This window comes from Micrasema longulum, unplaced genomic scaffold (genome assembly GCF_059751315.1).
Source record: "Micrasema longulum isolate JH-2025_06_02 unplaced genomic scaffold, ASM5975131v1 h1tg000866l, whole genome shotgun sequence".
Taxonomy (NCBI): domain Eukaryota; kingdom Metazoa; phylum Arthropoda; class Insecta; order Trichoptera; family Brachycentridae; genus Micrasema; species Micrasema longulum.
Window position 1 is genome coordinate 1,690 of NW_028278058.1, and position 288,358 is coordinate 290,047.

Consider the following 288,358-nt stretch of genomic DNA (forward strand, 5'->3'; position numbering starts at 1 on the left):
GAAGAAATCATATCAAATTGAACATATTTAAGATCCACTCCGCAATTCAAGCATATGGAATACGCTGTGCATACTTTTATAACGTATTTAATCCAAAAGATTTAAAAACAGTTTTTAATCTTATTGATACACTAAACAATAATTTCATATTTAATAAAAATAATGGCAACAAAATGAACCGCTTCTTATTATTTTTTTTGAAAGGTTAGCAACCCAGATAGATAGGAGGGAGTAGGTAAGCCTATAAAAGTACCGACGCACTGATCGCCCTTCTCTCTACCTCTGTTGCCCGCCACTTACGACCAGGATCCATGAAAATTTTCGTATAAAACGTTAATTCAGTGTTACATTATTTGATTTTAATATTACATATCATTAAGAAGTGTTTAAATATAAATGTATATTGTAAGCAACCTTTTGAAGATTAAATTGAGGGCCACGTATGAGATGTTGGATGTAGGACTTCCGTCGAATTCCTTCACCATACTTTAGTCAGCAGTGCAGGTATAAAAACATCTCCACGTAGCGTAGGCACGCTCACCAATCTACCTGCAAAGACAGAATAGAGTCGACGATCTGGGTGTAAAATACAACTGTTGACCCCAACAAGAGGCTCCTCCACAATTGAAAATCCAAGTTTCTCAAAAATACAGATATACCAAAAACGGACTACTTTGAACTACGTCACAAGTTCTTTAGAATCAACCAATCAATTTCAGGGTTGTTATGTGTTGTGACAGATTTATGGTTTCCGTTAGTAATTTTTTCCATAAGGTATTTTTACGCTACGGGGCTCTACTTTTCAAAATATTTTTAAATCATAACAAAAGTATCTCGGAGTTTTACTTGGATAGATATTTGAATTTCAAAACACAATCTTAATATGTAACAAAAAAAATAAAAAAAATATTAATGGAGAGATCGCGAAATGTTATAGATATAATAAGGAGTATTTTTTAATATAAAACATTAATATGTCCACATATAAATTACTGTTCTTCCATTCTTTTTTTATGTTATGACGAAAAAATTAAAAATATACAAATTCTTAGAGTGCGATGAGGATTATACTCAAAAGAAATATCTATTCTCATGTAAAAATAATGCACAAAGAAATTTTCTAGATCACAGTAAAGCAACAAATAAAATATAATGTAAAAATTTTTCAACGTAAAATAATTAAGGGTATGAATAAAATAAAAATAATAATAAAATTTTACCAACAATGTCATACATATGAAAAAAGGGGTAAAAAAAGATAAGATTACAAATGAAAAAAACAGAATCTCAAAACTCATTGTACAAGGGATTGAAGCTGTACAATGAGTTACCTAAAGAAATAAAGGAAATAGACAACATCGAAGTATTTAAATTTTATTTATTTTTTAAATGTATTATTGAGAAATTTTCATAAAAAAATTGTAATATTATTAAAGTTTATATTAGTTCTTAAGATGTTATGAACTAAATTAATTATTCATAAATAAATTAATAAATAGCGATAATGATATGATACATAAAAATATTTTGAAATACATTTGGCTTACTTTGATGGTCTACAAACAAATAAAATATTTTAAAAAAACATTAAAGTTCCTCATTGGTTTATATTCGTTCTATTTATGAGAGATTTGTATCACTAGAAAAGTCTGAGGAATCTACGTCTCAGAAGATGCTTCACTTGGAAAAACTCCAAGGAAATGAACGAAGTAATACGTGCAGAAATTTATTCCCTTCACTACTGTGCAACAACGCAGCGTCACAATGTATGAAACCATCCCTTGAAAAGACAATGGCATTTGTAAGGGAGGTTTGTTTCATTTTAAGATTCAAGTCGGGATGTTCGTCTACAAAGAATTTCCCGTGGGAACACATCTAAATGTTATAATAATTTTACAACTCAGTATATGATGTTATGCATTTTATACCCTTAACTCAGAAGAGCAGAAATCCCACAAACATTGTCTCGTTAGAATAACTCAACTTGATGATGATATTTACCCTTTTTGCATAATATACTGATGCAAATAACACTGAATCGGTATTTCAATGACAAGATATCATGGCATATTGATTTTTTTTGTTAGAAATATCAGTCTTTTCCAGTGTCAGTCTAAAGATTATAAAATATTGCACACTAATAACACCTTTTTTTTATTTTTATTAATTAGTATATTTCATAAATGGTATATGTATTTTTCATTCCATAAAAATCAACTTTTATACATCTAGTAAATGTTATAACTGTAACTCTCCAAAAAAAGAATCTAACTCTTGTGCTTAGATAGTGACTTACACTGTTAAAGTTATTTATTTATTAGAATTTATATTATTTTGAATAAACGAGTACATAAGAAAAGAAAAAAAACTTATAGGATATGAAAGGAAAAACCGAAAATAATAATACATTAATGCTAATTAATTTGAGTGCTGTTTTTACACCTGTTTAAAAAATTTCTTTCAATTTACTTTGAATGAATTAATTGATATATTTGTTTTAATAGTTTTTAGTTCATTGGCGAGATTATTGTAATTTTTGACACCTTTGATCACAAAGCTATTTTGACCATGACTTGTATTTTGGTATCTGATAATATAACTTTTTAAATAGTATTTTAAATAAATATTTCATATTAACCGTGTTGGTAATCAAACCGAGGCCTCTTGCATAGGCGAACGTGCTGACCATTAGATCACAAGGCGGATAACACAAAATTAACCTTTCCGAGTCAAAATTCCGTTAATATTTGAGTTATTCATAGTAAATATTGTTGAGCGAAGATGATGGAGAGTTGGACAGGGAATGTATATAAAAATCTAATGCACAAAATTTGGATTTTTATGGTTATTGCTGGAAATAAGCGACCAAACAGCAAGAAGCATACGTGCAAACTGACGATCAAATGAAATATTATTAAATGTAATGTTTTCCGTTTGCAAGGGAAAAAATGACAAATGTGAATTTCAAATGTTTAAAGAATTAAAGCGGAAAAACATTTTAATAATTTTGTTTAACTTTGAACATTATTTACTCATTTATTATTAATATATAGATATAGCCTAAGCCAATGACAACAGTTAGATGAAGAAATATATGTACAAGAAACAGCACAAAAATAACACAAAACTATGTAGCGAAGACAAACAAGGGCGATAAAATAAAAGTGTTATATATTCATAAACACAAATAACATATAATGATTAGCAAAAATCTTAGTAAAAATAATATTTTACTGGGGATACCCTCAATACCGCCCCTAGGTTTGGATAAATTTATTAAATCGATTGATTAAAAATATCTTTAAAGTCAATATAAAAATGTTTTGATCATGCGCATTCATTTAACAAATGTATTTTATTTTAGGTATTTTTGTGTGCATTAAAAAAAATTTATTACGCGTGAGCGACGTAAGAACTGTTTTTATTTACCTTCAAGGTTTCTCTATTTTCCAACCAATACATTACTTTCTTCTTTCCTTCTCATCCCTCATCATTAATTTGCTTCATTCAACCAAACTATCCTAATGATCTCGTTTTTATCGTCTCAAATAATTGGGCAAATAACAGATAGGTAAGACTAACAAGTATTTTATTTACAAACCCACATTTATCTACAAACTATCTGTATTACTTTTTTATTTTAATGCCCATACTCCTGAATTTCCTTCCCAAACACATTTTTTCTCTCTGTTGCAATAAATTTTAATCTTTATATTTTCCAAGGTAGTAGTAGTATTAAGCCATGTCTACAAACATTCTGATAAACTCAAAATACTGATGATTAAATCAACAGAAGAAGAGAAGAAGAAGTAGACGAAGAATATTTTATTTATTTATTTATTTTTATTTATTTATATTTTTTCTCTTACACACTTTAATTAATAATACAAATAATGTGACCCTACTGGGGTTACCCATTATATATATGGTTATCTTATTTATATTCAAAGCATCACTTTGTAGTCAAACATTTTAATTAATGTCAGTAAATATTTGTATTTAACTACTTGCCGATTTTTTGTGACTACCAGATTTGAGACGTACCCGTCTTTTTGTCAGGGCCTTTACCATCACCGTAGTATACAAAGTATTTACAAAAAAATACATTTATTACAAGCAAAGTTAGAGGGGATGCAAACATCACCATATCCGAACATACAGTAAAATAAGGTTTACAATAAACATTACCGTGACAATCAAAACATTTTTTTAATTTTATTTTTAAAGTGGTATTAATATCATTTTAGATGGGGTATTCGTGGTTTTTTTTTTACCTTCGGGCTTGAAAAAGATAATTGAAAGATTTCACGCACATGTTTATGTGGAGTGTATTATTAACTTAATTGACTTTAACAAAGGAAAAAAAAAAATGCCAATAATCCAAGCTGAACCGCACCGTGATATATTAATTTAATATACGTTAATGTTGAAAACTGTGAACTATGTCTTGTTAGGACAACCGAAACCAGCGCTGAACGTGAACCTAGTGATGACGTGTTGCGTCGCTACGTTGGCAATTTTGGTGATGCAAGTGTTGCAAGTGCCCATGTAAAAATCAAAATCAACTCTCCAATGTACAAATAAGAAACTATCTGAATATTTATTCAAGTGAATAGCGTGTATTTTGAGGTACAAAAATAACTATTTTTCGTGGATTCAAAAATGTATGTTAGTAACATGCTGAAATAATTTCAGTGTTAATTTAATAGTTTCAAATAATTACACCTGCCTGAATATTTGAGATATCTCAAAAATGTTCATCTAGTTGCGGAAACTGGTTTAAAAAGGTAGTTTCAAAGTTTAACATTAAGGAGAGATGTTATTCTTGGAGAAGTTTGCACATAACTGCAGTTAAAACTGAAAGTTTGCTCATTTCCGGTCGGCGCGAAAGCCTTCGTGGGCTCAAAGGTAGTCGTGCTGTGTAGCTTTCAAATGCTCCCATAAGATTTATCCAGAAACTTTTAAGGTAATGAAGCAATTATATTTTTTGAGTTTCATAAAATTATTTTGCTGGCAGTAGTCTGAATAATGGAACAATGGCACGTAGAGTTTAGTTTAATCCAGATAGAACACTATTATTTCAAACAGAAAACTTTGTGACAGTTATTCTTGGTAATTAATTAATACAAAGAATAAACAAAAGAAAATTTATTTTGTTTTGGAAAGAGATTATCTTTGTTCTTATTTGTTTAAATAACCACTAAAAGAATCATTGCATTTTATCTCAAGATATTAATTAATTACCACGACGAATTTTAAGAATGAAACATAAATATCCTAATTCAAAATAATTGACTTTACCAAAATATCATAACCAATAAAATATAATATTTAGGCCATTAAATTGGTGCAACATATCAGACTTGAAACTCTTTAGAAATGGCTGGATATTATGAAAGCCAAACATTCTCCAATAGCAAGAGTATTTGCCTCTTAAACATAATTTTACTGATGTAAAAAACGTCGATTTCCACAGTAATCATGTTCAGTTGCCTGACTGTTTATTATACAGGCAAAATCAAAGGGAGGTTGATTTTGGAAGCCGGGAGGTAAAACAGTCTAACAGTCTATCCTTTGATATTTTGATATCTTTATATAAAAAAAAAACATAAAAAATGACATTCTCTAAAATGCCTGAGTTTTCGATATAACCTCTTATCAGCCTGAAAAAGTGGGGTAGTGTGAACCCATCCCTTTTAAGTTGTAAACTGTCGGCCTTAGCTTGCCTAAGAGGAATGAATTTCAATTCATACTCCTTCATGTAGAGATACCTCAATTTTTGTGAACCCACTCCAACATGAGGGAATATCACATATTTACATCATAAGGTTATAAACAATACTTTGAACTCAATATTTTGAGTTTTTCCAAATTTTTGTGGTAAAGGACTGGATTCAACTCCCTGGGGAGCTGTTTATATTAACATATTGACAGGTCATAAGCCCTGTAGATGCCTAGACTTATATATTACCTTCTCTTAAATGTTCAGGGAGTTGAATCCACCTGGTCCATGTAGAAGTATCGAAATTGAAAAAATAACTTTTTCAGGTGTTGGTATGTAGGTGAAATAATTCAATAAGATGAATCTCACCCGCGTAAATTTAGGTTTCAGCTCTTTAACTTTACAAACATCAACAGATGAAAGAATTGAAGGAATAAAGATGTTCAAATATGGGCAGAATGGTGAATGTTACATAGTGTGTAAAGAGGCCACTTAAACCAGCCATTGACAGGTCATAAGCCCTGTAGATGCCTAGACATATATATTATCTTCTCTTAAATGTTCTTCATCTCTGTTGTAATATGTTAATAATTTGTATTTCTAACGTTTTGCTTACATAATATTTTTTACATTTTATTAATAATATAACAAGAAATATTGACTCGAAAATATAAATACTTGTATGTTTAAAAATATATTTATATCATTTATACATACAAGCACTTGTAAAATTTACACACATGTTGGAATTCTGGGCCACTTCCTTTTAGTCGTAAATAATAGGGAAATATCACATACTACAAATAGCGATAAAAATATATGAAATAGATTTAGAATCATTAATTGTATTTTCAAAATCAATATGGATATTGTGGAGAAATGTTTTCAGACATAAATTTAAAAGGGAACTTAAAAAAAATACATCGCTAGAAAAACGCAACATGTTTGGCCTTGACAGTTGTGACGTTAAGGTTCGTGACAATGTTCTAAACAAATTTGAATGTTCAGAACAAATAAAATTGAATCGTGACGTATTAGGGGCGTAGTCAATGAAATCACAGTTTTTGCGGGAATTCAAAATTACAAATTTAAAAATATTTTTTAGGCTAAAAATAATAACCAAAAAAAAGATTTTTTACTCGATAGTATTTCAAAGACCTTTATTATTTTTAAAATGTGTTATTTCTCTACTGTGAAAGAAAATGAGAAACAAGTTGTGAAAGAGTCCGCAATATTTTCCATTTATTGGACAGTGAAAATATTTAACAGTAATAATTTTGTAATATTTTTTTAAAGTTACGTTAAAATATAAATGTATATAAGTCAAAAGTTTAGCAATTCTCTGGATGATTATATTCTTTTGAAATACGTGTTTTAAAATGAAAGTACGTTTTTTTTGTTGATGTAATAACTTATGTTTACATATAAGTTATTAATTTTAAAATACTTGGTACACTTCCACTAATTTATCTTGACCAATTAGCGCTTTCACCCTCTAATGGGCATTTTCAGATTGGTGAATAGTAAACAGTGTAAGGATAATTTATATAAAACTAAATATTATCTTAAGTGTAGGTCCATTTAAAAATAAGTTGAAAAGGATACAATACGCAATATTTCAATAGAACAGAGTGAGACAAATTATTGAAACATGTGTTGGCGGTGTATTTTAAGCGATGAACATTAGCCTATTTTAGTATTTTAACTATCTTAAATATGTAGTAAATAACCACAAGGTGTTTAAATGTAAATTTAACATACGTATATTTTAAATTTATAATTTTTGTTTTGTTTTCAGTGTGCCATCTTTTACGCAGCGGGGTCGCAGCCATTTTTGGGCCGCAAAGTGCCCATGCAGCCAGCCATGTGCAGTCCATATGTGATACAATGGAGATGCCACATTTGGAGACAAGGTGGGACTATCGCCTCAGGAGAGAGAGTTGCCTCGTCAACTTGTACCCTCACCCCACTACACTAAGCAAGGTAAAAAAAAATATTTAAAAAAATCTTATATGTGATTTATTACAAGTTTTGCTATTATATATTTTTTACTTTTTTATTATCATAAATAAAACATACAATACATGAAGTAGATATTATTTATTCATTTTATTTTATTTGGGAAACCAACAGAATGTAGAAACATACAAATTTATGGTAAACAAACAGATATAGTGTATAAACTCAGAACCAATAACAGATTTTCACAAAGTACACAAAGTTAGAAAAGAAAATATGTTTCATTTTATATAAATAATTATAAGTTAATACATATAAAATTATTATTTTTATGTCCTCGAATATATTTTTCAATAATTAAGGCAAATATATTTTTTTAAAAGAGCAGTAAATTACTGTAAATTGGGCGGGTTTAGGACAAGGATGCATGAAGAGAGGATAAGGAGGGGAAGGGAGATGTACATATTTATTATTATAATGTCTACTAAGTTACATAATGCATTTTTAATGTATTATTTTAATTTTAATGTTTAAATCTGACAGAGTGATGTTTGTATATTCTGTGTTTAAATTTTGTATTGTACACTGAAAAAGTCCTTAAAAAAAAGTATTTTTAATTTTTATGAATAAGAAAAATAACATTTGTTCTTAAATAAATAAGTACAAACTCTAGAAATAACTTTTTGATATTTAATGAGTGAATTTAATATGGTAAATTTATCAGATAAATAGTAAAACCGTATTTGTAAGGAACGATCTTCCTGAAAAATGCATTAGCAATAAATCTGGGAAACTTTTGTATTGGAGAATAGATTGCAACCGTAAATTCTACCTTACATAGTAAATCCAATTTACGTCACGTTGAGTTAATATAAAACTGCACTTTTAATAGGCGCATTTTTTTTAACTCAACACAGCGAAATAAAACGAGTTAAAATTTTAATTGAAAAAAACATCATTGAAACTTTTTGTTTTGATTGTGACTCAGTTCAAAAAAATTATAATCGATAATTTATGTTAATGTTTTTGTGGACATTTCTGAATAAAACTGGGTTGCTAAAAATTTATGCACTTTTCGTTCAAACCTCTTTGTTTACGCTTCACATTTTTTTTATATTGACGAGAAATTAAATTGCTATTTGGATTTGAAACATTTATTTAATTTTTGGTTAAACATTAATTTGTTTGGGTAATAAAATTTTTAATTGAAATAAATAATCAAAAAAGAGGTTTCCTGGAATGAGTTTATTTTAACTGTGTTCTTTAATTTACTAAAAATACTTTTTAACTAGCAGGTTACAAAACTTATTCTAATGGTTCAATTTGTGAACCATTTTTTACAATAAATACAGTTTATTTTGCTTATAGATTTTATTCTAAATCAGTCTGAAGATGCCCATTAGAGAGTGAAAGCGCTAATTGGTCAAAATAAATAAGTGGAAGTGTACCAAGTATTTTTTAAATTAATAACTTATATGGAAATATAAGTTATTACATCATCATATATATGGTTATTAGACATTGATGTGTGCATCTAGGCGGTTTTCGAACACATTCACTAAACTAGCGCCAATCACTTTCTCGGGAAGGCCAATCCATTTTTCCACAACTCTGTTTGTCAGGAAGTTCTTCCTGGGGTTAGATGAGAAAGAAATAGTGTTGAGTTTCAATGAATGACCTCTTAGATGGCAGTTTTCATTTAAAGTGAACATTGATTTCAACTTGGGTATATTATATTACTCAGTTAAGATTTCGAACGTTTCAATCGAGTCACCACGCTGCCTCCGCTCTTCCAGTGAACTTTACCCAAGCTCCCTTAAGCGGTCCTCATATGATTTATTTCTTTTAGAGAAACTACTATTTTAGTTGCTCTTCTCTGGACTTTCTCCAACAACTCTATGTATTTTTTGAAATACGGACTCCAGATTTGGAAGGCATAATCCAGGAGTGGACGAAGATAGGTTTTATAAATTTTGAGGAACAAATCTTGGGTTTTGTGATATTGATATAATAAAATAGGATATAATTAATTTGGTAAGTATACCTTGACAAAAAAGCTTGCATGGCTTTGAAACCGGTCAGTAAAAAAAAACACAAAATTTTTGGTTAAAAAAAAGTGGTTTTATTTATTTTATTAAAAAATATAATTGTTAGATTGAAAATTTATTTTATCAAACCTCGTGTACTTCAAAACGAGAGCATTTTTGAATTATAAATTTAATATATTACTTATCTCTTGAACGTTTCAAAGTCCTTTTAATAGTTGAATTTCAGAACGTAGGCACATATTAATGTCGAATATTTGATGGCTTCTCCCTTACAACCTAAGGGACGAGAATCTTATAATTAAATAACATATTCCTCTTGAGAGAATCCTGAAAAGGCCAAATGGTTTAAACTCAAGGATTAACCATTAACAAAAAAGATTTTCCTAAATTAAAAAAATCCTAAAACGAAAAGATCAAATAATCCGTACATAACTTTAATGGAAAAAGATTTTTTTTAGTTTTTCCAAATTTTGTAGACAAAGGCTGGATTTCACCCCTTGGAGCCCGAGGTAGTTATCAAAATAATAATTTAAAATGTGAACAAACTTAATGAAACTAAAGAAAAATAAATAATAACAAACAAACAAACCAACCGGGTAGGCAGAGAGGATAGAACGCTATATTACTCTATCTTTGCATACTGACCTCGCTTCCTCTACATTCATACATCTTCTCATGCACGCACGCCGATTATTCCTACTTTTGACATGTCCATCTACAAGTATTTGATGGACTTGATCGTGCCATGTCTTTCTCGTTCTTCCCCGTTTTCTGCATCCATCATATTCGCATCGTAGATCCTTTTAGCCGTTCTTTCGTAGTCCATTCGCTCTACATGTCCAAACCAACGCAGCACAAATATGAGTAAAGAAAAAGTAGTACAAGGCTTATGACCTGACATTGGCTGATTTAAGTGGCCAATTTACCGACTGTAACATTCATCACTCTACCTATGTTTGAACATCCTTATTTCTTCAATTCTTCTTCAGTTATTTTTTGCGAAGTTCAAGAGTTAAAACAACCTTTATCGATGTGGGTGAGATTCATTTGACTTAATAATTTCACCTACATAGTAGGCAATGCCTATAAATCGGTCACCCAAACCAGCCAATGACAGGCCATAAGCCTTTTATATGCCTCAACTTGCATATTTCCTTCTCTAAAATGTTCTTCATCTCTCATCTTTGTTGTAATAATATAGATGTTGATAACTATCAGGGGCTGAAAACCAGTACTTGTCTACAAATATTTAGACAAATTTTAAGTAGTGTTATAACATTATTAAATTAAAACCAACGGGTCCAAGAAAAAGTTTAAAAATTTGAAAATTGTTTTCAAGCGTTGCCTAGTATGTGAAATAGTTCGATCGAATAAATCGCTTCACAACAATAAAGGTTCTAGCTCTTTGACTTCACTTAAATCAACGGACGGAAGAATTGAAGAAACATGGATCTACAAACATAGGCAAAATAGTGAATGTTACACATTGTGTAAATGCCTAGACTTCCACATTTTATTTATTTGAATGTTTGAACTCTCGGTTGCAATAAATTTTAATATTCGGTACACAATATATTATTAAATGAATAGCATATTATGATAATTATTATAATTTATACTTCAAGAATGAGAAAATCGTATGGTCAATGTTCCTAGTTATATATTTGGCATAAATCTTTTAACAGTCTGCTCAAAAGTGTTCAGGACATATCAAAATACTCAAAATTCAAGCAGAAAATAAAAAATTTGTTAATGGATAGAGTTGTGACTACCCCGGAAACTACGTTCAGCTAATAATTCCTACAGTCCAAGCTTGTTCTATTTATCCACTTAGTTGAGATAAAATCAATTACTTTTTTAATGTCTATGTAAAAAGTCTAAAACAATTCATTGTGTAAAAGAAATATGTATATAAGTATATCACACTCAACTAAAATTGTACAATATCGGGGTTTTCCAGTCAAAAAATTCATTGTTCATTCAAATATATAATGTTTTATTGTGGAGTATAAAATAAATTTAATAAAAACATTTCATTCAAATGATTTTGACAGTGATTTTGTCAAATTCAACAATCAAAATCGAGATTTTATCAGATATTTACTTATTTCCGTTTCAAATCCATTATCTTTAAGGATAATATCCAATGCAGAATGTGACCGGCATTCCCTTTATCCTTAATATATTTTTACTTTGCCCTTATGACTAAAATATAAAGGATCCTTCTAGAATATACTTTCGAGGTGTTTGAAAAGTTAAGTGGTGTTCTTGTTTGAAGTATCGATCTTATTACATATCAAGTAAGCTTTGTAGATAAAGTAATGTATTTTTTTGTCTGAGAACAGGGTGTACAGTCAGAAAGTCAAATTAAATTTATATTAATGCAATAGTTGTATATATGTATGTAAAAAAATACATATATGTATGTGTTTAGGCGGATAAACAATACAGTTATAAGTGTGAAATAGAATCAGGCCGTGTAGGAGTGTAGGAGTGTTTTCGACCCATGGCTGTATTCAGGTACAAGCCCCGAAAATGTAAATCGAGTGGTGTTAAGTCCGCCTTATCTTGTAGTGGTTGATGCGTTTGCATACCAATATTATGGTCCTGGGTTCGATTCCAGGCAGGGTAAACGTGAAATATTAATTTTAAAGGTTTTTGAATTGCAACATTTTATTGTTCCTGGATTGGCACCTAAAGCCTAAGATCGATCACCTTACATATTTGCAACAGAAGCTGGAGTGCCCTTTGCACAGCTGGGTGCAGAAAGGGGGATGATAATGATGATGACGTTTTTTTTTTTATTTAACCTTTTTTAATAATACAAGTTGTACATTAGCCGGCTAATTGCCAAATGGCAATTTCTTCCAACCAACCAAAGAAATTATAGTTTATTCATATAATTCAAGTTACAATTTATATTTAATAGAAAATAAAATTATAAAAACATATAAACATTGAAATAACAGCATTTGTATATAAATAAGATTAAATCAATACTATTACTCGGTAGAAGGAGAAATTAAGGAAGAGAAAAGAGATATTTCTTTAAGCGTAATTTAAACAGAGATACTGTAGAAACATCTTTGATAGTAGACAAGAGATGATTCCACAGTTGAACCGCATAGAAGTTATATGAGTTAGAGAAGAAAGAGGAATTTCGGACAAATTTGTATTTATTTTTAGACACGTGTGGCAATAAAATTTGAACACCTAGATACACTAGAAAACTGAAAAATACAAAAAATACTGCCCTGCAAAGCCTTAAAGTCGTAAATCAAAACTCATAAATATCTTTTTGCGTTTGCTTTTTTTTGTAAGAGATATTCAATAGCCTCATATTTATTAAGCCTACAAGACATTTCCGCATCTTCAATATGAGATTTGTCTTTAAAAAAATAAATTAAACAAATCTGCATATAAATTAAATAAATTAATCAAAGCATAAAACAGTATTCTCCTGTAAAATTAACAACTCAGAAGATACGACTTTGAGCATTAGCAGATCAGAATACACTAAGACACCAAAACTACATCAGCCCAGATTATGGATGCTGTAACGCTGTCCAAACCGTCGGCAAGAAGGAGTATAATAACGACAAAATATATTCAATCTGGATGTAGGGCACACATGAGCATATGTTCATGTGTGCTCTTATAATAATTATAATAATATTATTATTATTTTTTATATTATGCTTTTTAAAAATAAAAATAAAAAGTACTCTCATAAAATGGGGAAGCAGACAGTTAAATACAAAAAAAATATGCATCTAAATTTGTAGAAATATGGATACATAAATTAATTTCTAGTTTAAATGGGAATGACAAAGGATTTAGATATTTTCGGTTTACTCATTATTTATTTGTGTACATTTATTATTTAATTTTAAATCTGTTATAAGGGCGCACATTGACATATTTTTATGTGTGCTCTAGTAATAATACTGTTTATACGTGTACCTCATTTGTTAATAATTGTATATGTATGAGGTTTTAACTTTAAGTTTAAAAACTAATCAAAATGGATAAAAATGTTTTAATTAAGTAAATGATATCCCTGACAAAATACATTATTTACTGCTTTAAAACGGGGAAGATATCCCCCGGTAGATGACTCACCAGCAAAACAAAATATACGTTTGTGTACTTTTACTACTCAATTAAACTATTACACAAATAAAAACACAAATTGGTACATGATTACAATACCAGGTTTACTAGTATGGAAGGGCTAGCTTTTCCTAAATATTGTAATAAATATGACAAAATGACACTGAAAGAGTAGTAGATAAAAAAAAGCTAACCCTTCCATACTAGTAAGTCTGGTATTATAATCATGTACCAATTTGTGTTTATACTGGGAATGCGACGCATGCTGACAAATTAAATTGTACCATTGTAGAGCTCATTTTAATACTATATATACAGATATATACATTAACGCTATTAACATATTGTGTCTCTGGTAATATACATCTTTATGTAGTAGCAATTTGATCATAGAATTTTGCAAAGTTTGAATAGAATTAATATTATATTCACTTGATTTTATTTCTAAAGTTTATACTTCATGAAAATTATGTTTGTATTTTAATCGAGACAATTTTTAAAACATTTAAGTTTGTAAGTGAAAATTCTTGATAGAAGTTCATTGTAATTTATTATAGACAATAAAAGACAAGTGATACTTTAATCAGCAGATTTGGAATATCCAGTGGATGGTTTCATCATTTTCGCGACATTTTCGAGACTGGTATCTTTATTAAGAAATTCAATATATTCTTACAAAACCGATGTAAGAATAGAGAATTCAAAATTATATGAGAGTAAATTAAACAAAATTATTTTTGTCCTAAGGATCATTAACAAATTGTTTCAGAAATCAGAGTCACGAAAGATAGGACAATTAATGATTATATAAATACAATACTTAAACTCATTTAAAATATAATTACGTCAACTCAATAGTTAATATGAAACACTTGGTAAATGATCCTTAAGACAAATGTAATTCAGTTTAATTGACTCTCATATAATTTGAATTCTCTATCTTTACTTCTGTTTTGTATGAATACATTGGATTTCTCAATAAAGATACCAGTCTCGAAGATGTCGCAAAAGCAATGATTTCAGTCACTGAGTATTTCAAATCTATGGATTAGAGTATCACTTGTCTTTTATTTTCTGTAATAAAAATACTTTTTTTTTCTTTAACTCTTGTGTGGCTGTAATGTCACACTAGTCGACATAGGACACAAGATTTGATATATCTCTCTTATTTTTTTTAATGATGAATTCGTATTTTTCGTAATCTTCAAATGGACGTTTTCACACCCGATTTGGAAAGTAAAATTTGTATCACTATGCTATATGTAAATACAAAAAATATTTGACCTTGCTACGCGAAACATGAATGTCCGCTAATTCAGCGACACATATATACAGATACCTTATACAAGACAGAGCACGAAGATAGAAGTCATAACTAGGAAGACTGAGAGGCTGTTTTGCGGTGGGTGTCATCTAAAACAGATTTAGTCTTCAGTCGGTTAATGACAATGATGGGGGACGCACGCGCGTAACATGAGCGGCGTATTTGTGATTTTCAATTTATTTTGCTATAACAGGATTAAATTATATGTTTATTCCCATAAATTATAGAAAAGGAGTTATTAAACAGTATTCTCCATGTTTTCCATTTTTTTCAAATGTCTGAACTTTAGACTATTCCGTCTTTTACTAGTGGTAACACGATGTTACATCACCGCGCGCAAAGGGATTATTTACCACAGTCTTTTAAGAGTTAATTATCCCATACTGATTCGATCCTTTGAACTTTTTACTAAATTCATTTCAGCTTGTTTTCCTTCTTTATGTATTATTGGAGATGTTGATATGAATCAAAGCTACCATATGTGATATCTGCCTGTCAATGAAAAATGGTTTTTCTTGTTACCAATAAGTTTTATCTCAAGCCGTTCTGTTCTGGAAACGAGTACTAGTATTATTACATATTATTTATTTACCAGAATCCTTCCTTCTCAAACCATTTTAAGAAACGTCAGTCATCATATAGAGATGATGTGTTTTCCTAATCTTCTCCGAGTAAGACCCAACGCGCACGCAGGTTTTCGGTTGAATTTATTATCGTTAACAATAAAATTATCATCTTAATGTTATGTTAACACCATTAGAAAATGCCTGAAAATTTATTGTTGAGATCGTATTTTTAAAAGTTTTTTGTACGAAAGATTTTTTTTTATGAAAGAAAATAAAACATAGAAAGGGCGATGGTATAACCTTTCACCGGTATGTAATGTTTTTATCTTAATCAATGCTTGTTTAAAATTGTTATTTTAATGTCAAAAAACGTTTTAGAAATGTGTTACCAGTATTTATTAGTTTAAAACTATGTCTTTGTTCAGTTAGTCGGGCCTATAGTGAAACGATAAACAAAGGTGACGCATATGCGGAAGGGAACGACATACTGAATATAACGAACAGTAGACCGAGGTAAGCAATCTGTGCTTTTTACTGTACTACTTGTTTCGCTTGTCAAAGTTGACGTGATATGACGTGACGATACTTGCTCTCTCCGCTGGTCATTCCATTTCCTTTGAGGATGACTTTTTAGCTCTAATTTGTATGAAATGTCATTTTTATATATTATTTCTTAATGATCATATCTTGAATCTCCATACTTCTGACAGAGTGCAATTGGTGTTAAATAAACAGCTTTAAATAAACATCTCATCATTGTCTACACGATATCGGTATCCGTGCAATAGCAAAAGTGAGCGCTCCATAAGAAAAAAAATCGTAAAAATTTAAAAGTGAGTAAAAAATTTCTTTACAGTCCACAAAATTCTAACTCCCGCTGTAATCAGCGTACAATGCTTGAAAGGTATTGTGCTGACCAAACAAACATATTCATTCATGAAATGACATGTTGGGTTAAACATTGCAAATTGTTTAAAATATTATTAACTATCAGCTAAAAAAAGTTTTTTTTCTTCTCGAAAATAGGGAAAATTTCTTCAACGTCTTAAGCGTTCTTTTCTCTTATGTTTGACGAAATATTTTTTGATATAATGCGTCTGTGCGCGACGGTTCTAAATATGCTATTTCTTGAGGCAGATTTTTTCCAATCTCATATAAAAATATGAATCTTGTCCCGGAAAAATGTTTCCTCGCGATTGATCGTTTTCGACACTTGGCTTATTTCCAACTTCAGAGGAAAAGTTCAACAAGATAGCTCATGTTTAAATATTTTAACTGGCCTGGTTTATTCCTTCACAGATTTGGTAAACGATAGATAAAAACAAAATATTAATTAATAAGGAAAATAAAGTATTGTCTTTCTTCACTCGCTTTCTGGAATAAAGTACAATAATCATCATCATTCCCTTTTCACACCTGGTGGTGCATAGGACACTGCATTGGCAAACCAGTCACATCGTATCTTGATCATTTTTGTTACATGAAACTAATATGATCAGTCTTGCGCCAGGGCTATATAGTGTAAATACACATTTTGTAAATTAATATTTTATGTCAACCATGTTCGAAATCGAACCCAATACCTTCTGCATGGGGGGCAAATGCCATCAGGAGGCCGACAAAATAGATTTAGGCAGAGGAATTTTATTTTGTGATTGTGCGATTTTCAAAACATCGCAATTTTTTAAGCGAATGTGTGAAAATTTTAACGTAAAATAATTGTTATTATGTTTATACCACAGAAAAGTTGAAAATCAGACTCCCATTCAGAAAAAAGGCAAACTCATATTTTTTAAATGTAAATATAGGTATTATAATATAAGAATAGTCAAAAACATTTTTAAAATAATAAAAGAAGCATTGACAAACATAAGGGGCATCAAGACAAGATTTGGACTATTTATTTAGTGCTCGTTTAAATCGTTGTAAACCTCAACCAAAAAAGTCCAGATCTTGTATTGTTGAGTAAACAATACGACACAGACATTAAGGCCATAGATTATTATATGCTAATGGATAAACAGTACTTCATTGTTTCTGAACCTACGAGTCGGAATATAGAATTTTACCTTTCCCAGTAATAGTGGCACATTAAGTATGCCATTTAGTATGCCGAATATATAACATATATGGAGGTTTTTGCAGACTAGAAATATTTAACATTGACTCATCAGTATATGAATAGTTACTTCTCTTGAGTCCAAGCATCTACGCCTTTTTGAAGCAAGCAACGTTAGACTGGTTCAATGTAATTTATATGATTCATATATTTTTACGATATATAATTCATGTTACATGAAAGTATGACTGAGATAATGATAAAAAAATTCAAAGCCAATTTTTAAAAACGCAGAAACATAAAAAAATATTTGATATTAGAATGTTACATTATGTTACTACTACTACCATCACGCTATTTCTCCGTAAGGTTATACATGTCCGTCTGTTTTCGACAACACCAGACATTAGATTTTGGTTTGTCTGATCATGCCACGGCTTTCTTGGTCGTTTTCGTCCTACCTCACCATTCATTCTCGCCATGATACATATATGTATTATCATTTTTTCGTCATTCATTCGTTCTACATGACCAAACCATCAAACTGACCCTTTCTTAATCTTATCAATTTTTGTCTCAGATTTGCACTCTCACCTGATTCGATCAGTCAAAGCCTTTTCGCACATTGAAATCCCATACATTTGTCTAAGAGGTTGCATTTTGCTATGTTAACCAAATGTTTGAGTTTGCCCTTAACCCATATTGATGTACCATGTGTTTTCAAGAAAAAAATCTAAGGTTTTGATCTTATATAATATTTGTGGTGATATACTCGTATGTATTCAACTTTTTATGGTTCTTCTCCCCGATGGAGGTTGGAAATCATCTTTGCAATTCTTACTTTATTAGCAGCTACCCTGAACAAGGACTAAGTGCTGCAATGGAAGCAGTCGCGCAAGTTCTTAAGCCAAGAGATGCGCCTTCTACCTGCACTACGTCTTTCTTTAATCCTTCCCTGTAGAATGACTTGTAAAATTTTGTATTTTTCGCCTCTCATCACATGCTCGGCTCCGGAATATCTAAGGGAACTATGCGTTCCAGATGAACTAGCTGACAGGCGTCTCACGCTTAGATCAGCTACGTCTACGGCGAGAGGAAAAGTTATTATACCTCTACGCAAACAGCGCACAAAATTTGGTGAACGCGCATTTGCGGTCGCAGGCCCTATGGCATAGAATGCTCTCCCAGCAGAGGTGCGAGGCTGTGAAAGTGAAGTGATGTTTCGGAAAAAACTTAAAACCCACTTGTTCTCTAAATCATTTGAATAAATCCGTAGCACGTGACAACAAAATAAATTATTTTAATTAAATTACAAATTTAAAAGCTTCAATTAAATTAACTTAACAATAAAATCACCACGTAAAGCGCCTTTGAGGTATTTTATTACGAAAATGGCGCTATAGAAGTTATCCATAATTAAACTATTAATTAATGCCCAAAATACTCAAGTTTTTATTTTTTTATGGTCTTCAGTACCTCTTTTTCTTTTTCCAACCAGGAGATTTTTTAATATCCTCCTGTAGCACCACATTTCAAAGGCTTCGATCTTTTTTTAAGTGTTTTGGGTGAGTGTCCACGTTTCAAATCCGAATAAAAGTACTTAAAAGACCTAACATCTAGCAATGCGCATTCGGAGGTATAAATTAAAGTATCTACTGCAAAGAAGGTCACGCATCCTGAAAAAGCAGTCTCGCGCCATCTCAATTTTGACTTTGATCTCTTGCGAGTGATCCCATTTATCATTTATCATTCGGCCACTCGTATGTATTTGACTAATTACTCGTTCCAACTCAACACTGGATTTTCGGTCCGATAGAGTTGGGACTTATGTGTCAAAAAATGTGTTGTAAATATTCGTAAATAAATCATTTCGACCACGTTTATAGTGCTTTTTCCCTTCCGCAGCGTGTTCCACTTTAGAACTTATGTACTTTTTATTAAATGCGAAAATTTGTATAACCAATGCGATTATAAAAGAGATTTTTAAATTTAATTTTTAAGAAATTCGGAAATTAATATTGACGTAATGTTGCCAAAAAAGTAATCAGTCAATTTTTAGGTGTTAAATCTCAAGAGTTATATTCGAAATTGTGACTATTTTATCGCCAGAATTCACCGGACGAAACTTTATAATTAATTTATTCCTTGCCCAAGAAAATTTTGAAATCTTGCGAAAGGGTGACAAAGTAACGTTGTTAAAATAAAGAAGGGGCTTATTTTAGGGGTAAAAATTGAACGGAATATTTTTCATTAAGCGCAGGTGTTCAAAATATTTATCAAAATGAACTTAAGATTGGTTTTTTGGTGTGTACGTACAAAAGGGGAAGTGTAATCAAATAAATGTTTGGTAAAGGTACACAAGTTGTTTGGAGAACAACATTTTTAATAGAAAATTTTCAGTGATGGAATGAAAAAAATATTTTTGTTATTAAGATATCCTCTTTTCTAGAAAAGAACTCTCTTTATTCATTTCACCAAACGTGGAATGACTTTTTTTTTCAAGAAAACAGAAATAATGAAAAATATGTGCATACCCAGCAATGGGTTATTTTACAATAATTTCAAATAAAATTGTAGTCGTTTATAATACACCTCAAATATAATATGAAACTAATAATCCTTGTAGAGTTATAAATGTATTTAGATAATCTCACCGGGGCTGGTTTTATTTTGTGGAATATTTTTCTATAAAAACATTATCACTAAAACTTAGTAGGACAAAGTTTGACCGATTTAACCCACCCGTTCCTGTGATGTAACCGGCGTTGCAAATTGTGCTTAATTAATTAATTCCTGGCAACTCATTTGAATATTAACACGATTTTTTTTTGCAATTTTCAAGTAAATCTTAACACAATTTAATCACATATCATCATCATCACTCCCTTTTCACACCTAATGGTACATAGAACATTGCACTGGTACACCAGTGGCAGCGTATCTTGATAGTTTTTGTTACATGAAGGTAAGATGATCAGTCTTACGCTTCAGGTACCAGTCCAGGGACTATGAAATATTATAGTGTGAAAACACCCTTTTATTTAAATATATCATATCAATCATGTCGGAAATCGAACCCGAGACCTCTTGAATGGTAGGCAAACGCGCTGATCATTACACCACGAGGCCGACAATAATATATTCTGGTATATGATTGCCTATCAGGATCTACCAAAACAATTAAGTATTGAGTACCCTGAGACAAATTTATAAAAAAAAACATTTAAAAGAAAAATACGTAATCTAATGGTTTAATTTTTGTTTCTTAATCTTAGTAATGTGTGTTTTTCTTTTAAATATTTGAACCAAATATGTTTGTAAAATAAGTTTTGTTAAAGGCAATTTTGCACTGTGTTAATAAAAAATATTAAAAATCACTGAACAGAACACATATTATTTTAATAACATGATTTTTACATTTGAGGTTACTTATGATTAACACAGTGAGTCGAGAGAGCTTTTTCACTCAGTATTTTAAAGGTTAAGCACGAACAGGCTTTCAAAGTGTATTTATCAAAAATAATAAATTAAATTGTCATTTACTGGGTTTTCAATTTTATTATGCGCATTTTATCAAATAATAAGACTACTGAATCAACATAATTTTCCTATCCGTATACAGTAGTGCATAGGGTACTGCTTTGGAATAAAAGTTGCAGAGTATGTGATTTATTTCTGATACATTGAAGATCATGCGCTTTAGGTTCCAGTCCAGAAACAATGAAAAAATGCACCGTAGAATCATCTTTAAGTCAATATTTTACGTCACCTATCTGGAATCGAACCTTGGACATTAAATATTGTAAGCGAAAGCGTCAACCACTACACCATCAGGCAAATTTATTTCCAATAGATTTATTCAAAAATGTTTTGAAAATTTATAAAACTATCGTACCTGTAAAAATAAAGATTTAGGCAAAAGACAACAATAAAATATTATTTGAGAATGTTAACGTTTTGCCAATTAACAAACAGTGTCAGATAAAATAGTGACATATACGGTTTAAAATCCAAATTAACCCACCAGATCGTGACCCGACAAGTATCGGCACAGCGGCTGATGGTGCCACGAAGAACTACTATGGAGATATAACAATGGGGAATGTAGTACCAAAACTGTACAATTTTATATCAACTGAAAATCGCGAGGAAAAAAAACCTAATTTCATTTAAAAAAATAGTCAAAAAATCATAAATAAGAGCAAGTGAAACTTAAATGTGCATATTAATATATTTTACTCTTCATTTATTACAAAAATATGTACTTACTTTTATATTTTTTTTAATGTGATGTAACCCGCAGACAAACTTTGGCTTTGCGGGAACAAAAATACAATTATGTATGTTACTGATTTGTTAAAATGAATAAAAACTTTCAGGATTTCTGAACAGGACTCGTCCCACAAAAAAATATTATTCGTTCTCTTAAACACAGAACATAAAGTTTATTCTATAATTTTGAGGGTTGTGATTGTAAAAACATTATATTTAACGAAATCAAACAACTGTTCAAATAACGTGATAAAGCCTTAAGCTAAAACATGTATAAATGACTTTGAAATACTAAAACACATTTTTCGTAATATATTTATTTAGGATGTTGTTAATACAAGCTAAATTATCCGTTTGTTAATTCACCCCTTGGGTATAATTTTTTTTTTTTTAATTTCAGTTTCAGGGAATCATGAAAAAATTTCTTTTAATATTAAAACAATTGTTCTACCATTTATTTTAAGTCATTAACAAATATAATTAAGGCTTTCTTTTTTATAAAAAAAGTGAATGGGAAGGAGAAATCACTGCACATTCTGTACTCATCTCACACGTTTGTTTCCAAGTTTAAGTATTTGTGGGGTTATGATTTCGAATATCTTAGGTTTTTTTAATAGTTTTCGAATAATTTTAACAAATTTAGCTGAGAAATTATAATTGAAATGTTAAAAACAAGATTATAAACAATTTGTACGTAATTTTTTGTTTTAAATATAATAATAGTTAAATAATATTTATGTATTTTAAAAAACCTTAATTTTTTGAATAAATTATATTTAAATTAGTTGAGCTCGTGGTGTAGAGGTCAGCGCGTTTGTCTACCATGCAAGAAATCTTGGGTTCAATTTCCGACATTAAAAAATGTTGTTTCTACCCTAGAATATTTTATAGTCTCTGGACTAGTATCTGAAGCATAAGACTGTTTTTTAACCTTAATATAACATTTTTTAATCAAGATACACTGCGATTGGTGTACTCAACAGTACCTTATGCACCATGAGATGCGGAGAGGATATGATTGTGATATTTTATACTCGGAAGAACTTTAAAAGTGTTTTGAAAATTAAAAAGTAAAAAACCAAAAAAAACTTCTCTTTAAAATTGAGAAACATCTTATCTTGGTAAAATTGTACATATTGTAAATTACTGTGTGTGAAATAGAATCTGAAATATAAAAATCGAGTAGAAAAGCGTCCGTTTCGTTGTATAATGATTCGCATACTGCGCTTGAGGTCTCGTGTTAAATTTACGAGGTTTTAATAATTAAAAAAAATTAAGCGTAAGACCAAGCATTTTGCCTTCGGGTTGAGATGACTGAGATTATTTTCATTTGATTAAACAATGATTTTATATGTTTTCCGGACAAAACATTTCCCACTTACAACTGTCATTTTGCCATCGGTTGAAAGATATATTTCTCAAAGCAAGTAGGCCACACATATAGCATACATTATATAAGACAAGTTGATATAAATAAATATTTAACCTTCATATTTAAAATGGTTGATATTCTCATTATGACGTAAGCTACTCTTGTTATTAATTATTATCTCATTCGTTCCTCTCACATGTCCAAAACATCTTGGAAATGCTAATTAGACCCAGATGAGACATTCATTATGTCCTTATGTCTTCGTTTCTGATTTCGACCCTTTTAGACATCTACTTCATGCAAATTCATCAAAACGATGAAATTTGAACACGTTGTGTATAATTACTAACGTTACGTTGTCTGCAACTAAACGTTATCTCTGTATTCCAAATTTTACATGACGGACAAAAAACTATTGTTTTTCAGATAATAAATGTTAAGAGGGGTTTATGGCGTCAGAGAACTTTGATGAATGGGTATTTGTTAAAAGTTTTTCTGTCACGCTCGCGCTCTCGCAGATATTGTGCGAAAAAGACAACTGCACGTCGAATTGTACATCCCTAACTAAAATTGACAGAACTGACGTTTTGCTGTCCCGTTTTCCACACCCCGAAAATAAAAGTTTTTTTTACAAATTATAAAATTTACGATTTTTGTTTCGGTACCAGTTCCATTTTTCAAATTTAATTATCGTGTGTGTATACCGTACGTCTGAAAATGGCAGACAAACGGTCCTAGCTTACAAAAGAAACAAATTATCTTTAACTGCTTTTGTGCCATAATCCAGAGAGAAAATACGGAAAAACGAAAAAAAGTCAAATCGCGTTTTCTCTCAGTTTGTTTTTTTGAACTTTTAAATCGGTTTTACCAAAAAAGGGTAGAAAAGTTTAATCTTAATAATGTGTTGGTCAAAATTTTTTGAATGGATTGCATTAAAATGTAAGAAAAAGCCAACAGAAACGGGTGAAAGGTCCGCGGTTCAAACCCTCCTCCACCTCAACTTGACTCGCATTTTCATTTTTTTTCCCAGTTTGACATACGCGTGTATATTTGAATGAACACCCGGGTGGAAAGGGATAAACTTTATTGTTTTGTTGCAATCGCCTCTGAGTCTAAGAGTAAAGCAATAAAGTAAATGTAATTAAAATTCTCAATAAATAATATAACAATAAGTTTTTTTTTTTTAAAACGTAATATAATAATAAAAGTACAAAAGTTATAACGTAGAGTAATTGATTCAATGTCCCCCCACTTTCCCGTCTTAGACTTTGTTTTAATTCGTGAAGGTACTGGGCATTGGACAATATTTTTTTGAAAAGAGCCTTTGAAATATTTTTGATCATGCGGTTACAAAAGCAGACGCCAGCAGAATGCTTGTACTAGGTTTTTCTGTAATTTGAATCATTTAATACAGAAAACATATACGACTTTTGCTCAGATAATTTTTTTTTGTGACCGCAAGAGTGTTCAATGTCCTAGATGAACATATGAAGGTCTCCTAAATGAAAGCTATTGACGGGAGAAGTTCACAACTTTGGATTTTGTCTAAGGGTAGAGACCATTGCAGGAGACTGCTACAAGATATTGCAAAGATTTATAATATACTACTAAGCGTGTTGTCTAGTTTATGTAATAGTTTTTATTTTTAGTGTCTTTAATAAAATGTATGCTTCCATTTTCTATCATGTTGTATCCCAACTCGATACAAAGTTCTTGGCCTTATAGAGTTAGGGATACGTATTTTTTTGTAATTTGTATTTGTATGAATACAAAAACAAATAAAATAAGTACATGAAACTATTTACATGCCTCACTTTACTATATATTTCCATATCAGAGCTTTTTTACTTGGTTAAACGATTTATTCATTTTCTTATGTCATATAAAATATTTTTTCTTATGACCCGACTGATAAAAACGATAATTTATGACCAGAATTATTTATCTGCAATCTAGAATATTTCTCAGACTACATACATATTGTGTAGCATAAATAACTCGGACTCTTAGCAAAATAAAAGCCAAGGTATATTCTTTTATCTTATATCTGGGTCCATTATTCATCAGATGATTTACCGACATTTTGAGTAACTTTTTCTCTTATTTGGTCCCTTTTTTCATTCCCCATTATTACATCTCCATTCGTTTAAAACTCGAATAAGATAAGTCGACCCCGCGGTGTAGTGGTTAGCGCGTTTACCTGCCATGCAAGAGGTCTCGGGTTCGATTCCCGACATGGTGGACATAAAATATTTATACAAGAAGGGGGTTTTTACAATATTATATTTTATTGTTCCTGAACTGGCTTCTGATGCGTAAGATTGTTTGTATTTTAATTTATTATTTTGCACCACAACAAACCTTGAAACCCAATTATAGGCTTGAGAAAAATCACATTTCATTTTTGTGTTCTCACCGGGAATCAAACCCAGAACCTTTCGCTTGTGAGTCAACCACTACACTTTGGAGGTCGCCAATCATCTAACCTTCATGTAATATAAAATAAACCAGATACGCTGCAATTGTCGTACCACTCACCGACACGCCATATATATTGACTTAGTGAGTCCTGTAATAAAATAATAAATAAAAAAATGTATTTATTATATCGCCCCTTGAGGACAAAGATGATTAAACTCAAAAAATAAACTTTTTCCATGTACAAATACTGCACGGAAGTTTTCTTCCACTGCTTGCCGGGAGTTTAGGAGTCAAATTTTCCTGAAAGCCTGGAACAATATTTTTGATACGATTTTTGTCGTGGGCAGGCAAGTTCGTAATCTGTGGCTTTTGTCGAAGAAGTTGCTGGATCAATAAAATTGACAATGATTATTTCAAGAAATCTCTTTTGTTCATCTGATCTAAGTCAGAATTAGAGTTGTAAATTATATAAGCATTTAGTGCCTCTATGTTCAGGTTGTCCTTCGTCTACGTCCTCGAAATTTCTATCAGCATCACTAATATTCTCTTCTTGTTTGGAGTCAGTATTATGTTCACTTTCAGATAGGCCGTCTTCAAATTCTGAACAGTCCTTATTTTCTATGCCTTCAATTAAATATTCTTTAATCTCTCTCTTACTCAAAACACGATTTGCATCCATTTTTAAGTCGTAAACAATACAAAATCCATAAGTTAAACTTGTTAAAAAACCACAAAAAAAGTTACATATTTACTCGCTACCGGGTCTGATGGACCCATACTCAATTTAAACGTCCGCAGCACACAAACTCTGTACTTCAAATGACTGCAACTGTGAGAAATGGAAGGGGTATACGTTTGTTTGGAGGTACTGAGCGCGGCAATGTTGTATTTTCAAAATTTGAAAAAAATATTTCCCAAAATGTAGTCAACTGGGTCTTACAGACCTAGTAGCGATTACTTTAGTGTTAAATTGGGGAACTCTAATAGTTCAATGTTATATTTTTTTATACACTGGGGCTCTAAAAACTATCTTCACGAGGTACCATATGGGAGAGTGTTCACCCAAGCCAAATTCCACTGTCAAAGATCTTTGAGTTATGTTTGAAGTCAAACTGAAATTTCATTCTCACATAGGCGCTTTCTGTGACAATGCGCGAAAAATGTTACGATTTGTTCTCCGAACATCCTAGGTGTTCTTGAATACTCGCGTTCTTAATCTTCTTTTAAACATATTGCCATTGGTGCGAAGCAGACTTGAGTGTGAATCTCTGATCTGGGTGTCCCACGAGCTGAAATACTCTGTTATGCTGGAGATGGTTGAAAAAAAATTTCCGAGGTATCTTTACTTAAGGAAATTCGGATAATATCAGTGGTTGTACCCGTCAGACTTTATACTGGATATGCTTGGCTACGGTAGTTTGGAGAAAATAAGAAATGCATATGTGCTTTTGTATTTTTTCTAAAGGGTTTTTAAACATAATAAATCAATAAAAAAATGTTTTAATGATTTTTTTAAATTAACACGATTATTTGTGTTGTTTAGAGCATTTTCATAAGTAAAACAAAGTACGATGTTTGACAAACGATAAAGAATGAATATTTTACTGAACAGTAATATTTAATGATGTAATAACTTAAATTTACTTATAAGTTATTAATTTAAAAATACTTGGTACACATCCACTTATTTATTTTGACCAATTAGCCCCCTTAGTTGGACCCTGTACAGTGTAATAAACTAATAAATATTTTTCAAATAATATAATATTCTCTTAAATAACACCGCCAACACATGTTTCAATAATTTGTCTCACTCATTTCCATTGAAATATTTCGTATTGTATATTTTTCAAAATATTTTTAAATGTACCTACACTTAAGATAATATTTAGTTTTATATAAATTATCCTTACACTGTATAATATTCACCAGTCTGAAGATGCCCATTAGAGGGTCAAAGCGCTAATTGGTCAAAATAAATAAGTGGAAGTGTACCAAGTATTTTTTTAATTAATAACTTATATGTAAATATAAGTTATTTCATCATTACAAGGGAATTCCATCAAGAATTGTCAATAAAGAATTTAATTGAAGTAATATTTAAGTTTATTTTGTTTCTATTAAGAACATGAATCGGGTAGTGGTCCCGTGGCTTGTGTCTCGGACTCGCGTCTCAAAGGTCCGTGGTTTGAATCCCACTCTACCCCAACTTGATTCCCATTTTGTAATAGTGAGTTACAACTCGTTGAAAATGGTCCTCAAAATTAAATATTTGAGTAAATCATAAAAAACGCAAATATTTCTTAAAAAAAAAAAATTAAGGAATATACAGTATTTCACATTTGAATAGTATTTTACGTGTCTATCATAAAATTCGTTTTAATACTTTGTTTTGTTTCATATTATGACTTAATTTTAAGAATTAGTTTAACATTCAACAGTATTAAATTTAACCTTGTAATGTTACTGAGTTATCTCAGAAACACAAGAGGTGAATTAAAAACTTTATGGTTTTAACTCTGTTTTCGTCTGCCAAACATGAACTCAATTGTTGCGCGGTCCTAACAATACATAGAACTTCTCTATTTCAACTGTTGGCGCAATTTGCGGTAGAGATTTTAATTTAAATACAATTCCGATGCTTATTTCATATGGATCAGAAAACTGAACTAAAATTTGGGCTGAATCCTAAACAATAAATCATTTAGGTAGCAATTTATCAACTATATTTATGTTTTTAGCCTGCGAGCTAATTATTAATAGTATGTAATTTTTTATTAAGTTTATTTTATGAATGATATCGAGCCGCGATCTCTTCCAATGTGTAATAAAACGATTACTATTATTATTATGTATGACTTATGTACGATAGGTGTTCAAATATCTAGATCTGTATGTCGGAAATGAGCAGTATCGACCAAATCAAGAATAGAGTTCAGTTTTGGTTTATACACGTAGAGTGAAAGGACGGTAAAAGAACAGCTGAAAAGATTAACCACGTGAATATGAATTCAGAAAATGTGAAAGGCCGGAAAATTCATTATGTTTTTTAAGAATGTAAATGGCTAGATTTTATACCGTCTTTGCGCTCTGTAGCTGCAAAATGTTTTGGAATACTTATTGTACAGCACCCTTGGAATGATTTTTACAAAAATGGGGCTCGATGAATTGAAAAAAGTTACGCATAAAGCAGCCAGCCCATTATGAAATCAAACTGAGATAATAGCATTTTTGTGAAAAGAGTGAATTGTCAAATCTACAAAACCATTGGAATGTTTTTGAATTTGAAAAATGATAAACTACGAATGCATTAGTTTTTTTTATTACAAACAAGAGTCAAGTTATGTACTTTATAAGTTTAAATTATTTTTAAACTACCGTAAGATTTTTCTAGTGCTATAGGTGTTTTCTGCAAATTGAAAAATGCCAATTTCGTAATCGATACCATTTTTAGACGGTTATAAGTACAGTTTTTTTCGGTTTGAGTGGTCTTGCTGTTTTAAGGAGAACCTAGAATTGACTTTTGTTTTTATTTATTTATTGTTGACTGGCTGCTTTCTGCATAATTACATTTAATTATGAGTAATATTATCACTTTCTGAAAAACTTAAAAAATCTATTTTATTTGTTATATTTATTAACCAGGTAAAAATGATTTGTTAAAACCTATCTAGATTATTAAATTCAAACAGTTTATTTTTCAGTTGTAATAGCCTTATCAAATATCAAAACACCAAAAGTCTGAGTTTTTAGAGTGTGCTAGCCCAAAAAATTAGGCATAAGGTGGTTCAATTTCATAACTTACATTTAAGTCCGAGAACGGATGCAGCAGCCCATAACGAGCGTTTTAAGGGTGTGGCGGTGGACATGATTTAGATACGTGCTGCGGGTGCGTCAGGAGAGCTTTTACCTAAGTTGCCTCTTCTTCACACCTGCCGTCCTAGAAGACCGTCGATGACGATCTTTTGCCTTTATTAATCGAAAATCAATTAATGCGGGATTGACGTTGAAGGAGACGAGAGGGCTGGTTAACGATAAAGTCTCTTGGAGACATCTGGTGATACTCAAGTGCTTCATTTATTTATTATTTATATGACACTTTATATACATATACAATATATATACATATAAGGGCGGGCATATTGCCTTAAGGCAATGTCTTCCTACCTACCCAAACCGTTCAGTTTGAGAAAATTATAAATACATGGACATATTGAATCTTACAATTTTATACAAAAATTCAAAGCAGTAAAAAAAATTTAAAACTATACCATGAAGAGAGGAGAGGGGATGGGAAGGAAAGAAAAAGGATAAAGAAACAATTTAAATACTTAGATGGTGACATTTTAATCTTGACTTAAATGATTTTTTTTTATTTTTTTTTATTTTATTTATTTCGAATACAAACAGATGTACAGGTTAAATAAATATTTTTTTTAAAACTATATAAAATGTTAACATATCAGGGCCTGCTATCCAATTATATGTATTCACTAAATAATACTGTAATAAAGCGACGACGGCTTGAAGTTTCAACTATATAAATAATAAATCTACTATATATTAAAATAAGATAAATATGGACAAGACAAGGAGATAGTGGAAGGGAAAAGAAAAAAATTGATAAGGAGTGGTAAAGGATGATTGAAGGAAAGTGAGAGTGGAAAATTGCATTTGATTTAATGATTAAACGAATTATGAATGAAGAGCATGAATGATAATGAAGAAGGGGCGTCTCTAACATTAGTGGGTAGATTGATTTAGTCGCGGATGAGAAAAAAGAATTAGTTTTGAATAAGGAGTGCGATATAATGAAAGAAGTTACGAAAGTGAAAAATTTTATAGTTTTTTTTCTGATCCATATAAAACAGACCCAACGCTTTCGCTGCGTATTCTAACGCACAGTTGAAACTCAAGCGGCAGAAATCCAAACTGAATTTGTAAAACAATGAAATTACCCTCCGTATTTAACTTTTGACCATAACGCACATAGTTTCATATTGTGATTCCCCGTTAGTGTTCGTTAAGGGAAAGGAAAGTTCGGGTGTGTTTCAACCGCGACTTTAATTGCTAAGCTTAACGTTTAAACTGAAATCCAGACGCCCTTCCAAATTAATTTTTGATACCTAATTTAATTTTGCGTATCCTATACGATTAGAGACAGAAATGGATTCCTAGGTTTTGTAATAACGAACGAGGAGGGGATTTAAAATCAAAATATTTATAATGAGCTTTTCGCTCGACGCGGACGGTCCAAATGCGGACTCTAATCGACTCTAAGCTTTGTGTTTGGATTGAATTCAATTTAATCTACATAATCAATTACGGTTTTTACTCTTTTTTACCCAGAATACTATGATTATCTAACAATTACCCTAGTAAAAAACATTTTTTGTTATAAATTTCCTTTCTTCACGTTATCGTTACAAATACTTCGAATCTAACCTAAAACCGAATTCTTTAAATTTATATTTAAAGCCCTCACTTTTTGGCTGAAATAAGCAATGTCGACAACATCAAGAAATAAGCTCGGCTAAACAAATTACAACAGGGATGGAGATTACCTTAGAGAAACTATAATAGCGATGACTCTGGCAAAGATATCAAAAAATCAGCCGACATGTGAGAAGAACTTTGACTCTTTTATTAAAATATTTGGTGATCGTTTTGCATTGTAAGAGTCAAAACATAGACACCCACGCTCTGAAAAAGTAAAAGTTATAATGCTTAACCACATTCAACATCAATAGAATAACAAATTACAACAGGGATGGAGAATACCGTTAATAAGGGAGTATGGAATCCTAGGCATTTACAGGACTTATGACCTGTCATTGGGTGATTTAAGTGGCCACTATACACCGTGTTTAACATTCACCATTTGCCTTTGTTTAAACATCCATATTTCTTCATTTCTTCCATTTGTTGATTTTAGTGAAGTTTGCAAAACATAGGCAAAATTCAACATGTTACACATTGTGTAAAGTGGCCACTTTTACCAGCTAATGACAGTTCATAAGCCCTGTAAATGCCTCGCTTTTCATTTTCCTTTTTTTAAGGTATTCTCCTTCCCTGTTGTAATCTGTTAATCTTAGTGACTCTCGAGGGGGTGAAATTCAGTATTTTGTCTACAAACATTTGGACACTTCAGGAACTACACTGGCTACGTTTTTTACAGAGGGTCGAATACAAACTCTGTTGGCTTATGTATAAGTCACTGCACAACTCGGCTCCGGAATATCTAAGGGAACTATGCATTCCAGATGAACTAGCTGACAGGCGTCTCACGCTTAGATCAGCTACGTCTACGGCGAGATGAAAAGTTATTATACCTCTACGCAAACAGCGCACTAAATTTGGTGAACGCGCATTTGCGGTCGCAGGCCCTATGGCATGGAATGCTCTCCCAGCAGAGGTGCGAGGCTGTGAAAGTGAAGTGATGTTTCGGAAAAAACTAAAATCCCACTTGTTCTCTTAATCATTTGAATAAATCCGTAGCACGTGACAACAAAATAAATTATTTTAATTAAATTATAAATTTAAAAGCTTCAATTAAATTAACTTAACAATAAAATCACCATGTAAAGCGCCCTTGAGGTATTTTATTACGAAAATGGCGCTATATAAGTTATCTATAATTAATTTAATTAATTAATTGTAAGAAGCTCTGCGTTGGTTTGGACATGTAAAACGAATAGACAACGAAAGGATGGCTGAAAAGATTGATCATGCGAACGTTGATGGATGTAGAAATTGAGGACGACCGAGAAAGACATAACATGACTAAATCCAACAAATAATTCAATATTGACAGTATGGGGACACGTCAAAAGTCGGAATAATCGGCGTGCATGCATGAGAAGATGTATGAATGTAGAGGGAACGAGATATGTATGCAAAAACTGAGTGACATGTTGTTCTTTCATCTCTGCCTTCCCTAACGGGAAACGGCGTGTTGATTTCTTTTGTTTGTTGGCTTACTTTGTGATTTTACATGTTAAATAATACGCATATAACTATGTTCATATTTAGTCTATTTATTGTAGTCGATTTTCATAAAATATCACGACATTTTTATTAACAGGAATCTTCGATGGAAGGTTCAGGTTAAGCTATTGGCTTCCAGGTTGAAAAATCTATATCCTCTATTTTGCTTCACTAGAGGCATTTTGGATATCTTTTGGCACTCTCAAAATTGAGTACTTTGCTGTGTATTAATCCACTGCAACCTATGAAATAGTTGGTTGGAGAGTTGTACGGCATCCATGATAAAGCCTCTCATCATTTCACAGAAATTGTTACTATTAGTCATATTCAGATGCCCCCCAATATATCCGTCAGACAATTTTACCAGCATTGACACTTTTTTGATTGAACCATAAGGAGAAGTCTTCGTAATATATATTCCATGAATATGTATAATGTAATGCCTCAAACTCGCCCGACTCTTGCTCAGAAGCACCTAATTTTTATTGCGTCGAGGGTGTTTAATATTTTGAACTCCTTTAAGATTTTCCAATGATTTTATTTAGTTATCTTACCTGAATCAAAAGTTTGTCTTTTCTTTACTTATCGGATTTGTGTTATTTAAAAAAAAACGTCCCACTGATTTGAAACACGACATGTATCTCAACAAATTGAATCAATTATTTTTTAAGAAATAAAAAAATAAAAAAAACATTGTTATTGGATATTTCCTTTTTGTTAATATTTATTTAAAGTAAAAGAGCGATAACTATTAATGATGTGAGTGAGATTCATGATAATTATTTCACCTTTTAGACAACGCCAGAAAATACTTCTCAATTCATAAACTAATTCCATTTGGTTTTATCAACGATGTATTAATAGTTTGAGTATTTCAAATTGATTGAAAAAATATTCTAAATCTAAATCCAAATAAGTCCGTTTATTATATTTATTTATTTTTGCACCACAACAGGCCATAAAGCCCAATTAGTGGTAAATTACATTATAAAATACCCAGGCTTGAAAAAAATCACATTTATTTTTTGTGTTCTCGCCGAGAATCGAGCCCAAAAGCTTCCGTGCATGAGTTAAGCGTCTTGACCACTACATCACAGAGGCCGCCAATACTATACCTGTAATACTAGAAAGATGGAGTAGGTAGTCTCCTGTTTATAAATGAAATATTAATAGAATCGAGAGTGTTAAAAAAAAATTCCTGAAAAAACCAGAATACAAATTTCATTTGCATTTTTCAAATTATTTAGCTTCATTAAAATTTTATAACCTTGATTCATTAGCACACAGAAGAGATATGTTTGATCAGATCCTGCTTTATAAAATTGTCAATAATAAATTCGATTCCCCAGAACTCATTAATCTACTTGCTTACCGTGTCCCCTCCAGGCCAACTAGACTCTATGATATTTTCATCGGAAACATTCTACGATCCCTCGTATATGTGAAACATTTAACAAAAAAATTAATAGTCTCGATATATTTAACACTCCATACAATATGTACAGAAGAGAATCAATAGGCTTGATTCATGCTCTTTATTCATAATTCATTTAATCATTAAATCAAATGCAATTTTCCACTCTCACTTTCCTTCAATCATCCTCTACCACTCCTTATCAATTTCCTTATTTTCTTTCCACTATCTCCTTGTTTTGTCCATATTTATCTTATATTAATATATAGTATATTTATTAGTATATATAGTTTAAACTTCAAGCCGTCGTCGCTTTATTACAGTATTATTTAGTGAATACATATAATTGGATGGCAGGCCCTACTATGTATACATTTTATATAGTTTTAAAAAAAATATTCATTTAACCTGTACATCTGTTTGTATTCGAAATAAATAAAATAAAATAAAAAAATATACAAAAGTCTTGTTAAGTGTTTAAAAATACCTGGTATGAATTTGTGTAATTTGACCTCTCACACATTTTCAAATAAAAAACCAGTTTCGTAATACAACTTATTTCGCGGTGTAAACCTTTATACCTAGATTCATCCCGATCTAATTAGCAGAGTTCAGACATGAATGAAAGAGATAGCAGTTTAACTCGGAGTTTAGGGTTTTGTATTAATTAACGAATCCACTTTCCATACTTTTGTAATAAAATGAATAATACATGAAGGTCACATAGACTTGTTCCATTTGTTACACTTTAACTGGACGTGGTACAGATTCCGTACAAATTTCGTCCCTAAAATATTAATTGAAAGTAAGCTGGCATTAAACACATTTAAACTCTGAATTGCCTATTTAGTTCCATTAAAGTTAAGACTTTTATTTGGTTTTCACATTAAAACACGTTAAAAAATCTTTTAAAATTGAATTAATTAATTACAAGAGCTAGTAGTAGCTGCAAGACTTTTTGTGATGTTAGCTATCGTATCATTTTTATCATATTATGTAAATGTTATCAACTATCAAATATCTTTCAAATATCTTAAAATTTCAACCATCCATGCGCTCAGTAGCTGCAAGACTTGTTATAATCTAACTTTTATTTTTATTAACTGTTTTTTTTTTAGTTTTTTAAAATATCACTTAAAAATTGTCAAATAAAATGTTTAAAAATAAATATGTAAATAACGGCTGGATTTCTTTCTGTCCATGCGCTCTGTAGCTGCAAGACGTGCTGTTATCTAGCTCCTATATATCATATTTGTAATATATCATAATTGGAGACGAGGAACTAGAATCTCAAACGTCCATGCGCTCTGTAGCTGCAAGACGGGCTGGGATATTTATTTATTGTACAGCGCCCTTGAGGTGATTTTCACAAAAATGGCGCAATATAAATTATCCAAACATTATTATTATTATTACATACCCTTCCACCAGTCAGGACTTTTGCCCGTCTCGTAGCTCCGCTGAATAAAGCCTAAATATAGTCGACTATAAAGGCGACTGTAGCGAGCTGGTGTGAGAAAAAGGTAACCTGGATTAATGTTGAAGGTTTTCTTGAGGCATCCGCAGCACGAGACCGAGTCAAGTTCACCGCCGTACCCTCGCCGCACGCTCAAACACAGGATCCTGTATCCGTTCTCGAATTTCAATTTTAGTTATAAAATTGAACAAAAATACAAACATTAAAATATTAACCCTTTAAGTGCCATTATTTTTTACCCGTTTATAATTAAAAATGCCAAAGAAAACTTGTTTTTGATGTCATTTACCCTTAGATTTGTTAAATTTTAATCTTATGAATCTTTTTATATGGTATTTAGTAATACTTAAATAATTTGAACCTTATGTAATACGTAGAAAGTAAAAAAATACCGATGCGCGCAAGCGACCTTCCTCACTGCGCGCTTAACAACAACTGATTTCGCTAGCGCTGCCGCGCTCGTGGCACTTTAAACTTGTATACACATGAACACGCGCGATGGCGCTAGTCGGCACTATAAGGGTTAAAACAATGATAAAATATTTAACGAACCAAATTTATTCAAAAAATATCAAGTAATTCAATCTTTTTGATAGTGATAGTTATAAATTTAATTTATATGGATAGTGAAAAATATTGAGTTTTTTTTTTTAATAAAATTCTTTATTAGAAAAAAAAACAATACATGCATTTAAAAAAAAAATGGAACACTTAATGTCGAACTTGCCAAAAAAGAGTCTGGCTCTTGTGTTTGTATGTTTCTAATATTATGTTTTCATACTGTTTTGGATTGTTTTACCTGGTATTATGTATTGTTAAGGGCTGGATTTCCTTTGGAGGTTGAGTGGGACACTCTTTGATGCTTTTTCCAATGATTGAGTTTACTGTTTATCATATTGATGAGGCACATATTTATTTTTTTAAACTATTTTTTGTTTCTGACCCAACGCAATATTCGGGATAATATACTCGTATGTTCGTGTCAATTATGTAATTACTCTGATCAACTGAACTTATAATTTTTAGTCGCATGTTGTTGGGACTTCTTATATCTCAAAAAGTATGTAGTAAACTACTTCAAAATAAAAAAATTAAAAATTCACACAATTTTTTAATTTTTTTATGTACCGTCCCAAATGAGTTTTTTTTAAACTCATGGAAGTAAAATATCTTGTTCACGTATTATATGTTTTATTTATAATAAAAAAATATATACTCACATATTACGTCATTGAGGAAATGGTTGACAGGTTTGATACCAACGCCGCCGCGCGGCCGTGTTTAAATTTTAATTATTTTTAAACAGGACCAAAATATTTTTATTAAATATTTTACAAGGATAGAGAACATTTTAATAATTGACCACTTTACACACTGTGTGACATTAAAAAAACATTCACTATGTTTGAACGTGCAAATTTCTTCAATCCTTCCAACTGTTGATTTTTGAAGTCAAAGAGCTGAAATGTTTTTAGTGTAAGGTAATTACTTGCCAGCCAATGTTGAGATAGGTTGTGGTCTCGTGGGAAGTGTCATGGATTCCAGATCAGGAGACCTGAGGTTTGAACCTCACTATATAACAACTTGCTTCCCAAAAAATGGTCCCAAAATTAAAGTATTTAAGTCAATCGTATAAACGCAAATACACATTTTTTATCACGGTCTAATTTGGCAAATTATACCTTGATAAAGAGGTTTGTGTGGCTTTGAAACCAGTTGGAAGGAAAAACTACAAATAAGTGGTTAAAATCCAAGTTGTTTCATTCTAATTTTAATAATTATGAACGATAAAATTATTAAATTATTCATATTCTATCACTTCTTTACAATATTTTGAATAATCCCACTACGCCTTATTTGAAAGAACTTTTCCAAGCTCTAACACGACATGGACTATCTCTTCGTTCTAGTTGCAAGATAACCCTTTTAATACCCTTTGACCGCTCTAATTTTTTTGCCTCTCTATCACAGTAGTAACTGCTCAGTTGTGGAATAATCTATTCACTTATTCTAGAGGATTACCTAAATGTGTGAGTTGTTCATTTCTTTGTTTACTTTTTTTCGCATTCCCTTTCATCTCTTCATAATAAAGTGCAAATTTTTATTAAAAATTTGGTGTAAAATTCTAAGATTCTGTAGTAGTAATTACCAAGAATATGTCCATGTACTTGCAATTTTCTTAAACTGAACGGTTCAGGTAGGTAGGAAGAAATTGCCTTAAGGCAATATGCCTGCCTTTTTATGTTTATAAAGTGTTTAAAAAATAAATGAATAACTACAAAAGAGAGCGCTTTAAGCATAAATTTAAAAAAAAATATGTTTTGATATTTTTGTTAAAATAACAAAGATAATTTGCTGGTGGGAATGTTAAAATGAGGAATTTTTCCCTTAAGAGAGCGACAAAATATCAGTGGCGGCAAACATAAACCTAGTTTCGGGTATTTCCGGGAGGAAAATTCATTACTCTATGATAACAACCTTAATAGTAACTTAGATAAATAAACATTAGAGCAAAGTTAGTTAACATCCATTAAATGTATAACGTACATATGAAAACGTTTATGTTTGTTCAAATCTACGTTTAATTAACTTTGTTCAAATTAATTGAAACTATTAGGGTACAGTTATAAAATAATGTTTTACGTTTAATAAGTTGACAAAGTCCATGTAAAAATAAGAAAATTTTACCCATGTTTCTTTTGTGATGTGTGTTTTATAAACTTTATTTATCGGGTCTATTGAACGTAAGCGCGTTCAGTTTCTACATCTGGAGTCATCAGTTTGATCTCCGCCAAAAAATTAACGAGTAAATATAAGGGGATTTTCATGGGATGAAGTAAATTTAAAATCAAATATAGATATTGACGATGCGTAAACTGGTTCTCGACAGTAGGTATATTAAACTTTGTAAGTGTCACAGCGCAAATGGATTACAAGGAAATGGAGTGAATAGACTGACCTTTTTTGTAGTTTTTCTTATTTCTCAGCTTAAGCGGCAACACTCCACACCGTAAATTCGTTTTCATTTATTATTTAATATGTTTTTCGCGGCGGTTCGTTAAAATGAATTATTGGTTTTATGTTTTGCGATGCGTCTTTGTACAGTTAGTTAATTAGTGATTAAACATGTTGTTCAATCAAGGTCAAAGCGGTCACTGACCCCAGGTGGCAAAATAATCAACTAAATAGTTTTTGGAACTATAAAGTTACAAAAGGGACAGGATTCTAATGGGCGAGAAAAAAAGAGACAGGTATAGGAATTTATTTACGCTGTGACACATTTTTAAATGGCCTAACCAGATATAAATAATTTTAAAAGAATGGTTCGTTTACAATATTTTGTCTCTGAATACTGAAAAACATATTTCATCACTTTTACATTGGAAGAACAATTTATACATCCTATAAATATTTGTATCCACACAGCAAAATGAAATGATTTATATCAGTTTTATAATGATAATTGCCTTTAAATCACTGAAAAAAATAGCGTTAAATATTTAGGCATTATAATGAATAAAAATATAAAATGGAAGGAGCAAATATATAATCTTTTGAATAGAATGAGAAAACTTATGTATCTATTTATTAGATTAAGTAATAAATTAACCATCAAAAAAATTAAATCAATATTCGCCCAATCCATATTACAGTATGTAATAATTGGATGGGGTGGTGCTTTTCAAAAAAATATTTTGTAAAAAATATTTTTATATATAAAATTTTTGTTGTTTTACACAAGTAGGTAACCTCTACTTTTGTATTGCAAAGTTGGTAATGTATGAAGTTGAATTTTTTATTTCACTACTGTTTCTTGACATAATTATGCTTATGTCATCACTGCTTACGTATAAAATATTTACAGATTATAATTTTAAAAAATGTTTTTAAAAAAGTTGAACCATTTTTTGTGATTTGTTCAAAATAATAAAAATATGGATTTTGCCGGGTTTGCAAGTAGAACTCTCATGTGTATAACGTACATCTGGATTACTTTACTTTATTACTAAGATGCCAATGCTATCAGAATACAGAGAGCTCCATCAGGCAATTTTTTTTATTTGGCAACGAGCATTTTTTCTTGAATGTGGACGCCGCCGCGCCGAGGAGACTTAAGTCCGTGGGTGCGGTGTGCGGTATTCGGTGGGCATGCCACTTGTCCCTTTGACTTGATTTTTTATAAAATAAACTTGTACGTTTCTGCTTGTAATTTAAATCTTAACATTATTTTTTAATTAATAATTTATAAAAAAATCCAGTTGTTTCCGTGTAATTTTTTAAATGAGTTTAGATTCCTTAACCTCTGCATTTCAACAAAATAAATTACACTGTCACAACGAAAACTTTTGACAGCGATAGTTGAGAGCATAAATTAATCGCCATTTCCGACTGCGCTTCCACGAGATACACAAATAATATTTGAACACGTGTTCAACTGTTTGGTAGTTTGTTCAACCACGTTTGGTTGTGTGATCAACTGTTTGGTCATGTGAAGAACGGATTGGAGAATATCCGAGGGATTAAACGCTGGCCAAACTTATACAAACAGAGAATAATCCATATATTATGTGCTGGATATATATTATTATAAGATTATTATTTCGCGTTAATTTGTGTGATTATCTCATAGAATTACGTATTGAGTTTGTTAATTAAGGGAGGTATTGCCAATTATTTAATCTAGAAGGTATAGTTTTATATGTCACAAGTTCAAAACATTGTTGTATTAACACTGTGTCATTCCCTCCCTTTTGAGTTAATTTATTTAACATATATGTATTACAAAAGGAATGGAGAACATTTAAGACAAGAGAATATGGAAATCTTGAGATTTACACGAGGTGACATTCACTATTCTGCCTATGTTTATTTATTTATTTATTTATTAACGGACATTATCCATGTATACAATTTATAAGGTTCAAATATTACAATGAAAGAATAGTTTAAAACATAAAAAAAGAAGAAAAGAAGCATTGACAAACATAAGGGACAAACATAAGGGCGAGACAAGATCTGGACTATTTATTTAGTCTTATTTGTTTATAAATTTGTATAAACCACTTAATTAATTAAGTGGTTGGTTAATTAATGTGGTTTATACAAATTTATAAACAAATAAGTGTAAAATGTCATACCACAAAGTGAAAATGTTTTTGATAACAATAATATATTTATTTAGTGCTCGTTTAAATCGTTGTAAACTTAAACCAAAAAGTTCAGATCTTGTCTTGAGTTAACAATACGACAAAGGCGGGTCATTGGAAAATTTAGGCAATAGTTTGTTCTATGCTGATCGATGAACAGTACTTCATTGTTTCTTAATCTACAAGTCGGAATATTGAATTTTACTTGTCCCAGTAATGATGGAACATCGATTATACCATTTAGTATGCCGAACATATATATGGAGTCAATATTAGTTCTACGTTTTTGTAGACTAGAAATATTTAACATTGACTCTATTTTAGCATAAGAATAATTATCTCTCTCTAGTCCAAGCATCCACGCTATTTTTCGAAGCAAGCGATGTTGAACTGATTCAATGTGATTAATGCGATTGACATAGAATGGAGACCAGACCACTGAGGCATATTCAAGAAGAGGGCGAACAGTTGAGCAATACAGAGTTTTGATTGTACGGACATTAGTAAAATCAGAGGATATTCTGTTAATGAAGCCAAGTAATTTCAGTGATTTATTTACTGTATTATCTATATGCTCGTTGTATGTCAGTTTATAGTCCAAAACAACTCCTCAATCTCTGATGGACTTGACTACATCAATTTTGGAGTTTTCTAATAGGTTATTGGAAGGAAATTGGTTGTTTTGTTCTATGAAATGACCTTATTTTTATGTTTGTACATCGATATTTTTTTCAATACTTACGTCCGTTGATTTGGTTAGCTAAAGAACTTAATGTTTTATCGACGCATATAAGATTCATCTGACTGATATTTTTTCACTTGTGTACTAGGCAACGCCTAAAGGTTTTTCAATTTTTATACGTCTTTTAGGACCAGTTATACTATTAAATATTGATTAATCAATTTTAAGTCCAACAGCCAACACATTTTATAAAAAATGAACTACTTAGCACATAAGATATATTATTATAATAAAATGGAAATAAAAAACTTATTTTTAACCCTTTTTTATTTATTTTTTCTACCAACCATTTTCAAAGCTACACAAGCTTCTTTATCAGGGTATAATTAACTAATGAATTCTATCCTATTTTATTTTAACAGTGATTACTAATTACAAAAAAGAACATATGTATTTTGTATGCTTTATTATTTTATTTGATTTTATGTCATTGGAAAGCCAACAGACATATATAAATTTATAAGATATAATTTTACAATAAATACATATTATAAAGTCCAATTAGAGGCTTCCACATAATATAGTTATTGAAAATTTGGCACATAAAAATTAATCATAACATAAACTAACTTAGCAAACAAAACTAATAATATTACTAGAAATGTAATACATATTATGTGAGTTCATAAGAGCTTTCAAACTAATATAAACTTTTAATTACATTATAACTGAATAAACTAATTTCTCAAGAACGTATTTTTTTCAACTCAATATAAAATATTTCAATGCTTTCTATTTCATTTATTTCTTCAGGTAACTCGATGTACAGCTTCAATCTCATGTAAAATGAATTTTGAGGCTCTGTTTTTCTCCTCATTTGTAATTTTTTTTTCATCCCTTGTTTCATATGTTTTGGGTTAAATTTGTTTTTTTTTTTCATTTTATTTATCCCCTAATTATATCAAAATTGCTAATAAAATATGGAGCTAATAATTTAAGTCTTTGTCACGTGTTGTTCAAGTGAGTAGTAAAATAGGTAAGATCTTTCAAACAAAACAGAATTGGATTTAAGGAAATGTGATTTATTTGATCATTGTTTTTTTCTTATTATGAATCGTTTTTTTAATTTCCAAGTTATTTTATTTAAATATTCCGTTGTATTAGAACAAATTATTTTTCCAAACTTCTATTTCTTTGGGAAAATGGCTCCACGTACAAGTGAGGCTAGTCGTTTCTTTACAAAAATAAATTAAATTGAACCATTAAAGACGGAAAAGTAATTAAACCTATCTGAATTCAAATTTATGTTAAATGATTTAGCTTATCTCGGGTCCCAAACGATTACCAAATGAGCTTCCTAAAAAACTGGTCCACTCACTATTGTGACGGCGCGACGACCATCTTATTACTTTTTTAAATTTAATTTCTTGTGCATACATATTATTTGTATATTGGTTGACATCCTTGGTTAAGTTATATTTTGTTTTATTAGACCAACGAGAGTTTTCGCCAAAGTAATATTTTATGACAGGTAAATTTATTGATTTATTCATACATTTTATTTTATTTACATTTTTTTTTAAAAAAAACTATGTCTTACTAACAAGGGTACATACCCCGTTCCTAGCTAGGCAATTACATTTTAATATATGATAATAATTTACAAAATTATTTATTTTAAAGGGAGATCAGACAAACAAAATATTAACTAAGTTGTATAGAAACAAACAAACCACGTCATTTCCCCGTAGAGGTAGACATAGGGGATAGAATGCCATATCACTTAATCTTTTGCACACATACCTCGCACGCACGCCGATTATTCCTACTCTTGACATGTCCATCTTCAAGTAAGTGATGGACTTGATCGTGCCTTGTCTTTCTCGGTCTTCCTCGTTTTCTGTATCCATCAACATTCGCATCGTAGATCCTTTTAGCCACTCTTTTGCTGTCCATTCGCTCTACATGTCCAAACCAACGCAGCATCCCTTTCTTGATTCTGTCGATAATGCATGTCTAAGCTTTTATAGTTCACGGATCTCAACATTTGTGCATCGTTTTACCACACATTTGCCTGAGGGATCGCATTTTGACAGCATTTAAACTTCTTTCATCATTTTTTTTTCGATTCCATACTTCGCTCCCAAACATTAGAGTTGGCACTAGAACCCCATTGTGAACCGCTAGTTTTGCCTCTAGCGACAAACATTTGTTTACAAAAGTAGGTTTCTCAAATTTTTAAGAATGTATCAAAATTATTAAAATATTTTTTACCAAATACTTTCAATCATAATTTACAATTAAATTGCTTTTCCCCGGGCAAATAGCAAGCATAATAATTCATTCGCTCTTCAGTTTAGTAATTTTTGATACGTTGGTTAGTTCACGCGTGTGTTTCTTGCTAATTGGTAACTTATTACCAGCAATAACATAAAAAATCCGGATTTCGTGCATCAGGTTTTTTACATGCACTCCTTGTGCTATCTTTCCATCAGTTTTTCACAACAATATTTTATGGAAATACCTATGATATTCAAATACCTCGAAATATAAGGAAACAGTGCTATAAACACTACCATGTCAATCATAATGACATAATGAATAAAAAATAGTTTTAACTCTTATTGATGGCATTTTCCTTCCTGATGCACTACTCTGCAAATAGATAGTGAGACTTTAGATCAGTACTGTTTAACGTGTAACAGAGAGATAATAATTTCACAGTATTTTATGAAAAATAAAAGAGTATCGAATAAAACTCGAAATATTATGAAATTGTTTTGTAAACAAGTATCTTTAGCATTTGTGTCGGCCTCGTGGTAAAGTGGTCAGCGCGTTCACCTACCACGCGAAAGGTCTTGAATTCGATTCCTAGCATGGTTTTTGCCATCATATGATTTACCCAAATATTTAATTATGAGGGCCATTTTCAACGAGTTGTAAATAACTGACGTTTGGAAATCGGAATCAAGTTGGGGTAAAGTGGGATTCAAACCACGGAACTTTGGTCCATGAGTCCGAGATACTAGCCACAGGACCACAACCCGATTTTAACCCGGTTGAAAATAGTTTTTTAAACGGGTGTTTCCGTAACTTAGGCTAAAAAATATTAAGAAATATTTATGATTAATTTTCTTACCGAGAACTGAATTTTATTTCTTTATTTATTTATTTATTTATTCACACTCTTTATCAAAATACAATTCCATATTCACTTTGCCCAGCTAACAAGGGTACATACCCCGTTCCAAGCTAGGCAATTAAATTTTTATATATAATAATAGTTAACAAATTAATATAGAGCACAGACAAACAAAATATAAACTTATTTGGATACACATTTTGATTCATATACATACAGACATACACATATATACACACATGTATATATAAATATACACATGTACATACACACACACGTACATACACCCATGCGCATACACATACATACATTCATAAAAACATAGACAATTTATTTATGCGAAACTTCGAAAAATGCGAAAATTATTCCTTATTTTTTATATTTTATTTTTGACATCCAGTAAGGTTCTCCAACCCGTGGCATGCATCAACTTTTCTGACTCCCTACGACCAATGTTATGAAAGAGCGAGGTCAACACCTTCCGTAACTTGACAACACTCCCGTCTTTCCACGATTCTGGCAAAAGGTTATGGACCTTTTTGCCTACGTTGTCTCGATGCCAGAATAGTGTTGACCCCTTCACTTAGTATCAGATCCCTATTAGAGTATCTAGTATTATGGTTGTGGTTGACGCTTGGGTAAATGTCTCTCTTTATGTGTGTAACCACTACCGTTCTCAATATATACTGTTGAATAATATTCAGTACTCTGAATTCTTTGAAGAGCAAGTCACTTGGATAGCGAAATGTTTTTTTTAAGATGACTCGGATTAAAGATTTCTGTGCAATTGCTACAGGTTCAAGGGCGGTTTTTGTGCAAGCTTCCCAACCAATTAGACCGTAAGTCAACACAGAATTTGCCAGTGCATGGTATAGGTGTTTCAAGTCCGGGACTTTAAGTATATTTCTAAGTGGGATGAAAAAATGTATTAAGCGCTTAATTTTTGCAGTTAAAGTTTCAATTTGTTCATTCCATCTCAAATACTGGTCTATAATTATTCCAAGATATTTTATACTTTGAACACTACTCAGTTTTTTGCAGTTGCAATTTACCATGTTACACCAATTTACAATTTTGTATGTCAAGTTTAGTATTCAAGTCGAACGAGGCGTTATATTTAAGTTTAAATTCATCGTTACCTAACCTAAGGATATATCTGTTATTGAAGTAAACATGACTAGAATTTCTCATAAAAATGTGTCCTTACAAGTATGTTATCTGTTTTCCCAAGAAACATGTTTTATTACTTTAAACCCATACAAACTCGAAATGATTTATATCACAGATTACTGGATAAGAAATGCTTTAGATTTATATATCACAATAGATTATTATAACTTTCTCAACATGACAAATATTTTTGATGTAAGTAAACTTTACGCTTATATTTTATTAATATATTTACTGCAATATAAAAAAATTAATAAAGTATTACGAAGCCTTTACCAAAAAAATTTTATTTATTTAGTTATAACTATCACTTCATGTACGACTACTCAATGAACGATTAAATATTATCACCTGTGTCTAATATACGAGATTTAGGTATTTTACTTGACACCTAACTTTCTTTTACAATTCATTTCGAACATGTTATCAATAAATCCTTGAAACTTCCTGGATTTATTAACAAAAGCACAGCTGACTTCAACAATATTCATAACCTTTAAAACTCTATTCTGTTCCCTAGTTCGCCCGCGCCTAGAGTATTCCTCTGTTATCTGGTCTCCATATTAAAATGTTCACATCAAGAATATTGAACCAGTTCAACATCGATTTTTGAAAAAGATAGGCTGGAGGTTGGGCTTATTCAGAGACCTATATACGTATAATGAGTTAGAAACTACCATGAATATATCCTTTATTCAAAACTGTCAAAATAAATCCGACCTTGTAGTCTTATTTAAAATTCTCAACTCACTATTTGATGCGCCTAACTACTGAGCTACTGAGCTCAATAAAATTAAATATCCCAACTAGAGACCTCAGATAAAACTAACTCTTTCATACCGATAACCATAGAACTAACTTTGGTTTTCATCCCCCTATGCCCAGAATTCTTAGGTCTACCAACAAACATACCGGTCTTGATTTCTTTGATAGCAAGTTTTCTTCTTTCAAACAACCGCTGAATCAAATTCAATTATAATTACCTCTCTCCCGCTTCCACTCCCACAAAGTCTATTAAACCATTGAGTTGTTCTACTGTTTTTTTAATAAATTTCCATGTATAAATGTGTCAGTAAAAATGTCTATTGGGCGTATATAAAATAATAAAAAGTAATAATAAAAAAAACACTTTAAATACTTTGGCATTCAAATCACTTCTGATCTAGATCCAGAAAGCAAAAAAATTTTGTACTTTATTTCTCTTTCAAGTAAAAATTTTTGTACTTTATTTCTATTTTTTACAAATTAGCGGGATCATTTTTAAAATCTTTAATCCTTATTTTTATTTATATAGTATAGTTTTTATTTTTATGATTATTTGTTTTTTATGATAATTTCCTGTTATTTTTATTTGTATTTGAAATGCACCAATTATCTTTTATTTATAATTAGTTTGGTGTGATATAGATATTATAAATTATTGTATAAATTTGAATTTATAAAAAATAAAGAAATAAAGAAATAAACTGTATTTTTCATCCGCCTGGACAGATATTAATTTCAATTATTACAATAACTGCGAGAAATCATGTAATATTTCTAAGATAAAACTTGTGTAACATGCGTTATAAATCATCTTCTGATTCTGCCAATATGGTTGCATCATTTGCGTACCATGTAATGTTAATGATCTTATTTCATTTAGTCCTAGATTAATAACCTAGAGATAGGCGACCAAACTGATAGCCAATAATAATGCTACTAGTGTTTCTCTATTCTTGACAGCATATTTATTTATTTATATTGTTTGTTTGAGAAAAAAACTATGGATATGAATATTATTGTGATATATTTACTAATAAGGATGTTAAACTTACTTTGTTTCTTTGTTGTTGTAAATGTGTGCTTTAAAAAAACCCTTAATATAATTTAAGTCCCGAACTGAGTTGTAGTAACTCCTGAGAATGTAATTAATTTATATTGTATTTTGTATAACATGTTTTTTTTATTTTTAATATTGAACTTGACACAAATAAGCATATATAGACGTCTAAGCTGAAACCTTTAATGACGTGAGTAAGGTTCATCTGACTGAATTATTATCCTTAATAAACAACGCCTGTAAACTCTAATTTTTATAACTCTGGTTTTTGTAGCCACCATACACGCTGCGTAAAATTCCCTACTCTGATGATGAATCCGAAAATTTATCTTCAAAACAAAATTTATTTGAGTACGAAATATTATTTTTAATATATTTAAAAAAAAATGTTAATAAAGTACCAAATCGGGTTATTTCACATCGAAGTACTAAGATTTAAATCTTTCTCTTACGTGGCGAAAGATACTTAAATCTATAAATTAAAAATGTTTTATTTGTGGATTAAAAAAGCATTTTTATTTTTATCTCTATAATAAATAAATCGATATAATTTATATCTTTATTGAAAGCCTTTTTATTAGATTCCACCCCTTTTCCATAATCTTTTTGTATCTGTGATTTCCATTACTTCCGGTAGGTAAAAATAATAATAAAAATCGATTGCACTAAGGTCTACATAACACTTTGTCAATGTAATGTTACCAACCCTTAACCTGTCCCTGCCGATCCCTTTCAACCCATAACTAAAATGATTACTGCAATATGTTTCTTAGTGTACAGGGAAGAAAAAAATATAAGTGCTTGTGTCACTACCCTTCGCCACATACGCCCTTTATAAAGCAAAACAAATTGATGTAACCTGGCTTTATAAATTTCGAAGAAAACTTCATTGATAACCTTAAGTACTTCCATCATGTCATCTATGTGTAGTCAGGGTTGAACGTGAAAGATTTAACGCCATTTCTCTACACACATACTTTATAATGCCGTTTATTCCATCTTACGAATTCAATTATTTAGATCGTACCATATCTACGTCGGCTTTTTTAGTTTCACAGTGCTTACGTGTCGTGTTAGAACACTCGAGTTGTCACGATGATAATACATTTTAATCACGGCTTTAGTTAAGATACAAAAACTAAAATTTTACATTTATAAGTTAAGGAATGCAATCTTTGTTTAGTTTTTTTTATATTTTACTTTTTATGCTGTTACATGTTCACTTAATTGCCATACTTACTAGTTCTTTGCTCGATGTATTTATTATTATAATGTTTTTAAAATTATTTTTATTGTTAACTTTTTAATATCATTCTTATGTTAAAATATTACAACAGAGATGAAAAACATTTAAGAAAAGGTAATATAGAAATATAGGCATCTACAGGGCTTACGACCTGTCAATGGCTGGTTTAAGTGGCCACTTTCTACATTGTGTAACATTCACCATTCTGCCTATATTTGAACATCTATATTCCTTCGATTCTTTCATCTGTTGATGTTTGTGAAGTTAAGGAGCTGAAACCTTTATTTATTCGGGTGAGATTCATCTAATTGAATTATTTCACCTACATACTAGGCAACGCCTGAAAATATTATATAATAAGTCATTACACGATAACGTATAAATAAAAAGGATTGAATTTAAACATTTTTTTAGGAAGGCTTTGAAAAATAATGGCACTTAAATCAACAGTCAAAAAGCCTTTCATTATGGCCCGTTATACAATATTTTATTGTAATGGTCGTCCTATACCTAGTTAATTTATGATCATCCCCTTTTCCCATCCTCCCATTTTTTAAACTTCGGTTTTCGCAAGGTTGAACATTTTTATTTTAAAGAGTGCACGTCAGTGTTAGCTTCTAATAGCATGTGTACAATCAGTGAGATTTATATGTTAGTGAAATTAAACCGTGACGAAAAGACGAGTTTGTCTTGAAATCGGTAGACATAGAAATGTCGGTAAGTGGTTGTAGAAAAATATTTAGTAACATTTATTAAATTATGCATGAGCTGCCTTTAGTAAGCTCTCCTATATCATGAAATTTCCGAAGTACTCACATTACTAAAAGATTTTTTTTTATGCTTGTGTTCTCCCTGTACTGACATATGAGTGTGAAACTTTTGTATTTGACCAGAATTTTCTGGTCAAATATAAGTAAAAATAAATTGCAGAGTCATCTGCAGGCGATTACTAGTACTTAATTTAACTCGGAAGAGTCTTAACTACATAAAATAAAGTAATCTGCTAATTAAAATACTTAACTTCAATATCAATACATAGATGGCGCTCCAACTCGCTTGTGGATGGTTTCTCGTTTAGTAACATATATACAAAAATCAAAAATGTTACCTGTGTGGATATTCGCTAATAAGCGGAATGGGGAATGTTGTAGTACCTACTTAAAGTGGCCACTTAACCCAGCCAATGACAGGTCATAAGCCCTGTAAACGCTCGAATATCCATAATCCTGAATTTGAACAAAATTCAACCTCATCTCTGTAGGGATATAAATAAAAATATGAAACTTTTGTGTTCACGAAACATTTTTTACACAAATTATCAGTGACACAAAGAGCCATGGAAAGGAGAACGCTGGATATTTCGTTGAGATATAGCAAAACCAATGTATGGATAAAAGCGAGAACAAAGGTCCACAGGGCTGCCTACCGAAAATGGAGCTGGGTTGGTCATATAGCCAAAACCACATACTCTAGATGGACCGACAAAGTCCTGGAATGGCGATCCAGAACGGGTAGAAGAAGTGTCGACAGGCCTCGGACAAGGTGGTCTTATGACGTAAGATGAGTAGCAGGAAGTGGTTGGATGCGGGTGACTCAGGAAATGGAGATATGGAGACTAAAGTGAGAGGCCTATGTTCACCATTGAACCAGAACCGGTTGTTGATGATGATGATGATGATTTAATTATTATCTTTTTACATCCATAACCATTTAGACATCTATTTCGATTCACTAATTCTGTAGAAAACGCTAAGCTTATAACCCTTATTCGATAAGGATGGTTTAACACCCTCTTTTAGTATTTATTAATTCCTCATTGACTCTGATTAGGCAGATTGAATTAAATAAAGTTGTAATAATTAGGATGTAAGCTTTAAGGGCGTCCATTAGTCAAGGCCTCGAACGCTTGCAAAAACTTTTCACAACATTAAAATAATAATTTTATTCTTGCAATTAACGATTCTGTAATGAAACCGTTACGAATAACGGCTGTGCCTTTGGTGCGAGTAACGAAAGCGTTAGTATTGGATTAGAGTATCTAATTTGATCAACAAGTAGACATAAAAAATCGATATATTGAGTTTTTCTACTGACATTTCTGAGTGGAACTGCATTTTAATTATAATAATAAAAATACGAATAATATAAAATACGTAATACGTATTTAGTCTGACGATGTCGGTCACGACGGAACCCGGTCACTGGTAAAAATTTATAAATAAAAGTGGAATAAAACTTTTTACGTATTTTTATTATTATGACATATTAATACATAGAAAATTATTATAAAGAAAAGTAGTAAGGCACAATGGTATATAGTAGACTTGATGGGAGTAGAAGCGGGAGAAAGGTGTTTTTAATTTAATTTGATTCGGAAATCGTTTGAAAAGCGACAACTTGTTATCAAAAAAATCAAGACTGGTATGTTTGTTGGCAGACCTAGGAATTCTGGGCATAGGGGAATGAAAACCATAGTTAGTTCTATGGTTATCGGTATGGAAGAATAAGTTTTGTCTGAGGTTTCTAGTTGGGATATTGAATTTTATTGAGCTCAGTAGTTCAGGCGCATCAAAGAGTGAGTTGAGAATTTTAAATAGGACTAGAAGGTCGAATTTATTTCGACGGTCTTGAAAATTATATTTTGATATCTACGGATAAAGATATCTACGGATGTATCTTAAGTGATATTCAGAATAACGGATATTGAAATTGACAGGTATCTTTTAACAGATATCAGAATTACAGAAATTGAAAATAACAGTTTTTAAATCCTTTTCAAATTATTTAATTATTTATTATTATAACCAACGGCTGTAGCCAATTTGTACAAAGTTTTAAGTTAAATACAAAGTTATATAATATAAAGAAAACATAGTTTATTATTTTGGTTAAACTCAGTAAAAGTAATGTGTCGTAAAAAAAATAATAAAAGATTTACAGTAAAAGAGAGAAGTAAAGAAAAAGAATAGTAAAAAATATATGCATTTTAGGTTTGTAAATCTTACATAGGCACACAAATTCAGCAAAAATAAAAATAAATGCACATTTATTTGAGTATATTATACAAACAGACTGAATCTCCGGTTCATCGGTTATTGTTGCAAAGTCAATAGTACATACTTCCTATGTACAACCGAATGAGCATGAACCCATCTAGGTAGCAAGTATGACTTATTGTAAATATAGTGTTTCAGAGGTCTTAAACTAATTATTTTATTTATTTTATCTTAAAATTAAAATATTAAAAATCAAATAAAAATGTTGTATTTAAAAACTAAAAACAAATAGAAATATTAAACATATATATACACATATACATGCATATATAAATATACATTCATACATATACACATATAAACACACACATGCGTTAAACTACTTGGAGTTTTACTCAATTCTGACATTTCTCTTGACGCTCAAATTAGTAGAACGATAATTTCATGCTTCTACTAGCTGTTAAATGCATACGCAAAAATTTGCCGGTTGATGCCGCCCGTCAAATAATAAATGCGTGTGTAGTGTCTGGTATCTATGCAGGTCTACTAATGAACAAAATAACTCGCCTACAATCTGTATCAAATGCTGCAGCGATACTTATTTTTGGAATCTCTAAGTTCAGTCATATCTTTCCACTACTTTGAGAACTACACTGGCTACGTTTTCCACAGAGGGTCGAATACAAACTCTGTTGGCTTATGTATAAGTCACTGCACAACTCTGCTCCGGAATATCTATGCATTCCAGATAAACTAGCTGACAGGCGTCTCACGCTTAGATCAGCTACGTCTACAGCGAGAGGAAAAGTTATTATACCTCTACGCAAACAGCGCACTAAATTTAGTGAACGCGCATTTGCGGTCGCAGGCCTTATGGCATGTAACGCTCTCCCAGCAGAGGTGCGAGGCTGTGAAAGTGAAGTGATGTTTCGGAAAAAACTTAAAACCCACTTGTTCTCTAAATCATTTGAATAAATCCGTAGCATATGACAACAAAATAAATTGTTTTATTTAAATTACAAAATTTAAAGCTTTAATTAAATCTATTTAACAAAACAATCACTATGTCAAGCGCCTTTGAGGTATTGAATGTCAAAAATGGCGCTATATAAGTTATCCATAATAATAATAATAATAATGCAAACATACATACTCGCACATATACATATAGGGTGTACAAGATATTAAATATTATCCAATATTATCTTTTCAAATTATGTTCTTATATTTAAAACTTTTCAAACGTGCAAGTAACAAATTTGTCTCCATTATATTTTTATATAATTTAAAAAGATACAAACACTTTTAAAGCGAAACAATAAATAATTGAACTACTCCTGAAACGAGTTTACACTTGACCGGTCGGCAAAGGGTTTGCGGGGACAAATCGTAACGGCTCTCAACACTTTCTCCCCCTTTGTAAGTTTACAGGCGACGAGACGACCTCATTAGTGGGGGCCCGGAAAACGTTTCTTTAAATTTAAATGGAATTAAAATTACCGCGGAATTCAATTTTAGAGGCCGGGAATTTTCTCGATTCTTAATTGTGACGTCAAAAGCAAAATTGTCTATCTACTGCAGTCACAGCAAAAAAAAATTATGTTTGTTTATTATTTTAATAATACATAATTTTTAACTCATTTCGATGTTCTTACTTTTTGCCAAAATATAAATTATCAATTTACTTATTTATTTAATTACATACATAAGGTTATTTAAATTTGTTTGAGACAATAAGTTCCAACTCCGTAGGACTAAAAGTCCTGTGTTGAGATGGGACGAGCAATTAGTTGACACAGACACATGAGTATATCACCACAAATATACGATTAGAGACATAAAAAATATTTTTAAAAACATATACATACATATATGGCACATCAATATGGTAAACAGTAAACTCAAGCATTTGTAAAATAATAATATTTTCAGTTCGTCCAAATTTTTGTAGAACAGGACAGTATTCAACCCCCTAGGGAGCTGTTGATATTGACATATAACAACAGACATGAAAAACATTTTGTCCGGTAATAAGCCCTGTGGATGCCTAAACTTCTATATTCTCTCAGTAAAATGTAATTTATGTCCGTTGTAATATTTTAAAAGTTCAATTGAATTGAATTTAATATCTATGTTTAAAGCATTGACTTTGTGGTCAAACATTTTAACAATTGTTCAAAAATATTGGTATTTACTCAATTACCGGCTGTTTTAGTCTACTGGTTTCGAGACGTACCCATCTCTTCGTTAGGTATGTCCCGAAAATAAGAAGGTGGAGGTGTATTTTAGTATTTGTATGTAGTGACTATCCTGACGAAGAGATGGGTACGTCTTGAAACCGTTAGACTAAAAATTCGGCGAGTCGTTTTATGCAAATATTTACTTACATTAGATTTTTATTTTGTTTTGTGCTTTTTTATTTATTTTCATTTATAATTTAATAGAATAATAAGACGCTGGATTAAAAGTTCTTCATATTGAAAATACAACATTCGTCATTATAATTCCATTTTCGCACCTAATGATGCATAGGGCACTGGATTTGTACACTAATCACAGTATATCTCGATGAATTTTGTTACATGAAGGTAAGATAGTGCACTCCAGGGACTATGAAATATTTTAGTGTGAAAACACCCTTTTAAACTTTTAAATAAATATTTCATATCAACCATGTCAGGAATCGAACTCGAGACCTCTTGCATGGTATGCAAACGCGATGAACTTTACACCACGAAGCCTACGATAAACATTAGATAAATTAAAAATCTTAAACATAAAAATATGATGTTCACTAATGTTTCAGGCATTTCTTGAAGGTGGGTAGAGAATTTTTTATATTTTTAATGAAATGTGACTACGAAAAGTTATCAAAATAAAAAATTGTAACCAAAAACAGGTTTCAAATCCAAAAAAAAAGGTTCAACTAATTTAAAGTGGAGAAGACTACTTTTATTTTTAACGTCACAATTTACTTCGCGTGGTGTTAAAACGGAGTTAAAGTTTACTAGGGGCATAGAGTTTTACCGGAAATAAAATCTGTTTGTTTTTCTGGAGAACTAATTACTATATTTTCAGGTCAGAATATCAAAATGGTTGCCAGGCAAAAAAAATTAATTATTTTGCTTTCGGAAATTCACCAAATCGACAGAAATTTTCTCTTCAAACTTCTTAGGAACATTATACTTCTGGTGTGATCAGATTTAGATTTAAAGTTTACTGACACATTTTTTGGTATAACAATAAGGAGAAGTCTCAGCAAAACGTTTGTACGAAGTTTTCTCAGGGAATTAATTATGTTGAACCCAAAACCCGGACGATTTTAGCAGAGAAACCTCTGCTTTATCGCACCAAGAGTATTAAATATTTTTAAAAACGTATTAAGCTCTCAAAGACAGAAACTATTTAAAAAAAAAAACAGGACTGTATTTTCCTCAGGAGGAGGAATTAGGGTAAGAAACTCCTTGATGGTTTTTCAAATACTTAAGTTTGTTGATTTCAATTTGCTTTTTTCAATTACATTATTTTTTAAAAAATTGTATTCTATTTTATATGTTTATATGGCATGTATTTTTTAATTATGTTTTTGTTCTGTATAATATATATGGTGAAATATATGTTGTTAAAATGTTATGCATTTATTCGTATCAATTCAACACATAACTTTGGTTCCATGGAATTGGGATTTGTGTCTCAATAAATGTTACATAAATATATTGTGGATAAAAGAAATTAATAAATAAATTAAATATACCTGTATTATTAATATTCAAAGCATTAACTTTGTGGTCCAACATTTTAATATTATCTTAATAAAATTTGTATAAAACCACTCACCGACTTATCTGTCTACCGGTTTCGAGACGTAACCCGTCTCTTCGTCAGGACAACAACACTACACCAACATGCAAATACCACTACACACCTTCACCATAGTAGATTTGCAAAAAATATAAAATCGACATGCAGGTTAGACACATGCTTCACTACGCCACCACCGAGGGTTAATGACTTATGAAGCTAATATTTCAAAAGGATTAACAATCGGAAAAGGAGGGAAAAGGGAGGGGGAGGGTAGGGTGACCATTACAATGAGTGTAGTGTTGTTGTCCTGACGAAGAGACAGGTTACTGTAAGTCGGTGAGTGGTTTTATACAAATTTTATTAACATAATATTAAATATACCTGTTTTTCATTCTCGCCTTCATTATTAATTGTCATGATTTATTAAATATACTAAGAAAGGGTCAGTAAGATAGTTTGGTCATGGAGAACAAACGGATGATGAAAGAACGTGAAAACTGATATAAATGGTGAGAGTGAATGGTAACATAAGACGTGGGCGACCAAAAAAGACGTGGCATGATCAGATTAATCAAAATTCTAAGTCAAGTTACGTCAAAAACTGACACGAAGGACATGTATGACGAGATGAATGAATGTGGAGGAAGCTAGGAATGTATGTCAGGATAGACGTGTTTGGTGGTCCATCATCTTTGTCTACTCATACGGGGAAATGGCGTGATATTAGAAGTAGTTATAAGTTATTAACGTATTTTTTATAATCCACTCAATATTTGTGCAAATAGATTTTGGTCGATTGTGTGTAGTCTGCCTAACCGGTACAACCTCTTTTAAGACAATCATTCTTATGTGCAGTACAAAATAATGATTTTTAGGTCCCAAAGACCAGACATTGCTTTTGCGAGAATTCTGATTTTGTGGTAGACCCTACGATCCTTCCCCTTTTTTGATTCCTGGAAACGTGAAAATGTTCCTGTAGAGATCAACAAGATCTGCCAACTAATTGACTATTAAATTAATAAAAAAACGAATCGAATGTTCAAATACTTTTTTAATGCTTAATTTGTATTTTAACTTTTCCGTCAAATGATTTTATGATGAAGTATGATATGGAAGGTTATGGGATAAAAATTTATTTTCTCAAATTGGGAAATACGTTTAGGAGAAATATACTTAAACTTACCCTAAAACAGGTATTCTCAAAAAAATTTATCAACGAAACACTTCGCAAATCCGAAAAATTTTAAATAACACTAAGCTTATTTTTTAGCTTAAGAAATTCATAATCGTAAAAATAAACAATTTATTTAAACATTTGTTATTTATTAAGTCAAATAAAAAATTCGCAAAAAAATGAGAGTGAATAAAATTCTCGATTAATTGGCTGATATTGAGTTCTTGAATCGCAAATCTTTTTTTATATTAGGCGCTTAGTAAGTAGAATTCTGACATACATGTTAACCGTCAATGGGCCTGTTTCTGAGTTCTGATTTTATTGAACCATAATATAAGAAATAGAAAGCATTGAAATATTTAAAAAAATACTTGAAAAAATATGTTATTGAGAAATTTAGATTCAAAATTGTTGTAATAAAAAAATGTTGTAATGTTATTGAATTTTTGTAAAAATCCTTAAGATGTTATGAACTTACCTAAAAAAGCATAATTAAATATTTATAAGGAAACCCCATTCCGCATGATCAGTTATAGAAAATGGAAATAAAACAGTGATAGCTTGTTTTGACACATTGGTATACTCTTCTAACAAAATCTTGATATTATTTTATTTTTGTATTTTTGTTTAAAATCAATCACCGATTAAATCAATAAGATTTTCATAATCACTTGCGCTTCAATCTATTGTATCTCTTACAGAAATATATTCATACACAAATAACATCAACCCTGATGATGGACGCTGTAACGCGATCCAAAACGTCGGTAGAGAGTACGAACGACACACGGCATAATAACCCAGAAAAACTTATTGTGCATCTTAACGGCCGTGAAAATCTAAGAAGTTTAATCGGGTTGAAGTAACTTTACTTGAACTACATGCTAAAGCTGATCAAACTGCACTGATCTTGTTGGGCTGACTGAACGAGCTGACTGATTTTGGCTGCATCCTATGGTCTTTTTTATAGACGACGTTCCTTTGTAGTTCTTTTTTTTTTGGTAGGGACGATGTGAATGCACTGCAGAACGATGCCCTCCGATTTCATGAGAAATACTCATTGAGTTGCATTTTACGAATATATTTAATTCGATTGAAAATAATGACATTGCATCGTCGGTCATAAGTTTATTTTAGGTGAACTAATTTGACACGTGTGTGTCATTGACTATAGACTATGGACCCTACATATATAATTTATTAATTTGTACTAATGATTGTTTCAGGCGTACGTCGATATAGTCAAGGCTTGGGGATGGAAATCATTCACCATCATTTACGAAAATAACGAAGGCCTTGTTCGGCTTCAAGAACTCCTGAAATCCCATGGACTTTCAGAATTCCCGATAGCGGTACGACAGTTAGGCGATGGAACCGATTATAGGTAAGTTTACCTAAATTTATTTTATTAGTTATCTGATTATTTTATGTGAGCACAAATACACTTTTATGCTATTTTAAAAGAAGAAGGAAATATCAATAAATAAACAAAAAAAACAATGTATTTAAGAAACTAATTACAAATCAAAACAAAAATACTTGACCAAACAACCATTAGTAATTTCAATCAATATCACTATATGTCCGGGCGGATAACGGATACAGTTGTTTATGTAAATGTCAACCCTGAACGAGCATTTTAGACTCGATGGTTGTAAAACACATCGAATAGATATGAGTCCGTCTCGTATTGGTAGGTGGTTGGCAAACTCGCCTACCATACCTTTCCATTTGCCATTTCTTGCCAATTAATGTAAAGTATACATTAGTCCAGAGCTTACTTGTTCCAATCCTTGATTATGCAGACGTATGTTTTACATGCCATTCACATCTGTTATCCAGATGCGAATAGTTTAATAAGTTGTAACGATTGTTTACACAAGTTTTATCTTTAATATTCGCAAATTCGACCACATGGCCGAATATCGCACGCAACTACACAGGCTCAGTATCTGGTTTAGAAGAAACATTCACATTCTATCACTTCTTAACATTTCTTACCAAAAAATACTGCATAAGTATGTTCCCGTCCGTTACAGCGATGTAACTGGCGTGCCACGGCGCCACGGCGAAATTAATTAATGAATATGCTGGCAACTACTTTAAGCATTTTGACGAATATTTTTGCAATCAAATCAAAATTCAAATAAACTTCTACACATAATAAAAAATATAAACCACTTATTAAGGTATATTAGATGATTTTGAATCACATATATATCGAGATCCCCAAAAATGACGAAACATCTATTAGCCTTATTAAGATTATTGATCAACGCGTTTGCCTACCATGCGAGAGGTCTCGAGATTGAATCCCCAGGTGGAATAATTATTTAAAAAAAAAAAATACTCTTGAATAATTTATTGTCCCTTGACTGGCACCTGAACTGTAAGACTGATCACCTTACCTTCATGTAACAAAAACGATCAAGTTATGATGAGATTTTAGTATCAATGCAGTGCCCTATGCACCATTAGATGTAATTAGGAAATAATACTGATGATGACCCTTAGGCAAATGCATAAAACATTAAGTTGAGAGAAAGATATGTTATCTAATTAGATCGCCAAGCAAGACACATATTTAATTGAATTTAAATTAAAAGAGACAGTGATTATTGGCGATCATTTCCTAACCTCATGTGACCTAAGGTTAACCAAGGGTAATCTTAAAATGAACATTTAAGAGAAGATAATATAGAATTCTAGGAATCTACAGGGCTTTATCTTTGTTGTAATATGTTAATATAAACAGCTCCCCAGGGAGTTGAATCCAGTCCTTGTCTACAAAAATTTGGACAAACTTAAAATATCGTTGATTATTTGTTTTGTCTTTGCTAAAAGTTTTATGTTACTTTTGCTGTTGAAATTGACTCAGATCATAAATGTTATAAATAAAAAAATAAGAGTTGAATCGCGGACGTCAAACAAGTCATGTCGAAAAATTCCTATACAAAACTAGTTTACCCTGAAGATGGCTCCAGCACCCATAGCTTTAACGTCTGATTTAGTCCTAACCACTCGAGATCACCCAAAAAAGACATAACATATTGAATAAAAAAAAAGTTTTATACGATAAAAATGTTTTAAAATTTGAAACATTTTTCTTACTGATTATGCCAGAGGGAGTTTTATCCATTTTTTCTCTTTCCACTAATAAAAAGCGATGTTTTCCACTTCAACGATTTAGAACCCGGGGAATTTCTTACACAAACGTGGCGCTGCATACCATTAATCTAAAATAAAGGGATGCTTTCCCGAACCATTTCCTTTTTTTATCTTTCAATTTAGAGTTTTACAGAAAAGGAAATTTACTTAAAAGCAATAAAACAAGAATCCTCTAAAGAAAATGACGAAAAATCTTTACGTTCAATCAATTTTAAAGCAATCAAATATTTCTCTTATTACGAGGGACGCTTGGATACTTTTTATTATGTACATTTATTTGATTAGATGTATAAAAATTGAATTAAGTTTATGAATGAGAAGTAAATTGAATATTCTCGAGATTATTAATATGAAATCTTTTCTGAGCAGGGGGAAAAATAATACTTTTTATCAATAAGGAAGTAAAATTTGAGAACAATATTTTGAGTGTTTCCAAATTTTTGTAGACAAGGACTGAATTCAAATATTAACGTATTACAACATAGATGAAGAACATTTCTGAGAAGGAAATATAGTAGTCTAGGCATCTACAGGGTTTATGACCTGTCATTGGCTGGTTTCAGTGGCCACTTTACACACTGTGTATCATTCATAATTTTGCCTATCATCTATTTTGCTTCAATTCATACATCTGTTGATGTTTGCGAATTTAAAGAGCTGAAACCTTTATTTACGCGGGTGAGATTCATCTAATCGAATTGATTCAAGCAATGTAAATGTTCAAATATGGAAAGAATGGTGAATGTTACACAATGTGTAAAGTGGTCACTAAAACCAGCAAACGACAGGTCATAAGCCCTGAAGATGCCTATTTTACCTTCTCTAAAATGTTTTTAATCTTTGTTGTAATAAGTTGAAAATGATTTTACTGTTTACAATTTATTTGTTTAACATAATATAACATTAATTTAATTTTAAATGCATTTTTACCTTAGCTTTGAAATATATTATTTTTACAGCTAATTTATATTATTCTGATTCTAAGTGGTAGGGTTCAGTTCTATGTTAGCTCCTGACGTCACTGCGACCAGTAAAGATCTATTCTGACGGGTCCCCGTGAATAGTTCTCGCCCTCCAAGCCTAGGTCTATAAAGGCAGCCTCCGTGGTGTAGTGGTCAAGACGCTTGATTCACGCACGGAAGGTTCCGGGTTCGATTCCCGATGAGAACACAAAAATTAAAAATGTGATTTTTCTCAAGCCTGGGTGCTTCATTCACCACTGTAATTAGGCCTCCTGGCCTGTTGTGGTGCAAAAAAAATGTAGAAAAATGTAGAAAAATGTAGAAAGTATCGAGCTATTAGGTAGGGGGCAAACTCTTTAACATCCTCAGGGCCTCAATGATGATGGGAATATAAAGACGTCACACCTTCACCTTATAGTTCACAGTATAGTCAAAGATAAATTCCCTTTAGCGATCATAAAAATATACTCCCGACCCCCATCTTCAAGTTTTGGGTAGGTACATAGATATGAATTAAGAGGAAGCGTACGTCACGGTATACATATCTACGCTCTAAAATGACATAGCTTCAGTATGACGTCATAGTTGAAGATTTCTCCAACTATGACGTCATACTGAAGTAAAAAGTCTCCCTACCGACTACAAAGGTATAGTACCGATTCCCCCACCATCAAGTTTCGATGCAAGCACTTTATTTTATACCGACGGGTCTAGAACCCCTCGATCAGTTTATCTACGCATCAAAAGTGTAAAAAAAAATTGTTCCACTGAGCAATTTTTCCTTTAATTATGATTTATTTAAAATTGTAATCGTTGAGGTTGGCACCTTTTTTCTTAAAAGTGTGAAAAATATGAAAGAGAAATAAGTAAGTTTTAAAGTCGAATTAAATTCCGACATAACTGTCACTTTAATAAAACGAACGCATAGATGTAAAAAAATAATGTTGCTAGGTTCTATCTTATTAACTAACAATAGTATCTAGGCGTCAGACACAGATTATATGCGTCAGAAAGTTACCACTGTAAAAAAAATTTTTAGTTATTTTATTTTTTCCATCTATTTTACTATCTTTCCGAGTGTATGTATCGAGACGTCGAAGTAGCCGGCTTTGTAGTCAATCGGTAGATATACACAGACGATCGTTAAGCATACCGTCTAGGCGATTTCCAAAAGTTAAGGAAAATTCATGTTCAAGCGAGCATTTTTTGCTTGAATAGGGATTGATTGGAGTTTACAGTCTATTTGAAGTGAGCATTTTTTATTACAGAAGCCTATTTAAGCTATAAATAAAAACTATTTTAAATGTTCATGACGTAAATAACGCGGATTAATTGTTTGCGGTCATTCCACTGGCTTGTTTCGATTATATAATGTCGATATGACAAGTACGTAGAACATACCGTGGTAAGATACAGATAATACAGAAGTTAAGTATTTGGTCTCGATATATACATATGAAGATATCGTTCTTAATCGAGGCACAGGTTTAACCAGTGGTCCACTAGTATATAACATATAATGCATTATATTTTCCAATGCCATTTTAAACCAATTCAGGATCGACCAAATCAGTAAAGTTGGGAAGATATTCATTCGATTGAATTATTTCACCTATAAGGCGACGCCTAAAAAAAATAATTCAGATACTATTTAGTTTTAGTAATATTACAGTTCCTAAATTCCACACAAGTCGTGGTCAAGATAGCTTTGTCTTCAAATGTGTAAAAAATTATAATAATCTTCCCAATGAACTAAAAACTATTAAAAATAATTTACAATAAATAAATTTAAAGTAAATCTAAAGATTTTTTTTGAATTCGTGTAAAAACTACACTATATTTTAATTAGTATGAATGTATTATTGTTTTTTGTTTTTTTCTTTATATATCCTATGTTTTTTTTTTTTTTCCATGTACTCGTATTTAAAATTATGTAAACTCTTATAAATAAGCAAATAAAACAATGTAAGTCACTCTCCAAGCACAAAAATTAGTCTCTTTTTTTTTAAAGTTACAGTGATAATATTTACTAGATGTATAAAAGTAGATCTGTATAGAATTTTTAAAATATATGTACCTTCTATGAAATTTATAATTAAAAAAATACATTAAAAAATATAACTTATGCCACGTGGCTTTGCTGTATATTGAACACGGCAAACATAGAAGGGGAATAAATTCAAGTGACCATAAAGCTTAAAATTGTTGTTTTGTCGTTAAAATACCGCATGGAAATCTGCGCTATCGTACTCACAGAGCTGTGAACACAACGATATCGTATTTTGTGGGTAGAAGTGTAACAGTTCCAGTGGCGGCTTGTACCAGTATATCAGTACATATCTGTACCTTAAAGCTATAAGGCTGGAAGTCACATTTTTGCCAAGTTGAGTTATGAATGTCATTTTATTCATATATTCAGATTCTTTTAACCTTTCTCTTACTGTCCTAAAAACACCCGCACGTTACGGTGTTGTGTATTCACTACACATTAAAAAAAAAGAACGTTAAAAACGGAAAAAAGGAATATTTATTGGTAAAGGCTTTAATTAACCATAATTGAATTCAAAGATGATTATATTTTAAATCTAACTTCTGAAAACATGAAAAAAACATTAGGTATCGCTAACGACTCGGGCGAAACGCGCACCCGCGCCAACTTCCCGAGAGCTACGAAGTAGCTAGTACTGGACTACGTGACTGGACATGTTGTGGACGGTACACGCTAGGTGTTATTGGTATACTGTGAGTATAATTTTGATGATGTTTTTAATTTATCCCCGATTTCCGATAAAATTCTTTTTTTGTGCCTAATAAGTACTTATTATTTAGTAACAATTATTCCAGTCGATACGTTAATGTGTAATGGAGGAATACTGAAAATCTAAACCCAATATTTATTTTATTTTTTAAGTTGTTATTAGACTCAATGTGTACTAGCTACACATCACCGAGGAGGGAGGGTTAATGCTAAAAACATTGGAGTCCTCTAGTATACCACTACTGAAAAAGCTTGTTCTAAAACAACAGTAGTGCAGTAATAATTATCATGCTTTTAACGAAATTCAATGGTTTGCTGGTATTAAAGCAGTGGATACTGAATAAACTCCACAATTTTTAAAGCAAACTACCTCTGATGCAGCGAGGGATTTTGCGCAAGATTAAGTCTTATTGTGATAATCAACCGTACTTAACCATTATGTAATTTTTTTTTGTCGTTTATTTTATAATTTTACTTTATCATTGATTTTTTTAACACTTTATAACCATTTACAATTTATATACATATAAGAGCGGGCATATTGCCTTAAGGCAATTTCTTCCTACCTACCCAAACCGTTCAGTTTGAGAAAATTACAAGTACATGGACATATTGAATTTCACAATTTTATACAAAAATGAAAAACAGAAATTAAGAAAATAAAAGCAAATATAAAAAAGTTAACACTATACTATGAAATTAAAATAAAAACACTTTACTATGAAGAGAGGAGAGGGGACGTGAAGGAAAGAAGAAGGATAGAGGAACAATTTAAATATTTAGATAGTGACATTTCAATCTTGACTGAAATATAAATAAAGAAGGGACGTCTCTAACATTCGTGGGTAGATTATTCCACAATCGAGCAGCTTGTACTGTGAAAGAGGAGGCAAGAAAATTAGAGCGATGAAAATATATTAAAAAGGTTCTCTCGTTACTAGAACGAAGAGATAGTCCGTGTTGTTTAGTAGAGCTCTCCCATATAAACAAGCGAAGTGGGATTACCTAAAATATTGTGAAGAAGTGATAAAATGTGAAATTTACTGTTTTTTTCATACTGTTACAGTTACTGTTTTACCGCTATTAATATCATGCCATTAAATTTATATTTACGTGTTATTTTCATAAATAATTCATGTTTTTACTAATTGCACGCAATTTAATATTTTTCCCTTGAAAATTTTTATTAAAAAAATTGTTTTTCATTCAATATTCTACATTATTTTTATACTCAAGTCCGAGGAGGAATTAAATCGCGGGCCATGCGGTTAGAACAAAAAACCCATAGTTATTTGGTATTCCATATTTTAAATGTTTTTTTCCTTAAATATTATCCTTCTCCTATAATTCATACAGTGTCCATGCGGCTCAACTGTGGAATCATCTCCCATCCACCATCAAAGGTGTCACTAGAGTATCTCTGTTTAAATCACGTCTGAAAAAACATCTATTTTCTCTTCCTTAATCTCTCCTCCCTTCCTCTCTCCTTTTTTTCCTTTTTTCAATTGAGTGATAGTTTTTATTTAGGGCAATTTATAAACAAAGCAGAACTCTTTTTTATACATGATAGATATTTACCATTAGCGTGTCCCCATACTGTTTCGTTTTTCCAAAAAATGTTCATTATGAGAACTAGAACAATTCAAACCCGTAAAAAGCCCGGTTTTATCTGTAGTCTTCGGGCCCACGGCGCATGGTATACAAATATAACTATTTTTGAAAAACGCAAAATATACTGATACAGAAAAAAAAATATTCTGATGCTCTGTCTAAAAAATAATAAATTCAGTTTTGAGTTGCGAAAAACGGTACAGCGAAACGTCGATTTTGACTATTATAACAAAAGGCCTGACATGCATTTGTCTTTTTCGCACAGTATCGGGGAGGCATCTGCATGACAGTGACAGGAAAACAATGTTCAAACACTTATTTATCGAAATTCTTTGTCATTATATTTCATCGCTTTCTTTGCATACACATCTTGCTTCCTCTACATTCATACATCTTCTCATAAACGCGCGTCAATTATTCCGACTTTTAGCATGACCATCTTCGTGTATTTATTGGATTTGGTCATGCCATGTCTTTCTTGGTCTTCCTCTATTTCTGCATCCATCAATATTTGCATTGTAAATAGTTTTGGCCATTTTTCTTTTGCTGTTCATTTGCTTTGCATGTCCAAAGCAACGCAGAGCTTCTTTCTTGATTTTGTTGTTAACGTTAATCTCAGTCTTAGATAATGTACGTTTCTCGACATTTGTTCATCTATCGTATATATTTTTACCACACATTTGCCTGAGACATCATATTTCAACAGGATTTTATTATGTTCATTTAATAAATATACTCGTATTAACTCAAATCTAGTAATAGCAAAGCATTTCCGGTTTCAGCTCGTTATTAATAAAATACATAATACACGAACAAGAACTTCAAGGCCTTTATGTAATTTGTGGGATTTTGGGTATCACGGTGGGAAGGGTTAAGGGGTGCGGCAAATTAACTCAAGCATATTGTTCCTTTGGAGACAGGCTGCGTGCACTGTTAGATTGTTTGACCGCGGTGAGGGCAAAGTCTTGACTGTTTGTGTTGTTTACTCCCTCTGAAGGCGACGAAACTGTTTCTACAAAACTAAAAATAAAACTTACAAGTTAGGCCGACGATACCTTTTTTTATTTAAAAAATAATATTTTAATAGATACCTGGTCCAAATGTTGATCGCCACTGGTGTAGTGTGAATAAATAACACAAGCTTATATACACTGACAGGAGCGCCCTAGCGATGAAAACTGGAAACAAACAAACAAATGACATTACCATATCAAAATTATAAATCCCTCGACAACGAACACGTCGCGCGTCGCCTTTCTGCACCGCATTCCTGAACGAATGGGCCCTTTGCTTTATGGACGCGTGTAAATTATTAATTTTTAAATTACGCGTTTTCGCTTCCCTTCTCGCTGATTGAGAACTAATCTAATTTGCCTCTTAGCGTGGATTTGAAAGGCATATTAGAAAATTAGAAAGGGTATTTTTTTTATATTTTTAAAGAATATAAAAAAAATACCCTTTTTTTGTTTTTTTTTTTCTTATAATTACAAAGGTTTACCGTACATGTAACTAAAGAAAGAAAAACATTTTTTTTTAATGTCTCACATAGACATATTCTGTACGTGAGTGTCCTGATTTAATCAGTTTTATGTCTAGCCCGATTTTATTTAACAAAATTAAACATACATGCTGATACGTACATGCACACGCACATTTGCATACACAACGTACATATCTATAGATACACATATACGCGTATCCACATTTGTTAAAGAAAATACCATATTATTTTTATTATATAATTGCAAGCAATTTAGCTAAAGTAATTAAGAACATTTAATTCAATGACTAACTTTTTAGCATATTTATTGAGGGTTAGCAATGCAAAATGGTCACGATTATATCCACCATTCATATAAACTGCCAGTAAAAGGAACAATGCAGACAGTAGAGTTAAATCGGGCTGTGGTCCCGTGGTCCCGTGGTCCCGTGGTTAGAGTCTCAAACTCACGGCTCAAAGGTCCGCGGTTCGAATCCCACTCCACCCCAACCTGATTCCCATTTTCCCAAAGTAAGTTATTTACAACTCCTTGAAAATGACCCTTAAAATGAAATATTTGGGTTTATCATAAGAACGCAAATATTTATTAAAAAATTATTATTATTCAAATCACGTTTAACGAGATTATTTTTTTTAAATAAAGTTCGACCTTTTCATGAAAAAAAATTGGATTTAAATATGAGCTAAACCTTTAACACTTTTGACTTCAGTCGAGAATTAAAACGCAGTTCTTTTTTGGTGGTATTTCAAAAAAATGTTGTACACAAATACATTAACACTGTACAGATGTACAAGTTTACAACAGAAATGCCTAAAATATCATTTTTGACCGTTTGTGGATTAACGAGGTTTACAAGTTAGGGTAACGATATTTTGCAAGCGCGAATAGTTTTTTAAGCTATTCAGATACTATGTTATAATAGCGATGTTTCCACAGGATAGTTTTGTTTCTTTGAAATCTCAACTAAAATGCATGATTTGTTAGTTTCAACTGAAGTAAAAAAAGACTAGGAATCTGCTGATTTTTTGAGTCTAATCATACCAGTAAAAAAACTATAAGGCTAGGTATTGTAGTATTTTAAAAAAATTAGTGCACAACGGTTCATATTAAATCCTCTTAAAATTATGCAAAGATTATTAATATACAAAGATTATTATTAAAATAGTTTTAAAGAATTTTAAAAAAACCCTCAACATTCAATATGGAAATTCTATAAATAATGTTTAAGGTTCATACAGTAGACACTCTTTATAAAATAAAGTCTATTATACAAATTTATAAAGAAGAAAAAATAAACGGATTTGAAATGAATAAGTCACTCAGATACCAACGTTATATTAAAAATCCTAAATTCCACACAAGTCATGGTCAAAATAACTTTGTCTTTAAAGGTGTAAAAAATTATGATAATCTCCCTAATGAACTAAAAACTATTAAAAGTAATATACTCGTAACAATAAATAAATTTAAAGTAAATCTAAAGAATTTTTTTAAACACGTGTAAAAACTTTATTTTTCTTTTTTGGGTGAAACCATCTTCAGTTTACCCTGAAAATGGCTCTTGCAATGGTAGCAAAAACGTCGGAACAAATCCAACACCCACGGTATCACCCAAAAACGAAACATATTGATAACAGTGACCGTAAAAACCTTCGCACCTATTTAACGTGTAAAAACTACATTCAATTTTAATAAGTATGAATGTATTATTGTTTTATGTTTTTTCTTTAAATACCCTATGTTTTTATTTTTTTCTCCTGTACTCGTAAATTTCAAATTATATAAACTCCTTTGAATAAACAACTACAACAGTGTAAGTCACTCTCCAAGCACAAGAGTTAGTCTCTTTTTTTGCAGAGCTACAGTGATAACATGTACTAGATGTATAAAAGTAGATCTGTATAGAATTTTTTAAAAACGTGTACCTTTTATGAAATTTATGAATAAAAAAAATCTTTTAAAAACATTGATTGAACTGTTTTACCGATCAAAAGATATTTATTTATTTAAAAAAAAAACAAACAGTCGACAGTGATTTAATAACATTTTTTTTAAAAATACAGTTTTAAGACAGACCAGCAATGTTTCTAAATAAATATCATACATATTATTAAATTGTGTTACAACAAAAGGATGTGTATTTGTATGAGAGTAAATGTAGATGTGTGTTTATGTGTATTAGTGTGGGAGTAAGTGTTCAGGAGTGTGCATCATTAAATAGTAAGTGGGATCGTATCGCAGCCAGAAATTATAAGTCTCAATTTATTTTTATATAAATTAAGGGGTATGTAAAATATATCAAGAGATGAAAAAAAAATTAGAGCAAAAACGATAGAGGAAAGAGTGCTGTGCATAGTTAGTGCTACAGACTGGCAGATGGAATAAATATTTATTTCTTTTCACGCGAAAGGGGACATTAAGATCAATTTTGGAGAGTAGGTTAAAAGAGTCTGATTTATTATTTAATAATTTATGGAAATAGCATAATTCAGATACAGTGCGTCTATTTTCAAGGGTAAAAAATCCATTTTGTTTGGCAGATTGGCTTTAAGTACAAAGCGTTTTATTTTTGGTACGTGTACTTGTACACACACAAATCTGGATTTTCTCCCAAGGGGGAGTAGGTATTTATTTTTATTTTTTTTTGGGAGAAAATCCAGATTTGTGTGTGTACAAGTACACGTACCAAAAATAATGTTGTGTAATAAGATCTGGTCAAATATAAGTAAAAATAAATTGCACAGTCATCTGCAGGCGATCACTAGTACTTAATTTAACTCGGAAGAGTCTTAACTACATAAAAATAAAGTAATCTGCTAATTAAAATACTTAACTTCAATATCAAAACATAGATGGCGCTCCAACTCGCTTGTGGATGGTTTCTCAATTCGTAACACATATACAAAAATCAAAAATGTTACCTGTGTGGATATTCGCTAATAAGCGGAATGGGGAATGTTGTAGTACCTACTTAAAGTGGCCACTTTACCCAGCCAATGACAGGTCATAAGCCCTGTAAACGCTCGAATATCCATAATCCTGAATTTGAAAAAAAAAAAAAAAAAAAATCTACCTCATCTCTGTAGGGATATAAATTTAAAAAAAATACAAAGCGTTTTATTGTTTTTATAATCTAGGTATTTTAAAATTTTTGTTGAACATTTTCAATCCTTTCTTTGTTTTTATGTATTGTGGGCTCCACGCAACGGATGCTTACTCCAAATTACTGCGTGTAAAAGTGTACAAAAGTTTTAAATGTATTTGGTTTTTTAAAAAGGTTTGGAAATTCTTAAAATGAAGCCCAGCATTTGGTAAGCTTTTTCAACAATAGAATTTACATGAGACCCAAACAGCAATCTTTTATCGAGAATAACTTCTAAGTCTCTTATCTCGCTACTCCGTGGTATGAAATTATCTTTGATCGTATAATTGTGCGTAAAAAAAATGTACTTTTAGTAAATGTCATTGAATAACATTTTGAGGTATTAATGTACAATTGATTTTTATTACAGTAATCAAATGTATATTTAACCAAATAAAAATATTGCGGACCAAATGTGACTGAGACACAGGACAAACACTGCGTAAAGTGTAAACTGTTTATTGTAATAAACAAACCTTTAACAGGAAAGGCATTTGCTTTTACACTGATGAAAACCCAGCAAAAGCGTGAGATAAATTTCAACGGGGCCAAACGAGTTACGAATTTTGATTAATGTATATTGCGTATTGCGTATTTGTGAATATTTTAGACATTCAAAGGCTACCTTGTTTGTTTATTAAGCTAATTTATTTAAAACTTTTGAGTTTCCACAAAAAAAATGCTTGGAAATGAAGTAAATACAGCTTTAAAGCTTCTAAAAATACACGCGAATTTGAAGCTCAAATTCTAGGAAATTTTATTTTAAATTTTTTTGACAGGTGAGGCGAGATACCTTACCTTTAAATCGTTCAATATTTATGATGTTTTAAACAAATTCAAATATAAATTATGCCTTTTAAGAGAGTTTTTTTAAAAATAATATGGCAGTAATTAAATTTTGATTGTCTATATTATGCCCATTTGCGTCCCATCGGCAACACTACTAATTAGTTCAACTCGTAAGCGTCACGAACCCCGGACAATGGAATCATACTCATAACTCTGTGATCACAGCAGATAATGAGAGGATGAATGGCGAGTTTCTGGCGCCCCCAAACTTAGAACGAACCAGTTAAAAAAAAATAACCCCGACATAAAAATCTACCGAAGAAGGCAACTGGAAACCACTCTGGTCATCTTTTCCCAGGATTAACTGTGGCGAGTGCAACCAATAAGCGGTGTCCTGGCTGCGGAGTAGCGCAGGACCGAGATGCTTTCGCTGCAAGGATTGCCAACGTCGGCGGGTCCTGATAAGGCACCAGAAGAAGAAGAAATATATATCTAGCAGAAATTTCAAGTTCTAGTTCTTAATGTGTATTAAAGTATCAGTCGCCTTTTATTTCTTTGAAATTAAAAGGTATCTGAAATAAATTTACATCATTGTTTCCAATTGCACGACTTGCACAATTTTTTTATTTTCTATGAGAAACTATAGAACTACTAAGAGAGACTATGAAAGTGATTATCCAACAGCATTTATCACCAACGATAATTTTTACTGATTTTCTCAGTGTTGCAAATAGCTTAGCATCAAATGCCGTTATAAAATCCATATTCTGTGTTATACCAAAAAGATGTTATACATGGTTTTCATTAAAAAATATTGTTTCAATTGCTTGGATCCCATCCCACATAGGAATCAATGGAAACAAGTTGGTGGACTCAATGGCCAATGAGGCCCGTAACTATGGTGTTATACCTTGTTTATTCTCTCTGCCCATATCTGATTACGCAAATGTTCTTAAGGTTAGTGTGGGTGGGATGAAATTTTTTCTGAGTCGCTAACCGGCTCATACTACAAATCCATCCAGCCAGTAGTCCCAAAAATATTCTGGTTCCGCAACTTCAAAGTATCTTAATTAAGTGTGTCCTTTATATGTCGATTGAGAATTGGCCATACGGTATTGGCATCACACCTCAAAATAATTCATGTAGTGACTTCTGCTTTATGTGAATGTGAAGAAAAAGAAGAGACTGCAGATCACGTTCTATTTAACTGCAGATTGTTACCTAATGACGAATTTTTGATAGACATTTACTTACTGGGTCAACCTTTTCCATTTAATATTCAGAATCTTCTTTCTTTAAACTGTTCTATGGTCAATAGTGTGATAGTCAAACATAAAAGGAAATACAAAAAAAATATCTAAGACACGAATTATATATATTTACAAACTGAATAATTAACGAAATTAAAATTATGTGAATTAAAATTGAATATAATACTTGTTATTATTTTATTGTTCAGCCCGTTCTATTAGTTGTTTACATGTGATCCACTCGTTAAATGTTGTCAAATCTTTCGTTAATTTGCAACAAATTTGTAACCTTTGCAACAATAACTTTGGTAAATTAAGGCATGTATCACTCAAATTTGGGTGCTTTGCCGAGAAAAAAAAACAAAAAACAATAGAACTAACACAAGCTTCTTTTTGCCAGTACCAAAGGCTTTACAATGAATATATTCAAAGACAGCTCGATTGAAGTATTCTTACAGCAGAGTTTTATACGAACTCTCTTTTTGATAGATGAAACTTACCGACAAGGAAATGTCTTGTATCTATGAAAATAATAATCTTTTGGAATCGTTTTCTGTGTTTAGTTTAAGATTCGTGTAAATAAAATTTAAATATCTTAATTGATTTATTTACATACATTCAGTTTTTTATTTATTATATTTATTTTTATACATTATTTGAAACATAAGTCCCAACTTTATGGGACTAAAAGACCTGTGTTGAAATGGGACGAGCAATTAGTTGGCACAGATATATGAGTATATCACAACAAATATAGGATCAGAAACACACAAAAAAATTCAAAAACATATACATGGTACATCAGTATGGTAAATAGTAAACTCAAACATTCATAAAATAATCAAGGAGTTTACTACTAAAATCATTCCCACTAAGGAAAATTCACTCCTTAACTCCTCTATTAAAACAGTTTGTCCTTGAGAGCTTAATACGCTCTTCCAAAATATTGAACACTCTCGGTGCGACAAATGAGAGATTCTTCTGAGCAAAAGTCGTAAGGGATTTGGGTATGTTTTAATTCGTACTCTAGAAAAACCTTGTACGGACATTTTGCTGAGACCTCTCCTTATTGTTCGACCAAAAGTGTGTAAGTGCTTCTTTTAGGTACAGTTGTTTCATATCTAGCACCTTCATGTATTGGAACAATTGTTCCGACGGGTATGTTAGAGGGTGCCGGAATAATATCTTCCATAATTATTTCTGTGAAATTATGATAGCCTTTAAAATGGATGCAGATTAACAAAGTATTATAATAATTATTATTATTTATTTATTTTTATGTATACCAATCCACTACCGATTGGTTGAAAAAATAACGATTAAAAATTATATTGAACTCCAGTTCAAATTTTTCTCTTCTATTACAACTAAAAAAAAAAAAAGTTTTATTAATTAAATCTTTATAGAATACTAAGAACAGAGTGGTTCATAAAATTACCACCAGAATGGAAAGATTTATTTTTTAATATTTTATATCAATAATAAGTTATATTTCTAAAGAGTATTGTAATAACAAACATTGGTAGTTCAGTTTTTCACTTAGTTTTTTCAAATCCAATTGTTTATTATCTGGCAGAGATAAAAAACTATCGGAATTTACTAAATGGAACTGGCAGAAGAAGGATGAAAGCCGAGTGAACGCGGTTGAAATGCAATCTCTTTTTTTGACGAATAAGTGGAAATCAAGGTATGAAAGTGTAAATCTGAGAAAAATATAATTGATAAGATTAAGAAAGGGTCTCTGAGATGGTTTGGTAATGTAGAATAAATGAACGACAAAAAATGGTAAAATGGTATATTGGGCAAAAATGAACGGTATCATGAGTCAAAGACAACAAAAGAAGACTTAACATGATTAGATAAACCAAAATTTTAAGTCTGGTCATGTCATAAGATTGCAAAAATATATCAATTTTGGGAAGGATCAGAAGATTTATTGATGAAGACTATTGCAAAACTATTTACAAAGCAATTATTGAACCACACGTTAACTACTGTAGTAGCATTTTATTTTTATCAAACAAAGAAAACATAGATAAACTAACTGTATTACAAAATAAAGCCTTTAGAATCATTTGGAAAAAAAACAGATACACGAGGGTAAAGTCGATGGTAAATGAAATGAAATTATTAACATATAAACAAAGAATATTTTTCAGTACTATGATATTTTTGTGAAATAGTTTTGATTTAAGGTAATTTATAAACAAATACGTTTATTTCTATTTTTATATATTTTTCACTTTTAATTCTTTTTTTTTTTCTATTGAATACGTTCTGTAACTTGAATTATAAAAATAAAACTTTTATTTTATTGGTTGGTTGGAAGAAATTGCCATTTGGCAATAAGCCCGCCAATGTACAAATAACATTATGTACAAAAAGTTAAATAAAAAAAAATAAAAAAAATATTTGTTCATAAAATTATAAACTCTAATAAAAATACAGAATTTCGGAAAAAAATTGATCGGAACCAGCATGAACACGACTACAATACTAGAGAAAAGAACAAAATTAGACTTCCATTTAGGAAAAAGGCAAAGTCACAAAATTCAATTTTATTTAAAGCAATTAAAAAGTATTACGAAATGGAAAAAAATATTTATGAAGAAAAAAACTGATCAAAATTTAAAATAATGGTCAAGACATATGTGATAAACAATTTGTAAATTGAATATATTTGCAATGTTATTATTAGAACACACATAACAATATGCATATGTGTGCCCTACTTTATGATTTAAATAAAATTTTAAAAAAAGATGGCGGAACTGAAGGGCATATATGACAAACAAACAAAAGAAACAAACCATCACGCCGTTTTCCCGTAGGGGTAGGCAGAGAGGAATGAACGCCATAACACTCTATCTTGGCATACAGACCTCGCTTCCTCTACATTAATACATCTTCTCATGCACGCACGCCGATTGTTCCTACTTTTGACATGTCCATCTTCAAGTATTTGGTGGACTTGATCGTGCCATGTCTTTCTCGGTCTTCTTCGTTTTCTGCATCCATCAACATTTGCATCGTAGATCCTTTTAGTCGTTCTTTCGCTGTCCATTCGCTCTAGATGTCCAAACCAACGCAGCACCCCTTTCTTGATTCGGTCAATAATGCATGTCTCAGCCTTACACACGTCACGGATCTCGACATTTGTGCTCCTATCATACATCGTCATGACAAGATGTATGAATGAGGAAGAAGCTAGAAATGTGTGCAAGGATAGACGTGGGTGGCGGTCCATTCTCTCTGCCTACCCTTACGGGAAAATGACGTAAAAGTAGTAGTAGGTAGCAGTGGTTTATTATTTTTTAAAAAACACATTTTATAATGTTTGTAAGACGTAAATCAACGCAAATTGAGGTAAAACTATTTTACACGCTCATATATTTTGTAATATTTATGCTTTTTTCCTAAAAGTTTACTCTTGTTATGCTGGTATATTAAATATTTTTCCAATCGAGCAGCGATGTTCAAAGGTATTTTTCTAAATGCAAGGTAAGGTAAGTAATAAGCACACGAGAGCAAAAGCTTTTGTGATGTATAATAAATCTTTTTTTCGAAGTTTGTCGCGTCCCTTTCAAACTTTTATAATATTTCAAATGTCAAACAATGCTGAGAACTTGAAATCACTAAAGCCGATTTTCCCAATGAAAAAAACGTCAATTGATATTCGAAGAACTTCCCTTGAATTTTCTATTCATCTTATGACAGCGGCGGCTTTGTATCGCCCGAGGCGAACTACATACATAAACAAATCGAGTTATAAAGTCGGGTTTACTTTTGGAAATTGTCAGCGGTCGTCAGAATTATTAAAAAACTTTTCCTTTTTCTCAAAGTTAAAACGAATTTAACCTGTTTTCAAAAAAAACTTGAAGGTTGTTCGAGCGCAAATATCACGCGAATATAAAATACAATGTTTAAAAGTTATTGTTTTATTTTATGGGGAATTTCGTGTTAGATTTGAAGACCGTAATAAAAGGTTGGTATAATTTTTAAAAACGAGAAGGTAAAGTTATGAAGTTTAAAAATTGTTTTTGATGTGTTATTTCTTGATTAGTACTTTTCCTGAAAAATTGTTTTTAAGTATTTTTTTTTTAAGAAACTAATTTTCAAATAATGGTTTATTCATTCATGTTGTATCCCACGAAAATTCTATTTAATTCACATCCTATTGAAAACAAAATCATTTTGGTAGAAATCTACTTTGCCAATTAGTACGCTACTTTTTTACGCATTCAAAACAATAACTATTTGTAACGGAAACGAAATTCTTACTTTTTAGATATTTTAAAGCATTAATCACAAATTAATTGTAATGCATTTAAAACTTTTCATTTAAGAGACTTATTTTTAAAAAAACCATCGCACCGTTTCATCGAGAGACGTTTTTGTCTTTGTATGCAGACCTCACTTTCTCTACACTTATACATTTTCTCATGCACTCAAGCAGATTATTCCGACTTTTGACATGTGCATCTTGGAGTATTTGTTGAATTTGGTCATGCCATTTCTTTCTTAATCTTTCTCGCTTTCTGCATCCATCAACATTTACACTGTTAATACTTTTAGCTGTTTATTCTCTATCCATTATTTATGCACATCCAAACTAACGCAACACTCGTTTCTTTATTTTGTAAATAAGCCTTGTTTCAACCTCACATAACATACGTTTAAAAAAAAAGAGAGACAATTCTACAATGAAATTTAATTTTGATATGACAATGTAGAAGAGATAACTTAAGTCACACGTATAATGTATGTAAGTCATAATATTTTACATCAAAATCAGCAAAAATGGTGTCAGATTTAAAAAAAAAGAAATCCAGTATGAAGAGTTTCATTTTATTTATTATGTTATATACACCCAGAAGGCTTAAACATGGCAGGAAAAAAAATTCAAGCAAATAATGGTAAAATAGGTCAATATGTAGATATAATAAATACATTTACATTTTTTTTTTCACCACAACAGGCCAGGAGGCCTAATTACAGTGGTGAATTACATCACAGAGCACCCAGGCTTGAGAAAAATCACATTTTAATTTTTGTGTTCTCACCGGGAATCGAACCCGGAACCTTCCGTGCGTGAATCGAGCGTCTTGACCACTACACCACGGAGGCCGCATATTAATGTATTTAATAACAAATTGGTTTATTTTAGGTATCGTATTACACTATGCTTTCATCGGCCTCGTGGTGTAATGGTCAGCACCTTTGCCAACCAGACAAGAGGTCTCGGGTTCGATTCTCGAAATGTTTGGTATAAAATATTTGTTTAAAAGGGTTTTTTTCACACCAGAATGTTTCATAAACGCTAGACTGGTACCTGAAGCGTAAGACTGATCATCGTATCTTCATTTGACAAAAAAAACAAAATATGCTGCAATTTGTGTACCAATGGAGTGCCCTATGCACCATTAGGTGTAAAAAGGGAATGATGATGTTTATTACATTATGCTTAATAGATATACATACATAAAGATAAAGTATTATATAAAAGTAAGTGGGTGCACAATTAAATGTTTTTAAAAAAATAAATGAGTTTCAGGCAATAAAATCAAGTACATATAGGTACAGTAAGTATTATTTAACTGTTGGTTAGTAAAATTTAAAAAGTCAATTTGATTTTTATGGAATCCGAATAATGCTTAATTTATTTTGTTTTTTTGCCGTTTGTATTTTTAATCTAAAAACTGACGATGGGAAACAAAACATATTATCCATTTCTCCATACTCGTTTCATAGCCGGTGTAGTCTGACGATTGGAGAATTTACAAAATAATTATTTCTACTAAACGCCAAAACAAAGGTAGATTGCAATTTGGTACATTAATAACTATCAGTTTTATAAAACCAGAGACGCCCAGTGTGCCATTCACCATTAAAAAAAAATGATTGTATGATTAAGAATTTTTTGCTTAGAAAGGGAAGATAAATTTAATAAGTTAACTAAAAGGTCACAGTCAATCTATTCAGCTGAAAAATTAAGTTTAAAGTGAAGTCACTCATTTACATCGCTTCTACTCAATATAACCTTCTGTCTATTCACTTTAAATAAATTTTCCATTAGTTTTCCGAAATTAATCATATTATATCAGAAAAATATTCCCCTAAATAATTTCTTGATAACCTTTGACATGTTATATTATTATATTTGAATTTGTTTTGAAAAAAGTCTTAGAGGTTTGTCCATTGTTGTTATAATTATGAATAACTATAGTCGGCCTCGTGGTATAATGGTCAGCGCGAATGCCTACGATGCAAGAGGTCCCGGGTTTGATTTCTGACGTGGTTGATATGAAATATTGATTTATTTTGGTATTTTCACTTTAGAATATTTTATATCCCCTGAACTGGTACTTGAATCGTAAGATTGATCATTTTACATTCATGTAACAAAAATTATCAAGATACGCTGCGATTGTTTTACCAATCTAAAGCCTTATGCACCATTAGGTGCGGAAATAGAATGATGGTGATAATAACAATAAATATAAAATTCTGGGCCCCGATTACGATAGGGACATTTAAAACACTTATTTTTACAAATATGTATCTTCAATTTTATTTAAAAAGTAAAATGAAGTATTCTGTATGAAAAGCAAAATATGTAAATATGCTTTTCTTTTATACATACTCAATTGTAGGTAATCGATGAAGATTTTTCAAATGTTCACGCAAAAATACTTATATTTGTATACAGACATCGGTTTTTCTTTACAGACAGTCAAAGATAACTCTGTTAACTTCCCATTGTAATCGGGGCCCTGATAATCGTAATAATTGTAACTGTCACAGAATGAGTTTGCTAACTCATAAGAATACAATTATGTTTAGACTTTTTTTGTTTATTGAAATAAAAATAAAAATATATAAAATGGTGAAGGGTAAAAAATTATTATAAACTTTTAATTAAAAAAATAATCAATTGAAATAAATAAAGCGTCGAAGCCTTCTTACGCAAAAACAGTTACACAATTGAATCTATGGTTCACCTTTCTTCGTACAATAACACGAGCAAAAATACCCAAATATACGGATTCTACAATAAAACATAACAAAGGATACTGTTTTTGTGATACACTGAAATGTCACACGATAAATCACACAATAGGCTCTACCGTTTCTATTTCCATTTCTTACTATCATTTTACGAAACAAGTTAACTTGCAAATGTAATATATTGTCAGATCTAGAGCAAGTATAAAGAAAATGGTGAGTGTTTCTATTTTACGATTCATAGAAAATACTCAAATATTGCCTACTCAGGAACAGTTTTATTATTTTCATTACGTGCGCACTATACCTGCATCAAATCCTTTTTTATTTCATTTTTGTATATTTTTGTAGTTGGATAATTTATAAAGCGCTATTTTTGTGAAAATCACCTCAAGGGCGCTGTACAATTAATAAATATCTCAGTACGTCTTGCAGCTACAGACCGCATGGACGGTTGGGATTCTAGTTTCTCGTTTTCAATTAAGATCAATCAAAAATTATAACTGATAGGAGCTAGATTACAAGACGTCTTGCAGCTACAGAGCGCATAGACAGTTAGAAATTTAGCTCCCATTTACACGTTTTAAAAATTGACAAATAAATTTAGTGTATTAAAAAATAATAATAATATGAATAATAAAAAGGAGTAAGATTACAACACGCCTTGCAGCTACTAAGCGCATAGACGATTGGAATTCTAGACCCCGTTTACAAAATTTAAGTATTTTAAAGTTGATATATGAAAGCTAGATAACCAATCATCGTGCAGCTACAAAGCGCATGGACGAGATGAATTCTAGCAAAGTTAAAACATTATCAATAAATTTATAAAAAAATTTAGTATAGTAGTAAATTGGTTAAGTGTTCATGCCAAGAAGTAAGCAATAAAAAACTAAATAAATCAAACACTGTTTGAACTCCATGGTTAACAAAGCGAGATAGATGTCCGAAGAGAATCTTTTGTAGACAGTAGGTAGATATCGTCGCCATGTGGCCCGCTGGCTGGTAGATAGTTTCTGTAAACGCACGTGTGTAGTACTATTATGCCTTTTGTTCCAATAACTTGGTGTCCATTTTGGTCCGTATTATTTCGTTTTATGAGACGCAACACTCCTGTTCAAATTCACTTTTTTACATGAATATTACACAAACGCATGTATGAGCGGTTTAATTTATCATTTTGTGTATTATTAAAAGGCAGATATTTGAAATATTATGTATTTATCAATAAATGTCAGTTCACTTTTAGTAGCACTGTTGTAATTTCTTCATCAAAGTCTCATTTATTAGTGAAAATATTAGGGTTTTGGTTATTTTAGAAAGATGGATGTATTTTTAGTAGATGCGTATTTTTTTCTTGATTCTGAATATGCATTTAACTCTTTAAAAAAAATCTAAGATGCGTCGTTCTTTCTTATGACGGCAATATTATATCATCCATTTTTATAACTCATTGGTTACATGTTTTGTAAACAAATTAGAAATAATATTGCAAAATGAATTTTGATTTGAATAAAGGTTTCTTGAGTAACAAAGACTAGCACTTCCTTATAAATGAACATCCTTTGTCTTTTCCGAGAATATTAATATAAACGGAATATAAGGTTTAACTTAAGGACTACATTTTAATTATTGTAGAAGGATTCAAGCAACTTTCAAGGAGTATCGAATATTTGTAATTTTGTAACTCAACTAAAAATTAGATAATAGAACTCTTCCTGGGAAAATTAAGTAGGATTATTTTATTAAATTATTTCGGCAAGATTTTCTGTTTATGATATTAAATCATTAAAACATGGCAATTTAGTACTTGAAAAGTTAACCTTTTCGTTTTAAAAAGAGAAAACTGCTTTTTATTTTGAAACTTTTTTGATCACCATGGGTTTTAAGACATTTTAAATGCTTATCTAATGAATCTACGACTTATTGTATTGAAAAATTATTTTTTTTTACGTTCCAAACCTAAAAATAAAAAAAATCCTGAGCATTTACAGGACATATGAAATGTTATTTACTGGTTTAGTTGGCCATTTTACACACTGGAACACTAACCATTCTGCCCATGCGAAAACATCCACATTTCTTCAACTATTTTATCTGTTGACTTTTGTGAAGTAATAGAGATAAACCCTTTTTACTGTGTAAAATATATTTGTTTAGATAGTTGTAGAAATAATATTTGGAAACCTTGTTATACCGGCGTCCTCCGTGGTGTAGTGGTTAAGGCGCTTGACTTACACACGGAAGGTTCCGGGTTCGATTTCCGGTGAGAACAACAAAAAAAAAATGATTTTTCTCAAGCCTGGTGTTCTGTGATGTAATTCACCACTGTGATTGGGCTTCCTTGGCCTGTCATGGGCAAAAAAAATAATCGAAATTAAATAAGCAATATGAATACAAAAATAATATCAAAAACAAAACATTGTTACAAAATCCAGATGCTTTCCGATGACACTCTATCTACCCGTATGGATGTTTGTTTGGTGAGATAAATATGGCTGAATCATTTCATCTAATAGGCAACGCCTGAAAACAAGTTTTAAATTTTTGTACTTCTTATACCTGTTAGTTTAATTAACATTGTTTTAAGTATGTCCAAATGTCTGCAAATGGGCTGGAGAAAATAACTCCCCAAGAAAAAATTCAACCTGTCTTCAGACATTTGGCCAAACTCGAAACATTGTTGCTCAATTAGTTTTATTTTAAAAACTTTAATTTATATTTGAAGCACTTACTTTGTCGTTATCTTTATATATATAATTCTTCTGTGAGTGTGATGTCACCGAATTCCTCCTAAACGGCTTAACCGATTTACGTGCGGTTTTCAGAGAAATATAGATCTTTGCGCTGTGCGTGTACGTAGATATAAAAATCTTTAATCTAATACGTAAAAAGAAGTAAGGAGCATAAATGTTTTATTCATCGATCTACCAGGGTTGCATTCGAGGAGAATGCATTTAGAAAAAATAGAAATATGTTGTTTTTTTTGTGTATAAAAAAAGTTTGTTTTTGAATGTTAACAAACAGCATTTGTTTTTTCTGGATCTCAATCAGATTCTTAAATTCCTCATTATTTCTACCCATTTATTTTTTTATACTGGATTTTTGGTAATGCTTAAATAATATTTAATTTATTACATTTTTAAAAAATGTATTCCTATATAAGTACACCGCTTTGTTGGTGAGAAGACCGGAGCTTGACGTTTGCAAAAAGAATGACATATTTGAAAAAATATTTATTTTATGTTTTGGAATTTAACCATTAAAAGGTACCTACTTAAACACAATATTTTTTTAGTATTAACAATTTTCAGTTTTGGAATGTAATCACAAACAAGTACCTAAGTACCTACTAATGAATGAAAAGTCTTTTTCCAAAGTAATAGCAGGCAAACCAACGTTAGTGCAGGACAACGTTTGTCGGGTCCGCTAGTTCATTATAATAAAATCTACATTGGAAAAACAGAAATAAACTTTAACATTAGAGTAAAAGAATACTAAAGGTGCCTAAATAATATTATATTTTCTGAATTCGCAAATCATCTGATAGAAAACAATCATAATTTCAATAAAAACTCTAAATCAAAATTACTTCATGTTGAAAATAAAATATTAAAATTAGACAACTTTGAAATCTTAGAAATTAAAAAAAGCGATTAATAATAAGAAAACAAAACATTAATGTTTGAGTATGTCCAAAAGCTTGCAGACTGGCTGGATTTCATACCTAGGGAGTTATTAAGTTTGGTAAAATTAAGTGTTACAGTGTGTAAAGTGGCCACTTAAACCAGCCAATGATAGGTCATAAGCCCTGTAAATGCCTAGACTTCCATATTCCCTTCTCAATAATGTTTTCTCTCTCTGTTGAAATAAATTAAAAAAGAAAAAAACAGTTAATAACCAAATAATCAATATTTCTTTTAGTCCAATCCTGTCTAGCTTTAAAAGTATTCATCTCAATTTACCACCCTTTTAGAAAAAAAAGACTTGATTTATTGGCTCCACGTGTAGTATTAAGTTAACATGAAAAAAAAATAGGAAACAATCCATTAGTTACGTAAACCTTGACGAATAAGCTTGTTTGCTTTGAAACCGGTAGGTGAAAAAAAATATTAGTGGTTAAAAAAAGAGTTTTTTTATTTGTTTATTTTATTTTATAAATACAAGTTTTATTATTTGCGAAGTACGCGTCGCCTTTTAAAGCATTGAACATGATTCAAGTGAGTAAAAGTGACAGATGTGACAGGTGCACAAAGTTAATATGAGTAACAAAGGGAGGTGTGAAATGTTCTTGAACGTGCACTCGGGAGAGGGTATTTGCACTGGCAACATGCATTATGCACTGTGCACACTGCACAGAGTGCACGGTGCAGTGCGCGAACACGTCGGCATTAGTTTTGCCGACCGACGAAGCAAAATGGGAACATATTTCATCATTGTCAGTCCGAAATAATGGACATGAAATTCAATCCCTCAATTCTGAAATAGCCAAATATAATATACAACTGATATGTGGGACATTTAGGATAATGGAATACGAAAGTCAAAGCATATATAGGGCTTATGATTTGTCATTAAAGTCAAGGTTTTCTCAGGATTTATGACCTGTCACTGGCTGGTTTAAGTCGTCTCATTATTCGCCGTGTAAAATTTACCACTTATGTTTAAACATTCACATTTTCTCAACTCTTCCATCAATTGATTTTTGTGAACTAAAATACCTGAAACTTTGATGAGATATTTATTTATTCATTTAAAATTACACAATTTAGTTCAAATATTAATGAACTCATGAAAGCTTTTTAGGCTATGCCCGTGTCAAGCCACAATAAATAACAATAAAAATACAAAGTAAAATTAATAAGATCAAATTATAATGACATAAAATAACAATCAAGAAAAAAAAGATAAAAGTAAAAAATAATACAATTCCAAAGAATACTATGCATAAAAGATGATCAGAAATATTTTTAAAGATATAAATGAAAAAAATAACAATCACACATAATCAAATAAAAAAAACAGTGGTTTCATTAAAACCAACAAAATAATAGTAAAATACAGTAGTATTAAAAAAAAAAAACAAAATAAGAGTATGATTGAAATCTACAGAAGAATATATATATAAAAACATAATTGAAATGATAATTAAGATACGTTTTCTAAAAACTAACTTTATACTTTAGTAAGAAATATAAGAAATAAGAGCAATAAATCATATGCCAAATAATAGTACGTACTAAATTAAATTATACAAAAATACATAATGAAAGAGTAAACAATTTTAAAATAACTATTTAATGTTAGTTCTCCAAAGTTATTTGGATAGGGACCTTTATTTTTAATATAGTGTTGTTAGTATTACCGCGATGAGGCTCGCAACCCATCAGGTCGCTTCTCTCGGGGGGGCGCAAAGAGGAGGAATTCTCAGGAATGTAGAATTGCCACTTGGAATGTAAGAGGACGTATGACTGATAAGATGAATGAACTGTGTGATATAATGAAGAATAAATGTATAGATTTATTGTGTGTCTCTGAGACTTGGAAGAAAGGGAGTGGTTCGATGGAGCACGGTGATACTCTGGTTCTCTGGTCCGGTCTCCCTGAGACGGACAGAGCTTGCCGGGGTGTTGCTGCGTTTCTATCGCCAAGAATGATAGAGGGCATGAATGAATATGAATTTGTAAGTGAGAGACTCATGTTTGTCAGATTTAAGGTCGGACTGACAAGATTGCTTGTTATCATAGGATACGCTCCTGTCAACTCCGACTGTGAATCTGAGAAGGACGAGTTTTGGACGAGTCTAATGAATGTGATGAATGGGAAAAAAGATAGCGAAAGGATAGTTTTGGCTGGAGATCTTAATGGTTGGGTGGGAACAAGGAGAGATGGGCTGGAGTCAGCTCTAGGTATGTCTGGGGATGCAAGAGTGAATGACAATGGGAAAAGACTGCTAGAGGTATGCCTGGAATGGAACCTTTTTGTATCAAATACATTTTTCGAACATAAAGGAATCCACCAATACACATGGGAGAGAGGAAATGAAAGGTCGATTATCGATTATGTCATCATTGACTCTAGATTGAAGCCTGTAACTGTCGACACACGTGTGTACAGAGGGGCCGAGATGGAATCAGACCATTTTTTAGTGGTCTCAAGGGTGATTCTGTTTAAGGGATGGCGGTCCCAAACAAACAAAGTGCAGGCTCCTTCTAGAGTCAAAGTTGAAAAAAATGCTGACATAAAAGATAATTTTGAAAGATCTGTGAGTCACAGACTGAACGAAAAAGATGTAGAATGTATGGGTATAAACGATATGTGGGAGTGTTTGAAAATAAGTATGTGCGAGGCGGCGAAAGAAGTGTGCGGTGTGACAACGCTAGGGAGAAAGAAAGGTGATGCGTGGTGGGACGACGAAGTCAAAAAACTCGTTAAAGAAAAGAAGGATGCGTGGATAAATTTGCTTGCTGTAAAAAAGAATACAATTGAATATGAATCGGCTAAACGCGTGTATGGTGAAAGTAAGAAAAAGGTTAAGCAGGGTGTATGTGAACGGAAGAAAAAATTGAAGGATGAAGAAGGAATGAAAATGACACACAATTTCCATGAAAACATTAAAGTTTTCTGGAAAGCTGTGAAAAACTCCAGGAGTAGCAGTGAAAGCGGAGGCATGACAGTTGTTAAAGATAAGGATGGAAAAATGGTGACTAGTGAGAGTGGAATAAAAGAGAGATGGAAGGAATACTTTGAGGAAGTTTATGAATCGCACACTGGTAACTCGGGCGATGCCGATGTATCGACATTATCCGAGGTGTGTCTGAACGCAAATGATGAGGTAAGTCAGATTAGTATGAAAGAAATTATCAGCGCTGTCAAATGTATGCGGAATGGTAAAGCGCAAGGGTATGACTGTATTGCAGCAGAGTTTATTAAGTCGGGTGGCAAATTAATTCTCACATGGCTACATAAACTTTTTAACTTGTGTCTCAAGGAGGAAAGGACTCCACCTGATTGGAGGAGGGCAGTTGTTATGCCGTTATACAAGGGAAAGGGTTCTAAGGTGGAGTATGGGAATTACAGAGCTATCAGTCTTCTGAGCGCTGTCGGCAAAATGTATGGAAGAATACTGATAGAAAGAGTAAGAAACGTGACCAAGGAGAAAGTATGGGATGTACAGAGTGGATTTATGAATGGTAGAGGATGTATGGATCAAATATTTGCATTACGCAATATGACAGAAAAGTTTTTGGCGAAAAACCAGAAGCTTTTTTGCGCTTTTGTTGATTTGCAAAAAGCATTTGATCGAGTTGATAGGAAAAAATTATGGATGGTTCTATCGGAGTATGGAGTGAGTGACAACCTTGTCCGCGCTATTGCTTCCTTGTACAAAGATAGTGTAGCGTGTGTAAGGGTAAATGGGTCATTAACTTCCTGGTTTGACATCCCTAAAGGAGTCAAACAGGGATGTGTAATGTCACCGTGGTTATTCAACATATACATGGATAAATGTATGAAAGAATTGAAAAGTATGGATGTGGGAGCGAAAATGAGTAATTTAACTGTCAGTTGCCTTCTGTACGCCGATGACGCAGTCCTCCTAGCTGACAGCGAAGAGGAACTGCAATCCTTGGTTACAAAGGTTTACGAAGTGTGCAAGGAGAGTGATTTGCTAATGAATGTGCAAAAGTCGAACGTCATGGTCTTTGAAAGAAATGTAACTATGACTGAATGTAAGATTATAGTAAATGGAGATAGTTTGAAACAGGTCGAAGAATTTGTATATCTGGGTAGTATGTTTACTAGAGATGGAAATATGGACAAGGATATTGAAAGGAGGGTTAGTGCCGGTAACAGAGTTAATGGTGCCTTAAAGTCTGTCGTAGCAAATAAGTGTCTATCGCAAGAGGCTAAATTAGCAGTTCATAATGGAGTTCTGGTACCAACCCTAATGTATGGAAGCGAAGCATGGAGTTGGAAAAAAAGGGACGAAAGTAGACTGAATGCTGTTGAAGTGCGATCCCTCAGGCGAATGTGCGGAAAAACAATGTATGATAGGTGCCCTAATATCGAAATTAGAGCAGAATGCAAGGCTGAGTTAAGCATTATCGACAAAATTAAGAAAGGTCTTTTGCGATGGTTCGGTCATGTGGAGCGAATGAATGATGAAAGAACGGCTAAAAAGATTTATGATGCGAATGTGTCTGGTTGTAGAAGTCGAGGAAGGCCGAGAAAGACATGGCATGATCAAGTACAACAAATTCTTGAAAGTGGTCATGTGAAAAGTCGGAATAATCGACGTGCGTGCATGAGAAGATGTATGAATGTGAAGGAAGCAAAGGAAGTGTGCCAGGACAGAGTGATGTGGCGTTCTATCCTCTCTGCCTACCCCTCTGGGGAAATGGCGTGATGGTTAGTTAGTTAGTTAGTTAGTTAGTATGAGAGGGGAAAATTATTTTTTGTGTAATCTACAATCAATTTGAAGTCACAAAGTAGTTTTACCGGCAGGACATCACAGAACTTAGACTAAACAGATTCGTCCGTATGTTTTTCCTCGTGGATGATCCTATTTGATGCAATCCTCCTTAGCAGTTTCACCTGAATTTCATACATTTTTATCAGATGAGACTATAACGAGATACTCCAAACATGTACTCCGTAAACTTTAATAGATTAAATAAAGGAGGTTAGCGTCCTCAAAAATGTAGGCTACTTTTGATGTTTTTGTTAACTTTGCGCCAGTACTTCCTTAATTTACGGTTTATAAATAAAAGACGAGTGATACTTTAATCCACAAATTTAGAAAAAAACAGTGTCCGGTTTAAGCGCTTTCGCGACATCCATATATATTTATAAATATATCTCTAAGTGGCGTTTTGGAGTTTCGATAGTTGCCCTCTCACTTGCATGGTCTATGGTGAGTCTTGGCTTTGGAATGGGTTGTATTGTCCCCGATTTACGGGGTGCCCAATAGGTCGTTTGATGGTTGGCTGGTAAATATGAATATTTTGTAAACTTGTCTGTTTATCATATAAAAAAAAATATCATAGAAAGAAGCTGTTTTTTACAATTCAAGAAAATATTTATATTTTTAATTTTTTTGCTTCTTTTTTTTACGACTCATACTTTTATTTTAAAATTTAATGTTTTTATACAAAACAGTAAGAATAGAGCATTCAGCATTATATAATTGTAATTTTGACTAAACTTTTCTTGGGATAAGGACCTTTTCATAAAAAATTTCGATGCAACTAATAAGTTGATATTTTTTTTTTATTTATTCCTAAATTACACTCGTTTAATTATAAATAAACTTAATCAGGATTTTTAGGCTGTGCCCGTGTCAAGTCATAATAATAAACAATGAAAAATAAACAGTAAAATTAACAAGATTAAATTACAACGATACGTGATGCAATAGAATACCAATCCAGAAAAACAAGGTATCAGGAATAAATTGATAATAGTGGAAAACAAATTCCCACGCGGGTGTGGGGTGAGAAATTGCGGGGGAAGTAGCCCTAGGGCTTCTACAATTTTCTTGAGCGGAGTTAATTGTATTTTAATTTTAATTAAATAAGTTAATACCCTCGATATGTGGTATGCAGTGTCAATCGGACATAACTTCAATGAATAAGATGAATTGGGAATGAATGCTACTAACATGGTTCGTTCTTGATGGAATTGCGGTGGTCCGACTGGTCAATTGCGAACGGCACTAACACAAAGACAGGCCCCTGATCTGGAACTAAACACTGGTGGTTGGTGTACACAAAGTCTATCATGCGGCACACGTTCAACAAAATAAACGCGCGATTCACTACACGAGGTCTTATTGTGGCAAATGATCAAAGGATACTAAGGTGGGGAGTGAACAGTGATTTTGGGTAAAAAGGATGTTGGAGTTGTGACACTAAACATTTTCAAAAATGCATACCCACATAATTCGCAACCAAATAATAACATTTTAAAGAATACAACGTAAAAACGTTAATCAGATATAAATATTTAAATGTAAATTATACAAATTAAGATTCATACATCAGCAAATATACAAAATAATCATGTCATTTTTATGAGTTTAAATATTGTTTTTTATATATGTATAATACCATTTGTCTTTCATTTCTATAATAAATCACAATAAACATTCTTCCAAAATTTTCACTTATAAACTTGAATTAATTTACATTAGTCAATATGAAAGCTTAAGTATTTACGTATGGTCCTTTTAGCTAACATTCCTGGATTTCTTAAGAAAATGCAAAATGGTAAATTGAACGAAATATTAAAAGAAATAACCGACGGTTAAGGGTTAAGAAAGACATCTCATGAATCCACTGAAAGGATTATATTCTTGATTATTTTTGTCAGTTCAACCCTCGCGCAATATAATGGTCCATTACCCATTGAATGCGATACAAAATGCAGTCACTTGAAGTCAGTTATACCGTAGAGTCAAGTTACTCAAGTCCGAAGTAGTAAAGTCAGGTATTCTTGGGTCAGGCCGAGTCAGGGGAGAAACGAGACTCGACTTGCCGTGGCACAATAGGAAGGAGATTCGAGAATGTCCACTCGATTTAAAGTTCAAAAATGATATAGTGCTCTTGAGTTTTATTTTACGGAAATTCAAATATATTCCAGATTGAATTTTTATTGCTTTTATTTTGTAAAATAACATGTTTTACGGTAGGTATACATTACTTACATCATCATTATTCACGTTTTGCATCAAATGGTGCATAAGGCACTTGATTGGTACACCAATTTCGATTTCTGACATGATTGATATTAAATATTTTTTTACAAACTGGAATATTTCATTAACATTTTTTTGAGTTTGTCCAAATTTTTGTAGTTAAGGTCTGGGTTCAACCTTCTAGGGAGCTGTTAATATTAACATATTAAAACAGAAATAAAATTTTTTTAGAAAAGGGAATATAGAAGCCTAGGCATCCACGGGGCTTATGACTTATCATTGACTGGTTTTAAGTAGCCACTTTACACACTGTGTAACATTCACCATTCTGCCTATATTTTAACATCTTTATTCCTTAAATTTTTTTTGTTGTTTAATTTTTCATATTTATGTAATAAATAATTAAGTTTTATTAAGATCACCATAAAACATGAATAAATTACAATAAAAATAAGAAATATATTATATGTACTATTTAATGTTGTTTTTTTAAACTGTGTTTTATTCATCTCAACTACTATATATTAATATGATTCATTCATTAAAAATATTTTTTACATGTTTGTATACGCAGACGATACTGCTCTAGTTGTTTTTCATAGTGAGTTCAATATAACCATATATTTATAATTTCCTCAATTTGGACGGTTTGGGTAGGTAAGAAAAAATTGCCTTAAGGCAATATGCCCGCTCTTATATGTATATATATATTGTATATGTATATAAAGTGTCAAATAAAATAAAATAAATAAGTTTTAGTAAATGAACTGAAATCTTGCAGGACGATTTTAATATTTATTTATTTATTTATTGATTTACACGCCCAATGGGCTTTTACATATTTTAGAAATTACATTTAAGTGCAGCAGTGAAACATAAGTATGTAAGTTTGGTAAAAATAAAAGATAACATAAGAAAAGCTAAAAGATACAATAATAGGTAAAAATCAGGAAATGTACCAACATAGGTATATGTACATAGAAAAATATTTTTAAAATTTACATATGAAAACATACACGCATACATATACATACATATAAGTTTATACATTATTAAAGAGATACATGAGAAAAAGAAATAGTAAATAAAGAAAAATATTAAGAAATCTTACATAAATTAATTTATAACCTTTTGAATACTTAACCTATATTTATATAAAGACAGACAAAATATATCAACTTCACCATACTCGTTACCTAACCGGTGTAGTCTAGGTATTGGTGAATTGTAATAATAATTGTGACTGCCAGGAGATTCAAAAAATAACGTTAGCTGCCGAGTATTTCGAAGAGGTACTTTCAAGCTGATAACACTAGTTAATTCCGGGACGTCCAATACGCCATTCGCTATTTTATATAAATTTAATAAGTCATTTATAATTCTTCTTTTACATAGAGTTGACATATTTAGTGTACATAATAAATTATCATAATCAATATTTTCAGCGGGTATATTAAGTTTGTAATTGATGAATCTAAGGAATTTACGTTGTACTCTTTCTAACTTTAAAATATGAACATTGTAATAAGGTGACCAAATTGTTGAATTGAATTCTAAATTACTTCTAACCAAGGCAGTAAATAGCACTTTGAGGGTAGTGATGGAATTAAAATCCTTTACAGTTCGCTGCAAATATCCGAGACATTTCATTGCCTTATTAGTGATGGTATCAATGTGAGGAATAAATGTCAATTTTTCGTCAAAAACTATCCCCAAATCCTTTATTTGTGTAACTCTTCCCAGATTGATATTATTAATGTTGTAATCGAATATTATGGGTTTTTTACTTCTTGTAAATGATATTACACAACACTTGTCGACATTTAAATAAAGTTCATTTTTCTGGCACCAGTTGTACAGCCTTACCAAATTAGACTGAAGAACTCCACAATCGGTATCAGAGGTAACAGTTTTTGAAATTTTAAGATCGTCGGCAAAGAGAAGAATGTCTACTTTCTCAAATATCGACACAATGTCATTAACAAACAAAGAAAACAGTACTGGTCCCAGGTGGGAGCCTTGGGGTACCCCACTAGATGCCTCAAACTGATACGAGTTATAACCGAATACTTTTACTAAGATTTTCCTTGATGACAGGTAGCTTTTAAACCATTCCAAGATATTACCAGTAATTCCCAGTGAACTAAGTTTGTGTATTAAAATTGTATGAGAAACCTTGTCGAACGCTTTACTAAAGTCAGTATAAATTGTATCAGTCTGATGACGTCTCTCCATTGATGTGATCAACCGATTCTGATGCAACATAAGGTTTGTAAGAGTTGATCTACCAGTTATGAAACCATGTTGTAACGGAGTGATAACTTTACTAATTTCATTGGTGAACTTAGTTAGCAAAACAGATTCCAGTAACTTTGGAATGGCTGACTGAATACAAATGGGTCGGTAATTGGAGACGTCAGTTTTATCTCCTTTTTTATAAATGGGGGTTAAGTATGAGATCTTCCATTTCTTGGGAAAGTTTCCAGTTTTCAAGGACAAGTTAAAAATTTTTGTAAGTGGACCAGTTAAAGAGGGACAACATTGTATAAGAAGAAGTGTAGGGATATTGTCTGGCCCAGCGCTTTTTTTTGGATCTAAGGCACAAATCCCCTTTTTTACATCAGAATCAGTAAATACACAGTCGTTAAAATCAATTAAATCTGTATTATCAATACTGTGTAACCTAGAATTAGAAGTAGAACTATAAACACTGCTAAAGTAATCAGCAAATAAATTGGCAACTTCCTGTGGTGTGTCTGCCATTTTGCGTTTGTAATACACTGTGGACGGAATTCCAGATTCCCTACTGTTAAGAATCTTGGAAAATTTAAAAATATGTTGCGGCTTAGATGCAGCCTCGACTTCAAATTTACTTACACAGTCTTGATAACAGGTTTTAGAAAGCTGCTTAGACAAAATTCTCAATTTCGAAAATTCTTCATAATCTTTAATGTCTCGAGACCTTTTAAAATTACTATGAGCAATCTTTTTATGTAGTATAACTTCAATAAGTTTTTTACTAAACCATTTAGGAAAATGACTTGCTATGAATGTAGTTTTAGGCACAGATGACTCAATGGCAGTATCAAGGATATGATAAAATTGTGCAATTATATCGTCTACATTTAAATTTTGATTTAAAAAGTTCCAATCACTGCTAAGGATAAATGAGTTAATGGCAGGAAAATCTGCTTTAAAAAAATTTAATCTAACATCAGAGGTTTTGTACTTTGCTAAAATAAGGGTTCCAAAATTAATGCATAAAGGTGGATGGTATCTATCAATTGGTAAAATATTTTCATTTGCAAGTTGCACTGAAATGTTATCTGAATTAGAAAAAACAAGATCCAAGAGACGAGTAAGACAATTATAAACATAATTTGCTTGACGGAGATTTAAAAACATTGACATTTCAATTATCTCACTTGACCCATGGTCTATGCCATCACTAGATTTAGTGTTGATACCATCTGGATCCCACTGTATATTGGGTAAGTTGTAGTCACCCGTCAAAACTATAGCGGCCTCAGGATACCGCCTTCGTAGACATTCCACTTCCAAATAATGATCTTTGTAGGTTTGCGTATCAGACGAAGGGGGAATATACACACAGCCTATTATTATTTTTTCTCGTTTTGATGAAATCATTACAAAAATTTGTTCAAAATTTTGTTTTTTACATTTGAGCATTCGTGATGAGAACTTAGTCGATACTGCAATCAAAACTCCTCCTCCACGAGATCTGTTAGAAGCAAGTTTATCCCGATCATTTCTATATATTAGGTGGTTGCTAAAACCAAGTTCGGTATTGTCGATGTTGTTGTTCAACCATGTTTCTGTAAATGAGTAAATGTCGAAATCCGTAGTTGGTAATGCAGTTTTAAGTGTCTGTAGTTTTGTTCTCACCCCCCTTACATTTTGATAGTAGAGTTTGATGGATTGTCGTTTTTTGTAAACATTTTTACTATTTTAGGATTGTTATTTATGTACTTTATTGTGATATCAGTCTCGCCGCTTGCTTTCCTACTATCAAGTTCATTACGAAGTTCGATAAGCTGTTTCCTTTGTAATGAAGACTGATCCTGGTACATGCGAATATTATTTTTTAAAAGGTGCTTCCTACTCAGTAGTAGTCGTGACCATTTGACCTCCAAAAATTCAACTTTAATTGCTCGAGGCCTCTCTCCAGTATTTCTTCCAAGTCGGTATATTTTTATTTCTTGACTTTGAACAGAGGAATCAAGCTCAGACAGTATTTTCTTGACAGCAGAATCATCTTCCTTAATAGCTGTGGCTCGGGTCGTAGATTGACTCTCAGGTAAGTTACATAAAACAATATTTTTCTCCCTGTAACTTCTATCTTGGACTTCGGATACTAGATCACAGATATTAAAGACGTCGATATTAGTTGAAGAGGAATACTTCTTAATCGTAGCAACCTCAGTCTCTAATGCGCTCATCTTTACTGCCATTTGTCCTATTGTGCACAAAATTTCGTTGGTTTTTGGGACTACTTTCCCGAGTTGTTCTTTCGTAAATTTATTATTAGGATCCATTAGCAGTGTAGTCAATGCATTTATAGCACGCTTAGCATATTCAACGAAAGATTGAGCTTCCATATTTACTTTTAGTTTTTTTTTTTTTTTTTTTAAGTATAAAATACTTTTTCGTTTTTTTTTAAATTGAAAAATGGCACTGCTGTGTTCGCCTGAGTTTGTAGCGGACTTAGCTAGCAAGTACCTACTCAATGCGGCGCTGTCAAGTAGACCTCAGCCGGGACAATATGATTTATTCTAATGTAGGTAGACTCAACACAGATTTTTTTCGCATAAAATTTCAAATCCTTCGAGATTACAAGTAAACTAGTTGTAAAATATCTCACCAGGCAAAGATCGATTCCTTATAAATACGTATGTTTAAAAACAATCGTAAATATGCACCTTTAAGCTTTACTAACTGAATTTAAAGCGAGAGCAAAAATATTAGTACTTGCACTCTACACGGTTTACACGGTATATCCTACAATATCTTACAAATTTGGTGCAATGATGCGGGTCGTTTCATAAATGCTAAAAAAGTCAATAAATGTATGTTAGATCACCACACGCCAAAATTAAAATGTTACCTATTGTAAAAACTCATGATTTTGAATGCCTCCATAACTCTACCTTTGATAGAGTTTGCTTATGCGATAAATTAGACATTGTGGACGAATATGTTTATTTAGGTTTGACTATTGATTGCTTTTTTATAAAAACATGCAAACCGTTAAGATCCGTAGTAAGTCAACTGCACAAATAAAAGTTTTCGGTTCTTCTCTCCATACTTAGATTGGTATATTTGTCTCTGGGAGAATCCGTAATAAGATACGGGATCACCGCTTGGGGACATTCTTGTGCAACAAACATTAAATATGTACAAAATGTTCAAAATGCACTTGCCAAATTGATTGCACCCAATTATGTATACAATCAGAGAAATAATACTCCAATATAATAAGTTAAATGATTTACCATTTAAGGATATTTTATGGAGCAAAATAATTATCCATCAGGTGTTCAGCTCGAAATATAAAAATAAATTAGAACTCAGCTATCTCACAAGATTTACATCTGTTGATGACCTAGTTGTACCAAAATTTAAAAATAAATATGGACAACGTACGTCGGATTATATTGTTCCAAAAATATTTAATATATTGCCACTTGACATGAAAACATGACATAGTAAAAATAAAATTATGTTTTTATTACGTAAGTGGTGAGTAAACAGAACGTTCCTATATTTATTTATTATTTATGTAAAACATTTTTTTATCTTTCATTGAATACATTTTTGTTATTTTTTTAGGTTAACCTTTTCTTTTATTTTTTTTTTTTATTTACATTTTTTAGCTCTTAATTCTAATGGGTACTCTAAATTTTCGATTTACATTGTTTTATTTTTTATCTTGTTTTCATTACATCTATGAGCACACACTATTTATTTAAGTGTTTATTTTTTTTAATATTTGAAATATATTCAAGTTAATTGCTTTTCTTTAATTTTAAATTTATTTTTTACTCTATTTTCTAACTTTAAAAAAAAGTATTTCTTTAAACTATTTTTATCTGGTTTTGTTGAGTTTTTTTCATCTTAATAATATTTTTCAAGGCATCAAAACAAAATTATATATTTAAATTATTTTATACGTATACAGAATTACATAATATGTCTTTACTCTTTTTTTTATTAATAATTAAAACTAATGTCTAAGCACCCAATGACAAACTATTAATAAATAGTTTATAGGGACAACATATACTTTAATAATTTGTTTTTTATTGTAATAATGTGTGTTTTTTATTGAATAAAGACGATGAAAAAAAAAAGTAATATATAAAGTTTCCTATGTATTTTGAGTGGAATGTAAATGAATTTATTGTTTACGAATGCATAAAAAAATATTTTATGCTTGGTGTGGGCATTGAAAAAATAGGCATTAACATCACAAATGCCTTTTACAAATCGCTAGTAAAATACACTGTATAATGTTTTTATGGAAATTATTTACATCCAATGAGACTCGCCATAAAAATGTCGATAATAGATTTTTCCCCCATTATTTCTTCCATTTATGTATAATCACTGTATTTTTAGGTGAATGAAAAAGATTTAAGAAAGTTGACAATAATGTAGCGCATTTTGTCTAATTCTACGTATTGGTTTGTTAATGTTTATTCAATGAAATATGAATTAAAACATAATGATCGTATATGAAAGAAAATCTGTTATTTTTATAAAATTTTGTAATTAAAATTATATGATTTACGAATTAAAAAAAAACTGAAAAGTGTGCGGTAGCTTTCCATATATTATTAATATTATGTAGGTCAATATAACATCGTTACTATACGATTTCTGCGCAAAATACGATTCCATTTCTTATTCACAATTTCCTCGAGTTCAGTCAAGGGGATGATTTTCTAGAATATTTTATAAGACGGGGTTGTCTTAAAGCGTACGGAATACATATGGAATGTAATTCACGTGTCGTAAAAACAGGAGTATATTGTAATGAAAAAAACAAAGTCATTTCGTCTCGCTTTTATAGAAAATTCCAAAAGGTTTTTTTTATTTACACGCACAAACTTAACTTAATCTTTCATTTTATTATTTTACATTTTGCAATATTTCTGGAGACATTCAATGAATTTCCTTTTTTCTCTTCTATGTTTGTTTACTTTGGCTCTTTGGGGGCAATTGTTAAAAAAATAATTGCACATAGTTTTTTTTTTCAATTTTCAAAGAATGTTTTTTTTTTTAAACTGTCATTTTTACAAAAATATATATATATTATGTTTTTTATTCATAAATCTATACTAATATTATAAGTACAAAAGTGGGTTGGCATGTTTGTTTGTGTTTCTTTCACGTTTCAACGGAGCGACGGATTGATATTTTTTTCATAGGAATAGCCGGAGTGGTAAAAAGTAAAATGGGATACCTACCTTTCGCCCCAAATCAAAAAAAATAATAAAATGTCATACCTAGTTGAATATATCAACATTGTTTGAAAATGAGAAGGCGGTAAGGTGGGATGTCAAAATAATACATTTGAAATTATTTCTTTTAATTTTAGTAATTAGAGACTTGTTGAATCTATATTAAGATTAATTTGCTTTTTGTTTTGGTTGTGTAGAACCTAGGATTTTGGATTTGTGAACAGAATAACGAAATCGCGTCGCCATAGACTTTTTTTTCAAAGCGATAGTTTAAGGATATTCATCAATAGGGAAAATTCTTATCGATAAACAACAAAACTTTTTGATTATCTAACTTATTTATTTTCTTATACCGTGCAAGCGAAGCCATGAGTAAATGCTAAAAAAATTATAAATAAATTACTTTAATATTAAACAATTATTAAAATAATTAAGGGAACAAAAAAAAAATTTATAAAAATTATAATTTTAGCTAAAAACATTTTAAGTACATGTGCATAATTACGAGTATTATACAAGAAATGAAAAAAAAACCCATAACTGTGTAATGTAATTTTATATTTTTTTTTGAATTCTGTAATTGTGGACCGTTTTTTCAAAATTCGACCTTCGCTTGAAACGTATTTTTCTGGTTAGGGTTTTTTTTGAGATTCGCGTCAAATTGCGTGAACAATTTTTGTTCTCAAATATTAAACCCTATAACTAAACCTGAAGGTAGTTTTATTTAAACTTTATAATTTTCTTTTATATTTCATGAGCACCCAATATGTTTTATTGAAATTAGGGATCAATCAACACGATAAAATAATGTGTTTTGAAAAAAAAAAGACTTATGTCATTTTTGAGGAGTTTTTAAAATATTTTTTTTAGTATGTTGAACGCATGTGGTTTTTTTCAACTTTACATGAGAGCGGATTAGATTTTTAAAATGTTTTGTGTCTCAACTTGATACATGCAAAAGTATATCATTTGATATTTGGGTACAACATTTTTTATTTTTTTAGACATATATATCCTTAATGTCTAAAAAAATATATAACCCTTTCGTGATCCAATATAAAAAAAAAGTTAATGTCGCATTTTTCGCACATCCGTCACTATTTTATAAGCAACGAACTGTAAAAAGAAGTATTAAAATTGAAAAAGTGTTTTCATGCGTTGCGTAAGTAAAATAGTTCAACTAGGCGGTTCTCATTAATAAAGGTTTATAATTTTGGTTGATTTGTGAATACTGTTTTTTTTTATTGTTACAATGGCTGTTGTTTTTTTTTAATAAATAAAAAAAGTCAACAAATGATAAAGTTGAGGAAATGTTTATCTTTGAACAAAAACAGAATGATGAAAGTTACACAGCGTGTAAATTGACACTTAGACCAGCCAGTGATAGGTCATATGCCGTGTAAAAGTCTAAATTTCCGTGTCTCTTTCCTAAAGGTAACAGTTCTATAATTACTTTAAAAATAAATAACGATGTATTCTGTCTGGCTGCGATACACTCCTACTTTCTTTTCAATGATGCACACTCTTACACACACCTGAACTCTAACTCTCATACAAATACACACAAACACACCCTCTTACACACACCTGAACTCTAACTCTCATACAAATACACACAAACACACCCTCTTACACGCACGCACACATTTTATAATGTACCATTATTTAATATGTATGATTATTATTTAGAAACTTCGTTACTTTGTATTTCAACCTTATCTTAATTTTGAATTTAATCATTGTTGACTGCATGTTTCCGTATAATCAATAAATATTCATTTAATAAAACACTTTGCTATTGCTAAAATATTAATTTTGAAGCTATATTTTTTTATCAATTTCACTTTTTGACAAATATTGAGATGTTCATGAGCTAAAAATGACATTATCTGATCACACACTTTTTCCAATATTGAGGCGCAAGGGGAAAAATTACATTCCCGACAAAAAAGCAGTCGATTAAGCCGAACTTTGCCGAATTTTACCGAAGTGACACGAATTGTTAGCCAAACAATTTGGGTGGTATACTCAATTCACTTGCATCATAAATAACTTGCCCTCTTTAGCGGGAAGTGATAAGAATTGGAGCAGTGAGATGAACATTGCTCGTAAAATTCTTACACGGCCTTTTTAACGACCAGTAAACTTATCTCGAAGGAGTAAAATTCTGTTAGAAAGTCTTTACCTAAGAGGATATTAGATAAATCGAACCTGTGGAGGTAAATTACGGTTTAATGAAGGTTTGTCGTTTTCTTACTAAAGGACAAAAAATAAAAATAATTTAAATGTAAATTTGATGTCGGTTTTCAATTTAAGTATCGGATAATTTTTGAAAATAAAATACAAAACAATCTTGTTTCTTGGGAAACGCATTTTTATATTTATTTAAATAAACATGCTTACTTAGCCTTTTTTTTAGTCCTGTTTTGCACAAACGCCTCCCGTTTGGACCTCCACAATTTGCTGTCAGCTGCCATTCTTTACCACTTTCTGGTGCCTCCCTACGATCCTGTGTCCTGTTGTTGGCCTCCATTGTATCCTTTTTTTGTCCATCTACCGTCTAACATCCGAGAAACATGACCTGCCCACTTGTTCCGCAATTCTATTTCCCACATCCGTAATTTTGGTACATTCCCTGATCCACTGATTCGTCTTGCGATCCCCAAGCGAGATGCTTAACATTTTCTTTCTATCGTTCTTTGTGTCACCTTCAGCTTGTGTAGGATTCTTTTATCGATGGGTGATGTTTGCAACTCATCGGTGAGAGCAGGGAGTACGTATGCATCAAACACTCTTATCATCAGGTGTATTGGGATACTTTTAGATATCAGAATATTGGATATTTTGCTAAATGCGGCGCATCATAGTCCTCTTCTTCAATCTTATTTAGCTTCTAAATTATCTCTTTCTATTCTAACAGTGTGACCTAAGTACACATACGATTTGACTGTGCCAATATTCTGACCATCAATCTTTATGAGCAGTATTAAACTTATTGTAGACTTGAATTCAGTCTTCTCTATGTTCATTTATATTCTTACTTTGTCAAATTGGTTTTTGAGGTCTGTCAACATTGATATTATTTCTTTCTCCGTATTGGCAAAGAGAACAATGTCATCAGCAAAACATTAAATACAAAACAAAAACATAAATAACAGCAGGTATGTTTTCATATTATTTAACACGTCTCTTAATGAGCAGATTGCCAGTGTTTAGTAGAAATGAGTATTTCAGTTATTTAAAAGGAGTAGCAGTAACGGTGCCTGTTTCACACATTCAACATTTTTAAATAACAGTTTAGAACAGCGTCGGCAAAGTTTTTCTTTTCATGTTTCACATATCCTGGATAATTTTCCATCATTTTCATGCGGGGTGTTTCATGATGGCTACAATTTTACTACACCAATTGAGAAACTGTATTAGAAACAGTCTCACATTTTTGGACTTAAAAACGGTTTCAGCTGTTTTCAAAGAATGACTGTTTTAAAAAAAAACGTTACATTTATTTTGACCATCTTAAGTGCTGAGAAAGAGTTGGTTTCACTTTTTTTTAAACTTTTTTATTACACTTTTTGCATTTACATTTTTAAACAAAGGTGTAGTATAAATACAATTCAATTTCAGAAACTATGCCTGCGATAATATTTTTTCGAATTTTTTTTTTTTCATGAAACTACAGCCTTAATCGGTTGCTATGAATTTTTTTGTGTGTTAACTTGTGATATTTAAAAAAAAATACAATTTGGAAAGACCAAACATATTTCGAATTAGTAATAAATATGATTTTTAGAAGGCTCACCTGACCATTTAAGGCTACGTATCATTCACCTTTCTACTTAAGTTAACACATGCGTATTTTTTTTATTTATATATTTTTTCCATGTTCTAAACGAATAAAAAATACAGTTTTGTCAATTAAATCGATCTACAATCCTAAACAAGTGTTTTCGTCTGGATTACTGTTCTCAATTAAAAAACATGAAAAATGAAATACAGTGAAGGTAAACTCACATCGAGTTTTACTGGTAAAAACATTGACCTGCCATGCTTGAGGTCTCGTGTTCAATCTCGATGGGAAAAATATGAAATAACAACTTTTTAATGTAATTTTCACCGCTATATTTCATGGTTGCTGGACTGGATCTCAAGCGTAATACTGATAATCTTGATCTCACGTTATTAATGATCAAGATTAGCTGCCAGTATTATATGTTTGGATAATTTATATAGCGCCATTTTTGTGGTCATCACCTTAAGGGCGCTGAATTGCACTGCTTGATGCATTATTATAGACAAAAAATGATGAAAAATGAACGATTATTTTGTTGAAGCGTTTTATCTTAATCATTTCATAATATTTATAAAATTTTATAAAGCAAAAATCTTTTCCAGAGAAACATCCTTTCGTAATACGTGTATTTTGTATTTTTTTATTTACAAAATAATATTAAATTAAACGAAATTCATTTAGAATCATTAATTGTTATTTTTAGAGTATATTTTATAAAAACAAACCCTTAGTGATTTTTCTTGTCGTTAAAAGTTACTGAAAATGTATAATTGTCCTTTTCAGGCAGAGCAAAACATTTAATTATCTCGTTTAGTTGAGTTGTAAAAGGAATTTCTAATTTGAGGTGAAATTGAGTTTCAGCCCTTAACTTAAAGACCCAACTTTTATCTGAGTGACGTATTTAAAAAAAAAACTGAGGTAAAAAAAGAAAAATTTATCGCCTATTTTTACGAATAAAAAGTTAATAAGTTTTATATTAAAATAACTTTTGGAGTAAAAAATATGAAAGCTTGAGTAAGGAGACTTACGATTTGTCATTGACTTGGCTCATGTGATCACATAATTCATGGTGTAAAATTTACAATTCTGCATTGAACAAATATGCATACTAGTTGCATTGAGTAAGAAAACTGTTTCACGTTTTGCTTAGTGAATAAATTTTTTTGAAGAATAACAATAACTGAAATTGTTTTGTCATTTTTTTGAGTATTTAGAAAATAAGAAAAGAAGTAATGGGCTTATTTTAAGGAATTAATATTTTATTGAGATGAGCATTCTTACTTTTAATTTGAAATATAAAAACCGTATGCTTAAAGTTTTAATGATTTTTAGGGTTTGATAACGGGCGAAACGAAGGTACCTTTAAAGGGATTACAAAACGGTTCAAAGCCATTTCGTACCCTTTATAATCTCTTTTATTTTGCATAATAATATCGTGAAAATAAGTGGATGAAGCTTTTTTCCCTTTGTATGTAGGTTTAAATAAAAAAGTTATTTACTGATAAGGGTTAAAATGTAATACACTAAAGTACCCTTGAATTTTCTATTCTTAGGAGTCGAAGTAACCACTGGTGTGAGAAGGATTTAACAGACGTAGATTTATGCAAGCGTTATATAAGGGAAGGATTTATGTAAGACAGATGTCTAAAGAGTGAAAGTTGAGGAGGGAAGAAAAATATATGAGAGGTGGGTGAATTAAAACGGTCGATTCAACTCTCAAACATAATAGGCGAATTAAATTACACTTTTTCCATGAACCCTCAACAAGGTAGAAGTATTGAAGAAACGTGGGTATTTAATTTAGTGTTTTCTCTTTTTTATATTATCTCTATTATATATTCCTTTTTTCTAACTAACACCTATTTTAAAAAACCTCTGATTATATTTACAAATTAATTTTTTTTATTTTATACAATCTATTTTATGTAAATCACTATTGTTTGGCAATCAAATTTATACCTTAAAGCAAATATCCATTTATTTTATTCCAAAAGCTTATGTTGAGTTCCATCGATTTTCAATAACATGTAAATTTGTATTTAAACTAACATTCCATCATCATGGAATATGGATGTACTCCTGTCTTACATGTTTTTATTCTTATTTATTTTATCTTTTTTTTAAAATATCATTTTTTAACTAAAACCTGGTCTAACAAACCTCTCATTGTATATACAAACTTTATTTTATACTTTGAACAATCGATTTTATGTAATGCATCATTATTTCATGATTCTTTGACTTTTTTTGATTTTGTTTATTTGGATCTTCTTTTCTTTCAGATCTTGTTAAAAACATATTTTCAACTTTTTGCCACTATTTATAAGTTTCGTTGTTTTCACTCTACACAAATGACTATAATAATTAGTTATATTTATTCACATGCCAATAATGTAATTTTTAAAAAAAAAGTCAATTCCATATTTTCACCCTCAACAGTGATATCCTTTTTTATACTAACAGATGTGTACTTACTGATCTCTCATTGCTCCAGTTTCCCAAAAATATCATTTTTGTATGAAATAGCATTTGAATTTCTTTCTTACCGTTTCCATATTGTATTTAGCTCCTATACTGTTTCCGAAGGTAAATGCTATTGCAGTTCTTACCATACTTCTGTAAATATAATGTTCTTCATGTTTCCAGATAACCACTTTAATATTGTATTTAATTTGACTAATATTTGTTTACTGTCGTATTGTAGTGAAAAACTTATTTGTCGCTATCTCTCTTTTGTAAGAAACTCGCACATCTCTAAGACGGAATTTATGGTGATACCTAAATTTTACAGGCGCAGTTGATCTTATAAACATATTGCAAAGTATAATTGATACACCTTGCATAGTGGGCAAAACGCCTCATGATGTTCAGCTTGCTCTAAATGATATGGATTTCTCTTAATATAAGGAGTATCAATAAAATTTTTGACGATTTTACTGTACTTATAGAGGACCTCGAGTGTAATTTTGATATCATCGTATTAACAGAATGTTGGATCGATGAGAATTACTTGCTTAAACACCTTCCTGGATATAAGCATTACTGTTGCAAAAAATACAATAATCTCCAAAATGATGGTGTGGTGATATATTCAAAAATCAACATAAAAGTCAATGAAATTAATATTCATTTTTCAAACTGCCTTGAAATGTGTATCGATTCATTTACAATTTTTGCTATCTACCGGTCTCCTAGTGTTAACAATATTTCCACCTTTCTTTTCAAACTTGACGAAATACTTGCATTACATAGTGATAAGGCTAATTTGATAATTGTAGGACACATAAATATAAACACTATTGATCAGCTACATAGTCAAGCAAATGAATATTTAGACACGCTTTCGATGCATGGGTTTCAAATGGGAATAAATAAGCCCACAAGAGTAACAGGAACAACATCAAGTTGCAAAGACTACATAATGATAAGATCAAAACTAAAACACACTACCATAGTATATGAATGTAGAATCACTGACCATTATGCCACTATTTTAGGAATTAAATGAGGAAGAAAGACAAGAGTAAATATCGCCCACTCAACTAAAGAGCGAATTGATAACCAATTACTAATAGAATCAAAATCTGCTGAACCGTGGTATGATATTCTCATGACAGTGGACCTAAACAAAGCAACTGACCTTTTTATTGAAAAATTAAGGTCCTACATTAAAAATCCCACTGTATCAGTTATCAAAAGGTTTAACAACAAAAATATCCCCGTGAAACCTTGGATAACATCAGGTTTAGTCCGCAGCATCCGCAAAAGAAACAATTTGCAAATGTACTGCAAAAAACACCCAGATGATTGTATTGCCTTAGCCAATTACAAACAGTATCGAAATACGTGTAAAAGACTTTTAAAATCTGTTAAAGAGGAATATTACAGAGGTAAAATCAGTAATGCCAGTAGTTATAAAAAAATCTGGAAAATAGTGAACGAAATTATTGACCGAGATAAAGAACCAACCAACGTAAAAATAATTGATGCCGATAGAAGAATTACTGATGTTTACAACAACCCTGAGATTATTGCTAACTTTGTAAACAATTATTTCACAAAAATTAGGTCTGATTTAGCTAATAATATCCCCACGCGAACAAATCTTACTGAAATAGAACTTGCTAAAAATATTCCCCGCACAGATGAAAATATCAACCATTTCTTTCATTTAACCTTAACTAACATTTTGGAAGTTATTGCTAGTATTAATGAACTAAAAGATAACAGCTCTCCAGGATACGATAAAATATCTCCTAATATAATAAAACTGGTGAAAAAATACATAGCATTACCTCTAGTCTACATAATAAACTTGAGTTATCAAACGAGTGTGTTCCCTGATTCTTTAAAACATGCAATTGTAGTTCCTATTTTCAAAAACGGAAATCCGTATTCTGTAAACAATTACCGGCCTATCTCTTTATTTAGTTGTTCATCTAAAATAATAGAAAAGGTTACAAAAAACAGATTAAACATAAACGTTGAGAAATTTGATTTGCTGTTGGACAATCAATTTGGATTTAGGGAAAACAGGAGTACGGGTGATGCCATAGCTAACCTGACAAAAGCTATAACGGAAAGCCTAGACAAGCGTCAGAAATCTGTTGCTGTTTTTCTAGACCTAGCAAAGGCATTTGACACTGTCTCCCACATAATTCTGTTTAACAAACTTGAAGAAATAGGGATAACTGCAAAGGCGCTTAAGTGGTTTAAATGCTACTTAAGCAAAAGAACACAAGCCACAATAATCAAACAGCCAAGTAACCTAGGTTCCTCAAACAGTTTAACTCAAAATTTAACCCTCGGCGTCCCACAAGGAAGTTTTTTGGATCCTATTTTATTCCTGATCTATATAAATAAACTTTGCGATCTACCTGCAGCCACTAAAACAATTACGTTTGCGGATGACATTGTGTTATTTTACGAGGCTCCAACATGGAATAAAGTTTACGAAAAAGCTAATATTGGCATAAATAAGGTTAACAAATGGCTTGAGGAGAATTTGTTGACCCTAAACATTAGCAAAACCAAATACATTAATTTCTGCCTACTTCCAATTCAAATCGACAATGTACTGATTATTTATACGTGTCCCAAACCCTCTATTCCCTGTCTTTGCATTGTTCTTGAAAAGTGTGATAATATCAAATACTTAGGAGTTTATATTGATAAATGCCTAAGATGGAGTTCCCACGTAAAGTATATTACACCTAAACTAAAAAAAATGAATTTTATTTTTAAATCGCTTCGCGACATAATCGATTGTTCATTACTTAAAAGTGTTAACTTCTCCTTTTTCCAATCTACAGCGACTTATGGAATTATTGGATGGGGCAGCAGCTAGCGTATTGGATCCAGTTTTTAAAGTACAAAAACTCGTGCTCAGAACAATGAAAAAAGTACCTTTTCGCTATCCTTCAAAAGAATTGTTTGATAATTGTAAATTTCTAGATGTGCGGCAGCTATTTGTCAAAAAGGCACTTGTGAAGTTCTGGAAATCTGTAGATAAAGTCAGGACTCAGCAAAATATACATACGCGATCAGCGGGAAGGATTAATTACCTTGGCCCAACCACTCACTTGAAGCTAGCTCAAAGAAACTTTAACTTCCTGGTCCCGAATTTTTTTAATCAACTTCCGGCAGCCATAAAAAACTCCTCAAGTGCCAATGCGTTTAAGAAAAATGTTTCCAATTGGTTGCTGCACATTGATAGGAACGAAGTTGTCAATTTTTTCAAAGTTCGAGATTAGCAAAAATTTACAAATCTGCTTTCCTTCCATACTTTTTACTTTTATTTGCTTTTTATATATATTGATATTTTTTATGTTTTTTTTTCATTATGTATTTTTGTTAAATTTAATTTAGTACGTACTATTATTTGGCATATGATTTATTGCTCCTATTTCTTATATTTCTTATTATAGTATTGAGTGAGTTTCTAGAATACATATCTCAATTATCATTTCAAGTATGCTTTTATGTATTTATTCTTTTTCTGTTGATTTAAATGATACTCCTATTTTGTTTTTTTTAATACAACTGTATTTTACTATTATTTTGTTGATTTTATTGATACCACTATTTTGTATATTTGATTATCTGTGATTCTTAATTTGTATAATTTGATATTTTAAAAATTATTTCTGATTATCTTTTTTGAATTGTATCCTTTGGAATTTGATTATTTATTACATTAACCTTTTTTTTCTAGATTGTTATTCTATGTCATAATAATTTGATCTTTTTAATCTTTCTACGTATTTTTATTGTTATTTATTGTGGCTTGACACGGGCATAGCCTAAAAAGCCTTAATAAGTTCATAAATATTTAATTTTGTATTTTTTAATGAATAAATAAATAAATAAATAAGTGTTCTGCGCTGTAATTTGACACCTCGGTCCATTGTGGTGTTAAAAAAAAATTAAAATGAAAAAATAAAAAAGTCCAAAATGATTGTGAATTAGTTTTTTTTTAATTATAAAAATGTAGCATGTAAAGCGGTTTCAACTTATGCTTTCTTAACGGACCTGTAAATCAAACAAGAATATTACATCTGCATAAACGTCCCCCCGTTCTATTTAAACTTATTTGTAATACCCTCGATACTGACTTCATCACGTTTTTTTTTAATCACAAATTAATAACTTTTAAGGTAATCATAAGGTTATGTTAGGTAAAAATTCGTTGTAAATAGCTGAAAAAAATCTTTAATTGATGGCATCCGTCTTCACCCATCTGAAGGAATGAAATGTCTCAAACGAATATATAAAAAAATGCCTTAAAATGCTTTTTTTGATGCTCTGCCATCGCGATAGCAATCTTTCCTTCAGAGAGGGTTGATTTTATTTTCCTCCTCATCTGTCAGCGCTTAGCCTCCATGAGCTATCCCTGATCATTGAACTAAACAAAATGTTTTTGATATTGATGTTTTTTCTCCGTGTTGCTGCAGATATTCTTTTCAATTTTTTGAACACATCATGTCGCACTTTTTGGACAAAAACGACTTTACTCAAAAAAAGATAAAAACGAGAAAAAATCATTAAACGACTTCAATGAACATTATCTATCTTTCTGTATTTAAAAAAAACGTAATATTTGGGTCTGGATAGGACAACACCGTAACATTGGTATTTTTATTGCTCAAAGAATTATGATTCCGTGTCAGTACGGAAACGACGCAATTAGTGTTGTGTTTACATTGCAGTGTGAAGGACGCAACGCAGACAAACATATTATAGTGACCGAAAGCTGGTTGAGTCGATTTTATTCCGATACAAATGACATGTTTACTTTTTTTTTTAAATTTTAAAACGATCATTATAGCTTTGTTTTTGTTTCATTCTGACTTACCGATTATCTTAATGACTTATTTAAGTTTATGTCATTTTATTTTTTAAATTATCGATAATCTTATTGATTTATTTAAATTTACGTCAGTTATTATAACAATAAAAATACGTTTATAGTTTTATTCCACTTTTATTTATAATTTTTTACCAGTGACCGGATTTTGACCGACATCGTCAGAATGGTGGGAGAGTAAACAAATTTCAATGTTATGTACAAGTGCAAACAGGGATTTTAAATTATGATTTTATACAATAAAGTGATTCTCTGAAAGCTCTTCTTTATTTATGTACGTCATTTCGTGAATAAATAAAAATATATATTTGGTGACCTGATCCGACCTCATAAAATATATGTCATTATCTTATTTATCAAAGTGCTTTTTTTTGGTTTTCAATCTAATAATTTCTAATAATGTTTATCACGCTTTTCTTTCATAGATTCATTGCTAAAATAGTCTTTGGTATAATTTTTAACTAAAAATTTGGTAACTTCTTAAAAAACTACGAATTAATCAACGAAAGAATACGAAAGTGTTACAACGTACATTCTTCTTTTGCATTTTTTCAAAACAAATGATTTTTTGAGTTATGTCGTTTTCGTCCTAAAGGTGCGATGTGGTATTTTTCTTTTCCCTCTCTTCATTCTATAAACGTCAAATGGATCTTCTTGCTTCAATTTGAAACCCTTTTATTAGTCCTGTTGGATATTTACATCTGATGGTTTCAAATAATAATTTCAACGCTTTTATTTATTTTTTTAATATTTCTTAATTCAATCACCTCCCTCTTTAAACATATAATTCTGGATTTCCTTTTTTGAGCACAAAGCTGCCAAGGCTACCTGATTACGGAGAGCTCTTTTGGGCAGCTTATTTGTTCACCAACTAGCAATTTTTCATTGTATGTGGACACTGCGAAAGAAACTTAAGCCCCCGGGTGCGTTGTGCGGTACGATGGGGGCAAGCTTTATATGGAGATTCATATGAAGCGTAAGGCTCATCATCTTACTTTTCTTGTAACGAAAATGACCGTAATACTTTTACGCTTCAATTGGATTACTAAAATTTGGATTATTTGTTTATTTAACTTTGTGTACATATGTTATTTGTACATTGGCGAGCTTATTTCCAAATGGAAATTTATTCCAACCAACCAATAAAATAATAAGTTTTTTTTAAATAATTTAGGTTAATGAGCATATTCAGTAGAAAATAAATATTAAAATCTAAAGATATATAAACATAGAAATACACGTATTTGTTTATAAATTACCTTAAATCAAAACTACTACTCAATGGTAAAAGAGAAAAAAGGGGAAAAGGAAAAGGAAAAGAGATTAAAAAAGAGAATACAGATGTTTGTTCAGGCGTAATTTAAACAGAGATACTGTAGTGACATCTTTGATGGTGGATGGGAGATGATTCCACAGTCAAGCGCATGGACACTATATAAGTTAGGTAAGAAAAAGGAATTCTGGATGGGTATTAAGAGAGACTTGAGAATAAGAACAAAGAGCCAAACCATGAACTGGTAAGCGTTGAAATTTTTCACGCTGGTATATAGGAGCGTTAGGACGATGAAGTACATTAAACAAAAGTGAGTCGGAGCGAAACTCTCCGCAGTCTAATTTTGAGCCATTTTAGTTGCCTCCGATAGTCAGAAATGTGGTCATATTTCCTAAGACCAAAAATGTACCTTATTCGCTAATAATAATAACAATCAAGTATTTATATTAAACATCTGCGGTAGTTAGAATTTTGTATAAATTAAAGGAGTTCGTTACAAAAAATAAATAGATTTAGAAATAATTTGATTAAAAATAATATTTTCTGTTTGCGTTCATATTTTCGCCAATTTTATAGAGTAAAAACATTACCGTTACGTCTTTTCTTTTTTCTCCCTTTTTAAAAATTTAAATGAATCTCGTATTAATAAATGATGGATTAGAATACATAAATAATTCAACATGATGGATAATATGTGAGTATAATTTTATTTGCCAAGTTTCATAATGTAATTTTACACCAAAGTTTTTATATTTATATTTTGTTTGGGAGATAATAATTTTGATGGAATAATGGTTTGATAGTCAAAGTTTGATGTATTGTTATGAGCTTTTAGTTTGAAATTTTAATTAATTAATTCACTCCATACAATTTTGACACAGGGTTATTTTATGCCGTCGTCAAAGTATTAAATGAAAATCCTGAAGGATTTAATGTATTTATTTTTACAGCTTTTAATATCTTTTAATGAAAAATATTTATTTGAAAAATCTTATGATTTTTAATTTGGCCAGATAATGCAATGAAATCAAATGCTCGTATAAACTTTGAACTATTAAGCTCATTCTCGTTATGTAATTGAATGAGTCCGAAACAGTTTTTACAAATTTCATGTTTGTGAATTTTACATTTTGTTTGATATTTTAACAATTTTAATGTTAGAAAACATTCATGCATATTTATAAATAACATAAAAAAATGTCTACTTTAGATATCTATATTAATAATGATATGAAAATCACAAAATATTACAGAATGGTGAATTAATTAAATATTAATATTAATCAAACAAAATATACAATTAATTTTTTTTTCAACGAGTGTATTTCCTGATATTTGGAAAATTTCTATAATAAGACCGATATTCAAATCTGGTGATAAATCTAACGTAACTAACTATAGACCCATTTCAATGATATCTCCTGTACCTAAACTATTCGAATCAATTATTACAAAAAAAATAACACCTATATTTAAAAATGTGCTGATTGAGGAGCAGCATGGATTTAGGACAGCCAAATCAACGACGACCAATTTGCTTTCTTTTACTGATACTATTTTTACAGCGTTCGAGAATAATCTTCAAGCTGATGTACTGTATACAGACTTCTCCAAGGCCTTTGACAAAGTTGATCACAACATTTTATGTGCTAAACTTCGTGCTGTAGGCATTAGAGATCCCTTTTTATCGTTTTTAAAATCCTACCTCTCACATAGAAAACAAAGTGTAAAAATCAATAACTTCATATCAAATAGCTTCCTAGTAACTTCTGGTGTACCACAGGGTGCCCACTTGGCCCCTCTTCTATTTAATCTGTTTGTTAATGATGCTGCTAATGTTTTTTCTTTTACAAAATTCTGGCTTTTTGCTGACGATAACAAGATACTTAAGCTAATTAAAAATATTGATGACTGTGTCAGACTCCAAGAAGACATAAATGCATTTCATACTTGGTGCAAAACTAATAACATGGAACTTAACATCGATAAATGCAAAATTATTTCATACCATAAATGTAAACATCCTTTTATTTTTGATTATAAACTTAATGGCCAAGTTCTTTCGATTGTCACCTCTATAAGAGATCTTGGAGTGATCCTAGATAATAAACTAACTTTTCTGGAACACTTTGATAATATAGTAAACAGATCCTTAAAAATTTTAGGCTTTATTAATAGAACTACGTCTGATTTCCAAAGTATGCTTACACTTAAAACACTTTATTGCTCTTTAGTTCGCCCTATTCTTGAATATGCATCTGTAATCTGGTCCCCTCATTATGCTGTTCATATCAAGCGCCTTGAATCAGTTCAACATCGTTTTATAAGAAAAATTGCATGGAAGATGGGATTGGAAAGAGGAGACTATTCATATTCTGATATGGAGAGGTTTTTAAGCATATCAAGTCTTGAAAAACGCAGATGCATTGCAGATATAATCTGCATGTATAAAATTATGAACTGTCTCATTGATGCCCCTGAAATTTTGCAAAAGATTCTTTTTAACGTTCCCACCCGTAGACTAAGAAATAATGAAATGCTTTTCCTCGGTCACTACAGGACCAATTATGGTGCACAGTCGCCTTTGCCCAGAATGATCAGGCGGGTGAACGATCATCAAGATCTTGATTATTATGGTGTAAGGATGTCTTTCTTTACAAATCAGCTAAAGAATCTGTATAGTTAGCCTATGCTTTTTACTTAATCTAAAAAATCTATCATCTGTCTTTGCTGCTTATTTCTGTTCCTTATATTTTTTTATTCCTTTGTAAAAATTTCTTTTAATTGTAATGTTTATAATGGACTTTGTCTGTAAATAAATAAATAAATAAATAAATAAATAATAAATATGAAAATAGGGATAAAAAAGATAAAATTACCAACAAGAAGTAAAATAAAGCATCAAAACTGATCAAACAGACATTATAATTTTTACAATAAGTTACCTAAAGTAATTAAAGAAAAGAAAAATCTTTAAGTATTTTAACAAAATTTAGAAAAATATGTTTTTGTTAAATTTAAATGTTTTTTTTTATGAATGGTGTTTGTTCAAGAAAACTACAAATTTTTATGCAATATAATTTTATATAATAAGACTTGAATATTAAACAATATTCCTTCTGATAAAATATGCACTAATAGTTTTTCATCTGGTGCCCAGACATTAGTATATAAAATAAAAAAGTGAAAATATAATATTTCATAGATAAAGTTATGAACATATATGTTTATTATTTTTTTGATGTTTTAAGGATAAAAACAGCTATCGGAAACTTCTACTTAAACAATATAAAGCAGTGAAAATAATGAAAAATACAATCAAAACTTTATTTTAGTTCTGAAGATATTATTAAATAACTTTTAACCTTTTCAGACTTAAATTGATTCCGATGGATATTAAAAATATTGTGAGTACAAAACATCTAGGCAATAGATTTGTGCTTATTCATTTGTTGATTTGAATTAACTAATTGGTTAATTGCATTTTACACTTATGATTTATTGACGCTTGCGGGAGATACAATGAATTATATTTAAAAAACAAAACAAAATAAACTAAGCCATCAATTTTATATATTTTTTCATTAAAAATTAAATAATCACTGAATTATAAAAAGTTTCAACAATTATGACGATTTTTTTAGGAAATACAGAATACCCAATATTTTTAACATTTATACAAATCAGTTTAGGTCTGAAAATGTTAAGTGAGTTTTTAAATCTTAAGAACAAATATAAATTTTTGATTACAATTGAAATAAAGAAATGTATTAGGAGTAGTTTATTTTTATATTTTGTGACTATTTGAATATAATATATATAAACGGGATACAAATGGTGAACAGAGCATGAAATAAAATATCGCATTTGTAAAAAATAAAAAAAGGAGCTTTAATGCAGGGTCAGAGTGCCGACATTGGATTATCTTTTTAATGAAGAGATGTATTTTTGTAATGATTTTAACTTAAAAGATAAAATTTGGTATCTCTGTGTCTTAATTATCATCATATTTTCAGACAGAATTGCATTTTTTTAGATTTATAAACGATGTAAAGATCTACGTTGGTTTAATTAATTAAATGTTTAATGATTCACTGTGTACTATTAGTTGAGAGCAATGGATCATGAATCGAATTACATATTCTATTTCTTAGTTTTCTTCCTTTGTAATCGTTTTTTTTTGCGCATTCACGTGCTATTTTTCTGATAGTTTTACCTTTATTATATTTATTAAACTTTTTGTACATAATGTTATTTGTACATTGGCGGGCTTATTGCCAAAGGGCAATTTCTTCCAACCAACCAATAAAATAAAAGTTTTATTTTTATAATTCAAGTTACAGAACATATTCAATAGAGAAAAAAAAAGATTAAAAAGTTAAAAATAGAAATAAACGTATTTGTTTATAAATTACCTCAAATCAAAACTATTACTCAATGGGAAAAAGGAAAAAAAGAGAAAAAAGGAAAAAGGAAAGGAGGAGAGATTAAGGAAGAGAAAGGAGATGTTTCTGTGTGATTTAAACAGAGATAATGTAGTAACATCTTTGATGGTGGATGGGAGATGATTCCAGAGTCGAGCCGCATGGACACTATATGAGTTAGAGATGAAAGAGGAATTGTGTATGGGTATTAAGAGAGTGCCTTGAGAATAAGAACGAAAAGGTAAACCATGAACTGATAAGCGTTGAATTTTTTCACACAGGTATATAGGAGCGTTAGGACTATGAAGTACATTGAACAGAAGTGAGAGGGAGTGATAGTCTCTCCGCTGTCTAATTTTGAGCCATCTCAGTTGCCTACGATAATCAGATATGTGGTCATATTTCCAATTATACAAGCCATCTACCAAGTAAATTAATATGTAAAAAGACTTTAATATGCGGACAGCATTAAAAATACTTTAATTTATTTTAACAGAGAGGGAAAACATTTTTGAGAAGGGAATATGGAAGTCTAGGCATTTACAGGGGTTATGAGCTGTGTGGATGTTCAAACATGGGCAGAATGGTGAATGTTACACAGTGTGAAAAGTGGCCACTTATGTCCTGCCGGTGAAACAACTTTGTGACTACAAATTGATTGTAGATCACTTTGTTGATCCGGAATATAAAAAAAGAGTTTCCCACATTCACAACACTAGATTAAAAACTAAGGGCTCCCTGTCTGTTCCCCGAATTACAAATTACTTCGGAGAGCGAACTTTAAATTGCGTTGTTCCAAGATTGTTCAATGATCTCCCACAAACCATCATCAACATGAAAAATCTTCAAATGAAAAAAAAAGAACTGAAGAAATATCTTCTTGATACTTTATAGTGCCAGTTTATAAATAAATCTGTAAAATACAAATTAAATAAATGTAATTTAAACCTGTCATAAAAAAAAAAAAATTAAAAAAATTGTTTTCCACCGAATAGTCTTTAGATTTAGTGGGTAACAAATTCTTTTTTTTTTTTTTTAATTATTAAATAAACGCTGCTCTGCAGCACTGAAATTAAACCATCCAACGACAGGTCATAAGCCCTGTAATTGCCTAGACTTCCATATTGCCTTCTCAAAAATATTTTCCCTCTTTGTTGAAATTAATTTTAATATGAACAACTCCCTCGGGAGGAAATCCAGACAGTCTGTAAACATTTAGACATACTCAAACATTATTAAAAATACTTCTAACAGCTTAGATACACAGTGGATCTTGATTCACTGTATACTTCGGATGTATGATTCACTGCACCCTATGCGACCATTTAGATTTTCTAATCAAACAAACACAAATAAGTTATTTTGTTCATACTGGTAAATGTAACTAGAATACACGTTGTTTATTTCTTTATCAATAACATGTCAAAATGTTACGTGCAAATCAGACAAGAAACAAAAATACCTTAGCTTTAAAATTTTGTTTAGGAACACGAAAATGAATAAATAAATATAATGGACAGACTATTTGTACGCGTTGCCTTAGCTCCCAGCCGACTACTTGCGACGTGTTTGCCCTACGAGACATTCTTAGTGTTAGCAGGACGCAGTTGAAGATCATATATTTTTATTCACTGTACGCACCTGAGTCTCTGTTGGCACCTTGTCCCTATTTATGAATATTTTTTTATTTTTAGACCTCTTCTGAAGCAGATCAAGAACTCGGCGGAGTCCCACATAGTCCTGGATTGCACAACGGAAAGGATATACGACGTACTGAAGCAAGCACAACAAATAGGGATGATGTCGGATTACCACAGCTACCTCATCACTTCTCTGGTAAGATCCCTTAAAGTAAAAAAATAAAACAACATATAGTCATTATCAGTTAGTAGGATACATTCTGGTATTAGATTATCCCGATTCAATAGTATTTCATTACAGTTATTTATAATAATGTAGGTTACGATTAATGCGATTAAAATACGTTTACGGAATGGTTTCCGGCCTGGTGGCTGCTGTACACGTGCACATCACGTGTTCACTGTGTGATTTTCCCATTTCACATTTCACACCATGGCAAATTCCATACGGAATGGTAAAATAACGTAGTGCGGATTAAAACTTTAAATTTGTTGTAATAGAAAGGGAAAACATTTTTGAGAAGGGAATATGGAAAGTCTAGGTCTTTAAAGGGCTTATGACCTGTCATTGGCTGGATAAGTGGCCACTTTACACACTGTGTAACATTCATCATTATTCCCTTCTCAAAATGTTTTCCCTCTCTGTTGCAACAAATTAAAATATGAACGCTTAAGGGAGAAAATCCAGCCAGTCTGCAAGCATTTGGACATAGACAAAACATTGTTGAATTAACTACCTGGTAAGAGGAGAAGTAAAGAAAAATTGGATAATTGTTTTCAGGCGTTGCCTAGTAGGTGAATTGGTTTAGCCGAATGAATCTCACCTACGTGATTACATGGCATAAGCCCTGTAAATGCCTAGACGCCCATATTACCTTCTTAAAAATGTTTTTCCTTTCCGTTACAATAAATTTAAATATGAACAACTCCTTAGGGGGAAAATCCAGCCAGTTCAATTATTTGGACATACTCAAAACATTGTTGAATTAAAACTGATCACATTTATTTATTTTTGTGTTTATTTATTAGATACACACACTATTATTTATTAGATTTCATGGCGGCTTCCGTAGTGTAGTAGTCAAGACGCTCGACTCACGCATGGAAGGTTCCGGGTTCGATTCCCGGTGAGATCACAAAAATTAAAATGTGATTTTTCTCAGCCTGGGTGTTCTGTGACGTAATTCACCACTGTTATTGGGCCTCTTGGCCTGTTGTGGTGCAAAAATAAAATAAAAGTAAGGTTATCAGACTAACTTAATTAGATGTCAGTCCATAGACTATGAAATATTAGAAGCCAGGAAAGCGCAATACCTATACACCAAGAGGCTGACTTATCATTACTCGATTGCCGTTTGCAAGTTTTTTTACATGAAACTAGCCGCTGAATAAATTTTAAACAAATAAAAAGATTATAATTATTCTCAATCCACCCTAACTTTACCAAGCCATGTGTTAAATGGGCCATTTTCTGTCAGATATCACGTTGCTGGTTTGTTTATTTAAAAACTAATAATTCAGAACGACTTGTGAGACAACTTACGTAAAACTTGTTTTTCACTGAATTTGCAAAAGAAATAAGTTTAGAGGCTGTCGGTGTGGAATAGAACGATCTTTCTAGCGTTCTTCGTTTATAATGATTTTGCAGCGCCCTCTGCTGGCCAATCTCGTATGTTCTGCGATACTTAAAAAAAATTCTAAAAACATTTTTCATTTAAGAGGATAGGTTGTGGCAAAAAAGTTTGATAAATAGGTATTTAAACATTGTCTCTCACTTTCTCGCAGATACGTAGGAGTTTTTGATAGTTTTAAAATACTTCCTTTAAAAAATATAAAAAATATAAAAAATATAATTATTATGAACGTACTAACATTCTAAGATAACTGTTGTATGTAAAAAAATAATTGCTCTAATGTCATAATCCAGGTAAGCCTTGAATCAGTATCCGCAATTATTAACTACTGAAAAAATTCGGGAATACGCTTGCAAGCAGAAAAGTCAGAGAGGGCATTTTTCTTTTTTGTTTGAAAACCACAATTGTTAACAAGCTGCTTGAAAAAATAACATAGAGATAAACACATAGGTTAGAAAAGTAAGGAAAAAAATTAAAGGTTGCAAATTGAGCGCCGGTGCAGTGCTCGATGCATTACTGGACATGGATGGAGAAATGATGATAAAAATAGTATTTCACCAAAAACATGCCATGGTCAAAATCGTAATCGAACTTGATATCAAGTGTTATTTTTTGTAAGATATTTTGTGATGATTTAGAACCCCAAAATATCAATTGAACTATTTTTTTGTCATATTTAAAACATCTGTGAGCAAGCACACTTATTTTGATCTTTTTTGTTGTTTTTTACTTCTCTATTGATACAACAAATTAAATAAATGCATCATCTATTTTAATTGACCAAGAAAATTGTTGGCAGCAGTCATTAAGGAAAAGGTTACAAAGAAACGGTTTCCTACAAAATTGGTTGACTAAATAAAAGAGCCAATAGAATTCTCTTTGAGAGCTTTAATCAATTTGACCAAGATTCAGAGGAATAAGAACAATTATTTATGTGGAAAATTTAAACCACGTTACGAAATTAGTAACAAAAGATAATGAAAATAATAAATCTTTATTTTGTTACTTGGCAAAAATAAACAACTAAATTGAATTAATAAATTGTTTAATGATTAAATGAATTTAAAATTTGGATAATGATGTTGATTGATGCATTTCTAAGATCAAGCCAAATAGGTAAAATGTGTGAACTGTTTTTGAAATTTGGTCTTTATAAATTGGTTATGTTTTTTATGAATATTTTAATTTATATTGTTTATTATGTCAATGATAATGAGGTAAATTAGATTAATTACGTTTTTTTTAAAAATATTATTATGGTATCTTTTTTAAGCAACTAATTTAAAGCATGCTTCATTTTATAAAATGTTTCCCTTGGCACGGGACACTCCAGTGCGGGAACATTATGTTATATAAAAAAATAATACAAACAATGCAAAAATATAAATAGATAGATAAATAAACGTAAAACAAAATGTTTTTTTTGAATATTAATTCTACAGGTATAAAAGTTTCGATAAAAAAATGTGCGACAAACGTTTAAGTATTTTAATTTATTGCAACATACAAGAAAAACAATATTGAGAAGTGAATATGGAAGTCTTGGCAATTACAAGGCTCGTAAATTGCAAGTGGCCTCTGTGCACATTGTGTAATATTCACCATTTTGCCTATATGAAAAATTAACATTTTTCAACTCACCCATTTGTTGAATTTTGTAAAATAAAGGAACATGATCCGTTAACTACGAAAAAGAAAAAGAAAACGAAAGAAAAATATGAAGAAATAGAAACCGACGTTGGTGAGGTTCATCCCGCTAAATTAATTCACCTACTATGCCAGCCTGTCTACAAATATTTGGAAATACGCAAAATATTTTTGATTAAATTAACTGTAGTAAAAAGAAGTATAAACACGGAAAAGTGTTTTAAGGCGATGACTAGAGGGTGAAATAGTTCAAGGAGAAAAATGGATGTCTTAATTTTTATTTTATTTAAATAAACGGCACTCAATACCTTATACATGTAAGTTGCAAATACAACAATATACATACATGCAAGTAAAATTATAAATAAAAGATAACATTATAAAAACAAATTTATACTAAACGGTTATTTATAAATTAAAAAGTCTAAAAAGATATACAGTAGAAAAATGTTATAAACAGTTATAAAAATATTGATGAAAAAAAAAATCTGGTTATGGAAATATTTTAAAACTGGAAAATAAAAACTAGTATAATAATTCGTTTTAATGAAGAAGTTCAAACAATTTTGGATAATAGTAAACGACAAAATATATACTAGCATATGTAATATTTTCTTATTTATAACTACTACTCAGGTAGCTAAATAGCAACTTTATAAAAGAACTGGGAGTGTGGCTAGGAATAGCAGGTGCCACTGTCAACAGTATGAAGACTGTCTGGAAATTAGATACTTACTCAGTGAAAATCAAATGCCGCCTATACAAAGCCTGCATAACACCTATTTTACTCAATGGATGCGAAGCGTGGCACCTCAATAGAGCCCAAAACAGCAAAGCAGAGACTACGTTTTGAGAATAGGTATCGCAGAAGAATCTTGGGTGTGCAGTGGTATGACTTTGTGCAGAATGAAGTTAAAGAAAACAGACGCAGCAAACTCCTGTGACAACTGTCACTAAGCGAAGGCGATACGGTTGGCTTGGCCATGTACTACAAATGCCTCCTAAGAGCCTTAACCACACTTGTCTATTTTACAAGGCATCAGGTTCTTGAGGTCCTGGACGTTCACTGCTGTTTGTCGGCAGTTCATGTCAGAACTACGGGACGCGAATCTGATTTGGGAGGATGCACAGAGACTGGCAGCCGACAAAGGTGCCTGGAGAATCTCCGTGGACACCATATACTTCAACTAGGGAGCAAACATGGAATGATGATGATGACGATGACTACTATCTGAAGAACTAGGCTGAATACTGAATGTTACACAGTGCGTAAAGAGAGCATAAATATATAAAAAAGGTTCGAATCAAACATTGGTGAAGAAGGTAACACTCAAATGGTTATAGTTGAATAATTTGATTGAAAACTGACCTTTGTTTTGCTTTACCATCCACTTAAAGTGCATTTGTGCAACTTTGGGATTGCAGCGATTTAATACAAGATTGACTGTTTATTCCAGTGCAGTCGAAGCAAATATCACAATGCATCTATCCGAGCAGGCCATATATGGCACATAGCCAAAGTGGGCAATGAATACAAAATTTAATGGATTAAAACACGGAATAAACACAGCTTTTATTCAGAAGGGTCATTAGTCAACAAGAAAAAAATGCTGAAGCGGATATGCTGGCAAATGTTGAAAGCATTATTTTATTTGTATCAAAAATATCTGGCCCTACAGTATACTACACACGAAAAATAGTACGGCCTACAAAAACAAATATGAAAAGTAATTTAAATGATGAAACATGAGACAGGACATGGCGTAATTGAATCCAACAAATGCTTGTAAGATGGAAATGTCATAGTTGGAATGACGGGCGGGCGTTCATGAGAAGATATCTGTATGCATAGATATGAGACGTGGTGTCCTATTCTTTTTTCCTATTCATATGAGGAAATAACGTAATACTTAATGTGTTTTTGAATATTTTTATGAGAAAGAGACATTTAAAAAAAAAACTTGAATTCGTAAATAATAAAGCGGATTTATATACGTAGTAAAGTTGTATAATTATACATGTTATTTTTTGAGGTTCTAACTTAGATTCCTGAATTTTTGATCGAAATTGCTTGTTTACATATCCTCTTTTTGATTTTTTGAGTCCAATTGGGTGAAAAATGCAGTCTCATGTGTAAAATATAACCGAAATTCTGGACGAATGTTCTTGATTCAGATGCTCTCAGTTTAAAACCTTGAACAAGGAAATAGCTTAGGCATAATTCCACTCCATTGCGTAGTGGTTAGATTTACTGGCAGAAAAAAGATAGAAGCAGAGTAAAAACGGTTAAAATGCAACCTCTTGAACAAATGTGTATGAAATCAATGTATGACAAGGTACCAAATTATGAAATCAGACAAGAGTACAAATCCGAAGCAAGTATAATGAACAAAATTAAAATTAAAAGAAAGAATCCGTGCAGCACATCGTTATGGGTAATGAGACGTATATGTATGAATATGGCGTGAAAAAAATCGTCAATCTTCGGAGTGGCGCTTGCCAACTGAGCCAAAACCCAAAAAACTTCGCCAATGTCGCTCAAAGGTAAATAATGTTAACAGTATTCTTTAATTATCATGGCGTTATGCACTCGCAGTTCCATTCAACAGACCTGGTACTCGGTAAGGAATAGTATTTAGGCGTATTGAAGAATTTGAGTGAAAATACTTATCGAAAAAGACCAGATATATGGAAAGATAACTCTTAGCTTTTGCATAACGGTAAGGCGCAGTTTCACAATTATCTCCTTCGACGCGATTTTTTGGCCAAAAACGCAAAAGTCGTTCCTCATACACCATATTTACCTGATTTTTTTTTTCTGTTACTTAAACTCAAATTATCACTTTGCGGAAAGCATTTTGATTCCATTGAGATTGATTTACTGATTCCGAGTCGTAATTGAGCATAAGGTATGTCAAGATAGGGAACTCGCAAAGTTTTTTTTTTGCTTTTGACCTAATAAAGCTCAGCCTCATCAAGTGAGGGTTATCACTAAAGCACTGCAGATTGAACAAACACCTTGCTAGAATAAACCTTTTTGAAACTTATAGATGTAGGTTCTGCACTGCAGGTGAGGAAACACCATCACATTCATATACACATTATATGTGAATTTGATGCTTTGCATCATAAAAGGAGCCTTATCTTCGAGGGACCTTTGGTTTCATCTAAAAATGTTTAAGAGCTCGCCCCTAGGGATTTAGGCTTCGAGGGGGAAAATTATTAGCAAAATGTAAATTCTCGCTTTCCAGCCAGTAGCCAGTAGCCAGGCTTTTCATAGACCTAGGTTTGGAGGGGGAGATTCAGCAAAATGTAAACTCTCGCTTTCCACACTGTAGCTAGGTTCTTTATAGACCTGAGCTTGGAGGGCAAGAAACATTCACGGGGATCCATCACAATAAATCTTTACAGGTCGCAGTGACGTCAAAAGCTTACTCCCACCACTAATAGTAAGAAAAATAATGTCAAAATAGACGCATGTGGCGTTTCATCACATATGCCTACCCTTAAGGGCAAATAGCGTAATGGTACTAGTAATAGACTGGTTGTAGTTACTAAAGATTGTTTTTGGACAGCCTTAATATTGTGCGGTAATATACGTCTTAATGTTTGGCAACGATCGCATTTTCCAACATCAGTTTCCATTGAAACACTTAAATAATATTGCAACTAAAAGCAAGCCCCAGAGTGCATAAATAACAAATATTCGCCCGATTTCTTAGCTGTATGGGATGCGTTTGAATGGAAATTTTACTACCCGGCATTGTTGTCAGATGTATTGTGGAAGTGTAAACATGTTGTCGGAACAACATATTTATTACATTGTGATATTAGATGCCTACAGTATTCATCGGCCAATATTTATTATTATATGTTTGCTGCAATATTTATTTGTTACTAAATATTTCAAATTTACTGATATCTTGTGATTTTATAAATTTTCAACCATTTTACTTTTGCTTTACGGTTGTAAAAAAGTTCAGCGCCTTTTGTGATAACCTTAAGTTATCAAACTTTATTGGTTTTTTCGCTTTAATAATAAACCTGTTAACCCTACACTGCTCAATGTAAATGATCTGCTACATACCGACATCAGAGTATAAAAAAATATTTCAAACATTTTTAGCACTCAGCGACTAGTGTATTATATTGCATACATGGTCTTTATAAATTATTTTTAAAATCACCACCAAAGTAAAATTGATGGATAAAATTTGAAACGAAAAATCAGTTGCACGTGTTTTGTTAAAAGGAAAACTAAGCGTATGTTCAAAGGGTGATTTTTGTATTTTTTTAAAGGTTTGAAGTTATATTTTTTTCTGCGATTTTTATTATTAGATAAAAAGTGGTTCATAAAAAACGTTATTTTTTGTTTTCTTTATACTCTTGTATTTTCAAACCTTTTGTGCCCGATGTAGCATATTGTCTACATACATAAAAAAAGGATAATATTTTTGGTTAATTTTTTATTTATCCCAGTATCAATCAACATAAAAAACATACAAAAAGATTTATTTTTAGTTTAAGTTAGAATTATTGGGCAGTGAAGGGTTAAAATTTACCGTCTTTTAGATACAAAAAACTTTATGAGGAACGCATTACACCTCCTAGGGAGTTGTTTTGTTTTCTATTTTACAACAGACACGGAGAATATTTTTGAGAAGTCAATATCAAGGAATAGGCATTCACAGGTCTACCCAAACTCAAAATTATGTTAATTTAACCAATCGGTTCAAGAATAAAGTGTCTATAAGGAAAAATAATGAGTCAGTCAGATGAATTTCACTCACGTAAATAAAAACTTTGTACAGCTCTTTAACATCATGAAAATTAGCAGCAGAATGAAATAAATCAGGATGTTCAAATATCATGAAAATGGTCAATGGTACACAATGTTTAATAAGGCCACTTTAATTAGCCAATGACAGCTCAAAAACCCTGTAAATGCGTAGACTTCTGTGTTTAATTGCTTTTCTATTATAAGATATTTTTTTAACCGAGGTAAAGTTGGTGAGAATATAAATCTAGGCATTTACAGAGCTTATGATCTTTAAAGAACTGAGTTAGGGGATCATTTTACCGCTGTATAACATTCTGCCGAAAGTTTTTTTTTCATGTTTATGTGTAAAGTTTTTACATTTTTCTTTTTTATATTTGGTTTGGATATTTAATTCGCATGCATGTGGCCCACTTAAGAAAATGAAAGTATGGAGAAAAGGAGTTGGGTTTTTATAATTATTTTTATTTATTTCAGGATCTACATAGTGTTGATCTTGACGAGTTTAAATATGGAGGCACAAATATCACAGCATTTAGGCTCCTAGATCCTGACAAGCCAGACATTCAACGTGCAGTCAAGGATTGGGTTTACGGAGAGGCTCGCCTAGGAAGGAAATTACAATTAGGACCAACGTCCACTAAGGTAACTTATGGACAAAACTACATACTATTGTATTTCTTACTTTTGAAATTTTAGTTTTTACACCACTTAAAGTCATTTCGAAAAACATGAATTGATATATTTGCAGTTGTTTTTTCTAGCTTCAACTAAATTAATTTTAAAAAATGTCTAGAAATAATGATTCGAAAATTAATACTTAACTTGTGAAAATAAAACAAGAAAAATTAAAAATCATGTTGAAAAAAAAAAAAATTACTGGTTTGTTTGTCAGACTGAGTAGTTCATCTGAATAATTTCACTTTCCTTTTATCGTCTTCCAATTTCAAATATATATTTTTTTCGGTGTTTGGTATTTCATAAATATTATTTTACAAATTAAATAAAATATATTTTTTTTATATGATTTGGTTCAATGTATTGTAAAAATAATTAAAAATACAAAATCTTTAACGGTAAAAGAATAGTGTTACTGTTTTAAAAAAGACGTTAATTTTTTTCAATTAAAGCGGGGTTATATCGACAACTCCAACTCAAATTGCGAACTTTAAAATATACAATATCAGAGAAAAAAAATCCATTTATTTTGTCATTTTTTTCAATTTTTTATTATCTGTCAGCATTACGTAAAATAACCACGTTATTTTGTAAACCATTATTATAATTTACTACCCTTTATTTCACGAAATGTCTGCTTGCTTAAATTTTCTCATCTAATATAATATTTCTTTGTCTTTTCATGCCTTTCTGCGTCCTGTTGAATTTTCGGAAATTAAGGAAAACATGACATTTATAAAGGTAAGATTATATTTTATTCACTGTTTATGAGATGCTGTAATTACTGCCTCATTTTTAATCCAACCGTTTGTTAAACGATTTTCACGAATCGCTCTTTACAAAGTTAATGTACTTGAAAATCTTAAAATACCAATTTCGTGCATTTTTATTTTGAAAAAAGAAAACAAATATACTAAATTTAGTTTGTCCAAATTTTATTAAACAAAGATTGGATTCAATCCTCCTGAGAGTTATTAAAATTGATAAAATACAATTGAATATTATCTAAGAGAAGGCAACATAGTATAATATATTTTATTTTATTTTTATTTTTAAACATAAACGGAAAATCTGCCTTTTACAAACATTTATAATATTAACATATTTGGCTTAATATATTTTTTTTTTTAAACATGAATTTCCTTATATCCAAGAAAAAAAGCTTAACCAAAAATTATACAAGATTTATATTTAAAAAAATAACCAAAAAATTATACAGCATATTCAGTAGAAAGTTTAAATAATAAAACATTCTACAGTAAAACAACAAGAAAATCATAAATACTGTTTCACACAGTTAGGCAAAGTGAACAAAAAAATGTATATATAAATATATTATGAAATGCATGAATGAATAAATATAATAACCGTTCTCCATCTTTGAAAAGGTTTGTTCTACAGGAACAATACCCTACACTAAATATATCAGATTCGTGGGAATAATTATTGCCGAGTTCATGAAATCTATTTAATACGGCATAACAAGTATACACTGTCCGTGAATTGTTGTTATAAAACGGTGGCACCTATCTAGTCATTCTTCCAGGCGCCCTGAAGAAATATGAGTTGTATTATTTTTGCACCACAGCAGGCCAAGAGGCCCAATTACTTGGTAAATTACACTGCAGAATACCCAGTAGCTCAATCACAAATAACTATCGACGTGCTAATAAGTGACGTGACAATTTCTCACCATGGTTGTTTATCGTATTCGCGATCGCAATGGAACATCCGTGAACACCTCATATTAAATGTCAAAATATTTACGCTTCTCGAGATATGATCCTGCTGCGCAATTATATATTTGAATTTCACCGGTGTAAATATGGAAAATATTCCAAAATTGCTCTTTAAATTTATCATATATCATACTTTTTATTGTATTTAACCTTTTGATTGGCAAGCCAAATGTCAAAAAAAGCAGTCGTCATTCATAGTAATTGTAATTTAATTTTCACTTTTCTGTGTAAGATACTCTTTACTATTTTGCAAATGCAATATATTGTATTATTTTTTATAGAAAAACGCTGATTTTTTGCCAGTGAACTGTATTTATTTACGAGAAAAACAAAAAACGAACCGACAGACTTAGAGATTACACACGCGTTGACTTATGACTGCGATAACTTTAGAATGTGCATTATTGTTCATTGCCATCGCTCAGATGCTAAGCATGTTTTTAAGCACGTCGATAGTTATTTGTGATTGAGCTACAGGCTTGAGAAAAATCACACATCATTTTTGTGTTAAGTACCTGAATCAAAGGTCCCGACCACTAAACTATAGATGCCTAGACTTCTAAATTACCTTCTCTAAAATGTTTTTCATCTCTGTTGTAATATGTTCATTTTATTCATTTCCGATGGCTTACTAATATAAATCGGGTCTTGCGGTTGTTCATTTCTTAAATAAGTCTTCCAAGCGAACTAAAACTTCTTCTAAAGGGAAATACGATAATTAAAAATTATCAGTTATAATCAGGTCATCGAATATAAAATTTGAATTGCCTCCCTTAAAATCACAAAATGTTAAAGCTTCTGAAATATACTCCTCCGGCGTTTCATTTTGAGGTTTGTCGCTGTTAATTAACCCCAGAATAAATTAATTAAGGCTCAGGAGTCTCTTAAGAGAAATTTAGCAAATACAAAATAGGTATTTTACTCAAAGATCTTGTTATGAAAGGAGATGATACAGTAGATAATTGAATGTAAATATGTTTTACCGCTGGCAATAATAATACGTTTATTGTGATTGATTATTTCAACGCAAATTGTTTCTTAAAATATATTATACAAGCTTTATCCCACGGTTTTTCTTGCGCATGGTATTAGGAAAAAATTACTTATGTCGTTTAACCATAAGAATTTTTTCAATGGATTGATATATTTTTTGTAGACTATTTTGCTTAACGGTCTTCTTATTTAATACGCAAAAAATATGATCCATTAGTACACAGCGACATAGCAAGGTTATTCTGTTTTAATATGATTTAATTTTTCCAGTTAGATTTTTTTTTTTCATTTCTTAATTTTCCCGAGAGCACGATATTTTTTCATGGTTGAAAATAAGGTTGTGATACTTTCAAGGTTTTCGGGTACCCATGAGAAAAATCATGTCAATTGCTCGCTCTGTTGCGACTTTCAATAGTAATTTATCTTTCCAATAATAATTTTTCTGAGGGAGCGATATTTTTTTTGTGATGAATATAAGTTTGAAGCACTTGTCAGCCTCCGGATATCTCCATGATAAAATAACGTTAATCAATTGCTCCATTGCGACCTGAAAAAAACATTAACAAACCGACTAACAAACTTTTGCAATTATAATATTAGTATGGATATGGATTACCTACCGTATTTTTCAGAGTATAAGACACACTTTTTTGCTCTAAAAATTCAAACAAAAATTTGGATGCGGGTGCTGATTGTCCAAAATATTTTTTTGTTTAAAATCTATATATGAATTTTTTGGTGCGTCTTTTAGTCCGCAAAATACGGTAAATTCTTACAAATAAAATGATTGAGATTAATATTTGTACACGAAAATTATAAACATATGACAACAGAGATAAAAAACGTCAAGACATCCCTTCTTTTAGATAATAATGACTCTTTACAACTCCCTGGTGGTTTAAATCCAGCCGTTGTCTACAAAATTTTGGACAAATTTAAAAAGATTAAATGTACAATATTATGAAAAATGAATGATGTTACGACGTTTTTAAATTTTTAAGTTAAAAATAAACAAAAACAAACAAACAACATGTACATTTATTTTTATACGACACAGAATTTTCATCCAAGCTTGTTATTTAGGAGAAATTTTCTGTTATTTACTATGGAAATGAAAGTTTAATGCTATTTAAACCTTATTTTAATTTATTTCAACAGAGGGGGAAAACATTTTTGAGAAGAGAATATGGAAGCCTAGGCATTTACAGGGCTTATGACCTGTCCACTGGCTGGTTTAAGTGGCCACTTTACACACTGTGTAACATTCACCATTCTGCCCATGTTTGAACATCCACATTTCCTCAACTCTTCCATCTGTTGACTTTTGTTAAGTAAAAGAGCTGAATGTTACACAGTGGGTAAAGTGGCCACTTAAACCAGCCAATGACAGGTCATAATCCCTGTAAATGCCTAGGCTTCCATATTCCATCCTCAAAAATGTTTTCCCTCTCTGTTGAAATAAATTTAAATATGAACAACTCCCTAGTGAGAAAATCCAGCCAGTCTGCAAGCATTTGGACATAATCAAACATTGCTATTTAAACCTATTACTAAACTGATAAGTAATCATTCAAAATGTATGGATCTATATACATATGTCGTTTTTTTTAAAAACAATAAACATATTTTAAATGTAATTAATAATGTAAATAATAGGAGCGGGTTTTCAATGCTAATGCGTACATATTGTTTATTGATTAAAAGATATTTCAATAAACCTATCAATGCATAAATGAAATTGTGCCAAGAGTCGATATGCAATAACATGCGATACATAATAACACCAAAATTGTGATATGCCACTCAGTATCGGAAAACATTAATAATATATATGTGTTATTTTATCGACGAATAATTTTAAATACTATGTTTTTTATGAATTACTTTATAAATAAAAAAACCATATAACTTTAATACCTTGTCAAAGTAAGTCCCTTAGAATAGGCACTCATTTGTTCTAGCAATATAAATTATTAGAGCACACGTAAGAATATTTTAATATGTGTTCTACTTCAAAATTTAAAATAAATTAAAAATAAATATTTAAAAACAAATAAAAATACGATAATTGTTTAAAAATCATACAACCTACATACTATAAAAATAAATGTATTGCATACAAATGTTTTCTGGAAGTGGATGTCATATGCTTTCAACGCGTTTTTTTATCTGCGTAGCTCATTATTTTTGTAAACATCTTTTTGTTTATTGTTCGAATAACATCACAAAATATATTGAGAAAATAGTGAAAAGGTTTAAAATAAACAGTTTATTTATCACAATAAACGTTTTTCTATGTGCCCAGGCAGATGAAAAATGCAGTTCTGTGTTTAAAATAGAACTAGAGTCAAGGACGAGTGTTTCTGACTCAATAGCTGCTCTCAGGTTATCCTGAATTAGGAAATCGAGTGGAGATCAGTCCGCTTCGTTGTGTAGTGGTTCACGCATTCGTTTACCATTCTTTAGAAAATGAGTTCGATTCCTAGCCGGGTGGACGTAATATTAACGGTTTTTTGAACTGCAACCTTAAATTTGTGCCTATATTGAGACCTAAAGCGCAAGACTAATCACCTTACCGACGTGCAACCGATGATTGTATCATGCTGCATTTAACTTACTAATACATTATTTATTTATTTTATGTATTTTTATTTATTTATTATATATATAGCTTAAGCCAATTACAACAGTTACGTGAAGAAACATAACTCCAAGAAACTGAACAAAAATAACATAAAACTATTTAGCAAAGACAAACAAGGGCAAAAGAATAATTGTACACAATATATTAAAAAAACGAAATACCTAAAACTTTGAGCTAAACCATGCCAATTCAACTTCATCACACACTGTTTAGTCGCGAAGAGATCTACGAAGAGCCGGAAGATCTATCCCAAAAAATTCCAAGTCGTGTGATGAATTGACTAATCTACACATTCTGGACATTGGGGCATAAAAACCAAAGTTGCTCTTTGAAGATTTTATAAATAGCAGATTTTGACTTCTGGTGACACGGTTGGGAACATGAAAAGAAATTGATTGCATCAGAGATGGGACATCACTTAAAGCATTAAGTATTTTGAAAATGCATATAAGGTCCATCTCAGTTCTACGTCTCTCCAATGAAGACAGATTAAGAGTTTGCTCTATTTCAAAATAGGAATATATCGTCGAATATAATTATATCGTATTTAATGCATTTTGTGGTTACTTACCGTATTGTATGGGACTCGTCGCACATTATTCATTCAGTGTGTATCAGTTAAATTTTTTTCAGAGTACGGTTTTGAAATTTAACATACTTTTGAAAAATACAATTTATAACATTTTTGTATTCAAATTTTAACAAAAAGAATTCAAACTTTTTACCAAGCTCTTTTTTGTACCATTTTTAATATAATGACAAGTTTTCAACAATTATTTCTTTATTCTTACTAACTCACACACACGCACCCTCTCCCTCATTCATTCCCACACGCACATGTACTTTCTTCCTCATTCATTCACGCATACATACATTTACATACACATGAATAAAAACATCACATGCATACATTTACGTTCACTCTTTTCTTAAATATTATGTGTCATTAGATTTACAGTGGAATTTTTTAATTGGCTCTAGTATTGCTAAAATATTTTAACTTATTTTGTTTATGTAATAGCTGTAAAAATCCCAAATAAAATAAAATAAAATAAATATAGTTCTCCATGAATCACTGGATGTAGAAAAGGGAATGCTGAATATTCTTAATACTCAATTAATTACTTCCATAATTTTTGAGGTTAAGAATCAAATTAAGTTGAATATCAACACAGGATCCCAAATAGGGCAAACAATTATATATGAGAAGGTGGTTTAAAATAAAACAAACACATAATATATATTTCAATGTTTCTTTTAAGACGGAGACTGCACTGATGTACGATGCCGTTCATCTCTTCGCCAAAGCTCTTCACGACCTCGACACTTCACAGCAAATTGACGTGAAGCCATTATCTTGTGATGCCGAAGACACTTGGCCACATGGCTACAGCCTCATCAACTACATGAAAATTGTAAGTAATTTTCCGCTTTTTTGTAAAATCTTCTAGATTAGAAGGAAAACATTCTTCAACCAAATTATATCCACTTACAAAAAAATATTTTTACGAGAACATTTTTTTTAAAACCAAGCAAACAGTGTTTTGATTCATAAAAAAATACTGAGTAAAATTATGTTTTTGCCACAACTAGTAAAATATGTTTTAATTACACGTTTGTATGCACGATTTCAAATCGATAAAATTTTTTGTCGTTCTTTTGATACAGATTTTTTTAATAAGAAAAATAAACTACATAATGTAAAGTATTCAAGACTGCGTAAAAAATATTTACGTATAAAATTTTTAATAAAACTTTTAATATTTAACCATAAAATTATTTCACCAAAAAGTACGATTAAAAGTTAAATAGAATTCAAGTATTATATTTTATAGTTTTCTTGTGTTAAAAATCATTTTAAAAGAAATTTCGGTTTCATGATAATTTAATAATGTAATACTAAGAGTCAAAATTCATCTAGTACAATAAAACATATGTTTGGTAGCAGAGAAGAAATCTTGATTTCAAATTTGATAAAATACCGGAGGACCACCATAGGGTCCTCCCATGTTTTTTTAAATTATATTTTCTATAAATAAGCAAATGAAAATGTTTAAAAGAGAATCGACGTTTTTTATGCGACGTCGAATAACTTTTTACAAAGGTTTTTAACTTGCAAAATTTTAATTACCCAAAAACGAGACGTTTTGCGCCCTGTGAGATGAACGGCACGTATGACGTTTTGGCGTCAAACTTGTAAGCAGTATTCATTAGATGCGCAGTCTGCGGCTATGACTCGTAACGTCAAAATGACCCGATGCCAACTGCGAGCCGTTTTGTATTTATACCGGAAGATTATAAATGAAAACATGTGTCGAATACATTGAAGTTGTACTATGAAAGTTGTTAAAATCCGCTCTAAATATGGATTATATTTTTAACGCTATTCCCGTCTTGTGAAAATACCCCCTTTGTTATTTTTTTCTAAGCAACTCTTAAGTGCTTATAATTTATTTTAATAAAATTACATTTTAAAAATACATTTTTTTTCAATATTTTCGATAACACCCTAGACTTCACTACAGAGTGAACCAACAATACATTTGCATAAAGTAAGTAGTACAGTGTTCACTTTTTGTTCTTAACTTGTTTTATATCTCTTTTTTTTATATTTTTAGTAGGAAAACCTCGCATGCCAGGTATTTGAAGAACTTTAAGGAACAGCAGTCAGAAAATGAGCTCTAGAGAAGCCCTTTAATGGAAAAGCTTTTCTAAGAGAGCTTTCGTCCTCTCCCTTTTCTGCACTATGCACTAGTAATATTCAGTTCCAGACTTGCAAGTCCATGCTTTGGTAATCGAATGCCAAGCTTTTAGCTTTAAAGAGAGCTCTATCGAACGATAAGTACCCCAAAATTGTATTTTTCATGTTGAGGTAAAGGATATTGGATCGAGACTTTTGGAGTTTACAGTAAAAAATACATTCAATTTATTTTTTGCCTGTTTTTAAAGTATTTTTTTATTTTTTGGAATGATAACATACGAGTACAATTATCAAATCCTAGGATACGTCAATAAAAATAAATTTAAGAAAGTTAAATTAGAGACTCCCTTCCATAAATTGATGTAAAATAAGTCATGTTTCACAATGTACACTATACAACAACAACAAACCATCACACCGTTTCATCATTCATCATAGTATTAGTGTGATGGCAAATCTTCGTTTATCTCATCATCATCATTCTCTTTCTGCACCTAATGGTGCATAAAGCACTGCATTGGTACGCCAATCGCAGCATATCTTGATCATTTTTATTACATGAAGTTAAGATGATCAGTTTTAAGCTTCAGGTACCAGTCCAGGGACTGGGAAATATTCTGGTATAAAAACACTATTTTAAATCAATTCTATCCGTTAATCTGAAATGTAAGAATAATTTATAATACTTAGGGTATATTTTGAGATTTTTTAAGACAATTACTGGATTATCATGTGATCATTTTTTATTCTGTATTACACCACTCACCACCACTCTATCCATATGCAAACACCCATTTTTCTTCATTTAAAATATTAGCACCTTTTTATTCGTGTTATTAAAACATTTGCTCAAACGAACATAGTACGTAATTTATGCGTTTAAGTACACATAGAAAAAAATTGTGATGTTGCGAAATATAATACAAAATTCCCTTTAATGACGTAAAATTAAAAAGGTTACATGCGTGCGGTCTATTTTATTTTGATTCGAAGGTGACTTCCTTGATTACATTTGCCAATGGACTTTTGTCATAATATCATTATAAATAATAAAGAATATCATTCAACCAGTAACCGAAAGAGATAAACGGAGACTAGAGGCTTTTGAGATGTGGTCCTGTAGAAGACTACTAGGAATTTCCTGGAGAGACCACATTACAAATGAGGAGGTTCTCCAAAGAATCGAAGGTGAAAGGCACCTGCTCAAGACCATGTCCGAAAGGCGAGCGAGATGGATCGGCCATGTAATACGTCAAGAAGGCCTCCTTTGTCAAAATGGAGGGGATGACCGAGGGGACAAGTTCTAGGGGACGCCCACGCCGAGAGTACCTGGAGGACCTATTAGAGGACGTGCGCTGCTCATCATATGCTGACTTTAAAAGAGCCGCACAAGACAGGGAGGAATAGAGGAGAATAATGAATGTAATTGCTGCCAGCCAAGCCCAGGATTGAGACCAGAGAAGAAGAAGTAACCACCGCTTCACAACGTTTAAATGTTTACAAACAATAAAATATGTTTTTTTTATTAATATAGCTTGTTTCTCAAGAAAAAAAAAATAATTGAAAATTTTAATGACCATTCAGTACCTGAATCCCATTTGTAAATTTTTGGCGACAAGATTCGAGGGTGTTGTAATCCAGCATTCCTGCGTATGTATAAACGAGATGAAGAAATTATAGGTGAATTTCAAAGTCAAGACTTTACACACTGTGCAGTTCACCATTAATTATTTCACATAGTAAAATCGTAAAGACCGGCAAATTGGAATATTGGTCAATAATTATTTGAACATTTCCAAAAGTGTGGGAAAACGTTTTTATTATGGTGTCAATATTCTACAATGATAGTCCATAAGCTTTGTCAATATCGTCACATTTTTTTCTTATTTTTACAGTTCATCTGTTTCGTTTATTTATTGACTCTTAAAAAACTAAAGTCAATATTTTTTTGCGCGTGGTGATGTAATATTGTGTTACCACAAGCAAAAGATGAAATATTGTAATGTTCAGAAATTTGAAAAAAAAGAATAAACGTTTTCCATAATGTATAAAAATATACGCATATTTAGCCCCATTAAAACAAAATAAATTAAAATTCATAAATACTTCGTTTATCTTACTAACGTGCGTTACCCATCACTGTCAATAAGCAAATGAATATGTTTTACACTAGCACCGGCCACATAACAGCGTCTCTGTCTTCCTTGTTATTAATTATATCTTTATGCTCTCTCTTATACAGATTTATTAATGTATTGGCATTTCATTCTTTTTTCACGTAGCGAGGCTAAATATTGTTCGTATTTAAATCCAGCATTAGCACTAATTTTACTTTCAAAACCCGGTGTAAAAACGTCCATTTGAAGATCACAAAAAATTCAATTTTCTCATTTTAAATAATAAGAAAGATATATCAAGTCCTATATCATATGTAGACTAGTGTTACATCACAGCTTCACAACAGTACAATAAAAAATTAGTCAGACTCTAACTTTAAATACTTTCAAGATACTTTTAAAGAGTCTTTTGTATAATATTAACAAAAGTACACCTAGAACTTGCTCATCTTTAATTGAACTGTGGAGTTAAGTACATCACAGCCAAATGCGCTGACCATTATACCAAAATATGAGTAACATGATTTCGTTACAGAATAACATAAAAAATATTTTATTTTAAATTCTTGGATACTTAAAAGTCTTTTCTCTATTATGTTGTTCATTTATTCAAAATATTTATTTTTTTCGATAATTTCATTAATTTACTCAAAAACAACGTTATTCAATTAGGATGCTTGAGTTTGATTTAAGTTTAAGAATTTTCAGATTAATTTATCTGAATTTTCGATTTCAACGCAAACAGTGACGCCCGAAAACATTTTCAGGAAATATTTCTGATGTTTTCATGGCCAGAAAATAGAGATACTCGTACCTTTATTCAATCGAGCGTTAAGCTAAGCTCGTTCAGCCGTATAATATTACGTTTAAATTGATTTGGAAGAAATTAGTATTTGAACGAATTAATTCACACTTTAAAATATATCCACGTATTTAGATACAAATTCAAGATGGGGAATGTACATTTTAATCCCATTTGCAAACAATTACTTGAAGGTCAAGACCACAGAATGTACTTGTAATAATAATAATAATGTTTGGATAATTTATACAGTGCCATTTTTATGAAAATCACCTCAAGGGCGCTGTACAATAAATAAATATCCCCAGCACGTCTTGCAGCTACAGAGCGCATGGAAAGTAAAAAATCTAGCCCCTATTTACATTTTTTTTTTAAATATTTGACAGTGAAGTTTAGAGTTTAGGTGATATTTTAAAAAACAAAATAAAAAGCAAATTTATAAAAATAGAAGTAAGATAGCAATAAGTCTTGCAGATACTGAGCGCATGGACGGTTGAAATTCTAGACCCCATTTACTAAATTTAGATATTTGATAGTTGATAACATTTACATAATATGATATATATAATAAAATAGCTAACATCATAAAAAGTATTGCAGCTACAAAACGCATCGACGAATGGAATTTCAACAACATAAGAATGATTTTAAAAAGTTGACTATAAAAAATAATAATTAAAAACACAATAATAATTTATTGAGCAAAGAACTAGTAGTAAGTATGGTATTTAAGTGAACATGTAAGAGCATAAAAAGTAAAATATAAAAAAACTAAACAAAGATTGCATTCCTTAACTTATTATTAAGGTTAACAGGATGATAGACGATACTCGAACTCGAAGGGTCCCTGTTTTATTTTAGTATGCAGTTTACAGGATCTATTGTCCTTTTTCTAGTAAATAACTGTAAAAACATTTGGTTCACATTTGGCTGTTCTCTCGTAAATGAAAATAAATGCGCATTTGTGTGCGTAGTCTAGGTACCAAGGGATCTATTCGCTTCTTGTCAATTTTGTTTGTTATTATTAGACGCATGTTTCCCACTTAAAATTTCTGATTACTATTATTTGACTTTGATTAAAATGTCACATAAACTTGTGTGCCTCTCACCAAATTACCATAGAAAGAGTTCAGAATAAGTTTTTGAGATATGTTAATTTTAAATTAGGAATACGTAACGAATCTCGTAACTATGACTATTTATTAAACATATTAAATTTGATTAAATTAATGGACAGGAGAACTATTAATGATTTATTATATCTATTTAAAATCGTTGATTCAGTATTGGAGAGCCCTGAAATTTTGGCCCTCATTGGTTTTAAAGTACCAGTTAGAGTGACAAGGCTAGTTCAACTTTATCACTGCAACAATCATATCTCAATATATTCTAGCAATTCAGTACTGAATCGTCTACATGCGCTGGGTAATAAACATTCGGATTTAGGTGACATATTTTTATTGAAATTTCCAGCTTATAAATAATTACTTGTAAAACATTTTAGTGTGGAATCAATATTTTAATTGTGTTCTTTCTAAGTAAGCATTGAAAAAGTTGTTACTGTATATACTCCACTCTAAAAACTTATGTATGTATGTAATTTAAAAGGTACTTGTACCGTTAATTCTTGAAAAAAAAAAATACTTGAGTAATTTTACGTGATACAGGAAAAAATATGTCATTTGTATTTTTAAATGAACGTAGATAGGTAGCACTATATTATACAGAAAGTAGGAAGCCAAATCCAGTGATTGATGATAAACATATGCGCCAAACGATTTTAATATAAATATGGAACAACGACCGAACTAGCAAATCAGCATTTTAAATTGAATACAGTTATTTTATTGTATTTATATATTTGGCTATAACAGGGCTGAGTTATACCTTTGTTCGCATAAATTGTGGAAAAAAAATATTAAGCAGTATGTGGACTGTTTTTTTTTTAATGTCTGAAGCTTATAATATTCTGTCTTTTCTAGAAAAGACCACTAGTGGTAACACGATGTTACATCACTAATCGCAAAGGGATTATTTTCTACAGTATTTTAAGAGTTAATTATTACAATTAAAATGCAGTTTTACCAAGGAATCTCAGTAGATAAACTCAACCTTCACATTTTTTTAATAAAATTATGAAGTTTAGAACATAGTTGGTATTATGAAGTACCAGCCCTCGTGGTTCTTACGAGTTCCTTGAAAGTTTATAACAGAAACGTCAGCAGATATTTTGACCGGAAAAACGTATCCTACAATCCACATTTATCCATCTTAAGGCAATGAGATCGTAGAAAACTCTCTCGCAATTCATATATTATCACGTGAAGACGTGTAACTTCCCTCCGAGGCTATTTTCTTCGTCATTTTCCCACAAACTCTTTTTCAACGTCATTACGTTATCTCCTTTTACGATTTCGATTTCTGGCTAGAATCCTAAGCGATTTTTTCAATTCCATATTTTTTTCAAGACGGGAGTTTGGAATTTTTATTTGAGAGATTTCAGTAGATGCTTTCTGGCGTTATTTGGGGTCGACGATCTGTTGAAAGCTTCAAGTAGTAATTTTACCTGAATTATGTTTGAAATAAATCTTGAAAACGGATCTTCGACACAAAAAACGTTAATGATTCAGATAAAAATTAAACATGGATTAGTTAATACAACTTCATGGATTAGTTTTACTTTTATTTCATTTTGACCAACGAGCGCTTTCGTTAAATAATACATTTTTAGGCCTGGTGTAGACTGGATGTTTTATTATTCACAACTTCATCCAAAATATTATTTACGGAGTTTTATCAGGAAATATCTACAAAAAACTTTAACATACAAAAAAGTTGTTTTTGCTACTCAATTGGTATTTAAATTATGTATAGTCCTCATACAGTACTGCGTATTATTCGGATGGTATATGATTTTTTTTTTACATTAATCAATGATTTTAATTATAAATTTTTTAAATAATTAATAAACTTCAAAGTTTTTCTTGAATTTCATAACTTCTTATTATGATTTATCAATTTATTTTCATTCTTACACATTTTTTAACAACGCAAAATACAAAAAACTCAGTAATAGTGGTACTGTAGAGCAAAGAACACTAAGATTCAAGAAAAATTAAATTAATTTTTTGGTTTTCTTAAGCCAAATTTGAATAAAACTAACTACTACTTGACATTAATTTAAGTTGAATTTAACATAAAAAGATAAATTACCATTAAATACATAAACATAAAAAACTATTGTTTAAGGAGAAAAATGTAAGGCAACAAAATATTTATGGCAATGACCATTTCTCTACATATTCGAAATAAATAAAATAATTTATTTAAGCTTAAAGGTACGATTTATAAATACGTACATATGAAAAAATAAATGTCAAAAAATACAAAACAAAAAAAATGAATTCTATTGTGTATTTTAGAGGATTGGAAAATGCGTGAATTTTTTTCTTGTTTATAAAATAAAATTTTGTAAAAATGCTTTACATTTGTACCTCTAGATCCAGTAATAAAATAAACCAGAAGAACAAAGCATCTGTCTGTCACGAACACTTAAAGCTTTCGTTCCGTTTTAAGGAAAATTTCCTTCGTAATTATTCGCAAGTAGTATTTACGATTCCTCTACCTAAGGCTGTAAATCTTACTTCCGGTGTCCCGAGACGATACTTCCTGTTCTGCTATCAGAAGCATTTATACCAACCCATGTATAATGAATGTCAAAAAGCTCTTGTCAGGTAGAAACGTCGCTGTGAGTTTTCCTATTGAGCTGAACCCATTAAAAAGTTTTAACTTTTCAAAGGGTTTGTTCAGGTGCATTTTTTTAAGAAGGGAAAATGGAAAATTCTACTTTATCATTTATAATGCTGGAATACAAAAAAATTGTCACCTTTTTGTGTTATGAAGTCCTTTTTTATATACTTAACTTAACATACAAGCAAAATAATTAAAATTATTTCTGAAAAATACGTCTGATGTTAAATATCATAAATTCAGTTTGAGTTTAGTAAAGCATAATACATTTTTGCATAACAGCATATAATTCAAAACTGTCCAATTTAGGCTAACGACAGTGAATTTTTGGGGGTTCATTATATTTATATCGATCGACCATAATTTTTTTAAGATGCTCAATATTCAATACACGAATAATTATGTCCTTTTGATTTAACCAAAGTTGTCTTTGTTGCAATATTGTTTCACAAATGGTTTGAGTTTGTTTCTATGGAGCGTTGCCCTCTGAAACTTTAAGCTCTAAGCTCTGAAAGGATATAGCTTTGTGCAAGCTAGATTCAAGCTTTGATTTCAGTAAACTACATTCATTTTCCGAATCTCAATTGACAAGTCTCTCATTAGATTCTCGTTAACATAACGTTATGAACATAACTTTGAACTAATGATCTTTAAACGACATACTTAACATTTTACATACAAGAAACAAGACGAAATAACAACCTAATATTTCAAAAATGTTTTCAGTATATCCAAATGGTTGTAGACAAGATTGTTTCAATTTATTGTAACAGAGAGGAAAAACCGTAATAAGATAGGAATATAAAAACATTTGGGCTTTACAGGGCTATAAAATAATTTAATATAAAAATTAAACATACTCCAATGATCATTTGAAAACACAATCATAAGAAAACCAGCGAAAATTAAATGACCTACTTTCTTATTCAAAATATTGACAATAATGTTTGGTTGTTGTCAAGTCGTATTTTTTTTTGTTATTCGAGTACCTGGTAGAATCATTTGATGTAATACAGCGTTTTTCTGCAGTCAATCATGATTTATTATTGGGTGAATTCACCAGTAGTATGGACGCGTGTACTTGCGAACCAATATGCTAGAAATACGAGAAACTAATTTAAATTTAAAAAAGCAATGTTTATGTTTCATATCAAAAAGAAATTATATTATGTTATATTGTATTTCGATACAGCGTCGGTACTTATCTTTTTCAAACTTTATCGACTGTATAATTTCAAATCACATATCTCTTATTTTGTTGCAACAGAGAAGAATATGAAAGTCTAGGCATTTACGGGGATGTGCATTTACCTGTAATTGGCTGGTTTATGTGGCCGCTTTACGCACTGTGTAACATTTTTGTAATTTCAATTTTGCAATTCAATGTTGGTTTTCAGAAGTAATTTGTAATTTTCGGAACGACAAAGGAAATTTTAGTTATAAATCTAGTGTTGAGTGCGGTAATTTTTTTTTTAACATTTTGTGCTTTTTAAAAATTTTCTTAAATAAAAGCTCTTGATTAAGTAACCACTCCCTTTTTTTACTTTTGCAACCCTTAATTTATTTTCTTATGTGAGTTGGAATAACAAATGTTATTCATTACAGTGAAATTCAAAATATTTTTTTATCTTATAATTTTGTATTGTTCTAACTAGAAAAAACATTTTTTTTTACGTATTTAATTACATACTCTTGCATATAAATACAATAAAACATATTTAAATAAATACGTTTACAAGACGGTTATTTTTTTTAGACAAGGGGGATTTCATTTTTTGTAAAAAAAAAAAACAAAATTTTTTTTTTTTTTAATTCTGTGATAATCACAGTCTAATATATGTTAACAACACAATTATTACATCTCTACTTATTCTTACATAATTTATCACTATTGTACACTTACTTTCCCTTTTTATAATATTAAAACTGTTCAATATTTACACTTATATTAACATATTATATAATATTTTACACACCTATTTTATATAATTTATAAAATATGGTGGAGTTCTATAATTGAGAATATTTATAAAGAACGTTGCTTACTTAAAAAATGTATGTATTTGATGTATTCTTGTTGAACTTCCAAATAAATAAAAATAAATATATGAATATTCGCTATTTACATTATACTATAATATTATTGCCTAGTATTTTTTACATATAAACTCTTGAAAAATATTTACATTTTTTAAAATTTTTATGCTTTCTGGCATTTTCTCAAATCACTGTTTTTCCTTGTACATAAGGCAATTCTAGGACATTGCTTTTGATTTCTTTTCCAGTCATATTTTTAGATCCTCTTGTTGCATAGTTATGAAAAAAAACACTATTTATTTATTTATTTTATTTTCCAAGAATTAACGGTACAAGTACCTTTTACATTTCATACATACATAAGTTTTTACAGTGGAGTATATACAGTAACAACTTTTTCAATGCTTACTTAGAAAGAACATAATTAAAATATTGATTCCCCACCAAAATGTTTTAAAAGTAATTGTTTATAAGCTGGAAATTTCAATAAAAATATGTCACCTAAATCCGAATGTTTATTACCCAGCGCATGTAGACGATTCAGTACTGAATTGCTAGAATATATTGAGATATGATTGTTGCAGTGATAAAGTTGAACTAGCCTTGTCACTCTAACTGGTACTTTAAAACCAATGAGGGCCAAAATTTCAGGGCTCTCCAATACTGAATTAACGATTTTAAATAGAACTAATAAATCATTAATAGTTCTCCTGTCCATTAATTTAATCAAATTTAATATATTCAATAAATAATCATAGTTACGAAATTCATTACGTATTCTTAATTTAAAATTAACATATCTCAAAAACTTATTCTTAACTCTTTCTATGGTAATTTGGTGAGAGGCATAATAAAGGCTCCATGTTGTAGAATTATACTCCAAGATGCTTCTCACCAAGGAGGTGTATAAATTTTTTAAAGTGTTTATATTTTTAAGTCCTTAGTGATGCGCAAAATAAACTCAAGCGTCTTCAAAGATCTACTACTAATATCATTAATGTGACTGATAAAAGACAATTTCTGATCAAAAATCACACCCAAATCCCGCATCTTACTAACTGAATCCAATGCAGTGTTACCGATTGAGTAGTAAAATAAAATATAATTTTTTATACTGAAAAATCTCATGATATGGCATTTTTTTATATGCAATTGAAGGTTGTCAATAAACCACCATACAGATAACTTATCTAAATTATTTTGCAATATAGCGCAATCATCAACATTGTTAATAGTCTTGAAAATCTTCATGTCATCTGCAAACAATAATACTTCGACTCCTTCAAATATGTCAACTATATCATTTATCACTATCATTAAAACTATTCTTTATGACTATTTCATATTATATAGTTTTGTTTAACTGGTTTTTTAATTACAGGTGGAAATGAAAGGTCTCACAGGTGTAATTAAGTTCGACCACCAGGGCTTCCGAAGTGATTTCTCGCTCGATATTGTGGAACTCAGCAAGGACGGGCTCAGAAAAGTAGGCACGTGGAATTCTACAGAAGGCGTCAATTACACCAGAACCTATGGAGACTCGCAGAGAGAGATTGTGGAAATTCTGCAGAACAAAACTTTGGTGGTCACAACTATACTGGTATGATATGCATGTGTAAATGAGGCCGTAAAACCAATGTTCACTGTGAAAAAAATTTACATAGGGTCAAAGCATCAATAAATGGCCGTTTAAGGTTCAGCTTGTAGTGAAATCCACATTTAAAGTATCAATTTAATTATTTAGGCGTACAAAATAAAAGAAAGCAATAAAAAACAAATTAATTTTTAAAAGTACTTTTACTTTTTATTGAAATACGAGTATTACAAAAAAAAAAAATATTTAACAATGTTTGAGTATGTCCAAATGCTTGCAGACTGGCTGGATTTTCTCCCTAAAGAGTTGTTCATATTTAAATTTATTTCAACAGAGAGGGAAAACGTTTTTGAGAACGGAATATGGAAGTCTAGGCATTTACAGGGCTTATGACTTGTCATTGGCTGGTTTAACTGGTTTAACAACTTCCTAGGGAGAAAATCCAGCCAGTCTGCAAGCATTTGGACATACTCAAACATTGTTGAATCACTACCTGGTAAAAAAAGAAGTATAAAAATTGGAAAATTGTTTTCAGGCGTTGCCTAGTAGGTGATTTGTTTCAGCCGGATGAATCTCACCCACTGATAAAGGTTTCAGCTCTTTTACTTCACAAAGGTCAATAGATGGAAGAGTTGAGGAAATGTGGATGTTCAAACATGGGCAGAATGGTGAATGTTACACAGTGTGTAAAGTGGCCACTTAAACCAGCCAATGACAGGTCATAAGCCCTGTAAATGCCTAAACTTCCATATTCCCTTCTCAAAAACGTGTTCCCTCTGTGTTGAAATAAATTTAAATAATTAATATTGCTCTAAAAAAATAGCAGAATCACCAGTGAATGACCACTACTTCCCTCGTTAAAATAATACTCAGATTTAGTTACATCATAACATTATAAAACACCCTTACATATTAGAATATGGATATATTTAAAGAATCGCATAAGAAATAGCATCAAATAAAACACTTACCACTATTTTCCTTATAAAAACACTATCAATCTCAAAGCAATAACTGGAAGACGCACTATTACCTTTTGACAACTCACAGTTCAAAGCTGATTGATTTGTTTCTTCCCAAAAGATGTGTCCGCCTACTGCTTTTGTCATAGTTTCTAGTGTTAATTTTTTTTTGACATTTAGCAATTCTTATTATATTGTGTTTTATTGACCAATGGTCATTTACTGGGGGGTGGTCATTGACTGATGTTTTGACCCTATACGATAAACTAAATATTGTAAAACATATATTAACAATAAACAAAATTTAACATGTGCGATATAATATATCGTAAAATGTTAAGATTGTAAAACCGATGTTAACTATGAACAGGATTAAATCTGAAACCAAGAGCTGGTCCATTTTTTTTATTTTTTTTATTTTACAGAAACAACAGTCAAAATTGATGTAACAACATAAAATATAATGTTTAAAAAGAGACCAGCGAAGTTTCTAAATAAAAATCATACATATTAAATTGTGGTACAACAAAAGGCTGTGTTTGTATAAATTTGTATGAGAGTAAGTGAAGAGGTGTGTTTGTGTGTATTTGTTTGTTCAGGCGTGTGTAAGCGTGAGCATAATTAAATAGCAAGTGAGAGCGTATCGCAGCCAGAAAAAATGGATCTTTATTTATTTTCAAATAAATTACGAGGAAAATTAAATAATCAATCGATAAAACTATAAATAAATTATATGTTATCAAGAATGTATCAAGCGTGCGTGATATTTTTTGTGTGTGCGATAGTATTTGTGAGGGTAAGTGAATTTTTGTAAAAATAATTGAGTTTTTGATTTGTTTATTTAAATAATAACATCATTTTACAATTATTGGACAAAATTTAATTATTTTGGTACCTAGTTTCTCTTTATCGTATAAAAAATTGCTCCAAGGATCAATTAAATAGACTGAATTTATTTTTTGATTGAATTAAATTATGTTTTAACTAATGTTAGTAAATATAAGTATTTGACCACTTGCCGACTTTTACAGTCTATCGGTTTTGAGACGAACCCATCTCTTCGTCAGGACACTCATCACACCAACATGGGAATACTAAAATACACCTCCACCTTCACCATCGCCTAATAAATATATGGTTTTTCCAAAAATACATAAATCACATGCAGATTTATAGAGATGCGAACACCACTATGTCTAAACATGCACTAAGTTAATTTAAAAAAAACTTTCATTGAAGAATTGCTTGGGAGTTGAAAGGAAGTCGGGCAACCACACCTCTACCCTCCTCCCGCTCAACTCCCTACCAATTCTTCAATATAAAACTAATATTTTTTAAATAGCCTTAGAGTATGTTAAGATATGGTGGTGTTTGCATCTCTATAAGTCTGCATGTGATTTATGTATTTTCGGAAATCCTACATATATACTACAGTGATGGCGAAGGTGGGGGTGTATTTTACTATTAGCATATTTCTGTAGTGAGTGTCCTGACAAAGAGACGGGTACGTTTCGAAACCGGTATACTAAAAAACATTCGTTAAAATGTTGACCACAAAGTTGAGGTTTTAAATATGAATAATGAATTATGTTTGTTTTGTGAAATTTTAAATGCCGGGTTGTACGTTTTTGTGAATTTTGAAGGAATATATAAATTCGCTGACCAAACAAGTCAAGTCGGGTTACAATAGAAAATAATTTATTAAAATACACTTGATAATAATTTTCAGAGCTCTCCCTACTGTATGAGAAAAGAGGCCAGCGAAAAACTAACAGGGAACGCCCAGTTTGAAGGATACGGAATCGACCTTATCCACGAGATTTCCAAGATACTGATGTTCAACTACACCTTCAGGCTGGTGCCAGATGGACGATACGGATCCTTCAACAGGGAAACCCGGGAGTGGGATGGCATGGTGAGGGAACTCTTGGATCAGAGAGCTGACTTGGCTATAGCGGACTTGACGATAACCTTTGATCGGTAAGTCAAACAATAATATAATAAATAACATTGAGATTTCAATTCAATTTTAATTTGATTTATTCAAATATAAGTACATTACAAAATGGAATATCTTAATTCATATATATTGAAGTAATTAAAATAATTAGGTAAAATTAGGTATCTATAAAAAAAACACTTAAGTATACATAATATTTAGATAATAATATGTCAAAAAAGTAAAAGAATCTTGTATCGATAACTCCCTCAGAGACGTGAAAAATGACAATTTCCAAAGTAATATTGTTCAACATAGAGACAGCCCTTCCAACAGGCATAACCATTGGCAGGTTGGTCCTGTATATTGGAATGTGAAGCAGTCTATGCTGATCTAATCATTTCACCTGTATTGTCCTGATATTTTGACTTTCTCATCTGCTTCAGAATGCGAATTGTTTTTCAATTGTCGTTTGAGTGTGAGTGTGTTGTATTGGGAGAATTCAATACATATGTCTGAGATGTATATGAGGTTCTTTTACTTGTTTATTTTGTTTTCATTACTACGTTTTTCTTTTTTTTGAGGCGGTATACAAGAAATATGGCCGCAATCCCAACTTTAAAACTAACATTGTTTTTCTCCACCGTCTTTCAGGGAAATTAGAATAGGCTGAATGTCCTAAGCATGTGTATTTTATTTATCAAAAATTGACAATGCTGCAGTGAGGGGTACGAAGGTTTTAAAAGTTTTTTTTATGTTTTTGTTATTTAAGCGTTTTGATTGTATATGTTAATCCCATTAAAAAAAATTATCAATAATATTGCCCAAATACACATATTCATCAACTACACCAATTTTTTCCCAGTTACATAATATGATAATACCACTATGAAGACAGTCAAAACTATGAAATACTTTATTTATTTGATTCAGGGCTGGTACATGAGGGGATCTGACATGCATAATTTTTGTCTTTTTTGCATTTATTATAAGACCCATATCATGCGACCATTTAAGCAAGGAATTGTAGTCTTCTTGTAATTGACTTTCCGCAATAGATGAATGTCTGTGGAAAATTACAAGTGCCGTGTCATCAGCGTAAACATAATGTTTGGCATACTGAAAATTATTTAACATTGATGAGACGTAAGTAATATATAATAATGGACCCAAAATGGATCCTTGGGGTACCCCAACCTTCGTGTTTTTAATATTTTAGTTAGTTTTAAAAAGTTGATGGTGAATATGCGAAACTGGAAAAAAAATACTCTAGTCCATATAAACAATTTCGGGATAGGGGTGGACGCTTTAATTGCGATCAACAATATTTTTAATCTGTTCAAACGTTTTTTGACATAGACAGAATTTTCTACTCTAGGGAGTTATCGAGAATAACATATAATGACAGAAATGAAAACATATTTAAAGGGAAATATAGAAGACAAGAAACTTACTGGGCTTATAACCTGTCATTGGCGGGGTTAAGTGATAGCTGTTTAGCGTATTATTCGTATTCGTATTCTTATTTTTAGAGGTAAGGGTCAGTGCTATTCAAGCTCTTGACGTCTCTGCAACCTGAGAAGATATATTGTGACGGGTCCCCGTGAATAGTTCTCGCCCTCCAAACCTAGGTCTATAAAGAACCTGGCTACTGTCTGGAAGGCGAGAGCTTACATTTTGCTAAACCTCCCCCTCCAAGCCCAAATCCGTAAATTATCGGGCTATGCTCTTTAACTTCATAAAAAATCAACATATTGAATAATCGCCGGAATATGAACGTCCACACATAGGCAAAATAATTAGATGGGATAGGATAAAATTCAAATAAATATTATTAAGAAGGAAAATAATCCAAATTGAGAACAAAAAAAAAAGTTTAATTCAAGTTCTTTAAACGTGTTTTTCCATTTTTTACTCGGTTGTTAACGATTCAAAAAAATGTTCCCTAAATTGAAATATTTGACTTAATAACTAAAACGTAGATATATATATATATTTTTTTTAATGTGACGTGTGATGAAATGACAAGTCATTAGGCTTGTAAATGTCTTGGCTTCCTTATTTTCTGCTCTATGATATTCTCAATCTATATTGCAATGTGTAAATTTTTATAGTAAATTACATAAACTTCAAATTAATAACATTATAGCAAAACAATATGTGGGTGCAAAGGTCTTTTTTTATATAGTGTAAATAATATTTCCATCCCTTTCAAAATAGTCTTTTGTTCTCCTTATTGTAATAAATATTTAATAGGTACATTTTAGTGTTTAGATGTTTGGGATATTAAGCACGAATACTAATTAACAGAAACAAATCTGTTTACAGATTGTAAACAAAATTACATGAATGCTTGTGTTATCATTTCCTGTTATGATAAGGCCTAAATGTTAAATTGTTACTTCAATAAATTACTCCTTGCAAGAGTTTAAAAACAACACAATCCCAAAAGGTTAATGTTATTATTGTATTTTAACGATAATAATAAATTTTTTTTAAATACAGAATTTTTTCCACAAAAAAAAATATTTTTATACAGGACTGCATATCTATGCAGATATGAACGATTCGTCACCCCAACTGGTAAAAATCGTTAATGGGCAAAAATAGAAATATTTTTTTACATTTTCTTTTGGGCTTCAAATAATCTTTATGTGTACTGGTAAATATATACGTACAGTGTGGATCACATTTGTTTTCAAAATATCGATTAAAAAGATCACTGCTAATTAAAAACTCTTTTTACTTTGCCCTGAAAAAAGTAAGCTCGGGATTTTTTACAAGCAAGGCCGACGATATAATACCTTTCATTGTAACTCATTCAATCCATTCAATCCATTCAATTGGAAAATTATAATGTCAGCTAAAAAATACGGTTTATTGTGTCTTAGTTAATATGCTTTTTTATTTGATTTAATCTTCTTCTGAATTACCTTTTCGAACTAATTGTTGCATAGGGCACTGCATTGGTAAACCAATCGCAGCGTATCTTGATCATTTTTCTTACATAATGGTAAGATGATCAGTCTTATACTTCAGGAGACAGTTCAGGAAGTATAAAATATCCAAGCGTCATTTGGAAACAGAAACAGTCATTTGGCTATAGGTTTTGTTTATCTTCCCATAAGCAGTGATCATGCACAGTCGCGGTTTTGCATTTAACACCCTCATGTGCGGTATGTGTTGTTGTATGGCTGTGGAATTGGGCTCTGAAGGTGATCACTGTAAGAAAAAGGCTGGAGGCTTTTAAGATATAATATCAGCTTTCTCACCACTTACTGCACACTGCTTCTGAGGACATAAGTTTTCTTGGCGGTGCTCACGTAAACGGAAAAGTTGCTCCTTGCCGAACAAGAAAATCTGCCCAAAGGAGCTCTCTGTAATCTGGTAGTAAGAAGTTATTCCAAAAGTACGTAATGTGCACTTCTTTGAATTGAGAAAAAGGGGGAATTAATTTTTCACTGACTGATATTAAATTGATTTGACATGATATTCGCCGAAATGGTGACAAAACTTTCTAAAATCCTGGAAATTATTTTTGAGACATCAGACCAGTTTATCCGACAGGACCTATAACATGGCCATGGAAAGTTGCAGGAAGCTATATTCAGCAATCGTAGAGAAGAAGAAATGGACTAGATTGCAGAATGTGTTCAAAAAATTGATTAGGATATCCGTAGCAGCACGAATGGGAATCAACAATATTAAAAACAAATAGTTTGTCATAAACTTCCTATGACGCGATAAAAATTGCATATTCCAGTGATCGGAGATAACCCAAGAAGATTTTAATATGAAATTACATCTCAGAACGCTTTATGTATCTTGGACAGCCTGATAAAGATTGGTTAGTTGGAAAAAATGCCATTCGGCAATAAGCCCGCCAATGTACAAATAACATTATGTACAAAAAAATAAATTAAATAAAATTTAAAAAAAACAAACTCCGAAGTCTTAAGTCGAGCTAGAATGAACAGAATTTTTTTAACCACCATAAAAAAAATGTATCTAGGGCATATGCGTTGATAAAAGTACCGATTGCTTCATTTGGTTTTAAACGGCAAGATTGAGGGTTACCGAGGGGCTGGAAGAAAGAAGATGCCTGGGTTGCTTAATATACGACACTGGACTGGCTTCAGGACTGTGGAGCAGATTTTCCGGGCAGCTCAGGACAGAGAGGCCTTCGCCAGGGTGATTGCCAGCGTTAATGATACCTGATGGCACTAAGAGAAGACACGCCTAGAGCCTGACATTCTTGAAAACCATGACGCTTTGAGCATCACGATAAACAGGACAATTTGAAGCACAAACTGGTTACCGATTAAAATTTATTTTATACAATTTTCAACAGCTTGTATCTGCTTTACAGCTGAATCAAATTTTGAAATCCCCCTTTGCAGTATAAAAAAATGTTTGAACATAAACAGGACTAAAATAAAAATCCTTTGAATATCAACCGAATTCCATTCAGAGCAATAGTTTAACTATGTCCTTTGTGGAACCAGTCACTACTTTTTTATGGAAATATCCCTTTATAATGCGAGGTCCTTTCATAAAATATGCGTCCATACCTTTTTATTTCAATGCTATGAAATTTAAACAGACCTCTCTATTGAATAGACTGCTGCACAAAACTTGTGTCTGTTTCAAAAAGTTTTAAAAATATTTTGCAATGCTAAAAAGCCTGTAATAGGAACATTTTTACTGACGTAGATACCTTTAACAACAGCGATAGACAAAAGTTTTTAGATTGGTGTATGAAAGTCTAGGCATTAACAGGGTTTCCAATATGTCTTTGTCTCATACACCGTGCAACATTTGCAGCCTATGGTTAAACGTTCACATTTTTTAAATTCTTCAATCTGTTGTCTTTTAAATTATTAAATTAAATAAACATTTAGCACCTCTGTTAGAAAAGTATCTCAACTCAAAAAAAAAAATTAAATAAAAGATATTCAGTTAAATGAAATTCTGATGTTAATTTTAAGCAAATATAACAAAAATGCGGTTATACTGTATTTTTATAATCTTTTATATTTTTTTGTTTAAATTGATATTTTTTAATATTTTTAAAGCATTAAATTATCTTTGGACGACAAAAAACTTTTCGGATTATATATTTTTTAAACCACCAATATTCATTTAGATCGAAATATTGCAAAAAAAAATACAACGCAGAATGCAATAGTTTTTTACTCAACTTCAATAAGACTTTTTATCAACAAGATGCATAAAAATGACATATTTCAAAGGTGATAATTTTTTATTTGATTTTTGCATATTTATGTACATTTTTTTTTTGGTTTATTATTACATATTTCACTTTATTAATTAAAACGAAAGAATCCCACTTAGACATGGTCTGTGCGTGAGTATTCTAAATCTAGAACATATTATGAAATCTAAGGTGTGTAAGTGAAATAAAGATATTTAAATTAAAACAGTACCTATGTAACATTCACGTTTTTTAATTTTTTCAATGAAAAACAAACTTTTAGACAAATAAATAATAAAATGAAATTAGATAATTAAATTCAGAAAAATTTCAAAAGCATAAAAACAGTTTATCAAGATAAGAATTAAGTTTTAATTAGTGAGTTAGAAAAAAGCACATGGCAAAATATAACTGTATTTAACTACCCCCGGTAATAGTTTCGTTAAAAAAAAACTTTTATAATAAAAAATGTCACACTTTTCTTGAACGATGTGATGTCCATAACATACAACAAACAAACAAATCTGTTGCGACACATCTCTCGATCACAGCCACAACCAAACACCATGGAGCATTAGAGTGACTTCGGTCATATTTGGGCGGCCTCCGTGGTGTAGTGGTCAAGACGCTTGACTCACGACGGAAGGTTCCGGGTTCGATTCCCGGTGAGAACACAAAAATTAAAATGTGATTTTTCTCAAGCCTGGGTGCTCTGTGATGTAATTCACTACTATAATTAGGCCTCCTGGCCTGTTGTGGTGCAAAAAAAAATGTAAAAAAATATAAAGGTGGGTAGACCAAATAGAGAAGATACGACTTTTTTTGAAATTAAAGCATTAATTTCAGAATCTACCCACACATTGAACTGAAAAGCCATTTTTTTAGTTGTTATATTTTTCTAGTGATGCCGCGATTGAGCGATTGTTCGCTGCACGCGTCCGTTTATAAAAACTTTTTTTTGTCTAGATGTAAAAAGATGCAAAAAGACCTCTCAAATGGATCCGAGTAAAATGAGGAGTTTTTTATGTAATTTTACTATCTCATGAATAGAACCTGAAAGTCAGTCCAACGCTTCAGGTGCAAGTGCGGAGGTGCTATTCTGAATTTTTTCACAAAAACACAGTTTTAACACTAACACAAAAGTCAATAAATGAAAGGGTTGATAAAATGTGACTAAAAAAGCTGAACATATGCATAATGGTAAATGTTCATTATCTTCATTTCTTTTTTGAACCTAAAGGTGCATAGGGCACTGGATTGGTACACCAACCGCAGCGTACCTTGGTCATTTTTGTAACATGAAGGTACTTGTAAGATGATCAGTCTTAAGCTTCAGGTACCAGTCCAGAAACTTTGAAATTTCGTAGTGTGAAAACACCGTTTTAAATAAATATTTCATATCAACTAACAAAAATATTTCATAGCACAGAGACATGTAAATTTTATAGGCCCAAAAATTTTTAATTCTTTTTTTACTGATAATATTTAATTGATTCTAAACTTTCCAAATTTTCCTTCTTTTAAAAAACATGCACTATCTTGGATTCAAACTAAAGATATGAACTCTTTTTTTCCATGATATGTTTTGTTGGAATATTTTTGTGTTTTTGTAAAATATTTTTTATTTCCTTTTTTAATTACAAAAAAAATACCAATTAATCTTTTACAGAATATTTTATTTTTTCTTCCTTATGTTACACAAAAATATTATAACTGTTCATTATTTATTATAGGAGCAAACATTCATTAACATTTTCTCGTAAACCCACGAAAGGGTCATGCCTTTGTGGGCATTTTTCGTTTACTATTTTTACTGTCAATATGTATTTCATTGCTTTGTAATTATGCTTTATTTTTTTAATACTCTGTTTTATCACTTACGTTTATTGTAAAAAAACAAAAAATGTAAATTAAAAATAAAAATATAAAGAAAACTACCGAATTGTGGTCCCGTAGTAGTATTGTGGACTCACGGAACAAAGGTCTCAGGTCCAAATCTCACTCAACTTTACTTGATTTCCATTTTTCCAGCACAAGTTGTTTACGACTTTTAGGAAATGGTACTTGGTAGTATTACTCTTTAAAAAAAAAACACCATGTCGGGAATCGATGTCGGGGACCCGAGACCTCTTGCACGGTAGGCAAATGCGCTGACCATTACACCACGAGGCCGACAGATTGTAATACGTAACTGTCACTAATGTAGCAATTTGACAGACGAGGAATTTCCACTCCATTTAGTTCAAGACACAGTCGCTAGATGGCATTTGTCACCAAGTGCTTTGGCATCGGTACGTCACAGGGAGCAATTAAGTTGATTAAATGCACGCCAAGTACTACACTCTAGGCACTCGATGGCACTGATGTAATAAGGGATGATTTACCCTGAGTACAGACTACCTAAGCGACGCAGTGATTAATTACCCCACTAATTAATCAAAGCGTCTTAATTTATTATAAATCCCAGTCATAAGAATGTAAAAAAATCAGTAAATATATTTATTTTCAGAAAACAATACTGTTAGGGGTATTTTCAATTTTTTTTTACAAAAGCATCCTCAAAAGAAAAATATTACTTGTGAAAAATTACATTTCATGACATTCCTGGCCTCGGAATAGCGTAGAACCAAGATGCTTTCTCTGTGGTGATCGCCAACGTCGTGTCGGGGGAACCTGATAAGGCACCGCAAGAAGAAGTCATTTACAGGGCTGATGACTGATGTCATAAGCTGGTTAAAGTGACCACTTTACACGCTGTGGAACATTTACCATACTGACTTTATTTGAACATCTACATTCCTTTGACTCTTTCACCTGTTGACGTTTGTGAAGTTAAAGAGCTAAAACGTTTACTGTTGCGGGTGAGATTCATCTGATTACACTCATAGTTGATGAATATACTTGGTCTAAGAAGAAGTATAAAAATTAAAAAATATTTTCAGGCATTGACTAGTTTGTGAAATAATTCAATCAGATGAATCTCATCCGCAGCAATAAAGGTTTCAGCTCTTTACCTTCACAAACGCCAACATATGAAAAAGAGTAGAAGGAATATAGATATTCAAATATATGCAGAATTGTGCATGTTACACCGTGTGCAAAGTGGCCACTTAAACCACCCAATCACAGGTCATGAGCCCTGTGGGTGCCTTGACTTTTATATATTTTATATATTTCTGTAAAATGTTCTTCATATCTGTTGTCAAATGTTACATTATATGAATGAAACAATTAAAAAAAGTCTTAGTTTTGGAGTTAAATGTAACGTGAGTTACCGTAGATAATTTATTTTTATTTACATTATAATTGTATGAGCCATTAATATTTTATTTTATTTATTTTCTCTTGTTTGAAAGTAGAAAGGATGGAAGGCTTATCTAGGGTTTGCATTGTATTTACTTTTACACATATAGAAAACTATAATTATTGGCCTTATTTTGGATCATTTGTAAAATTGTTTTTTTTTTGTTACAATAGCTTTTGCTTTCTTTTAATAAATAAAATAAAATAAATGTCTATTTCACACATTTTTTTTCCATGGTCAGTTTTATATAAATTAGGAACATGAAAATACAGTAAATTTAAATATGGGTATGATTTGCATATTTAACATATATATTATTACGTACTATCATTTCAATTACGAGAATTGTGAATGTTCCTCAATTTGAAAATGGCTACTTAAATCAGTCAATGACAGGTCATAAGCCCTGTAAATACCTAAACTTTTATATTACCTTCTATAACTTATTATTCATCTCTTTTGTAATACATTTAATACTTGTTTTTTAAAGAATAAATTCTTTCTAACTAGATCTTATTAGTTTTACTTTATGTACACAAGCATTCGGCAAACTAACAAAAATGAATAAAGTACATCCCTCATCATCATTCCTTTTCTGCACCTAATGGTGCATAGGGCACTGCACTGGTACACCAATCGCAGCGTATTTTGATCATTTTTTGTCACATAAAGGTAAGATGATTAGTCTTACGCTTCAGGTACCAGTCCAGGGACTATGAAATATTTTAGTTTGTTTTCACCCTTTTTAAATAAATATTTCATATCAACCATGTCGGGAATCGAACCCGAGACCTTTTGAATGGCAGGCTAACGCACTGACCATTACACCACGAGGCCAAATAAAATACACAAATTAGTAAAATATGCGTACGCGAAAACATGAATAAATTATTGCACGGTCACTAAACACACACATAAACAAAAACACTTCCAACGTTTTATTCTCCTGATGCCATATACAAGTAGGCACTGGGGTTGTTTGGTCCCCCCGTTCCGGTCATGTGTATTTTTTAAAATATTTTGTGAGGGAAAGGATGAACAATTTTTTTTTAAAACGAATAACAAAACAAAACATAAAAAAATATAAAAAAATTAGATAAAAAATGTTTTATAAAATACTTTCAATAAGTGAAAACGGGAAATATTAATATCTTGTATCTTATATACCAACACTAGGTTTTTACTTTTTTATCACCTTATAATGATCTAATTTGTCCGCAATCAATGGAACTAAAACTTTCAAGTATACCTTAACTGCAAACTGCAGGTAAACTGTTTCTATGGTAGCATTCAGTTTGGTCTTAATCTGTTGAGCAAACTTTATAACATTATCATCAAATACTCCCGTCTCTATGCCAGTACGTTGGAAGCTTACAGTCCCCGTGGAAGTTCGTGACTTTAGTGGAAAGTCGTTCAATTTAAACCCAGTTTGGTGTGATAATCAATAGATTCATTGACTTTAAATCAATTTTACTCTACTATATTTAACGTTTATCAAGATTAAGGCTGAAGTTGTTCTTTCAAAATCGCGCTATTAAAAAGTAAAATAAATAAAGGTAAAAAATATAAAAATAAGTGTAAAGAATACAGTCGGCCTCGTGGTGTAGTTGTCAGCGAGTTTGCCTACCACGGTCTAGGGTTTGATTTGCAACATGGTTGACACAAAATATTTCTTTAAAGGGGTGTTTTAATACTGAAGTATTTCATAGTCCCCCGGACTGGCACCTGAAGCGTAAGACTGATCATCTTACCTTCTTTTAACAAAAAACTATCAGGGTGCGCTAAAATTGGTGTTCTAATGCAGTGCCCTTTGCAGCATTAGCTGCGGAAAGAGAATGAAGAATGAAGTAAATAATATTTTTTCAAAAGATTTTCTGATAAAAATAAACGTTACTTAAATATAATTACTTTTTGACGGGCAGATTTTGCCTTTCAAAATTTATAGTAAACTTTGATACATTTATACTCATATAAAAATATTTTAATAAAATGTATAAAATAAAGAAAAAACTGTAATTTTTCAAAAGATTAACAAGCATTTTAAATAACACATTCAATAAATTAATTGAAGAATAATTTTATTTATCTTTATATAGAAACCAACATAGCTGTCTTCAATAATCGTTATAAATAAAAGTTTTTATTTTCATTTATTAATTTAATTGTGATTTTATTTATTTGGGAACGTATTAGATAGAAACACTTTTATATGGATAGGTAGGTACAAGAAGCGAATGAAAATTTTATTTACTGGTAAGCTATAAAAAAATATCATATATTTGTATCTTCACAGGAGGTACATAATATAATGTTAGTAATATATGCTATAAATTGATATTTTCAGGTGGTTCTGTGTGATACAACAACTCTCATCCATGAAATCAACTCAAACGATGTAACTTCGCTAAATATTATATTAGTACATTAGATTACAATATTTTAATACATAATTCATTAAAAAATAAATTAAAAAATAACACTATGAATTCAGTCGGTATTAGGTATTCAGTTAAAACGTCAACTGGCCGAATCGTTATAGTAATTAATCCTACTAAAAATGGCCGCGTGGAGCGCTATATGTCCTGCAATATGACGCTTGAAAGTAATTAGGGTCTTATGTCAAAAGTACCATCTCAAAGAAAAATAGTCCTTAAGAAACAATGTTTGAAATACTGTTTTCCAAATCGAGAATCTTAAAATAGTTTATGTAATAGGCAAGTTTAATATTGATGAAAAAACCCGCACTCAAGTTAATACATTTAAAATAACGTATACTTATTTGTATGATAAAATAAGCTGGAATAATAGGCTAGTTTCTTAGCTCACCGCAGGCGCTAGGCACGCATAATTAACATTTTTATTTATATTAAGATAAAAATACAAACAGTGGAATTGATTCAACATTTATGTAAATTATTTGTTTGTTTTTTTGCAAATAAAGTTACAATAAAACATTATTATGGTTAGTCAAATATAGTTTTCCATTCTTTATTTCAATTCTTCATTTTTAATATTATTTCCATTTGTAAATACTCACTACAAACTACAAACTTTAAAATATCTTTTTTTCACTTAAATTTTAATTTTTAAACAACTGTCATTAATGTTTTTCTTATTCCTTCTTTTTTTTATACTTTCATAATTAACCTTACATATAATTGCTTTATAATATGGAAACTTCACTGGTCCATTAGAATTAAGTCTAATTGTGTAAAATATTAAACTTTGTAACTGTACTGTATGTTTCCTGAATAAAAGAAAATAAATAAATAAAATAAATAATGGTTAGCTGCGCATAATTGCTTCTATACACGGTTCGCCCCTGAAAGGTACTCGTAATAAGCAGAGCTAACACATTTTGTTCGTGTTATCTTCAGAACAACTCTTGGTGAACAAACATCCTCGTGAATAAAACAGTCAGAGACTATATTCTAGAGTGTACATAATTGTCTTACTTGATACAGTATGCTTAAAAAGTAAGACTGGGGCTAAAATTATTTCTGAATGACTTTCCGTTTTCACCTCCTACCGAAAATACAAAGAAACTTGGAGATTACCTTCGCAACTAGAACGTAAAAAGCTTTGTAAACAAAGTGTTCATTTCATTCAACTACGGGGCTTTAATTTCTCCTTTTCTGTTGTATCGGGTATCCTTTTAACTGTCCTAATGTAGAATTTCGTAACAAAAACATGAAATTTACAGGACACACCTAGACTTACAATCTCAAGCTTTACATTTTATTTCAAATTAAAAAAAAAACAATGCGTCATCAAAGTAATTAAGCTTTTTTTCATGCATGATATTTCCTGTTCGAATTATTCATTTATTCATTCATTTCAAATCAACTTACATTTTTTTATATTTGAAGCACTAACTTTATGGTTATCCATTATAATAAAATAAATAGAACTTAATTGTTTTAAAACAACAAATAAGCGTCTTTCTCGGGGTTTACTTAACGAATGAATTCGATCGAATTGTATTTTTTCAGTATGTTGCCGATGAAACACATAACTGAGCAGCATACTAATAAAATAAAATACAAAATAATTTATGGTTGAGTTAACCTTAAAAAGAAGCTTTTTTAGCTTTGAAACCGGTGGGTGAAAAAATATTAGAACAAAACTGTTTTTTGGTTGGCTGGAAGATATTGCTTTTAGCAATAAGTGCGCCAAAGTACTTGTTCGTTGTACTTTAAGTTTTAAATAAACAAATAAATAAAATTTGAAAATTAAAATTCGAAATTAGTTCTACACATAAATTTTTATATTTATAGCGCTAACTTTGTGCTTATTCATAATAATAATAAAAATATACAACAACTTTGTTTTTAACCTACTATTATTTTTCTTACCCATCGGCATCGGTTTTAAAACTACACAAACTTCTTTATCAAGGTAAAATAAACTAATAAATTATTGTTATCAAAAACATTTTTCACTTTGTGGTATGACATTTTACACCTCTCGTTTATAAATTTGAATAAACCACTTTATTTTTTTAAATTACACTTCAACCGGTTTCGAGGTTACTACCTCATCGTCATGAATTTAACTAACTTATAATTACACGCGTTGCTATTTATATAATAAAATATTATATGAAAGAGACAGAAAATTGAAAGAAAGAGAGAGAGAGAAGATAAAATAAATCATAACGGGAATAGTTTTAAAAGAGGACTCGAAGTTAAATTTAATTGATTATTTATAATATGAAGTTTTTGATTAATGGCTTTACTAATTTCTAATCGTTCTAAATTATCTAAACGAAAACCATTTTTATTGACATGCAAAATTTCTACGCCCGTTTCTTGATTAAATTCATTGTTTTCGGATATAAGATGATTTGCGAATTCTGAAAAATTAATATTACTCAGACATCTTATATGTTCTTTGATTCTTACTTTAAATTTACGTGAAGTTTTTCCAATATAGAAATTAGGGCAATTTAATAATTTGATTAATTAAATCATTCGGGAATTCGTAAATTAAATTGTTTAAATTGCCCAAATTTCTATATTGGAAAAACTTCACGTAAATTTAAAGTAAGAATCAAAGAACATATAAGATATCGGAGTATTAATAATTTTTCAGAATTTGCAAATCATCTTATATCCGAAAACCATGAACTTAATCAAGAAACGGGTGGAGAAATTTTGCGTGTCAATAAGAATGGATTTCGTTTAGATAATTTAGAACGATTAGAATTTAGTACAGCCATTAATCAAAAACTTCAAATAATAAATAATCAATTAAATTCAACTTCAAGTCCTCTTTTAAAACTATTCCCATTATGATTTATTTTATTTTCTTTCTCTCTCTTTCTTTCAATTTCCTGTCTCTTTCATACAATATTTTATTATATAAATAGCAACGCGTGTAATTATAAGTTAGTTAAATTCATGAGGTAGTAACCTCGAAACCGGTCGAAGTGTAATTTAAAAAAATAAAGTGGTTTATACAAATTTGTAAACAAATAAGTGTAAACTAATAAAGCTTATCCTAATTTATTTTAACCGTCTTAACTAAATTTTAAATCTAAACATTTGGAGCTAATAAGTCAAGTCTCGTCATGTTTTTTTTATAAAAACAGGTGTGGGGTGGGATGAATACTATCTTTAAAACTAGACAGGAGTGGAGTACTTAAAATATTGTTTATTTGGTTATTCATTTTTTTTTTAAATTATGAATCTCTTTTTTTTCAAACACCGTACAAACTAAAAAGGATAAGATTCTTTAGTTAACTATAACTTGATAAAGAAGATTGTGTTGCTTTAAAATCGTTTGTTTTGATATTTTAAGTTATTTTAGTAAAAGTATTGTTTATAAAAACTTGGAGTATCCATTTCATGCATTACGGACGAAATTCAGAATTAAAAATAATAAAATGACTTGCTTTGCCTTTAAACAAACATGCCACCATTACGTCCGTCACCTTTAAAACGGAATCTAATCTCCTTTTACACATTTAACCGTACGTGGAACGGTCGGTTTAATATTAAAAACGCAAAATCACGTATCTTTCTCTGCAGTACAATGGTAAAACCCCGTATTTGTTAAAGTTATGTTCAACACAAGCTATGCACGTGTTCTTGTGGCTTTCAGTGGTACATTACATAAACGTTGATGTTTCTCAATAATGTTAAAGTTTTACAGTTAGCGGTTCCCGCGTTACAGCGGTGTGCCCATACCTGTTATGTCATTGAAACACAAACTTTGCTAATTAGGCTGTGGAATTAGAGCGCAGAAAAAATAATTAATTTACGAATGTAAAAACCATAATTACGTCTAAACGAAACGCTTTTTATAATATTTTTTTATTTGTGTCGGTTATTATCAAAATTGGTTAAATCCTGACAGAAAAATTGTTCAGAAACAACGTTTTTCTGTAACGGATTATCATAAATTTGATTAATTTATTAAAAAGACAAAATATCGATGTAACATACGATTTTAATGTATTTTATATAAATGAAATAATAATAGATTAAACTGTATCCAAGATTTATTTTGGATTTTACCAAGATTGGTATAATGATTCAACTAGTTTTAAAGAAATTCAAAAATAAATAAAACAAATTTTGATTAATTCGGTCATTTCTTATCTATGATTATGTCTTTGAAAAGGAAATTTAACTTAAAAATAAAAAAAAACAAAAGTAACGAGTCATCACATGCTCTTTGTCAAATGAAAACTAGCTTAACAAATGCGCCACTCTGCTTGGCCAAATCGGATATTGCTAGTTTTTATATAAAACATAGTATGAGTGTTGCTAATTTGACATGAAATTAAAAACTTGAATTACTTAAGTAAAACGTTGGATCTTTCCACTTTAGATATAAACTACCTGAATAATCCTAATATTTTCAAAACATAACTGAAAATGGATTTAACCGATTTAAATATCCACCAACACATTTATAAATAATATAACACAAAGTATTTTACAAGTTTAATACGTTGCATTACATTCCCAAGAGTTACAACAACTCAATTCAGGACAAAAATAATATTAAAATTTAGAAAATAACACATATTGAGAACAACAAAGAAACAAAGCAAGATTAGCACCTTTATAACTAAATATAGCACAACAATAAATACGCCTAAAACCTTTTCTTACACATACAGAATAGATATATTTTAAAAAAGCGCTTTTAAGAATAAAAAAAGGAGTGAATCTACTAAGGGAGATAAGGTCATTAACATCACACGCCATGCAAATGATGCTGCCATAGTGATGATAAGAACATATCCATCTCAGTTAGTAAACATCTGGATGCCTAAGAAATGTCGGATAGTGCAATGAACACATAATTATTGGAAACATAATTCGGATATGCAAAACGTGTGTCAAACCAAATCAAAGTGTATACAACAGAGGCGAGGATAAATAGAGAGAAAATAAAAAATACGAGAAACCAAGTTGTAAAACTTAAGAGAAAAACTAAATAGAAAAACCAAAAAACTGATTTTTATTAAACAATACGAATAATAACAACAATAAAAAATAATTTTTTAAAAACCAAAATTAAATTAAGAACGCATGAACATTGCAATATTGTGCAAATTGAGATGCTGTAATTTTTTTTTTCATTTATTAAAAAAATGGTAACAAAATAAGTGAAAAATACCAAATGTTTTTTTGATACATAATCAATAATAACGTTTCTACCTCTATAATATGTAGATTAAAAACTCGTCTTTTTATTTATTTGTAAATCATATTTAGTTGTATTACATTTTATTAGTATTTGGAGGTCAAACGTTTTAAGATTTTTGTACATGAGCGGGTTTTTTCCCTTATTTAAATGTAATATTTGTAATTGTAATTGAAGAAATTTGTCAATCAGAGGCTTCTTGGGCTCACCATATGGATAATGCAAAAAGTCATGTTTTTGTATTATTTCTTCCAGTATTTTCAAGTTTTAGTTTCAATTTGTTAATCCGAGCCTTTTGCTTACCCAGTGATTTGCCTCCCGTAGCCCTTCTAAAAAAAAATATGATGAAATAAAGGTTCAAGTCACAACATTCAAAACTTGAATTTAAAACTCCGAAAGATGCGTTGACCTTCTTTACTCTTTGCCCACGCAACTGTGGATTTTTAATAATATTTACCTTTTGGTTTTATTTCGGCAACGCGGCGAGAGATAAATAATATGAAGTATTGTTACTATAAAAACTTGTAAATTTTAGATCAATGTAAATGTTCCATATCAAACAGAACTTAATATTCTGTTTATATTGTATTTTAAAACATTACGTACCTAGCTGTTTTAAACATTCAAACTGCATTTCTTTGATATGTTTGTGTTTTATTTGTTCATATATATTTATTATTTTTTTTAAATATCAAGCTTCTACAGCTTACTTTTTTTTAAACCAATTTACTTCTAAACACATTTCTATATTTTATTTCTTAAAATTTGTTTTTTTTTTTAATTTATGTTGTTTATACACTTATCGTTTTATTTTTATAACAACTAAACTTCTTTACACTGTTCCCATCTTTTATTTCTTTATATTGTATTTTTAACAATTTATGTTGTTTATATACTCATCTTCTTTTTTTATACCAACTTTACTTCTAAACACTGTTCTATCTTTTATTGCTTTAAATTGTATTTTTGAAGTTTTATATTGTTAAAAAACTCAGGTTTTAAATATATTTTTTGTATTAAAGAGCCTTATGGGCGTAAAAAAATAATTTAAAAAAATATTTGTCAAGAAAATATTTTTCAATTATTTTTAATTATATTTCGTAAAATAGGTGGATAATCTTAAATTAAATAATGTTTTTATCAATATCATTTCCTTTCCGCACATATTGGTGCATAGCGCACTGAATTGGTTCACCAATTGCAGCAAATTTTTATATTTACACAGTCTACTATATACCATTGAGTCTTTCTACTTTTTTTTATAATAATTTTCTATGTATAAATATGTCCTTAATAAAGCCCATTAGGCGCATATATAAATGAATACATTTTTTTTCTTACATAAAGGTAAGATGGTTATTGGTTGGCTAGAAGAAATAACCATTTGGCAATAAGCCCGCCAATGTACAAATAACATTATGTACAAAAACAAAAATAAATAAATAAGATGAGTCTACGTTTTATGTCTTATGGGACTTTAGGGACTATAAAACAATTCAGAGAAAAACATTGCTTTAAATAAATATTTCATGTTAATTGTGTCAGGGATTGCACCTTTTTCATGGTATAGAAACGTAATAATCATTACACTACGATGTGGACATTCTTACTTTGTTGAAGTAATTAAGTTGTATTATTAATATTTAAAGCGTTTATTTTGTGGTCAAACATTTAACTAAATGTTATTAAATATTTGTCTACCACTAACCGACTTTTCTATGTCTACCGGTTTCGTCAGGATACCAATTAAACCAATATGCAAACCAACATGCAAAACCCACTATACACCTTCACCATAGTTGTTGCACAAAAATATAAAACCAACACGACATGCATTTTAATAAGCACATGCACTGATTAGGAAAAACATGCACTGATTAAATTATGAAAATAAAATCTGAAAGAACATCTGTTTTAACAAGATATGAACAACATCTAGAAATTGTGTAAATCTGAAAATTGCTTATATGAGATAGAATGGTAAATGTGAATTTAAGTGATTTCTTTAACCAAGTCTTTATTATAATATTAAAAACATTTATTTACTAGAGACGGGCATTTTGGTTTTTTAAAATGAGTATCAGTTACAGTCTCTGTTTCACAAATTAATCCGTTTAATGAAGCTGTTTTCAAATAACAATTTTGAGTTGCTTGGGCGAAAAATCTAGTTTAAGCAACTGCTGGAACAGTTTAAAAAAATAAAGCAGTTAAATGTTTCGTGCCACGCCCGTACTCTGACTAGTTTTTAAACCGTTATTTTAAAAAAAATAGTTCTTGACTTAGATTTTGACTAGTTTTTCACTACAGTGAAAGTTTACAAACGTCTTCAGCTATTTCTAGAGATTCGTAGACCTGTTTTAATATATTATTTTTTCGTGAAACGGTAACTGTTTTGAAAAAATAACAGCTTTCAAATAATTGTTTTTTTTAACGCCTCAAGTGTCAACTGTTAGAATAAATCTATTACATTACACTACAATGATATTTTTTCCTTTTTCTTTCAGCGAACAAATGGTGGACTTCACTATGCCTTTCATGAACCTGGGTATATCCGTTCTGTACAGGAAGCCAATAAAGCAACCCCCAAACCTCTTCTCCTTCCTCTCGCCCTTGTCACTGGACGTATGGATTTACATGGCTACTGCATACCTTGGGGTTTCTGTACTCCTGTTCATTCTTGCCAGGTAATAATAAAATGAAATATATTTAAAGGATGAAAAAAAGGGATACCTCATTTAATCGTTGACTATCATCGAAATCCACTTTGAATTTACTATATTTTCAAGATATAATTTTAGAAAAAGATGTTTATCGTAAATATAATATTGTTGATTTTTGCCTCAAGTTGATATAGTTTATCAACATTACTACGTAAGACTAAAGAATTGTGTAAAATGTCAATATTATTATAAGGCTGTAGTTTGATTAAAATTAAAGCAACAATACGGTTTTTGTGTTTAAATGCAGTCTTTTCAAAGCATGTAAATAAATGGTAAATTTATTAAATATAATATAAAAAAAATCATTTTATGTAATATTTCTGAGGAAAAATTAACTTAAAAGTTTAATAAACTTTTTGAGTAGTGGATTAGCCACTAAGCACGCCTCTTAATTTTGTTTTATTACTTTTATGAGAGCAAAAATATAAATGTGCTTATGTGTGCCCTACTTTCAAATTTCGAAATAAATAATAAATGTACCACAAATACCTAAATAATAAATCATTACCAGTAAAACTAAAAATCAACTTACATACTTCTACATCGGACAACGATTTCTCTAACTTGCCCGACCAATACAGATTTAAAATGCAGCGCAGCCATAACCTTCCTTGGCCTGGCAATCTCACCACAATTCCATTAATCTGAGATAAGGTTATATATTTTTAGACCTCTTTCATATTTCTGCCTTTCAGCCAAAAGAGTATTACCTCCTTTTTGAAGCATGAGATCCTTTTTGGAGTATCTAGTATTACGACGATGGAAAATTGTTGCGTATTTTTTCCTGTTGAGATGCGTGATCGCTTCTGACTTTAATATATACTGTTGACGGATATGTAGTACTTGAAATTTTTTGAAAAGTGAATCACTTGGATGCCAGGTATAGATTTTTATATACGAGTATAACTCTTATCACTAATTTTTGGGCTTCAGCTGCTGAAGCAATAATCTTTTTGTAGCTTCTGCCAATCAGACCATACGTCAGCATTGAATTAAACAACCCATCGCACAGATGTTTAGTTCTTTTATCCTTAATATACGTTTTAAATGTCTGAAAAAAAAAATAATTTGTTTTATTTTTTAGTAAATTTCTTCATTTCGTAGGTTCCATCTCATGAACTTACCTATTTTCAAACCGAAATATTTTACGCTAGCGACTGAACTTAGTTACGTTGGTACCTATATAAAAACAGATTATTTTGTTTACATTTATTCTTCAGGTTTCATGGATTTAACAAAAAAGTTATTAAAAAGAAAAAACATAATTTTTGGTTTTCAAAAATAAATTAAAGCATTTTAAATAACACAAGTTTTGTGAAATGTTATGAGTATGAGAGTGGACTAACCTTCATTAAAATAAATTAATTTGCACTATTTTTAAACACCATAAATATAACTGATTTTTTTCTGACCTTTTTTGGTGGTACTGCATTTTAATTATCATAATAAAAATACGTTTATGGTTTTATTCCACTTTTATTTATATTTTTTATCAGTGACCGGGATTTGTCGTGACCAACATCGTCAGAGTGCTGGGAGATTAAACACATTTTTTGTTTTATACAAGTGCAAGCAGCGGTTGTAAATCATGATTTTATATAATTATAGGTATAAAAAAGTACCTAGAAATTAAAATAACTTAATTTTAAATTAATAACAATTGTATGAATTTAAGTTTTGTTTGGGTGTATATAATGAAAACAGATGTAAATTGTATAATTTTATGAAATTTTATAGTAAAAATGTATTTGAATCATATAATGTGTTTAACTTTTATTCAAAAAAGCGGTCACGACGTAATCCAGTCAGTGGTAAAAATGATAATTAAAAGTTAAATATAACTTAACACGTATTTTAAATATTATAATTAAAATTTAATAATTAAAAAATCTATGAACCTTTGGTATCTCAGGGTTTTTATTGAGTGGAAATTTCGTGTCTGAAAATAATATTTCCACTGTAAAATAAAATTTTATTAACGCTTTGCCTCCATCTCACAATACATCTAGTATTTGTTTAGTTTCGCTTCAAATTCTCTTTGAAATTAGAGAATTCAAACTGGAATTCCGTACTTCTGATCAAATAAAGCCTTACACCCTAGTTTGGCGTTATTTCAGAAACTCGTGTCTGCTACTTCAATACTTGTTATCGCATTGTGTTTCTTTTAATCAAACTCTACGTAATAATTTACGTGAGCAAAACAGAAATGAAACAAACTTTTGTTTATTGCTTTAGAATTTTCTAATATCAAAGCCATCACGCCTACTCAGAGGAACTGATATTGAAAATTGTATACAAAATACGTAACGACTTTGGGATAAATTAAAATTTTATGCCTTATGTAATAAAACGAATAAAAATCAGAAAATTTAATTATCTGGAAAGAAAAAAAACGAAAAAAACTGTTTATATATTTTATTTAAAATTAGTATCATTCTAATACAAAAGAACTATTTTTCACAGGAAAAAAATTTAAAGGGTTGAGCTGAAAACTGAATTATGTATCACTTAATAATAATAAAAATCTTTAACTTTTATAAAAAGTATCTTTCTTAAAGCTGTTCGTGCAATTTTAGCTAATAAAGTTATTTTTCCACTTCTTTTTTTTTAATTAAAAATAACCTGTTAAATGTAAAAAATGAATGTGTTTGTACGTGAATCCTTGAGGTTATGGATAAAAATGACATGTCTTTCAGCAGAATGAAAACTTAAAATATCATATAAATGCTACTATTTTTGGGTTACGCGTACTTTTTTCTCTCTGCAATAATAAACCACTTAACCATGTTTCTATTCATTATGTTTACAATGTTTTGTGTGATAAAGGTTTACCCCGTACGAGTGGCACAAACCCAATCCTTGTAACCCCTCTGAACCTGATCGTCTGGAGAACATCTTTTCTATGGTCAACTGCCTCTGGTTCGCTATAGGATCCCTCATGCAGCAGAGTTGTGACTTCCTTCCAAAGTAAGGGAAACATCCTTCGACGGTTTGAACTATGGAAATTGAGATTTCGTGAGTCTATTTACTTAAAAAACGTGAAATTCTAAATTGGAGTTGAAAAACTATTTGCCAATAATTTCAATGAACGTTTGTTAAATAAAACATGATGATGACATATGAATGAGAAATATCTTAAAAATTACTTCAATACATCTGTAAATAAAAAAAATCTGGCTTTTAATTTGAACAGTTTATTGTTTAATTTATTTTTAAAAAAAAAAACTATTTTTACATAAAATGCATACAGCATATAAAAATAATTTTGTTACCACGTTTTATATATTTTTTTTAAATGTAAATAATAAAAAATATTTATTAGTTACATACTGTACTAGAAAATGAGAACCAAGATAAATTCGCCTTTTAGTGTTCGTATACCATGCCTGAGGTCCAAGGCTCGATGCCTGAAAATGTAATTGTGAAAATATTGATAAAAAAGCCGTCATAGATCTCATGCTTTTAAACTGACACCTGAAGCGTAGGGCTAATCACCTTTCCTTCATGTAAGAGATTTTTAATATACGTTGCATTTGCTGTGGCAATGCGATGCCTTATGCACCACCGGGTGCGGGCAGGGATATAATGATGATGGTTATAAATAAAAATTACGGGCACTGTATCCTAACATAATTTCAATTCATCTTACTCGTTATTTACCTAAAAATATAAGATTGTTATTTTTACGCACAAATTGATTAGGGTTTTCTTGTCAGTAAAACTTTTAACCGAGGTATTAAGCATAAATTTATCAATTTAATTGAACATCTCAGCTTTTTGTAATGCAAAAATATGTAATCATCAAATTTGATACGTATACACTTTTAACACTAAAAACGCTAAAAAATCCCCCTGGAGCATTGTGTAACAGTAAGCCAAATACGAAATGTTAAAAAATACAGTACTAAAAAATAAAAAGTTGACAATGTACTCGTATTTCATATATTTTCAATAATTCATTAAAAAAAATATAATTTAAGCCAGTCATAACAAAAAAAAACTCGTTTTTTTATTTATAGATATTAGGGTGATGCTTAAAAATGAAAGTTAAAAAATTCAACGGTTCACCCTCCCATTTTGATCTCTCATATGTAAAATGGAGTAAACTAAAATTTTGTTGGATTTCATTAAGTTTAAGGGGTCGCTACCAGGCTTTAAATTTAATAAAAAATGATAAAATTCAATTTAATTTTCTGTGGTAATTTTTTATATTACAAAAAATTATTATCCCACTAAACACTTTCACATTTCACAGGCCATGAAGTTGTTGACCGACTTCCAGTTTTAGTTTCTGGTAAAGGGGTGGATCAGCTTCTCTGCATTCCGAAACTTGAGTCTGCTGAAGGTGAAAAAATTGCATCAGCAGTTTATGAATCCCTCCTTTCATGGGGTTTACTCAATAAAGTAATGAGTATGAGTTTTGACACAACCGCATCTAATACCGGGTCTCGAAAAGGGGCTTGTATTCTACTTGAGCAGAAAATGGATAAGGAAATGCTCTGGCTAGCATGTAGGCATCACATTATGGAAATTATGCTGGAATCAGTTGTTCAAAACGAAACTGGGCCTTTGTCTGGACCAGATAATTCATTATTCAAAAGATTTCAGAAAAACTGGCAATTAATTAATAAAAAAGAGTATGCGACGTTAGAAACTGATGAAGAAGCTATTGAAAAGCTCCAAGATGTGAAAGATGAAATAATTAATTTTGCTAAGAAACAATTGACAGAATATCAGCCCAGAGATGATTACAAGGAACTCTTGCAACTAAGCATTGTATTTTTGGGAGGAGAACTAAAAAATGGCGTGTCATTCAAAAATCCTGCAGGTCTGCACCGAGCACGTTGGATGGCAAAGTCTATCTACTCTCTGAAAATGTTCTTGTTTCGAGAACAATTCAGACTAACAAAACAAGAGGAAAAAGGTTTGCGAGAAATCTGTATTTTTACAGTCTTAATCTATATAAAGTATTGGTTCCAAGCTCCATCCGCTTGTTCAGCCCCAAGAAACGACTTAGAACTCCTCAAAGATTTAAAGAAGTATGAGGATGTAAACCCTGTCATAGCTAGAAAAGCAATAAATAAAGTATGTGGCCATTTATGGTATGTCTCAGAGGAACTTATCGCCTTATCATTTTTTGACGACAAAGTGAGAAATGAAACTAAGAAGAAAATGGTGGAAGCTCTAAAGAAAGAAGGAGCTGATTTTTGCCCGAAAAGAATTGATGTAGACATTGATAACATTGGTAATAAAAATCTAGAAGATTTTGTCACTAGTAACACCAAACGATTCTTTTCTATTACCGGATTAAGCTCCGATTTCCTCAAGAAAAAAGTTGAAGACTGGATCAAAGACAAGGAATATATTCAAAGTAAGGAGATAGTATCCAAATTTAAGGTAGTCAATGATACAGCAGAGAAAAGGGTGTCCTTAATCCAAGAGTACAACAAAATACTGACCCTAGATGAAGACCAGAAGCAGTATATTTTGCTTCTTGTGAAGTCCTTCAGACAAAAGTTCCCGAACTACAAAAAAGCAACTTTGCTGTCTGCATAATGAGTTTTTTACGTGTTAATTGTGCATCAAAATCTTTTTAAGGACTCTAAACAACTAATATAAGCTTATATTAATTCTGTAATAAGTTTTTTTTAAATTGTGACAGTTAAAGAAATTTTATAAAAATCTATGTTTTTTGTCTAATTTTCCTCTTGTTTGTTCACATCCCGAAAGTAAATTGTAACACATATATGATACAAAATTAGCTTTGAGTAACATATATGGACCTTATAACCTCATTTTAGCTTTAATTATGTAAAAAAAATAAAATATATGATAAATACATTTTTTTTTAAATAATCACTTTTTGGGAAAATTTTAGATTTTTTAATCTTCGGTAGCGACCTTTAAATTTTTCTCAAAAAATCTCAAAAAATTAATTTAAGTTTCTCTTATTAGGTAGAACAAAACGGGAGGGTGAATCAAGAGAAAAGAAACAAAAAAAATTTTTGGGTCTTTTAAGCATCACCCTAATAGATATACGTAAAGGCATTTATTCTATGTAGACTTTTGTGACATCATAACCATATGAGGAATAACTTAAAAGTCTCACAACATCTCAATTTCAATAGTTCAACGTTTTGATGGACTAGCTACGTAAAAGCGGGTAAGGTCATCACTAATTGGCTCGTGTCCTAAGCCAATTTTTTTTATCATCCAATTTTGTTTTTCTGTCATCTAACACCTGTCTTTTTGGGGGTCCTCAGGTTCAGCCCTTACGAGTGGGACAACCCCCACCCTTGTTTGGACGAGCCCCAAGTTTTGGAGAATCAGTTCTCGCTTCTCAACTCCCTTTGGTTTACTATCGGATCCCTAATGCAGCAAGGTTCAGATATAGCTCCGAAGTAAGTTTCCAGCACCAAAAATTTTTAAAAATACTCATAAGTTAGTAAACTTTTTTGGTGGAAGATAATAGTAATTTATAATAGAAATAACAACAAATAACGTAAAAAATTATCTCGCGTCAATAATTTGTTAAATAAATAAATAAACTCACTTTTTGCTCAACAATTAAACAAATCAATGAAATCTGTAAGCTTGGCTATTTTATACTTTTCAAATACTAAAAAGCAAATAGTTGTATCCGGGGCTACTGTACATATTTTTAAATCAAAATGTCTTAATTTTGCTGCATTTTTTGTTATTTTTTAATCATTTTTGCGTTTTGTTAATCGTTTATTTAAATTTTCAGCTAACAGCGTCCATTTTTTTTATCATTACCCGCTTTTACTTGTAGTCCCGGTATGATTCTGAGCTGTTTAATGTTTGATTTAAGCCAATCATAACATAATAATTATTCAAATTTGATAAATCTCTGACTATTTTATTTTTCTAAAACATTTGAAAAACTTAATAAAAAAGATTCTGCCATGTTTTCAAAAAATATTTTTCATCTAAACGAATTTCCACAGAAACTGCAAACAATTTTTTTACATAAGTATTTATTTATAACAAGTAAATTTTTATCATAAAAAAAAATGAAAAAATTCAAAAATGAATATTAGATTTACTCGTTAAATAACATTTATGAAATATGTAAGTAGCATATAAGCTTCAGAACGTTTTGCGTAAGTCAAAGATATTTAGTATTTATGTTTTATGTACATTTTTGTCACTATACTAATTAATTCAGAATTCCATAATATCTAATATGTGCATAAAATGTTTCTTTTAATCCTAATAGGTATAGTAATTTAATTGTAATATAAGTTCAGTCACATCACTCCACTACTTCAGAAATAACACTGGCTACGTTTTACACAGAGGGTGGACTACAAACTCTATTTTCTTATCGTTGAAGTATCTAAGGGAACTATGCATTCCAGATAAACTAGCTGACAGGTATCTTACGCTTATCTCCGTTTACGGCGAGGGAAAAAATTGTTATACTTCTTCGCAAACAGCGCACTAAATTCAGTGAATGCGTATTTGCTGTAGCAGGCCCTATAACATGAAATGCTCTCCCAGCGGAGCTGCGAGGCTGTGAGTTTGAAGTGATGTTCCGAAAAGAACCTAAAACTCACCTGTTTTTTAAATCATTAAAGTAAATCCGTAGCATTTTTTAACTAAGTAAATTGTTTTAGTTAAATTACAAATTTATTTGTCTATAGAATCGCTTCGTAAATCGCCCTTGAAATATTCTTTTTCTAAAACGGCGCTTTATAAGTTATCCATAATGATAAAAATAATATTGGTTTTGCTAGGGCACTTGAATTTGTCCATGATGAAATTTAGAATACTAACTTGCCTTTATCGATTTCAGAGCGGTATCCACAAGAATGGTAGCCGGGATGTGGTGGTTTTTTACCTTGATCATGATCTCCTCATACACTGCTAACCTCGCCGCCTTCCTCACCGTAGAACGGATGGACTCTCCTATTGAGAGTGCTGAAGACTTGGCTAAGCAGACGAAGATCAAGTATGGTGCGCTCAGAGGCGGGTCGACTGCGGCTTTCTTCAGGGTATTTTTCATTCCTCATCGTCACTAATATAATTTTTCAGACCTTAAATAAATTATTTTACGTTTACGCAGCATTAAATAAAATCAAAGAAACTCGTGGATTTCACGTAAATGGAGTTTTAGCATTATTTTGTCATTCTGAAGTCGCGAATTGCATTTTTGACAGTTTTTAGTAAAATATACAACAAAATTTCATTTAAAACGGAGCGCTTAGTACCAATTATTATTTATATTAATCAAATAAAATCAAAATGCATTAAAACTTTTTAAATACTTATTTATAACCTCAAACGAAAACTTTACAAAAAATACTAATTATCCTTTTTCTAGCAAATCTTGCAATTTCAAAATTAACAATGTTTTTAAAACAAAAATAAAGTCAAATATTAAATAATTTAATTTTTCAATAAAATATCTAAACAGTAGACTTTTTTTATATTTAACTATATGAAGCTAGTGGCTTTTGTCGGCCTCGCGGTGTAATGGTCAACACGTTTGCCTACCATGCAAGAGGTCTCAAGTTCAATTTCCGACATGTTTGGTATGAAATATTTATTTAAAAAAGGTTGTTTTCACACAAGAATATTTCATAGTCCCTGGACCTGAAGTGAAGGACTAATGATCTTACCTTAATGTTACAATTTTTTTTATCAAGATACGTTGCGATTGGTGTACCAATGCAGTGCCCTATGTACCATTAGGTGCGGAAAGGAAATGAAAGCTAGTGAAGTAACAATATAAATAGATTTATGACACCAGTTCTAAATTTTACACATCGAAATCTCGAAACGATGTTTTTGCACATTCGCGATTTTGGCATTGACCCGACGATATTTAAAATAAATGGTAAAAAGTCATGCCTTAAGTTTTTAGTTTCTTGACAAATCGTGTTATTTTTACCTAAAATGAATGTACTAATTAAATTTTTTTATAAATTAATGATGAATATTTATTTAATTTTGTGAATTATTAACAGGATTCAAACTTCTCAACTTACCAGCGCATGTGGAGTTTCATGGAGTCTGCTAGGCCCTCTGTGTTTACGTCCAATAACGTGGAGGGGGTGGAAAGGGTAGTAAAGGGTAAAGGAAGTTACGCATTTCTGATGGAGTCAACATCCATCGAATACGTCATCGAAAGGAACTGTGAGCTTACCCAAGTAGGAGGAATGCTGGACTCAAAAGGATATGGAATTGCAATGCCTCCAAGTAAGGACACCACTTTTTTATTATAATTTAAAAGATTCTTCTAGAAAGCTTTTACCTACAGACTAATGCATATTTTAACATATTAAAATCACGCTTTCTAAGCTTTATGACAAACTTTTGATTGAACGAAATCGAGAATTTTTTTGAGAAACATTTTTGAGAATTTTGTAAATTACGCAGCTATTTTATTAATGTGTAAACCAAGCGATTCTTCAAAACATTTAGGACCGTTATAAACATAATACACGTGAGCATATAAAGGTAAGCGTCAACATGTCTGCATCGAACGGATAGTGCGTGGAAGTACGTTCACGCCACGGCCATTTGCATTCGGATTTTTGATATTAGCGCTCGGATTTCCATTTTTTTTACATTTATATTATAAAAATACTTATTTAGATTTATATTATAAAAATAACTATTCACCCGTGCATTTGCAAAAAAACTAACTGCATGGTCAGAACTAGATACAACATATATAATTTAATATAATACATATTTAGACAAATCTTAAAATAAAAAGACCATAACATTGGCTCAAATTATAGCAGATTGTTTTGCGCTAAAAACATGTATTTTTATTTTATTTATTTTGTTTATTTTTTTTTTTTATATTTAATTTATTTTGTTATCTATTTTATTTGTTTGATTTATTTTGGTTTTTTTTTATTTATTTTTTAATATTTTTTTTATTTATTTTTTTTTATTTTTTTTTTTATTTTTTTTTTTTTATTTATTTTATTTATTTTATTTATTTTATTTATTGTATTTATTTTATTTATTTTATTTATTTTATTTATTTTATTTATTTTATTTATTTTATTTATTTTATTTATTTTATTTATTTTATTTATTTTATTTATTTTATTTATTTGACTTATTTTACTTATTTTACTTATTTTACTTATTTTACTTACTTTACTTATTTAACTTATTTTATTTATTTTATTTATTTGACTTATTTTACTTATTTTACTTATTTTACTTATTTTACTTATTTTACTTATTTTATTTATTTTATTTATTTTATTTATTTTATTTATTTTATTTATTTTATTTATTTTATTTATTTTATTTATTTTATTTATTTTATTTATTTTATTTATTTTATTTATTTTATTTATTTTATTTATTTTATTTATTTTATTTATTTTATTTATTTTGTTTATTTTATTTATTTGACTTATTTTACTTATTTTACTTATTTTATTTATTTTATTTATTTGACTTATTTTACTTATTTTACTTACTTCACTTATTTTACTTATTTTATTTATTTTATTTATTTTATTTATTTTATTTATTTTATTTATTTTATTTATTTTATTTATTTTATTTATTTTATTTATTTTATTTATTTTATTTATTTTATTTATTTTATTTATTTTATTTATTTTATTTGTTTTATTTGTTTTATTTGTTTTATTTGTTTTATTTATTTTATTTATTTTATTTGTTTTATTTTATTTATTTTGTTTAGTTTATTTATTTTATTTGTTTTATTTATTTTATTTATTTAATTTATTTAATTTATTTAATTTATTTAATTTATTTAATTTATTTAATTTATTTAATTTATTTTATTTATTTAATTTATTTAATTTATTTAATTTATTTAATTTATTTTATTTATTTTATTTATTCTATTTATTCTATTTATTCTATTTATTTTATTTATTTTATTTATTTTATTTATTTTATTTATTTTATTTATTTTATTTATTTTATTTATTTTATTTATTTTATTTATTTTATTTATTTTATTTATTTTATTTATTTTATTTATTTTATTTATTTTATTTATTTTATTTATTTTATTTATTTTATTTATTTTATTTATTTTATTTATTTTATTTTATTTATTTTGTTTAGTTTATTTATTCATATTTTTTTCCATTATAAACTATAATTACTCTCTGGGGTAATCCGCGCCGAAGACACTTAACAATATATATATTTACATATAAAAATAAACAAAGAAGACAAATTTAATAAACAAAGATAATTAAGAAAATGTTCAGTATCATTTATGGAACTTAATTAATTAAATGAAAAAATAAAAAAGTACTGTGATTTCGTGGTTTTTCAAACCAATTTTCAAAATTTGACTAATCTTTGGTATTAAAATCAATAAAATTTCATATTTTAAATTATACAAAAATATAGACGATATTGTTTTTCTGTTTCGCGAAATTTCAAATGAATTTTAGTATTATAAAAAGTCATCTACCAATGGAATATGATTTTTCTAGAGTAATTACGAATCGTAATTTTAGACGAAGGATGTGTAATTTTGACTTTGTTTGGAAGCGATCGTCCAAATATTGATAAATCAAAAAATATGTAGTAGTAGAAAAAATGAAACAAGGCTCTATTAATTATTTTTTGTTACAGATTCTCCGTACAGAACTGCAATCAGTGGAGCGGTGCTTAAGTTGCAAGAGGAAGGAAAACTGCATATACTGAAAACAAGATGGTGGAAAGAAAAAAGAGGAGGAGGCTCTTGCAGAGTAAGTTTATAAAAATATTTAATTTATTTCAATGTAGTTCATCATCATTCCACTGTCCGCAGCCAATGGTGCATGTACATTTCTAAAATGTGTTACATCAAGGTCAAGTCCTACACTTCGGGTGGCAGTCCAGGATCAATTCAATATTCCAGTTTGGAAAATCACTAAAACAAATGTTATACGTCCATCCTGCCAGGAATTGAACCCAGGACCTCAAAAATGAAATGACCCCTGAACTAATGAAGTTGATTTCATTATATGTACCACCTGGGTTAAAAAGAACATCTACAATATTTTATTGTCGAAATTCTCGAACGGTAGCTCAATATAACTTACCTCTTGTTAGATTACAGAATACCGGGAATGAATATGCATCATATTTTAATATATTTTGTTTATCTCTGCCTAACTTAAAAAATAAAGTGACCAACATATTTTTATCGAAAAGAGCAAATCAACTTCAGGAGATTGGGTAAGAATAGTTATGATTTGATTGGTTAATGTATTGTGTTATTTTATAATTACTTTTAAATATGTATGTATTTCAGTTTATTATATATTATAGTATATTAGTATATCATACTCGATTTTTTTATTTTTAAGCACACTTTAAACCACATATATGTAAATGGCAGAAATGTCGTTTATAAATAAATGGCAAGCAAACGCGCCAACCAATAAACAAGAATTCAGATTGTTTACCTGAGAGCAGCCATCGAATCAAATATACTTGTTCACGATTAGACGCTACGTTTGGTCTACCATGCATTGCCCTATGCATCCCTGGTTGCGGAAAAAGGGATTATAAAGATGAAGCAGGTTTAAAAAATCATGCACAAAGAATTTAAACTGATTTCATTGTATTTCAATTCCAGGACGAGACTTCCAAGTCCTCTTCAGCGGCCAACGAGCTGGGGCTGGCCAACGTGGGCGGCGTGTTCGTGGTCCTGATGGGCGGAATGGGGGTAGCTTGCGTCATAGCCGTCTGCGAGTTCGTGTGGAAGTCGAGGAAGGTGGCGGTGGAAGAGCGGGTAGGCACCACAGTCCTCATGGATACCTAGCCCGAGATCACGGCTCTGACCGAGCATGATGATATTCTCTACCATCTCTGATGGACCAGGATTTCAGATCTTGAACAGAAGAATTGTGTATATAAAATTAAAGTAATAGAAGCATTCAAAAGCCAATGACAAAGTATTGTGGGGTTGTTTGAACCAAATTAATTTGGATTTTTTCGGTTCTTGTGAAGGATGTAGTTTGATAAAAAGTAAGGAAATCGTACGATTTCACCGTTTTGAAACGCCATTTTGAAACGCCATTTTTCCAAAATCGTGCCAAAAGTAAATATACACTTACTAAAAATTAGTTTTATTCTTTTTAAAATCAGCTCCTTAGTGGAGAAAGTGGACATCACGAAACGCCCCCTGAAGATTTTTCGCTAGCCAGAACTTTCGCCTCCTCCCGCGTCAATCCCGCATCCCATTGTTCAACCGAGTAAAGTCAAAATCATCATCGATGGTTTTTCAGCAAGGCAGAAGACCGTGAGTGTAAAAAAGAGGCAGTTTGGGTTAAGGAGGCATCAGCAGTACGTGTCCAAGCCAGGTCCAGTGCCCGCCTTCTCTTAATGGTAGTTAAAGAAAACTCTGAGTTCGTTCTTGGATTTCAAAGTTAGTTATAAAATCGTGCCACTTTACGCATAATATTCTCCTCGGGCACTAATTTTGCTGTTTTGAGATTAAGAAGGGTAACAGGATATGGCGCAAAAGTTATTATTATTATTCGACCGGTTGATTACGCTTTATGTAATTTGTAATAAACTTAGATTAATTGGTACGCATAACATAACGACAAAAGTTTTTTTAAAAGTTGTCAAAGTAACTAACTAACGTCAATGTACCTAAATTTAGTATTTATTTCAAGAGGCGTAATTTGCCGGTCAAAAAAATTTCATATTATAGTTTGATAAAACTGTTAAGTATTTTTTATCGGTTAATACCTTAGATAATTATTGTTTCTAAATAATTAATTTTACTTAACTTTTTTAATGCCGCGATTTTGTAAGAATTTCATTTTAAAATGGCAAAATCGTATGATATCTTTATTTTTTATCAGGCTACAGCCCTGACAAGGATTGATTATTTTCTTAACTATGTTTCGTGGATTCAAACTTCATACCTTCAATACAGAATTTCTGTTTATATCAAAACTTACACAAAAATTGAAAATTAATTTAGGAGAATTATTTAAAAACCCCACAGATTTTTAAATACATGCTTTTTATTTACGTAATTTTTAATATCACAGTTTTGGCGAAAAACAGTTATATTTTTTTGGGATCTGTGATAAACCAGGGCTAAAGATTTAGAATCTAAAATGTTACATAAATAAATAGTATAAGTTACCATAAAAAAATAACGACCAAATACCGTATCGTTAATTGAACCAAAACCCAGTATTAACTAGTTGATAATACTTTATTCATTTAACCCTAGCTCACTAACCTTATATTCTAGTAATGGTGTAACCAACTTTTTGTCTGTCAGACAACGAAACAGAATATCAATATTGATTTAACCAATTTTCTTTCTCAACAAATTGCCTTACATAGCAATCTTTATTTTAAGACCATGAAATAGTTTAAATATTTTTGGAATTAATTGTTCGGCGGGGCAAAAGCTGCAGATGTTTCGCTTACTCGGTAGTTCTACTTGTTAGTTGACGACTGCCTTCTTAGAAATCTTCAATTATATCACAATATTAATTTCACCATTAAATATATAATGGTAAAAAAGTTACAGAACTCCCAAACTTTCGTCTATTGGACGACGATTACGCAATATATCCCGATATGATTACCGTGCGTCCGCAATCAATGCGCGCAATGAGTAACTAATTTCACTATTCACAAGTTACTAGATTTGGGCAGGGATGCGGGCTGAGGAAACTTATAGAAACAGCAAAAACACGGGGTTCCAGCAGTCTATAAGACGAATGGTTTGCGATCTAGGGTTAAACATCTTAGAGAAATAAGTCATTTAATTTCTTACATATGTTAATATTGTGTATAAGTTTTTATTTTCCTAACCTGATTGTTAAGGAACAACTCTTTCTATTTTAAAGCCCAACTTACTCAGGTATTATAATATGCTATTAGATGTACAAAATATTATTTGCCATTTCTAACAAACTTAAGAGAAAGTGTATCATGTTCAAATTCTGAGACCTTAAACAAACCATACTGATTGCAATTTCATGTATTTTTAAGTTTATGCTTTTTATTATTCTTTCTTTATTTTCTCAGATGTGGTCGAGATAAATGATATTTTTGACGTTTTATTTAGTTTTCATTTCAATTACTTCTTATTTTTTATTTTCAGGGTAAATAAGTTTACACCTACCAACTCGTTCGCTTACTTCTTTTTTGGTAATTATTTTATTTTACTTTGGTTTTTTTATTCTTAACAATATTTATTTTATTTGTTTTGCCCATTTTCATTGTATGTAAATTGTTTTAATATGAAAAGTGTTTTATTTACAAAATTACAATCTTAGTTGTCTGGGTATTTTTTTCTTGCTTTCGATCCGGGTTCCCTATGGCTAATATTTAGGAGGTAAGTAAAAACAATAAAAAAATAATAATATTACTTTTTGACGAGGCTAATTTTTTTTTTTTACTTTTCGCGTAAAGCTGCGTGTATTAAGTGACTTAAATTAAGAAATAAAAACGACATGTGTACCTGTTATCAATAAATAAATACTTATATGTTATCAACAACTTAACATGTGTTATCTACGAATATAGTTTTTCTCTAAAATAAAACGTTGATAATTTTAATTTTTTTAAAATACGTAATTTTATTGAATCAATTTAACTTTTTAAATATGTTGTTGGCCCTTGAATTTGTGTTAAATAAAATCTCTATGTTGCAAGAAATTTGAATATGAACAACTCCCTAGGGAGAAAATCCAGCCAGTCTGCAAGCACTCGGACATACTCAAAACATTGTTGAATTAACTACCTGGTAAGAGAAGAAGTATACAAAATTAGAAAATTGTTTTCAGGCGTTACCTAGTAGGTGAATTGGTTCAGCCGGATGAATCTCACCCGCATGATAAAGGTTTAAGCTCTTTTACTTCACAAAAGTCAACAGATGGAAGAGTTGATTAAATGTGGATTTTCAAACAAAGGCAAAATGGTGAATGTTACACAGTGTGTAAAGTGACCACTTAAACCAGCCAATGACAGGTCATAAGCCCTGTAAATGCCTAGACTCACATTCTTCTTTCTCAAAAATGTTTCCTGTTGTAACAAATTAAAATATTTGGACATTGGTAATTTTGGCTGTGTTGAAAAAATCCTCTAGAGAGGGTCTTATAACATCGTGTTATATTAAGCAATATATGACACGTTCTTTTAAACACATACATATTTAAAAAAATAAAAAATGAAAGAATATAAAATATATTGTAAATTAATCTGTTACCATAATTTGTTAAAAATAGTCACATAATTTATGCTTTTTATTTCAAAATACAACTTTTTATACGTGTATTAAATCTTGTATTTTAGGGAGACTCATGTTACATAGCCAAATAAGAGTTGTGAAAATGTTTTGACCTATAGTTAATACGTAGAAAATTTATTTAGACAGGAAAACGAATATTTGACTACTTAGGAATTCATTACACTGAGTAACATTTAGAAAAAACGTTTTTCAGTTATAACAGTTCGATTAATTATTTTTTTAACAATATTTTCAGTATTTTCAAATGCTTGCAAACAACGCTGAATTCCACATTTTCAGAAACTATTTAGTCAAAATATTGTAGATTAAACTAACTGAAATAATAATATCAACAATTGAAAAGCGTTTTTGACGTTGCCGGGTAGGTGAAAAAAATCATTATCCCATCCACTACAAGAATGGTTTTGGCTTTTAAACTTCACAAAGGTGAACATATAAAATGGTAAAAGAAATAAGAAATATTACAAAACCAGCCAATGGTAGTTCAGAGTGAAATGTGGAAATCTAGGCATTTTTCTTCTTGCTAAAATTTTCAAATTATCTTTTATTAATTTTTATTACCTACCTTAATATTTAAATTAACTATGACCTGTTTTAGGCGTCCCTTTGCTCCGAGATGGCGTCTGAACTTCGGCAAGCTTTACGCTGCCAGGGAGGTGGAAGCGGAACAGGCAGCCTCAAAGGTGGAACCCGGAAAAGGGCTCCAGTTCAAGGCCAAACTGATATCAGCTCTGGACAGCCCACGGGTCTGGGTTCTCCTTACATGCACTATGGCTTTGGGGGCAAAGACTCGCTCAATTGACAGCAATGATCCGTCACCTTCTCCGCTGACTTCGAAGGCGGAGGAGGCTGAAATAATAAAAGCTAATTTAAAAATAAAAACTGAAATAGCTAGTCAATAAAACATCCTTACTGGTGGCAAATTCAAAATAACACAAACAAATGCTTATATGTCAACTTTTTATCATTCCTTCAAAGACTATACTGAGTTTAAAAACTTAAAAATGACGGTTCATGAAAATAAAATGCTACATATTCTAAAACGTAACTAGTCTTTGACTTTGGTGATTGTAAAATTGTTAAAAGTTTAGAATTGCGGGCAATAGAGCACGCCAAGTGTTTACATACATTGCAATAGTGAAACTCGAAATACAATAACTAAAAAACATTGGTAAAATATTTTATAAGCATAGCGATTGAATAAAAAAAATAACAGTTGAGTTGGGTACAAGGACGTTGAATAAGAAGTAATTAAAACGATTGTTGTGAAATGTGAGTTTAAGATGAGTAGAAATGTACACGTTTTACTATAAAATAACAAGGCATTTTTCCTAAATGACAAATAATTTTCTGGGTCTACATTTAAGATTAGATGTTTTGTTCAAATATTGTCTCGATCAAATTTATAAAAATCCTGAAAAAACTCATGAAAAGATATTTAAAAATATTTAAATAATTAGATAAACATTTTCATAAATTTTCCAACAAAATAGGCCTAAATCTTTTAATTAAATAATATGCCAATAGGCAACCATTATTTGAAAATGAGAAATGTGTTTTTTTTCTCTTTCAACTACTGAGATAGAACAGGTTCAAGACGTTGCACTGGTGAGTTAAATATTTTATATCTTTTTTCAATTGATTCAAAGCACACACACATATGCAGCTAATTTGTTCTAAAAAGGGTTTCTTAGCTTAGTAGTTTTTCTGTTGGTTTTTAAGCAAACTGGATTGTAGTTGTGTTACCTTGCGTCATTACAATGAAAATAGTGAATGAAGTTTTATTCCATTTGCATAAATGATTTTCATCATCACCGGGTTTTCGCAGCATCGACATCTTCAGACTGGCGGGCGATTAGACGCATGCTTATGTTGTGTACAGGTGAAAGCAGATGTTGTCAATCATCGATGTCAGTTACGACGAACAAAACTGGAGTAAAAATAAATGCAGAATTTTCATTATTATTATTTAAATTCATTTCCACTAAAAAATTTCAGTAGAAGAACAAAATTGATTAATGTTTAAATTATTTTATAACTCTGTTTAATGTTGTGTATTATTTTTATTGGAAAAAAATATATTTTGTGGTGGTTAGAGTATAAACGTTGGACTATGAATCGCTGATCTAAGATTATAAAGCTCAATACGAAAAAATACAAAATATTTGGTAAATTTAAGTAACATTTAACGCGTATAAAGTTGTATAATATTATTATAGTAATGAAGAATGATTAATTCTTTTTAATAATTAATTTGGTCTAGATAATAAGATTAAAAATTTAAAATCTCAGAGAATAGAAAATTTTGTAATACGTAATAAAGATCAAATTAATAATTGAATGATCTGATTATTTCCGTTTAGTTTTTATTGATAAATATGTAAAATTTACAATGATTTTTTTTGTTGTTCTTTTTCTAAAAGACAGAAGTTTGGGATAAATTGTTTTTAATATTTCTAATTCCATAAAATGTTTTTTTATCAACATTTTTTATGATTCTGTACATAAATTACCGGGTAAAATAAATATATGTTTGTTACCTATAATATAAATAATATTTTATTTTTTCGTCTTTTATATCGGAATATTTCTAAATTGTGTATGTAAATTACACATTTTAAAGGTGTGTTGGGACAAACTGATATAAAGAAACCATAATATTGTTTGTGTTTATAAAATTTTGTGAAAACAAAAAAAATATTCGTATCTACTTATAAATTATACTGTTTCTCATAATACAAATATATATAAAATATATATTATATGTACTTTGTGAATATTACTTATATTGTGAATAACAACAATAAAATGTGAAAATTATTTTTTGTTTTTGCCAATTTTTGGGCCTTTCAAATAAATATAAATGTTTCGTAAAATAATGTTTTTTTATTATTGATATTTAAAACGTTAAGAGGGCATCTGCCATATGTATGAAGTACAATATTTCAGTTAGACCTGTAGTGAACTCTTTCGTTAGAATGAAACGATTGATTTGACTTACCGCAGTTTTGTTGTAAGGTTGCGTGAAATTAAATGAAAGATTACTTACATTGTTCTGAGATTTAATAGATGATAGATGGATTCAAGATCACACAAAAAACGATTAAATTAAGTACAGCACTGAATGAATTAACCGTGACGCGAATTTATAATAAAGGAGTAATTTGAAAGTGTTAAAGAGAACAAAACGCTAACAAACTGAAGTCAACGAGGGACATGGAGATTTTGGCGTGCCTCGATCGTGCCGGCGTCAAGCAGCTAGTGTGCCTTGCGCGTTTTTGCTAACTGTTGAAATGATGGCAGCGTGAATGCGTGCCCATAGATACTTTTAAAGAAAAACACCGTAAAAAAAAGTTTTGCTTGTTGTAATTTCAAAACTATGCATGTTATCACTATATGCCATGTATCAAAAAAATAATATCGCGAGATTAATTTAGTTTTCAAATTAAGATTATTATTTTAATTTAAAAGATAAATTAAACTTAATTAAAGACGATTGTAAACTGAAAATCTTGTAATTGCAGTTTCGTTTTCTGGATATCATTGTAACTGGAAAATTGATACATGAGGCAGACTTTAATAAAGATATTTTCTTCGTGATAATAGTTTATAAATTACCTTAAATCAAAACTATTACTCAATGGGAAAAAAGAAAAAAGAGAAAAGAGGAAAAAGAAAAGGAAGAGATGGGAGATGTTTTTTTAGACGTGATTTAAACAGAGATAATGTAGTAACATCTTTGATGGTGGATGGGAGATGATTCCACAGTCGAGCTGCATGGACACTATATGAGTTAGAGAAGAAAAAGGAATTGTGGATGGGTATTAAGAGAGTGCCTTGAGAATGAGAACGATGAGGTTAATCATGAACTGAAAAGCGTTGAAATTTTTCACGCTGGTATATAAAGGAGCGTAACGACTATGAAATACATTGAACAGAAGTGAGGGGGAGTGATAGTCTCTCCGCTGTCTAATTTTGAGCCACATCAGTTGCCTACTATAATCAGAAATGTGGTAATATTTCCTTAGACCAAAAATGTACCTTATGCGTGTATTCTGAAGTCGTTCAAGTTAATAGAGTTGCTCACAGCTTAAATCAGTCATGGAAACATCAGCGTAATCTAGAATGGGTAATAGTAATGCTTGTAAAAGGGTGCATTTAGTATTAATGGGTAAGAATTTTTGCAACCTTCTAAGTGAGTGTAGATTAAAAATATTTTGCGGCTTAATTCATTTGTATGAGCTCGCCAGCAAAGATGTTCATCCATTTGTACTCCTAGATTTTTTACAGATTTCCTGTATTGAATATTGGTACCATTGACAATAAAAGGATTAAATGAAGGTATGCCTAGTTTAATAAGATATCTTTGACTACCCGCAAACATAATTTGTGTTTTAGATGGGTTTATTAGTAAACCATACTCCTTTGTCCATGTTGACACGCAATTTAGTGTATTAGACATCGATTATATTGCTTCGCTGGTGTTTTCAGGTCTGCAATGAAAATATAATTGTAAATCATCTGCATAAAGATGATATGAACAATTGAGACAATCTGCAATCGGGTTAATAAACAGGGAAAATAGCAATGCTGATAAAACCCACCTTGAGGTACTCCAGCGGCAATATCAACCCATTCCGATTGATGATCTGGTGTTTTGATGCACTGTTGTCTAGCTCGTAAATCATAATCGATTAATTTATTTCGCACAGACAATTATGACAAAAAGTATTCGACAACAGTCGTAACCGAGAATTCAGTAACAGATAATAATAATAATTATAAGCATGTAAATCCATAATTATTAATACACAAATAGTCTACGACAAGTTTATAAGTTCTTTTTTCGGAGCGAGGTTTCATATTCGTATACAAATTCGTGTAAGGAAATAATCAAATCACAAGGATCTTTAATATCGAAATATGGATAACATAATATTAGTTTTTAATTGCAACTTGACTCTACAGATTTAATATTTTATCATTTTTTGTCAATTATGATCAATATTCTGAAACAGTCATATTAAGTTTTAAAATATAAATGTAAAAATATTGTTTAGAATACAAAAATAGGCTAACAACAACAGTTATATGAGCAAACAAACATATGTACATGAAACTGAACAAAAATAACATTAAAAATATGTTGCAAAGACAAATAAGTGCAATAAAATAGTGGTAAACTATATATTTAGAAATAAAGTAAACATAATACTTTGAGCTAAACCATGACAATCCATTTTCGTCCCTCACTGTTTTAGTAGCGAAGAGATCTACTAAAATCCGGAAGATCTACTTCGAAAAATTCCAAGTTGTGTGACGAATTGACTAATCTACACATTCTGGACATTGCGGCATAAAAACAAAAGTTGCTTCTAGAAGATTTGATAATTAGCAGATTTTGACTTCTAGTGACGTGGTTATTAACATGAAAATAAATTTATTTATGCTTAAATTTTTATTATTTTCGCTTTGTTTTCTAATTATTATTAATGTTTTATTTTTTGATTGTGAATGATATAATTTTTTTAAATAATATATATGCTTCAATTTCTATTATAATTCGTATGTTTTCTTATTTACAATTTAGTTTCGATTTTTATGTTTTAAAATGTATTTTTCATTTTTTAATATTATTATTTTAAAAATGTAAGATACTGTAAAAAATGCTATTTAACGAAAAAAGTAAAGTAGAAAAAGAATAAAAAAAATAAACACACAAAAAAGAAGGTTCAGCCTAAACACGGGACCCGAGACAAAGAACCTTTGTTTATTTTACAACTGTGAAATAAATTAATAAATATCAGAAGGTGGTTTATATTACTATATTTACTGAAAATGTATTGTACAAAATATTATTGTAAAATATATTTTAAATATTTCAACAGAGATGAAGAATATATAAGAGAAGGTAATATAAAAGACTAAGCATCTACGGGGCTTATGACCTGTCATTGGCTTGTTTAAGTGGCCACTTTACACACTGTGTAACATTTACCATTCTGCCCATATTTGAACATCTATATTCCTTCAATTCTTTCATCTGTTGATGTTTGTGAAGCTCAAGAGAAGAAACCTTTATTTACGCGGGTGAGATTCATCTAATTGAATTATTTCACCTACATACTAGGCAACGCCTGAAAATATATTTTTTTCTATTTCTATACTTCTTCGTGGACCAGGTAATTTATCAACAATATTTTGAGTTTGTCCAAGTTTTTGTAGACAAGGACTGAATTCAACTCCCTGGGGAGCTGTTTATGTTAACATTTCACAACAGATAATATTTTCAGGCGTTGCCTAGTATGTTATTTTAAAATGACTTTTATCTCTTAATCGGTCTCTTTTTTTTGTTTCTTTTGATAATAGGTCGATATTACGCAGACGGGTCCGTTTTTTACGTTTTAGTGCGAATTCCTACCGTCCTTCTAAATTATAGTCAAAACTTGTTGTATATATTGTTAACATAAATTAATTTATGTTTTGGTTTAATAAACATACATATGTTAAATAATTTATTGTAAGATTATACACTTTCAATGAATTTTGTTGGAAAAACCTTTAAGGGAGAGGATTTTTGTCTGTTATGAACTATTTTTTTACTAAAAAAATCGGCATTAATTCAACACACTGTATATTCCATTATGTCAGACCACATATAAAAAAACATACTTTTCAAGGCTGAAATATATAGTAAACGCAACCATATTGTGGATAGTGTTTCGCGACACAGTCCACTATGACTATCCGGTCAAGCTCATATTTAAAGAGTTAATCATCAGTTTGAGACGCAGTGTTTATTAAAAATGATCGCAAAATAATTTCCAATCTAGTTAGAGTTCTGTTGTAATATATTAATGTTAATAGCTCCCTAGGGAGTTGAATCCAGTCCTTGTCTACAAACATTTGGACAAACTCAAAATATTGTTGATAAATCCACCTGGTCCACGAAGAAATTTCGAAATCGAAAAATAAAATTTTCAGGCGTTGCCTAGTATGTGGCTGAAATGCTTAAATTAGATGAATCTCACCCGCAAAAATAAAGTTTTCAGCTCCTTAACTTCACAAACACCAACAAATGAAAGAATTGAAGGAATATAGATGTTCGAATATGGGCAGAATGGTGAATGTTACACAGTGTGTAAAGTGGCCACTTAAACCAGCCAATGATAGGTCATAAGCCCTGTAGATGCCTAGACTTCTATATTACCTTCTCTTAAATATTCTTCATCTCTGTTGTAATTTGTTAATGTTAACAGCTCCCCAGTTGAATCCAGTCCTTGTCTACAAAAATTTGGACAAACTCAAAATATTGTTTAAAATATATTTCATTATAAAATGGAGGAATGAGATAAAATTAGCAGACGCACCCATGTGCTGGGTCGTGTCGCGGTACTTCTAAAATTAGAAAAATAAATCTCTTGCCAAGAGTAAGCTGCACACAAAATATCTTACGAAAATGTTACAGGCATTTCACTTTTTTTTACCAAATATCAAAACATTTAGTTTATTTAAATACTTGTATAAAGACTAGATTTACTTTCCGTGGAGTAATTATCATATCTTAACAATTCCCTAGGAAATAAATCTAGCCTGTCTACAAGCATTTGGACATATTCGGATTTATTTATCTTTTATGTTATCCATAGTGTTAAAGTGCCTTATCTGTTTAGTTTCTTATAGTTTACTTATAAGCACGAACACTTTACAAATTTACTATTATACTCAATGTTTGTTTTTTGAAAATTATTGATCATTTTAAGTTGCAAAAATTTCACTCGTCCATGCATTTCGTAGCTGCAAGACGAAACGTAATCTAACTTTTTTTTTTTAAATTTGTTTTTTATTTAATTTTTTTAAATATCACTAAATCTCTGAACTTTATTGTAAAATAAACAATGTAAATAGGGGCTAGATTTCTTATTGTCTATGTGCTCTGTAGCTGCTAGACGTGCTGTAATCTAGCTCTTGTATATCATAATTAGAGACGAGGAACAAGAATCCTAACCGCCCATGCGCTCTGTAACTGCAAGACGTGGTGGAATATTTATTTATTGTACAGCGCCCTTGAGGTGATTTTTACAAAAACGGCGCCACATAAATTATCCAAATATATATAAAAAAATATATTTAAAACATTGTCGAATTTAAAAGTCAATTGAAATTTGATTTAATCACGCATATATTTGTACATTACAAAATAATGTACATATCTAATAATAAAAAAGAGTATCTTAATTCATACATACAGAAATCATCATCATAATCATTTATTGTCCACACCTAATGGTGTATAGGGCATTGCATTGATACATCAAATGCAGCGTATCTTAATATTTTTTGTTACATAAAGGTAAGATGATCGGTCTTACGCTTCAGGTACCAATCCAGGGACTATAAGATATTGTAGTGTAAAAACTTTTTACCATTTTAACTAAATATTTTACATCAACCATGTCGGAAATCGCTCCCGAGACCTCTTGTATGGTAGACAAACTCGCTGACCATTACACCACGAGGTCCACTAATAAAAAATAAATGTCAATAAAATTAGGAAAATGATTTTCCTCGAGAATAATGTGTAAAAAGTAAGTGAATTTTGTAACGAAAAACTCCCTCAGAGACGTGAAAAATGTCAAAGTCCAAAGTAATGTTGTTCAACATAAAGATAGCCCTTTCGTAAAGCATACCCATTGGCAGGTTGGTCCTGTATATTGGAATGTGAAACTGTTAATGTTGGCGCTGGATAAAATTCGCAAGATAAAAGCTAATGCTCTGCATCATTTCAGGGTTGTCAATAATACCACGCAACAATTGAAAGAACTGCAGGGTTAAATACGCATTTTTTATGGTCTTCAAACTGTTGTAACCTTGTAAACCCAGAGCACAGATTACAATAAGAAGTTAACATTTATCATCAATTTTATGTACAAAGTAAAATTAAGTTTTTTGTACGAAAAGCTAAATATGCATACATATTTTTCTTCTGTTCGTGTTCAATTATAGGTTACCCACGAATATATTTTATTCGGATTGCCTAGGTACTGCAGTGCCTCTGAAATGTTTACAGCTGGACAAATAAACACCTTCGCTGCCCTACTTCGCCAAAGAGCCTGGAGCCTATAGGAACGCCTATAAAGCTCTAATAACGAAATTTTACAAGCAACTGCAGGGTGGATCTATTCACCGTTGTTAGAGCTATAGCGGGATATGCTAAGATCACCATAAGTGCTGCAAATATAAAATTTAATTTATTTTTTATATTTATGTTTATTGTTATATTGATGTTCATATTTATATTTTTGTCTATGGTTATCTTTATGATTATGTTCATATTTATTTGGAAGAATTGGCTCTGCACTATATAGCCATTTTACAGGAATAAAATAAAATAATAATAATTAATATTCATGCAAATATACTCATTTTCAAATATCGGTTTATCTTTATAGAGAGTCGAAGATAACTCTGTTAACTTCCTGTGGTAATCAGGGCCCTGTAGTAAATAAGCCAACTCGTATAAAAAGCATTGTTTGTTCATCTCAATTAGGTTTTGTTCAATGATAACAGAAATAATGTTGTGGACTGTATAGAAATTTGTACTCACTTTTAAATTTTTCCGTTCATGATTTTTTTTATGAAGAACTTCACAATTCCCAATTGCACAGATGCCGTGTAGATATTAATAAAGTGTATGTTTAAGTGAGTTTATTGTATACTAATTGGAAGTATGTAGATGCAGGTACATGATAAATAATTTATTTTAAGTGTTAATTACTACGTAGCACTTGACATAATGATACGTGTTCACGGGACGGTAGGACAACAACAACGACAATTTGAATTAAGAAGAATGTAGTTAGGATCGAGGTTTTTACGGCCTTATATGAGTTGCAAGTATAAAAAATGTAATTAAGTACTTGACACATAAAGTAGTTCAAAAAATGTTTTTAGGCGTTGTGTTGCCCAGTAGGTGAAATAATTCAGTCAGATGAATTTCATCCACAATCAATGAAGGTTTCAGCTCTTTTACTTGACACAAATGTTAACAGGTGTAAAAGTAGAGGAAAATTTGATATTTAAATATAGACAGAATGGTGAATGTTACCCAATGTGTTTGAAAATTTAAAAACCAACAGTATTGAAAAAGAGAATTACGATTTGGTTGACAGACATTGAAAGTTAGGATTCAGAAAACTTCTTAAGGATAGTATTCTTAATATCTTGCAATTCCATTGAATCATTTATAATTCTATTATTTTTTTTTTATAAACATATACATATTTAATTTCATAATCATTAGCAGATGAATAAAGATGTTTCAATATAGACATAATGGTAAATGTTACACAGTGTAAAAATTGGCCTCTTAAACCAGCCAATGTCATAAGCCCTGTCGATGCCTAGACTTCTATATCTCTGTTGTAATATGTTAACAATATTTTATTTAGATTTTTCTCAAGTCTGGGGGTTCTGTGCTGTAATTCACCACCATAATTAAGGCCCTCTGGACTGTTGGAAATAAAAGAAAAGATTCTTGAATAATATATAAATTCTTCCTGATAACCCAGTTACTAAATTATTTGGTCCAATTTTCGTTTTGATTTCCTGTATTCAAGATATATTTATTTACTCCTTTTTTTCTAGAAATTAAAAAAAAACAATATCTTACAATAAAAATTGAGAATATTTTAAAAAAAGGAATAGATTAGGTGGTCTCTTACACAAAAACACGGTTAAGTACACACTGTGCAACATGCATCATTCTCCCTATGTTTGAACACCCAAAATTAAGGAAATTACTTGGAAATCCGGCAGAATCTAAAATTTGCGGAATGTTAAATTTGAATTGATTTTTTTTCAGAGTACAATGAATTGTTTACAATAACGTTGTCAGTTTTAAACACATGTTTATTTGTGACAATCCAGATTGAATTGTTTTATTTATTTTTTTGTAAATAATGTAAATAGTACATTAGCGGACTTATTGCCAAATGGCTATTTTTTCCAAACAACCAATAAAATAAACATTTTATTCAAGTAATTCAAGCGGAAAAACTTATTCAATAGAAAATAAATTCGCCTAAATTCAAAAGGGATCATTTTAGGACAAGTCCTAACATTGTAATAAAATTTTCATTGTAATAAAAAATTAAATTAGAAGCTGACGATATAAATACAAAACTAGAAATAGGTACTTTTACTCAACGGGAAAAAGAAATAAAGAGGAAAGGAAGAAAGATTAAGGAAGAGAAATGAGATGTTTCTTTAGACGTGATTTTATTTTTTTTTTATTTTTTATTTTTTTTTTTTTTTATTTTATTTTGGAAAGCCAACAGATTACAATATTTATTAATTACAGTGTAGGTTAAATTATATATTAAGATCCAATTACAGGCCTTCTCGTAAGCTAAAAGATAAATATTACTAATAAGAAGTTAAGAATAGATATTAAATTTAGATATGTATGTACATTTTACAGTGCGGATAACATAATAATAAGTATACATACATATGCAGCGAGTATAACATTTGCGATAATTATTGAGCCTTATAAGAAGAACAACTTAATTGAAGAAAATAATAATTATAAAAATAAAATAAAAAACTCAAAAACTAATATAAAATAAAGTGTTTATAATAATTAACCAAATATCAAACTCACATACACATGTACATGTACATATCCATACACAATCTAACTGCACAGGTAGGTATTTCGGTTAAATAAGATATTATATAAGAGAATATTAAAAAACATATTTTTTAAAAAATAAAAAATTTTAAAAAAAATTAGTGAAACATAAATTGATTTTCAATTACTTTTCTAAAATTGTTGCATGTTATATTATTAATATCAATATGGTTAAATTTATTGTTATACAGATTGCAAGTTCTACATATATAAGAATTTTGGCAAGCATTAGTTTTATATTTAAAAATATGAAATTGGTTTTTGTTTCTGGTCTGCGCTACAGGGATCCTAAAACCAATTAGGGATAGGAGCTGTGGACAGTCAACCTGATTATTCATAATTTTTTGTACAGATATACAAGGTCAGCTACGTTTCTACGGGTTTTCAGTGGTTTTAGGTTAAGATGAGGGAGAAATTCATTGGTTTCATTTTCTGAAACCCTTAATTTAAATCTGCAGTATGATATAAATTTTGATTGAATAGATTCAATTCGATGAATGTATTTTTTATAATGAGGGTTCCAGGCAGTTTATTGAACAGAGATACTGTAGAAACATCTTTGACAGTCCAGCCGCATAGACACAATTTTATTTCATTAACAAGACAATTTTGTTAAAAATATAAAAGGAAAAATAAATACATTAGATAAATCAGGGGTATACAAATTTACCTTCTTTGATTGCAGAGACTTTTAAAATTAGTCATTCAAAATTAGAATAAAAGAACACGTGAGATAACTCAACAATGTCAATTTTGCGGAATTTGCGGAATTTGCTTACCATATTTTGACAAATAACCACTACATTATTTTATTTTATTTATCAAACATCTTGTAAATAATGTAAGTTGTGCATTCGCGGGCTTATTGCCAAAATGGCAATTTTTTTCAACCAACCAACAAATTAAAAGTTTTACTTTCATAATTCAAGTCACAAAACATATTCAATAGAAAATAAAAAATCTAAATATATATCAAAATATAAATAACTGTATTTGCAAAGCAATGGAAGGAAGGAAGTGAGAGAATAAATATTTCATAACATTTAGCAAAATGGTTAAGTTTATACGTCAATCAAAACAAAATTGTAAAAACTGTATCTAACGATTTATATGGATTCTTCTACATTTGCATTTATGAAATACAGAGATCTCTTAGTGAAACAACTAGTAATTACCTTTGCCTGTGAACTTGTCCTAACTAGCTAAAAAATCCGTTTTAACTCAGGGCACTTGTAATGCATTTATAAATATACAATATACATATACATTAATACATACGTATCCACCCACTCATTTACATATTCATATTATATTTATATATATATATATACAGGATGCGCTTTATGTGCCGATGTTTTTTAAAATAATTTTTAAATGAATCACAATTTACTAATTTATAGTTTATACGGCTTAAAAAAATATGTTTGAAATACGATGTCAGTCAAATAGCCGCCTCTTACCGTGAAGGAAATACTAGCTCTTAAAAGTATATTTTTCATGAGTTTTGGTGTTATTTCGGCAATTTATTTTCGGATGTTATCTTTTAACATCAAGATTGTGGTTAGTTTTCTAATTTACACATTTTTTTAAATACCTCATATAAATAAATAAAATTTATTCTAACAAAATAAATAAAACAACTTTGTTTATAACCACTGATTTTTATTTTCCACAAACCGGTTTCAAAGCAAACAAGCTTCTTCGTCAAGGTTTACGTAACTAATGAAATGATTCTTTTTTTATTTTTATCATGTTCACTAAATACTACACGTGTGAGGAAAAAACGACTTGATTTATTGGGTTCACGTGTAGTATTTAGTAAACATGATAAAAATGAAAAAGGAATCAATTCAGTAGTTAGGTAAACCTTGACGAAGAAGCTTGTTTGCTTTGAAAGCGGTCGGTGGAAAATAAAAATTAGTGGTTATAAACAAAGTTTTTTATTTATTTTATTACAATGAATAACCACAAAGTCAGTACTTCAAATACAAACTTTATTATAAATTAATTCTCTTCAGATACCCTTAAAGGAAAAAAATCGCTTGCGTTCAAATCAGAGGATCGTGAGGGCCAATCGATATCACCACTTTTTTACATTATTCGGCCGGAAAAAGTTTCTGGTGAAATTTGCATCGCAACATGAGCTGTGTGTGACGTAGCATCACATTGTTAGGATTACATGTGCTGTAGGACTAATAAATTCAATTCGGGCACAAGAAAGCTTTCCAACATGTCAGGATAACGATCACCGATAACTGTCACGGCATTGCCTCAAGCATTTATATTATAGATAACCAACGTTCATAAGCACTCTGACTCATCGTATCAATATTTTTCTATCGTTTGCAAGCTACATTGGCGTCAAGACTTCGTTTTATGTATCAGTGAACAAAAAAATATATTATACGCTCCATTATTGACTTGTTTGGCCCATGATTAAAACCAAAAAATTCTAGCAATTTTCTTCGAGTTCAAAATTGAACATTTATTTACGTTAAACGTTTTTGCAGTGTTAGACGAAATGTAATAAATTGAAAATTGTATTCGACCAGTCTCCAAAACTATTAAACATGAGCTGACAAATGACAATCAAACCAAAATGGCGGCCAGACAACATAGGCCTGAACGCAAAACGCACCCTGTAACTAACGGCCGTAGTCATTTTGTACAAAATAAATATAAAGTTTTACTTTTAAGAAAGAAAACAAAATATAGTATTATGGTTAAATTCAATAAAAGTAATGTTTGGCAAAAAAAGAATAAAAGATTTATATTTAAACAGTGAAGTATAGAAGAAAAATTGTAAATAAGAGATACGTTTTAGGTTTGTAAATTTACATAGGCACATATTATTAGGCACACAAATTCAGCAAAAATAAAAATTAATAGACCTTTATATGGGTATATTATACAAACAGACTGAATCTCTGGTTCATCGCTTATTGTTGCAAAGTCAGTAGTATTGTCATGCTTTTTAATTTACCCAAATATTTGAATTTCGGTGGCCATTTTCATCAAGTTGTAAATAATTTACTTTTAGAAATATGGAACCAAGTTGCGGTAGAGCGGGCTGCGAACTTAGGAACTCTGATCCGTGAGTCAGCGATACAAGCCAAAGAACAACAAGCCGGTTCAACTACACATATAATAATTTGAGCGTTTCTATAATTATTTTAACAGTTATTTCACAGTGGTCAATTACCATTTGAACCAACCAATTATTCAAACAAGATTTGTATTTAGCAAAGGATTAAGACTGTTTTGTTGCATCATTTATCAAGTTGAAGATACTTTATGTAATTATAGAAAAAATCAAAATCTTTAAAATATATTTAATTTTTTTAACAAAATTAGTGAATACAGTCTATTTGTTTAGGTCCAGACTAAATTTGAATAGCTGAGCGAGTCTATTACTATTTTTATAACATAAAAACTACTTTCTTTAATGAATGAATGTCACTCGCTAAGAGCTGCAGGAATTTTCTACTGCGTGCCATCAGCTATAATTATCATTTAGCTCCGGTACCAGCCGGAAGACTACCGCTGCTTACAAAAGCTCAGTAAGTTTGTAAATAAGGCCATTCAGTTAACGAGCGACTTTGAAAACAAACGGAGCTTCTGAGAAGTCGCAAACACTTTGAAATTATTTCATACAAACGAGCGAAACACTCAGGCGCTGTTCTATAAACATCAAACAAAACCTAAACTTGACCAGTGCCAACTTATAAATCGGATTATCCAATAAACTGCAACATTATACTTGCTCTTGAATTTGTTTATATTTGTTTTGTGTTATTTTTGAGTGGGCGGTCATGGTGTGTTATTCAAAAAGCTTAAATATTCAAGTGAATTCGGAATGAATTGCAACAATTTTTTACTAGTCACCGACAAAAAATACGTTTTCTAACTGATGAATATGTGCGTGTTTTAATCTAGTAGTGATGTGAATAAAATACATGTGAAAATTATTTTAAAATAAATAAACAATTATTTGAGTGTTATTTCAAAATGAGGACCAAATTAATTACCGTTTTAGAAACTGCATTTATTTTATTTTTATGTGTTTGTATAAAAAATGCGTCAGCTGCACGGCATATAAAAATAGGTGAATATATATTATTTGTTAATTTATAAATAATCAACCTTGAGTTTTAGGGTCGATTTCATAATTCCCTGGTTTTGTTTCTAAACCACAGTGAAATTTTGATTTGAAATTTGTTGATTGGTTCTTTATAAGTGTGAGAAGCATTTCACCATCATTATATCCATGTTTGCACCCAATGATGCATAGAACATTGCATTGGTTCATCAAATGAAGTATATATTGGTCATCTAATATATACTGCATTTGTTTTAGGTGTCAGTCCAGAAACATGAAATATTGTAGTGTAGAAATACCTTTTCTTTCAATATTTCATGTCGATCTTTCCAGTAATCGAACCTGGGACTTCAAGCATTGTAAGTGAACGCGCCTTACACTTTACTAAGAGGCAGATGTATTTCCACTTGTTTCTCATTCAGAATTTTTATCTGAGAGTAGCTATCGAGCCCAAAGCACTTGTCCGAAATTCTGATTCTACTTAACACATAAAACTGTATTCGTAACACGTCGAACATAATACAGGCATTTACATGCCTTTTATCAACTTATCAAAACCCAAGTGAATACTTGAAAATTCAACGTTGAAGTCTTGGAATAATTTTGTCGGTGGAATAAGAAAACAAAATGACGGACGCGGCAATTTCCTGTGATAACTGTCAAACAACGGAGTCAACAGGTGCGATTAGCGAGGCCATGTACTATGGATTTAGGCTTTAACCACGCTTGCTTTTTATGCAAGGCAGCAGGTTTTTGACGTCCTTGACATGTACTACTGACTGTTCATCATCAGTTCACTGACCTATCAGACGTGAATCTGACTTGAGGGGATGCACGGAAGTTAACAGCCGACTGTAAAGCTATCTGTGGACACCATATGCTCCAACTAGGAAACGGACATTGAATTTTGATGATAACATGTCTTTGACTGGTTTAAGTTATCACTTTCTGTCTTTGTTTGAACATCCGTATTTTTTCAAATTTTTGTCAGTTGATTGAAGTGAAAACTGACTATTAAAAGAAAAAAAGACATATGGAGTGTTACAGGAGAATATTAGGAGCTTCCGGGAGAAACCACATCCCTAATGGTGAGGTTCTCAGGAGAATCGAAGAAGGGAGGCACATAATCAAAGCCATCTCAGAGAGGCGAGCCCAATGGATCGGCTACATTATACGCCATGGAGGTCTCCTGCATGACATAATAGCTGAGGGAATGGCTGAGGGGACAAATCAAAGGGGGCACCCCCGATGGGAGTATGAGGATTTAGAACAAGTGTACGAGGATTTGCACTGCGTCTCTGATGTTGAGTTTAAAAGGGTGGTAGAGAATAAAGAGCAGTAGAGGATGAGATGCAGGACTTGGCTGTAATCCAATCCCCAGAATTGAGACCACGAAGAAGCAAAATAACATAATATTTGGTACGAACAAAAGTCTTTTCGGTTTTTTTCCAAATTTATTTATTTTTCTTTAGAAAACAAGACGACAAAACAAATAAACAATACAACAGAGTAGTAAATAATGCATTTTCCTTCACTAATATATAACAAATTTTACATTTATTAATAGCACCTTCACCATACATTTCAAAAATACCACGAACAGCATTTGCAACTTTATTACCTCGATAGAACGCGAACATAAAGAGGTGTCGAAAATGCTCGCTTTCGTCTATTTTACATTTTATTTTAAAGGCTTGAAATCAAATAAAATAATGTTTAAAATATAAAAGCAAATACAATATCTCATAGAATTTTTAGAGAAAATTTACTTTCGAATGACACATAATCTTTACCATTATGTTTTACTTTTGGTGCTCATTTTTAAATTTGTAAAAAAATCGGAAAACACTTGTGTTAACATTGAGTATAAGCCTCACTTAACTTCACATGGTTAATTAAGCATTAAGCTAGACTCATACTAGGACAATACAATATATAGGAAAATATTGTATTAACAGCGGGACAATTTATTATTATTTGGCTGTATGTTGCACGTAGAAAGTTGCAAAAATGAAGCTAGCGAGTTCGAAAATTTTTTTATTTATTTTATTCCTAGATTGGAATTGTTGGAAAACGAACTGAATTATCAAAAAGCATTTTTCTTGCTGACATTTTCGGCGAAAAAAATGTGCGGAAGCAAAACGCATGCACCGAGCAAGTCACTATTGTCCTAAGATTCTGTCCGTGATTCTGATTCTAAGCGCTGGCTGATGCAGCAAACTTCCATCGTCATTGCCTAAGTACTTTAGAAACAACCCAAATTTTTACCGGACAGGGAGCTATGAGAAGTGACCTTTATAGGTTTAAATTAAGAAACGATGACTATTGTCCATGCGATGATATTTCTTCATAGAGTATCGACCATCTGTTATTTCAGTGCTCATTTTTAAGTCTACAACGTCTTAATATTGAAACAGAGTGCAGAAAAGATGGAATATATCCTTAACAAATATTCACATTCTCATTAAAAGCAGTTATCACGCACTTTTGTTCTTAAATTTTGCAACAATGGTGATTGGACTCATAAACCAAAATCAGTGACCGTACGTCCCATTTCCAAGATAAACAATAACGAATTTTTCCTAGTACTTTAGCCTTACACATGATACGTAAGGCTACTAAATACAGGAGTCCCTTAGAGATAGCCTGCCTGCCTGATCTCTGTGACTCGGTACATTGTCCTATATTTAAAACTGGTGTTCACACGAGGACAGTATGTCCGATGCTATATTGTATTATACTCATATGAACGCTATTTTAAAAATAACTCTTTCTATGCTCACAAAGTCAAAGTGTTCTTTATGGCTCTCAAAAATATTATTTTCCTTCATAATTTAGGTGGTCTTTTCGATTCTGAAGACAATATTCAAGAGTTGGCGTTCAAGTATGTAGTAGATGCCATTAACGCGGAGAGGGAAATTCTTCCAAAACACATCCTCAATGCTAAAACAGAAAAAGTCCCACTGCATGATAGCTATGCTGTTTCACTTGCAGTTTGTAATATGCTTAAGGTAAGATGAAATTCAATAAAATGTTTTATTTAAAATTTATATTTGAAGCACTTGCTTTGTGGTTATTAATCATAACGAATATCATAAGAAAATAAACACAAAATAGCTTTTTCTAAAAAACATATTGCTGCTTAAGTTCAAAGAAACACAAATTGTAATTTGACTTTTTTCGTTAGACCCAATCAAAGTTTTTAACGTGAATGAGCTTTTGGTTTTTTTATGTTTTTAATATCATTAGATGCGTGTAAGCTGTATTTTTCTTACTATGGAATTTTGTGTTAACTTTCACCCAAAGAGCAGCGGTGATGGTGGTTTTACTCTGAAGTTAGCCACCAGAACACAATTATCAAAAAAGCTGTTGTAGGATGTGGGTCATTTATAATGCAAAATCCATGGGAGTCTTTTTTCATAGAAAAATATGACCGACTTAAAACTCATTTTTGCGATAAAGCAAAACTTTGGGGTGTTTGATTTGTGGCCCTGGTGTTTTTAAGCAGCAATATGTTTTCTTAGAAATTTAAAAAGTTACTCATAATAAGAAATAAAAAATATACAACCCAACACTGAAAAAACTTCAGACCTCCCATCTTTACAAGAACAACTTGACAAAAAGACTTGATTTATGAGCTCCATTTTTTAAAGATTTATTATTTAGTAAACACTGTTTAAATAAAATAGGGTAAGATTTTTTAGTTAATTACTCCTTGATAAAGAAACTGGTGTAGCTTTGAAACTGATCTGTACAAAAAATCTGTACACAAAGTTGTTTAATATTTAGTATTTTCAACACAAAAAAAACGGTATTAAATATTTGTGTTTAACTACTAATTGATGGAACGACAACCGATAAAGGCTATTTTTTTATATAAAAAAATTATCATTCCTTCTGATTTTTTTTATTATTAAATGAAAAATCTAATTCATTTATTAATTGTTTCTAAATATCACGTCATCGAAGTGGCAGATAAAAACCATTTTTTTAAATGATTATTCCTTTTAATAGAAAAAATCAATCAAACAATACTAATAACCAAAAACGCATATCTACAAGTTGAATGTTTTTTTCTAAATATGTTTATTGTTGATATAATGAAACAAATAAATAAATCGAATAAATGACGATGATATGAATAATTATTAATAGTAATTTACTCGTGTTTCTAAGAACTTAAGTCCAAATTTTTTGACTTACAGACATTATTCTCGAAAAATTTGCTACATATTTCTCATCCGCCGTCATAGACTTTATACGTTACCTTTTATTTGTTTACCTTTTTTGATAATTAAAACGCGTGTAAAATAATTTATTTTTTTTTATAATGTAACTTTTTTATAAACCAAAAATACTCATATTATTGATGTGTTTTCTTGTAATAATATTGTATTCTACCTTTTGCATTTTAACAAAAATCTCAAATATCAAACCTGCATCTGCACTTTATAGTTTAAAGAGTACGGCATTAAGAAAGTAAATGCATAGTAACCTCGATCATATATTGCTGGAAGGTAAGGTAATTAGTTTAACGCTACAGATGCTAGTCCAGGAATAGCCTTATATTACTCTTGCAATCAAATATAAATACAGTTCCACCAAAAAAAGTCAGTAGAAAAACTTAATTTACTAAATATAAAAGTGTATAACCAAGCTATAAACAAAGATATAATAATTTATGTTGACCCTTCAGGTATCAAATCAAGAAATTCAAGCATTGTAGGCAAATGCACCAGCCGTGAAACATTTTTTAAATATTTTTTTTTGCACCACAACAGGCCGGGTGGCCCAAATACAATGGAGTATTACAGCACAGTACACCCAGGCTTCATATATATAATATTAGAATTTTGTGTTCTCGCCAGGAATCGAACCCGGAACTTTCCATGTGTGAGCGTCTTAACCACTATATCGTGGAGGCCGCACTATAAACATTTATCAAATTTTGAAATCACGAAAAAAACACAGTATATTTTTTACGGTAACTTTATGGCCAAAAATATAAAAAAATGTAAAATAAATATGGAAAATTAAGGACGTATTGACGTTTTTATATATTCGTACCCATAAAGTCAATAAAAAAAACTATTAAAATATATTGATTACTGATTATTACAAGAAAAAATTCAAATTTACTGGAACCTTGTTTAACACGCTTTTGATATAACACGGTCTAAAAATGTAATTGCAAAAAAAATTAACAATAATAATTTAACAATGAGTAATTATAATTGAATAAATTGTTGTGGTTGAAGAACAACGACGAATGTACAAAAAATGTGACATTGGCATTATTTTTAATTAATTTGATCTTGAAAAGGTTTTATAATGGTTTTCTATTCCAGGTTTCACCGTTTACATGGGATATGCATTTATAATTATCGAGTTATGACATAAAATGTCAAAAAATTAATTTTCAGCAGTCACTTTATTTAGTAAATAACAGCATTTATCAATACTATCCCTGACCGATTACCTTGCTTTCCCATCTTTCTCTTGACCTATCCTTATGGTACCTACCTTACATCAAGAAAGGAGAAATACAAAAATAGAACTTTTGGGTTTTGAACAAAACAAAACAAAATTTTGACACAATACATTAGATTGCATAAAAATATTTGAATTTGTCGCGCGTCGTTATGAAAGTTATTATAAATCATTAAATAGTTCATAGTGAATTTCATCATCCAGTACCCAAAATCGAAGAACACTTTCATCGTATCAAACGTAGGTCCATATTTGTGTTCCTTTCCTTTCTTTGAAAATTTCCAATATTTTACAAAACTGAATGAAATTCGTTTTTTTTCTACAGTCCGCGTTTCATTACCACACTTGAAGTTGAAAAAAATCACATTCGTCGTCGTTCTACGATCATGACGAAATTATCATATTACTTATTTATCAAATACAATAAATTACTCTTTTACTTACTAGACGTATAATTTGTATGATAGTGATAATAATTAGTAATCTTAGTTACAATTTTTATAAAATATTCTGATGTCATGTTACAAGTTACAATACAAAGTAAACAATTTTTTGAAATCCCAATAGATTTTATTGCAAGGATACCTATTCATTATTGTTTTTTTACAGTTGATAAAAAAACGGTGTAAAAAAATTGCTTAGTTTTTTTTTTATCATTAACCCTTTTTTTTATCAAACGTTGGTTTCTTAATATTTAAGTTTTAAAACAAAGTTACATCCGCCCAAAACCTGACATATGGTGTTTCTCAAATGAGCGATTTAATTTCTATCGATTCCTAGGAAAGACTGTGATTACTAGAGGGTTGGCAGCCGTCAAATTTCGTGATTCCGCTTATAACGAAATAAGAATGACTATTAAGTCAATTTTGTTTACAATTTTTTCATTTATTTTTTTAAGAATATACCTAAGTTCGTTAACTTTATGATTTTAAATGTTTTTCACAAGTCTTAAACTGCAAGGATAAGCATTTTTTTAAAAATTTAACCTATTGCCTTTTTTTCGTTTTGAATTTTAAATTTAAGGAAGGCGTTGTTGGAATATTTGGTCCAACATCAGGAACAACGTCAAAACACGTGCAATCAATATGTGATACTAAGGAAGTCCCTCACGTGGAAACCCGCATGGATCCCAATCAGGGGCGGGGAAGCTGCCTCATCAATCTTTACCCCCACCCTCCTGCATTATCAAAGGTACCCAAATAATGATTTTATCGTAAAATTTGCATAAAAATTATCACAAAACTAGAAATATAATTTTTTATTTACAATTCAAATCCCACTCTACCGCAACTCGATTTCCATTTATCCAGCACAAGCTATTTGCGAATTTTAAGAAATGATATAAAACAATAAAAACTAAAGTAAATAATATTAATTCAAGTATATTTCATGAAAATAAAATTAAAATAACTGCATAAAATCATTTTAAAACCGCTATCAAAGAAAAAACGTATCTTAAATACGCAATAAAAAAATTAATATGACATTCCTTCCTCGCCAAATGGTGCATAGGGCGCAGAGTTAATACATCAATCGCAGCGTATCTTGTTCATTTTTGTAACATGAAGGTAAGATGATCACTCTTAAACTTTGGGTACTAGTCCAGTGACTACAAAAAAATCTACTATAAAAGCATTTTTTTTCATAAATAAAAAAAAATGAAGACGCAGTGCAGGTAGAAGGCGCATCTCTTGGCTTAAAAACTTGCGCGACTGGTTCCATTGCAGCACTCAGTCCTTGTTCAGAGCAGCTGCCAATAAAGTAAGAATCGCAATGATGATTTCCAACCTCCATCGGGGAGAGGAACCATAAGAAGAAGAAGAAGAAAAAAAAATCATGTCAACTATACAGAGAATTGAATTCGAGACCTCTTGCATGTAAACGAATGCGCTGACCGTTACACCCCTAGGCGGACAAAAGAAAAAAAATCTTTTAAAAATATATATACGTTTTAAGTTGAAAATTTACATTTTATTTTTTAGGTGTTCGTTGACTTAGTGAAAGCCTGGAATTGGAAGAAATTCACAATTATGTACGAGAACAGTAACGGTTTTCCAAGATTAAGTGAGCTTTTCAAAATGTATGATCACAAAGGACATGTTGTAACATTTAAGCAGCTTTACTATGGAACTGATAATTACCGGTGATTAAAATAAATATTTTATAAGTTATTAATTATTGTAATGTGTTGCAACAGAGAAAAAAAAAGTCTAGGCAGTTACAAATCTAATTTAATTTTTTTATACTTCTATGTTTACTAATTAGATTAATCAACAATGTTTTGAGTATATCCAAATGCTTCTAGACAGGCTTAACTTCCTCCTTAGGGAGGTCTCAGCATTGTTAATACCTAAACTTCGATATTCCCTTCCCAAAAATGTTTTTCTCTCTGTTGCAATAAATTTAGATCTAAATTACGCCCTAGGGAAGAAATTCAGCCTATCTATAAGCATTTGGACATACTTTAAACATTGTTGATTACTTTAATTTAATCTAGTCACAGTGAAAAGACTTTTAATACATTTGTCATTTTTTTAAATACTAAGGGTAAGAAAGGCAACATAAAAACAAATATTAGTTAGTTCACTTTCATTCAAGTAACATTGAGCCACTTTGACAAAATATTTACGAACTACTCTACACCAGTATTTATAAGTCAAGAGTTCTGCAAACTCACTAATTATGGAGTACTCCTAAGAGTTTCCTATTTCTTCCCAAAAGTTTACCAACTAAAATGAATTGAACTATTGTAACTAAATAATTTAGTTAACTATGTTATTTTCAGTCATAAAATTTTTCAGTTAAAATTTAATCGGTTCAATTTTTAGGCCAATTTTAGATAAAATAAAAAAATCGGGAGAGACTAACTTCGTCCTGGATTGCTCAATTGAAAGACTATCAGATATTCTTATACAGGCTCAGCAGGTTGGAATCATGTCAGACCAACATAGTTACATCATCACAACTCCTGACATGCATACCATTGATATGGAGCCGTTTCAGTATGGTGGAGCAAATATAACAGGTACCCACAACTTAAGCTATTATTATTTAAATGTATGATTTTAACACCAGTATCTTTGAGTTACAATTATCTATTTGATTGAGTTATTTGTAAATTCAGAAATCTCATAGTTAATTAAAATAGTATTCATTTAATTCGTTATAAATTCATTGCTACGCAATTTGTTTGATTAAATTAAATTAATATTTAAATTTATTATATAAATAAAACACGAGTGATACTTTGATCCACAAATTTTGAATATCCAGTGACCGGTTTCATCGCTTTCGCGACATCTTCGAGACTGGTATATTTATTAAAAAGTTAAATGTATTTATACATAACAGAGGTAAGGATAGATAATTCAAAGTTATATGTAATTAAATTAAATAAAGTTATTTTTATCTTAAGGATCATTATCAACAAATTTTCTTTGGGTTGACTAATGAATTGATATAATGCTATTTTAATGAGTTTAAGTATTTTATTTTATTTTTGGTGTCCCTTCGTGGGTGTAGTTTTGTAAATAATGATTTCTGATTTCTTATTTATATAATAAATTACAATGAACTTCCATCAAGAATTTTCACTTACAAACATAATTTTTAAAACTTAGAACAAGGAACATTTATAAAAATTAATGGTACGTGGAGATAAAATGGTTAGATGAGTTATCAATTACGATATTCGTGTAAGTTGGTTATCGAAAACTTCTAAATTTATAATTGATTATTGATGGTCATTATAGTTTTATCTATGTAGAAGAATAACACAATTTATTCAGTTTATTGTTTTTTTTTTTTTATTAAATTATTTATCAAAATTATTGATAAAATTAAGAATAGATGTTAATGATTGTGTCATGTATTATGTATAATTTTGCATGTTATACGAGGCATTTTCAGAAAGTAAGTCAACTTCATTCTTATGTTTTTTTATAAAAAGTGTTTTAAAAAGATAATACACAATTACAATATTTGATTTTGCCCAAATGTTTGTAGGCAAAAGACTGGATTTCACCCCCTAGGGAGTCATTAAGATTTACAAATTATAACAGGGATGGAGAATACCTCCATGAAAGAGATTCGGACGTCTAGGCATTTAGAGGGCCTATGACCTGTCATTGGCTGGTTTTAGTGGCCACTTTACACACAGTGTAACATTCACCATTTTGCCTACGCTTAAACATCCATATTTCTTAAATTCTTCCATTTGTTGATTTTAGTGAGGTGAAAGAGCTGAAACCTTTATTGTAGTGAAGAGATTCATCTGACTGAATTATTTCACATACTAGGCAAGGCATGAAAACATTACCTATTCTCCATCCCTCTTGTAATTTTTTAATAATAATACAAAATATTGTTGATACTCTTATTGACTATTTTCTCACACAATTGCCATCCCGTATAATGGCATGTGGTGAGCCGTGGCACAAGATTCTTTAAACTCTCCCGCCAGCTTTTTCCCCCACTTTAGAACCACGTTCTGCACCTGCTCATGGTTTAAAAATTAATTCCATCCATGTTTGCTTTCAAGGGAAGCCAAGTCAGGTGAATACAAGAAGTGGTTCAAAACATCCCAACCAAACCAGTCCAAGAGGGTGGTGGCTAAGGCTGTGTGAGGACGGGTGTTGTCTGGCAACAAGCACAATCTTCCAGTCAGCATTCCCCTTTTTTTGTTTAAAATGGTTCTTCAAAGTATTTTTAGGGTCTCACAATATAGTTTTTCAGGAAATTCCCTTCTATCACTCAGTGTTGCTAACCCTCAAAAACAAAAAAACCATAGCTCGTTATGGTCACAGTACACTTTCTTTCTGAACAAGCCTCGTATAATGATAATTAAATAATTAAATTAACGAAATCATGGATACTTATTTTATTTTTTCGCAGAGAATTAACTTATCAATTTAATCGGCATTCACGACGTAAATGATGAATTATTGCCTAGCGAAAACTTTGTTATTAGATACACGTTTATTAAATTAAAATAACACACTTTTTGATTCGGGGGAGCACTCCTTCCAATGACAAGTGGTATTAAGCTAAAATTATAAAAAATACAGATTTATGAGCTCGTTTTCTGTATGGATTCTATGGTTACAGTGCAAACAATATTGTATATTTATAAAAGTAGTGTTGTATTCTTTGTCGGTAGGAGAGTGCTCTCCCTAAACCGTAGTTGTATTATTTTGATAAAATAAACGTGTGACACTTATAACAAAGATTTTGTTTTATAATAATATATATATATTTATTTATATTATACAATTATGAACTTATATAAAGTGCTTTACCTGTCAAACAATTTGTATCCCGTTCTAAGACAGTTAAAAAATATAAAAAACAGTAATCAATGCATGGAAAAATAAATAAAAGTAGTAGTGAAAATAAAGCGAAAAACGTTGTAAAATGCGTAGGGAAAAAAACTTATTAAAAAATGCAGCAAGAGTCACAAAAAATATTTTTTTAAAAACCAAGTACAAAACGTAGTGAAAACAAAATACACAGTAAGAAATAAAGTAAAACACATAGGTAAAAATATACAGGGTGTTCTTTAAACCCTGTCACATCCGAAACCACGATGATCAGTATGGGCAAGAAGACGTTTTAGCATATAAAAAAAAAAATAGAACAAAGAAATAAAAAAATTTAAAAATTTAAAAAAACCAAATGGTTTCTTACATCTGCAGAGGAGAACTGAGAGGAGCGCGGCGCAGTATCAGACCCCCCCTCCTTCCTCCTCGTTTCTCCACTGCAGAAGAAAGCAACCATTTGCTTTTTAAAAAATTTTATTCGTTTTAAAAAAATATTTTAATGTGCCAATATGTCTTCTTGCTCATACTGATTATCGTGGTTTCGGATGTGACAGGGTTAAATGAACACTCTGTATTATGTATACTAAAACACATATTTAAAAGTAGCAAAAATAAAAAACCAAGTAAAATTCATAATAAAAAATATGTGTATATGGTAAAAGATTTTTTTTTTAAATGTAGTAAAAACAGAGTAAAAAGTAATGCGGATCTCCGAAAATTCGATCTTCGAATTCAAATAAGAATTGGCCATATAACAGCCACTATCAACCCCTCAGACTCTCGGCGACCAATTTCGATAAGGAAATTGAACATTTACTTGTTCAAATAATATTTTCCGCTAGAAATTAAACCGTGTATATCAATTTTTGTTACCACATAACTTCTGTTTATGATTAATTTGTATATTCCAGGAATAAGACTTATTGACCCGGAAGATGAAGACGTAATAGAAGCTGTAGAGTTTATGAACTCAAAAATCAAAGATAAAGGGGGAGAAACCGTAGAGCTACTTGAAGCTGATAAGCTCCGCACTGAAGTGGCTCTGATGTTTGATGCTGTGTACGTGTTCGTATCAGGACTTAAGGAAATTAACACAACAAAATTTAACCAGAAATCATTTGACTGCGAACAGTCTGATAGCTGGGAACATGGATTTACAATGATTAACTATATGAAAACTGTGAGAATATCTACACTTTTAAAAAAATAATAATCTACACATACAGAATGGCCGGAGAAGTGACTTCCAAACGTTAAATGTAGGTGCTTCATATTGAGGGGTATCCGAATCAACCTCATGTTTGTTCCACGATTTTGCGTAGTTTTCGAGTTATGATTTTTTTGATGAGTTTTTGAAAATTTTCGACCGAATCAGTTTTTAATTTCTAGAAAAAAAAAAAGATTTTTTTATAATTCATTTTTTAAATTGTATTTTTACGCATAAAATAATCAACGTCGTAACATTAATGAAAGTTACAAAAGTTTTGACCTAAAATACAGAATTAAAGTTCGAGCGAGTCAGATTTAAACTTTCAACTTAAAATTTAAAATCTGAAAAAGTAATTCCTTAGTTTCTAAGTAACTTTGAAAACCACGCCAGACTCTTAACTTTTATAATAACACATTTTTAAATATTTAACGAGCTATTATTTGCTGAAATCAGCCTTCAAAAATACTGAGGTGGAGATTTACTCACCTCGTGTTTAATTCTAACCTTGCTACTTGTGTCGCCATTTTATTAAAAGTTATTTTAGTTTGTTTACAAACTCTATTTTATAATTTTCCTTAGGAATTTTCCACTTCAGTATCTTCAAAGTCTGATTTCAGCAAATTATAGCCTATTAAGTGCTACTTTTTTCATTTTATTATAAAATTTTTGAGTCTAGCGTAGTTTCGAAAGTTATTCAGAAACTAAGAAATTGACTTTTAAGATTTTAAAAGTTCAAGTCTGCCTCGCTCAAACTTAAATTTTGCATTTTAGGTCAAAAATTTTGTAGCTTTCATTAGTGTTACGAAGCTAATTTTTTTATGCGTGAAAGAACAATAAAAAAATGAGTCACAAAAAATCCTGAAAAATTCTTCTAAAAATTAAACAGAAAATAACTATAACCCGGTCAGGTCGAAAATTTTCAAAAATCATTAAAAAATCATAACTTGAAAATTACCCAAAATTGTGGAACATATATACCGGGTTGATTCATATACCTTTTAACATGAGGCACCTGCATTTGAATGTAGTTATGCAGAAAGCAGCCAGTCCACAATTTTGAAAAATGAGATATTGATGTTATCGGGTGCAGGAAGGTCAATTCTATGTTCCGCTAAAAACAACCAGACCGCTGTCGTACACAAAACTGTATTAATCACCTTCTGAAAATGGTGTCGATTACAAAAAAAACCTTTTTTCGATTCGCAGAAAACACCCACATCTCTAGAAATTTTGTATGTTTTTTAAAAAATCATTTAAACTGGTTAAACACATAAGTAGATTCTTGTTTGTAACATAAAAACAAACTTATGTGTTCATTGTTTATCATTTGTTAAAGTCAAACACATTCCAGCTGTTATTTAGATTTGATAGTTCACTCATTTCACAAAAGTGCTATTATCTCAGTTTCATTTTTATATGGCTGGCTGCTTTCTGCATAACTATGTTTATTTTACCTTTGGACGTCACTTCTTCTGCCATTCTGTGTAAGTATTATTATATTTAACACAATTAGTAGTGCTGAGCCCGTATTATCACTGGAAATCAACAGAAATGTCTTCAATTTTCCCATGAAAAATAACAAATTTTCCATACCAAAATGTGATTATTTCAATCTTGTAACCCGTAGTTGAATACGCTAATATATAAAAAAATATGAGTTTTAAATTTTCATACTAAAATTTCTCTTTAATTTTATAGACAGTTGAAGATAACACTGTTAACTTTCTATTGTAATTAAGGCCTCTAGGGCCTTGGTAGCATTTTTTTAATTACAGATTACATTCCGATAACTAACTTACCTAATTTCAATTAATTGTCCCGTAAAGTCAACACGACAAGTTCATTTTTTTTATTATTTATTGCCCAAAAAAATTATGTTCAAAACTCGTTTATTTATCGTAGCTGCTCCAAATCTAATTTACTTTGTCCCCATTTAGATATTTTTAGTACAAAATTTTGTGACTTCAAAAAACACTTTTTGAAACACTGTAAAATGAAACATTTGTCAGTGTGTAATAAGTGTATGTTCCTTTATTTATGTTTATTTTATTATATAATCAAAATTTTGAATTGGTCAACTATATTATGAAAATCCCTCTCATCCACTTCTCCACTCTATTTCTTCATCCCTTAACCTTCTTGCGAGCTTTTTTTTCTTCTTATGTCTTATATAATATATTATTTTTCTCTTTACTGTGTAACATGTTCTCTCATCATATTTGTATAAACTTTAACTGGATGTGTGAACTGTTTTTTATATTTTGTATTCTTATACAATAACTGTTGTTTTTCCCTAATAATTTTTTTTTTAAATAACTATAAAAATACACCGTGAGGCCCGAAGAGCTAAAAATTTTAATCGTCTGAGATCCTAATCAACCAAGGCCCGAAGGACCAAATTAACAAGTTTGTTACAATCAGCGATCAAATACGGTTATATACTACAATATTTGAGTTAATCCAAATGTTTGTAGACAAAAGGCTGGATTAAGCCCCCTCGGGAGTCATAAAGATTAACAAATTACAACAGGGATGGAGAATACCTTAGAAAATGGAATATGGAAGTCTAGGCATCTACAGGGCTTATGACCTATCATTAAGTAAACTGAAGTATTGAAATGTGTCCAAACGGATAAACAATCAGTTTTGCCTGTGAAATAGAACCAGAATGTTTCATGAGTGCTTTTACTCCATGGCTGCTGAAAAAATAACTTAAGTTTGGATAAGTCAGCTTCGTATTGTAGTGGTTGGCGTATATGCCTATCATACTTGAGGTTCAGAGTGGATTTAAAAAAAACTTGTTTTATATTTTGTTCTAAATTTAAATATTTCCCTAGGCAAACCCCAAAAAACCAAGGAAAAAAACGTTTGAATATTATGGAATTTGTTAATCTTAATGACTCTCTAGGGGGTGGAATTCAGTTTTTTGTCTGCAAACATTTGGAAAAACTCAGAATATTGTGATATAATTATGTTTTTTTTGTAACGCATTTTTGTGGTTAATGTTAATTTTTACTTCGGTTATAATTTTAAAACTTTATCCTTTATTTATTTTCAGAATTACTTAAAGGGGCTAACACGAGGAATTAAATTTGACCATGCTGGATTCAGAACTGACTTCATGCTGGATATAGTAGAACTCAACGGTCTTGGCTTACAGAAGGTAAACAAATCATAAGTAATTAGTTTACATGGATGATGTTTGTTTACTATACGTTTATAGCAAAGTGTCGGCCAGATTTCATCGCAGAATATCCATTAAACTGTTCTAATGTTTACTTGAAAGGTTAATCACCATTTAGATTGATTCTGTTCATTCAAAAGCTATAACACAGCAATTTCAATACAAATCTATTACATTTTACTATCAACACCGTTTTTACATTATTGTGTGACATTTTACAGTTCTCTTTTCATAAATTGTATCAAACCACATGAATTTGTATTTATACATCGACAGGTTTTAGGATGAAATCTAAGAATCAATCACACGCGTTACTTATGAAGAAGTTCAGTGCTACTGAAAATTGGATATGAAAAATGTTTTCTATAAAGCAGTAAAAATAAGAGCATTTAATTGTAGGCCAAAGTTTCACAAGTTCTTAAAATTCAATCAATCATAGTTTTGAGATAAATTTCCGATTTATGGAAAGCCACTCATGGGCTAGAAATTGTGACGTTATGGGCAGAGTAATTTTAAAATTAAAAATCATAGCGCTGATAATACGATACATAATTTTAAGTTTGAAAGTAAACATATAAAAACAATAAAAACATGAAAATTATCTATTAAGCTTTCTGAATATATTATAAAATATTGCGAGGAAAGAACAGGAGAATGAAACAAAGAAATATAGTAATGATAAAATGAATCGTAGGGGGATTATTTTTATTTAAATTTATTTCAACAGAGAGGGAAAACATTTTTGAGAAGGGAATATGGAAGTCTAGGCATTAACAGGGCTTACGACCGGTCATTGGCTGGTTTAAGTGGCCACTTTACACACTGTGTAACATTCACCATTCTGCCCTATTTGACTTGATAGCTACTCTTAGATTCCGGGGAGAGTTGAATTTTTTTCTTATTCTTTCAAATTAAGTTAGTATTTTACTCTCCTTTATTTATTTAATTAAACACTTTATGTTTATGAATTACTTTTATTTATTTATTATCATATTATATAGGTACATAAAATTAAACATTTTTACAATGTTGTTTTTTTTACTATCTTACTAGAGTTATTTACCCCGTTCTAAGCTAGTCAAAAAAATATATATAAGAAACAGTAATCAATACATAAAAAAATAAGTAAAAGTATTAGACATAGTGAAAAACATAGTAAAATACATAGTTAAAAAAAATAAAGTAAAATATGTACTGAAAACATAGTTTTAAATGTAGTATAAATAAATACATATGCATAAGGGCGGGCATATTGCCTAAAGGCAATTTCTTTCTACCTACCCAAACCGTTCAATTTGAGAAAATCAGTAGTATATGAACATATTGTTGGTTTATTATTATTTTTTTTAAAAACAAAATATTGATAAAAATATTTATTTTTTTAAGAAGTAAAAATTGACTAAATATCTACACTTTACAATGAAGAGAAGAGGGGGTAAAGAGAGAAGGTAAGAGGGAGGTAAAAGGAACAAGTTTAATATTTAAGAAGTGACATACGTGATTTGAATATAATTAAAGAAGGGACGCCTCTGACATAAGAGGGTAGATTCGAGTAGTCGAGCAGCTACTACTGTGAAAGAGGTCTTTGACTGGAAAGAGTTCTTTAACTATAACCAGAAGCGTAAGATACGTTTTAATTTATTTAACCATTCTGGTTCCTATGCTCCATTGGCTGCGGATAAGAGCTTGAAGATGTTAATCAATTTGTTAAAACAAGTTTAATTTTTCGTTACACATCGACCGATTTCAATATGACTACCTAACCACCAGGACTTATACTAACTTAGAATCATTTGTGTTACTAATAATAATATATTGTAAAAAAATAACAGATGAGGGAAAAAAAAGAGAAGATGATATGCTGGCAGAAAGGTTTGGCAAACTCTGTAAAAAATATTAAGAAATCATATTTTTTTTGCAGATTGGGACTTGGAATTCAACGGAGAATTTGAATCTCACGAGAGCCAATCAAGTGTATCAAATACCTGCTGAAGATGGTTCCTTACTCAACAGATCTTTCATTGTTCTGACTGCTTTGGTGCATATACCTTTTTTTTAAAATTCGATACAGTACATCTTAATTTCTTTCAGATTCAGATAGAAATAGCTTTTTAAATCTTTATCACACCCGATCGAAATCAAAAATTATAACACGGCTGGTTATATTTCAAAGATATTTATTGCTTCAGTTTACACATAACATACAGTACAAGCACTAGGAAATTAAATAAATACAATATTAGCATATTACAACAGAGATGAAGAACATTTAAGATAAGGTAATATAGAAGTCTAGGCATCTACAGGGCTTATGACCTGTCAATGACTGGTTTAAGTGGCCACTGTGTAACATTCACCATTCTGCCCATATTCGAACATCTATATTCCTTTTATTATTTCATCTGTATATATACAAGAGTAAGTCTCTTTTTTGGAAAGTTACAGTGATAACATTTACTAGATGTGTAATAGTAGATATGTATAGAATTTTAAAAAAACATGTACTTTTTATGAAATTTATTAATATTTTTATTTTTTTTAAATGTGCGATTAAAGATATCTACTTATAAAATAAAATGTCTACTTTTCATCAATCAGTTACGTATTTGTTAGTTTACGCTGTTATAAAATTATCATTTAAATTTGAATTCTAATGTGCAAATAATGAAATGATGAAAATAGGGTAAACAAATATACCGTCATAATACAGACAAAAATGATTAAGGTTTCTGGTAAAAGTTATTTTATTTCGAGTTTAACAGACTCATTAAAAACAACATTTTTGTGGCAACTATAACAATCAATACAAAAAATTCTAAGTGTTTCATTTCAATTTGATATATATTTATATAATTGAAGGTATTGGAAGAAAACTTAGGAATCTTTAACAAAAACGGAAAATTAGTTATTGACGCCAAAATACATTGTATGTAAAAACCTTCCTAAATAATGGCGTAATTCAAAACCACCTTTAAACCTTACAAAAACAAATTATAATTATACTACTTGAAACCGCAAAATTAGCATTCTCTATTGAGTTAGTCAAGCATAATTAGAAATCTAACTTTTTTTTCAAAGTTTTTTCTAAATATCTCAGTAACTCCTTCAATAGAGATTCTTTGGTTCGCTTCTTGTACCCTCAATCGTTTTAAAAATATACTATTTTCCTTTCTAGAGTCCCCCGTATGGAATGTTGAAGGATTCCAGCTTAAAGCTAGAAGGAAACGAACGGTTTGAAGGATTCGGTATAGAAGTCATCCAAGAGATAGCGAAGATGTTGGGCTTCAACTACACCTTTGTGATTCAGAACGATGGTGTATATGGATCATTAGACAGAGACACGAAGCAATGGAATGGGATGGTTAGAGAACTGTTGGATTGGGTAAGTTAAAAAATAAATTTATTCAACGATAAAATTCAGAAGCACAAAATAAATTAGAATTTTTTACATGTTCTGGGAAAGCCAACATTTCTGGTCTAGTTGAACTATATGATATTAAAAAGCTTTTTCGTAAGTGGAAAATATGAGGTTTTACACTTTTTTCGCTATCTTTACATTTGACTTTTGTGTCGTTAGGATTTATTTGACATGCATCAACCCAAACAACTTTGAAATATTAAAAGTTAATTTAGTATTAAACGTTGAAATTCTTTGACTAAAAATCTTAAAATATTTAAATTTATGACCAGACTAAAATCACCAATATATTAACTTTTTAAAGATCTTAACATATTACAACAGAGATGAAGAACACTTAAGATAAGGTAATATGGAAGTCTAAGCATCTACAGGGCTTATGACCTGTCAATGGCTGGTTTAAGTGGCCACTTTACACACTGTGTAACATTCACCATTCTGCCTATATTTGAACATCTATTTTCCTTCAATTCTTTCATCTGTTGATGTTTGTGAAGTTAAAGAGCTAAAAACTTTATTCAAAGATCTTGTAATTGATTAATTTATTTTTTTATTAAAAAAATTTTCCATTATATAATAATGATTAATAATAAAATAATGTGACCTTACTGGGGTTACCCGTGTCGAGGACTCTTAACAATATACTTTTTTGAAATATTTTTACATTTGAGAATAAACAAAGAAGACTTAATAAACAGTGATAATTAGCAAAATGTTCAAACAGTTTTAAAGTATTTTTAAACATTTTCTCTTGACTAATGGTTTTTATGTAATGAAACTAAGTTATAGATTTTAATTGAATAATACTCAAAATCTCTTTGTCCAAAGGGGGTATTAGTTTGTATTTGTGTAAGTTGTCTTTGTGTTGAGGATTATATTATTTGTATTTGATATATTGTAGGAGTATTTGTATGTGATGTATTGTAGGGGCTTGAGTAGGAATAGTTTTTTAATCTGTTATTGAATATTGTTTTTTGTGTATAATTGCTTTAGTGTCATAAGTTATGATTTGTGAAATATTTCTTCAATAGATGTCTGTTTTGGGACGCTAGTGTTATTTTAACTATGGATTTTTGTACAACAAATACACTATTTAAAACTGTGTCACTTGCACCACCACATTTGATTACACCGTACTCAAAAATTGATTGGCTTAATGCAAAATAAATCTTTAAAAGTTTCTTTACGTCAATTGTATTTTAAATTGTTTTGAATATTAACGTTGGTCTTTTTAGTTTATTTGCAATATTGATATGTCAAATTGTATTGCTTGCTATAACGCAAAATATTTTATTGTTTATAATGCGTTGGAAATATTGTTTTATGAATATTGATTTATTCTAGAGAGCTGATCTTGCAATTACTGATTTGACTATAACGTCTGACAGAGAAAGTGCGGTAGACTTCACCATGCCGTTTATGAACCTGGGAATTAGTATTTTGTACAAAAAACCAACAAAACAGCCACCGAGTTTATTTTCTTTCATGTCTCCTTTCTCAAACGAAGTACGTACCATCACGTAAAATATTATTTATAATTTTAAATTAAAAAAAAATTACAATCACTGTATTTAATATAAAACTTAAAATGAAAACATCTTGCCTCAAATTCAGAAAAATACATAAATGATACTTATAACACTGTAAAATAAAAAAACAAGAGGTATGATTCTTTGTGGTACCCATCTAAACTTTTTTCAGGTTTGGCTGTTTCTAGGAACAGCGTATCTTGGAGTATCGGTTCTTTTGTTTGTAATGGCAAGAATAGCACCTAAAGAGTGGCAGAATCCCTACCCTTGCATTGAAGAACCTGAGCATCTAGAGAACCAATTCAGCATGCCAAATTCACTGTGGTTTACTGTAGGCAGTGTGTTGCAACAAGGCTCCGAGTTAGCTCCAATGTAAGTTTTAAGAAATTTATTTTTTTATTTTTTTAAAATGTGTTATCTGAAAACTGCTTTTAAATATTTTTTATTTCGTATTTTATTTTATTGTATTTATTTTTAATGCCCATAAGGCTTTTACATACATGAAAGTTATATAAAATATGAGTACATAAACAACATAAAATTAAAAATATCAATATAAAGTAATAAAATATAGAACATTGTTAAGAAGTAAAGTTAGTATAAAAAAAAAAAAAGGAAAAAATACAATATAAAGAAATAAAATATAAAACAGCGTTTAGAAGTATAGTTGATTTAAAAAAAAAAACTATAAAAACTGTAAAAAAACTAAAATACAGTACAGAGGTTTAAATATCATAATCATCATAATCATTCCCTTTCCGCACCCAATAGTGCATAGGACACTGCATTGGTACGCCAATCGCAGCGTATCTTGATTATTTTTGTTACATGAAGGTAAGAGGATCAGTGTTACGCTTCAGGTACCAATCCAGGGACTATGAAATATTTTTAGGGGAAAAACATCCTTTTAAATAAATATTTCATATTAACCATGTCGGGAATCGAACCCGAGACCTCTTGCATGGTAGGCAAACGCGCTTACCATTACACCACGAGGCCGACAAATAATATAGACATTAACGACAGATATTAAATATAGACATAAGTAAATAATACAAAAAAACAAACAATCACGCCGCTGCCCCGTAGAGGTAGGCAGAGAGGATAGAACGCCACATCATTCTGTCTTTGCATACAGAACTCGCTTCCTCTACATTCATTCTTTTTCTCATGCACGCACGCCGATTATTCCTACTCTTGATATGCGCATCTTCAAGTATTTAATGGACTTGATTAAGCCATGTCATTCCCGGTCTTCCTCGTTTTCTGCATCCATCAACATTCGCATCGTTGATCCTTTTAGCCGTTCTTTCGCTGTCCATTCGTTCTACATGTCCAAGCCAACGCAGCACCCATACTTGATTCTGTCCATAATGAATCTCTCTGTCTGACACAGTTCATGGATCTCGACATTTTGCACCTTTCAAACATCGTTTCACCACACATTCGCCTAAGGGATCGCATTTCGGTAGCATTTAACCTAATTTCATCAATATTTTTCCAATTCCATACTTCGCTCCCATACATTATATATAAATAATATAATACTTGTAAAATTGCATCCATATTGGTACAATATTTCAATTTCAGTTTTTTAGTCAACAAAAAATAATTGTATTTTTGTTCTTTTTAATGAACTTAAATTTCGGATAAATTCGTTTAACGTTACTTGTCAATTTTTTTTTTAAGTTATTAAATATACTCAACTTTGAAAAAATCCAGTGCCATGGGAAATTGAATAAAAAAATGTTTTTATTCACGCTATACAAATTAAGAGTATTTACCTGTCCAGCGATGTGTCTCGAAAATGTATGGAAAAAATAATAAGAAAGGTTTTTTTAAGCGTGAACTACTTTGAAACGTCACAGGTTCAGGTTAACAATAATTAATCAATTAATCAATCAATGTTATTGTTAAATTCTTACGATTTCTGGGTTGCCATGTTTTTCGACGTTTAGCTCGTTTTGACATTTAGTGGGTACGGAGTTCTATTTTTAAATGTCAGAAAAACTCACCTATTTGAACTCACAACGTCCCGAGTGATTTAATTTCAAAGTTCCAGTGGAGATTTCCAAAATTATAAAATTTTAAACAACATAGTGATGATAATGCAGTTCATAAAAATACTTCGGCCGAGTTTTATAGTCAATCAAAAATTATATTTTTGAACCACTGAACTTCCTAATTGCCGTTCACCAAGATATTTAAATGTTAACTGTGTTTACAGCTGAAAATTAAAAAAAAATAAAGGTTCATCATTTATCAATTATTTTTAAAAAATGCTTACTTTTTTAGGTCGATCTAACCAAACGAACCGTTTATTTATTGTAATGAGTTATAGTACTCAAATTAAATATCAAACGCAAATTTTAAGTTTTCGCATTTTCCAATAACGTTTACATTTATTCCACCGAAAGTTCATTTGTTAATAAATTTGAAGTACTTATTCAATTACTGACTTTAAATCATTTGATGTACGATATGAACAAAAATGACCATAAGGTTTTAGAGAAAATCTAGACAAATATATGTTAATAACGTTATTTTTGTTTTTTTTACTGAATGTTTTTAGAGCAATTTCAACGCGAATGATAGCAGGAGTTTGGTGGTTCTTCACCCTGATTATAGTCTCCTCATACACCGCTAATTTGGCTGCCTTTCTAACTATTGAATCCATTACTCCACTGATAGATCATGCTGATGACCTTCCTGATAATCCACATGGCATCGTTTATGGAGCCAAGAGAGACGGTTCTACTTTAAGCTTTTTCAAGGTTCGAATTAATAATCTAATATTTAAAAAAAACCATAGTTTTGTCCCCAACTAGTTCATTTTTTAATATGTCGGAGTAAATGAAGAATGGGAAACTATCGCCTAAAAATACAAAAAAAAATAATTTCAAAAACTGAGTTGTGTTTTTAAAGTCAATATGGATACTGTGGAGAAATATTTTTATACACAACTTATAAAAATAAACAATAAAAAGATATGCCCCTGACAAAAACGCGACATGTTTGGTCTTGATAATTGTAACTTCAAGATTTTTTCAATGAATTTTATTTACAATATATTTATGTAAGATTTCTTGAGACACAAATCTCCATGGAACTAAAGTCGTGTGTTGATTTGGAATGAATATATGTATAACACTTAAACAACATGCATAGCATCATATATATTATGCAAAATAAAAACATCATTAAAAAATACACGGCATATTAACATATAAATGATAAAAGAACAAACAATGAAAAGACATTTAAAGAGCTTACCCATTACTATAAATCCCACAAGTACAAAAACACATAAACTTGTCAGCAGTTTCTCCGAAATTTCTATTTTTATCACGACTTAACATTTTTTAGAATCAAACACTATTTTTGGTTTTAACAAACATTAATAATAAACTTTTTATGGATACTCACTCTTTTATTTTGTTTATTTTGTTAGTGTTCATAGATATTTTTACAAGGACAGAAAATATTTGCCAAAGAAAAATATAAAATTTAGGCAGCACGATGTATTTGAAAACTCCACAATCATTTCTGAAACACTGTTGTACTTATTTTAGGATTCAGATTATCCAACTTATCAAAAGATGTACCAATATATGAAAGATCATCCAGAGGCACTTACTGGATCCAACAACGAAGGCGTTAACAGGTAAAAAATCTCTTATTATTATATAAATAAATCAAATTGACTAATTTATATGGGATGTATATAAAGGTGAGAACCTTAGCAGCTTACCAAAGCTCAAAACACCAAACTTCCAAGCTTTGAGAGTAAGTGCTTGGTAAGAATATTAGGTAAAAGGTAGTTTGATTTGATAACTAAGGCTGATTTCCGAGTACGGTCGCAGCACCATTTTTAACGAGCGTCTTGGACACGTAGAAGCAAAAATGCTGGCTGGCGATAGGATCTCCTGAAGGTAACTGGTGATGTCCACATGCTCCACTTAGGAACGGATATGGGAAAGAAGGAGAAATAAGATTTTCATACCGCCATTTTTGTAAAAATCGCCTCAAGGACGTTGCAAAATAAAATCCCAACAAGTCTTCTAGCTAAAGAGCGCATGGATGATAGGGATTTTAGACCCCATTTACATTTTGCAGAAAAATAACTTTGAAATTCATATTTGAATTAATAACTTAGCAATTATCTTTATATATGTAATTTTGTACGTGTGTGTGTCATTGAACTTTTTCTAAACTGCTAGACAGATTTTGCTGAAATTTTTGATGTTTGTTTAAATGGGTCCCTGAAAGGTTAAGATTTACAATTGAACCCGGTAGGTGGCGCTGCAATATGTTACAAACTCTGTAAAAACAAGAGTTGAACGGCGCAGGATAACAAGACTTTGCAATCTTTTTTTAAATGTCAAATGTCACTTAGTATATAGATTATCAAAAATTTGAATACCGAAAAAACATTTACTGAACCAGCAAAAAGCAAGTAAGCCAAAGTTTAAGCGAGACAGCGTCTGTCGGGTCCACAAGTTCATTATAATTAAATAAATATAAAACAAGTTTGTTTTTAACCACTTATTTTTATTTTGTTCCGCCGACCGGTTTGTTAAAAAAAAAATTAAGTTTGTTTTATTATAAAAACGTTTATATTCAGTGATATTGAATGTACAAATTGCATCAGATTATGAACATTTGAGAGCAATCAGATTCCACAATAAAATATATTTTAATAAAAATTAAATAAAGGTCATAGACTGCTTAATTTATCGTATTGTGTAAAAAAAATATTTTTTTCATTGATACGTATAGTAAATTATTTTGATAAAAAGACAGTAGGACATTGCTAAAATATAAATGATGTTCTATTTAAGGGTGAAAAATGAAAATTATGCCTATCTCATGGAATCAACGTCCATTGAATACATCATAGAAAGAGAATGCGATATAACACAAATCGGTGGACTTTTGGATGACAAAGGATATGGTATCGCTATGAGAAAGAGTAAGCCAATTAGATTATTAAATACTTAACCATTCATTCATTAAAATGTATTTTTTTTTTTTTTTACTCTCTTGTTTTTTCTTGTTTTTATTTTTTATTTAGTCTAAAAATAGTACAAACGTTATACATAAATGTACTAATATTATCAACAAATTACAACAGGGATGGAATAAATTGTAGATAAGAGGATATGGAAGTCGAGGCATTTACAGGGCTTATTATCTGTGATTGGCTAGTTTATGTGGCCACTTTACATACTGTGTAAAACCATAAGCTCTGTTCTTCATCCCTGTTATAATTTGTTAATCTTAATGACCCCCTAGGGGGTGAAATCCTGTCTTTTGTCTACAAACATTTGAACAAACTAAAAATATTATAATAAAATCAACTGGTCTAAGAAGAAGCTTGTTTTTGGTATTAGCCTCGTATGAAAAATAGTTTAATTCGATGAATCTCTTCACAACAATAAAAGATTCAGCTCTTTGATTTCACTTAAATCAACAGATGGTAGGATTGAAAAAATATGGCTTTCCAAACATAGGCAAAATGATGAATGTTACACACTATGTAAAGTGGCCACTTAAACCAGCCAATGACCGGTCATAAGTCCTATAAATTTCTAGACTTCCGCTTTTCCTTCTCTAAAATGTTTTCATCTCTGTTGTAATTTGTCCATTTTTAGAAATGATCTAAAGCATTAAATACCCAGTTAGCAAAAATAAAAATAAAATGCTGAATAAAACACTTTTTTAACAGTGATTATGGGAAAAACTTATTTAAAATATATATATTTAATTAAGTTGTTTGTTAAAAATGACGTGGCTATTATAAATTATTTAAAAATAAATCCGTGTCCGGAGATTTGTTCGCCTACAGTTGTTCACAAGACATTTGTTCCTGGACATTTCTGAGCAGAGATAATTCACCGCCGAGCTAGTTGTTCGCCACAGCACTTTACGCCGAACATTTGTTTGCTATGACATTTGTACATTAATCATTTGACTTAATTTAACGCATTAAAACCCTGTTGTTTCTCTGTTTTGGTAGTCTTTTACTCAAGTCTTGTTTTAAGTATACTTTCCATTATTTAAGGCTTAAATTAATTTATCTATTTAAATATAATAACATTGTATTTTATGCAAAACTTTATTTTTCAATTTGTAAACCGGCAAATTCAGCAACTTTTTTTGGGGCGAATAATAATGATAACTCACATAAAAATGTATAAATGTATACAGTGAGGGATGAGTGGGAGTAGCCAAGAATGTTGGAAGAGATACAAGGGTTTATATATTGGCTTAGGGAGAGGCAACACTTTCAAAATGAGATATCGTTTGGATTTATTCAATTTTTAACAATATTTTAATTATTATTTATTATTATTTGCTTGCTATCCAATTTATTATTTACAAATTATTGTGTCATTCAATTATGAGGACACGTGTCTCAAATAAATGGGAATTAAGTCTTTTGTCGAGTTATGATGAATAGAGCACCATCATAATAAAACATTATTAAGGCTATAGAGAATTAACAAACAAAAATAAATATTTGATTTGCATACCAGAAAACTAATTAAAATTTTGTGTCCTGATATTGCAAGGGTCATCAAACTAGCACTTATTAATTTTAAAAAACATGTCATTTATAGTTTAATTGGTCATCTAATAGAAATTTTAGTTCATAAAATTGTAGTAAAGTTCCAAGAAATTCAGCTTATTTAAATCAACAAACTATAAATACGTTATAGAACTTATAAGATAAATTTTTTGACATTTCGGCAGATACCTGCAAAGCCAAAAAAGCTTCATTCTCAAATGAACAAAATAACAATTAAAATGCAAAATCCAACATTAGAAGTAATAAACAATTGAAAAATGAGTGAAATACAAAAATGCTATGTTTGCCTGAGTATTCATCACTGTATGTGGCCTAAATTGGGCTTGTTGAAGTGCAAAAAAAGAAGTTTTTTTTCACAGTTCCTATTTTTGCGTTACTTTAACGTCGACTTAAATATTTAGAATCTCAGTTAGGTCGATGTTATTTTACTCTTTGCATTTCACTGCTCCTGGTATTTAATCAAAACAAAAGAGGGCAACAAGTGCGCATGATCCGCCGCCATTTTAAACCAACCCTTATCATTGCAGAGGAAAATCATTGCGCAGTCGCGAGTACCGTACACCTTTCTCTTTCACTCAAAATACCTCCCTCTAAGACGCGCAACGAGTAGGGTCGAACACTTTCTACGATTTCTGTTCTCCTGGTAAAATGTAGAGTAAGAAGACTCCCTACGCCGCTTTCTCCACTGCTAAAGAAGGAACTTTTTCTGCTAGGAGACGTCTGTTGTCTATGCCAAGCGTCTCTCATATTCAGGAATGATCGTAGATCTGGGTTTTAGAAGAAAGAGACAAAAAATATGTGATTTATGCTTTCACTATGACATCACATATAAAACATATTTTAACATGTTAATGTTAATACGTTATTTTAAGCTTTACTTCACAAAGTTCTTCTTCTATTTCATTGCACAGTTAAAATATTAATATCTAATTTCTCTTCACCCACAATATTTTATGCTCTCCTGGTAGAAACGTTCCCTTTGTGATGGAAGTAAGGTGATTTCCGTTAGGTAGTACATCCGCCGGTTCCTCTATCCCTTAAGAGCGGCAAACCAATAAACGTTAAATGTAAACATCTCTCCTCCATTTGGATTCATGTTTTCCTGGTAGCGCTGTAGCCTATTTCGTTTGCCTGCGACTACGCCCTTCTACGCCTACGATGGGCGTATATGCTGAAATTGCGCATCGGAAATATTTTAACAAAACCAAAACTATTGCGAAATTATTATTTATTGCGATAATTTTTTTTTTAATATCTCAATAATGTTTCATCGGTAAGAATTATTTTTCTTCTACTTTGAGAAAACTTTAATATTTTGTATTTCAACCCCTTCCTAACACCCTTTGTACGAATTCCGTTCATTTGGTTTAGAAAGGTTTTTATATATATTCGCCATTTACTACCACAGTAACACTTCAAGTGAAATCTGTACTCATGCGCAGTACGAATATTGCGTATTCCCGCCACGATTACACCCTCGTTTTGTAAGGAATGCGTTAAGCCTTCTTTACTCTCTGTGCTCCTGGTATATAGAGATGATTTTCTCCTCTGACGTTTCTCTACTGGCCTACTGTCAGAGTTTTCGCGCAATTTTCCGCAAACACACTGCATTAGAAAACCGGATAGATATTTTCCGGGAAATGAGAAGTTTGATGCTGAAAATATTTCAAACATCCCTCATTTTACTATCGCGGTCTTTCCCCGAGATTTTTTCGCGTGAGAGAGAGAAAAAGTACAGGACGAGTTTCTGTCGGTTGGAACTACGTCTTTTAAGGTGCAGCAAAAGATCTCGCCAATTTTATGTTATCCTGGTAGTACGCTTAGTCTGATTTTTCACACGGGGCTCTTAGATTTTCTAGCTTATTTTTTTCTTACATTTCAAAACGAATAATTTATTTTTAACTGTTTTTGAAGAAACCTCTCGTCATTCAGAACCACCTGTTTTATTTATTTATTTATTATGCATACGGCTTAATCCAATTACAACAGTTCTTTATTCAATTTATTTATTCATTCACATTACAGTCGTTTACATATTATTAACTTATTAAGGTGCCCGCGTTGAGACATAATAATTAACAGTTTTAAAAAAAGTAAAATAATTAAACTATATTAACACGAAGAAACATATTTTTAAGAAATTGAACAAAAAGAACATAAAATCATGTAGCAAAGACAAATAAGGGTAATAAAATAATGGCAAATAATAAATTCATAAACACGATACACATATAAGACTTCGAGCAAAAACCATAAAATAAAAATGAACAAATCTTTTAAATATCTATGCTTTTTTAAATTTTCTTTCACGCATTGTTTCTTTGGGGGAATCAAACGTAATTGTGCAGAAAAACGCCGGAAAAAAAGTGAGTTTGAGCTGTGAAAAGAGTGAATAATCAAATCTACACAACATTTGGAATGTTTTTGACTTTGACAAACGATAAAAAGTTAATACATTAGATGTTTATAGTACAAATAGGAAATCTAATTACGTGTTAACCATTTTTTCTGATTTTATAATAAAACAGTACCGTAAGATTTTTTTAGTGCTGTGGGTGTTTTCTGCTAATTGAGAAATGCTGTTTTTGTGATCGGCACAATTTTTAAAAGATAATTATTATTGTATTTTGTACGAAAGCGGCCTGGTTTTTTTATGAGAACATAGAAGTATTGACTTTTCTTCACCCGATAACATCAATTTATAATTTTTACCAAATTGTGGACTGGCTGCTTTCTAAATAAATACTAAATACATTGCTTACTCAGAATTGATATATTATTTTACGTTTCTTGAAAATAATCACATGTATGGTTAATATGATCAAATGAAAAGAATTTTATTTTTTTAGATTCCCCATACAGGAACACATTAAGCACGGCTGTACTTAAATTACAGGAACAAGGAAAACTTCAAGCTATGAAAATAAAATGGTGGAAAGAAAAACGAGGAGGAGGGGCTTGCTCGGTCAGTAAATATTATTATTATTTTCTTGAGTATGTCCAAAAGTTTTCAGACATGCTGGATTTCCCCACTACGGAGTTATTTAGATCCAAATTTGTTGCAACAGAGGAAAAACATTTTTGACAAGGGAATTTGGAAGTCTAGGCATTTACAGGGCTTACGAACTGTCTTCAGTTTGTTTAAGTGGCCACTTTACACATTGTGTGACATTTACTATTCTGCTTATTTATTTGTTTTTGCACCACAACAAGCCAGGAGGCCCAATTACAGTGTTAAATTACATCACAGAACACCCAAGCTTGAGAAAAATCAAATTTTATTTTTTGTGTTCTCACCGGGAATCGAACCTGGAAACTTTCGTGTGTGAGTCAAGCGTCTTGAACACTACACCACGGAGGCCGCCAATGTTTAAACATCCATATTTCCTCAACTCATCCATTTGTTGAATTTCGTGAAGTAAAAGAGCTGAAACTTTTATCACGGGGTGAGATTCATCTAAAAATTCACGTTAGTATGTCCAAATTTTTTTATACTGGCTGAATTTCTGGAAATCTGAAATTAATCTCACGTATGGTAAATTTTATGAAATTTAAAAAATATTTTTTAAAATCCAGCCTGTCTGCAAACATTTGGACATACTCAAAATATTGTTGAATCAACTAACTGGTAAAAGAAGTATAAAATATAGAAAATTATTTTCTGGCGTTGTCTTGGAGGTGAATTCGTTTAGCGGGATGAATCTCACCCCCGCGATAAAAGTTTCAGCTCTCTTTCTTCACGAAAATCAACAGATGGAAGAGTTGAGAAAATGTGGATATTTAAACATAGGCAGAATAGTGCAACTTAAACCAGCCAACGACAGGTCATAATCCCTGTAAATGCCTAGATTTCTATATTCCTTTCTCAAAAATGATTTCCCTCTGTTGCAACAAATTAAGATTATTTTATTATAAAATATTATTTTCTAATAGCGAGAATATTATATAATTCATTATAAACTTCTGAGATAAAAAGCCAAGATTTATTTACATGTTTAAACATTTATTTTACTGGTTACCTGTTTTTATATTTTTGCAAATCATTTTCTAATATTATTTGTTTTATTCTTTTTTTGATAACTGAACAAAAAACCCACAATTTTTCATCAAATGTTGTATCTCAACCCTGCGGTCGTACGTACAATTATTGATTACTTTTACCCCTCGCTCGTTTGACCCCTTCATTTCAATTTTTAAACCCCTTCAACGAAAATGATCCTCGCTCTGGCTGAGACATTTTTTTTATGTTTTCCTGATACCATCTGATTATATTTATTACTTATTAAAGGGAGTTGAACCAGATTCTGGGGCTCTTGCTTTGACCATTGCCAATGTTGGAGGAGTGTTCGTTGTAATCATTTGTGGATCGTTTGTTGCCATTATAGTCACCGTCATCCAATGGATGTGTGATATTTGGCTTGTTTCTAGATCAGAAAAGGTCAATAGATTTTATATTCCTCTTTTGCTACCTGCACCAGCCCGTTTTTACCAACTCCTGAAAGTTGTTTGACTTATTTAGAAAATTCCTTGTTTTAGAATTAGCAATATTTTTAAACTGTTCTGAATATTATTCTACGAGAAAGAATCCTTAATTGATTCGTCGAAATCAAAAATGGCAAAACGCTTGAAATTACAAAAACAAAATTAATACATAAAAAAATATATAAAGTACGAAGTATTTTTTTATATTAATAAACAATCTATTATTTTATTTCAATAGTTCAGTTCACGGCTAGCCAAAATTATTTATTAAGAATTTTAACGTACCTAAAACCATTTTCAGATCGAAAATAAAAGGACTGTTAACTATTTTCCATCCGGTTTTATTTCAATTTTCTGCCAATCTTGATGTATTACAATATTTGAGTTTGTCCAAATGTTTGTAGACAAAATACAGAATTCTACCCCCTCGGGAGTAATTGAGATTAACAAATTACAACAGACATGGAAACTACCGTAAATAAAGGAAAATAGAAGTCCAAGCATTTACAGAGCTCATGACCTGTCATTGGCTAGTTTAAATGACCACTTTACACGCTGAATTGTGAATGTTACACAGTGTGTAAAGTGGCTACTTAAACTAGCCAATAACACGTCATAAGCCCTGTAAATGCTTAGACTTCCACATTCCCTTCTATAAGGTATTATCCATCCCTGTTGCAATTTGTTAATCTTGATGTATTCGATGTTTGATTTAAAGTTGTTTATTTTTTCCTTTAACTTTTTTTGCATGAATCCTCGAATGCACCATCCAAATGTTTGACGATACCTTTGTTTGGTTTAATGATCATCACTTCTAATGAAATCAAAACAAACTTGGTGTCTTCATATACACAAACATTGATGAAACGCTTACACAAAATCTCCGTGATAAACATAATTGCCAATGAAATTATCTACACCATTTCAATACCTCTGCTGTTCCTGTTTTGATGATGTTACCAAAAAAACAATCATCAAAAATGAATTTCAATGATTTGTTGCAAACATACATCAATTTGGCAAAACACAAATAAAAAACAGGATGAAGGCGGAGATGACAAACCAGCAGATTTGGGCCTTCCAAACGTGGGTGGTGTTTTTGTACTTCTAGTAGGTGGGTGTATTGTTGCAAGTATCACAGCATGTGGAGAAATGATTTATGGTATAATCAGAAACTCTTACAAACACAAGGTAATTTTTTTTTTTGTTTTATTTACCTAAAATATTTAAAGCCTTTTCAAAACAGAGCTTGATGGTTGTAATAAAAGTCCAAGTATAATCATCAATCTTCATCATCAATCTTTACTATCAAACTATTATTATTGATGTAGTAGTATTTATAAAACAGAGATTAAACCTAAATAAAACTATTTGTTCGCGTGTGTAATATCAATTCTGCCGCTGATTTCTGAAGTTTAAAGAAATAAATAATAATACATTGCCTCTGTCACTCAATTTTTTTTTTTTTGTAATTTGGTTATTTATTTAGTATGCTAGGGTTTAAATGTTTATGATTTTTTTTCTTCTTATTTCCACATTTTCTACTGTTTTGACAAGCTTTCATTTTTTCGCATTTTGCTTATAGGCCCAAGGGATTTGTAATTTGTTTTTGTGATTTTTTATATATTTTGTTAAAGATATTAAATCAATTGACTTTTGCGAATCAAACAATATTCGGGCTGTCATAAGCAATAAACCGTAAAAAAAACTACTTAATCATGAACACAAAAAATCAGGTTGTGGCCTCGTGGCTAGTGTTGCGGACTCACGGATTAAAAGTACGGGGTTCAAACCCCACTCTACCCTAACTTGATAAACATTTTCTAATAGTGAGTTATTTACAACTCATTGGAAATGGGCACTAAAATTAAAATATTTGGGGAAATTAAGAACTCTTATATTTCTCTACATTTTTTTTCAAAAGGATTGTTTCAAAATTCACATTTATGTAAATGTCATTCGAAAAATATTTTATAAAAAAAAACATTTTTTAATTCCTTTTCTTTTTAAAGTCGTTAGTGTTAAATTTAATTTATTTTTGTCTAATACTATCAGAATTACTACTATAGAATCATCAAAGATTTTTTGAATGCTTTAAATAAAAATAATAAAAATTGCAGGTTCCTTTCCGTCAAGAGTTGATCGAAGAGTGGCGTTTTGTGGCTAAATGCAGTGGAGATACAAAGCCAGTCAGACACAGAAGATCTAGTTCTCAATCTTCCAGATCGAGATCTAAATCCTTGCAGTCCGGATCTTCTAAGTCGAAAGAAGATTTAAATGAATACGGACTGAGGGTACCAGAGAATGGAAACGCAAAAATAGCCAAAGAATAATAAGAAACTTAAATTAGTATCTAAAGTTTTGATATTTGAACTACATCGTGAGTACAATAAAGTTTAGATAAGTTAAATAAAAAAAAATAATTAAAAAGCTGGGCTTATCTTGAAGTAGAGCATATTCTAATCATTGGTAAAATCAGCTCAGCATAAGCAGAAATTCTATTTTTTAAAACATAAAAATACGACCTTAATAATGCCATTTAAATTTTTGTTTTTTTTTTGTCTGGCCGAAATATATTTTAAAAATAAAAATTATTAAGTCTATCCTAATGTTTGTTGACAGGATGGATTTCCTCCCTTCTCAAAATATTGTTGATTTAACCAAAAGGTATATGAAGATGTAAAAGCATTTTAAAATCATTATTTTTTAAGCGTTCCCTAGGTAAAATGTTTCAGCCGGAAGAATCTCACCTTTATAATAAAGGTTTTTTTTAAAGGCCCTTTTACTTCACAAAATTCAACGAATGGAAGAGTTGAGGAAAAGTGGATGTTTAAACATAGGCAGAACGGTAAATGTTTCGAAGGGTGTAAAGTGGCAACTTAAACCGGTCAATGACAGATCATTAGCCTTGTAAATGCCTAGACTTCCATACTTCCGACTCACAAATTTAAATATAAAAACAATTGAATTAATCATAAAATTTCAACGTCAATAACCTCGTGACAGTTAAATGAAAATCGATTTATTTTTATTCATACAGTCAATGTTTTTTTAATTGTTTTTTTTAAAATATAAATGATTTAAAATATGGGTTGATCAAGTAATAAAAAAAAACGTTTAAAATAGTTAACATCTTTGTATACACGATTGTTTTAGTGATTGTATTTGTTCTTTATAAGTATTTATGATATTGTTTTTATAATAAATTTTACTTAGCTGAAAAGTGTTTTTATTTTTCTGTTACATGTTAAAATGTATATTTTTAATATTGATTTAAGGTACATAATTTATTTTTTTATTGAAATCATACCAGCAGGCAAACAATAGTATGAAACAGAGGATTATTATTTATTACTTACTTAAATACACTAAATTTTTAAATTGTTATTTTTTTATTGAAACTTGCCTTTGGATTCATGTTCAAATTTACTTTTTACCCAGGGAATTCAACGCCTATATATAAAAACAGTATATAACATTAATTATTTATGCAAAAAGTAATATCAACTCTTTAAAGGCTGTTATACAAAATTCCTTTACACCAACCAACAACGTCCTTTAAACAAAAGGCAGAATATTCTTAAATTTGGATATAAAAAAAAATATCGAGATACTGTTAAATAATTATTTTAAACAAAGTTTAGGCCTGTTATAGCAAAACAAATTAAGAATCGTAAATACGCCGGTCATATAATTTAGCATACACTCTCGTTGACTGACAATAACCGACTAATTGCACATATTTCATCGTTTGTTTTTGATGATGATGATGATGATATCTTACAGAATCAGGACTGGTACTTGAAGCCTAAGACTAATCACCGTCATGCTACAACAAAATCAAAATAACCTGAGGTTGGTAAACCAGTAAAATTCCTTATGCACCTTAAGATGCAGAAATGGAATAACGAATGAATTAGCAATCTAACCCTAAAAAAAATAATTAAGATCATTTTTTTTTTATTCCAATAAAAAAAAATGTTTAATACGGATCAGATGTCGAGCCCTGCTTTACCACAATTTGATAACCAATTTAAGCCACAGTTAATGTACCCAAAATTAAAATATTTGGGTTAAAACTATAATACACAAATACATTTTTTTTTTAATAAAAATAAATTTCAATAAAATGCAAAATCGAAATTGATTTTCTTGAGTTTTAAATATACAAAAGCATACCTTGATAATGTATTCGTTACATTTGTGCAGTAATACCAATGTAATTTACCCATTGTGATATTAAAAGTGTTGTTTTATTTATCAAGCATAACGAATTGGTAAAAGCTTTATTCGAAAATTTCCACAGCTTTATGACGCTTTCCGCTAGATGTCTCTAAACGAAAATAAACTTCTGCGTGTAATGCCATCTACATACTATTGGAAAAACTAAAAACTACCCACTAAAATATTTACTGACTTTGACTTGAAAACCCTTAAAAACGTTTTAAATGTTTCGACATAGATTCGCTAATTTTTGTTATGTAGTATAACTAAAGATCATTAAAAACTGCGGTTTTGTCTAATTGATTATTTTAAAAATATGTTTTAAGACAATTATAAATCCTTTCAGACTTGATTTAATGATTTTTGTGTGTGTTTAAAATACGTTTTGTTTATTTTAATAACAAAAGGAATCATTTTTTTTAAAATTAGTACATATTTTTATTTTTTTATATTCTCATACTCATAGTTAAAGCGTTCAAGCGTTCAAGCGTTTAAAGAACATGCATATAGATTAGGAGTATTCAATACTATTCACTGAGAAAAACGCTCAACATTCTAACTAAAACTCAAGGTAGAGGCAGACGTCAGCAACATGGTGGTCTACCATTGAGAAGGAGTTGGTAGCACAGAATGTTCCCATTGTGACAACCCAGGACAGAATATCCTTGCACTTGCGAACAAGGAGGTCTTAGATGAACCGGGATATAGGGCAAAGAGAAGAAGAAGAAGAAACAATAACAACGTTATTTTATTCTTCTTCTTTTCCACATTTGATTCATAGTGGAGCATGTGAACATCACCAATTGCCTCCAGAAGACCATCGCCAGCCAGCATTTTTGCATCCTCTCACGTCAATCCAGCGCCCCTAAGTTCCCCCGAATAAAGTCAAAAGATCGTCATCGACCGCCTTCCAGGACGGCATGAGCGTGCAGGTTTAAAGAAGCGGCAACTTAAGTTTAGATTCTCCTGAAGCATGCGCAGCACGTGTTTAAGCCAGGTCCACCGCCGCATCCTCAAGACACTCGTCGTAGAAGACTGCTGCGTCCGTTCTCGTACTTTAATGTTAGTTATAAAATCGAACCACCTTATACCTAATATTATTCCAAGGCACTTACTCTTTTAACTCAAAAGTTTGGTATTTTGAGCTTTGGTAAGGTGCCTAACTTCGCACCTATATAGGAGAACTGGCATTATGCAAGAGAGGCATAATCGGCATTTCGTTTTTCGGCAGCTTTTGACTGATTGGTTCGAGGTCTCCACTGGAGTAAGGCAAGGCTGCGTCTTTGGACTTTTCTTATTCATCATACATAGGGATTTTATCTTTTGCAAATCTATACTACCTGATTGAGACATAAAAGTGAACTCCCTCTCTAAATATATTCTTTAATAATGAACCAGAAAAGTTCCTGTGCGTGTATTTAAGGGTGTGTTTTTGTGTTTGAATGCGTGATTGTCAGTTATATGTTTATTTGTGGATTAAATCCAAAGAGGAAACAAAAAATTAAAAATTATCATTAGGTAATTGTTTATAAACACTAAGGGCCTATTTCACCACCTCTGAGTAAAGTCTTGATTAGAACTACTCGTCGAGTAAAACAAATAATCTGTTTAACCACCGCTAAGTAGCGCTATTCGGCGAGTAAGTCCCTGAGTAAACTACTCAAAGCTCTTCCCTATGATTAACTGCTAATCATAACCTAGAGAAAAAATAAAATGGCGGCAAAACAATTTGACAGCCGGCAAAGAGGGTTTGTGTTTCTATTTGTTAGTTTGGAAAGTGTGTTTTTTATAAATTATGGAACTGATAGAGCTTGTGGACGATTTTTTGTAAGACAGAAAGTGGTTGGATTTGGAGCACGCGTTAAACTCCGCTTCTATTGATTTCCACGCGGAAATTTTTTCTTTCCACAAAACATTGTCGCTTTTTTTATTTTCAATCACATTTTTGTGGCGCAAAACTAAATTTATTAGTACTTCGCATTCCTCAGTACTAACGTTTACACTCCCTTCGAGCTTATTCTCCATTATAATGCAGTTTTTAAAAAACACGTGCGACTCCCAAAGTAATGAATGAATACAATAAACAACACACGAAAGCTAGCAGTAGACGTTGTCACGTTGTCAGACGTGAGCCTAAACCATTTAAATGCGACGTTGCCACACAAATTATCTTTTTAGCAAATCAGAGGATACTCCCAGGTCGTGAAAACGTTGCTCGGTAATCGGGACATTAATCATCGGATTGAGTTATGCGATGGTTAGTTATTCAATACTTTACTCAGAGGTGGTGAAATAGGCCCTAAAGATTAAAGATATTAAAATAATTCACAAATATTTTTTGCGGTAACTTTGCTAAATACGTTAATTTAAACGGTAACAAAATTAATCGTGTTAACAGCTGTTGTATTTTGAACAATGTTGTGATTTTCTGTTATTTTGTGACCAGAATCCATGTTTGTTGTATCCCGGTCATTATCCACTTTGTTCCCGGGATCAGTTACTTCAGACTTTTGAAGATCCAAATCCTTTTGGTTTTTACTTTTACGCTCGTTTGAAGCTCCTTTTTGTACATCAAGTGGTTTGTTATCATGCTTGCCATTATCGGACAGTAAAGACGGCTTGTCTGGTTTTGTCCTCACCACAGGACATTCACATTTATGATGGACTATGGCGACATGATCGTTTTTATGATGGTGAAACGAATGTAAAAAGCCGGTCACAGATTTTCCCCAATTGGCGAAATTTTGAAAAAAATGAAATTGTTCACTCTGACTTATATAAGTCGCGCACAGAACCAAACATATCGCGTGTGTTACCTTCATTGCATTAAAAGCAATCTAAATTTAAGTACCTAACTGTATGAATTATATATTTATAATTTTGTTCGTTTAGCTTCGTAAGCTGGTTTAAATGTAATTATTTTTATAGACTGAATCACCGTTATTTAACTATACAATTAATAAAATGTACCTTGAAATATTCATCGCTAATTAAAGACGTTGTTTTAAAAACCTCAAATGCATATTTTTTTTTTAACTGTGTATTTTTTTTATTTTTATGACACCTTTTACTTTATTTTTTAATATGTTTTTTTTTCTTTCTACTCGGTATTTCGCAAGGTTTTTTTTTTAATATGCTTTTTGCTTTACACATACATTCATTTTTTTACTATGACTTTAAATATGTTTCTTACTATGTATTCTGTTTTTATTTCACATTTCACTAAGTTTCAAAATATTTTTATGGACATATTTATATTTATTTTAATGGTTTGTACTATGTTTTCACTACATTTATTACTTTGTTTTTATTCTGTTTTTGCTTCCATTTTTTAAATACATTTATACTTTGATTTTACTACAATTTTACTATGTTTTTACTACATTTTTTACTTTGTTTTTCACTTTGACATGTATCTTTATAACTGTTTCTATATATTGATTACTGTTTTCTTTATATTTTTGACTGTCTTAGAACGGGGTGAATAACCCTAGTTAGGCAGTCAAAGCAACTGTGTATAAACTATCAGTTTGTGTTTGTAATATAATGATAATAAATAAACAAATCGTCAATTTTTCAGGAGATTGTTTAATCTTTAGAGTAAAAATTTGTTCCCATTGAAAAAAGACCATTTAGCTGATCTGTATAGAACTAAAGCATTCTGTTTGTTTTGTTTGGTTTTGAGTTTAACAACAAACGTGTAACGGATGGTTCCAATTTGTGCTTGCGATTCTCGATCTGAGTATATACGGCCGGTTGTATTGTATGATCATATAATGGTTTTTGTACGTATGGGCAACTCTATTAGCTGGTGACGTATTACTCTAAGATTTAAAAAGTTAAAATCAGTTTTATTGTAATTATTGTATACTTCAATGAAAATTATATATAAAGAACTCGAAAGTCATATAATGTTGTACGTTTTTTTTAATAAATAAAATACCGATTAAATAATTTGCCATTTTAAGTGAAAACTATGCAGAATTTTCTATAAATGGTTAAAATAAAACATTTAAAAAAAGATTTTTTTAAAAATGAACGTAATTGCATTATACGCTCTTGATTTATTTAAAAACTACGACAAGAAAAAAAATATGGGTACAACAAAATATAACATTATTGAATTAATGTTTGCCGATTCATTGATTTGAGGGACATTTATTTTTTCAGCATATTAAACAAAATTTCATATTTGAAATACTTACGGTGGTCTCAACATATCCCGCCATCGCTCAAACAAGGGTGAATGGACCCACCCTGCAGTGGCCTGGAGAAGCGCGTTGTTGGAGCTTTTCAGGCGTTCCCTTAGGCTCCAGGCTCTTTGGCAAAGTAGAGCAGCGAAGGTGTTCAGCTGTGAATATTTCGGAGGTACTACAGTACCTAGGCAGTAAAAATAATTCCCTTTATGAATTATTATACGTGCCCCCTAATTTATTCCATGCTGCTTGCGTATAATTGTATAACTGTATACACGGACGTCAGATACGAATTGAACCTCAATCAAGTATTAATTCATTTAATTGGTCTCATTTTGCTGGGCCATGTGCACAGAATGAATGATGACCGTACCCCAAAAAAGATTATTTATACTACTTCGGAAGGCAGACGAAGCAGAGGCAGGCCAAAATTAAGATGGCTGGATAATGTGGAAAGTGACATTAGAGCAATTGGCTTGACGAACTGGAGAAGAGCCGCAGGGTGCATGGATGAATGGAGACAAATTCTGGAGGAGGTCAGGGCTCCCAACGGGTTTTAGCATCACTGATGATGATGATGTAATGCCAAAATACACATCAGAGTTTTACTATGGCTGGCTGTTTTCTGGAAAATGCACATCTTGTTGTGTGGTCAGTCAGACATTAAAAATCATTCAATCTTGTCAAATGCATGATTAAATTCTTTTTTAGATTAAAAAAAAAACAAATGCATGCATTATTTATCATTTGTCAAAGGAAAAAAACGTTTCAACTGTTATTTAAATTCGATTATTGACCATTTTCACAAAAGTGCTAATTTCTCAGTTTCACTTTTCTATGGCTGGCTGCTTTTTGTTTACCTACGTTCAATTGCACAATTACTTGGCGAATTCCGACTTGTATTTATACGGCTTCTGGGTGGATAGAAAAGTACATGGAATCTGGATTGGTAACATACTGTATAAATTAATTACTTTCAGTATTATATTATACTTCCAGAAATCAACTTATAAAAATGTTTCCAAAGAAAAATATGTGGATGCAACCTATTACCAATAAATAATCCCCCTAAAAGGTGAATTAATCCAACATCTCCAATAGAAAAAATTGATGAATACAAGAATGGATGATCTTTCTTTTCTGTAAGATATAAGTATCGCAAAAATTGCTTTTGAACCTTTTCTATTTCAAAAATGTGGTTCTATTCAAATGGGTACTAAATAATGAAACGGTATTCTGGTATTCATACTTCGGTATGATACAATGAGGAATTTCAGCCCTACGGGAAATTAGTTACAAAAATGTTTTCTTGCGCGCGGTAAAAATTAGATCTTTAGAACGTAGAATATACGTAAAATTAACTCTGCACTATTTAGCCATTTTCCATGAATAAAATTTATTATTGTTATTATTATAATCTAGAAAAATTGAACATTTCAAGAAAATTGTTATTTTAAAATTAATAAGAGTCAATTAATATTGTAAGAGTATTAAAATGAAGATAAAAACTTAATTGTAAACTAACCCGAGTATGATGTTTTTGTTTGTTTAATTAGTTTGTTTTATTTGTTGAATTTGATTAATTTATTTATTGATTTACATACACAAGTTCATTGTACATTATTTGAGACAATAAGTCCTTGCTCCATCGGACTAAAAGTCCTGTGTTGAGATGCAACGAGCAATTATATGACACAGACACATGAGTATATCACCACAAATATAGGATTAGAAACATAAAAAAACGATCATAAAAATATTTTTTTAAACATATTTAAAACACATCAATATGGTAAACAGTAAACTCAAGCATTTGGAAAATCATCAAGGAGTTCCCTACGCAAATCCCTCCCCCCAAGGAAAATCTAGTCCTTAACTCTTTTCTTGAAAATAACTTTTGTCCTTGAGAGCTTAATACGTTCTCCCAAAATATTGAACACTCTCGGTGCGATAAATGAGAGATCTCTCTGGGCAAAAGTCGTACGGGTTTTGGGTATGACATAATTCATGCTCTGGGAAAACCTCGTATGGACATTCTGCTGTGACCTCTCCTTATTTTTTGACCAGAAGTGTGTAAGTGCTTCTTTTAGGTACAGTTGTCTCATATCCAGCGCCTTCGTGTATTGGAACAGCTGTTCTGACAAGTATGTGGGAGGGCGCCGGAACATTATTTTCGATAATATTTTCTGTGAAATTATAAGCGGCTTGAAAGTGGGTGCCGCACAACCCCCCCAGTCAGCTGTTTCATAGGTTGCCGTGGATTGAAACAGAGCAAAGTACACACTTCTGAGAGTGTCAATATCCAGAATGTCTCTAAGAGAGCAGAATAGATGGCACAGCTTTTTCGACCTAGAGTTCAGTGACTGGATCTTAGCCTCCCATTGCAAATTCCTATCAATGATAATGCATTTTAACCAAGGCATGTTATGGATTCTACCCGTTGTAGAAGTTGGTGTGTTTTATCACAGTAATTCCTAAATTAAGCGTTTTGCTTGGTAGTGAACTATTATTTTTACAAAATGTCAGATATTTAGTTTTATCGATATAAAGTGTAAGAAGATTATCATCTAGCCATTGTTTAATTATGTTTATACCAAAGTTTGCTCACTGAAACACAGAGTTCTAGTCACAAGCCTCAAATAACAAAACCGTGTCGTCGGCAAACGAAATCATTTTTCCGGAATGATTTAATTTGCAAAGAGAGTTTATGAAGACTAAAAATAAGATTGGTCCTAATTAGTTATTTGGAAAAAAAAAGATTTTTGTTTTTAATTTACAAGTAAAAAAACTATTTATATTAGAAATCAAACACTAATTTGAGTTCACTGAACACTTTATTTTATTTTTACAAATATAAAAATACAAAAATTTCGTGAAAGTAGTTTTGCCTTGTAAGGGCATTTTTAAACGAATGTGAAGATTGGATGGATTGAATGTCCTTTTATAGTTTTATAATTCAAGGTACTTACGTAGAAAATAAAAATAATTTAATGAGCTATAGCATGTACATTAATCATAATTGAGAGTAAAACCAATGGGCGAGGCGGGTGAGGCGAAGTGTTTAATAGGTAATAGGGAATTTAGGTATTTATATTAAAATTTCGGGAAAAATATAACAAAGTAAGTATTTATTGACATACATGTATGTACTGTGAGATAATTAATGAAGCTTTATAGTTTTATAACTTTACATAACTATAAAGCTTCATTAATTATCTCACAATACAAACATGTATGTCAAAAACTACTTTATTATATTTTTCACGAAATTCAAATATAAATACCTAAATTCCCCATTACCTATTATAAACTTATACCCGTATGCAGAGACAAAACTTAAGGTGAGGAAAATACATTCTAATATCTTCACCTTCGGGTTATTCTCCGCATTTGAGATTAGAATGTACTTTCCTCACCTTAAGTTTTGTCTCTACATACGGGTATAAGCCTCGCCCTTAACCATTGGTTTTCCCCTCAATTTTAATCAATGTACATGCTATGGTTCATAAGATTATTTTTATTTTCTACTTAAGTACCTTGAATTATATAACTAAATAAGAACATTCAATCCATCTTATCTTCATATCGTTTAAAAAAACCCTAACAAGGCGAAACAATTGTCACGAAATTTTTTGTTTTCAATTTTTTTATGTTTGTAAAAATAAATTAAAGTGTTCAGTACACTCAAATCAGTGATTGATTTCTAATATTATAAGTTTAAATATGGAGTTCTACAAAATAAACACCAAATCGATTAATAAAAAACTAGTGATAGTCTATTGATAAATGGTCGAATAGTAACATATCCAGGGGTTGTATTTAAATAACGTTGAAATATAGGTCTAAATTCATATAAAAATGTGGGAATTTAAAACTCAAAATACCCAAAATGTGGACGTTAACGAATTTTCAAATAAAGACAAAATTCAGCTGGAAACCATTCTTGAAAAACATTTTATAATACTAACATGTTACCACAAAGATGAAGAACGAATTTAAGATAAGGTATTATAGAAGTCTAGGCATCTACAGGGCTTACGACCTGTCAATGGCTGGTTTCAGTGGCCACTTTACACACGATTTAACATTCACCATTCTGCCCATATTTGAACATCTATGTTCCTTCAATTATTTCATCCGTTGATGTTTGTGAAGTCAAAGAGCTGAAACTTTTATTTATGCGGGTGAGATTCATCTAAATGAATTATTTCACCTACATACTAGGCAACGCCTGAAAATGTTTTTTTATTTTATTTCTGTACTTCTTCGTGGACCAGGGAGATTTATCAACAATATTTTGAGTTTGTTCAAATTTTTGTAGACAAGGACTGAATTCAACTCCCTGGGGAGCTGTTTATATTAACATATTACAACAGAGATGAAGAATATTGATGTAATACTTTGGATAAAAAAATAAACTACTCGTTTGTATCTTCTCGGTTACACGGAAATCGGCTTGTACGAGAAATAACAATGAAGTTCTTATGGAAAACTATTCATGTGCTATTATTGGAATTTGCGTCTGTAAACAAAGTTCTGACTACCACGTTTATTGTAAACCATTATGAAACCACAAAATCCATTGGCGTAACTTCAAACTTTCTCAACAATAAGGATAAAAATCTTTTTTCAGATGTGAGATGTTTGCGCCATTACACTTACATTTATAACATATCGCTTTGAGAAAGAAGCCATGTATATTCAAGTGATAATTCAATTATCGTTTTCTGGGTCATTGTACCGTTTTTTGTATTCCGAGGTTTAAAACAAAAACCCTGATGATGGAGCTGTAGTAATACTAAAAAAATCGACAAGGAAAATAAACAATACCAGAGATGAAAATAATCGAACGGTTTTATTAATCAAATTATTAATAATTGAATGAATTAAATATTAGATTTTTATTTTTATTAATTCATGTTTTTCTTTTTCAAACTATTATTAATAATAAAAATAATGTGTCCTCACTAGGGTTGGGTTACCTATGCCGAGGACACTTAACAATACACTTTTAAAAAAAATACATTGGAGAATAAACAAAGAAGACTTATACCCGTATGCAGAGACAAAACTTAAGGTGAGGAAAGTACATTCTATTTTCTTCACTTTCGGGTTATTCTCCACATTTAATATTAGGATGTACTTTCCTCACCTTAAGTTTTGTCTCTGCATACGGGTATTACACACGGATATTACTTAATAAACTGAGATAATAAATAAGATATTCACAGTAAAAACAGCAGTTTAAAAACAAGATATATATGTACATCCATATTATTTATATTAAGAAACGCACAATGAAAATAACAAAAACCTAACATAAGCTTTCCATTTGTGGAGCGGTTGATTCAATATTGGTTTGGGCGAATGAGACAATCCATTTTACTTCTACCTAGCTCCACTATCCATTTTTCTAATTGTTTTAATGGACAGTGGAAGTAAAGTATAGATTTTAATCGAATAATACTCAAAATCTCTTTGTCCAAAAGTGGTTTTAGTTTGTATTTGTTTAAGTTGTCTTTGTGTTGAGGATCTAGTGATTTTATTATTCGTTTGTGATGTATTGTAGGGGTTATGTCTTTCATTTGTGTAAGAGTAGTTTGGATAAAGGAGTAATTGAACTCAATTATGAAATCATTAATTTCCGGTATTCCATAAATAATAAATACCTTAATTATGCAAAGTATTGTAATCTCTAATTTAGAACAAATAATTAAAACATAACACTTACAAAGCGACTATTACTCACCACAGTTCACAGAAAACAAACTTCATAAACCAACTAACAGAAAGTAAACTTCAATTTTATGGCCTAAAAATATTTGACGTTTACCTCGAACCAGTCCGGTGTTGAAAAATAGAGAGAGCGCTCTACAAAACAATTAAGGACGTATGTGTATTCTCTTAACAAAACGACGTACGTGTTCTACTATCGCTGGCATGTTTAACATTAGAATACAAAGGGCGAATTAATCATCAATTATATCATTTAACAATAAGCAGGTAAAAACACGAAACAGTACGCAATAAAACCGACTAACCTCCACTCGATTTTTTTTATCAAAATTTTCACCCGCAAAAACTAAATAAATGAAACCAAAAAGAAAATAATAAATATGTGTCTATCCATCATAAGTTTATTGGATCGAGTGAATTTGTACGATACGTGTGCAACGGGACCGTACATGGCAGACGCAATCGGTCATTTTTAGAATAATTACATATAAAAAGCGCATTTTGGTAATGGTTGTCATTCCATTTTTTTTCAAAAATCGGTCAGTATTTAGATTTATACTAGACAAAAATATCCTTAAATCCTTCTCTTTTAGAATCGAGTTTTGTTTGTTACGATATTGCTGTATACAAGATATCTATAAATAAATTTACATGCATCACATAGTGCACATGTTTATCATAATACTAGTATAAAACTACAAAATATGCATCCAGCAAACGATGTTATTTAAGACAAAACGCGTTCTGACCTTTCTTCATACAAACGTATTCCCGAATTTTAACCCTGGATTATGGCACTAAAGAATTTTTTTTTTTACACGCGGTAGATGTTTACTATTGGCAGGTCTCTGTTATTTTGATTTTTTGAGCTTTCTTATCTTATGGGAGCTAGGACCGTCTAAAACCACATGAAAGCGCCTAATTTTATCATCGAATACGCACGGTATACAAATATGAAAAATAATGGTGAAAAACGGAAAAAATACCAAAACCAAAAATTTTATTACAAACACTTCTTAAAAAAAAATCTTAATTGGTTCAATTTTGGGGTGCAGAAAACGGGACGGCGAAACTCGATTTTTGTTAAACGTAATCAGTAAATACAGAAAATCTTTTTTTTGTTTTTGACTAGCGTTTATATATAATTTACTCAAATATTTCCATTTTGGTGGCCATTTTCAACGAGTTGTAAATAATTAATTATTATAAAATGGAAATCAAGTTAGGGTAGATTGGTTTCGAACCTCGGACCTCTGATCTGTGAGTCCACAACGCTAACCACGGGACTATAACCCGATTCACAATGGGACTACAATGATCAAATACTTATTCATTGAAGTTGTCTATTTCTGCATATTCCTTCAAGAATTTAATGTGAGGTTTAAAATGTCTAATAAAGAGCCAAAGATATTAGATGAAACGAATTTTCTGGGCGCTATCGGGCGTGGAAAAGAGTACGATCTGTCTGGTGTCTTCGTTTTATAATATTTGATAGCGCCCTCTGTCGGCTGGCCCTGTATTTTGTGCAATGTTGAGTTACAAAACTATGCAAGCTATTCTAAAAATAAATATTATGTCGGTTTGCTTTAGATTTGTGATGACTTTATCTTCTAAGGTCAAGATTCGAATATTTTATTTAATTTGCTGTTAAATATATAAACAAAACAAATAACAATACTTAGCATGTAAAATAGCTTATGACCTGTCAGTCTGGTTTAAGTGACTACATACTTTACACATTATATAACCTAACTGTAGAAATCTAGTGGTTAATTGTATCTAAAATCTCGTATATTTGCCTACAATGCAAGAGGTCTCGGGTTCGATTCCTGACATGTTTGACATGAAATATTGGTGAAAGGGTGTTTGTAAAAAACTGAAATATTTCATACTCCCTGGGTTCGCTGAAGCAGATTAATCATCATGTTACAAAAAAATTATAATATGCTGCGGTTGATGTACCAATGCAGTGCTCTAAGCACCAAATGGTTTGGAAAGAAAATCATGAATATGATTACATTCATTTTTTTTTGTCTTTGAAGTTTTCACTTCAGACACTACGTAACCATAATAATAATTCACCATTGTGTCTACAATAGGGGAAAATCACGTACTACAAATACCGACAAAATATGAAATTATTACAAAGTTATAAAAATACTATACTAAATTGTATTTAAAAAATATATATTTTTATTAAAATACGTCATTAGAAAAATCCGACATGTTTGATCTTTATAGTTGTGACGTCGAGATTCGTGATAATGTTCTAGACAAATTTTAATGGTCAGGGAAAAAATTGCATGAATCGTGACGTATTAAGGGCGTGGCCAATGTAATGGCCGTTTTTGCCGAAATTCAAAATTACAAATATAAAAATATTTTTCATGCTACTAATAAGTAACATTTTTTTTTACTGGATAGTATTTCTCATATTTTTATAACTTTTAAAATAAATAAAAAAATGATACTTCCCTATTGAATATTGCAAACATTTTTCAAACGTGTCAGTTTACTCTAGAGAATGCAAGTATGGAGTAAACTAGCGACATCTATCGGTTTCAATGCTCTTTAATCCCAGTATTTAAATGAAATCATTATGAAATCGGAATAAAACAAAACACATTTTATTATATCAAAACGAAAATCTTTATTTCAGATGAACACTATTAACATTGAAATTGTTTGAAGGAAATAATACGAATAAAAATAAACCTAATCGATTACTCCATACCGAATCTTTGGTCGATTTGAAATTCAACTGGTTCTTCAGTTGTGGCAACAGGAACATTTTTCCTGGTGGGTCCCCAATTCCACTCGAATAGTCCTTTCTTCTTGGCATCACTTCCTCCGTAGACAAACTTTTCTCTTTCGTAATTAGGATTGAGATCCTTTTTATGGAAAACCGAATGAACAATGTCTGTAATGGTTTTCCCTAATTTCGCAATATGTCCGTCTGGTCCAACAACATCACTCGTAAATTTTTCTATGTCTCGTATGCCTTCTTTGATATGAGCGTTCACACAGATGCACAGAACGAAAAATATACAAAAATGGAACAATGATTTTGTTAACTTCATTGCAATTATATTGACTAAAGTTATTTATAATATTTGACAGCGATTACTATGTGGCTTGAACTAACAGAACTAAATTAATGTAAATGTTTATCTAAAATGCTTGAACTATTCTCATACGTTATCATGTTTTTATTCTTACAGTATATTTTATTCAAAACATACAGATAATAATGACAGCATATTTATAAAATTAACCTTTTCAGCCCAGTTGTTTATTTAAATAGGCACGAAATATTTTTTTTCCTCATTTACCTGCAGGAGCCTTTTTTCAAAATCACTAAAATCTATTCGTTACTATTTTTTTCTACTTTTGTCGGTAGTCGGCATTTTACAAAAACGATGTTTTCTCAACAAATTACAACAGGGATGGAGAAGACCTTAAATAAGGGAATATGGAAATCTAGGCATTTACAGGGCTTCAAATAAAATAAGTGTGTTTTTAATTTTTACATATCGACTTTTTAATATTTACCGGTTTCGAGACGTATCAGTTATCCACCAGGACGTTGATTACACTAACATACGAATTCCATTAAACATCTTAACCATGGTAATTGCTAAAAAATGTGAGTGTGAGAAGATAAAAAATTGTTTTTATTTTAATTTTTAGAAATTTATTTATCAATTTGATCACATTGTGAAAGCTGACGAGCAATTGGGGAGCTGTCAGATGTTTTATGGTCAGTGTTGTATTGCTCACCATTTCACCATGAAAAGATTTACACTCGAGAAGAATATAAAAGATTGCGGAAATTTGTTGCCAAAATCAGTGTTCAGTCAATCTACTGTCTAATGAGGCCGGTAGCTTAATCAATAAGCACAATTGAACGTCGTTATGCAAAAAGCAGCCAGCCATAGAAAAGTGAAACTGAAATTATTTTTTTAAACGCCTCGTAGGCTTTTACATGTTTTACATATATTTATATTTAAAGAACAGACATATATTTTACACAAAAGTAGCAAAAAAATAAAAATGAAACAATTAGAAAAAGAAAATAAAAATACGTAAAAACTAATCCTACATTTAGTCCATACATTTATATATTTTAGTAGAGAGAACAGAAAGTCATTTTTTCCCATCGGTTATTTTAAAAGTATCTTAAAATTAGAAAAATGTAGAAACATAATAGTTAATAATACAGATATAAGTTAATAAAAGATATACAATATATAACAACAAAGTATTATTTAAGTTTTTAAATTAGGAGATAATAAATTGATACACTGCCTTTTAAAATTTAAAAGTGTTGTATTAAATATATCTATTTCATTTATGTATTCGTTTGCAAACACATGCATTATTAAACAATGAATACATAAGTTTTTTTTTGAATTACAAACAATAATCTGACTATGTATTTGACCATTTTTAATGAGTTTTAAACTACTGAAAGATTTTTCTAGAGCTGTAGGTGTTTTCTGCAAATTAAGGAATGCCGTTTTTGTGATCAATACCATTTTCAGAAGGTGATTAATACAGTTTTTGTATGAAAGCAGTCTGGCTGTTTTAAGCAGATCATAGAATTGACCTAACTGCACCCGATAACATCGATAAATATTTTTTTCGAAATTGTGGACTGGTTGCTTTCTCCTCAGCTATCGATGCACCCCGAAAAATGCACTGTTTGGCGCAAATTATGAGCCTCAGGCGTTATCAGCCACACTTCTTAAAAAATATGAGCTGAAATATCAGTCAATCCGGTATATAGTGATGCTTAACTAATATTTGCGACCAAAGGTGCCTAACAAGTGTTTACTTGTGGCCCCAAGAGCGTTTAATGTAATGGTTAGATTTATTAAGTTCTCCAAAACGGAAGCCATTTTCAGGAGAAGTGTACAAGTTTAGTTTTTTTTTAAAGAGAAGAGACCATTGCAGGAGACTGCTGCGAGATATTGTATAGATTTATATACTATTAAGTGTGTTTTCCAGATGTTTATTAAAATATATTTTTATTTATTTATTTATTTAAATCTTACAGTAGGGCACACATATCATACATATTGTTATGTGTGTTCTAATAATAACATTGCAAATATATTTAATTTATAAATTGTTTATCACATATGTCTTGACCATTATTTTAAATTTTGATATGTTTTTTTCTTCATAAATATTTTTTTCCATTTCGTAATACTTTTTAATTGCTTTAAATAAAATTGAATTTTGTGACTTTGCCTTTTTTCCTGAATGGAAGTCTGATTTTGTTCTTTTCTCTTAGTATTGTGATCGTGTTCAAGCTGGTTCCGATCAATTTTTTTCCAAAATTCTGTTTTTTTATTAGAGTTTATAATTTTATGAACAAATATCATTGTATTGTTAAATATTCTTTGTTTATATGTTAATAATTTCATTTCATTTACCATCGACTTTACCCTCGTGTATCTGTTTTTATGAAATAATTTTAATTCTCGCTATTGTTCAATAATATGCATGCTTCCACTTTTCATCATGTTGTATCCTAGCTAAACACTGGTCTGTTGGTCTCATAAAATTAGGGATACGTTATTGTTTTTTTTGTAATATATTTATTTGTATTAATAAATAAATACAAGTGTCAATTTTAGATTATTTTTTTTTGTTATATATGTATCTGTATAAATGAATAAATAAAAGTGAGTGTCAAATGTCAATTTAAGATGATTCATTTGATTAAATTCTACGTCACTGATTTGTGCATGTTTTAAGTCTGTGCCGACACGGTCTTTATGATGACTCGAAATGCAATAACTACAGAGGAAGGGGGGTCGTGTTTCCTTCCTCACCCCCGCTCACTTGTTCCTATATTATATATGATTACTCTGATGCAAAATGCGAGATATAATTGCAATGCACTTCAGACCGTTGACTCCGAAACTTCAATAGCTTTCTGTAGAAATGGAAAGCTGGATGCTTACAAGTCGAAGAAAGTTTTAAATGTGGGGTGGTTCAAATAAATAAAGCATTATTTTAAAGTTGTTCTAGGTCACATTATTTTTAAGTTGTTATCAATAAAAACAAAAAGTCGCTTGATGGGATTTCAGTTGTTTGAAACGAAATGTTATAACTGTTTCTTTGTGTCATGATGTTTAGTAATAAATCACTTGATAAATAAAATTTCAAAAAAAACTTTGAAAGATATTTCAGAAGAACTTTTTCGAAAAGCAAACAAAGGAGAATAAATATTAAAAAAAACTATAACAGATGGGCCGGAGTCCCGTGGGTAGTATCATGGACTCCGGATCAGGAGGTCCGAGGTTTAAATCTCTCTCTACCCCAAATTTTTTCCCGTTTTCAAACACAATTATTTACGACTAAAAAAATTGCCCCAAACATAAATCGTAAATCATTAGAATCCAAATATATATTTTTTTTAAATAAAAAGAAATTAACAAATGAAAAGCGACATATTTAAAACTATAAATAAAACAAAGAAGAGCATATATATGAAAATTTAAAATTCCTGGATTTCCATATCATTATCTTAATTAAACAGTTATATCTCTGTTAAAATATCTAACCAATTAGTAGCTATGTATAAATATATTATTTGCCTGAACCTATGAGTTCTTTAAAATTGCACCATATATTAAAAACATATATTACGAAATAAAAAAATGGTCTCAGGGGCATATTGCATCGCGTGTTGTTGTAAAATAATAATTAAACCCTTTCAGACCTAGATTAATTCCCATGAAAAGATAAAAAAATAAATGTACTGAAAGAATTGTTATATTGAATCACTGTTTATTTTATTAAAACATAACAAAAAGTGTATTTAAATTTAGCATAAATATAAACATGTACAGTTTACATACATATGCATAAGAGCGGGCATATTGCCTTAAGGCAATTTCTTTCTACCTACCTAAACTGTTCAATTTGAAAAAATCTGTAGCAGATGAACATATTGTTGGTTTATTAATTATTTTTTTATTAAACAAGATATTGATAAAATTTGTATTTTTTAAGAGTAAACATTGACTAAATATGTACACTTTACTATGAAGAGAGGGGGTGGTAAAGAAGGAAAGAAAGAGGAAGAAAAAAAAAACTTACATATTCAGGAAGTGACATATACGAGATTTAAATGTAAATAAAGAAGGGGCGTCTCTGACATTAGTGGGTAGATTTTTCCATAATCGAGCATCTACTACTGTGAAAGAGGAGGCAAAACAGGAAGAACGGTGAATGGGTATTGAAAAGGTTCTCTCGTTACTATAACGAAGAGTAAGTCCATGCTGTAAAATAGGTTGGAAGAACTCTATCAGAGAAACCGACAAAGTGGGATTCTTTAAAATATTGTATAGAAGTGATAAAATGGGAGGAAATAAATAATAAAAATAAGGATTATAAATTGTCAAAATTCACGAAACACTTATATCTTAAAATATATATTTATACAATCATTATTTAAAAAAAATAGTAAAAGCTTACCACAAATAAGAATTCGTTTCAGAACAAACAACTAAAAAACTAGAAACGATATTTTCTGCGTACTGCTGACTACCCAATTTAAGCCGAAAAATCGAGACGTATTTAAGGATACCAGTAATTAAAACATAAACGCGTCGCTTTTAAATTTTGGTAAACAACACCCAGACTTAAAAGGGAGGCTTATTTATTTTGTGTTAAATTACAGTTATGGTTTTCCAATATTTATATATTTACCATGAAATTTGGTAAGCCGACTAATTTTAAAACAGAACTGTTCCATTATCACGGTTTGGAAATAAACTTTTGTATAGTTATTTTTAATTTATTTTCAATCGATTTATACCACAAAAAAACTAAAGAGTTTATTTCAAAGCATATTTTTGTATTTGTTAAGTTTAATTCACCCTCCAATAAAAATGCTAAGGCGATTCAAAGAGCTTTCAAGCGGTAGGTGACCATAAATTATCAATAAAAATTCGGATGAAATGCAGAGGAAATGTACCAAAATATTCCCGACTCATTATTTTTATGCACCCGAGTTACTGTGACGGTTTCGTAAATAATTGACGTTGTTTTTTGTGCGAAGGTAAAACTAAAATTAAATAAAAACAATGCATTTAAAACCTTTGAACAAACCTCGCATTGATTTTGTTTTCAAATATTATTTTTTTCTTCCATGCTTGTCTTGTGTTATTGTTATAAAATTCTCGTAAGTACTAACTTTTTTTAAATATTTATTTAATACGTTTTTTATGATGTTTTATATTATTTTTCCTAATATTTCTATTACACAATATTTTCTTTACTGTTTTTGTTAACTCGTGTGTGGCTATGATGTAACACGAGTCTACATACGATACAAGACTTGATATATCTCTCTTGCTTTTTTAATGACGTTCGATTTTTTATTTTTAAAATATCCTTACAATGCGAAGAATAATTAAATGAATGAAAGTGATGCCAAACAACGGCAAATCTGTTTTACTATAGATATAAAAGAGTACGAAGATATAACTTATAACAAAAAAGGCAAAGATACTGTTCTGTGGCCAGTGATTGTATGAAAGAGACAACAGCATACAGATAGCATGATAGATACATGTGCTATGCATAAAATAAGAAAAACATTAGTATCGTATGTTTTTCTCATTCGTTCAAATCAGTTGTTTATTGGCAGTGCACGGGGTTGAGCGCTAGCAAAATGACCGGCGTAATTATGATTTTTAATTTATTTTGCTATGGCAAGACTAAATAACATTATTATTTTTATTACATATGCGAATTTTGTTTCCCAAAATCCGGAATGAAAATGTCCATTTGAAGATTACAAAAAATACAACTCCATCATTTAAATAAATTAGAGCGATATATAAAATCTTGTATCCTGAGTAGACTCGTGTTACACCTTTGTCACAACATAGCTACACAAGGGCTAAGTCGATATTTTAACAGTCTCTTAGTATACTATCAAATCTGTATTTTTCAAGGTTCACAGCACATAATTAAGAATGGTCCAGAAGGAGCGTAGAATCATATTTGAACACATCAGACTGTGTTAAAAAAAAAAGTCATTTTGACCTACTTTCACCAAGTGCATGCGTGAAATCGCCACGTTATGTTGCCACATCGCGAAAAATATAATCATAACACAAATAACCTGGCCTGTTGTGATGCAGAAAAATACATCATAATAATATTTTTAAAAATAAAAAGTTTGTAAATTCTTTTAGAATTTTTATGTACACGCGGAAACATTGATTGACACAAAAGAGTAGATAAGTGAAGGGTCATTTAATACGAGTAATAGAATTAATGAACTTTTAATATTAAAAATTTAACAAATTTTATTTTCCATAAAGCGTTTATTTTTATGTCAAGCTAAATAATATTTTATGTTATTATGTCTTAAAGATACTGTCGGTCAAATATCCCCTATGGTGTTGTTTAATCCAAGAGGCCCAATTTTTGTCGGTTCTCAGATTAGATGAGCAAAGTACCGTAAAAAGTGTGACTACCCTGGCAACCCTAACAAAACGTTCATTTTTTTGACAATCAGATAGATGGAAAAATAATTAAATTTTTAAGTAACGCATTCGCTATAAACACATGCATTTGCTACATACACATGAAATGTGATCCCATACTGTTTATTTTTAATCTCGGCAGTATTTCTGCACTTCAAAACGACACAACACGACATAATTAAATTCGAATCGGGAGTTGCGAACTGAGCGACGTCTGCAAACCAACGGTAAAACCAATGGTAAAAGCATAAAACTTCTCCTTAAAGAGTAGTTTAGTCGCTTTCTGTTTGATGCGCGTGTGCGGTTTCTGAACTATTTTTAATTCTATGGTTTACAGGCTTGCAAAAACAAAGCTTGTTTTTTTTTTAGAAGCTATCAGATACTGCAGAATTGCCAAACAAGTATATTTTTGAAATACAATAGATAAATGTTTGGCAATTCTACATTAAGTATTTGATTGCTTCTTAACAAAATATTAGGGTTTGTTTTTTCTCTTATGTAAACCTCGCAAAATGAAGATTCGATAGTTTACGTTGGGACCGTCGATTTGACATTGTAATATTAAATGATTTGGTTGATCAAGCAATCATCCATGACGGCTATCCCCGCGATACCATTCACTCTCATCATGTCGATTTTAAAATTGATGCGTCATTAATACGCACTTGTTTTTTCTCTTAATCTTACTATTGAGCTAGAATCGTTTTCAGAAAGTCATATAAATGACTGAGAGTATTCGCAGATCATATTTTGATAATATTGAACTCAGTCAGCAAAGCAATAAATGTTTCATTATTTACTGTCCTCCACAAAACGTTCGCTGTACTAAACGCCATAATACGTATCCATTATTTCACATTACTCCGTGGAAAGACACTTATAAAGATTTTATTTCTAGAGTTTTCTAAAATGACTCTGGCTTAACGCGCCATGGAGAAATTCCACATAAAGCAGTTTTTCATTATTATTGGTGGAATTCCAAGACAAAATTTACGAAAATTGTTTTCCTATAAGCCATTCCTTGAACTAATAGTTTTATACGATTTTTTCTTAAATAAGTTCAGTTCAATTCAGCCGAAGCGCGGCGTTTATTGGCAAAAAAATGTAAGTACATACCTTCAATATAAAATAAAACTAAGAAAGTGTTTGTCATGTTAAAATTACAAGAAAATATTCCTAGCAGCGTCACTAGATCCAAAAATACCTGTTCTAGAGCTACGAACATCGAATTAAGTATAGTCCAGAAACCGCATACGCACATTAAACAAAAGGCGACACAACTACTCATAAATGAGTTGGTTTACGTTTTGACCCATTTGTTTCTTTGTAGACGTCGCTCAGTACGCAACTCCCGATTTGAATTCAACTATGCCGTGCTGTGTCCTTTATATGTTAAAATACTGCTAGAATCTTAAAGAAACAGGATGGAATCACATTTCATGTGTAATTAGCAAATGAATGTGTATGTAGCAATTGCATTACTTAAAAATTGAATTATTTTTCCATCTGTCAGATTGAAGAAGAAACAAAATGAACATTTCGTTAGTGTTGCCCAGGGTAGTAATTTTTAACCCTACTTTGCTCATCTAATGAGAGAACTAATAAAAATTGAATCTCGGATTTAACAACTCTGTGGTGGACATATGACCGACATTATCTTTAAAACATCAAATATTATTTAACATGATATAAAAATATCCGTTTTATGTAAAATAAAATTTGTTTTATATTTTAAGTTTAAAGTTCATTAATTCAATTACTCTTATTAAATGACCCTTTACTTATCTACTCTGTTATGTCAATCAATACTTCCGCGTGCACAATAAAATTTTAGAGAAATTAACAGATTGTTTTTGTGAATTAAAAGAGCTGAAACCTTTATCATGTGGGAGAGATTCATCCAGCTGAACCAATTCACCTAAAAGGCAACGCCTGAAAACAACTTTCCAAATTTCATACATATTATTTTACCAGCTAGTTAATTCAACAATGTTTTGAGTAGGTCCAAATGTTTGCAGACAGGCTGGATCTCCTTCCTATGGAATTTTTTAGATCTAAATTTGTGGTAACAGAGGGGGAAAAGGTTTTTGAGAAGGGATTATGGAAGCGTTACTATTTAGGGGCTTATGGTCAATCATTGGCTGGTTTAACTAGCCACATTACATACTGTGTAATAACTTGAGGAATGTTCAGCATTACGCTACCTAGGAATTCTATCGGGCTTCTTGGATGCGGTTTCTGAATGGAACGAATACTTGACTGGCCTAGATCTGTACCCCAAAATTTTATTATTTGTTTTTTTGTTCATTTGTGATGTTTAAATTTAATTTAATTTAATGAAATTATTTTAAAATTATAACCAAAGATTTTCTGAACATTTATTAGGAAAATAGGATGAGCTCGCGAGCGCATATGAGCCTTATTTATATATTTATGCAGAAAACGCGATACAAACGTAGCATTACCTTTGTAGTGCTGCGCTGATACGAATTTAGGTTTAAACTTCATTTTTCAAGCATAAAAATTTATAAACTGTGACAGAGAAATTTTATTACAAATGTATAATATTACTTTCGGTTTCAATTCAACTATATTTTAAGTTATTCAAAATGGCTTTGATCGTGAACTTTAATCTGATCTTGCACCTTTGAAGGTGTATAAAATATTTTTACATCTACTCTTTTTGTATACTCTCGTTTAAAAATAAACATGGAATGAATTTTTAGTATTACTCTACACTGTAAAGCTATTTGGACTCCGCAAGTGTCTGTCGTAAAAGCGTTATGAAGCTAGAAAATAGGAGACAACTGTAGTGCAATGGTTAGCACGCCGACTTCCAAAGAATACATAGTTGAGAAATACATCGTTTTAAATCACAAATTGACCCAGCCATTAAGGATATCATTAATGCATAATAAACTGGATGCACCTGGACCCTGATTGCAATGTGAAGTTAACTGAGTTATCTTGATTGTTCGTAACTCTTGTATGGTTGTGACGTCACACTAGTTTTCATAGAATACAATACTGAATATATCTTTCTTATTTTTTTAAAATTATGTTGTTGTATTTTTTTTAACCTTTAAATGGACATTTTCTGATCAGTTTTAGGAAGTAAAAATTGGGTAACTATGCTGGATTTTAATAGAAAAAATATTTATTTCTGCTACGCGAAAAATGAATGTCCGTAAAAATTGTGTTTCTATGCTAGATTTTACTACAAAAAATATTTATGCCTGCTACGCGAAAAATGAATGTCTGCAAAAATTGTGTAATTATGCTGGATTTTAATACAAAAAATATTTATGCCTGCTACGCAAATAATGAATGTCCGAAAAAATTGTGTGTCTTTACTGGATTTCAATACAAAAAATATTCATGCCTGCTACGCTAATAATCAATGTCCACCAATACAGTAATAAATGTGTATGAAAGAAAGCACGAAGATAGAAATCATAACAAGGAAGACAGAGACGCTGTTCTGTGGCCAGTGTTTGCGCGAAACAGATTCAGTCGGTTATTGACAGTGATAGGGTACGCATGTAAAATGAGCGGCGTATTTATGATTCTTAATTTATTTTGTTATAACTCGGCTAAATTTTTTGTTTATTTTTTTATAAATTATGTTAAAAAAAAATTAAACAATACGTCACCATGTTTTTATTTTCAATGTCTGAACTTTAGAATATTCCGTCTTTTGCTTATGGTAACACGATGTTATATCACCATGCCCAAAAAAAATATTTACCACAGCCTTTTAAGAGATAAAGTAAATTATTTTATTTTTAATTTTTAAAAATTAATTAAATGCATAAACCATTCGTTATTTTATACTTATTTTTTTTTTTCGATAATGCGTTTAGTACCTACAATTATTGAACTCGCATCATAGAGTTTTTGTATACTTATTCAATATTTCATACATAAAATAAGATTTTACTTTGTTTCTACAAATAGATTTTTTAAAATCTATGTTAATTCAAATTACAATGTTAATATTACAAAAATTAAATTATGTACATTCGCACATACGTATTTTTTCAATTATAAGAAAATGTTTCCAATAAAATAAGTCTTTAAAAATCGAATTAGAATATGGAAAATAATATATGGTGGAGTGGGGTTTAAACCTCGGACCTCCTTATCCGAAGTCCGCGACCCTATCTACGGTACCAAAACCCATCTCGATTTTAAATTATTTCTTTAATTTTGATGTTTTTTAAATTTTTCTATTACTTTTTAATGATAAGTCGATTTTAATACTTCATTTTAATGCTTTTTAAAAACATGTAATACCAAATAAATAAACGTTATAACTTATTAATTCTTTAAATGCATGTTAAAATTATGTGACAAAAATATTTGATTCGACATAGTATCTGATAAATTATTAAATTTATTGTTAAATTCAATAAGCGAAATAATATCATAAAATAAAATTCTTTGGATTAAGCCACTTTGGAAGAAACTTCTCACACAAATAATAAAAACAAAGTAGATAATAATATATGAAATTTCGGACAAGAGAAAAGTTTTGCTAGACAAAAACATACCGCTGTTTTATTTAGAAAGTTTTTGTTACTTTATTTGTTAGTTTTCAATTCAATTTGTTTCCATGACGTTTTATAGAAAATCGTATTTTAAATCGAATATTTTCTCATCATCGTCTTCTTCTTTTTCTCCTTCAGCCTTCTGTTCTCCGCTGCTGGATATAGGCCTCTTCCATATCCTTCCATTTCTTTTGGTTGGTTACTGGGTTTTGCATGGTGTCCAGACGTAAAGACGGGTACGTCTCGAAACCGGTAGACAAAAAAAAGTCGGTAAGTGGTTATATACAAATATATAAAAACATTTAGTTAAACATTTGATCACAAGGTAAATGCTTTGAATATGAATAAAATGAAATATTGATTTATGCGAATGAGACAATCAATTTTTTTCTACCCAGCTCCCTTATCCATTTTTTATAGCCTTTTTGAATATTTTCTCATTACTAATTGTTTTAACGGACAGTGAAAGTTGGTTATAGATTTCAATTGCATTGTTTCTGAAGTTTAGGATTGATTACCTTATCTTTTTGTGTTTAGTTTACCCATACAGGGCCATCTCCACATATTTGTACGGTAATGGAAATATTGTAAGTGATATTTAAAAGTCAAAATATGAAACTCGCTAAATTCAAAACGTTGAAATGATAAAACCATTTTTTTTAATGAAGAATAACGTTTTGTATGTTAAACAGAACCAGAATCCTGGACTGTGGTTTTTGACTAAATAGCTACTCTCATGAAAAAAACCTGGAAAAGAAAATCAAGTGCGTAAAAATTCGCGAAAAATTCGCGTTGTACTGTTGTGGTTGGTGCGTTCTTCTACCATGTTTGAGGTCCTGGGTTTGATCCCTGGAATGGTCGACGTAAAATATTAATAAATATCTTAATTTGTAGCAACAGAGAAGAAAATCAGTTTTGGGAATATGGAAGTCTTGGTACTTATAGGGCTTAAAATATGTCATAGGCTGGTTTAAGTGACTGCTTCACACTGTGTAGCATTCACCATTCTGCCTATGTTTGACCATTTGCATTCCCTCAACTCTTCCATTTTTCGGCTTTCGTGAAGTTGAATAGCTAAATCCTTATTTACTTATAAATTAATAATTTATATTTCTTGTCGACCATTGCAATACCTCATTATTTCTATACAGGAACAGTGTAAAACTGATCACCCTTTATTCAACGTAACACAAATTATCTAGATACGAGAGCCAAAGCAGTACCCTTTGCACCAATGGGTGCGTATAGAGAAATAATTATTGTAATAACTTATTTTGGTGTAAAAACCAATGTCAAATATGAAAGAGGCAGGTGGACATTACCAGATGCTTTGGGAGACCGCATCGTCAGCCAGCACATTTTTGGAAATAAAGTAAACTGCATTTTTTGTACATATTTCGATGTTTGACAAACAAATATTTCTACTAGATGTGCAACTATTTTAAATAAAACATTTTTAATTTTCTTGTATAATTGACAAGAATGCACCTTTTATAATAAAATGAATAAAACCGCAAGTTTATAGTAAAACTGGGAAATTTCCCCCAAGTGTCTGGACCACAACTTGATGTTTTGAACTTAAGGGTTGCTTGAGATTAACTAAATTTATTACTGTGAGGAGATTAAAGATACTTACTTTATTTTTCAGCGTAAATTTACTTCCTAACAGGGACAACTTCCAAAGGGAAACAATTCTAAAACAAAATAACAAAAGTAGATAATTCATTATTTAAAAACAAGACATCGCAGTAACTTCTAATAAAGTAAAACTAAATACAACCCGTTCAATTCTTAAATAAACTTATGCGCCTGTGAGCGTAACATAAATATTTCATACAATACAATTTGATCTACACACTTTTGCAAGCAAAAAAAGTGAGTCTACTTGGTTCACCGAGAGGCACTTACACAGTTATTTATTTAAGACTTAACTAAAATTTAATAAACATTCGGAAGCATTGAAAATAAGTAATTTATTTATTATATATACGGTCTTGGTTAATTACAACAGTTATATGAAGAAACATATTATGTATAACAAACTGAACAAAAATTACATAAAACTATGAAGCAATGTGTATAGTGTATTGGTTGCACAAAAATCCATCATTAAAATAATACTCAGAGTCCCGATACAGACATCTACTGAAGATATATTCCATAAATCACAACTTATGACACCAAAACAATTATACGCTAAAACAATACTCACTTATAGATTCAAACACTACTCTTACTCAAATGAAAGACATAACCCCCACAATACATCACATACAAATAATATAATCACTAGATCCTCAACACATAAACAACTTAAACAAATACAAACTTATACCACTTTCAGACAAAGGGATTTTGAGTATTATTCAATTAAAATCTATAACTTACTTCCACTATCTATTAAAGCAATTAGTAATGAGAAAATGTTTAAAAAGGCTATAAAAAAATGGATAGTGGAGCTAGGTAGAAGTAAAATGGATTGTCTCATTCGCCCATACCAATGCTGAATCAACTGCTCCACAACTGTATGGCTTATGTTAGGTATTTGTTGTTTTCATTGTGTGTTTTGTAATATAAATAATATAGATGTATATAAATACCTTGTTTTTAAAACTGTCTGAATATTTGTTAATTATGTTTGTTTTTTAAGTGAGTCTTCTTTGTTTATTCTCAAATGTAATTAAAAAAAAACTAAATTAGTAAGTGTCCTCGGCACGGGAAACTCCAGTGAGGTCACATTATTTTTATTATTAATTTATAGTTTGTAAGCGAAAAATATGAATAAATAAATAAATAAATGACAAACAAGGCAATAAAATAATAGTAAACAGTATATTTATTAACACGATAAACATATATTATTTCGATCTAACCCATACGAATCCATCTTCATCCTACATTGTGTTAATGGCAAAGAGATCTACGAAAAACCGGAAGATCTATCCCAAAGGATTCCCAAAGTTGTGTAACGAATGGACTAATCTACACATTCTGGACATTGGAGCATACAAACTTAATTGACTCTTAGAAGATTTGATAAATATTTTCATGTTGTTATAAAAATGGGATGTACTTGTGATAATTTTTATTTAATTGTCAGCTTGCTTACCACATACCGTATCTGAGGACATAAGTCTCTTTGACGGTGCCCATAAATACGGTAAAGTTGCTCGTTGTCAAACGAAAAAAGCTGCCCGACGGAGCTCTCTGTAATCTGGTATCCTTAACATCTTTATGCTGAGAGAAAGTAATCCAGAAGAACGTAATATGCGAAAAAAGATTAAAGTTATTTTTTTATTGACTGGGGTCAAATTGATTGGACATGACTAATTCGCCAAAATGATAACAAAACTTTTTAAAAGCCTTAAAACTATTTTTGAAAGACACCAGATCTGTATAACTGACAGGACTTATAACAGAGCCACGGATAGTAGTGAGAAGCTTCATTCGGTAATCATAGAGAGAGAAAAAGAGACAAAACCACATTATTTGTTCAGAAGAATGATTTGGATATCCGCAGCACGAAGGGGAATCAACAATATTTAAAACAAATAATTTGCCATCAAATTTTCCATGACCTCGGGGATAACCCAAAAGGGTGGTTAGCGCTGACGAATTGAAGGAAAAAAAAGAAAGGTAACCCTATCTGAAGGTGAAGATTCTCTTGCAATTGCCAAGCATCAAGAAGAGCATTTAAAGACATTTTTGTATTCCACATTGAGATATTGTGGAATAACAGAGGAACGCTTTCTTTTTAAGTGAAAATTTGCGGATAGTCGCTGGACTTCCAGATTCCAAGGGGGTAAGCCCGTTAAAACTGGGAATGCATCCGTTGAGCATGTTCTATATTTTCTAGCAAGAGCCAGGAGAGTATTATATTAGAATTCAATCGTCAGTCAACATTGTGCCCAGCACTATTACGATTGAATATACAGTAGTCATTTGTTTATTTTCTAGTACTAGCTTGAGATGTTCATCTTACTTAAGCAGTAGTTTTTATAAAATTGATATTTATTTTAAATGTATATGTACATATTTTAGTTCACATCTGCATATACACACGAGATTTTTGGCAAATATTTAAAAAGGCGTAGTAGAAAAATTAAAAGTACAGACGTATAAATATATGGTTCGCAACAGCAATAAAAAACGAAGACTACTAACTAAATACACATTATAAGTCAGCTAGAAGAAGAATAAATACACGGCACAACAACTTATTAAATCATCACAAATATCTTAAGGCCGTGAAAATCGACAAACTGGTAGCATTCTTATTCGTAGATTATACTTGTTGGTCAAAGAAGCTCTTACACCTGTTATACCCTGCACAAAACCCTACATTGTATAAATTATACCAAAAAAACTACTATTACTCTATCTATTTGACCATAAACTAAATAAAATCCTACATTGGTGCCCCCGACGTGATTTGATGTGATATCTTCCGTATAAACAATTTAAAAAATTATAAATTGGTGACCCCGACGTGATCTGACGTGATCCGATATGATGTTTTGTCGTGATACAACTTAATGGAGTTTTTTTTTTTTAAATGGATAGAAACATAATTATAGTCGGAAATGATTTAAATAGAAAAATGAGGTTTAAAGACAGACTAGCGAAGTTACTAAATAATAATCATGCATATGATTGGGTTGTGGTCCTGTGGCTAGTGTCTCGGACTCACGGACCAAAGGTCTGTGGTTCGAATCCCACTTTACCCCAACTTGATTCCATTTTCTAATAGTGAGTTATTTACAACTCGTTGAAAATGGCCCTCAAAATTAAATATTTGGGTAAATCATAAGAACGCAAATATTTCTTTTTCTTAAAAAAAAAAAAAAAAATAAAATATTGAATTAGAGTACATTCTTTCGTGTGTGCGTGTGTATACATTTGTGTAAGAAAGTGTGTTTGTGTGTATTTGTATAAGAGAATGTGTTCGCATGTACATCGTTAAAAAGCAAGGTAATGCCACTGCATGACATAACTAATACTATTTTAAATATCATTTTTCAACAGTTATCAACTTTTCTGCTCACTCAAATTTAAAATACACATTTGGTAATGATATTTACAATTACTATACGTGTTACTCAAGGAATCTTCATGTGTCTAAGTTTCGCTCAACAAAGTTCGGCAGTAGGTCCTTGGAATATATTGGCCATTCCGAATATAATAAACTGCCCGATGAGCTAAAAAACGAAAAATTGAATAAAAAATCCAGAAGTGTCGCAAATTTCTTAAATCTTTTTGATAATGATAAGTATCAATGTAATTTATATAGATGGTGTTTTATGTTTCTTATACAGTAATGTTTTCTTTCTATTCTGGATGTATAAATATGTATGATATTATGTATTGTCAAAAAAAGATTTTTCTTATGTACGGTACCAAATGAGTTTCTTTAATAACTCCTGGGATATATACTTGTTGTATTCTATGTTTTATTAATAATAATAAAAAAACGATAGAGAAAAGAGTGCTGTGCGTAGTTAGTGCTACAGATCGGCAGATGGAATAATATTTATTTCTTAAGAGCTCGGGATCACAAAAGATTTACCTTTCCTAGCTGCAGAAAGAGATTTATGGCAAAATAAATTTTAATTTGAAATTCCTACGCAAACGAATGTTAGCTAAGTTTAAATTACCCAGTTTTTGAAAACGACGATTTCGTAGATAATCACCGAATATTTTTTTATTTATTTTATTAACATAAACGGCAAATCTGCCTTTTACAAACATTTATAATATTAACATATTTGTATAATTTTTTTTTTGTTTTTTAAAAAACATGAATTTTTAAAACCAGATTTATAAAAAAAAAAAAATTAAACCAACAATTATACAGCATATTCGGTAGAAAGTTAAAGTAATAAAACATTCTACAGTAAAACAACAAGAAAATTATAAGTACTGTTTCACACAGCTAGGCAAAGTGAACAAAAAACTGTACATGAAATGCATGAATAAATAAATAAAATTACCATTCACCATTTTTGAAAAAGTTCAAAAGGTTTCATTTCATATTATTGTAATGAAACCAACTGGTCCAATAAAAAGTTTAAAACTTGAAAAATTGTTTTCAGGCGTTGCCTAGTATGTGAAATAATTCAGTCAGATGAATCTCTTCTCAGCAATAAAGGTTTCAGCTCTTTAACTTCACTAAAATCAACAAATGGAAGAATTGAAGAAATATGGATGGTCAAATATAGGCAAAATGGTGAATGTTACACAGTGTGTAAAGTGGCAACATAAACCAGCCAATGACAGGTCATAAACCCTGTCAATGCCTAGACTTCCATATCCCCTTATTTTAGGTATTCTCCATCCCTGTTGTAATTTGTTAATTCAAAAGGTTTGTTCTATAGGAACAATACCCTACACTAAATATATCAGATACGTGGAAATAACTATTGCCGAGTTCATGAAGTCTAATTAATACGGCATTACAAGTATACACTGTCCGTGAATTGTTGCTACAAAACGGTGGCACCTGTCTAGTCATTCTTTCAGGCACCCTGAAGTTGATGAGAGATAATAGTTAAGGGCAACCCAATATTGAATATTACTAAAAATATGCACTTATGACCATTTTACGTGACGAGGAAAGCAATTCATGGATGTGTGATTGGGTAAAGGGTATGGAAGGAGACAGAAGAAGGGTGCAGGAAAAAAAGGGGTGAAAAAAAACTTTGCTTTTACTAAATCACAGCTGTTTTTATGTTTTTTTCAAACCTTAGTAAATAAACAATGTCCTGACGAAGGAGTGGTTAGTTGCTAACTAGTATCTAACTGTTAAGCTTTCAATTTATACCAAGGAATAAAACACAAAGTTTTAGATTTATCTTTCAAAGCTTTTTACAACCTGTTTTTTACAACGACATTTCCCCGTGAGGGTAGGCAAATAGAATATTTCGTCGAATTACTATGTTTTCTGCGTACAGACTTTGCACTGTCAAAATTCATATATTTTCACGCGCCGATTTGGTCATGACATGTCTTTTTCGTTATCTGCATCCATCAACATTCGTATTGCGAATTTTTTATCCTTGTTTTTGCTGTCCACTCGGTCTACATTTCCAAACTATCGCAGAACTCCTTTCTTGGTTTTGTTGTTAATTCCCGTATCAGCCTTACGTGATTCACGGATCCTCTACTCGACATTTCTGCACCTATCGTACTAGTGTTACCACACATTTGTCTGAGAGATGAGAAAACGTAAATGTGAAATAAAAACCGAAATATTCACGAGTGTTTTTGACTCGAAGGTTTCCCACAAAACAAATATTTGAAAAGGAAATCGAGTGGAGATTAGTACATCTCGTGGTGTATAAGCTTGCCTACAAATTTGGCTTTTAATTTTTATACGATATTTAATAAGATAACAATATCTAAATCATTTCTAGACATAACTATTTATAAACAGCATTCAACTGGAAAAATTTATTCTCTTAATATAAAAGATTTTGAATCAGTTAAAATAATTAAACTCTTGTATATATCCTTGGTTAGAAGCCAATTAGAGTACAACTCTACTATATGGTCCCCTTTATACAAAATTCATAAAAATAATGTTGAAAAAGTCCAACAAAAATTTTCAAAATACAATTATTTCAAACTGCATATTCCTATAGAAAAAAATAACTACATGTCCATGTTAAACTTTTTTAATTAACCTACTCTGGAGGATCGCAGGAAAATAACTGACCTATTTTTTTAAAATAAAATCAAAAATTCGATTACTGCAAACTCCTGGATTAAATAAATATAAACATACCAATACGTAGAACTAGACAAAAAAATCTATATAATTTTCACCCTTTTCAAACCAACTTTTTTTGTCACTCGGTCTTGTCAGACTAGGAAACGAATGTACCTCTCATATCAACATTTTTAACTCGAGTCTCTGTGAATTAAAATCATTTATTTATAAATATTTTATGATGTTCTATAGTAACGATTAACAAATTATTTGCAAAAGCTACTTATGCTTATGACTTGGTGTTTATTCATTTTATATTTTGTATATCTTTTGTATGCTGACATACATACATGTATATATACATATCACTTGTTATTTTTCTTTTTATACCCATGTTTTAATATTGTTTTTTAGTTTTTATTTTTTTCATATCTAACTTACTCATTATATTAATAAAAGGCACTTGTGCCATATAATAAATAAATAAATAAGACTAAAGATACTGCATTATACAAAAATAAATAAATGCTGCCTACCTCAGAACAGATATTTATACCTAGTGAGAATAGACAGTCTTATATTTTTGCTTAAAATTTTATTTTACATAGCTGTATTATACTTAATTTTGCATATTGTGTAACACCAAATTTTACATTGTCGTATTTTACCTAAAAAATTAGAGCATTAAATTGTTACGTAAAATTTCTTGAAAATGTACGAAAAAAATAGTTTATTAAGAACGCACTACTTTGAATGACGTCACTGGTTCATATGAACCATCCAATGATATGAGAGCTTTGAAGGATATCCGGTTTGGTCACCGTAAACGAACCAATCGTAAGAACTGTCAGAGAACAACCTCTGACATCACACGTGGAGTTATTTCAGAATTACAAAACTTTTAAAAGTCATGGCGCTGATAATACAATACATACTCGTAAAATTAAAAAAAAACAAAATTTTGGCTTAGTTTAATATTTTATAAACAAATAAAACAAGAAAAAAAAGACACTGAACTTCTTCATAATTTTTTGTTACATGAAGGTAAGATGTTCAATCTTACGCTTCAGGTACCAGTCCTGGGACTATCAAATATTCTAGTGTAAGAACACCCTTCTAAATGTCGGGAATCAAACTCGAGACCACTTGCATGGTAGGAAAACGCTCTGACCAGTACACTACGCGGCCGACTATACAATATATGTTAATACTTCTGACTCAAAATTATACTTATAATTATAAAAATACGTATACAGTTTTATTCCACTTTTATTCAATAAATTTTCAATAATTTTTCAATATTTTTTTTTTTTTTTCATATTTATACTACTCAGAAATATGACTGATTAAATTTGTTTTCAAACAAAGTAGATACTATCATTTTTATTTACGCAACAGAAAAAATCCTTTCGTTTGAACGACAAAAATCATATAATTTACTTTGAAACTTCAATATTGAGTTTTTGTGATTTAAAGTCAGCAAAAATGTAAATTTTCCGCTGTTCTTTGAAACTTGCTTTATTGCCAGATGTCGCGGATCAATTTGCTAAAGAGAGTGAATTGTTTATTGGCAACAATGTCTCTTATAAAATTCATCATATTATGTTTTACGGTAAAAATAATAAAAAATAAATAGCACTTTTTATGAACGTCTTTCTGTATTTCTCAATTTATTATTTTATGCCAAATAAGTATTTTTAAATCAGTTTCAATTTCAGTTCAAAATACCAACGTTTATTTGTAAAAACCAATTTAAAGAAATATGGGTTGTACAAATATTTTTAATAAAACAAGATGAAGCGCGGCTTCTACAAGTTGCAAATTAAAAAATGGCTGCTGAGAACAGGCGAAATTCGAGACAAATGTTGAAGGAGGCCAAGGCTCGATTTGGGCTGTAGCGCCATCGAAGAAAAAGATGGAAAAAAACAATCAATTAACCATAATATTAATAGCTAGATTTGAAACTACAATCATAGTAATGAAAAAGCTCAGTGGTTTCTTCATATGTTTTTATTTGTTAATAGATTATTAAAATTACCCAAAAATTTTTTTTTACAAATTTTACATTATGAGAGGATCATTCATCATCATATCAGAGCTTAGATTTTTTAAAGTTTTATTTTTCTAAATTCAATTGATTTATTTAAAATAATACAAACATCAAAAACTAAAATTCAAGACGTACCTACATATTATAAAAACACCAAAAATGCGTAAAGAGACTCTTGTCAAAATAGTAGGAGAATCCTGCTCCGGAAAATCCTTTTGGATATATGGACTGATCAACATTCAGAGCGATGTTGTTCATAATGGCGGTAGCCCTTCCAACAGACAAAACTTTCAGCAGTTTGGTCCTGTATATCGGAATATGAAACAATCTATGCTGACGCTGTCTTGGGTAATTATTAGTAACACACAAACCAATGCTCATCATAATTTCAGAATTATTGACCATATCGCGCAACAATCGATAAAAATTTTAAGTCAAATACACATTCCTTCTAGTCTCTAAACTGCATACCCTGGAGAAATTCAGTCGGGTAGAGCTAAGGATAATACCCGCACTCTCTCATGTAGAGATATCTCAGAATTTTTTTTTGGATTTTCTCTATCATCAGAGAAGACTTCAGTTTATGTGGCTCCCAAATCATCGAGCCACTCTCGAGTCTACTTCGCACCAAGGAGTTGTAAAGAGTTCTCAGTACGCAGGTATTATCGAAAACCCTGGAAGTACGCAGAACGAATCCTTACATCTTCAATACCTTACAAGTGATTGTCTCTATGTGTTCATGAAATGTCTGGGTGCTCACAAATCTAACGCCCAGATCCTTAACATTCGATGTTCGTATCAGATTCTGTTCATTCATTTTGTAGCTAAAAAACAGAGTTTTTTGGGCCCCAGTGAAGGGCGTGACCGAACACTTGGAAACATTAAACCAAAATTAGTTTCGCCTTCTCCATTCAAATATACTTGATATATCTTGAAATTGTTGATTTATATAAACCAGTGACGTCGTTCAAAGTAGTTTATTTTTGCCAAAATCTTTTTATTTTTCGTACATTTTCTGGAAACTTTTTCTTACAATTTAACGCTCCAATTTTTACCGCGCGCAAAGAAATACTTATTGTATCCAATGTTCCGTGGGGGTGAAGTTTCTCATTATAAATCGGTTGTAATAATTACAATTTAGGACACTTCTGAATTAAACCACATCCTTGAAATAGAAAAAAATAGCTTTGAATGACGTCACTTGTTCATATGAATTAACCAATGACACGAGGGTTGTGGAAGATTTTCGGTTTACTTACTGTCAACGGACCGATTGGAAGAACTGACCAAGAAGAAGTGGAAGAGAACTTGAGACGTCACACGCGAATTAATTTCAGAAATACAAACTTTAAAAAATCATAGCTCTGATAAAACGATACAAAACGTTTTTTTTAATTCTTTGACTTAGTTTAACAATATTTTAACAAGTAAAAATAAATAAATAAAAAACTGTACTTCCTCATTTCCTTATTCCTCAGCTTTTCAATTAAAAAAAAAATCTATTCTAAACTTTTTTCTTTCTTTATTTGTGCATGCGGTGTTCACATATAATTTATGAAAAACATCTAAAATAACCATTTGTGATTATTATACCAATGTCATATGTGTTGTTTACTGCTTGTGCACCAAAATAAATAAAATTAAAATAAATTAATGATTCTGGTACTACTCAGGTCCAGTAACATTGAAATATTGCAGTTTGAACAAGCTTTAGAATCAATATTTCACCTCCGCCCTGCCAGAAATCGAATTCAAGACCTCAGAATGGTAGGCGAACGCGCAAGCCACTACACAACTAGGCGGACTTATCTTCACTGGGTGTCCTTATTCAGATTTTTAAGGTGAGAACAGCTATCGCGTCAAAAACACTCGTCCAGGGTTTTGGTTCTATTTGACACATAATGTATTCTTCATCCGCGCACAGATGTTTATTAAACTTAAATAAAAAAAAACAGAAATACGATCCATCTGTCAAAGGTTACTATTATGAATCTCTCCATTGAAAAAATCAAATGTGCTTGTCAAACCATAGCAGTGGTTTGACACATATACACCTAGGCTTAATTATCGTTTAAAATTTCAATTGTAATTTGCATGTAGAGAGGGTTTGCCAAAAGCTGAAAGCAGTACATTTTATTAAATTTATCTAATCGAAATTCTGTGTTTCGCGGCCATCCTTTACTCTTTATACCACGGACTAGTCGAGTCGATAATATTGTACGAGTATTATGGCGTAAGTTATTACGGGCTAACATTAAAAACATACATCAATATGATAAAAGATGTGAAGTGAGATTCCTAAATTCTTTTTCATAAATAATAATTTTATGTGGAGTATGTTCTGAGTCTTTTTCATAGAACTGGATTTTATCATATCGACTTGACGGTAGAAAGGCAAAATTTATAAAGCGACATATATCCAACTTTGCAGAAGAGCCGACTGATTTTGTTTTAAATGAATCAATAAAAAATCACATACTTTATGTTTATATTCAATAATATAGGAGTCACGCTAATTTTATTAACTTTTTGTACGTAATGTTATTTGAACATTGGCGGGCTTATTACCAAACGGCAATTTCTTCAAACCAGTCAATAAAATAAAGTTCTATTTTTATAATTCAAGTTACAGAACATATTCAATAGAAAATAAAGATTAAAAAGCTAAAGATATATAAAAATAGAAATAAACGTAAATGTTTATAAATTACCTTTAATCTCCTATTACTCAATGGAAAAAACTACTTTTTATGAAATATATTAATAAAAAATATGTCAATATGAAAAAAATATTAAAGTGAATAACCACAAAGCTAGAGCTTTAAATATGAGTTTTAATAAGATTCTTACTAAAAATAAATTTAAATATCAACAATTTTAATATATGTTAGGAACTTATAGATAGTCAGTAAATTATTTTTGGTCCCACACATTTACTATTTACAACATAAATTAATGAATATTTCAGAACTTTAGTAAAGTACGAGAATCTATTACTTACGTGACAAACGACAAACGTGTTTTGCATAATGGAGTTAGAGTTTGAATAGTAAGAAGTAGTCATGCGCATAATCGGTTACGACGGTCGGATAATTTGATTTTATTCATAACCGGTTATAAAAATATTCGAATATCTCATATTGAACTACTAGTTATGGCGGTTGCCATAAAATGGTTACGGAAATAATCGGTTAACATTGAGTGTTCGCGGTTTTTAATTTTCGGTTGTAGAAATAAACGTTTCGACAGTTGATTAACCGTTGGCATCGGCAAAATCGTTTGACTAGTGATGTATTGTTATTTTAAAAAAAAATATGTATGAGAATAAAATATGAAAGTCTTTTCAATAGCATTAGGTGCCCTTGGGGTTTTGTTTTATGAAAATGGTGATGAAAAAGAAGTTTGATATTTATTTACCTCTAGGCATTGAGATGCGTTGCGTTGTCGGACTGTAGAGTTTTAACTGATTTTTTATTCTTATTTAAAATAATAAAATCGATAATTAACAGCCCTGCTCTGCGTGAACTCATTCAAATTCGAATACCTGGTAGGTGCACTAGAGGTAAAGAATGAATTTTTTGTAACAATTCTCCAACCAACTTTGAAATGCACTTACCAATACACAAAATACATAGGTATGGAAATCAATTTGAACAAATATTTTTTATTTTTAAAACAAATTCTGTTAATTAATTTAAATGTGATCTCATGGCTTATAATTTTAGAAAACTAATGGATTTATTTTAAAATAAATAATTAAATTCAACTTTGTTTTCTTGAATACGTGTTTCTTAATTTATTTATTTTCAAGTGTTGGGCTTAATATAAATTGCACATTGGTGGACTTATTGCCAAATGGCAACTTCTTCCAACAAACTGATAAAATAAAAGTCTTATTTAGATCAAAGATTATTTAGATAGATTATTAAGATGTAACTTTTCTTATTGCTCTCAAAAACTTATTATTTATAAAGTACTAATGTTGCATTAGTTTTCTTTTTTATTAATTTATTATTACATACTAACCAATTTATTTTTATTTTAAATTGTTTTTAACTCTAACTTGTTATATTTATGTATGGAACATAAGATTTTCTCATGTTACTATTTTTAAACTAACTTTTATTTAAAGACTTTGTGTTTCTTTTTTATTTTTTTTCATTTTTATATTTTTTGTTTACTAAATTGTTTAGTTTAAATTATAATATTATATTTTATTTTATGTACTACATATTTATTGTTCACTGATGTGATTATTTCTGTACAACATTTTTTTGGAAAAGGTTCTTTGAACCCTTGATATATTAATATATTAGTTAAAATATTGAATAAAAATAATTGAAATATTTACACCAACTGCTTATCAAACAATTATTGGCTGCCAAAAAATTAATAAATGACTCACTTGAAATTTCACCGGTAGTCACTTCAGATCTCTTATTTTGTATTATTCGTACGTTTGACTCATTGGCTTAAATTGTAGATGCAATTATCTCAAAGATGCTATGGAGATCTTGTAGTATAAGATCTGAAAACTTGTATTATAACACAATGTTACAAGCTGCGCTAGAGACCCAATTCACATGCGGTTTCTTTCGAAACACGATGTATTTTACTCGACTGGAACATCGGCACCATCTGTCGAGCAAAGTCTCAACTACACATATTTGATTGAGAATTATAACCCAGTATGTTGGCATGAATCACTTACCATTTTCTGATAAGTCAAACATTATCAAGTAAAAGGGGCCGTTGTTGATATTGATTTGTGATATGAATACTTTTGTCATCATTAGGTATTGTATTTAATATTCATTGCTCTCCCCAAGTTCATACTTAATCCGGCTGTAACAAAACATATTATTGTACATAGTTAATACATCCAAAATAGTAAAAAAACATAATTTAAGAAACATAAAACACAGTACTCTACACCATCTATATATAATTACACCAATAACTATCACTATCAAAAAAATTTAACTAATATTTTTTAATTGCGACACTTTTGGATTTTCTATTTGACTTTTCGATTTTCTATTCGCTAATTTCTCAGTTTATTAAATTTTGAATGGCCAATATTTTCAAGATCTTGTGCCAAACTTTGTTGAGTGAAACTTTGACCCACGAAGATTTTCTGAGTAACGCGTATTGTTATTGTGAATACCATGACCAAATGTGTATTTTAAATTTGTGTGAGCAGAAAGGTTTATGATATTCAAAGTAGTATTGGTTATGTCAAACAATAGTATATCATTATATTTTCATATTCATCATTCCCCTTTCCAAACCTTATGGCGCATAGTGCACATAATCGATAAATCAAATGTTGCGTATTTTGATTGTGTAATACATGTTAAGGTGATCAGTCTTATTCTTTAGGTGCCAGTCCAGAAACAATGAAATGTTGCAGATCAGACAATATTTCAAATCAATATTTTATATGGGTATGGATATGAAATAGAAACCTGGAATACAACCCAAGACAAGAAGAATGACAGAATAACGCATTGACCACTACTCTATGAGGCGGACTTATCTCCACTCGATTTATATAAAGTCAAAAACACAAGTCCAGGGATCTGGTTCTATTTTACACATGGAACTGTATTTAGAATCTGCCTGACCATATTAGTTTAATAATCGGAAATTCACATAACCGGTCATAAATCATTCGATTAAAACCATCAATCGGTTATGCGCAGCGCTAATAAGAAGCAATATGCATAGACAATTTATGGTGATTCGAGGTCCAAAAAAGAGGCTTTGTATAAAGGTCTAAGTGCGTATAGGCCCTATAAAGGACCATGTGCAGGACGGAGGCTAATTAGAGTCCCCAGCTGCCATGTTTTGTTTATCAAATTAAGGAAACTAAATTTGGTCAAGGAAATTCGATACACACCTTTTACAAAGAAAATCCTCAAATAAAATATCAGTTAATTATTGCTTAATTATATTAAATTCAAAATCCTTCCATTTCATTTTATTTTATTTTATTTTAATCACATTTTATTTTCTCATATGAACAAAACACAATGATATTATAAATTAATACAATGGTTTCAATATGTCGAAAAAAATATCCAAATTGTTAGTAAAATAAATTAAATTTTAATTTTAATGAAATGAGTTACAAAAAAAATCTGAAGAAACCTTACAGAAATGTAAACAAAAATAAAATCCGATCATGCCGAAAATTTTCAGAAACTAATTTTAAAAATCATAACGCGAAAACTACGCAAAATCGAAGAACATAGATGGGGGTGATTCGGATACTTCTCAATATGAGGCACCTATATTTTACGTTTGGACGCCACTTCTCTGGCCACTCTGTATATAATCAAACGTAAATTACTGTTATAAATATGTTAAAATATAACCATAAATAAATAAAACACCTTAATCAAATCATGTGCTATATAAACAGTGTTAGTCCTTCTCCAAGCACAAAAGATTGCCTCTTTTTTGTAAAAGCATCGCGTAAATCAATTTGAATACCTATGTTCATACATTTTATAAGTAAAAAACAAATCCAGGTGCCTAGACTTCTATATTACATTCTCTTAAATGTTCTTTATCTCTGTTGTAATATGTTAAATCTAAATTTGATGCTGCAGAGAGGGAAAACATTTTTGAGAAGGGAATATTAAAGTCTTAGCATTTACAGGGCATATGACTTGTCATTGGCTGATTTAAGAGGCCACTTTACACACAGTGAAACAACTCAAAGGGAGAATATTCAGCCAGTCTGCAAGCATTTGGATATACTCAAAACATAATCGAAAAAACAAATCTTTTTAAAATGTTGCATCATTAAATTAAAATTTAAAAATGTTTATTTCTTTTTTTAAAAGTTGTTTAACGAACTACCTCTCTAAAGACTAGCATGTCTATGTTTTACGTTTAATTTTACGTTTTCATTGTGATAATTTCTAGAAAAAACATGTCTCAATTACCTACTTTTACGTATCATCAAACACTTCAAAAATGCATATTTCTCTTTTTTTAAAGTTGTTAAAGAGTAGGAGTACTAATGGATGAACATCTCTGCTGGCGAGCTCATACTAATGAATTAAGCCGCAAAATATTTTTCAGTCTACACTCACTTAGAAGGTTGCAAAAATTCTTACCCATTAGTACTAAATGCACTCTTGTACAAGCATTACTACTACCCATTCTAGATTACGCTGATGTTTCCATGACTGATTTAAGCTGTGAGCAACTCGATAAACTTGAACGACTTCAGAATACATGCATATAGTACATTTTTGGTCTTAGGAAATATGACCACATTTCTGATTATCGTAGGCAACTGAAATGGCTCAAAATTAGACAGCGGAGAGACTATCACTCCCTCTCACTTCTGTTCAATGTACTTCATAGTCCTAACGCTCCTATATACCTGTGTGAAAAATTTCAACGCTAATCAGTTCATGGTTTACCTCTTCGTTCTCATTCTCAAGGCTTTCTCTTAATACCCATACACTATTCCTCTTTCTTCTCTAACTCATATAGTGTCCATGCGGCTCGACTGTGGAATCATCTCCCATCCACCATCAAAGATGTTACTACATTATCTCTGTTTAAATCACGTCTGAAGAAACATCTCCTTTCTCTTCCTTAAACTCTCCTCCTTTCCTTTTTCCTCTTTCCGCTTTTTTCCTTTTTCCCATTGAGTAATAGTTTTGATTTAAGGTAATTTATAAACAAATACGTTTATTTCTATTTTTATATATTTTTCACTTTTTAATATTTTTTTTTTTCTATTGAATATGTTCTGTAACTTGAATTATAAAAATAAAACTTTTATTTTATTGGTTGGTTGGAAGGAATTGCCATTTGGCAATAGGCCCGCCAATGTACAAATAACATTATGTACAAAAAGTTAAATAAATAAATACATAAAAAAATAAACGAACTTCCTCTCTAAGACTAGCATGTCTATGTTTCACGTATAATTGAACGTTTTTATTGGGATTGTGTCTAGAAAAACATTTCTTAATTACCAAATTTTTTATATCATTAAACATCTTTATTGTAATATCAACTTCTTTTCTTGAATATTTGGTTCGCTTAGTTTACTTCACATTTTTTATTTGTTTTGAGTACTTGAAAGTGATAATGGCGCTTACAGATTTATGTAAATATTGATAAGCCTCTTTATGTGCTAAATATTTCGGTAGTTGTTTGCTAAACAAAACACGTCTACGCATTAATTACTAACATCGAAATATTTTCATCCATTAGCAAAACAGACTTAAAGTACATTTCCCTTAAGCCCAGTTCGCCCTATAAGCCCAGTTTTTGTTAACCAAACGCTTTATTCAAATTAAGAAACTTGTCATAGTTAGCATCTATATTCAAGATTAAAATATGAATTAACAAGAATCATGAATATGCATTCACGTAGTCTAGAACACCCGAATCAAAAGTTCAGCGTAATATCGCATTGTAAAAGGTTCGCAAAGTATCATTCTTGAATAAAAATCAGGTTGCAACTTCTCGAGCGTTTTAGTACGTGTGTTTTTTTTGTTTGGCTAGTTTCGTTTAGTTGAGGGCGCTGTAGCTCTTGTGAAAGTGAGATGAAATATGTTAGGGGAATTGGCGCTAAGGGATGAAAGAAAGAGATATCAGGAGAGAAGGCTTCGTCTGCGTATTTAAGGTCTCTCACGTGACAGTTGTGCGCAAGCGGTAGAAAAATATTTGTGTTGAATATTTACTTAGATTATCAAATTCAAAATTGGTAAGGTTTATTATCCCTTTTTAATACAGGTAATTTAAAAATGAATCATTTCCTTTTTCAAAATGTTCATATTATTTCTTAGACAATTTTTAGATTTGGTGTTCTTCTGTAGTTGGGTTCTAGTGCATAAGATGCATATTTTGGTTCATATGTGAAACTACCCACGGAGGCTATATAAGGCAAGGAAGCAGGCACTCTTCCTCTTTTCAGCTCCTGCTTTGCCTAGCTCCCGAGATAAATATAACAGAGATTTGAATAAGTCCTCTCAGTTTCTAGAAATATGGTGTTATATTAGCCTTTTTACACTGAGCAACACTATAGCCAAATTTATCGTTAAGCTCCTTCATTAGGCTTGAAATTACGGTATGTGTTTTTTTATATGGGAGTTGCTTATTTTTTGTCTTGCTTATTTTGTATTCCTTCTAATTTCTCTTACAATAGTGTGAGGATTTGGTGGAATAATTTAACGTAGTCGTGCAGAAAGCAGCCTGTCCACTATTTTCAAAAATGAGATATTTTTGTTTTCGTGTGCAGTAAGGTCAATTCTATGTTTTGCTAAAAACAGCCAGACCACTGTCACACAAAAAACTGTATTAATCACCTTTTGAAAATTGTGTTGATCACAAAAACGGTATTTCTCAATTTCCAAAAAACACACACATCACTAAAAAAAACTTATGGTACTTTAAAAATCATTAAAACTGGTCAAATACATAATATTTTTTTTATTTGAAATGTAAAAAAACCCAACTTATCCATTATTTATCATTTGTTTTTGTCAAAAACATTCCAACAGTTGTGTAGATTCGATTATTATCTCTTTTCACAAAAGTGCTATTATCTCAGTTTCGATTTTCTATGGCTGACTGTTTTCTACATAACTACGTTCAATTGGCTCTGGCCTTGATAAAAACTTCTCCGCCATTGCTTTAAGAAGAGGAAACCACAAAAAAACTCATCCATGAGAAGCCGGACTATTGACAAGCATCAACAGACCTTCCTTTCCACTTTGAGATCGTTTCCCATTTTGTGTCCCATTTTTATTTATTTCAATAATCACCTTTACTATTTTTACCATGTATGATATAACCTCATCCTTATGAATTATTACTGTTACGATGTCTTCTTAGTCCTCACCCAGACTTCTACATCGCGCCTCTAGCTGCATTTGCTCTTAACTGAAAATAGGACAATGTATCCACAAATGAGGGACATATTATGTACGGTATATGTTATTTGACCTAAGTGTAAACAAAACAACTTTACATGGAGTGAAACAATGACATGTCGAATTTTGTTCCAAAAAAAGGGCATTGGAGGTAAATTTAATTGAATTACTTTTTTGAAAAATATCTGCAGATGAAGCACAAAAAAGTATTGTCGAGACTTGCGGTGACCATGTTCTATTGGAAACAATAATGTAAAGATTGGTTTCGACACTTTAAAAATGATGATTTAGAAGTTGAAAATAAAAGACGCTCCGGCCCACCGAAAATGTTTGAAGGTAAAGCATTGGAAGCATTACCCGATATAGATGCAAAATTTATTTGCAGAATCATTTAAAGTTAATCACCCAACAGTTACCAAACGTTTAAAAGAATGATTTAAAAACAAGGAAATTGGATGCCATACAAACAGCGAGAAATTATTATAGTGTCCTATTTATTCATTTTATTTTCCATGTGTGGATTTATTCATTTTATTTTCCACATGGTCTCCGCAAAATGCCAATAGGCATGTCTGTCCGCTTCCAACTCCTGAGCATTATCCCTAGTCCGATTCGCGTCCCGTAGTTCTGACATATACAGCCGCCGACCAGTCAGCTGTCGGCCATGAAAGCTCCCATTTCCCGAAATTGCTCATAAAGATTAGTGTCTATAGTTTCGCAAATAAAAAATAATAATTTAGCGAAATTTTTTTTTTCCTATCAAACCGCAAAAATAACAAAATATAGAAGCTTTCAAAGTTTTCATTTTACCCCACAATGCAGTATTTTCAATTTGTGATAAATCAAATTTCATATTCAGTACATTTGCCTTATTCTAGTTGTATTATTCTAAAAACAATGTTTATTTAAAATTTCAAAATTTATTACTTTGCTCGGTGTATTTAACCTTTTATTTTTAGTAAATAAAAAAAAAACATTTTTACTTGCTAGAATTTTATCCGCCCATGCGTTTTGGTGCTGCAGAACGTTTTGTTATATAAGCTTTTGCATTACATAAATTAACTAACTAAATATATTTGAACATAAACTTCAATTAAAAATAGGATCTAGCTGTCCATGAGCCCAGTAGTTGCAGAATACGTTGTGATCTAAAGTCTGTCTCTAAACGTTCAAATGTTGTAAAACACGTTTTAGTCACTTTTTTTGTAAAATATAAACGGGGACAAAATTTATTACCGTTTGTGCGCTCTGTAGCTGCAAGACGCATTGAAATTAAGCTCTCGTATGTTACTAAAATTAAACAAATTAGAAACGGGGTACTAAATTCAACCATCTATGCGCTCTATAGCTCGAAGATATGTTTTTTTAATACAATGTCGCTATAGAAGTTATCCAGAATAGTAATAATAATAATGAGGCTCTATTTTAAATTTTGCTGTGTATTTTCCTTTATTATTTCTATATTTACCACTAAGTTAACTGCATACCTAAACTTCTTCTAAGAAACTTATTTTCAAAAGTTTTGCAGTATGCTGTTTTAAAACATTTCCAGGAAAAAAAATATACACATGAAATATATTTGTTTTTCGAATTCAATAAAATTGAAGTTCAAACTAAAATTATTACATCAATCTCCAAAAAAATGAGGGGTTGTGTTAATTTCACTTGGATGCGGCAGGGGAAAGTTTGAGAATCTCTTACCCCCATGAAACACGTGGGTTAAAGCCTTCACTTCAGTTTGTCAGCGTTCGCGACCTGCTATACAGCCTGTTACCGGCTACGGAACTTCTTCCTGTAAACATCGCGAAAAACTGAAAACCACAAAAATTTCAGTTTTTGAATACAATTGTGCCCTTATTTTTTTAAGACCAATTCCACTCCTTTAAAAAAGTGTTTTAAATTACAAAAACGTTTACTTGTTATTGTGTTTAACTAGTACATTTACTTGTGTTTAATATTTTGTGAAGAAAACTGCTGTCAAAAACAAAAAAGGTAGGAATTTATTCAATAAATTTTAAAGTCAACTATATTTTCACTACGGTGAAAATAAAAACGGTGATTTTATATTTTTAAGTGTCTTTTATGTGTTGAAATACTAAGTTTGATATAATAAAATTAATATACTCATAAAATAGAGTAAACATTTTAAAATAGAATAACGTGCATAAACAATTGTAATGAAAATACTATATTTGACTACATTTATCGTCTTAAAAACTACATAAATAAAATAACAAACATATTGTTGTAGAGACGAAATATTAAAAACAGGTTTAGCCGAGTGACAGTCCGTACGAGACAAGATAAATTTATGATTAAATTATTTTATATTATTATAAAATAATGTATATTTTTATGAGCCCTGTTTTTTTCGAGATCACAGAAATGTTATAAAAAATAACTTATACATTAAACAATCACAAAGCCAAATAAACGACTCAACAGAATTGAAATATTAAGTACATAAAAATGTTTAATTTATGTGTGTGTGAAATGAGAATGCAGGGTGGGTAATAAATAAAAGAAGAATTAATAAGAAATTACATTATTATGAAAGAGTTTGTATTGTAATATACCTATTGTAAATAAATAAACATATACTTTTTTTTCTAATAATAATACGCATTAGAATTCAAATGTGGGTACTACATGAATAAACACAAATTTCAATACTGTGCAGTGCCCGAGCTCCCACAGTGAATTCAATAAATTCGCTGTATATGTTTATTGTTTTATTTTTTGTTAGTTAATTCCGAAAATATAAGTAAATAATGTTACGACGAAATGATATTTTTATATAAATTCAAAACTTATATTTAAATTAACGTTTCCCATCACGCAAAAAAAATAGTTTTAGTGTACATATTAGGGATTGACGTCTTACAATTTTTATTTTTTTAGAATTATTAGATAATATTTTTATTATAACACATAAATTACAAAAAAATAATCTGTGGTTTTAATCAGCGCTACAAAAAAATTTAACTTTGCAATTCTTTCAGAAATATGTTATATTCCTGACTGCACATTATATTTTCATTGTTCATTTCATAGACGAAAAATATTTCTTTGTAAGTATATTAATGTTGTGCTGTAGTTGTTTTAAATTTTGGAATTAAAATATTACCAGTTATTCTGGGTTGCAAACTTACGTTTTGTGACGTAAAAACGCTAATATTTATTTTGTCTTTATGGATTTAAAGTAAACAATTATTTTTCTATAGCGATTTTGAACCTCAAACCCTGAATTTTTTACGTAATTGAACAGTGAGAAAAGAAAGCGAATTAAAAAAAAAAACTTTTATAATTAATTTTCGTATTTTTTCGGTAAAATATTTGTTCTTAAAGCACCACCGCGTACTCTAATATAGATTGGGCTAATGCTAAGAAAATTGATTTTAATTTTTCCATACTTAATAAAAATTTTACTTTACTAAATACGTATATAAGTTTTCTCATTCTATTTACAATATTTTTTTATTTGCTCTGTCTATTTTCTATTTTTATCAATTATTATACAAAAATATTTTATGCTTTTTTTTTCCGTGATTTTTAAGGCAATTATCATTATGAAACTGGTATCTTTCATCTCATTTTGTAGTGTGGATACAAAAATGTAAATATAATGATAATTATAAAAACCTTCCTCGAAGCACGTTAATAGATTATAAAAAAACAAGGGGTCAATACTTTTTTGGCACAAAGACAACATTACTACTTTAGACACCAAATATACAACCTTATTCCTATAACTCGGAAATGTGGTGATGTTGTCAAGCCGAAGAAAGTGCTGGCTTCGTTTCTTCATACCTTTGGTCGGAAGGAGCCGAAGAAAGTTATGATTATTAAAGGAAGACAAAAGTTGTGTCAAAAAATGTATTTGTTAATTTCTAAGCGCTAGTTATATTACGTGTTGCAAAAAACAAAAAGTTTGAAATTCAAAAAAATATATTTTGTAGTTACACTTTTGCTTTAACGAAATTTTAGAAAAAAAAGGTTTAAAAAAAAATCCCTCTCCATTCCCGGATTAAATTAAAAAAGACTCGCATTCAATAAAGTAAATTTGTAAAACAATGATAACTGGGTGTTAAAGTAAAGAAAAATCGGAAAAATTCGCCAAAAACATTCTTAAATAATAAAATGGTAAAAATTAATATTGTATAACAGTATAATAAATTGACTCGTAGGTAGTAATGTTATTGTCTATTTTGCATAAAAATGTCTGCCTAAAAACAGGTTGTACTTAGTTAAGCAGACTAGACATGATCCAGAGAAATTTAATACCTAAGTGAGTGTATTAGATAAAGAAATTGTGATTTTTGTCAATAAATCATGATTATTATTATTATTGTTCTTAGTTCAGGGTACTGACTCTAGTTTGACTGAAAATGATATGGAAATGTGAATGTGTATATTATTTTACTGTAATTATGCATGGTTATCTTTTATTTTTAAACTTTGTACTCAAATAAATCAAATCAACTGTTTGGTAAAGGTATAGAAATACAGAGATATAAGTTCAAATGAAGAGGAACGAAATAATTGTTTACATATCTGTCTTTTAATTACTTTGATATTCCTTCCAAAAGTATCTAATAAATATAATTTATCATTGTAAATGTCCATAATTCGATTGAAGGTTGTATTTTAAGGTACGCTAAAATGTTTGTGGGCAACCAGATCAGGGATATCTGTTTTGTTAGAAATGATATTTTTGAGCGAAACCGTATCTGCCATTGTCTGTTAGAATTTGCTGTTTATAAATATCGCACGCTTAACGATAGTCTTAGGAGTTAAGGTGTATGTAGTCTTTGATATTATTTTGAAATGAAAAGACTTTGAATTTTTTAAGTTTCATCCGAATAAACTTTATAAAAAGGAGTCTAAATAGGTGAACAATATTCTAGTACACTAGGCACGTTGGTAAAATATAATTGCTTCAATTAGTTAATGAAAGGGCTGCAGCTGACTGAATTATTTCACATTTATACTAGACGAGAACATCGCCTGAACGTATCTATCATTCACAAAAATCAAAAGACAGAAGAATTAGAAAAGTATGAATGTTCAAAAAAAGCCAGAATGGTGAATGTTACTATTTTAATTGTGGTACTATAACCAACGTTATTTCACATGAATAATATGAGGTAAACGGTTCTAATAATTTCAAAGCTTCTCTTGCCCATTCTGCATATTCTTTTTTTCTCTGTATCCGAAAGAAGTCAATCTTATGTATGTAAATTAAATTCCATTTTAAACGAGCCGCCAATAGTAAAGTCTATGGAATTTTTTTATCTTGCTTTTGACGGCCCGCTAAGCCCGCTCCTGATTTGTACCCGATATGTTTATTAATATTAACATGGTCTCAATTGAAAGAAAAATAAATGCGTCATCGTTGAAATTACCGACGTCATCATCATTTTTGGCATTACAGCCCGTTGGGGACCCTGGCCTCCTCCAGAATCGATTTCCATTCTTCCCTGCACCATGTGGCTCCTCTCCAGTTCGTCAAGCCAACTGCTCTGTCACTTTCCACATTATCCAGCCATCATAATTTTCTTCTCCCTCTCCTTTGTCTGCTTTCCGAAAAAGCATAAATATCCTTTTCATGGTAAGATTATTATTTATTCTGTGTTCGTGGCCCAACCATTGCAATCATCTTATTTTTATGAATTATGCAATGTTGTGTTCGCCATACAACGCCTCTAATTCATGTTTAAACCATCTCGCCGACACTCTGTTTTGGTTGACAGCATGAAATATTTTTCTTAATATTTTTCCTATAAATACCAATACCGTGTTTTCATCTCTTTTGGTCATAATTCAGCATTAAACTCCATACGTAATGACCGGTCTGAAAAGAATTCTGTAAATTATGGTCTTAGTTTTTCTAGAGAGCAATATGGATCTCAGATCTTAAAACAGGCCATAATAACAGGCCATGTTTGCTGCCGATAGACGTGCTCTAATCTCGGTAGTTTAATTGTTATCATTAGTAATTTCAGTACCTACATACTTAAAGGAGTTGACATTGTCTTTGTAGTGTGACCTAACTTCAATTGCCTGTTGTGCATAATTTATTAATGACGGTATTAGATGTATTTATTTCAAGACCCCTGTCACTTCCAGGCATGTATAGCATTAAGAAATCATATTTTAATCTCGGGATAGAAATTGCAGACATACGAGTAGTAAAATAAAATTAAGGTCTTGGAGAGTCAACGGATTTTTTTTACTCTTAAAAGTTTGCGTATTCAAAAAGGTTGGAAAATACTGCACTGCACAAGTTTAAATTAACAAATTATTACCACAATATCCTCTTCAAATAATTTCCGCGTCTCTGTTTAGATATTTGTATAGGTAACACGTGTTGTGCATTCGGAAACTTTGGAAACTAGATGAAAAAGTTATATTGCGATTTATTTTTTTACCATTTACTTTTACCGATAATGTTCTTATATTCATGACTATCTTCTTCGTGGAGCGGAAGTTTTGCGAACTTGAGTAATGCCACTACCATTAATTATAACACACCAAAAACTCCCTTTTAACCTTTCCGAGTCTGAACGTGAAAAAATTCCACGAGTTCCTGGAATGGGTATCAAGAATATTCCTGTTGAAATTCTGTAAATACGACTTTATGATCGTCATTGTCATGTTTATAAAACTGTATCATAGTGTTTCGAGTTTTCTAAGAAATTCATATTTATTTAACTTTTTGTAAAAAAATTTAATTATACTTTAGCGAGCTTATGTATAATTAACAATTTTTTTCTTCCAATCAATAAAATAAAAGTTTTATTTTTGAATTTCAAGTTAAAAACATATTTGATAGAAAATAAAGATCAAAAAAAGCTCAAGATATAAATAAATGTATTTGTCTATAAATTACCTCAGATCAATACCATTACTCAATGCGGAAAAAAAAGAGGAAAGAAGAAAGGAGGAGAGATTAAGGAAGAGAAATGAGGTGTTTCTTCAGACGTGATTTAAACAGAGATACTGTAGTTACATCTTTGATAGCGGGTGGAAGATGATTCCACAGTCAAGCTGCATGGACAATATATGAGTAAGAGATGAAAGAGGAATTGTGGATGGGTATTAAGAAAGTGCTTTGAGAATTAGAACGAAGAGGTAAAACCATGAACCGATAAGCGTTAAAATTTTTCACGCAGGTATATATGAGCGTTAAGACTATGCAGTACGTTGAACAGAAGTGAGAAGGAGTGATAGTCTCTCCGCTGTCTAATTTTGAGCCATTTCAGTTGCCTACGATAATCAGAAATGTGGTCATATTTCCTAAGACCAAAAGTATTCTTAAGTCGTTTAAGTTTATCGATTTGCTCACAGCTTAAATCAATCATCAGCGTAATCTAGAACGTGTAGTAGTTATGCTTGTACCAGAGTGCATTTATTATTAATGGGTAAGAATTTTTGCAATCTTCTGTGTATTGTGTGTATTATGTTTTAATAATTTCAATTTTAATTCATAGTACTCTAAATTCATAGTTCTTTTTTGTGTAAAAACTTTGTTGAAAATTGTCAAATATTAGTATTTTATGTATTTATTGATTCAATGAATATAAATACGCACCGTTCGCGTTTGACAGAAAGAGCTTAAATAAAAAGTTTTTTCATAAACAATTGACAAAAAAATATAGAAGCTGCGACTAAAATTTGAATTCCTATAAAAATGCTTACCGGCGACCGACAAAAATGGTTTATAGAACACAAAACCGTCGGTTATCATAACGAACAGCCAACGGTTCGTTACACTTACGGAAGTTTGATAGATGTTTATAAAGCCAGCCCTAAGCAATCTTTAACTACTCGCAAACATAATTTGTGTGTTATACATTTATTTATTTATTTTATTTTATTTTATTTGGGAAACCAACAGTTCTACACACATATTCACAGTAAACAACAAATATTTTTTATTAACTAAGAACTAATAACTGGTTCAACAATATTTTGAGTTTGTCCAAACTTTTGTGGACAAGGACTGGATTCAACTCCCTGGGAAGCTGTTTATATTAACATATTCCAGCAGAGATGAAGGACATTTGAAACAGATGAAAGAACTGAAGGAAAATAGATGTTCCAATGTGTGCAGAATAGTGACTGTTACACAGTGTGGAAAGTGGCCACTTAAACCAGCCATTACCATGTAGATGCCTAGATTTCTATATTACATTCTCTTAAATGTTCTTCATCTCTGTTGTAATATGTTAATATAAACAGCTCACCAGGGAGTTGAGTTCAGTCCATGTCTACAAAAGTTTCGACAATCTAATAATATTGTTGATAAATCCACCTGGTCCATGAAGAAGTATAGAAATTGAAAAAATAAGATTTCCAGGCGTCGCTTAGTATGTAGGTGAAATAATTCAATTAGATGAATCTCACCCGCATATATAAATAAAGGTTTCAGCCCTTTTACTTAACAAACATCAACAGATGAAAGAATTTAAGGAATATAGATGTTCAAATGTGGGCAGAATGGTGAATGTTACACAGTGTGTAAAGTGGCCACTTAAACCAGCCATTGACAGGTCATTAGCCCTGTAGATGCCTGGACTTCTTTATTACCTTCTCTTAAATGTTCTTCATCCCCGTTGTAATATGTAAACAATAACTGGTTTCCACAAATTTTGCATAAAATCAAATAATGTAAATATTTTATCATAAAATACTGTTTATAGAGAATGCTATATTTATGACATCATGCTGTTTTCACTGTGATGCGATTAGTAGCCTCGATCTAGTCACGCAATCCATTAGCGGAAAGCTGCCGCGAGAAGTTGTTGAAATGGGGAATGCGTGTAAACTATAGAGGAAATTCAAAATACACAAAATCGTCAAAAAAGGCGACGAGGTTTATACACAACAAGAATATGTATTCATTGGCTAGACCACAGTAAAACAACAAATAAATTGTAATGTATCAAATTTTAGGCATAAAATATTAAGGGGACCAATAAAATAATAAATATAACCAACAATGTCGTACATAATCAACTACCATTGGTTTAAAATCTTCTCCTTATATTGCTTTTCCAAATTTTAAATATTACTTGCTATACCTGATATTCCTTCTTTTTTCTCTGCTGCATTGACATTTTTTTATACTTTTAAACTACTTTTAATTACTTATATTGTATAAGTATATGAAATCAATGTATTGCTTCTCTGACTATGTGTCATCAATTTTGAAGATGGTTTTTTAAATTGACATAAATTTATACTTTATTTAAGGATTCCTTAAAGATTCTTCTCATCGTTTTTTTGAATCCCTTAAAATTTGTATGTGTATATTTATGTTTTTCCTTTTTAAAAAAATCTTATTATTTTATTTTTATTTACATCTAAGCATGTTTTTTTTTCTTTATTTTAATTCTTAACTTTTAATTTCTTTAACAAAATTTCTTCATTTTTTTACTTTAATTATAATCTTTAAACAACATTTATGTTGATTTTCCTTCTCTTTTTTGTACTTTAATTAATAACCTTAGATATAATTATTTTTAATTATGGACACTTCAATGGTCAATTAGAGTTAAGTCTAACTGTGTAAAATATAAGACAATGTAACTGTACTGTATGTTTCCTAAATAAAATAAAATAAAAAAATAAAAAATAATATGAAACATGGGATAAAAAAATAAAAGATTACCAATGAGGAGAAAAACAGAGTCAAAACTTATTGATCAGGAGGTTGAAGCTGTTCAATGAGTAACCCGAAGAAATAAAAAGCATTAAAATATTTCAAATAATTTTTTTTTAAATTCCTGAGAAGTTTTGATAAAAAAATATAATGTTATTAGGAGTTTATATTTGTTTTTAAGATGTTATGTACTTACTTAATAAAACATAAACAGTTTTTTTTTCCTTATAATTCTATAAGGGTAAAAAATAAAGAAAGAAATCAGGCCTGAAAGGGTTAATTTAATATAAGGGTTAATCAAACCTACAGTATTTATTTCTCTGTCAAAAATAAATATGAAAGAAACAAACACACGATTTGATATTTTACTCATATCAACCTTTAGGAGATAAACGAAAATTTAAATTCGCCTAGTATTTAAACTCATTTTATGAGCAAACACATTTTTTGTAATAATATTTGTTTACACCTTTAGGGCTTTAATTTGTATTTTTATATACAAATACTAAATTCCAAGCAAAAATAAAAAAATCATGAATTATTAAATCAGTATTTAAGCATATAAAAAAATGTACCTGTTGTTCGACATTTTTTTTCCAAATGTAGAGAACAAGAGGACAAAAAAAAAATACAATAATATTTCAATAATTCATAGCACCTTCTTACACTACGAAACTTTTGAGAGAAGCTTTGGGTATTAGCAGCTTTATTTATATAGAAGGCCTCTATGATGTAGATAGAGACCAAGACGCTTGACTCACGCTCAGAAGGTTCCGAGTGCGATTTCCAGTGAGAACATAAAATTTAAAGTGTTTTTTTCAAGCCTGGGTATTGTTATTTACCACTTTGCATTATTGCCTCTTGTGTTACGAAAATGTAAAATTCCAACAATTGAACGCTGACGGAAAGAATTGTCGAAAACACTCACTTTCAAATTGACATCAATTCCTTAATTAAAGTAGTTACTCATTGTAAACAAAAAAAACCTTTTCAATAAAATGATTTGGGTTCAGAAAATCATTATTTTGGAAAACCCACAAAAAAAACTTCTCGAAAGCCAACACGAATACGATAACTTTTTAAGAGCTTACTTCTCTGCTACATACAAGTTTTTGTTAACTTACATTTATGTATATTATTTGCATCTTGTCATACATGGCCTTTGGTTATGTCGGCTTTACGATTTCTTTCCGATCTGCCTATCTATTGAACTACTGTTGAAGGAATAACACGCTAAACCTTGTTTTAGGCTTGTTAGCAGGTGGGATAGAGGGATATGAAAGGAGGTAGTGAAAAGTATACCAAAACACCCAGACCAATTGAGAAAAAAATCTTTCTTGGATTTTTTTCTTGCAACTAGCGGGAATCGATCCCGTGACGCCAGTTTCGCAGTTGGCCGTCTAACCAACTGCGCCACGGCCCCTGTCTATAAAAATTAGTATTTGCCTGCAAACATTTAGATGTTATGAAAATATTTTTGACAGTACATTTTTAGTTGCGCTCGTTTTAATAAAAACATTGAATATAAATTAGAAATAAAAAATGATAGATTACCCATTAGGTGAAAAACTGAGTCTGAAAACTCATTAAACGAGGGTTTAAAATTTTATTATGAGTCACCTAAAGAAATAAAAAAAAATTAGAAGTCTTAAAATATTTCTAATCAATTTATAAAAATACGTTCATGGTATTTTATGTTTTGAATGCGATGTAAGTAAATTTATTGTATGTATTAGTCATATGATGTTATGAATTAACTGAATTACGCATAAAAAATAATTTATTGTTTTATTTAACACGCAAATTTATTGTGTGAAAAAATGTTATCTGTATGAAAATCCAACAGCCTTTGAAGTTGTGATTATATAATATGATAAGAATGTCATTTAATACTAAACTAATGGTGTTTGTAAAATTATGCATAATGGATAAGGCAAAGGATCAAAGAAGACCTTTGAACGCATAGTAATATATATGGTATAAAGAGAAACACGACGTCTTGGACCTTTAATACATAATCAACATATTACCACAGTAGGGGCGAATCGTCAAAATAAGCGTTCATGCACAGCGAACCATTATATTTGACTTTCGATAATAATGTTTTATGTTTATTTTAAATCACCACTACCATTTATATCTTCCAAAAAATTTTTTTTTAAATGCGCCCAGCCCGTTTTTAGTGAATAATTAAACTTGTCAATTTGCACAGCTTATTACTCCATACAAAAAAGTGATCTATAGTGTACATCGTTAATCCAAGTCAGTTTTTTAGTACTAAAACAAACATGCAGATTACAAATAATGTTTAATGATTCTCGGTTTGGAAACTAGTATTTCGAACATTATTTCCGAAGGACTATTTTTCTTTGATACGATATCGCTGACATAGTATGATGTATCATATAGTACATGTGGCGTTTGCAGTGGCCGTTTTGGCATTATTCATTTTAAAAGAAATCAGCAAGTGCTCAGTATTGACAGTTACTACTGAATGTCATTGTAATATTTGTTAATAAACTTTTGTACAAGTATTGTATTAAAATATTGAAATAAATCATATTTTTTAAATAAGGAGATGAATTGTATTCTACACACCTAGCTCTGCAATATCTACTACTACTACTACTACTACCATCACGCCATTTCCCCGTAGAGGTAGGCAGAGAAAATGGACCGCCACACACGTCTATTTTGGCATACAATCCTAGCCTCTTCCACATTCATACATCTTAACATACATGCCTTTCGGTTCTGTCTGCTTTTGACATGACCAGACTTAAGATTTTGGTTTATCTGATCATGCCACGTCTTCCTTGGTCGTCCTC

The 288,358-nt window shown here is 30.6% G+C and overlaps 2 protein-coding genes across 7 annotated transcripts; both read left to right on the forward strand.

Moving 5' to 3' along the window:
- Positions 1-7,522: 7,522 nt before the first annotated feature.
- Positions 7,523-182,355, forward strand: KaiR1D (Kainate-type ionotropic glutamate receptor subunit 1D). Of its 5 annotated transcripts, none has more exons than XM_088231269.1 (16): positions 7,525-7,705; positions 58,144-58,301; positions 115,832-115,973; positions 124,313-124,480; positions 125,234-125,254; positions 131,152-131,304; positions 142,678-142,896; positions 145,582-145,832; positions 164,477-164,656; positions 167,519-167,659; positions 172,512-172,710; positions 173,686-173,917; positions 176,312-176,427; positions 177,303-177,458; positions 179,805-179,851; positions 181,552-182,355. In XM_088231269.1, exons 1-15 carry the CDS (start codon positions 7,610-7,612, stop codon positions 179,811-179,813), a joined length of 2,241 nt encoding a protein of 746 aa, XP_088087395.1. In that variant the 5' UTR covers positions 7,525-7,609; the 3' UTR covers positions 179,814-179,851; positions 181,552-182,355. The 5 variants fall into 5 exon arrangements, with proteins under 5 accessions (XP_088087400.1, XP_088087397.1, XP_088087399.1 ...); XM_088231270.1 differs by lacking the exon at positions 167,519-167,659 and adding an exon at positions 170,956-171,093; XM_088231274.1 differs by lacking the exons at positions 179,805-179,851; positions 181,552-182,355 and adding an exon at positions 170,956-171,093 and having other exon boundaries at positions 7,523-7,705; positions 177,303-177,503.
- A 13,827-nt stretch (positions 182,356-196,182) lies between these two features.
- LOC148278530 (glutamate receptor ionotropic, kainate 2-like) lies at positions 196,183-231,193 on the forward strand. 2 transcript variants are annotated; one of them, XM_088231275.1, is made up of 17 exons: positions 196,183-196,753; positions 199,586-199,758; positions 203,261-203,428; positions 204,220-204,380; positions 205,066-205,262; positions 208,467-208,735; positions 211,824-211,928; positions 213,871-213,987; positions 215,125-215,331; positions 216,712-216,873; positions 217,069-217,268; positions 219,469-219,670; positions 220,469-220,560; positions 221,738-221,868; positions 226,338-226,453; positions 227,777-227,926; positions 230,091-231,193. In XM_088231275.1, exons 1-17 carry the CDS (start codon positions 196,657-196,659, stop codon positions 230,301-230,303), a joined length of 2,760 nt encoding a protein of 919 aa, XP_088087401.1. In that variant the 5' UTR covers positions 196,183-196,656; the 3' UTR covers positions 230,304-231,193. The 2 variants fall into 2 exon arrangements, with proteins under 2 accessions (XP_088087401.1, XP_088087402.1); XM_088231276.1 differs by lacking the exon at positions 227,777-227,926 and adding an exon at positions 229,012-229,161.
- The last annotated feature ends 57,165 nt before the right edge of the window (positions 231,194-288,358 follow it).

Excerpts from the sequence above, each read along its gene's own strand:
- KaiR1D (XM_088231274.1), top strand. The coding sequence starts at position 7,610 with ATGGAGATGCCACATTTGGAGACAAGGTGGGACTATCGCCTCAGGAGA. Across the intron at positions 145,833-164,476 it reads TTGACGATAACCTTTGATCG|CGAACAAATGGTGGACTTCA; the intron begins GTAAGTCAAACA and ends TTTTTCTTTCAG. Across the intron at positions 176,428-177,302 it reads GAGGAGGAGGCTCTTGCAGA|GACGAGACTTCCAAGTCCTC; the intron begins GTAAGTTTATAA and ends TTTCAATTCCAG.
- LOC148278530 (XM_088231275.1), top strand. The coding sequence starts at position 196,657 with ATGAGGACCAAATTAATTACCGTTTTAGAAACTGCATTTATTTTATTT. Across the intron at positions 203,429-204,219 it reads ACCCTCCTGCATTATCAAAG|GTGTTCGTTGACTTAGTGAA; the intron begins GTACCCAAATAA and ends TTTATTTTTTAG. Across the intron at positions 213,988-215,124 it reads TCATTGTTCTGACTGCTTTG|AGTCCCCCGTATGGAATGTT; the intron begins GTGCATATACCT and ends TTTCCTTTCTAG.